This window comes from Neoarius graeffei, chromosome 4 (genome assembly GCF_027579695.1).
Source record: "Neoarius graeffei isolate fNeoGra1 chromosome 4, fNeoGra1.pri, whole genome shotgun sequence".
NCBI lineage: Eukaryota > Metazoa > Chordata > Actinopteri > Siluriformes > Ariidae > Neoarius > Neoarius graeffei.
The window spans coordinates 110,012,972-110,257,766 of NC_083572.1; the positions used below are offsets into that span (position 1 = coordinate 110,012,972).

At 43.2% G+C, this 244,795-nt stretch overlaps 1 protein-coding gene across 2 annotated transcripts; it reads right to left on the minus strand.

Annotated features, from left to right (window-relative positions):
- Positions 1 to 68,591: 68,591 nt before the first annotated feature.
- Positions 68,592 to 207,025, minus strand: atp10a (ATPase phospholipid transporting 10A). 2 transcript variants are annotated; one of them, XM_060920173.1, is made up of 21 exons: positions 206,345 to 207,025; positions 173,461 to 173,644; positions 169,776 to 169,861; positions 167,902 to 168,008; positions 167,112 to 167,243; positions 166,871 to 167,001; positions 161,838 to 162,090; positions 159,944 to 160,164; positions 148,905 to 149,099; positions 142,889 to 143,438; positions 130,967 to 131,070; positions 120,589 to 120,715; positions 112,325 to 112,509; positions 107,676 to 108,030; positions 100,956 to 101,032; positions 99,461 to 99,586; positions 95,487 to 95,687; positions 80,272 to 80,352; positions 80,067 to 80,171; positions 78,262 to 78,449; positions 68,592 to 69,570 (listed from the first exon to the last, which is right to left on the minus strand). In XM_060920173.1, exons 1-21 carry the CDS (start codon positions 206,767 to 206,769, stop codon positions 69,051 to 69,053), a joined length of 4,353 nt encoding a protein of 1,450 aa, XP_060776156.1. In that variant the 5' UTR covers positions 206,770 to 207,025; the 3' UTR covers positions 68,592 to 69,050. The 2 variants fall into 2 exon arrangements, with proteins under 2 accessions (XP_060776156.1, XP_060776155.1); XM_060920172.1 differs by having other exon boundaries at positions 173,440 to 173,644.
- Positions 207,026 to 244,795: the final 37,770 nt, after the last annotated feature.

The following is a 244,795-nucleotide window of genomic DNA, read 5'->3' on the forward strand; positions in this document are numbered from 1 at the left end:
GAAACCGGAGCACCCGGAGGAAACCCACGCGGACACGGGGAGAACATGCAAACTCCGCACAGAAAGGCCCTCGCCGGCCACGGGGCTCGAACCTGGACCCTCTTGCTGTGAGGCGACAGCGCTAACCACGACACCACCGTGCCGTCCAAATCGCACCAGTATTTGTAAAAAACAAAACATGCCCTGGTGATCACGAACAATGAAAACTCTGAAGGAAAAAAAAAGATTCACTATGACAACAAGTTCAAGGCGACTTGGTCGTCAGATGGTCCAGCATCAAAGCATCGAGGTGAGGTGAGAAGCCGCGTTTTGTAAAGTACATTGGTCCGATTAATTTTCTTCAAATATGCTACTCAGAATGTAGGAGAACTCACCATTTTAGACCGTTTTTTTCCCCCAAAAAAAATTTTCCCCAGGCGAAAGCATGCCCCGGGACCCTGCTAGAAGGGTGTGGCTACGTCACACAACCTGATCTACTGATTTTCATTCTCAGGGCGTTGGCAAGAACGCATTTCTTCCATTTTACCCAAGACTATTCAGGAGTTAAGACAGGAATTATGTTAAAAGATTTGATTAGATTTTTTTAAATTATTATTATTATTATCTTATTTTACATTTACATCACTCACTCTGGCCTACAGTCAACCTTTCAAACATGGCGGACTCACTGACGTGTCGTTACAGGTAGCAAAAGCAGACAATTCAGTGTCTGCTGTTTAGCCTCAATTCTAAATGCATTAAATAAAGTGTGCGATCTAATTCCTGATGTAGAACCCAGATGTGATTTCTGGTGGACAAATTTGCTAATTCAACAAAACGTTGAGGTGTAATTGATGCGTTTGTGTTTTCTGAGACGCTTGTAATAACATGACATGTCAGCAGGTGGCACAATCTTATTACGTATGAGGAACTGAAATTCAATTTCACCTCATGTTGATGTTGAAGGCAGGTGGTGTCGACTGCCTTCAACATCAACATGAGTTCCTCAGTTCCTCATACATAATAAGATTGTGCAACAATGAAGTCACAATGGTACGACAGTGCGTCCGCCATATTGGAGAGGTCCAATAAACTCCATGCAGGACCAACCTGATGAAAATCGTGTGTAACTTGCTGTTTTGTGATACATTTGCTCTGTTACAGACGCCATAAATGTCTGAATATCTTTCTGCAGGTGATGGAAATAAAAGAGGTGCACAGGTAATATACTGATGTGGCAGTGAGATGTGGTTTAATGGAGATCAGTTTTTAACGATCAAACTTATCATCATAAAGCAAAGTAAGTGTTTTTGTTGATAATAATAATAAAACACACTCACTGGCCGCTTTAATAGGAACTCGTTCTTGATTCTCAGATCCCTGTTCTTGGCTGCAGGAGTGGAACCCGATGTGTTCTTCTGTTTTTGTTGCATGCTGAGATGCTTTTCTGCTCACCACGGCTGTAAAGAGTGATTATATGAGTTACTATATCCTTCCAATCTGTCCATTTCCCGCTGACCTCTCTGATCAACAAGGCGTTTGTTTCCACCCACAGAACTGTCGCTCACTCACTCAGTGTTTTTTGTTTTTCGCACCATTCTGTGTAAACTCTAGAGACTGTTGTGTGTGAAAACCCCAGGAGATCAGCAGCTTCTGAAATACTCAAACCAGTCCATCTGGTTCAAACCAGCACCCATACCACAGTGAAAGAAAGTCACACTTCACTGTGAGATCACAATTTTTCCTGTTCTGATGTTTGAACATTGTGAACATTAACTGAAGCTCTTGATTTGTATCTACATGATTTTATGCATAACCTGGCGACTTGTCCAAGGTGTACCCCGCCTTTCGCCCGTAGTCAGCTGGGATAGGCTCCAGCTCGCCTGCGGCCCTGTAGAACAGGATAAAGCGGCTAGAGATGATGAGATAATGGATGGATGGATGATTTTATGCATCAAGCGATCGGCTGATTAGAGAACTGCAGAAAACAGTAGGTGGATGTATAGGTGTTCCTAATAAAGTGGCTGGAGAATGTACATCTACACCAGTTAAACCTTCTTCTCTTTTTCTTCTTCTTTCGGCTGTTCCTGTTAGGGGTCACCACAGCGGATAATGTCCCTCCATCTCCTCTTGTCCCCCATATCTCTTTTTGTCACACCAACACCACGTCCTCATGTCCTCCTTCACCACATCCATAAATCTCATTGTTGCTCTTCCTCTTTATCTTCTACCTGGCAACTCCATCTCCAGCATTCTTTTCCCAGTATACCCTGGATCTCTGCTCTGTACGTGTCCAAACCATCTCAATCTCACCTCTCTCGCTTTGTCTTCAAACCGTCCTGCATGTCCTGTCCTTCTAATACACTCGTTTTTCATCCTGTCCAACTTTGTCACGCCCAGTAAAAATCTCAACATCTTCAATTCTGCTACCTCCAGTTCAGCTTCCTGTCTTTTTGTCAGTGCCAGAAAATTACTATTAAAAAAATAACGAGGCTAAAATGAACTTTATAAAAAAAAAACCACTTGATTTTTTTTGTACACTGATAAAAAAAAATGCAACAATATATTTATAAGAAATTAAGCGACACTAAGTTAATGTTTACTGTAAAATTTAGATTTAATTTTATTCTTGTTGATCTTTAAAGTGCTGATGACACGTTTTTGACATCTTTGGCGATGTTTTATAACATAAAAAGTAATTCCCGATGATCCATATATTAATTCACGAAGGCGCCTATTTTACAAGTTATGATAAAAAAACGCGGCTGGGGCGTCGTGGCTCGGGTGGCTAAGGCGCCATACCATAAATCCGGGGACCCGGGTTCGATTCCGACCCGAGGTCATTTCCCGATTCCTCCCCGTCTCTCTCTCCCACTCATTTCCTGTCCTGTCTCTACACTGTCCTATCCAATAAAGGTGAAAAAAAAAGCTCAAAAAAAAAAATCTTTAAAAAAAAAAAACCCGGCTATTTGGGCAAATTTGACGGGGCTGCAGCACCCAGGAGACGAAGGAGGAGGAGGAGCTATATGACGTCAGCGAAAGAATCTTCCTCCTAACTTACCAGTTTGTTGTTGATGCAGCAGGTGTTCAGTTTGTCATTATTAGTATTTTTATTATACATTATATATCTCATCTCATCTCATTATCTCTAGCCGCTTTATCCTTCTACAGGGTCGCAGGCAAGCTGGAGCCTATCCCAGCTGACTACGGGCGAAAGGCGGGGTACACCCTGGACAAGTCGCCAGGTCATCACAGGGCTGACACATAGACACAGACAACCATTCACACTCACATTGCATTATATATATATATATATATATATATATATATATATATATATATATATATATATAATTATTATGCCTTCGCGTTGTGTTGCTGGCTTTTGCTCCAAAACCCACAAGGATGGGGTAAGTTTATTCAAGTTTCCCAGAGATTCCGAGCTGCATGCGAAGTGGGTGAAGCAAGTCAGGCGCACTCGTGACAAGTGGGAGCCCTCACCAACATCCGTCCTGTGCTCTGAACACTTCGATTTGGATTGTTTTGACACCCTTCCCAGCTTAAAAGAATCTCTTGGGTGTTCAGTTCAGCACAAACGTGTGCTGCTACCATCAGCAGTGCCTACGGTATTCCGGAGGGGGTCTACTAGTAGCTATGCCGGATCCAGCAGTCGCCTGGGACAAGGCGACTCCTCCAAAGACAGTCCTCCTGTCAGAACATGTGTTGAGAAACGACATAAGATAAAGGTACGTAGAGCTATAGAGTGCTCTGACATGATGCTAAAAATAGTAACACTGTGGTCTGCGCGGCCATCTTGGAAGTGACTCGCTCCAGAGCGCTCATAGAGTACACATCATAGAGTACACGTTCATGATAATCATAAATGTAATCATAAAGTCGGCGTGATATCAGTCATGTATTTGCTTGTGAAAGCTTGCGGCTTTCATGTAACTGCCGCCTAGCAACGAGAGGCAAAGGGTAAAGAGGGTAGGCTATCATAGATTCTATTCGGAAGAGATCAACACATGATTGCTTAAAAATGAGGTATTTTAACAATTTGCATCTGTTTTGTGATTATCGTGACACTTGTGTGTTCTATAGAACTGTATGTCTTATCAGCACATCGAGGATCTTCCACCGGAGGCTTTAGCAAGTACTCGTAGCAACACTACACTTTACCCTTTGCCATGCGTTGTTAGGGAACGGTAGCAAGTACCCCGATGACCGACTTCAAGAATATGTAGAAAAAATTTAGAAATTATACTTTCCAAAAGTCATTTGAGCTTAGTGTATTGCATTTCCATTTATATTGTAGGTTCTTGCTGATGTTTTTGCGGAGTATGACGCAGCTGCTGAATCAGAAGCTGCAGAGTTTGTATGTACTAGTTGTGAACATTCACATTATTATCAATCTCATTTATTTAAAATCAGATAAAATCATGCCATCATGATCACTGCTTAAAGTACCAGTATTGGGTTGTTCTTTTGTTCAGAACTGTGATGCCTGGGGGCGTCGTGGCTCAGGTGGTTAAGGCGCCATACCATGAATGCGGGCGACCCGGGTTCGATTCCGGCCGGAGGTCATTTCCCGATCCCTTCCCGTCTCTCTCTCCCGCTCATTTCCTGTCTCTACACTGTCCTATCCAATAAAGGTGCAAAAAGCCCAAAAAATATCTTTAAAAAAAAAAAAAAAAGAACTGTGATGCCAGCTGCCAAGTAGACCGGCGTTTTCATGCGCCATTTCCATTGAGTAGAACAGCCAGTGAACCGCAGCGTGTTCTTCCGCTGATGTCACAGCATGGCCGCGAGCCACGGACCCAGTTTTCTTGCGCTGTGCAATTAAAAGTTGGATATTCGCGTAACAACAGCTTCTTTTCACATAATTATAACAGAAATCTAACATGTTTGCCATGTTGTATAGTTTATTTAAGAAATTGCATAGAGTCATGTTCGTGTCATCAGCACTTTAAGTACATTTAACAGTTATTCCCTGAAATCGAGTTGTACATGAGCTGATAGGTGACGAGGCGCGTAGCACTAGGTTGTCTGTAATCCATGTACGACGAAATTGAGTGGAATAACTGTTTTATTCTCTCCACATTCACTGGATTTGGAGAAACAGAGCATTTTTATTTTTAGTAAATCGATCAATAAAAACTTTCTACAAAATGTCTGACAAAATCATTTCCGCTCAGAATGCAAACAAATCAACGAAATGACGAGCAATTTGTGAAACATGCGATAATAATAATAATAATTCTTGAAAAATAAAAAAGATACGTTCTTACCATCAAATACTTTTATTCCATATTTTGTTGCTTTTTTTGTATTTTTTGTGGATTTGTTTTCAAATAGAGTTTTTATTTCATCCTTGGTTGGTTCAGTAACACGCTTCGCCATTTTGTTTTTCTCTACTCACGGTATATGAGCGGATATCCTCATAGTAGAGTAGCCAATCAGAGCGCACAATTGCTCATTTCCAGTAAATGTGGATAGAATAATTTAAAATACACTTATGGTCACTTTTATTTTAAATTTCAGCAAATTTTACAGTAAATTTAGCCTAACTCTAAGTCTCACAGCTACTGAATAGAAATGTAATTCTACAGGAACTTCTTTTAGAGTACATTTTCATTCTACATGACATATTTAAACCTGAATTTCTTGATTATCGTGTATTTTATATAACAGTACACGACAGTAGTAGTGGTGGACTGACGGCATACAGTAATTGTGTGTATTATGTTACATTTACTAATTTATTAACATACTAATTTATTTTAGTAAAATGAGCAAACTTCAAATACACAAAGGAAAAAAACCTTCTTTCATCATTAGAAGACCACGCAAAAACAACCGCACAACTGCCTGAGGTTCCACCTGCTTTATTCTGGGTGGTGTTTTTATTCTGTATCATTCTTCAGCAGGAACTCCATGACTGTGTGTGTGTGTGTGTGTGTTTCATAAAGACTCAGCACTGAAGGAGTCAATAGATAGATCATGTTTATGACTGGAGGATTCATAGGAGAACCTAAAGATCCAGAAGGTTTGTTTTCTCCAATGTGATCATGGAGCCTGTGGCTGAGAGAAGCATTCCCACAGTGCCCCGGGGCTTTACTTCAGCAGTGCTGCCCCGGGGGATTTTTACAGCAGGGTAACAGCACAAGCAGGTCTGATGAGTGCTGACCTGCACCGCAAACCGCAAAGCAACAAAACAAGATCCACACATGTCGGAACGAGTCAGCGATAACATGACAGGTTTACAAGAATCACTTGTGCCAATAAATACATTGTGGAAGGAAACACAAGGTTGACACTTAAGGATAAACGAAACATCTTCATCTCCATCTTTGTGTACTCCATAAAATGGCTGAGATGGAGAAAATCTCACAAGTTTCTTCTGGTTTCATTTCGGTGAACATGCCATAAACTCCCAAACACCAAAATCATTAGCTTCCAGTGGTCTCCAAGCTGATGAATGAGTTCTACCAACGGCTGATTTCACTAATTCTGAAAAACAGACATTCACATATGAGTCAGAGCAGCAGCCCACTGCAGTGATCAGTGATTCCAAAACCTCACTGACTATAACACCATTAGGGGATTTAGAGTGGGATTAAAAAAGCCACCGTCAGATCTACTGTGTTGGAACCAATTCATCTTCATAGGACTGCGTTTGTAAACCTTCATATCTTTTCCATGATTTATTTTTCTCAGGTCCTTTAAAACTAGATCAACCAGGTGGGCGTCTGACCACATACAGTCCTTTCTAATAATTGATGCGATCTTTGCGGTCATTGTAAGGCACATCATAAACAGTAATTATATCCACCCCCAAAAGTTATACTCTCCCCTGAACAGTATACCCTCCTCCTAACATTATATCCTCCCTCTAATGTTATACTCTCCCCCAAATGGTATATCCTCCCCCACTGTTATATCCTCCCCCAAAAGGTATACCCTCCCCTGAACAGTATATCCTCCCCCTAGTGTTATATCCTCCCCCAAAAGTTATACCCTCCCCCGAACAGTATATCCTCCCCCTAGTGTTATATCCTCCCCCAAAAGGTATACCCTCCCCTGAACAGTATATCCTCCCCCTAGTGTTATATCCTCCCCCAAAAGTTATACCCTCCCCTGAACAGTATATCCTCCCCCTAGTGTTATATCCACCCCCAAAAGTTATACCCTCCCCCGAACAGTATATCCTCCCCCAGTGTTATATCCACCCCCAAAAGTTATACCCTCCTCCTAACATTATATCCTCCCTCTAATGTTATACTCTACCCCAAATGGTATATCCCCCCCACCATTATATCCTCCCCCAAAAGTTATACCCTCCTCCTAATATTATATCCTCCCCCAACATTATATCATCCCCCAATGTCATATCCTCCCTCTAACGTTATATTCTCCCCTGAATGTTATATCCTCCCTCTAACATTATATCCACCCCGATAGTTATACCCTCCTCCTAATGTTATATCATCCCCCTAAAATTATATCCTCCTCTGAACAATATATCCACCCCAATGTTATATCCTCCCCCAACATTATATTCTCCCTAATGTTATATCCTCCCCGTTATATCCTCCTCCAATGTTTTATCCTCGCCCTATTATTATATTCGCCCTCTAACATTATATTCATCCTCTGTCATATCCACCCCCATTATCTCCTCCCCTAATGTTATATCCTCCCTTGATGTTATATCCTCCCCCCAATTTTATATCCACCCCCTAACGTTCCACCCTCCCCATAATGTTATATCCACTTCCCCAATGTTATATCCACCCACTAACTTTATATCCACCCCCTAACATTCTACCCTCCCCCTAATGTTCTACCCTCCCCCAATATTATATCCACCCCCCAACGTTATATCCACCCACTAACATTCTACCCTCCCCCTAACATTATATCCACCCCCCAACGTTATATCCACCCACTAACTTTATATCCACCCCCTAGCATTCTACTCTCCCCCTAACGTTATATCCACCCCAATGTTATATCCACCCACTAACTTTATATCCACCCCTAATGTTCTACCCTCCCCACAATGTTATAACCGCCCTCTAACGTTATATCCGCCCTTAATGTTATACCCTCCCACGAAAGTTATATCCTTTCCCTAACTTTATATCCTCCCCCAAAAGTTATGTCCAGCCCCTAATGTTATGTCCAGCCTCTAATGATGTAGCCACACCAACCCCCCAAAATGTACTTTGAAGTAAAAGAATCACATTTTTAAAATTTTTGTATGTCTTTTGTTTCAAATGATAGACAAATTGTTTGTTCATCGTGTACTTACCTCAATGTGAGTCATAACTGCAGTCTAACACTCCATTCAGATTAGAAAGTGAACATGTAAAGGTGTTGACACAGTGGGGAGACACAGACACAGTGGATAGGTTTAAAAGCCCGAACTTGGGAAAACTTTAATCCACTCAAAACTTACTGCAAGTCAGTTTTTTATATCAAGTCTAGATGCCAACCCATGTCATCATAACGCGACACAGTAAAGAGCAAAACAACGACTCAACAGGTAATGCAGGACGTGACAGAAACAATCATTTCAATTGAATACCTAATAGCTGGCTGTGAATTATGAACAATGTGGTGCCCCTACACATGCCCCCCCAGAATTCACAAAGACAGACAAGTTCATCCGGTGAGGTGGGCGCAGTGCTTGGCCAAAACTACTCTGGCCTTCAGGCGCTGGGGCCGCAGGAACAGGAAGTTCAAAGTTTGTGGACTGTGGAAGCATGGTAGATGGTGGACGGCCCCGCCGCGGGGGCTGGGCAACCATCACCGGAGAATCCAAGTCCAAGTGAACGGGTTTAAGGCGGTCCACTGACACCCGGTCTCGCTTGCCCCCGACGTCGATGACAAAAAAGTTGTCCCCCATTTCCAGCACCCAGAATGGACCATCATAGAGCGGGCACAAGGGGCTGCGGTGAGCATCGTGATGGATGAAAACATATGCCACATCCTGCAGTCCTGGTAAGAGCTGTGAATGCGGCATGCCGTGCTGAGAGGTGGGCACTGGCGCAAAAACCTGGGAACCCTGGAGGTGCGCCTGCCGCTGCTGACCAGCAGACCATGGGCGGGTAACATCAGGCAAGAAATTGCCCAGCACCTGCAGAGGCTGCCCATAGACCAATTCGGCTGCAGAAGAAAGTAGATCCTCTTTGGGAGCAGCCCGCAGCCCCAACATTACCCAAGGCAAATGATCCACCCAGCTTTCGTCACGGAGGCTTGCCAGTAATGCGGCTTTCGATGAACGGTGAAACTGCTCACATAGTCCACTGGCTTATGGGTGGTAGGCTGTGGTGCAGTGTATCTGCACTCCGAGGCTATTGGTGACTGCAACCCATAACTCCGACGTGAACTGCGAGCCGCAATCTGATGTTATGTCAGAAGGGACACCAAAACAGGCTACCCATGTGCTCAGGAATGCCCGCGCGACATCAGCCATAGAGATGGACTGGAGTAGAATGGCCTCAGGCCAACGAGTGGTGCGGTCAACCACAGTGAGCAGGTGCGTAAAGCCCCGGGAGGTAGGCTAGGGTCCCACCAGGTCCACATGTATGTGATCGAAACATCTCTCCAGGGCATGAAAGGTTTCAAGAGGGGCTTTGAAGTGACGGTGCACCTTACCTCGCTGACATTCGAGGCAGGCAGTGGCCCAGTCACGAACATCCTTTTTGAGGCCATGCCAAACAAACTTTGCTGCCACCAGCTTCTGTGATGCTCTCCTGCCAGGGTGGGAAAGGCCATGCACTGCATCAAACACCTGCCTGCGCCAACTGCCAGGAACAATGGGTCGGGCCTGACCTGTGGATACATCACAAAGCAGGGTGACACCTGCATTGCCAAAAGGAGCATCCGCCAAATGCAGTCCACTGATGGCAGTCCTGTACACCTGAACGTCAGTGTCGTGGACCTGGTCCGCCGCCATGCGGACATAATCCACCCCGAGATGCACTGCCCCTGCAAACTGATGAGAGAGACAGTCCGCCACACGATTATCCTTCCCTGCCACATGACAGATATCCGTTGTGAACTCCGAAATAAAGGAAAGCTGACGCTGCTCCTGGGCAGACCACGGCTCTGAAACCTTGGCCATAGCAAAGGTTAAGGGCTTGTGGTCCACGAAAGCAGTGAATGCTCGGCCTTCCAACAGGAAACGAAAGTGTCGTACGGCCAGGAACAGTCCTAGCAGCTCTCAGTCAAACGTGCTGTACTTCCTCTCAGCTGGGCGCAACTGTCGGCTGAAAAAGGCCAGTGGCTGCCACTGGTAGACGATGGTAGAAAGTCACCATGCCTAGGAACTCCTGTAGGGCCCTGACCGTGACCGGCCGTGGGAACTGGCATATGGCCTCCACCTTCTCAGCCAGTGGAGCTGCGCCCTTGCTCGTGATATGGTGACCAAGGAAATCAATGGCAGACAAACCAAACTGGCACTTGGCTGTGTTGATGATCAGTCCGTGATCGTTCAAACGCTGAAATAGAACCCTGAGGTGCGCCAGGTGTTCAGCCTTGGAAGTACTAGCAACAAGAATGTCATCCAAGTACACAAAAACAAATGGCAGGTCACGCAGAACACTGTCCATGAGTCACTGAAAAGTTTGAGCAGCGTTTTTTAACCCAAATGGCATGCGGAGGAATTCGAATAAACCAAAAGGAGTGATGACAGCGGTCTTGGAAATGTCCTGTGGATGCAGAGGCACCTGGTGATAACCACGGATGAGGCCCACCTTTGAAAAAATGACCTTACCAGCTAACCGGGCAGAAAAGTCCTGAATATGAGGAACAGGATAGCGGTCAGGTGTAGTGGCCTCATTCAAGTGGCGGTAGTCACCACACGGACGCCATCCTCCACCAGGTTTCTGAACCATGTGTAATGGCGAAGCCCAAGAGCTGTTAGAACGCCGTATGATGCCAAGGCACTCCAGCGTCTCGAACTCTGCCTTGGCAATGGCGAGCTTCCCAGGATCCAAGCGCCTAGCGCGCGCATGAACTGGGGGACCAACGGTTGTGATGTGGTGCTCCACACCATGTCTGACCACGACAGATGAGAAAGTTGGTTGGGTGAGAGCGGGGAACTCCCCCAGGAGGCGTGAGAACTCATTCGCCGCAAAGGTGCTGGACAGATGGGATGAACTGGAACAGCTACGTATGCAGGGGAGTGAGGTAAAAGTCTCTGCGTTGATCAGTCGTCGGTTTCTAACGTCCACCAGAAAACCATGAGTGCAAAGGAAATCCGCGCCCAGTAGGGGCGTGGACACTCTTGCCACCACAAGATTCCAGGTAAACTGTCGTCCACCGAAAGACACCATGGCACTGCGCTCACCAAAAGTCTGGATGGAGCTACCGTTTGCGGCCTCCAATACGGGACCCCATTTACCCTGCTGAATGTCCAAGTCTGTAGCAGCAGGCAAGACGCTTACCTGCGCACCTGTGTCACAGAGGAAACGACGTCCGGAAACAGCATCGGTGACAAACAGCAAACCGCCTGTATGGCCGACGCTCATTGCTGTAAATGAGCACCGGACCCCCCGTTTCCTGATGCCTTGAAGCGGCAGGGTGAGCGGCACTTCATAGCCTTGGGCCCGAAATGAGTGTGGTAGAAACACAGGCCTTGTTTCCTTTGTTGCGCTGCAGCGATGAGAGCTCCCTCTGGTGGCATTGATTCTGCAGCACAATGGTGGACAGCGGCCTTGCAGTGCTGCATGACAGAAAAAAACTTATCTGCTTCCTTAGCCAGGTCACGCGGGTCACTGATGGAAGAACCAGCAAGCGCTGATCTCACCTCCCCTGGCAGCTGCTGAAGGAAGAGCTCCATGAAGATAAAACAAGGCTCATGTTTGCCGAGGAGAGACAGCATGTGGTCCATCAGTTCCGAAGGCTTTGCGTCACCCAAACCGCTTAATGAAAGTAAACGGCGGGCTCGTTCGGAATCGTTCAGTTCGAAAGTCCCCAGCAAAAGCGCTTTAAGGCTGCCATATTTATCCTCAGCCGGAGGATTCTGCAGCAAACTCGCAACTCTGACAGCGGTTGAGCTACCCAGGGCTGCGACAACATGGTAATATCTCATTGCATCGTCCGTTATCCGTCTGATCGCGAATTGAGCCTCCGCTTGAGCAAACCACACTGCCGCATGACCTTCCCAAAACTACGATAGCTTGAGCGCAACAGCGTTAGCCTCTATCGTAGTAAAAAAAAAAAAATCTCTTAGGATTACCGTCCAAAGAGTCGTTGGGGTCACCAGTGTAAAGGTGTTGACACAGTGGGGAGACACAGACACAGCGGATAGGTTTAAAAGCCCGAACTCGGGAAAACTTTAATCCACTCAAAACTTACTGCAAGTCAGTTTTTTATATCAAGTCTAGACGCCAACCCACGTCATCATAACGCGACACATTAAAGAGCAAAACAACGACTCAACAGGTAATGCAGGACGTGACAGAAACATTCATTTCAAGCCTAATAGCTGGCTGTGAATTATGAACAATGCGGTGCCCCTACAAACATTCATTTTCTACACACACGGACAGCACATGCAACGGGTAATATTTAATTTCACTAACACATTTTAAAAGTAATTCTGAAAAGCATATAAAGGGTCTTCTTTTATTTGGATGCCAGTGCCTCCTGGTAAATGATGCTGTCACACGCTTCTGCTATTATAGCCACTCCCCCTGAGTACGGCTCAGCGCTGTGACTTGCAGAGGTGGAAAAAGTACTGAAAAATTGTAATTAAGTAAAAGTATCTTTACTTTGCTTAAATTCTACTCAAGTAAAAGTAAAAGTACCCATCTAAAAATCTACTCGAGTAAAAGTAAAAAAGTACTCAATTTAAAATGAACTTTGAGTAAAAGTTACTTAGTTACTTTCAATTCATCTCATCTCATTATCTCTAGCAGCTTTATCCTGTTCTACAGGGTCGCAGGCAAGCTGGAGCCTATCCCAGCTGACTACGGGCGAAAGGCGGGGTACACCCTGGACAAGTCGCCAGGTCATCACAGGGCTGACACATAGACACAGACAACCATTCACACTCACATTCACACCTATGGTCAATTTAGAGTCACCAGTTAACCTAACCTGCATGTCTTTGGACTGTGGGGGAAACCGGAGCACCCGGAGGAAACCCACGCGGACACGGGGAGAACATGCAAACTCCGCACAGAAAGGCCCTCGCCGGCCACGGGGCTCGAACCCAGGACCTTCTGGCTGTGAGGCGACAGCGCTAACCACTACACCACCGTGCCGCCCTTACTTTCAATTATTTGATGTAAAAAAAGAAAGGACAAGTCATAAATCAAATTGTTTTTAATGAACTATTAGTCCATATAATAACCTTTCAGGCAGTATAATGTATAAAGCTTTGTTTGGATTACCCCATCAAACATTTTCAAGTACAAGTGGCATAACTTGTAAATTCTATCATCCATTTTTTTCTTTACTGACAAACGCCAGCTATTAAAGCCACTAAAGCAGACTTACTAAATGACACATATGAAACGTAAACCAACCAAACTCAAAGTGTCCTGGGCTCTCACGATTTAAAGACAGATAAGCGATTCCTTAGTAACACTGTGCTCTTCCTTATATAGAAAATATAATTGACAAATTAATTGCATAATGTTTACAACCTGTCGAGAGGTAATGTGCAAACTATTTTGAGACCACCCCATAAAACATTTTTAAGCAAAGTGCCAAATTCTGAATTGTATGGTCCAACTCAAACACCACAATAAAAAAAGAAAATAAAACCAAAATCAAACAAAGTATCCAAGACAGTGAAAATGTTGAGCAATTCCTTATTAATAAACTGTGCTCTCTTTTTCTTTCTATAGCAAACATAAATGATATCAATTGTCTTAATTGAAAAATGAACACACTGCTGATAAAAGAAATGAAATAAAGTGCCCTGCCCACTCTGCCCACTGAATACTAAAACATTAAACCGAAAAGCTCTTGTTGAGTTTCAGCAGAAGCTGATTCTCAAAGTTTGTTGCACTAATCCGTGCTCTCTTTGCGGTAAACAATAAACCAGCCGAGCTGAAAAGGCGCTCACAGGCAGCTGAGGCCGGAAGGCCCGTGTTGAGTTTTAGGGAAAGTTTTTTTTTTTAATTTTTGGAAAGGAGTTAAGAAGGTCCATGCTCTCTGAAACACAGGCAAGGTAGCCTTATTAAAAAAAATATCGTGTCCACATGGGCAACGGATCAGTAAAATATCAGGTACATATGGCAACGCAACGCTTGCTGAAAACGATGCAATACACATGCCACACCTCTAGGGGCACTGTAAGACGGTCCCATCGGAGACACCAGAACAATAGAAGTAGTAGACGCATGCGCATAAACCCCTTCTTCTACCCAGTGTGAAGCACTGTCAGGAACAAACACACAACAAGAAGAAGATGGCTGTGACTACGCGAGGAAATCGTGCCTTCTGTGTGTACAAATTAGTTTTATTAGTGTGCATAGTTTTATATAACTTAATTTTCTTATTGTGTGTGAACATTTTGAAAAGCATTTTTATATAATTTAGATAACTTTTTATATTGTGTGTGAACATTTTGAAAAGCAGTCTTATCCAATAAAAAAAAGAAATTCAAGAAATGGTTCAGTTACTTGTTTATTTAAAAGAAAAGCTGTATACAAAAGTGAATGCAATGCAGTGGTTCATACAAAACAGCGAGAGTGCTGCTTGTTCTAGTCATGTGGTTGTGACGTCATCGTAAACAAATCCGTTCTACTCATCCAGACGACTTCGCAACGGTGCCGTTGCCAGATTTTTCCACTCTGGAACCCGTTCTCAAAAAATATCATTTTGGGGCACCCAAAATGCCAGTGCCGTGTGGACGCCAGGCCGAAACGATAAACAATTTTATCAGATTCACCTGAATCTGTTGCCGTGTGGACAGGGCCTTACTCAACAGTGGAAGGTTTTAACCAAACAATAAATATAACGTTTGGGATACACAGGTAAATACACATATCTACTTACCACCACATGCTTCCGCAGATTCGATGTGGAAGTTTTGTAGACTGATAGCTCTGTACAGCAGGGCAGGCACATTTTGCATTGCATTATTATGTTATTGCCTCGTTTGCGTTTGAATGCAAAGTACTGGCTGAGATACGGCCAAGGATTTCCCTTGCTGTCCAGCGCATCTGTTCCACGGGAATTCTCTTCTTGGCAATCCTCAACCTCCTCCATGACCTCCTCTATCTCTTGCTCGGCTACCTCGGCACCAGCCATCATCCAACGATACATGTAGGCTAATATGGATATTCCACGCGCGCGCCTGCGCCAGTTTCCTTTCAGTTCAGGCCAATTGTTTTTTTTTTCCCTGCATTTAATTTTTTTACTCAGTAACGGGCGGTTTTCAAATGTAGCGAAGTAAAATACTTGGTTCGAAATGTACTTGAGTAAAAGTAAAATTACTCATTTCAAAAACTACTTAAAAAATTACAAATTACACAAAAAATCTACTTCCCGGGGGGACATGCCTGGAACACCTCCCCAGGGAGGCGTCCAGGAGGCATCCGAGAAAGATGCCCGAGCCACCTCAGCTGATTCCTCTCGATGTGGAGGAGCAGCGGCTCTACTCCGAGCTCCTCCTGAGTGACTGTGCTTCTCACCCTATCTCTAAGGGAGCGCCCAGCCACCCTGCGAAGGAAACTCATTTCGGCCGCTTGTATCCACGATCTTGTTCTTTCGGTCATTACCCAAAGCTCATGACCATAGGTGAGAGTCGGAACGTAGATCGACCGGTAAATTGAGAGCTTCGCCTTTTGGCTCAGCTCCTTCTTCACTACGACGGACCGGTAACGCGACCGCATCACTGCGGAGGCTGCACCGATCCGCCTGTCAATCTCACACTCCATCCTTACCTCACTCGTGAACAAGATCCCAAGATACTTAAACTCCTCCACTTGAGGCAGGACTTCTCCACCAACCTGGAGAGGGCAAGCCACCCTTTTCCGGTCAAGAACCATGGCCTCGGACTTGGAGGTGCTGATTCTCATCCCAACCACTTCACACTCGACTGCAAACCGCCCCAGTGCATGCTGAAGGTCCTGGTTTGAAGAAGCCAACAGGACAACATCATCCGCAAAAAGCAGAGATGAAATCCTGTGGTTCCCAAACAGGATTCCTTCCGGCCCCTGGCTGCGCCTAGAAATTCTGTCCATAAAAATTATGAACAGAACCGGTGACAAAGGGCAGCCCTGCCGGAGTCCAACATGCACTGGGAACAGGTCTGACTTACTGCCGGCAATGCAAACCAGACTCTTGCTCCGTTCGTACAGGGACCGGACAGCCCTTAGCAAAGAGCCCCGAACCCCATACTCCCGAAGCACCCCCCCACAGAATACCACGGGGGACACGGTCGAATGCCTTCTCCAGATCCACAAAGCACATGTGGACTGGTTGGGCAAACTCCCATGAATCCTCGAGCACCCTATGAAGGGTATAGAGCTGGTCCAGTGTTCCGCGACCAGGACGAAAACCGCATTGTTCCTCCTGGATCCAAGGTTCGACTATTGGTCGAATTCTCCTCTCCAATACCCTGGAGTAAACCTTCCCTGGGAGGCTGAGAAGTGTGATTCCCCTATAATTGGAGCACACTCTCCGGTCCCCTTTCTTAAAAAGAGGGACCACCACCCCAGTCTGCCACTCCAGAGGCACTGTCCCCGACCGCCATGCGATGTTGCAGAGGTGTGTCAACCAAGACAGCCCCACAACATCCAGAGACTTGAGATACTCAGGGCGGATCTCATCCACCCCCGGTGCCTTGCCACCAAGGAGCTTGCAAACCACCTTAGTGACTTCGGCTTGGGTAATGGACGAGTCCACCTCTGAGTCATCAGCCTCAGTCTCCTCAGTGGAAGACATGACGTGGGATTGAGGAGATCCTCAAAGTATTCCTTCTACCGCCCGACAATGTCCCCAGTCAAGGTCAACAGCTCCCCACCCGCACTGTAAACAGTGTTGGCAGAGTACTGCTTCCCCCTCCTGAAGCACCGGACGGTTTGCCAGAATTTCTTCGAGGCCGACCGATAGTCCTTCTCCATGGCCTCCCCGAACTCCTCCCAATTCCGAGTTTTTGCCTCCGCAACTGCCCGAGCTGCAGCACGCCTGGCCTGCCGATACCCGTCAGCTGCCTCAGGAGTCCCGGAGGTCAACATGGCCCGATAGGACTCCTTCTTCAGCTTGACGGCATCCCTTACTTCCGGTGTCCACCACCGGGTTCGGGGATTGCCGCCACGACAGGCACCGGAGACCTTGCGGCCACAGCTCCGAACAGCTGCGTCCACAATGGAGGTAGAGAACATGGTCCACGCAGACTCAATGTCCCCCGCCTCCCTCGGAAGCTGGGAAAAGCTCTCCCGGAGGTGGGAGTTAACCCTTTGGTGACTGACCCCTTGAAAATGGTTCCTCCAGGAACGATGACTTTTCAGTTGTCAAGACAACGGAAAAACTAAAATACAAGAGCATTTTGTTTTGTGCACAAGAGCATTGTGACGTATCTTTCTGTTTTTGTATTTTAGTTTTTCCGTTGTCTTGACAACTGAAAAGTCATCGTTCCTGGAGGAACCATTTTCAAGGGGTCAGTCACCAAAGGGTTTAAAGACCTCCCCAACAGAGTGCTCAGCCAGACATTCCCAGCAGACCCTCACCATACATTTGGGCCTGCCAGGTCTGTCCAGCTTCCTCCTCCGCCAGCGGATCCAACTCACCACCAGGTGGTGATCAGTTGACAGCTCAGCCCCTCTCTTCACCCGAGTGTCCAAGACATAGGGCCGGAGATCAGATGAAATGACTACAAAGTCGATCATCGACCTCCGACCTAAGGTGTCCTGGTGCCACGTGCACTTATGGACACCCCTATGCTCGAACATGGTGTTCGTTATGGACAAACCGTGACTAGCACAGAAGTCCAATAACAAAACACCACTCGGGTTCAGATTGGGGAGGCCGTTCCTCCCAACCACGCCCCTCTAGGTGTCACTGTCGTCGCCCACGTGAGCATTGAAGTCCCCCAGTAGCACAATGGAGTCCCCAGTCTGAGCACCCCTCAGTACCTCTCCCAGGGACTCCAAGAAGGCCAGATACTCTATACTGCTATTTGGCCCGTAGGCACAAACAACAGCAAGAGCCCTCTCCCCAATCCGAAGGCGCAGAGAGGCGACCCTCTCATTCACTGGGGTAAACTCCAACACATGGCGGCTGAGCTGGGGATCTATAAGCAAGCCCACACCAGCCCGCCGCCGCTCACCACGGGCGACTCCAGAGAAGTGGAAAGTCCAGCCCCTCTCGAGGAGCTGAGTTCCAGAGCCCAAGCTGTGCGTGGAGGTGAGCCCGACTATCTCTAACCAGTACCTCTCAACCTCCCGCACAAGCTCAGGCTCTTTCCCCCCCAGTGAAGTGACATTCCATGTCCCAACAGCCAGCCGCTCTGTCCGGGGATCAGGTCGTCGAGGCCCCTGCCTTCGACTGCCACCCAATCCACACTGCACCAATCCCCTACTGCTACCTCTGTGGGTGGTTAACCCACAGGAGGTCGGGCCCACGTCACCTCTTCGGGCTGAGCCCAGCCGGGCCCCATGGGCAAAGGCCCGGCCACCAAGCGCTCGCATACGAGCCCCAACCCCGGGCCTGGCTCCAGGGTGGGGCCCCGGCTGCGTCATACCGGGCGACGTCACGGTCCTTGATTTTTTCTCCATAGGGGTTTTTGGTGAACTATGTCTCTCAGCTGGCCTGGGAACGCCTCGGTGTTCTTCCTGAGGAGCTGGCCGAGGTGTCTGGGGAAAGGGAAGTTTGGGCTTCCATGCTTAGACTGCTGCCTCCGCGACCCGGTCCCGGATAAGTGGAAGAAGACGAGACGAGACGAGACGAGACAAAAAATCTACTTAATTACAGTAATATGAGTAAATGTAATTCGTTACTTTCCACCTCTGGTGACTGGACAGTGATTGCATTTCAGTGCAGCATGACTGCAATGCACCGATGAACAAATGCAGTGGAACAGGGAATTACATACACGTCTATCACAACGTCAGTGATTAATTTTTAAAATGCAACCCTCCACTGACTGTTTTTCACAATCATGCTACATCAGAGCTGTGCACTGAAGATTTTGCTTTTCAGTGGAATGTGTTATCACAAACAAAAAGCAATACTGGTTGGGTATTCCATTTCCTGTTCCCCTCACCCTCCCGTGTGATTGCTTTTATATCCAGTCTGTAATCCTCTTCATGGTAAAAAACAGTAAAATAGATGAAACAGTGAAATGATCTATTCACTAGTTTATGATACAAATATTCATATCATCTTTTGCTTTTGTACATTTTCCTTTTTTTAAATAAGAAACCATGGGGATGTGAAATTTTGCACTCTCTCAGAGCTCAGAGTTCTTCTCCCAACCGCTCTTTTATTCAGAAACACAATTAACTTTTTAATTTCAGCAACTTTCTTTAAAATCGCAGCAGAAGAAAATTCACGCAGCCGGTCAGTATGCAGCAAACCCTGACGCAGCAAGGAGATTTTACAAGAACAAGTTTTACAACTGCCTGGAGATACAAAGTAGAGATAAAATAATTCTTTGGACCTGCAGTGCTGCAGATGACAAAATGCCGTAAAAACGCTGCAATGAAGCGACGATTTATGGTGCTGCTGTGAGACGAAGTAAAGAACTGTCTGATTAAATCACAGTCAGTTCAGACATCAACATAAACACACAAATTGATCACACTGTGGCTGAAACAAACACGCAAATACACTATTGGACATGAGGAATAATAACAGATCATTTTAACTGAGTCATTTGATGAAAATAGTAACTGTAGGTTAGTTGACCAACCTGAACAGGTTTTAGATTTGTGTGTTCAAGGTTCCTCTGTATTTTCTTGTCCAAAATGCATTTCCTAATTTTCACAATTGCATGCTGTTACCACTGTCTTTTTTTCTCCTCTGATTTGTTTAATAAGTTTCAGCCACAGCAGGATCACTATCACATGACTATGACGGAGGCCTCATCCACACATGTACAGATATTTTTCAAAATGTCTCATCTCATCTTTGTCTGCTTATCCGGGGCTGGGTCACGGAGGCAGCAGTCTGAGCATAGAAGCCCAAACTTCCCTTTCCCCAGACACCTCGGCCAGCTCCTCGGGAAGAACACCGAGGTGTTCCCAGGCCAGCCGAGAGACATAGTCCCTCCAGCGTGTCCTGGGTCTTCCCTGGGGCCTCCTCCTGGGGGGACACGCCTGGAACACCTCCCCAGGGAGGCGTCCAGGAGGCATCCGAAAGAGATGCCCGAGCCACCTCAGCTGATTCTTCTCGATGTGGAGGAGCAGTGGCTCTACTCCGAGCTCCTCCCGAGTGACTGTGCTTCTCACCCTATCTCTAAGGGAGCGCCCAGCCACCCTGCGAAGGAAACTCATTTCAGCCGCTTGTATCTGCGATCACAAGATTCTTTCGGTCATTACCCAAAGCTCATGACCATAGGTGAGAGTCGGAACGTAGATCGAATGGTAAATCGAGAGCTTCGCCTTTTGGCTCAGCTCCTTCTTCACCACAACGGACCAGTAAAGCGACCGCATCACTGCGGAGGCTGCACTGATCCGCCTGTCAATCTCATGCTCTATCCTTCCCTCACTCGTGAACAAGATCCGAGATACTTAAACTCCTCCACTTGAGGCAGGACTTCTCCACCAACCTGGAGAGGGCAAGCCACCCTTTTCCAGTCGAGAACCATGGCCTCGGACTTGGAGGTGCTGATTCTCATCCCAGCCGCTTCACACTCGACTGCAAACCACCTCAGTGCATGCTGAAGGTCCTGGTTCGAAGAAGCCAACAGGACAACATCATCCGCAAAAAGCAGAGATGAAATCCTGTGGTTCCCAAACAGGATTCCTTCCAGCCCCTGGCTGCACCTAGAAATTCTGTCCATAAAAATTATGAACAGAACTGGTGACAAAGGGCAGCCCTGCTGGAGTCCAATATGCATTGGGAACAGGTCTGACTTACTGCCGACAATGCGAACCAGACTCCTGCTCCATTTGTATAGGGACCGGACAGCCCTTAGCCAGGCCCGTTTCAAGCTATTTGGGGGCCCTAGGCAAAGGGGGATCTGGGGCCCATAATTATCCCCCCCTCGACAAAAGGCCTTATGGCCGCCTACCCACTGAAGACTTAATAAATAAACATCACACATATTGTAATCATTCTTATGATTTTTACTTAATAAATGAACTCTTTACATTATTATAAATAATTATCAAACCCAATTAAACACAACAATAGACAAAATACACACACACACACACACACACACACACACACACATATATAAATCAAATATGAAAATAAGACAAAGTAATATAAAATGTGCAAATAACACAACACTAAATATTTACAGTATATATACAAGTAGAAATAACTTCAAATGGTGATTAAATGATTACAAACATGAATAAGAATCGTAATAAGAACCAGCACACACAAAAGTGCAAAAGGTATAGAAAAACATAAAAATTTAAGAATACACAACTAGAATCATGGGCAAAATGTCTAAAACTGCTGCTTGCGGGCTTTGGCTTCAGCAAAGGCAGCCACAATACCCTCCATGTCCAAAGACCTGCGGACATCACATTCAATTGACATCAGTGCCAGTCCGGAGAGCCTCTCTTGGCCCATGGTGGACCTCATATAGTTCTTAATAAGCTTCAGAGCTGAAAAGCTCCTCTCACTTGAGGCAACTGACACAGGAAGTGTAAGAAGTAAACGTAGTGCAATGCTTAAATTGCTGTACAAGTCACTGTTATAAACACTGTCTACAAGATAACTACCATTAACGTAAGCTAGCTACCAAATTTGCTTGTTGACCCGATTGGCATTAATGAGTGTGTACATTCTCACTTACCAGTGTCTTGTTTTTTTCTGTCTTCCTCTTCCCTTTTCTACTTTCTCTTCTGGCTCCCTGAGGGGTAATTTCGCTTCATATTTGATTTTGTTTTGTTTTTTTGCCACGGAGCTCTGCAACCACTTGACTGGACGGAGATGGGCATTGAGGGGTTGACAACAGACTGTCATTGCACTTTTCGGCCAAAGCATGTAGGGAGGCGCTGTTGTGCATTAGGGGGCCCCCCTTGGAACTAGGGTATTTCAACAAGTGTCATTAGGTGCTGCGCTGCCGCGCTCAAAAAGTTGTCATTGCTATTGAATACATAACCAGTCGTTCAGCAGCGGGGGCCCTTCAAGGGCTGGGGCCCTAGGCAATTGCCAAGTCTGCCTACCTTGTTGCAACGGGTCTGCCCTTAGCAAAGAGCACCGAACCCCATACTTCTGAAGCACCCCCCACAAAATACCACGAGGGACACGATCGAATGCCTTCTCCAGATCCACAAAGCACATGTGGACTGGTTGGGCAAACTCCCATGAATCCTCGAGCACCCTATGAAGGGTATAGAGCTGGTCCAGTGTTCCATGACCAGGATGAAAACCACATTGTTCCTCCTGGATCCGAGGTTCAACTATTGGCCTAATTCTCCTCTCCAGTACCCTGGAGTAAACCTTCCCGGGGAGGCTGAGAAGTGTGATTCCCCTATAATTTGAACACACTCTCCGGTCCCCTTTCTTAAAAAGAGGGACCACCACCCCAGTCTGCCACTCCAGAGGCACTGTCCCTGACTGCCACATGATGTTGCAGAAGCGTGTCAGCCAAGACAGCCCCACAACATCCAGAGACTTGAGATACTCAGGGCGGATCTCATCCACCCCCAGTGCCTTGCCACCGAGGAGCTTGCAAACCACCTCAGTGACTTCGGCTTGGGTAATGGACGAGTCCACCTCTGAGTCATCAGCCTCCACTTCCTCAGTGGAAGGCATGACGGTGGGATTGAAGAGATCCTTGAAATAGGAGAAATTTTTTTTAAAATACGTGTTTTTTTTTCAAAACGTATTTAAAAAAAAATTCCATCTACACCAGAGTTTTCAAAGATATCTTTGTCCACACAAAAACTGCAAAAACCATTTGAAACTCTCACATAATCACGCCGGTCTCGCACTATTACATCAAGAAGAACCTTTTGTCTTGAAGTGTATTCCTGCCATGCCAGAAAAAAGAAAAATAACCTCAGTGAGGCTGTAGCTCATACCGGATACTGTTGTTGTGTGTGAGTTTGAAATCTGATAAATCCTGTGGGAGGAGTAGCGATTTTTGTGAAATTGCATATGACCCCTGTGTAGCCGCATCCATGGCAGGTGGTGCCACCTGGTGAACAATTCTTGTTGGAGTATGTCTTCAGAGTCTTCTGGGTGAATTTCAGTGAAAACATCCCAGCAGTTTATGAACAGTAGTGTTGGGTGTGACGAGTCACCCAAAATTTTCAGACACCCATAAAATCGGAAATATGACAGGTGGCGCCACCGTCTGGACAACTTTTCTGCACACCCACCTGGAGAACAGTATATGTGAGTTTGATTGAAATCCGATCAATCCTGTAGGAAGAGTAGCGATTTTTGTAAATTGTGGATGGATGACGATAACAGATGATGGACGGATGACGGACGGATGACGTGATCGCATAAGCTCAGCCAGCCTGGTCTACAGCTGGATGAACTAAAAAACGGATCGGGATCATGTTTTGACGTGAAAAGTTTATTGTTATATTATAACAAGATGTGGTTTTTTTCATGTTTTAACAAGATGTTTTGACGTTATTGTGACGTATGGCCTAAACATTTCTTATAATAATAGTATCTTTTTTATCTTGTTATAACATGATAGGTTATTATTATAACAAAATATTTCATGTTATAAACACGATAATTTATACTGTTAGGCTATAAAGTGAAATAAAGTGTTTGAATGAGGAAACGGTGTTCGGAGATCGGATAAACTGAGGAATATGGCACAGTTGCATGATTTGATTAAGCTCTACTTCAAGCTTGGATTCTGGGCGAGATTCTGCTGTTATTGAGCACAGGGGGATTGATATCGTAAGAAGTACGTGTTCACTATGAAGCATTTTACACATCATGGGGATCCACATCCACCTGAGACCAACTTATCTCCTTATAACATGAAATGTTTCATGTTACAGCAATATAAATAGTAAAAGTTTGTGTCATATTAATGGGAAAATATCTTTAAATGTGAAAAACATTTTGTTGTCAGAATAAACTTTTCATGTGATGAACATGACACTGATCCAGTTTTTATTTTTGTGCTGTAGCAGCAATACGCTTCTGTGATTTTGATCTGCATAAAAACACCAACCAAAAGTTATAAAAGGAAAAATGAAAAACTAGATCAAGAGTCAGTAATTTGCGCTAGCTGTTATAAACCGGGACGTCTGGTCACCATACCCTATAGATCTGGAATGGTAAGAGATACAGAATGACGCTTAGTGAGGAAAAGTTGCGCCCTGCCGCCCTGAACAAAATGAAACAAACTGATTGAAAAAAATCATGAAAATTGACAGAGTTATAAGTGATTGAAAAAAATTCCGTTTTTCATGGATCATTCCGGATCAGTGATCCAGATCAGCACCAAAAGTCATAGCAGTGTAATTCAGCCCTGGGGTATTCTTCATGTGAAATTTGGTCAAGTCAAGTTTGTTTTTTATAGCACTTTTAACAATAGACATTGTTGCAAAGCAGCTTTACAGAATTTTAGTGACTTTAAACATGAGCTAATTTTATCCCTATTTATCCCAATGAGCAAGCCATTTGTTGATGACTGGTTGAAAACTGAGGGACAAGTAGCATCCTAAAATGTTAGTATAATAATAATAAGGTGGCACGGTGGTGTAGTGGTTAGCACTGTCGCCTCACAGCAAGAAGGTCCGGGTTCGAGCCCCGTGGCCGGCGAGGGCCTTTCTGTGTGGAGTTTGCATGTTCTCCCCGTGTCCACGTGGGTTTCCTCCGGGTGCTCTGGTTTTCCCCACAGTCCAAAGACATGCAGGTTAGGTTAACTGGTGACTCTAAATTGACCGTAGGTGTGAATGTGAGTGTGAATGGTTGTCTGTGTCTATGTGTCAGCCCTGTGATGACCTGGCGACTTGTCCAGGGTGTACCCCGCCTTTCGCCCGTAGTCAGCTGGGATAGGCTCCAGCTTGCCTGCGACCCTGTAGAAGGATAAAGCGGCTAGAGATAATGAGATGAGATAATAATAATAATAATAATAACACACAAAAAGTGTTCATCCAGGTCTTATCCGAAATTTCCATCCTCTGTGAAGTTTGTCACAGCAGAGTGGTGGATTCAGCAGCAGTACAACCATACAGCATTCCTCATATTCCTCAAAGACACAGCGGCTTCTTTATAATTTATTTCAAGGCATGTTCTTGGGTGTATGACTTCCAGGTGTGATGATGTAGAACACATCTGAAACAACTTATTTGAAATTTCCCACCAATTCCAGCTTGACAGGTGAATTACTGTGAATTACTGTTCATTACTATCATCAGTGTCTCACAGTAGCTCAGGAACATTGTGCTGTCGAGAGTTCTTCCATTCCCCAGAAAAGAATCCTCTCCAGTGACAATTTTATCCAGGTTTATGAGCACAGAGTCTGACAGGAAGTCAGGAAAATCTGAACTGCATAAGCTATAGATTTTCATCTCAGCTACAAAAAAAAGAACAGGACGGAAAAAAAAGAAGGGAAAAAATATGAGAAGAGAGACAGCAAGAGCAGCTGATGGTTTGAATAAAGATGTTCTATCTAAAGAAAGACTGGATCTAATTCAAGAACGGCAAACATCTTTCTGTCCATTACTGAAATTTCTTCCCATTCTGGTTTCTCCTTTGCAAATCAGAGGAGGAGAGGAAGGAGATGGAGAAAGAAGAGGAGGCGGAGGAGACATGAGGCTTAATCACAGCTCCACCTGTCTCACTCATCGCCAACACCAGACAGGAGCTTGGCCATGGATAGATCTGGCTGTGCGAAAGAGAGAGAGAGAGAGAGAGAGAGAGAGAGGACAATGTGGGATGTCAGAGAAAGAAAGAGAAAAAAAGAAAGAGAAAAAAAGATGTTCATAAGAATAAAATTTAATTTAAGTGATAGTGTGAGTGACAGTGTGAAAGACAGAAAAAGAACAAGAATGAGAGAGAGAGAGAGAGAGAGAGAATGATAGAGGATACATAAACTGAGAAGTTCTTCATTCTTCTCATTCTTTCATTCCTCTCTGAGGTAGAAGGAGGAATAAGAATTTATCATCACTGACCTTTCAGATAGCAAGAAGAAACTACAGTTATATTTATCACACATCTGTCTGCCCTCCTTTGAGTGACCTTTTTGGTTGCAAAATGATGAACACCACTCTCTCTCTCTCTCTCTCTCTCTCTCTCTCTCTCTCTCTGTAGTGATTAAAAAACAAAAATACCGAACCAAGCTAGAAAAAGATGTATTTATTTTAAAAATGGATGCAGCATTGCCATGGAGGAGAACTAAGGTGACAGGAAGTTGATGTAACCTGTAATAATGAGAACATTTTCAGTGTGAGGATCTGAACTCTGAGCAATAACGCTGAAATCCCTTTCTGCTTAAACCTCGAATATTAAAATTTACACCACATGCACAGACGGTGAATGTTTTAAAGCATCAGCAAAATAAAAAAAAAGTTTATATTTGAATAAAAAAAAGTGAAACATGAATACTGTTATTAGTGTCTTACCTCCATTAAAGCAGCGGTTCGTAATATGTTGAAGATGCACTGGGTAAAATGTGAGCTCTAGCAGAGCTAAAAATATTGTGTGGTGCCCCCTAGCACTCGGGCTTGGACACAGACTCAGGAGACAGAAGTGCAGTGGAAAAACAAGTGCTCTTTTTATTTACACAAGTGGCAGGGAGTGGGGGAAAAGGGATTGAGGGTGTGAGGCATCAATAGTTCATCCTGTTGTGGTGTGATAATGTCCCCTTGAGGCTGTGTAGGCTCCACTGCTCAGGGAAGGTGTTGGGGAGGAGAGCTGCTTTGGTCTGATGACAGCTGAGCATTGTCAGGACTGGGATCTTTCAGTAGACAGAGAGCAGCACAGACTCTTTACTTCCTAGACTGGTCTCAGAGGCATCGGTGTGCATCAGGGAAGGCCATGAGAAGTCTGGGTTTCAGAGCACTGGCTCACTGCTGAAGGCTGTTTTCAGCGTGGCAAAGCCTGCTCCACTTCTGCCGTCCATCTGACTTTGTCTGGTTCACCTTTCCTGTTTAAGTCTGAGAGGGGAGAGGCTATAGAGGAGTTCAGCACAAATCTTTGATAATACCCTGCCAAGCCCAAGAAACCATGTACCTGGTGTTTGGTGTTGGGGCGGGGGTAGTATTTTACAGCCTCAATCTTTTTTTTCCCTGGGGATTCAGGAGGCCCCAGCAGATATGATAGCCTGGGTACTGTACTTCGGTGAGTCCTAGGTGGTACTTCCAGGGGTTGGCTGTCAGCCCGTCTTACCAGGGTTCAAGCAGCACCTGATGGATCTGGTGCACATATTCGTGCCAGGTGTAGGAGTGGATGATGATGTCATTGAGGTAGGTGGTTGCATAGGGCCAGTGGGGCCATAGGAGGACATCCATTAAATGCTGGAAAGTCTCAGGTGCCCTGTGTAGGCCAAAGGGGAGAACCTGGTACTGCCAGTGGCCCATGGTGGTACTGAACACTGTTTTAGGTCTGGAGATGGGAGTGAGGGTCACTTTCCAATATCCTTTTGTGAAGTCCAGCATAGAGTTGAAGTGGGATCTCCCCAGGCATTTGATGAGATCATCCACTTGGGGTGTGGAATACCGTAGCTGTTGAACTCTGAGACTTGATTCAGCCTTCTGAAGTCATTGCATAGCCACAGGGATCCATCGGGCTTGGGGACTGTGACTATGGGGTTGGACCATGGGCTGGTGGACTCTTCAATGTGAGGTCATTGTGCACTGGAGCATGTGCATTGGAGCATGCGCTACTTTTGCCTCGATAGCCTGACAGTGGACCTCTGGGACCCAGTAGGGCCTTTGTCAAATCACCACTCCTGGTGGCATCTTGATTTCATGTTGAAGTACACCTGAGTTCCACTGAGAACATGTCATCAAAATGGTCCTCCAGTTTCTGAGCTCCTGCTTCTGAGCTCTTCTCTGAGGTAGACTTGCTCACCAGCTGGGCTGGGAGGGATGGAGAGGGCTGAGAGCACTGGCTGAGAGCACAGATTCAATCCATTTTTTAAAAAAATGGTGGTGTAGGAAATTGCAGGCCCTGCTGGGGGTGAGGAGGAGCACTCTATCCCCTGAGTGGAATTCCTAGGGCCATGCAGGGCATTTGTAAGCCTGTTGTTGCTCCTTCTGTGCTGCCTGCATGTGATCCTTCACAATTGGCCTCACCAATTACATTACATTACATTACAGGCATTTAGCAGATACTCTTATTCAGAGCGACATACAACATACACAGAGCAGCCTGCGGAGCAGTTGGGGGTTAGGTGCCTTGCTCAAGGGCACTTCAGACTTTCCTGCTGGTCCAGGGAATCAAACCGGTGACCTTTTAGTCCCAAAGCTGCTTCTCTAACCATTAGGCCATGGCTTCCTGTGACGGAGCAGCTCCGTCACTGACTGCGGCCAGCGCAACACACACACACACACACACACACACACACACACACACACACACGTACTATGCATCTCTCTTCCCCTCCCCGAACAATAGCGCGACCAAGGGTGCACACTTGGTAGCACAAATGTAGTACACTCAAACAGATGAAAACTTACCCAGTCTATAGAAACGCACCGCCATAACCTACCCATCCACTTCTGGCGGCAAAACCGGGCGGGAGAATAGGCGTCATTATATAGAGGGATGACGCGGGGGGAAGACGGGTCAGGTGATGCAAAAATAATGTTTTAATAATAACGTCAATCTGGCCAAGGTCAAGCCATTTCTCTCGTAGAGGGAAAGATGACCAAACGTGTATATTTTTGTGGGATGTTTGGGATGATTATTTACGGGAAAAACAGACACTACAATGAAGGGAAGCTGTTTATGTTTTTTTAGGCCTAGTGGGAGGGGCTACGGGGATAAAAAGGGGCTGCCTGGGCCCTACTAGGAGAGTGTGGTGAGTTACAGAGAAGGTAACAGGGAGTCTTGTGTTGAGTTGTTGAAGAGCTCATTGTATTTTTTTCTCCCCCCCATTTGTGTATATAGTGCGTTTTTGCTTAATTTTTGTTTTATTTTGTTTCTTTCCCGTTATTTGGATTTTGGGTTGTAAATACTGGCACTGCTTGCATCTGGTGAGGTGAGGACAATAAAGAAAAAAAACCCACAACCCTATTTTCCGACTGAGCTTGTTTTTTTTTTTGGGGGGGGGTTCAAAAGAACCCCGCAACATATGGTGTCAGAAGTGGGATGGCTAGTCGGAAAAAAAACCCTCCTTCCCAGGCGCACCGGCCTGCGTTCCCAGCAGAGAGAGCAGCCAGTGGAAATGGTGGCCGGTGGTGCCGGCCCAGAGTGGGAAATGGACAAAGAGGATAAGGAGGACACCTGGTGGGCCCCAGCTGTTTCTGCAGCCCCGGCGGCGACAGGCGAATCAGGAGGAGAGTTGGTGGTTATGATACAGGACTTTTTGGCAGCACAACAAAAGAGAGAGGAGGGCCTGCTGGCAGCGATCAGGGGCCTGAGGGCTTCTCTTCCATCAGCTCAACCTGCTGTCCTGCCATGCCAAAGGAATTTGCCAGGCGCCACTACCGCACCCAGCACAGCGACGGCCAGCAGTCCCAGAATGGAACTGCCCACACCAGCACCCCGACATGTGCAGAGGGACACACCACCAGAGGTGTCACCAGCAGCATCCATCCCGTTTCCAGAGGCGGACCAGCCAAGACCAGACTGGAGGCCCTATGGCGAGCCCAGAATTCCCCAATACCAACTTGGAGAGGACATTGAAAACTATCTACTACGCTTTGAGCGTATGGCAAAAACATGGCATTGGCCAGAGAGTGAGTGGGCATGCCGCCTTGTGCCACTGCTGATGGGGAAGGCGCTGGAGGCCTACACAGCGATGGATGAGGAGAGGGCCCACTGGTATCCAGACCTGAAGATGGCACTTCTGGCCAAATTTGACATCTCTCCAGAAACCTACTGGCAGCAGTTCAGGTCTATGACAGTGCCACCTGGCAAGAACCCGACTGAGACCTACCACTGCCTGAAGGGACTCTACCGGCACTGGATACGGCCAGAGCAGCACATCAAGGAGCAGATTGGGGAGATCATCATCCTGGAGCAGCTACTGCGGGTCCTGTCACTGGAAGTACGAACCTGGGTAAAGGAGCATGAGCCAGCAGAGGGGCTCACGGCTGCCAAGCTGGCAATGCAGTACCTCAACGCCCGGAGAGGGGGCCCAGCTTCACGCTCCACCAGTGCAACACCCCGACCAGCATTCCAGCCACCGCAGTCATGGCCCGGGAGGACAGAACATCGACCGGAGGTTCCAGGTACCACCACCAGCACCGCCCCAAACCAACAAGCCTATGGTAAGGAGTTTGTGTGTTTTTATTGCCAGCAGCCAGGCCACAAAGCATCCGTTTGTCCTATACGGAAGGCAAAGGTCACTGGTGCCTGCTATGCACCACGTCTGGGGGGGGGCCCAATGAAAATAACACCGGTCGAATGCAACACCATAAAATTGTCAGTATAAATGGGCAGCAGGTTACTGCTGTCTTGGACACTGGGAGTTTCACATCCCTGATTAAACGCTGCTTGGTGCTGGTCGGCTGTGTGGACTACAGCAGACAGACAGACATTGTGTGTGTGTATGGGGATAAGCATCCCTATCCCAAAGCAGACATAACAGTGACTATTGATGAACAATCTTACCTGTTGACTTTTGGTGTAGTTGAGAACTTGCCTGTTGATATAATTTTTGGACGTGATTTACCTCTGTTGATGAACTTATTGCATGAGAGGGAAGTGCCAGCAAAAACAGACAGTGGGGAGGAGGGAGGTGCAAATGTGTCATGTCCTGTGATCACCCGAGCCCAAGCTAAAGGTGTCCAATCACTCCCAGACTTGGACAGTAGTCTGTGCGAGGGTGGCACTAAGGGCCCAAGAAAATCCCATCGCCAACGCCGCTTTGAGAAGCAGCTGAGGCAAACTGAGCCGGAGGGGGAAAGTGCAGCTAAAGAAATGTGGGAAGTGCCTCAAAATATTTCTGAGCTGTAGAGGGAGGATAAAACTTTGGTAACATTGTTTGCTAAGGTGGGGAATGAGGCAAATGGAAGTCATGTGGGGAGGGAAATGTTCATTCTGGATAATGATGTGCTGTATGCTGCTGATAGTGAACATAGGCGCCTGGTTATCCCTGCTAGCTGTAGACAACTAATCATGCATCTAGCACACACACTCCCATGGGCTGGACACCTTGGCCATAACAAAACATACATACGCATCAGTTCACGTTTTTATTAGCCCTCCATGTACACAGACATCCAGAAATATTGCACCACATGTCCCACATGCCAGAAAACATGCCCTGGCCGCAAGTCTGACAGAGCATTCCTGCAATCACTTCCAGTCATCTCCACTCCATTTCGCAGGATTGCAATGGACATTGTTGGGCCCTTGGTGAAAAGTAGCAGAGGTCATCAGTACATCTTAGTTGTCTGTGACTATGCCACGCGTTTCCCTAAGGCCTTTCCCCTGCGGACCATCACTGCTCCCATGGTACTGCGGGCGTTGGTGCAATTATTTTCCAGAGTGGGAATACCAGATGAGATCCTCACGGACCAAGGGACGAACTTCACGTCACGGTTGATGCAGCTTTTCCAGAAGCAACTGGGCATCACAGCCATTAAAACCACGCCCTACCATCCACAGACCGATGGCCTGGTGGAAAGATTCAACCAGATGCTGAAGAGGATGCTGCAGAAATTCATGGATGATACTGGCAAAGACTGGGACAGATGGCTGCCCTTCCTGCTTTTTGCCTACCGGGAAGTTCTCCAGGCTTCAACCGGTTTTTCCCCATTCGAACTGTTGTATGGCTGGGAGGTACAGGGACCCTTGGACCTCCTATGAAAGAGCTGGGAAGGGTCCTCCACCACTTCAAGCGACAGAGGGGTGGTGCAGTTCATGCTGGAGATGAGGGACCGGCTGGAAAGATACCAGGAGGAGGCCAAGGTCAACCTGCAAGAGGCCCAGAAGAGCCAGAAGGCCTGGTATGACCAACACGCCCGACACCAGGAGTTCCAGCCTGGCCAAAAAGTCCTGTTGCTGCTCCCCTCCTCCAACAGCAAGCTCCTGGCAAAATGGCAAGGGCCATACCGCATCACCCGCAAGATGGGGCCGGTGACCTACGAAGTACATCACCCAGACAGGAAAAAAAACCAAACAAACATCATATCAACCTGCTGAAAGAGTGGAAAGAATGTGGTGTCCAGGCTCCAGAAAAGGCGCTGCTGGTGAGGGAGGTGAACCTGGAAGATGAGGACGAGGTGGAACCCGAAGAGCTAGCGGTGCCTGCAACGCCAGTGCTGGAGCACCTTGAACTGCAGCAAGCTGCACAGCTGATTGGGCTCTTCCAGGAGGTCCCTTCCCTCTTTGCGGCAAGGCCAGGCAAGACCACTCTGGTCGAACATGTGGTATGTCTTAAGGACAGCCAACCAGTCCATCAATGTCCCTACCGTGTCCCACAACAGCTGGTGGGGAAATTGAAGCAGGAGATAGAGGAGATGCTGAAGCTTGGGGTAATTGAGCTTTCCAACTCGGAGTGGTGCAGACTGGTAGTCATCGTTTTCAAGAAGGATGGCTCACTATGCATCTGTATTGACATCAGAAAACTCAATTCCATCTCTGAGTTCGATGCATACCCCATGCCCAGAATTGACGAGTTGCTGGAAAAGATTGGAGCAGCCAGATACATCACCACCCTGGATCTGTGTAAGGGATACTGGCAGGTGCCCCTGGAGAAGTCATCCCGGCCATACACAGCATTCCAAACACCAGCGGGACTTTTCCAGTTTACAGTGATGCCATTTGGCCTGCATGGAGCACCTGCCACCTTCCAGTGATTGATGGATCGAGTCCTCCAGGGTTGTGACCACTGCAGTGCAGCCTATTTGGATGATGTGGTGATCTTCAGCAACACCTGGGAGGAACATTGTGAACATCTCTCCCTGGTCCTGAGGAGAATCCAGGAGGGGGGATTGACCCTCAACCTCTTGAAGTGTGAGTGGGCCCGGCAGGAGACCCAATACCTAGGCTACCAACTGGGGCGAGGACAGGTGCAGCCGCAAGTGGATAAGGTTGAAGCTATCCAAAACTCGCTACAGCCCCGCACCAAGAAAGAGGTCCGGTCCTTCCTGGGATTGGCCGGTTGGTACAGACGGTTCGTGCCTCAGTTTGCCACCATCACCACCCCCCTCACAGCACTGACCAGCAAGGACCAGCGGAACCCCATAACCTGGTCCACGGACTGTGAAACCACCTTCCGAACCCCGAAGAGCTACGTGTGTTCCTCACCTGTTCTCCAGAGCCCTGATTTCAGTAAACAGTTTCTGGTTCAAGTGGATGCCTCTGCAGTGGGCCTTGGGGCAGTCCTGGCTCAAGGAGGCAGGGGAGAGGAACAACCAATTCTGTACCTAAGCCGCAAGCTGCAGCCATGTGAGACCAGGTATTCCACAGTGGAAAAAGAGGGCCTGGCCATAAAGTGGGCACTGGAAAGCCTGAGGTACTACCTGCTTGGACGAGAGTTTGACCTGGAGACCGACCACAGAGCTCTAACCTGGATTAACTCCATGAAAGACCACAACAGCCACCTAACTCGTTGGTACCTTTCACTCCAGCCGTACCGGTTCACCATCCGCCACAGAGCAGGCAAGGCCAATGTGGTGGCAGACTACCTTTCGAGGTTGCCACACATCGCCAACCTCTGGGAGGAGGGGGATAATGTGACGGAGCAGCTCTGTCACTGACTGTGGCCAGCGCAACACACACACACACACACACACACACACACACACACACACACACACGCACACACACGCACTACACATCTCTCTTCCCCTCCCCGAACAATAGCGCTACCAAGGGTGTACACTTGGTAGCACAAATGTAAAGACGCAAACAGATGAAAACTTACCCAGTCTATAGAAACGCACTGCCATAACCTACCCATCCGCTTCTGGCGGCAAAACCGGGCGGGAGAATAGGTGTCATTATATAGAGGGATGACGCGGGGGGAAGACAGGTCAGGTGATGCAAAAATAATATGTTTTAATAATAATGCCAATCTGGCCAAGGTCAAGCCATTTCTATCATAGAGGGAAAGATGACCAAACGTGTATATTTTTGTGGGATGTTTCGGATGATTATTTATGGGAAAAACAGACACTACAATGAAGGGAAGCTGATTATGTTTTTTTTTAGGCCTAGTGGGAGGGGCTACAGGGATAAAAAGGGGCTGTCTGGGCCCTACTTGGAGAGTGTGGTGAGTTACAGAGAAGGTAACAGGGAGTCTTGTGTTGAGTTGTTGAAGAGCTCATTGTTTTTTTTTCTCCCCCCATTTGTGTATATAGCACGTTTTCGCTTAATTTTTGTTTTATTTTGTTTCTTTCCCATTATTTGGATTTTGGGTTGTGTAGGTATCATGCCGCCATCTTGTGTCAGAACTACAATTCCCAGGCAACTTCTGTGTGACCTACGTCACGCGTAGGCGGGATCACCTACGTCAGTCTGCCATGCACGCATAAATCCAAGTGGAAGCTCCACCATCTTTGTCTCTCACGTCTGGCTTCTGATGAATCTGGACGTATAAAGAGGCGCTCTCCACCCAGAAAGACGTCTTCTTTCTTGCAAGATCCATCACTCAGCGCGATTTTCTTTCTTACCCTTGGCAAAAGTAAACTCTACAGTCGCGCGATCTTTAAACTCAACCTGAGTTACAACCGGTTTACTTGCATTAGAAGTGACGTCACGACTGCAGCCCAGGCAGTTAAAAGTTAAGAAGCGATTGAATCCTTTTTAACTCAAAGCGCTGTGCATCTTATTCTGATCAGAGATTTTTCCTCACGAACGCTGAGGTTCGGACCAAGAATCCTCTGCTTTCCACGGGAACCACCCAAGTGCTCCGCTGGACCCGAAAGTTTTCTCCGCCTCCATCACGAGCGGCTCACGTGCTCCCACGGCGAGGCCCGAAACTACACCGGCGAATAGTTCTTCATATCTTGCTAAAGGCAGGATTAAGTAAGATTTTGGCATTTGGGCATAATTAGGATAGTCTTAGGAATTTGCTTTTATTTGAAATAGTGTGAATTTAAACCCAGGTTTATCTGTTACACTGTTAGACACGCAGCGTGTTGATTTATTTTGGTTCTATGTTCTCTCAATTGTTTAATAGATAGGCTGCGCATGCTTCTCTCTTTTATTCTTACTAACATTATAATTTCATTATTATACATCTTGATCTCAAGATTTCAGTGGATTCAGTATGGTTATGAGCTAGTGGGTTAGCTACAGCTTCCCTTTTGTCTGCTTAGCAACACAAAGCTAATCAAGGCCTACCATGTGCTCAGCAGGCCATCAGGCCTGATAAACCACACCTCAGCTAGAAATCCACAAGCTAGCTTTTAGTTAGCTACGGCTAATACCCTTGTCTTTAGCAACACGTGCTCAGTAGGCCTCACCAGGCCTAACAAACACACTTTAGCTAGGCCATAGGGCCTTTAGCAAACTCACACTAGCAACACAAAGCTAAACACAGAGCTAATCCTTTGTTCTGTTTAGATAACATTCTTTTGTTTAGCTACCAACAAGCTAGGCCTCCACCACGTGTAGTTAGCTACACGAGGCTAAACACATGGTCAAGTCCTACACACACACACACACACACACACACACACACACACACACACACCTCACTGCTTGTATATATTGATTTATTATTTTATCTTTTTATCTTTGTATAATAAATTCATTTATTAAACAAACTGTGTTTATTTGTGTGAACAACAATATCTGAAGTCCCCAATCTTCTCAAAGAATTCAAAAAGGGTGCATATAAAAGTTATGTAATGTGGTAAGTGATTGTAATAATTTGGAAATATACCATAATTTAGCTGTTTGGTAATTTATTATTAAGCACCAGGATTAATGGTATGATTCACTAAATGATTCATTGAACGATTCACCAAATGATTCACTAAACGATTCACTAAATGATTCACTGAATGAGACTGATTCTATGGTATGATTCAATTCAAACGAGTCAAAGTAAACGATTCAATGGGATTGATTCATTTTAATTATTGACCTTCAAAATTTAATGAGACTGATTTAACGAGATTGATTGATCACTTAATTTCAATAATTAACTGATTGCACCCACAGGTTGTAAATACTGGCACTGCTTGCATCTGGTGAGGTGAGGACAATAAAGAAAAAAACCCCACAACCATATTTTCCGACTGAGCCTCTTTTTTTGGGGGGGGGTTTCGAAAGAACCCCGCAACAGTTCCTCAGTCACATATTCGATGATGGAGTGGAATGGTGCAGACTGGTTCTTCCATGACTTTTTGGCCATGCCCAGCAGGCCTTTATCTGAACAGGAGCTCAAAAGGTGTGAATCCTGTCGAAGCCCATGGGGTCTCCCGAATGGCGAAGAGCACGTAGGGTAAGAGTAGGTCCCAGTTGCGGCCTTCCTCATCTACCACCCATCATAGCAGCCTTTTCAGAGTCTGGTTAAACCTTTTGATGAGACCATCTGTCTGTGGGTGGTAGACTGAAGTTTTCAGGTGTTTCACCTGCAGCAGCTGACACAGGTCTAGCATGAGCTTGGACATAAATAGGGTACCTTGGTTGGTGAGGAGGTCCTTAGGGATGCCGACCTGGCTGAAGAGGGCCATGAGCTCATGGGCAATGTTCTTGGAGGTAGCTTTCCACAGGGTGATGGCCTCAGGATATCTGGTGGTGTAATCCACTATTACCAGGATGTATTCATGGCGACAGACAGACTTCAGGAGTGGCCATACCAGGACCATACCCACCCACTCAAAGGGGACCCTAATGATATGTAGGGGAATGAGAGGTGCCAGGGCTGGCTTATAGGGTGTAGTCCTCTAACACTGGAGGCACCTCTGACAGAAATTCTGCACCTTGGCCACAATGCCCAGCCAGTGGAACCAGTCCTGGTTGTTTCTTCTCCAGGGAGGGCTCACAAAAACCTGTTGAGGGTGATGCATTCCACTACCTCAGCTGGGGACAGCTCATCTTGCAACACACAAGATTGCATTTATCTGCCCCTGAGGTTCTTTGCTGGATTGACAAGCCCAGTGGTGGAATTCAGCAGTGGCCCAGGTGGAGGAGAGCCCACAATGAGCCAGGAGCTCATGTTTGAGGGTGGAATGGTCATCTGCTTCTTCCTCAGATAGTGCATAGTAGGCCTATTGCACCACCCTGGAAAGTAGAGGGGCCAGTGCACGAAACCAATGCCTAGGAATGCCTCAATGTTGTCCTTGGCTGTAAGCTTTATGAGCATACATTGGGTGTCTCAGGCTGGATCCATAAGGGGAACGACAGCCACTGGGGCGGCATACTTGAGGGACAAGAGCTCTTGGGTTGCCGTGTGGAAGCCCTGAGACTTATTCTAGGAGAGCTGGGATGGCTATAGGCTGATATTGAGGAGATGTACATGACTCAATCCAAGATGGGAGAAGGTCCATTTGGACTCAATCCAAGAAGGTCACTGAAAACTGCAGAAGGTTAGAGAAGGTTGCAGAAGGTCAATGGCCATTAATGGAGGGTAAAAAACAAATGGTCAATGAAAGTTGAAGAAGGTCATAGAAAATGTTACAAAACTTTGCAGGAGGTCAAATACCATTGTAGAAGGTCACAGATCACAGAGGATCGCTGAAGGTTGCAAGTCAAAGACTATTGCAGAAGATATAAAAGGTCACATAAAGCTCCAGAATATCCCAAGTCACAGAAGGTCATTGAATACTGCAGAATATTTCAGAAAATCAAAGATCATAGCAGAGGATAAGAAGTCACAGAAGTTTGCAGGTCAGTGAAAGTTGTGGAAATTCACAGAAGAGCAGTGAAGGTTGCAGAAGGTTTAATAACGTCACAGAAGTTTGCAGAATCTCAAAGACCATTGCAGAAGGTGCAAAAGGTCATAAAAGATGTGGTGGGTCAAAGACTGATGCAGAAGGTCACAGAAAGTTGCAGGAAGTTGAAGATGTTCAAGCAAGTTTGCAAAAGGTTACATGAAGCTGCAGAGGGCTGCAGAAGTTCAAAAAAGCTACAGAAGATTGCAGAAAGTCACAAAATGTTGAAAGTTGATGAAGGACATTGTGATATTCTTCAGGATAAGAGATTAAGGCTATAGGATGGAGCTCTTCTTTATCTTCTGTCCAAATCTGCTGTGCCTCTTAGTAGACGATGCTCTTGTTCATGTTTTAGGACTCAATGTGTAAATCTGATAAATGCCTGTGATTCCTCAGTGACAAAGTGAGCAGAACATTTCCCACATGCATGTGTCTTCCTTTTATCTGCATCTGAACACTGAGACGAGTGTGACCGTCTCCTCCGCTCCATTCCACCTCCACCTCCTGTTCCTTCAGTGACAGTTCATTGTTCAATGCTTTCTTTTCCATAAGCTTTAGAATCTGCTTAAATGGCATTGACGAACAAGCACTCATCAATCAGCAGCTCCCACGCCTTCCTCCTCCACCTCCTCCTCCTTCTCACATCATTGAAAGTGTGACATGATGCCATCAAATCCAGCCTTTTAGATCCTAATGGACATGCATTTTCACTGAAACTTCCTGCACGTTCAGAAATGATTAGAAGCTTCATCAATCAAAATCTGCTTTAGACTTGAGCAGCGTTAAAGGAAAACTCTGTTTGTACTTATTTTCAACCTCATCTGTATCTGTCACATCTGTAGTGTGTGATTACAATATGAAGATGAATTACGACACATTTCCCTGTGCTGAGAAAAAAAACAGTTGACGCCAAATTCACTTACAATAGAAGTCTAAGAACAGATGAATAATGCAAAAATTAAAAACCTTCGAATCATATTCTGAGGCAGCAAATTAAGTTAGGAGTTTTGTCATGATTATGTGAGAAATCTCTGAATTTATACTCAGCTTACGGAAGTATTTAAATCTATATTCCAGGCGGTTCTTTCGGATCATTAAAATGACCAGGGTAAAGCTAATTTTCAGATTGTATACCATGAGCTGGCCTAGTGGTTAGCGTGTCCGCCTCTCAATCAGGAGATCATGAGTTCTACTTGCAGTCAGGTCATACCAAAGATCATCATAAAAATGGTACCTACCTCCATCTGGCAAGGCATGCTGCAATACAGATGCGAGTGGGGAGTCAAACTCTCTCGGTTATCAGAGGACCTGCCACTCCACTGTAACTCTAGCTGTATAGTAGGCAAGAGGCCGAGGGCTATAGAAACAGAGATCAGCGCCGCCCAATGCGCCTTAAGGGTCTGGTTAGTACTGGGACGGGAAACTGCCTGGGAAGACCAGGTCCTGGCACAGGAAGGAATTATGACTTAGATACAACTAGCCATAACCATCCATCCATTTCCATGCATTATCCATAACTACTTAACCTGTGCAGGTTCACAGGCATTCCAGCTGACTATGGGTGAAAGGCGGGGTACACCCTGGACAAGTCGCCAGGTCATCGCAGGACTGACACACAGAGACAAACTACCATTCACACTCACATTCACACCTACGGTCAATTTAGAGCCACCAATTATCCTAACCTGCATGTCTTTGGACTGTAGGGGAAACTGGAGCACCCAGAGGAAACCCACACAGACATGGGGAGAACATGCAAACTCCACACAGAAAGGCCCCCAGCCACTGGACTCGAACCCAGACCTTCTTGCTGTGAGGCGACAGTGCTAACCACTACACCACCATGCCGCCCCTCTAGTCATAACTCTCTTGTTAATTTGCAATCATAGAAAATTTATCATAATTTTCTTCAAAACATCACCTTTTATTTCCATTATTTACAATTGTCCACAATTTAAAAAATTTTGCTTGCTAACTTACTTAATAAATTTTGTGCTCAATTTACTTTAACGTAACCCTAAGACTAAAGTGAGATCATAATCACCATGTGCTGTGATATTCATGAAACTTATTTGTTGTGCTCCAGTTAATAAATTACACATATTTTGTTTAACTTGTATCTCACTTAATGAGTCAGTAAGCATTTTAATTTTGTAATTTTATAATAATAATAATAATAATAATATATTTGCCATATTAAATCAGTCCTTGAAAAATGTTTCCCAATTTCGTTTAATTCAAGAACATGGCTTCAACACTCAACACTCAGCAGTACATAGAATAGCACTTGACCCAGCACATATTACAGGTGCTGGTCATATAATTAGAATATCATGAAAAAGTTGATTTATTTCAGTAATTCCATTCAAAAAGTGAAACTTGTATATTATATTCATTCATTACACACAGACTGATATATTTCAAATGTTTATTTCTTTTAATTTTGATGATTATAACTGACAACTAATGAAAATCCTAAATTCAGTATCTCAGAAAATTAGAATATTACTTAAGACCAATACAAAAAAAGGATTTTTAGAAATGTTAGCCAACTGAAAAGTATGAACATGAAAAGTATGAGCATGTACAGCACTCAATACTTAGTTGGGGCTCCTTTTGCCTGAATTACTGCAGCAATGCGGCGTGGCATGGAGTCGATCAGTCTGTGGCACTGCTCAGGTGTTATGAGAGCCCAGGTTGCTCTGATAGTGGCCTTCAGCTCTTCTGCATTGTTGGGTCTGGCATATCGCATCTTCCTCTTCACAATACCCCAGAGATTTTCTATGGGGTTAAGGTCAGGCGAGTTTGCTGGCCAATTAAGAACAGGGATACCATGGTCCTTAAACCAGGTACTGGTAGCTTTGGCACTGTGCAGGTGCCAAGTCCTGTTGGAAAATGAAATCTGCATCTCCCTAAAGTTGGTCAGCAGCAGGAAGCATGAAGTGCTCTAAAACTTCCTGGTAGACGGCTGCGTTGACCTTGGACCTCAGAAAACACAGTGGACCAACACCAGCAGATGACATGGCACCCCAAACCATCACTGACTGTGGAAACTTTACACTGGACCTCAAGCAACGTGGATTCTGTGCCTCTCCTATCTTCCTCCAGACTCTGGGACCTTGATTTCCAAAGGAAATGCAAAATTTACTTTCATCAGAGAACATAACTTTGGACCACTCAGCACCAGTCCAGTCATTTTTGTCTTTAGCCCAGGTGAGACGCTTCTGACGCTGTCTCTTGTTCAAGAGTGGCTTGACACAAGGAATGCGACAGCTGAAACCCATGTCTTGCATACGTCTGTGCGTGGTGGTTCTTGAAGCACTGACTCCAGCTGCAGTCCACTCTTTGTGAATCTCCCCCACATTTTTGAATGGGTTTTGTTTCACAATCCTCTCCAGGGTGCGGTTATCCCTATTGCTTGTACACTTTTTTCTACCACATCTTTTCCTTCCCTTCGCCTCTCTATTAATGTGCTCGGACACAGAGCTCTGTGAACAGCCAGCATCTTTAGCAAGGACCTTTTGTGTCTTGCCCTCCTTGTGCAAGGTGTCAATGGTCGTCTTTTGGACAACTGTCAAGTCAGCAGTCTTCCCCATGATCGTGTCGCCTACAGAACTCGACTGAGAGACCATTTAAAGGCCTTTGCAGGTGTTTTGAGTTAATTAGCTGATTAGAGTGTGGCACCAGGTGTCTTCAATATTGAACCTTTTCACAATATTCTAATTTTCTGAGATACTGAATTTGGGGTTTTCATTAGTTGTCAGTTATAATCATCAAAATTAAAAGAAATAAACACTTGAAATATATCAGTCTGTGTGTAATGAATGAATATAATATACGAGTTTCACTTTTTGAATGGAATTACTGAAATAAATCAACTTTTTCATGATATTCTAATTATATGACCAGCACCTGTATATTTAGCATTTTATTTTTTATTTTTTATGCCGTACTTCAACAGTTACTTGTGCGCACAAATTAATAAAGACACGAGACACTAAATCGAGGTCCTGGAATCATAACATGTAACGTGCTTACGGTTTGAAGGATAAGCTGACCGAGCGCTCATCTGCTACACTTAAAGAAAAACATTATAATAATTTCATCCATAAAAAATTCATTCTGAGATAAACAATGCCTCTGATTAATGAGTGTCTCCTCCGACGTCCTCTGCATGGAAAAAAGTTTCATGCAATTTTAATGGATGATTTTATTAATTAATTGTCATATTTCTGTTCCTGGTCAGAACATGAATTTCAGCATGACGTATTGTAGTTATATCACATTGTCAAACCATAGTGCTGGACTTCACACTGCTCCTCACTCAAGTCGAGATCATGCAAGGAACATGCAAGTACAAGACCAGAATCATGTGCAGGATTAACCGAGACACGCCTCTGTTTTAGACAAACTCTGCCCCTATGCATTCTGAAGAACTCTTTTATGCCTGAGGTCTGAACACTGATGTGTGTAATTTCAGTGTTAAGTGAACATCTCATCTCATTATCTCTAGCCGCTTTATCCTGTTCTACAGGGTCGCAGGCAAGCTGGAGCCTATCCCAGCTGACTACGGGCGAAAGGCGGGGTACACCCTGGACAAGTCGCCAGGTCATCACAGGGCTGACACATAGACACAGACAACCATTCACACTCACATTCACACCTACGCTCAATTTAGAGTCACCAGTTAACCTAACCTGCATGTCTTTGGACTGTGGGGGAAACCGGAGCACCCGGAGGAAACCCACGCGGACACGGGGAGAACATGCAAACTCTGCACAGAAAGGCCCTCTCCGGCCACGGGGCTCGAACCCGGACCTTCTTGCTGTGAGGTAACAGTGCTAACCACTACACCACCGTGCCGCCCAAATTTTAAACACTGAAGCAATAAAATAAAGAAGTTCCGGTTATTTTACACTTTCTTAAAGGTTTTGTGGTGTCCATATGCAACAAGAGTTTAAAAAAGTATAACTTCTTTACTCTTAAAAAGTAGTTCCAAGAAGCGACACGTGTACAGCTTCGTTTACATCACAGAATAAAAGTTTAATGACTTTATTTAGTTGACTTCTGGTGTTAAAAATGATTTGCAGTAGACAAGTTTTCTGTTCTTTTCTCAATGTGGTGAAATTCATGTTCATGTTTTATTCAGACACACTACAGGTAGAGTGGAGAGACATTAGGATGAAAAACGCTGGAGTTTTATATTTCCAATATGACCTGGTGTATTTTTAAACAGAGCCGAACACGGTGTGTGGACATCAGCAGATTTCAGGTGCATTCGCTTTACTTCATTACACACATTTCAGCCGACCTTTAAACATTTACAGCCTTGTTTCTGCACGCAGAGCTGCACCAGCCACACGGCCACGAGTCTGGCTCTGGGAGAGAGCTTTCCAAATAATGCATATGGGTTTTTTTCTCTCTCTCCCTTCTTTCCATTTCTGCTTGGAAAGTGTTATTATGCTTCAGGTGTAGGCTGTTCATCAGACATTAGAGTGATCTGTTCAGGAGCGGATGGGAGTCTCGATCAGCATATATTTGAAAATGACGCCAAGTTTATTCGTACCACACTTTTAAGAACAGGCATTTTCGCAAAGCAGCTTTAGAGAAAAATAAAAGACTTTTAACATATGAACTAATTTTATGCCTAATAAATTTTTTTTTTGGGCGGCACGGTGGTGTAGTGGTTAGCGCTGTCGCCTCACAGCAAGAAGGTCCTGGGTTCGAGCCCCGGGGCCGGCGAGGGCCTTTCTGTGTGGAGTTTGCATGTTCTCCCCGTGTCCGCGTGGGTTTCCTCCGGGTGCTCCGGTTTCCCCCACAGTCCAAAGACATGCAGGTTAGGTTAACTGGTGACTCTAAATTGAGCGTAGGTGTGAATGTGAGTGTGAATGGTTGTCTGTGTCTATGTGTCAGCCCTGTGATGACCTGGCGACTTGTCCAGGGTGTACCCCGCCTTTCGCCCGTAGTCAGCTGGGATAGGCTCCAGCTTGCCTGCGACCCTGTAGAAGGATAAAGCGGCTAGAGATAATGAGATGAGACGAGATCAATTTTTTGGAAAAATTCCATAAGTTGCTTCTTCTTCTGACTTCCCGAGCTGGATCATTAGCTCATCTGTCCATAAGGCCAGTTGTCATGGTGTGGCGTCCGTCATCCACAATTCAGTTAAATCGTATCTCCTCCATCAGTTCTCCATGGATTTCTGTTCAGATTATTTTCTTTGAAAGAACTCATCACTCTGCACAAAACGTGGTCATTGTTTTGTCAAAATATTTGTTAACGAGTTACTAATTAGGCCAAATTAACACATTTTTCAGCCTTTCACTAGAATTGTGTCTCCTCCCTCCTTCAGTTCTCAATGGATTTCAGTTCTGATTGTTTTGTTTGAAAGAACTCGACCTTCTGCACAACACTTGGTCATTGTGTTATGAATTTTTTTTTTTGCCAACAAATTAGTCATTAGATCACTTAACACATTTTCTTCTGACTAGAATTGTCTCTCCTCTCTCATTTATCATGGGAATTCAGTTCTGATCGATGTTTTCAGTCGATTTTCTCTCGGGGAACAAAATTTAGTCCTTTGTTGATTTAAACAATTTGTCGTGGAGGTTGGTCCTCTTTCACATTGTCGCATTTCAGTTCTGTTGGATGTTTTGGTCATCATGGTTGGTTTGATGGCAGGCCAGATGAGCTCCTACACCCTTGACATTCTGGTTGAAAGTGAGCAGCAAATTGTATCAAACCTGTGTTCGGTCAACATTGACGTGTGGTTGTGAAACATGGCAATGAAAAGCTGAGGATGTTCAGAGGCTTCATCGTAATGAAATGGTAATGGTATTTTGGATGTGTGACTCCTCCCGGAAGGAGATGAAAGCTTGTGTTGAACTGAGGAGTCTTGTCGGCATTGACTCTATTGAAAACGAGGTACAATGCTGTCGATTATGTTGGTTTGGCCACATAGAGAGATGTGTTGAAAGCAACTGGTTGAAACGTGTCTAGTGCCTGGAGGTGAATGGTTCCAAGGGTCGTGGTCACCCTTGGAAAACCTGGCGTCAAGTTGTTGATCAAGATGTACGATCCAAAGGATATCCAGTTTCCTTGCACAAGATCAAGTTGAATGGAGGAAAAGCACCAGATGATGGTTCAACCCATGTTTGCATGGACTAATAAAGGACTACAAAGATGATGATGATGATGAAATTTATTTACCCCAAGTGCGGTTTCGCAGTCTCCCTCTCAAGGGTGAGGCCTGGGGGAGGTGGGCCGCCCAACGCTGATTATTGGGCATTGACATTCTTTTTTTAAATAAAATTTTTTTCATGATGTAGAGAAGTATCGAATGGTCGACTCTATGTCAGCATCAGCCTTCAAAGCTTCAGGATGATTTTAACCACTAGGTGGCATTTTGAGCCGTTTTCAAACCATAAAATGCTGATTTTTATAAAAATGGTAATTTGGTAATTTGGCCAATATCACCATCAGCACTGATGTGTTTCATCACAGTACAGTCATATCATTTAGTTTACAGCTCAACAAACACATTTAGGTGTGTAGTACCTCTTTAAGCTTAGTGTTGGGGCAGAGTTTTTACAACATTTGCACGAAATTAAACAACATTTCACCACACGTCTCTATTAATTTCAATTTGTATCATTCAGATTTCTCATGAGCTACATTTATTATTTTATATTAAAGCGAATTTAGTGTAAAATAAACAAATCTGATTAATCAACAACAGTGTGAGTGAGTTAGTGTTACCATCCTGAAGGTGATTATTTTTCTCTGACAGCATGTCCCCAGGTGTTTTATTCCTCTTACACCACAGCAGTCTTCCAACAATTATGATTTTTATTCCTTGTAGAATGACACGTCATACTTTATTTAACATCATGTTCCCTCACCAGCCTCTTTGTTTGCTCTCTTGAAGTTCCATCCATCCATCCATCCATCCATCCATTATCTGTAGCCGCTTATCCTGTCCTACAGGGTCGCAGGCAAGCTGGATCCTATCCCAGCTGACTATGGGCGAGAAGCGGGGTACACACTGGACAAGTCAAACAACCATTCACATTCACACCTACGGTCAATTTAGAGTAACCTAACCTGCATGTCTTTAGACTGTGGGGGAAACCGGAGCACCCGGAGGAAACCCACGTGGACACGGGGAGAACATGCAAACTCCACACAGAAAGGCCCTCGTCGGCCACGGGGCTCGAACCCGGACCTTCTTGCTGTGAGGCGACCATGCTAACCACTACACCACCGTGCCCCCCCCTCTCTTGAAGTTAATAATAAGAATAATAATACACTGCTTATCATATTACAGCGTAAACTTTTTAAAGTTACAGCTTTATCTCTGATGCTGGAGACTCCTTCCAGAAATGTTAAATAAACATCTCCTTGCAGAAAAGTTCATCATATTTATGAATCAAATGTTTAAAATTTGTTTATGCGGAGCATCCACTGTACACGTCCCTGTGTTGAGCTGGGCGCATCAATATAAACCTACGCTACTGTCAGAGCTGCTGTTATACAGAATTAATCAACACCTTCAACACTGACCAATCAGAGTCCAGTATTCAATAGGAACATGCATGCAATGGTGTAAATCCTGTGTGTGCATGTTATTACACGCATGGACACTGGGAGTCTCTGCCATCTCACTCATGCGCTCACACTGAGCTTCTCTCACATTTCACACTTTACATGACGAAGCTTTAACAGCTCTCAGCCTGTAGATTAGATTTCAGATACATTTTTAGATCAATTAATTATTTAGAAAACGGTCAACAAACATACAGTAGATGAGCGTGAGTGCAAACCTTTAAAGCTAGACGACCTTTCGATTTCATAAAATTGGTGAAATTTAGTTCTGTCTGAAATGTGGTCATTGTGATACATGTTTATTTCTGTAATATCTCACAAAATATCAGGCCATTCTGTGGCTGGGAAGTTATTTAATTTGAGGGGATTAAAGCAAATAATGTGCATGAAATCACTCGCTTCGCACAGTCAAGCAGACAGAGGAAGTCCGTGTGCGCAGGTTTACCTTCTTCTTCTTCTTTTGGGTTTTACGGCAGCTGGCATCCACAGTGTTGCATTACTGCCATCGACAGGTTTCCCTTTGAGCGTGCACTGACAGTTCCATCATTCTGTCGCTAAACGAACAGCTGATCACACCGAGGTGCTCGCTGAGTGCCCATATTTATTAGTTTGGTCCTGCGTTTCCTTTCCTTCGTATAGAACATAACATCTTTTCTTCTCGCTTTCTTTCCGTTACTGTAGTCGGTCTTTCATGTTTCATTCACACACTCACGTCCTCCATTTTTCTCTCCTGTTTCAAATTTGTATCCCACAATGCCTTGCATGAATAGGAAAAGCCCACCACGTGATGTGATGCATGATGTAGTATATTGAATTGGGTCATCGTGAAGCAAGAAAAAATAGCAGACAATTTAGGGCCATGTGGCCCTCAAATCATTAATTGTTCTACTTAAAAAAACAAACAAAAAACAACTAATAAAATTGGAAGTCTGTGATTTGAATTCAGTAGCTTTCAGTCACTAAACAAAAATAATTGGGTGTCGGGGAAAATTCTTTTTATGACCTATACTTGAAAAATCTGAAAGGCAGTACAGCTTTAAAAAAATGAAATGAAATGTTTCAACATAAAAAAATATTATAAACAGTGATCAGTAAGCCATAATACAGTGGTGCTTGAAAGTTTGTGAACCCTTTAGAATTTTCTATATTTCTGCATAAATATGACCTAAAACATCATCAGATTTTCACACAAGTCCTAAAAGTAGATAAAGAGAACCCAGTTAAACAAATGAGACAAAAAGATTATACTTGGTCATTTATTTATTGAGGAAAATGATCCAATATTACATATCTGTGAGTGGCAAAAGTATGTGAACCTCAAGGATTAGCAGTTAATTTGAAGGTGAAATTAGAGTCACGTGTTTTCAATCAATGGGATGACAATCAGGTGTGAGTTTGCACCCTGTTTTATTTAAAGAACAGGAATCTATCAAAGTCTGATCTTCACAACACATGTTTGTGGAAGTGTATCATGGCACAAACAAAGGAGATTTCTGAGGACCTCAGAAAAAGCGTTGTTGATGCTCATCAGGCTGGAAAAGGTTACAAAACCATCTCTAAAGAGTTTGGACTCCACCAATCCACAGTCAGACAGATTGTGTACAAATGGAGGAAATTCAAGACCATTGTTACCCTCCCCAGGAGTGGTCAACCAACAAAGATCACTCCAAGAGCAAGGCGTGTAATAGTCGGCGAGGTCACAAAGGACCCCAGGGTAACTTCTAAGCAACTGAAGGCCTCTCTCACATTGGCTAATGTTAATGTTCATGAGTCCACCATCAGGAGAACACTGAACAACAATGGTGTGCATGGCAGGGTTGCAAGGAGAAAGCCACTGCTCTCCAAAAAGAACATTGCTGCTCGTCTGCAGTTTGCTAAAGATCACATGGACAAGCCAGAAGGCTATTGGAAAAATGTTTTGTGGACAGATGAGACCAAAATAGAACTTTTTGGTTTAAATGAGAAGCATTATGTTTGGAGAAAGGAAAACACTGCATTCCAGCATAAGAACCTTATCCCATCTGTGAAACATGGTGGTGGTAGTATCATGGTTTGGACCTGTTTTGCTGCATCTGGGCCAGGACGGCTTGCCATCATTGATGGAACAATGAATTCTGAATTATACCAGCGAATTCTAAAGGAAAATATCAGGACATCTGTCCATGAACTGAATCTCAAGTGAAGGTGGGTCATGCAGCAAGACAACGACCCGAAGCACACAAGTCATTCTACCAAAGAATGGTTAAAGAAGAATAAAGTTAATGTTTTGGAATGGCCAAGTCAAAGTCCTGACCTTAATCCAATCGAAATGTTGTGGAAGGACCTGAAGCGAGCAGTTCATGTGAGGAAACCCACCAACATCCCAGAGCTGAAGCTGTTCTGTACGGAGGAACGGGCTAAAATTCCTCCAAGCCGGTGTGCAGGACTGATCAACAGTTACCGCAAACGTTTAGTTGCAGTTATTGCTGCACAAGGGGGTCACACCAGATACTGAAAGCAAAGGCTCACATACTTTTGCCACTCACAGATATGTAATATTGAATCATTTTCCTCAAGAAATAAATGACCAAGTATAATATTTTTGTCTCATTTGTTTAACAGGGTTCTCTTTATCTACTTTTAGGACTTGTGTGAAAATCTGATGATGTTTTAGGTCATATTTATGCAGAAATATAGAAAATTCTAAAGGGTTCACAAACTTTCAAGCACCACTGTAAATGAAACAAAGTCAATATCTGGTGTGAGATGACCCTTTGCTTTACAAAAAAAAAGTAGTCTCAGGTCCAGTGAGTGCAGTTTTATGCGGAAATGATCTGTAGGTTTTACTGAGCATCTTCCAGAACCAGCCACAGTTCTTCTGGACACTTTGACTGTCACACTCACTTCTTCATTTTACACCAAAACCCAGCAGCCTTCATTATATTTTCTTTTTTAACCTGAAAAGTGCTCTCTTATGGAATATGCTGCTCAGATACAAACTTTTTTCCTGTAACATTTAATCTTGTGCTAGAAAACGAAGTTTGGAACTCTAAAATGTAGATACTGTAGAAGTCATAAAATAGAAATCTATAACAATGTTTGTATGGAAAAAAATAGGGAGCTAAGACTTTTGCACAGTACTGTATATCTGCTTAAAGTATGAAAGAAAACTACAAGACAAGATCACACTGAGTTTTACTGCTCACAATTAATTAAGAAATATGGGAAAATATACTCATATCTCGTTATCTGTAGCCGCTTTATCCTGTTCTACAGGGTCGCAGGCGAGCTGGAGCCTATCCCAGCTGACTACGGGCGAAAGGCGGGGTTCACCCTGGACAAGTCGCCAGGTCATCACAGGGCTGACACATAGACAACCATTCACACTCACATTCACACCTACGCTCAATTTAGAGTCACCAGTTAACCTAACCTGCATGTCTTTGGACTGTGGGGGAAACCGGAGCACCCGGAGGAAACCCACGCAGACACGGGGAGAACATGCAAACTCCGCACAGAAAGGCCCTCGCCGGCCACGGGGCTCGAACCCAGACCTTCTTGCTGTGAGGCGACAGCGCTAACCACTACACCACCGTGCCGCCTGGGAAAATAATAAGTAAAGCTAAAATGTTACTGAACATGTTCACAAGCACAATAACTCCTCTGGCTAAACCAACCAGTTCATATGCTAATACATAACCAATAAGAACTGGTGATGAGTATTAGGTCACTTTATATTTCCTAATTAAACATTTTTTGGTCTTTAGCAGAAGCCCTAAGCAACTGATATCCTCATGTTAGTTCAGAAGTTTAGGGACTTGCACCTATTAGTTCGGTTTCTGAGTCCAAATTGGAGTGAAATTGATACTTTCGGTTTAGTTTGTTCTTTTCATTGCAAAAAAAAAGTGTTGGCTGAGGTACGTGTAGTGCTGAAAACATATCCATAAAACTCTTCAATTCATCAGAATGTTCAGAAATAAAGCTGAAAAAATTTAAACAAATCTTTGCTAAACGTGCCTAGAAATCATGAAATTCACTGAGCGTGGAGAACACATCCCATTTCCTCAGCATTTCCGTAGCTCTCTCACATCTCCACAAAAATGTCATCTGCCACCCAAAGCACAGGTTGGATGGATGGTGTAACACCTGGTAGTGAGGTGGGATTGAGATCGGCTCACGTTCCAACCATAAATGAACTGCTCCAGAGTTTGTTTAGAGCTGGACTGAGACCACCTCCTGTAAAGGGTCTCAGTGCTCGTTTTGGTCCTCTGAGTACCGAGAGCTTCAATCCTTCCCTTTCTTCTTCTCACCTCATATGCAGTGGACATCTGTATGGAGCTATCTGCTTTGGTTTTTCTTTAATTAAGTCATCTTATCCTACATGTCCTTTTCTTCCACTCTAACCCAACACTTTCCTTTCCTTCGTGCAGTTTTTCTCTCAGAAAGGTTGCCAGCATTATATTTAGATTATTCCTTCACACCTTTGTGAGTTCAGTCAGGAACAGCGGTGAACACACAGTTTGCTTGCTGGTGTGTGAATGAAAGGCACAGGAATAAACACCAAACGCTACCAAATGACTCAGCACCAACAAAAAAGTGATTGCGTCAGACCTCAAGGGTGAACACGAGAATATTTTCTCCCCAAAGTGCATCAATAAACCAACAGAGCCGGAGACGGCAGGAGCTGCGAGTCACACACTTTACATCGCTGTCTACAGCTGCTTCCATCTACATCACTGACATCACAGTTCAGGGGCAGAGCCCAGGAGAAAACCCTCAGGACCTGATGAATGAAACTTTCACACAACATTACACTCATCTCCTTCTGACTGTCTTCATTCAGGCTCCAGAAAACCCCCAGGGTCCAACCTGCGGAGGGAGAAAATAAAGTTCACCAGGTTTTTAAATTTCTTTTTTAATACTCTCATAAGATTAACATTCAGAGTTTGGAAACAGTTTTTTTTTTTATAAAGTCAAAAAAGTAAGAAAAGCCTAAAAATGAAATACAGGAACAAGAAGGAAGAAAGAAAGAAGATCGAAAACATCACTAACACTGAAAGTTAGAAAAAGAAACAGAAGATGTTAAAAGTGAAAGAAAGAAACAAAGAAATAAGTAAAGAATGAAAAAGAAACAAGGAAAAAGAAACCACTAAAAAGAAAGAGAAAGAAAAGTAATCTGAAAGAAAGAAAGAAAGAAAGAAAGAAAGAAAGAAAGTGGTGTTAAAAGTGAAATAACTAAATAAAGTAAAGAAAAAATAAAAAAGAAAAACATTGAATGAATTAAAGAAAGAAATGTGAATGTAAAGAAAGAAAGAAAGAAAGAAAGAAAGAAAGAAAGAAAGAAAGAAAGAAAGATAGATAAAGAGGCAAGAGAAAGAAATGATGAACAAAAGCAACAAAGAAAGAAAAAAGAAAGAATAAGATAGAGCAAAGAGAGACAACAAAGAAAAATAAAGAAAGAAACAAAGAAAACAAAACACCACACACTGAAAGAAAGAAAAAGAAACAAAAGAACAAGGTGATGGTAAAAGTGAAAGAAAGAAACAAACAAATGAAGAAATAAAGGATGAAACAATTAAAGAAAAAAGAAACATCATTAACATTGAAATAAATAAATAAATAAATAAATAAATAGATAAAAAGAATCAAAAGGAATAAAAGTGAACTCAAAGAAAGAAAGAAAGAGTTACTTTGTGGCTGAAATGCACACATTACTGCACACTTTATTTTATGGAGAATAAAAATTCGTCTGTTGCTTCATCATTCATAGGTGTGACATGTTTGTGGAGAGAGAGAAAGCTGAGGAGAGAGAGGGAGAGGGAGAGAGAGAGATGGGGAGACAGACAGAGCTGCGGGAGAGAGAGAGAGAGAGAGAGCGAGGGGGTAGAGAGAGATGGGAGAGAGAGTGAGAGAGTGGGCGAGAGAGAGAGCGAGATGGGGAGAGAGAGAGAAAGAGCGAGGGGGTGAGAGAGAGATGGAGAGAGAGAGCGGGTGAGAGAGATGGGGAGAGAGAGAGAGAGAGTGGGTGAGAAAGATGGAGAGAGCGAGTGGGTGAGAGAGATGGGAGAGAGAGAGCGAGTGGGTGAGAGAGATGGGGAGAGAGAGAGAGAGAGCGAGTGGGTGAGAGAGATGGAGAGAGAGAGCGAGTGGGTGAGAGAGATGGAGAGAGAGAGCGAGTGGGTGAGAGAGATGGAGAGAGAGAGCGAGTGGGTGAGAGAGATGGGGAGAGAGAGAGCGAGTGGGTGAGAGAGATGGGGAGAGAGAGAGCGAGGGGTGAGAGAGATGGGGAGAGAGAGAGCGAGTGGGTGAGAGAGATGGAGAGAGAGAGCGAGTGGGTGAGAGAGATGGGGAGAGAGAGCGAGGGGTGAGAGAGATGGGGAGAGAGAGAGCGAGTGGGTGAGAGAGATGGAGAGAGAGAGCGAGTGGGTGAGAGAGATGGGGAGAGAGAGAGAGAGAGTGGATGAGAGAGATGGGGAGAGAGAGAGCGAGTGGGTGAGAGAGATGGGGAGAGAGAGAGAGAGAGTGGATGAGAGAGATGGGGAGAGAGAGAGCGAGTGGGTGAGAGAGATGGGGAGAGAGAGAGCGAGGGGTGAGAGAGATGGGGAGAGAGAGAGCGAGTGGGTGAGAGAGATGGAGAGAGAGAGCGAGTGGGTGAGAGAGATGGGGAGAGAGAGAGAGAGAGTGGATGAGAGAGATGGGGAGAGAGAGAGCGAGTGGGTGAGAGAGATGGGGAGAGAGAGAGTGAGTGGGTGAGAGAGATGGGGAGAGAGAGAGCGAGGGGTGAGAGAGATGGGGAGAGAGAGAGCGAGTGGGTGAGAGAGATGGAGAGAGAGAGCGAGTGGGTGAGAGAGATGGGGAGAGGGAGAGAGAGAGTGGATGAGAGAGATGGGGAGAGAGAGAGCGAGTGGGTGAGAGAGATGGGGAGAGAGAGAGCGAGGGGTGAGAGAGATGGGGAGAGAGAGAGCGAGTGGGTGAGAGAGATGGAGAGAGAGAGCGAGTGGGTGAGAGAGATGGGGAGAGAGAGAGCGAGTGGGTGAGAGAGATGGGGAGAGAGAGAGAGAGAGCGAGTGGGTGAGAGAGATGGAGAGAGAGAGCGAGTGGGTGAGAGAGATGGGGAGAGAGAGTGGGTGAGAGAGATGGGGAGAGAGAGAGCGAGGGGTGAGAGAGATGGGGAGAGAGAGTGGATGAGAGAGATGGGGAGAGAGAGAGCGAGTGGGTGAGACAGATGGGGAGAGAGAGAGCGAGGGGTGAGAGAGATGGGGAGAGAGAGAGCGAGTGGGTGAGAGAGATGGAGAGAGAGAGCGAGTGGGTGAGAGAGATGGGGAGAGAGAGAGCGAGTGGGTGAGAGAGATGGAGAGAGAGAGCGAGTGGGTGAGAGAGATGGGGAGAGAGAGAGAGCGAGTGGGTGAGAGAGATGGGGAGAGAGAGAGAGTGAGTGGGTGAGAGAGATGGGGAGAGAGGGGAAAACAGCTGGAGAGATTATTACAAATAAAACTCAATTAGAATAATTTAATTAAATTAACGATGTAGAAAACGTGTCAATTAAACGCAAGTTAAAATCTATAAACGAAGAGAAATTCAGCTGAATGAGTTCAGCTCTGAGACCTCGACAAAGAGCTGAAGAAATGGAGAGAGAGTCACTAGCACTGTGTGTGTGTGTGTGTGTGTGTGTGTGTGTGTGTGTAAGCCTCTCCCTTTACAAGGCCACTTGGGAAATTGAAAATATCTTGATTCCGGCTCATAAACGTGATGAATAAAGTGGAAGGTCACATTCTGCCCTCACGTGTGACAGAATAGAAGCCCGTGTTCCCTCCTGAGCCGCGACTGCGCTTTACACAGGAACATCACCTGCACTCTGAGGAATAGGACAGCAGGACAGATGTTTACAGATGAAATATAAAGTTATAGGATGTATTTAGGGCGGCACGGTGGTGTAGTGGTTAGCGCTGTCGCCTCACAGCAAGAAGGTCCGGGTTCGAGCCCCGTGGCCGGCGAGGGCCTTTCTGTGCGGAGTTTGCATGTTCTCCCCGTGTCCGCGTGGGTTTCCTCCAGGTGCTCCGGTTTCCCCCACAGTCCAAAGACATGCAGGTTAGGTTAACTGGTGACTCTAAATTGAGCGTAGGTGTGAATGTGAGTGTGAATGGTTGTCTGTGTCTATGTGTCAGCCCTGTGATGACCTGGCGACTTGTCCAGGGTGTACCCCGCCTTTCGCCCGTAGTCAGCTGGGATAGGCTCCAGCTTGCCTGCGACCCTGTAGAAGGATAAAGCGGCTAGAGATCATGAGAGAGATGAATGAGGATCTCATCTCATCTCATTATCTGTAGCCGCTTTATCCTGTTCTACAGGGTCGCAGGCAAGCTGGAGCCTATCCCAGCTGACTACGGGCGAAAGGCGGGGTACACCCTGGACAAGTCGCCAGGTCATCACAGGGCTGACACATAGACACAGACAACCATTCACACTCACATTCACACCTACGCTCAATTTAGAGTCACCAGTTAACCTAACCTGCATGTCTTTGGACTGTGGGGGAAACTGGAGCACCCGGAGGAAACCCACGCGGACACGGGGAGAACATGCAAACTCCACACAGAAAGGCCCTCGCCGGCCACGGGTCTCGAACCCGGACCTTCTTGCTGTGAGGCGACAGCGCTAACCACTACACCACCATGCCGCCCTGAATGAGGATGTATTTATTAAATTTACCCTGAAGCCCCACCCCCACTCCGTTACTGTTGCCATGCAGGCACCAAATTTCAATCACTGGCTGTGTTAATAAATTCATACGACAGGGTGGCGTGATGAAGCCAAGTTGTCTTATATTCCTCTTACACCACAACAATTTACCAATGATTACAATTATACATAAAAAATGACATTTTAAATCCATTTATACAGTGGTGTTTGAAGTTTGTGAACCCTTTAGAATTTTCTATATTTCTGCATAAATATGACCTAAAACATCATCAGATTTTCACACAAGTCCTAAAAGTAGATAAAGAGAACCCAGTTAAACAAATGAGACAAAAATATTATACTTGGTCATTTATTTATTTATTTGTTTGTTTTAGGTCATATTTATGCAGAAATATAGAAAATTCTAAAGGGTTCACAAACTTTCAAGCACCACTGTAGTTACATTTAATGTTTAAATGTTGTGGAACTTTCAGTTCAGTTACAGCAGCTGAAAATTCCTTTCACTGGAACGTCACCAAGACGGCTGCTGAGCGAACGAGAAGAACTTCTAATTCATGCATCTTTGACTTTATATTAAACACTAATTAGGTCTTGTTAGTTTTTTTTCTTTTTTATCAGACATCTAATTTTTTAGGTTTGTTTACCTGACATGTTTCGACGTACGACTGTCGTCTTCCTCAGAGTGTCACCGGATGTTATTGGTGACGCATCTTTTATCAGCTGATGTTTCTGAAGGCGTGGCCTTCCTGTCTGGATTGACAGGTCGGTCACGCCTTCTACTGTCAGTTCGTCCCCTGCAAGATGGCACTCCAGGTATGGGAGAGCATGTATGCTCCCTCATCTCGGTTGATGGTCCTTGGGCTTCGCTTACGGATCTCTATGGCCTCCCTGATCCAGCGCTGATGTTTATTATCTTCTGTGCGGATATAAGACATAATGAACGTAATCGAAAGACTAATTAGGTCCCTCGGAGAGTGTAGACCTCCATCGAGGACATGAGTTGCGTCTTATATGATACACAAATCTGCAACCACAACCTCTTTATATGTCTGAATAGATTTCCAAACCTATTAGAATGATCTTCCTACGTGCATATCATGTGTATCCCAGAAGATTACTGGAACCTGTGAATATGGATTGTGACATGGAGTCATCATGTTTCTACACTGGTTATGTTTTCTCACTGCTGATTGTCAGATGTACAGCATTGTTGAGCTCAGAGTTCCATCAACGCCAAATCCTGTATCTCACAGCAAAAGTGAAAATAAATTTGTGGATCTGACCGTGACTTGGGACTGCTCCAAAATCCAATGGGTTCTTTCTTGGGCCATGCGACACCTTTCCATCAAGTTTCATGGAAATCAGATACGCAATTCAGACAAAAACAAACTGCACCAAAAACACAACCTGCTTGGTGGAGATAAAGATTTGGTTCTACTAAAGCTTGGAGTTTGCCAACCTGTGCTATTTTGCTCATGGATGAATGGATGGAAGGAAGGACAGAAGATAAGAAGATATAGAAGATATAGAAGGAATGAAGGAATGAAGGAAGGAAGGAAGGAAGGAAGGAAGGAAGGAAGGAAGGAAGGAAGAGTAAAAGCTTAAATTCAAAAGAAAGAAAGAAAAGTGAGCTTGAAATGAAATACTATACAGACAAAGAGAGATAGAAATAATGACAGAAAGAAAAAAGAAACAATGTGAGATTAGAGCAGAAACACCACAACTATAATCCTGACTATAATATCGCTTGGTCCTGCCACTCAGGGAAATAAATGCATGCAACTTAGGAATAGTCATGGAAGTTTTTTCCAAGTAGTAGCACATTATTTCAAGTCATACTGTACAGCTTGGACTTCAAAACAACCCATGTACACACTCTGGTGATTCATAAAATACGGATAGGTCACGGATTAAGGAATTATAATAAAAAAGGATACAAAATACAGAGTGGTTATGGCTTTTAATATGGCTGATGCATCACGAATAAAAAATTAACAAGGTGAAAATAATTGTTTGCACTGCTGAAGCTCATAATTAAAATATCTTACCTGCATTATATGTTTATTAATTTACTATTGATATTTCATGGAAAATCATCACATATCTGTGATTAAAAGATCCGTACTTTGTAATGTGTTTTTTATTTTCCATGAATCCGTATTCCGTGACTTCATGATGCAATAAGGATATCCAAAGATGCCTGGAGAAAAATAGCACATGCTCAGACAATGTCACATGTAAACAATGACCTGATTGGTCAGATGTTTATCGGATCAGGTCCAGGCCTGGAAAAATCACTCCAGAAGCAATCTCACCCAGGCCTAGGCTATAGGGATCGTTATCGGTCTGGTGTGAGCACCGACCACATAAACTATAGGGGACTGATTTATTTATTTATAGTTATCAGCATTGTGGGATGGGGCCTTAATACTGTACTTTGTTTGAAGCACTTTTAGATTTTATGACATCACTCAGTCATTTGGAATCAGAGTCTATCAGCATGGCACACCAACATCTTGACTTGGCAATATTCCCAATCTTCAGATCTCTTTTTTCCAAAAACATTCCAGATCTATCAAACTGTGAGCTCATTTCCTGTGCACAGCCCGATTCAGGTCGGAGCCCTGCAAGGCCAGTCTAAAACATTGCTTTTCCATGGACCATACTCCGTATCCCAGATGTGTGAAGAAAACGAGAGATTGGTATCACATGTAGAGAGTAATCAGTACTTATCAGATGTTCCTGCAGCTCCTTTAAGGTAGCTGTAGGTCTCTTGGCAGCCTCCTTGGTATATTTTTGTCTTGTTTGTTTGTAGATTTTGGAGGGACACCCTGTTCTTGGTGGTGTCACTGTGGTGCCCCATTTTCTCCACTTGATGATGGCCTTCACTGTGTTCCATGGTACAGCTGTATGGTGATGACTTTTGAACATGAGATTGAATGTGATCGGTTCATTCTGAACACAACCACAACCCAGTTGTAAAAAGGTGCACATACTTATACAACCAGGTTATTGTAACTTATTTTTATGTTTCTGATTGTTTTTCACTTGACATTCTGACATAATTTATTTTGGTTTCAATTTTTCAGCACCAAATCCCAACCATTTTAAGAGGACACCTGACCATCACACCTGTACGTGTCTAGATTTATTCTCCTTCGCCGTTCTAATAACCCCCACTCTTCTGGGAAGGTTTTCCACTAGATTTTAGAGCATGGCTACTAATTCTTTGATCTCAGCATGAACGAATATTGTTTTTCTGCTACGTTTCAGAAGGAAATTATAGCCCATGATGCAATGTGAGTCAAGCAGAAGAGTGATGGGGATGAACAGCCACAGAGGACCTGAACGCTCAAGAGAGAGCGATCGAGTTCAGGAGAAAGTGCACCGGGCCAGCCGGTAGCACAGGCTGATCATTATCCCCACGTCAAGATGAAGGATATTTTGGAAAATCGAAGCTGCGGCAGTCAGTAATTTGCCGATAGCAGGAGCTGTAGGACGAGTAACGCCCACATCAGCACGGCTGCTCCAATCCTCCCCCCTACTGAGCCTTAAAGGAGATTCATTAATAACACCCTGCCGTTCTGCCTCCGTGAAAAAAAAACCCTGCAGAGGTAAAGACCAACCGCAGCAATTCAGACCAAAACCCATTCGTCTTCCACCGTCAGCTTTGAGGAAGCCGCCAGCACTTCATATTGAGGTCTCTTTCACAGAATGACTTCCAACCTTTCAGCATGAAGAGAAATGGAAGCATTGAAGGTAAAGGAATGAGGGAGAACAGGAGGGACCATTTGAACTGCTGCTCCACTTCCACTTCAAGATCCTAAACATATATCAAGAACAATATGAATATAATACACCACCGAAATCCTTTAAACACATAAAATCTATAAATCTTATTTACTTGTGGATTTACACAACCAGCCCTCAAGTCACAAGAAATTGAGATGCGTCTCTTCATAGATACAGTCTGATTTCCTGGTCACAGTCCCCCGTGAAGCTGAGCGAGTGCTGATGGAAACTTCTTCTTCATCTTTTTCTACGTCCCATAGCTGGCGAGGGCCGTAGGGGCACCACTGATGACATTTTAACAGCCCACCATTGGTGTGTCGAGGGCATTTTAAACTTGGTGGAGCCCGTCCTTCTCCAAGCATGATCAGTGGACAATTTAGAGTAGCCAGTTAGCCTTACTGCATGTCTTTGGACTGTGGGGGAAACCGGAGCACCCGGAGGAAACCCACGCGGACACGGGGAGAACATGCAAACTCCACACAGAAAGGCCCCCATTGGCTGCTGGGCTCGAACCCAGAACCTTCTTGCTGTGAGGCGACCATGCAAACCACGACACCACCGTGCCACCCAACTAGGAAACTAGATTTTGGAATCAAACCTTAAGTCACTGAGCTACAAGTTTCTGAGCTTGAAGTTCTGGGTCAAGAGACACAAGTCTGAGTCACATCTCAAGTTCTTGAGTTCCAAGTCAGAGTCAAGTGCAATACAGTGAGCTACAAGTCCAACTCAGGCCTCAAAAACTACAATTCTGAGTCACAAGTCTCTGAATGACAAAGTTCAAGTCAAGCCTCAGGTCTCAATACTTCAATCCAGAATAAAATATAAAATATTTCAAATTTAAATCCGAGTCAGGTCTCAAATTTCAAAGTCAAATTTAAACTCTCTGAGCTACAAGTTTGAGTGAAGTCTCAAGTCTGTGAGCTACAAGTCAGGATCGAAACTCAAAGTGCCATGTTACAAATCCAATTTAAAGGGATCCTCCAGCAGATTTATTCTCAAACTTATTTTAAGTAGAAGTTGTTGCAGATTTCAAAAATCAAACTTTCATTTTCGGAGACTAAGTAGTGTTCGAGAAAAATGAATTTTCTTTAAAATCCCAGATGGGCTTCCTGCGGTGGTGTCATGTAGCGGTCACTTGGAGCAACTCAGCTGTTTATATTCTCTGTTTACGTCGTAGTTTTGCTCGTTTTACAAGTATTTTAACGAATTTATCAGTTTTTAAATAAGTATGCCTCATTGTGTAGCATATAAATACCACGATGATGTTAAAAAGAAAGCACGAGCTGGAACTAGACTGCATTTCCACAGAGAAACTGCAAAGTGTGATTGATCAGCTGGAACAGAGCGTCACTGAGAGAAACTGGATCAGACACGAAACGTCACACTGCAAAATCTTTTTTACATCATCTACAGAAAGTGTGTGTGTCTGCGTGCTCTAAAATCTCAGTTTAAAATGTCTCAACTTGCAGCACGACATGACACTTCGCACTCTAAACTCTTTTTTTTACATGATCTACAGCTCGTGCAGCCTCCTCTGGCATTCATATTGAGATAAAGTTTAATAAACGACGCAAATGTGTCAAAGAAAAAGTGCAGGAGGCGCTGGGACAAGGGTTAGACAACAAGCAGTCTGAGGAAGAGTGTGAACATAATCTCATCTCATCTCATTATCTCTCGCTGCTTTATCCTGTTCTACAGGGTCGCAGGCAAGCTGGAGCCTATCCCAGCTGACTACGGGCGAAAGGCGGGGTACACCCTGGACAAGTCGCCAGGTCATCACAGGGCTGACACATAGACACAGACAACCATTCACACTCACATTCACACCTACGCTCAATTTAGAGTCACCAGTTAACCTAACCTGCATGTCTTTGGACTGTGGGGGAAACCGGAGCACCCGGAGGAAACCCATGCGGACACGGGGAGAACATGCAAACTCCGCACAGAAAGGCCCTCGCCGGCCACGGGGCTCGAACCCAGGACCTTCTTGCTGTGAGGCGACAGCGCTAACCACTACACCACCGTGCCGCCCTCATTTAAGAATACTTAAGGATAAATAAAATAAATCCGACATGTGCTTTAAGTTTTTAATTATATTTTGGGCCTACAATAGTTTCATGTCCTTTCCTGTGCTCTGTATCATTCACTCTCTCTCTCTCTTTTATATATACGGGTCATTCTAGAATTCGGGGTACATTCTGTGTCTCTGAGATAAACCTTCTGTTATTTTCCACAAAATCTTTATTGAATCAGTTTTGATTTGAACAATAATGAAAATTATGACAAACTTTCACCAACAGCGATGCTCGATGTACATTTCAGATCCAATTTATCCATAAAACATTAAAGTGCCATTCCACCATTGGATGTATTCTTTGGCATAAAATACAATATATTTTATGACAACATGACTAGACAGAGAAATCTTTTAGCTTCAAAATGATATATCAAACATAATTTTTTGACAACGACAAGTATATTAATTTTGCGACCAAAGTCACCTACCCTTTTAATTTCCGCGCGGTAGTGAAACGTGATGTCATCGGCAGGTTCCTCTTCTTGTGTACCACGTGTCGGTCTATTTTTAGACCAGGAAACCCCCAAAGTGAGAGAGTCATTTCTCCTCGTATATGGGGGCCAAAAAAATTGCAAAAAATTTTGAGTTAATCTTTCAGTTAGCTAGATTTATTGGTATTAGCTAGATTTATTGGTATTAGCTAGATTTATTGGTATTATTTTTATCGCGTTCTATCCGCCATTGCTGATAATATGTGCCACGTCACACGGTACACAAGAAGGGGAACCTGCCGATGACATCACGCGCGGAAATTAAAAGGGTAGGTGACTTTGGTCGCAAAATTAATATACTTGCCGTTGTCAAAAAATTATGTTTGATATATCATTTTGAAGCTAAAAGATTTCTCTATCTAGTGATACCATTTATATATGTTGTCAAAATATATTGTATTTTATGCCAAAGAATACATCCAATGGTGGAATGGCACTTTAACTAAATGACTCCCACCCCTCCCCCACATTATTGTCTGTCTTCGACTCCTGATTCATCCATTCAACTCCAACAAACAGGAAGTGATTCAGTCTAACAGTCTGTTTTTTGGAGCTTATTCTATTAACTGTCATAAAATCAATTACATAGCGTAGAAAGTCTATTTTCTGTATTATGTGAAATTTTAGTAATACATTTTTTTTATCCATCCCAATGTTCTTGTCAACTCTGTTACTTCTGTTATAAAACTGTATACATAGTTTTCACATGATGTCACAGAGTCGGGGATTCCCTAGTGGCGGCCATCTTGTGGGTCAAGCTTACCGTACGGGTCACTGAGCACACATTGTAACGCGTGAGTACAAAGTCTTCAAAAGAACCCAAGCAGGCTATTTAAAGCTAGCAATGGTGCACACCTGTTGTATTCATGGCTGTTGTAATCGGTCAAATGATGGCGTCAAGCGGAGCTTTTATAGAATTCCCACTGTACGGGAGCACGAAGGCGAGCAAACAAAGAAACTCAGCATACAAAGGAGAAATCTATGGCTTGCGAGAATCAACCGCAAGGATTATCAGCCTTCCAAACACAGCAAAGTCTGCTCCGATCATTTTATAAGTGGTAAGTTGTTTAAATAAACAATCAATTGTGCTTAAGTTTGTTTTTGGAAACCAAAACATCATGTGAACAATCTCTGGAGAATGCCTAACTGGAACCGCTGAGTGTACGTTTACATTGTAATGTACACTTAATATCGCTCGTTTGTCACGTCACGTTTCTATTTGAAACTTCACTCACGCAAGGGTCATTTTGAAAAACATTTTAGGTCTATTCTGTATGATTTGATTTGTGTTTAATCAACTTATTACGGTTGCATAACATTCAACAGTCTATTTAATGCTAGAATATATAAAGTTGTATATATCAGACAGCCTTTAAAGTTTGATGAAGTCAGTTTCAGGCTTTGGAGCAGGCTTTGGCAGTTTCAGGCTTTGGCAGCCCTGCATAGTCACTTGAAAATGCATCTTTGTCCACTTCGTAGGGGTCAATTCCCCCAATCAAGGCCAGTTTGGCTGCATACCGTTGTCGTGAGATGTCGTCTAATGTATCTATATACTTCTGTTTGCTTGATTTTGCCGACATTGATCTTTATTTTAGAAAACTGACTATATAACTTCATAAATTCGTCTGAGATAATGTAGCCGGTAATGGCGATGGTCTGTTTTGTTTGACCCACAAGATGGCAGCTGGAGGGCGTTCCCCGGAATGCCGTGACGTCAGTGAAAACTATGTATAAAATCCACAAAGGCTTTTAATAATACGCATGACACCTGCACCGAGTGACGTCACGTCCTCTGGCGGGAAACTTCAGAAAGGCAGTGAGGGAGAACGTGTTCCATTTCTTCTCTCGTTAATTTGAATAAAACGTTGAGGATTTTACACCAACAGTCGATTAATTATTCATCAACTCTGTTATTGTGATATTGGAGTGAATCTCTCACTCATTAAAAAAAACAACAATAATACAATTAAAATCCATAAAATTCTGTTTTTATCCATGCCATATGGTCACTGGTTTGTGGTCAGGATGTGGAGTTAAGACACAAAATGGTGGAAAATGTCAACTTTGTTATAATCAATTCTGTTAATGGATTGCCCAGTTTAACAATAACAGAGTCAACACTTGAAATGTACCTGTAATTATAGAATGGGCCACTCACACAGTACTGTGCAAAAGTCTTAGCCCCCCTATTTTTTTTTATACAAACTTCGTTATAAATTTCTATTTCATGACTTCTACACTCATTATAGAGTCAGTCCAAAAACATTTTAGCGTTCCAAACATTTGGTTTTTTTCCAGCACAAAATGTTACAGAAAAAAATTTTTGTACCTGAGCAGCATATTCCACAAGAGAACACTTTACAGATTAAAAAAATAACCATAATGAAGGCTGCTGGGTTTTGGTGCAAAATGAAGAAGTGAGTGTGACAGTCAAAGTGTCCAGAAGAACTGTGGTTGGTTCTGTAAGATGCTCAGGAAAACCTACAGATCATTTCCACATAAAACTGCACTCACTGGACCTGAGACGGATTTTTATTTATTTTTTAAAGCAAAGGGTCAACTCGTCTCACACCAAATATGGACTTTGTTTCATTTATTCAGGCTCACTGATTACCGTTTATAGTATTTTTTTTTAATGTTGAAACATTTCATTTCTTTATTTTTAAGCCATTTTTGGTCGACAGCATTTCTTTACATCATGTGCCTCAGACTTTTGCACAGGATGGTATATAAATCATTTCAGTAACGTAACAAAATCAAAAGAGCCAAAGAATGAACAAATGGAAATGTTGGACTGTAAGGAGAATCAGAAATGCTGGGGATAATACACTACAACAAATATTGTTTAAAAAAAAAAAAACACCCAACAATTTACAAAAATTAGCTTTTGATTTGATGATTGAGTAAAAGCCCTGTGATGACCTGGCGACTTGTCCAGGGTGTACCCCGCCTTTCGCCCGTAGTCAGCTGGGATAGGCTCCAGCTTGCCTGCGACCCTGTAGAACAGGATAAAGCGGCTACAGATGATGAGATGAGATTTTTGTGTATGAAAGACAATGGAAATATGGTACAAGGAGATTGTGTTTTCATACTGAACAAAAACGAGACGAAACAGGAAAAATCTGTTTTAAAAAGCAATTTAAAACAAATTTCTTTATTAAACCATGGATAAACTAACTGTAGAGCGTTCTTATAAACTGTATATAACACATCTGCAGAAGGCATTGTTCTCTAAAAATAGTGTCGTCTCCAGTGTAAAGGCATTTGGCAAAAAAACGTAAAATATGAAGCCACACCCGAGTGTATTTTTGCAATAACACGGGTCTCTTCAGGACACACACACACACACAAAAAAATCTGGTCCATTTCCCAAAGCTTTGGATATTCCTTTCTGTATAGTGTGTTAAACTGAGAAAGAATTAAAAAAAAAAGGAAAGAAAAAGATGACGCCCACTGAGGGCGCCAACACACAGAGGCACTGATTGACAAGGGTAACAACTTAAGATATTTATCATATCTTAATATGACATAAAAAAAAATAATACACAAAAAAACCCCAGTGCAAATCCATGCTGACATTGTGGTTGTTTCCCAAAAACACCAACATTTGGGGGGGAAATCAGCACTAAAGAAAACTTTGCACTTTATTTTACAGTACTGCTGTAAATACTCCATGTTTAATAACTGTGTCATAATTACACGAAATTTCTTGTACGCGGTTTATCGGATGTTAAAAAGCTACATGATGCTAAGACGAGGCACTTATTGACACGGGTAACAATAACACCAACATGACTTCTGAGTCATGTAACCATGACTCAGAAGAACGCAGTATTTACGCATAAACATGTCTCTTGTTACGCAAGAACATAACTAACACATAACGCTCACTAAAGTTACTCCAAAGTTGTGCGATCTTAGTATAGATTTACACTTGTTTTTGAAAGTTACAACGCACTACATTTCCAACTTGCGCAAAGATTCCTTGTAATTACGTTTACGACGTATTCACTCAATACAGCACCATTTCCTTTCCGACATAACTCGCAAATTTCCAGACATTCCTTGTAATTACGCTTTCTTTTTTTTTTTATTAAATACTGTACTAGGATGCTACGATACTGTAAAATAAAGCGCTAGCAATATAATAGCTATAAAACCTGTGGATAAACTTTAAAAAAAAAAAAGACATTTATGAAACTCTATAGCTCTGAGATCTGATAACCAGCTAAATGTCTGAAAAACAAACAAACAAACAAACAAACAAAAACACCCCACTTTGATGTGATGTAGGGGAACAAACATCAAAAATAATCAGAAATCTTACAAAATAGTCCCATTTGCGTTGAATCCTGTATTCATAATGTGTTATAATGTATAAATGAGATGTTATAAGACAAAATACTTCATTAGGAAATAACTTCATAATCTGAGGTTATAATGCTTTATAATATCTGTTCATGATGTAATGCATTACAACACAAGCTCTGCTATCGTTTGTAGATGACATGCTATGAAGCCTGATGTAAGCCTGTTGTAGTCAGCCATAACACTTTAAAACACCTTCACCTGCTTAATGCCAGGTGACGCAACACTTAATAATGCTTTATAACAAGCTCTAGTGTCATCTCAAGTTATAATAATAAAGTTGTAAAGTTTACGTGATGTGAAGTTATCATTCTTGACATAAGCCCGTTATAACCCGTCCTTCATAAGATGTGCTCCTTGGTAACGCATTAAAACAATCTCTGGTATTGTTTCAAGGTATTAAAGGGTAGACATGCGTCATACCGTGCTCTCGGAAACATAAAATATCTGTTCATGTTATAATGCTTTATAACTCGAGCTCTGGTACTGTTTCTAAGCAACACAGTCCACTATATAGCCTACATTACATGTTACAAAGCCTGACATAAGGTTGTTATGGTTACCGAGATGTACTTAATACTTCAGTAAATGACTTCATAATGTCAAGTGACGTATCATATTATAATATAATCAATTCATGTTGTAATGCATTATAACTCAAGCTTTGGTATTTTTTTTAGATATAATAAAGCATTATAAAGCACATGTGATGTTATAATACCTGGAATAAAACTTTTAAGTTATAGAAACATCCATAACACTTTAGGAAAAGAATGTCCGAGTAATGTCAGAGTTCTTAATGTGTTCTAATGCGTTACAACACAAGGTCTGGGAGAGTTTCTCAATATAATAATGCATTAATAAAGCACAAATAATATGTTCTGAATCCTGACATAAGCCTGTTATAGTTATCTGTACATGTATAATACTTTGTAAGGTGACATAACATTATATAAAATCTGATATAATGCATCATAAGCTCTGGTCGAGTTTCTAGACTCAATAACTCGTTATAAAGCACAAATATGTTATAACACCTGGTATAAGTCTAACACAGTCATTACATTCATAATACGTTATGAAGTTTTAGGAAATGAGTTCATTAGGAACATGATACAATCTGTTCATACTATAATGCATTATAACGCAAGCTGTGGTTGAGATTCTAGACACAATAATGCATTATAAAGCACAGATGTGTTATAACACCTGGAATAAGTCAAATACAGTAGTTACATCCATAGTACTTTATGAAGCTTTATGAAATGAGCTCATAATGTCAGGTTATAGAACATTATATAATCTGTTCAGGCTATAATGCATTATAACGTAAGCTCTGGTATAGTCTCCAGGTATAATAATAATAATAATAATACGTTATGTATCCTAACATTATAGCCATATTCTCATGCTTTATAAAGTGTCATGGACGTAACTTTAACTGCTAAATTATAAGTAGAAATAGAATGTTTTGCCACGCATCATACAGTATACATAATGCCTTATAACACATGCCGAGAGAGCTGGAACTTTATTAGTGATTAAGGTGTTATATATGGTATATAACACGTTATCAAGTATTATCCATGTAACTTAATTTATTATGCATTATATAGCATACGTAATCATGCTTTATAGCAGATCCCCCCCCCCCCCGTACAATGAGGCATTATGAAAGCTTTATGATGCACTGAACAGCACGTCACCAGAACTATATATATCTTCCTCACATCAGGCACTATGAGGCATAATGGATGCTCTATGACATGTTTATGATGCATTATGAACACAGGACTCAGAGGAGGCATCACATGAACAATTTACCACCTAATTTTACATCGTGTTTATTTCTGGAAAAACGCATAATGGTTTATTCAATAAATCCATCATGATAAAACAGTAAACATCGAGTGACCTGGAATGTGTTTACGAACGTGTTTAGTGCTTTATGCAGCCAAGTATGAGAACAGCGCAACACTGACAAACAAGAACGAACAACCCTCACAGGACATGGCTTAGAGGAGTTCAATAGCATATTATGCATAAAAACATCTCTCTGGTTGGGTCATTGGTCGTTTATCAACGGGTTACAAATAAACAGGATGAAATAACAGCATCGGCTTCATCCAGTCCTGAAACAGTGTCGGGGGAGGGTAAAAAAAAAAAAAAAAAAAAAAAACAGGGGATGTTTTTGATACTAAAAAAGCAGCATGAATATTCATGAGATGCATCTTTGGTATGAATACGATCCCCCCCCCCAAAAAAAAATAAGTCGATTTGAGTTTGAAGATTTTCTGTCAATCTGGCAACCATGCGAGTCGTGACGTATTTCATATCCGAGCTACGGAATGATCTGTAAATTTCAGGATGTAGTGCACTAAGGGAAAAGGGATTGCATAAATTATTTATTACTCTGTGTGTGTGTGTGTGTGTGTGTGTGTGTGTGTGTATATATATATATATATATATATATATATATATATATATATATATATATATATATGAATGTATGTGTGTGTGTTGTGAGATTCCCAACTGAGTGAATAATTCCAGAAAAACTTGATGTGAAAGTGTTAACATTGTGCTGGTGAAAGACAGACAGACAGACAGACAGACAGAGAGAGAGAGAGAGAGAGAGAGAGGGAGAGAGGGAGAGAGAGGGAGTGAGTGTAAAAGTTCAGGTCCAAATAAATAACAGCTAAGATAAAGGAAATGAACATCTCTGGAGAAAACGAGCTGGGAATAGTTTTTTTTCCTGGTAAAATCAAACCGTTAGCTCATCCAGTTTGCTGCATATTTCATTTCTTACTCTCTCAAAAAAAATATTCATCTTTATTCTGAAAAACTGTACACCTCTAAAATATATATATATAACGTATACAATAGTACCCATCTATATATCTTCATAAAAATTATGAAAAATAGAATTAAAAAAAAAAAGTTTCAAAAACGTGCAAATTTGGAGCGGAATCCTCAGCGTCATGAACCCGAGGGCGTTTCAGAGTGTTCTCGGAGACGCCCGGGTGTTTGGTCCTGCGAGATGTCAGAACTCTTTTTATACGTGGCGCCCGGAGGACCGCCGCTAGAGGGCGATACGAGCTGCACGCAGTCGGTGTGAGGCAGCAGCGGTGTGGAGGTGAGGGGGGGATTAGGGGGAGGGGCATCTTTGGTGTACGGTAGTGTGCTGCTCTGTGGAGAGTTCTCAGAGTTCTGCACCATGTGGTTCTCTGTGTTTCTGGAACTCTGAGATGTATCCTTCATCTCCATGCTCTTGGTGACACCGGGATTGGCGGCTCGGGGCTTGTGCTTGGCGTGGGCGGGGTGGGGGTGTGTGAGGGCAGAGCTGCACGGTTTGAGGAATGGTCTGCAGAAAGGGAAGAGCTTGGCCTGGCTCTGGTGCAGCAGGCGTCTGCGCAGCTCCGGGGGCAATCTGTCCAGCTGACGGCCCACCTGCACCGGGCTGGGGAACAGGGAACCCTGACACGCCCGGTAGAAATATCTGGAACACAAACAAGTCCACAAGAACGTGGTGTCAAACCAAAGCTGGGAAATGTGACGTTTTCAACCTGAAGTCTATAATTTTTAGTTGTAGTTTGTTTTAATTTTTCATGACTATTTTTTAAAAAATTGAAAATGTGGTGATTGTGATATCTGTTTATTTCTGTAATATCTCACAAAATATCAGGCCATTCTGTGGCTGGGAAGTTATTTAATTTGAGGGGATTAAAGCAAATAATGTGCATGAAATCGGTGGCTTCGCGCAGTCAAGCAGACAGAGGAAGTCCGTGTGCGCATGCGCAGGTTTACCACCTTCTTCTTCTTTTGGGTTTTACGGCAGCTGGCATCCACAGTGCTGCATTACTGCCATCTACAGGTTTCCCTTTGAGCGTGCACTGACAGTTCCATCATTCTGTCGCTAAACGAACAGCTGATCACACCGAGGTGCTCGCTGAGCGCCCATATTTATTAGTTTGGTCCTGCGTTTCCTTTCCTTCGTATAGAACATAACGTCTTTTCTTCTCGCTTTCTTTCCGTTACTGTAGTCGCTCTTTCACGTTTCATTCACACACTCACGTCCTCCATTTTTCTCTCCTGTCTCAAATTTGTATCCCACAATGCCTTGTGTGAACGGGGAAAGCCCACCACGTGATGCATGATGTAGTATCTTGAATTGCGTCATGGTGAAGCAGGAAAAAATAGCGGAGAATTTAGGGCCACATGGAGATAAATTCATTAATTGTTCTGTTAATAAAATTGGAAGTCTGTGATTCAAATCCAGTAGCTTTCATCCACTAAACAAAAATAATTGGGTGTCTGGAAAATTCTTTTTATGACCTACACTTGAAAAATTTGAAAGACCGTTTACCTTTAAAAAAAAAAGGTAAACAAGAATTAATTTAAAAAAATCTTGGATTAATTCAAAACAAATTAAGGAAATATAGTAAATGAAAGGATGAATAATAACTCATAATAAACAAAAGAACAAGTTAATTAAAATAAAGTGAATCTCAGTCAGAACAAACAAACGAATAAATAAATAGGAAATGGGAATATAGCTCAATGAAACTTTATTTATTTATTGCTCTACACCACTAGTGGAGATAGTGCCGCTACTACAACCCCGATTCCAAAAAAGTTGGGACAAAAGTACAAATTGTAAATAAAAATGGAATGCAATAATTTACAAATCTCAAAAACTGATATTGTATTCACAATAGAACATAGACAACATATCAAATGTCGAAAGTGAGACATTTTGAAATTTCATGCCAAATACTGGCTCATTTGAAATTTCATGACAGCAACACATCTCAAAAAAGTTGGGACAGGGGCAATAAGAGGCTGGAAAAGTTAAAGGTACAAAAAAGGAACAGCTGGAGGACCAAACTGCAACTCATTAGGTCAATTGGCAATAGGTCATTAACATGACTGGGTATAAAAAGAGCATCTTGGAGTGGCAGCGGCTCTCAGAAGTAAAGATGGGAAGAGGATCACCAATCCCCCTAATTCTGCGCCGACAAATAGTGGAGCAATATCAGAAAGGAGTTCGACAGTGTAAAATTGCAAAGAGTTTGAACATATCATCATCTACAGTGCATAATATCATCAAAAGATTCAGAGAATCTGGAAGAATCTCTGTGCGTAAGGGTCAAGGCCGGAAAACCATACTGGGTGCCCGTGATCTTCGGGCCCTTAGACGGCACTGCATCACATACAGGCATGCTTCTGTATTGGAAATCACAAAATGGGCTCAGGAATATTTCCAGAGAACATTATCTGTGAACACAATTCACCGTGCCATCCGTCGTTGCCAGCTAAAACTCTATAGTTCAAAGAAGAAGCCGCATCTAAACATGATCCAGAAGCGCAGACGTCTTCTCTGGGCCAAGGCTCATTTAAAATGGACTGTGGCAAAGTGGAAAACTGTTCTGTGGTCAGACGAATCAAAATTTGAAGTTCTTTATGGAAATCAGGGACGCCGTGTCATTCGGACTAAAGAGGAGAAGGACGACCCAAGTTGTTATCAGTGCTCAGTTCAGAAGCCTGCATCTCTGATGGTATGGGGTTGCATTAGTGCGTGTGGCATGGGCAGCTTACACATCTGCAAAGACACCATCAATGCTGAAAGGTATATCCAGGTTCTAGAGCAACATATGCTCCCATCCAGACGACGCCTCTTTCAGGGAAGACCTTGCATTTTCCAACATGACAATGCCAAACCACATACTGCATCAATTACAGCATCATGGCTGCGTAGAAGAAGGGTCCGGGTACTGAACTGGCCAGCCTGCAGTCCAGATCTTTCACCCATAGAAAACATTTGGCGCATCATAAAACGGAAGATACGACAAAAAAGACCTAAGACAGTTGAGCAACTAGAATCCTACATGAGACAAGAATGGGTTAACATTCCTCTCCCTAAACTTGAGCAACTTGTCTCCTCAGTCCCCAGACTGTTAGGGTTTTGCTGGGATTCGAACCTGGTTCGTTGGTGTGATAATCCAGCAAACCCCCACTAGGCCACCAGGGGGATGACTCAAATGCAGAGGCGTGAGGCGGAAGTAGAAAAAGAATCAAAAGGTTTATTTAAACTATATACACTATATACAGGGCAAAACAAAAGACAAAAAAAAAACCAAAGAGTATAATCCAAAAGAAAAGCAAAGTGCAAAATTCAAAAGCTAAGAAGATCAAAAAACACAGTACAAAGGAAACTGGAGATAAACATAACAGCACAAAGACTCCGTGACAAGAGGACTGAACTCAGGGGTATAAATAGACAAACTAATTAAGGACACAGGTGAAGATAATTAGGCAATTAACACAAACACAAAACACAGGAACAGTGGCGGCCTCTAGAGGCCAAAATGAACACGACATGAAAAGGAAATAACAGCGGCCTCTAGAGGCCAAAACAGTCCTAGTCCTAACAGGACCCCCCCCTCTAGGAGCGTCTCCTGACGTTCCCAGGGCGATCCGGATGGGCCGAATGGAAGTCCCGACATAGTTCTTTATCAAGGACATCCCGAGCAGGAACCCAGCAGCGCTCCTCAGGACCATAGCCCTCCCAGTCCACCAGATATTGCAACCCGCTGCGGACCCGGCGGGAGTCAAGCAGGCGATTCACAGTGAACACAGTCTGCCCCTGGAAGATGCGGGGGGGTGGGGGGTTCCTAGGGGCAGGGGCATACGTAGACGTCAGTACGGGCCGTAACAGGGAAACATGGAAAGTGGGGTTGATCCTCAGAGTCCGGGGCAACTGGAGCCGGTAGGAGACAGGGTTCACCCTGCGCACCACCTTGAAGGGGCCAATGTAGCGAGGAGCAAGCTTGCGGTTCTCCACCCGCAGTGGAAGGTCCTTAGTGGACAGCCAAACACGCTGCCCAGGGCGGAAAGCGTGTGCAGGTCTTCTATGGCGGTTGGCCTGAGTCTGGTTGGTTCTGGAGGTCTGTATGAGGGTCTTCCTGACCTTGCTCCAGGTCTTGCGACACCGTCTCACATATTGGTTGACCGAGGGCACCCCCGCGTCCTCCTCCTGGTCCGGGAACAGAGGTGGCTGGAACCCGAATTGGCACTGGAATGGCGACAGCTTGGTGGCCGATGACTGCAGGGTGTTGTGGGCGTACTCCGCCCATGGCAGCCAGGTGCTCCACGATGTCGGGTTATCCATAGCCAGGCCTCGCAGGGTGGTTTCCAGGTCCTGGTTGAGCCTCTCCGTCTGACCATTGGACTGTGGGTGAAACCCAGAGGAGAGGCTGGCAGTGGCTCCGATGACCTTGCAGAACCCGTGCCACACTCGGGAGGAGAACTGGGGCCCTCGGTCTGAGACGATGTCCTGTGGAAGACCAAAGACTCGGAAGACATGATTAAACAAAAGTTTCGCAGTTTCAAGAGCAGAGGGGAGTTTGCACAGTGGTATGAAGCGGCAGGCCTTGGAGAATCTGTCAACTAAGACCAAAATGACCGTGTTACCTTGTGACTCAGGGAGACCCGTGATAAAGTCGACTGCCACGTGGGACCAGGGACGCCGGGGAATGGTCAGAGGATGCAGGAGACCCTGGGGACGCTGTCGTGGGTTCTTGGTTCTGGTGCAAACCTCACAGGACAGGACAAATGACCTTACTTCCTTCTCCATGTTAGGCCACCAGAAGCGTCTTTTCAGGAAGTCCAGGGTCCTCCGAGCTCCCGGGTGGGCGGTGAGAGGGGAAGAGTGACCCCACTGGAGAACCTTGGCCCGGGCTTGATGTGGGACGTACAAGAGGCCTGGTGGCCCCGTCCCAGGACCGGGGTCCTGGCGTTGGGCTCGTCGGACAGCCTCCTCAATACCCCAGCGGACAGGGGCCACAATCCGGGACACAGGGATAATAGGCCCGACTTCATTTTCCCTGTTAGTGGCAGAGAACAGTCTGGACAGTGCGTCAGGTTTGGTGTTCTTGGAGCCGGGGCGGTATGAGAGGGTGAAGTCAAACCGACTGAAAAACAGGGCCCACCTAGCCTGTCGAGGGTTCAGTCTCTTGGCTTGCTGGAGGTACTCCAGGTTCTTGTGGTCAGTCCAAACCAGGAATGGATGTTGTGCTCCCTCCAGCCAGTGCCTCCACTCCTCAAGGGCCAGTTTGACCGCTAGCAGTTCTCGATCCCCCACATCGTACCGGGACTCAGCAGGACTCAGGCGGTGGGAGAAGTAAGCGCAGGGGTGCAGCTTTCCTTCCGAACGTTGAGAGAGCACCGCGCCGACACCACTGTCCGAGGCGTCCACCTCCACAATGAATGGTTGGGAGGTGTCCGGGAGAACCAGAATGGGTGCCGTGCAGAAGCGGTCCTTGAGGTCTTTGAACGCCTTTTCTGCCTGAAGAGACCAGCCATAAGATCCACCTGTCCCTTTGGTGAGGTCTGACATGGGTGCTGCCACAGAACTGAAGTTCCTGATGAACTTGCGGTAGAAGTTAGCGAATCCTAAGAACCGCTGAACCTCCTTAACGGACTTGGGAGTAGGCCAATCCCGGACGGCCAGGGTCTTGACAGGGTCCATTTGGAGTTGGCCTGTCCGTACAATAAATCCCAGAAAGGAGACCTCGGGAACATGAAATTCGCATTTCTGGGCCTTGGCGAACAGATTGTTCTGTAGCAGCCTCTGGAGAACCTGGCGGACATGGTGGCGGTGCTCCTGCACGGTCTTGGAAAAGATAAGGATGTCGTCGAGGTAGACAAAAACGTATAGGTTAATCATGTCCCTTAAGACGTCGTTGATTAGGGCCTGAAAAACAGCTGGTGCGTTGGTGAGTCCGAAGGGCATCACCTGGTATTCGTAGTGCCCAGACGGGGTGTTAAAGGCAGTCTTCCACTCGTCTCCCTGTCGGATACGGATGAGGTGGTATGCGTTCCGTAGGTCCAACTTGGTGAAGACGGTGGCGCCTTGGAGCAGGTCGAAAGCTGTGGACATCAGCGGAAGGGGATATCGGTTGCGCACAGTGATCTTATTCAGGCCCCTGTAATCAATACATGGTCGGAGCCCCCCATCCTTCTTGCCGACAAAGAAGAAGCCGGCTCCAGCAGGTGAAGTGGAGGGTCGAATAAACCCAGAGACCAGGGCATCTTTGAGGTATTCCTCCATGGCCTTGCGTTCTGGCTGAGAGAGTGAAAACAGTCTGCCACGAGGAGGGGTAGTCCCAGGGAGCAAGTCGATGGCACAGTCGTAGGCCCGGTGCGGAGGAAGAACGGCGGCCCTGCTCTTGCTGAATACCTCCTTGAGATCCCAGTACTCTGTGGGAACTTGAGATAACTCGGTGAGATCAGGGGGCTCGGCAGGAGACACAGGAGAGCTAGAGAGCAGACAAGAGGCATGGCATGCAGGGCCCCATTCCACAACCTGGCTTGTTACCCAGTCTATGCGAGGGTTGTGGCGAGTAAGCCAAGGAAGGCCTAGAATAACTGGGAACTCAGGTGAAGGAATCAGGTGCAGGGATATTTCTTCCTTGTGACCTTGAGACTGGAGGAAAACTGGAGAAGTAACTTGGGTGACTCTTCCATCACCTAACGCTTGGCCATCGAGGGCAGACACAGACAGTGGGACTTCAAGAGGTGCAGTCGGAATATTGATGCTTTGGGCGAAGTGAATATCCATAAAGTTCCCAGCCGCCCCTGAGTCTATCAAAGCTTGACAAGAGTGGACAGACTCACCCCAGGAGATGGAGACCGGGATGTAGATTCCTTGGCCAGGGAGTCCGGGAGAGAGGGTAGGCCCCGTCACAACCCTCCCTCGGCTGGACGGGGCGGTCCTTTTCCCAAGAGTTCGGGACATGATGCTCGGAAGTGACCAGGCTTGCCACAGTAGATGCAGCACTTGTCCCTCCTTCTGCGCTCCCTCTCAGATGCGGAGAGGCGAGTACGACCCACTTGCATGGGTTCTGGACAGTCACTGAAGGAGGTAGACGGTCTCCAGGTAGAGGTAGGGAGGCTGGGGGGGCTCAAGGCTTGGTGGCGTTCTCTCATCCTGTTGTCCAGACGAATAGCATGTGAGATGAGGGTTTCGAGGTCACTTGGGCATCCAATAGAGGCCAGACCGTCCTTGATGGGGTCAGACAGACCATGGTGGAAGGCTGACACCAGGGCAGTCTCGTTCCATCCACTTACTGCTGCGAGTGTTCGGAACGAGATGGCGTAATCTGCGACGCTTCCTCCTTGCCGGATGGACATGAGCTTTCGGGCTGCGTCGGTACTGATGTCTGCCTGATCGAAGACCCGAAGCATCTCTTCAGAAAACAGCTGGAAATCAAAGCACTCAGGTCCCTGTCTTTGCCAGATAGCAGTAGCCCAGGCTCGCGCCTTACCAGCTAATAAGGTGATCACAAAGGCAATCTTGCGGCGATCCGTAGTGTAGGTGGTAGGCTGAAGCTCAAAGGTGAGTTGACACTGGGTAAGGAACTCTCGGCACTCACTGTGCTTGCCGTCATACCTCTGTGGTGCAGGAAGGCTGGGTTCGCGAGGTGAAGAAGGCAGCATTGCAGGAGGCACTGGAGCAGGAGTGGGAGCTGGATCAGGAGCAGGAACTGGATCAGGAGCAGGAGATGCAGGCAGAGATGTCAGCTGTGCCAGGGTTTTCCCTATTTGCTGAAGCAGTTCCTCGTGGCGAGCGAGGGCCTCACGTTGGCTGGTGAGCGTACGTCCATGAGCGTCCATGGTCGCTCCGAAGCGTGTCAAAGCTGCCATAATTCCCTGAAGGTTGGCCGGGTAGACAGTTGAAGCAGCCTCTGCTGAGTCGGTCATGACGGAGTCTTTCTGTTAGGGTTTTGCTGGGATTCGAACCTGGTTCGTTGGTGTGATAATCCAGCAAACCCCCACTAGGCCACCAGGGGGATGACTCAAATGCAGAGGCGTGAGGCGGAAGTAGAAAAAGAATCAAAAGGTTTATTTAAACTATATACACTATATACAGGGCAAAACAAAAGACAAAAAAAAAACCAAAGAGTATAATCCAAAAGAAAAGCAAAGTGCAAAATTCAAAAGCTAAGAAGATCAAAAAACACAGTACAAAGGAAACTGGAGATAAACATAACAGCACAAAGACTCCGTGACAAGAGGACTGAACTCAGGGGTATAAATAGACAAACTAATTAAGGACACAGGTGAAGATAATTAGGCAATTAACACAAACACAAAACACAGGAACAGTGGCGGCCTCTAGAGGCCAAAATGAACACGACATGAAAAGGAAATAACAGCGGCCTCTAGAGGCCAAAACAGTCCTAGTCCTAACACAGACGTTTACAGACTGTTGTAAAGAGAAAAGGGGATGTCTCACAGTGGGAAACATGGCCTTGTCCCAACTTTTTTGAGATGTGTTGTTGTCATGAAATTTAAAATCACCTAATTTTTCTCTTTAAATGATACATTTTCTCAGTTTAAACATTTGATATGTCATCTATGTTCTATTCTGAATAAAATCTGGAATTTTGAAACTTCCACATCATTGCATTCCGTTTTTACTTACAATTTGTACTTTGTCCCAACTTTTTTGGAATCGGGGTTGTAATTCTTCTTGTTTATTGCTGTCTTTTATGAGCAATTGTCCTGATTTCATTCTATTTTTATTCCATTATATTTTATTCAATTCTTTTTTTTATTTAGTCTCTATCTATATTTTACTCTGTACTTGAGCTGCTGTAATATCAGAATTTCCCTCATGGGGATCAATAAAGGAATATCTTAGCTTAATAATAACAACAACAGCATGAGCCCGACCAATAAATCGCTGTGCTGATATGAGCTAACAGCTGATAAACTGGTGTTAGTATTTAGAACAGCTGATAAATGACAAATAAAAAAGAAAGCTGAGCCCTATTCTTCTTATTATTACTACTACTACTACAGCACAGTATAGTGCACCATTTGATGTTTTCAAACATATCTTGAAATCTCAATCAATTTACCATTTGGACCATTTAGCTCCACCCACTTTGATTTGTTGCCAATTTGCATAATATGCATAAACCCAGTTTTAGGAATTTGTCAACTTCCTCCCTTAATATTCTCCACAAAGTTGTTGAGATTCAGGAATATATTAGCCACCAACTGCCAATTTTTCCAATCAATTTTGAAGGGGTGGAGCCTAATTCATTCATCCAGCTGAAACTCGCTGATTGGTCCCTTGGTGCTGAGAGGTGGGGTTAAGGGTCAGGGTGGTGAGATGTACCTGGGCAGAAGAGCAGTGATGGGCGTGACGACACACAGCAGGTAGAAGAGCGGATCTCCCAGAAGTCTCTGTATGGTCCCGTAGGGGTTGGACGGGGAGTAACAGGTGGGGCAGGAGGTGTTGTAGCACAGGGCCACGGTGAAGAACAGAACCACGCTGAAGGCGATGGACGCCCAGTTCATCCACGTCTGAGAGAGGAAAAGGGGTTATTACTTTTAAATACCTTTCTGATGAAGTGCGTGTAAATCACACACACACACACACACACACACACACACACACACACACACACACACACACACGACTGTCTCACATTAGAGTAAACCATGAGCTGTATAAGGAAATACTGAGCTTCACTTAGTGTAAAACAACTAGAAAAGAACAAAAAGAAGAAGAGAGGGAGAAAAAGGAAACAGGAACAACAGCAAGAAAGAAAGGACAAAGAGAGAGAGAAAGGGAGAACAAGAGAAACAGTAAAGAAGAAGGAAAGAAAGGAAACAAAAAGAGCAAGAAAAGAGAAAAAGTGCACAAAAGGAGGTTAAAGAAATATAGAGCAGAGAAGCATAAAGAGAGAGAAGAAAAAAGAAAGGGTGAAGAGAAGGGAAGGCAGATATAACAAAGGGAAATGAAAAGAAGGAAAATAAGAAAAAAGTAATAAAATAAACAGATAGGAAGGGAGAAAAAGAAAGAGGTAAAGAGAGAAAAAGTAAACAGGAAAAAAAAGAGAAAAGAAAAGCAGGAGAGAGAGGGGGAGAGAGGGGGGGAGAGTAAGTAAACAGGAAAGAAAAAGAGAAAAGAAAAGCAGGAGAGAGAGGGGGAGAGTAAGTAAACAGGAAAGAAAAAGAGAAAAGAAAAGCAGGAGAGAGAGAGGGGGAGAGTAAGTAAACAGGAAAGAAAAAGAGAAAAGAAAAGCAGGAGAGAGAGAGAGGGGGAGAGTAAGTAAACAGGAAAGAAAAAGAGAAAAGAAAAGCAGGAGGGGGGGAGAGAGAGAGGGGGGAGAGAGGGAGGGAGAGGGGAGAGGGGGGAGAGAGGGAGAGAGAGGGGAGAGGGGGGAGAGAGGGGGGGAGAGAGGGAGAGAGAGGGGAGAGGGGGGAGAGAGGGGGGGAGAGAGGGAGAGAGAGGGGAGAGGGGGGAGAGAGGGGGGGAGAGAGGGAGAGAGAGGGGAGAGGGGGGAGAGAGGGGGGGAGAGAGGGAGAGAGAGGGGAGAGAGAGGGAGGGAGAGGGGAGAGAGGGAGAGAGAGGGGAGAGAGAGGGAGGGAGAGGGGAGAGGGGGGAGAGAGGGAGAGAGAGGGGAGAGGGGGGGAGAGAGGGAGAGAGAGGGGAGAGGGGGGAGAGAGGGGGGGAGAGAGGGAGAGAGAGGGGAGAGAGGGGGGAGAGAGGGAGGGAGAGAGGGGGGAGAGAGAGGGGGGAGAGAGGGAGGGGAGAGGGGGGAGAGAGAGGGGGGGAGAGAGGGAGGGGGGGGAGGGAGGGAGGTTGTAAATCGCTCCACTTGCATGCGGGACAAACACCTTTTAGTTTTAGCACCCTGTATGTGTCAGATGAACCTGTATTACTGTGCATGCGTGTGTGTATAAATATAAAAGAGGGAGAGAAAAAATAGTGTTAAATGTGGTAAAGGAGTTAAAACATTAGCAGAGTGAAAAGGAAGTGACAGGTTTTTAACTTTCTCACGAGGTTGACAGGAGAAGTGTGTGATTAGAGCAGGTAAGTGTGTGCGCTGTCGGGTTCTGTTTCCGAAGAGAACCAGCAGAACCCTGTTCTTTAGTGCTGTAGACAGTCGCGTGCTCGGCCGTGTGTTTCCTCACCCAGGTTTTAGTTTCGATGCCGAGCTGCAGCAGGATGGTGAAGAGGGCGAGTGTGGTGATGGGCGTGCCCCAGGTGAACAGATCCACATCTGAGTCAGCGTAAGCCTGGGACAGAGCCGAGGAAAAATACACAACAAGATTTACTGTTTGTTTAATTAAACAGAATCCACTAATGTCTTAATAAAAACCGAAACTTCAGACTCACAAAGTAGGGGATGAAAAAACAGATGAGACTTTGGTAGAAGGCGTCGATCATATTCATCCAGAACATGTACGGCTTGTATTCCTAAATAAGAAGAAAAAAAAGTTCAAACATCAAAGAGGAAACAAATCAAGAAATACATTTAGAAAAAAAATGAAAATGTTGCAACATGAAAGAAAAAAGAAGTGAAAAGAAAGTAAAAAGGAATAAATCACAAAATAAACATAAATTAAACAAAAGAAAAAGTGAAAAATGAATTAAAATCAAGCAATAAACAAAGAATTAACCAAGAAAGAAAAACTAAAAAGAAAGAAAGAAGAAAATCCTGATTGATAAAATACAGTGCAGACTGCACGTTTATGGAGAAACACAGCTGGGAAACAAACAGCCAAAGAATCTGAACACTGAAGATTAAAGCCGAATCTCATGATGATACCAGAAGGCAGCGCTGTAACGAAGCAGCATGTCGTGGGGTTACGGGCGTGCTGTGGGGTTACGGGCGTGCTGTGGGGTTACGGGCGTGCTGTGGGGTTACGGGCGTGCTGTGGGGTTGTGTTACAGGGTTGTTGTGTTGTGGTATATCGGTATGTTGTTGTGGTTCTCGCCCATCAGTCAGTACGAGCACACAGGGAACAGTTCTGTATCTGCAGTTCCAGGTTCATTTCTCAGTGTTGGATGATCGCAGCATTCACTCACTGTGTGATTATTGGATTTTAACTCGTCCCCAGAGTCTGAGCTCAGGATCGTTTATTCGTTTGTTTACTGAAATCTACAGCAGGACAAAAGATCTCAGACATGCAGGTTGAAAAATCAGAACTCAGAGAGGAGAATGTGAGGGGGATGGAAGCGGGGAGGAACCGGTTCTTCCACATTAGAGAGAAGAAATCTCATACTCGGCAGTCTGCGAATACTGATTACAGATAAAAACATGCAAACGTGGCACCCACCTCCCAAACGCGGCACCCCGCACCAACCTCCCAAATGCGGCACCCCGCACCGACCCCCCAAACGCGGCACCCCGCACCAACCTCCCAAATGCGGCACCCCGCACCGACCCCCCAAACGCGGCACCCCGCACCAACCTCCCAAACATGGCACCCACCCCCCAAACACGGCACCCACCTCCCAAACGCGGCACCCCACCTCCCAAACGCGGCACCCCGTGCCGACCCCCCAAACGCGGCACCGACCTCCCAAACGCGGCACCCCGCCCCCCCCAAACGCGGCACCCCGCACCGACCTCCCAAACGTGGCACCGACCTCCCAAACGTGACATCCACCCCCCAAACGTGGCACCCACCTCCCAAACGTGGCACCCACCCCAAAACGTGACACCGACCTCCCAAACGTGACACCGACCTCCCCAAACACAACACCCACCCCCCAAACGCAGCACCCCGCACCGACCTCCCAAATGCGGCACCCCCCCAAACGTGGCACCCCACCCCCCCAAACGCGGCACCCCGCACCGACTTCCCGAATGCGGCACCCACCCCCCAAACGCGGCACCCCGCACTAACCTCCCAAACACGGCACCCACCCCCCAAACACGGCACCCCGCACCCACCCCCCAAACACGGCACCCCACACCGACCTCCCAAACTCGGCACCCACCTCCCAAACACGGCACCCCACACTGACCTCCCAAACATGGCACCCACCTCCCAAACGCGGCACCCCACACCGACCTCCCAAACTTGGCACCCTACACCGACCTCCCAAACGCGGCACCCCCCCAAACGTGGCACCCCACCCCCCCAAACGCGGCACCCCGCACCGACTTCCCGAATGCGGCACCCACCCCCCAAACGCGGCACCCCGCACTGACCTCCCAAACACGGCACCCACCCCCCAAACACGGCACCCCGCACCGACCTCCCAAACACGGCACCCACCCCCCAAACACGGCACCCCACACCGACCTCCCAAACTCGGCACCCACCTCCCAAACACGGCACCCCACACTGACCTCCCAAACACGGCACCCACCTCCCAAACGCGGCACCCCACACCGACCTCCCAAACTCGGCACCCTACACCGACCTCCCAAACGCGGCACCCCACACCGACCTCCCAAATGCGGCACCCCCCCAAACGTGGCACCCCACCCCCCCAAACGCGGCACCCCGCACCGACTTCCCGAATGCGGCACCCACCCCCCAAACGCGGCACCCCGCACTGACCTCCCAAACACGGCACCCCACCCCGACCTCCCAAACTCGGCACCCACCTCCCAAACGCGGCACCCCACCCCGACCTCCCAAACTCGGCACCCACCTCCCAAACGCGGCACCCCACCCCGACCTCCCAAACTCGGCACCCACCTCCCAAACGCGGCACCCCACACCGACCTCCCAAACGAGGCACCCACCTCCCAAACGAGGCACCCCGCACCGACCTCCCAAGCATGGCACTGTGCTTTATCCATTTATTTATTTTTGTTTTTTTTAAACTAGCTGTTCTTCACAATAACCAGGGTTCTGTTCTTCATCCAACACTTTCTAACAAAAATACAACGAACAGCAGATTTACTGTGTTACTTCTGCACTGGATTAGAATCTGGGGATTGATTTCTCTCTCAGATACACTGAAAAAGACAAACACTGAGACTGGAAACCACGAGAAAAATAATTACGGGACGTTTTGAAAAAAAAGTGAGCTTGAACCTGAAAGAGAAGAAAGAAACAGAAAATAAATAAATTTAGAAACAAAAAAAAGTAATAGAAGGAAAGACCACAAGTAAGTATTGACCTTGGTACTCTTTTGCATACTAGAAATACCCTTAACACCTACACTATATGGGCAAAAGTATGTGCACCCCAACCATCATACCCACATGTGATTATTTCCTCAAACTGTTCCCATGAAGCCTGAAGTACACAGCTGTGTATGAGGTCTGTGTACACTGTAGTGTTATAATTTCACCTCACTGGAACTGAGACTCAAACCTGTTCCAGCATGTCAGGATTATCGTGATACAAAACACTGGTGAGACGAATTTGCTGTTCGTGTATCATGATATTTCTGTTTAATATTCATGATGAGCTGCACTTCTTACGCACTCAGCAGCCGCAGGAGCACAGGTAGTCGAGGCAGAAGTAGGAAATCTGCGAATCGGAACTGAAGTGGCTCAGAGCAGCTTACTTAATAGCTCCAGAAGTCCCAACAGATCCGTAATTGGTTATTGTAAAACTTCTGTATATACGTACACTCTGGTTTCTATGATGCCTGGCCTGACCACGCCCTGAAACACGAGTTTACATCAGTGCCTGTGTGCTGTGCTTGATGCGAGTCGCACTCGCGGCTAAACCGATTCAGAAGCACGTCGAGATGTAACCAGAAACTAATTTCAGAGGGATGAGGAAATAAAATGATAATAAAATTGAGTGTTTTCCTGCTGTGTACGGTTAAATAGGAAAGCGTGGTGCTTGGAGGTCAGACAGCATGACGAGCGCTGATGCGAGGACTCTCATTTCTTATTCAATCATTCATGATGGTGAGAAAGATTAAAATAATGATAAAACGGGAAAATAAGTTCTCATCTCATCTCATTATCTCTAGCCGCTTTATCCTTCTACAGGGTCGCAGGCAAGCTGGAGCCTATCCCAGCTGACTACGGGCGAAAGGCGGGGTACACCCTGGACATATCTGTGAAGATACTCAGTCGTCCAGGTACATAGTAATCTGTGGTTGGTAGAAGAGAGCAACTGGACTTGCTTGAAAAGTCTTGAAGACGTTTCGCCTCTCGTCCGAAAGGCATCATCAGTTCTGTCTGTCTAATAGGGAGTATCAAGTATTTATCCTCTCATGGATCATAATAGAATCCAAATCAGAATGCTGATGGCTGCATTGAAGGTGGCTGATAGATGTCATAGACACCCACCTCTGTTCAGTGATGGTCGTTCCAGGCTGACAAAATTGAACGATCCTCTCTGGCTAAGATGTCTGCCAGTTTTCTGGAAGTCCTCTCATACTCCCGCACTAGTCGAAGGGAACTCATCCCAAAGTGTGTAGAAACATATCTGTGAAGATACTCAGTCGTCCAGGTACATAGTAATCTGTGGTTGGTAGAAGAGAGCAACTGGACTTGCTTGAAAAGTCTTGAAGACGTTTCGCCTCTCGTCCGAAAGGCATCATCAGTTCTGTCTGTCTAATAGGGAGTATCAAGTATTTATCCTCTCATGGATCATAATAGAATCCAAATCAGAATGCTGATGGCTGCATTGAAGGTGGCTGATAGATGTCATAGACACCCACCTCTGTTCAGTGATGGTCGTTCCAGGCTGACAAAATTGAACGATCCTGGACACCCTGGACAAGTCGCCAGGTCATCACAGGGCTGACACATAGACACAGACAACCATTCACACTCACATTCACACCTACGCTCAATTTAGAGTCACCAGTTAACCTAACCTGCATGTCTTTGGACTGTGGGGGAAACCGGAGCACCCGGAGGAAACCCACGCGGACAACATGCAAACTCCACACAGAAAGGCCCTCGCCGGCCCCGGGGCTCGAACCCAGGACCTTCTTGCTGTGAGGCGACAGCGCTAACCACTACACCACCGTGCCGCCCGGAAAATAAGTTACACCTGATATTATAAACCCTGATGTACTTTTCTTACAGGACAGTGGATTGATATCGGAGCAGTTTGATTTGTCATCATTAGAAAATAAAAGTGTAATATTTTATTTGTGATTATATCGTCTCGTAAAGACTGTATCAGGATGCGTCTCGTATCGTAGCTTTAGTGTATTGTCTCATGCCTAATAAATACAGAGAAAAGAAAAAACAAACTAGATAGAGACAGTGACTAGAGTCATAGTAATTTGCGCTAGCTGTTACAAACCAGGACGTCTGGTCACGCCTGTCTGGGATGAGTGGAGACAAATGTACAGTGGTGCTTGAAAGTTTGTGAACCCTTTAGAATTTTCTATATTTCTGCATAAATATGACCTAAAACATCATCAGATTTTCACACAAGTCCTAAAAGTAGATAAAGAGAACCCAGTTAAACAAATGAGACAAAAATATTATACTTGGTCATTTATTTATTGAGGAAAATGATCCAATATTACATATCTGTGAGTGGCAAAAGTATGTGAACCTTTGCTTTCAGTATCTGGTGTGACCCCCTTGTGCAGCAATAACTGCAACTAAACGTTTGCGGTAACTGTTGATCAGTCCTGCACACCGGCTTGGAGGAATTTTAGCCCGTTCCTCCGTACAGAACAGCTTCAACTCTGGGATGTTGGTGGGTTTCCTCACATGAACTGCTCGCTTCAGGTCCTTCCACAACATTTCCATTGGATTAAGGTCAGGACTTTGACTTGGCCATTCCAAAACATTAACTTTATTCTTCTTTAACCATTCTTTGGTAGAACGACTTGTGTGCTTAGGGCCGTTGTCTTGCTGCATGACCCACCTTCTCTTGAGATTCAGTTCATGGACAGATGTCCTGATATTTTCCTTTAAAATTCGCTGGTATAATTCAGAATTCATTGTTCCATCAATGATGGCAAGCTGTCCTGGCCCAGACGCAGCAAAACAGGCCCAAACCATAATACTACCACCACCATATTTCACAGATGGGATAAGGTTCTTATGCTGGAATGCAGTGTTTTCCTTTCTCCAAACAGAATGCTTCTCATTTAAACCAAAAAGTTCTATTTTGGTCTCATCCATCCACAAAACATTTTTCCAATAGCCTTCTGGCTTGTCCATGTGATCTTTAGCAAACTGCAGATGAGCAGCAATGTTCTTTTTGGAGAGCAGTGGCTTTCTCCTTGCAACCCTGCCATGTACACCATTGTTGTTCAGTGTTCTCCTGATGGTGGGCTCATGAACATTAACATTAGCCAATGTGAGAGAGGCCTTCAGTTGCTTAGAAGTTACCATGGGGTCCTTTGTGACCGCGTCGACTATTACATGCCTTGCTCTTGGCGTGATCTTTGTTGGTCGACCACTTCTAGGGAGGGTAACAATGGTCTTGAATGTCCTCTATTTGTACACAGTCTGTCTGACTGTGGATTGGTGGAGTCCAAACTCTTTAGAGATGGTTTTGTAACCTTTTCCAGCCTGATGAGCATCAACAACGCTTTTTCTGAGGTCCTCAGAAATCTCCTTTGTTCGTGCCATGATACACTTCCACAAACGTGTTGTGAAGATCAGACTTTGATAGATCCCTGTTCTTTAAATAAAACAGGGTGCCCACTCACACCTGATTGTCATCCCATTGATTGAAAACACCTGACTCTAATTTCACCTTCAAATTAACTGCTAATCCTAGAGGTTCACATACTTTTGCCACTCACAGATATGTAATATTGGATCATTTTCCTCAATAAATAAATGACCAAGTATAATATTTTTGTCTCATTTGTTTAACTGGGTTCTCTTTATCTACTTTTAGGACTCGTGTGAAAATCTGATGTTGTTTTAGGTCCTATTTATGCAGAAATATAGAAAATTCTAAAGGGTTCACAAACTTTCAAGCACCACTGTATGTGCCAAAGATATTTATTAAGAAAAGTGCAATCAGGCAAGCAGTCCAAATCAGCAGGGCATAAATCAGAAATGATAAACAAGCAGTAGGTCAGGCAGGGCACAAACAGGGAAAAAAAACCAACTGTGTTCTGCCCCCCCACTCTGTCTGTCCATCTGAGTTCCGTGTCAATCCTGAGATCGAGATGCTGAACCTCTTCTGCTCATCAGACCTGCCTGATCCATCCCGATGCCCTACATCTGGCTGGAGTCTCATCACGTCGTTCCTGTGGAGGACGGCCCCATATGGAAAGTCGAAAGTTGCACTTGGGAGACGCTCTGGACTCTTACAGTAATGCTTTTATGTCTGAGGACTACAGTTGATTTGCTAACTTTAGGACTGCGGTTGTCGAACAGTTTTACACCCAAGATGCCATCAATGAACAGTTTATAACTTCAACAAAACAGACTTCATCTTCAAACTATAATGAATTTCCTGGTTTCACAGTTGTACTTTGTGACTCCACAGGACACAGTTATAGAAGATAGTTATTTATAATCATGCGATCTGTTATCACCCAGATGAGGATGGGTTCCCCTCGAGGTTTCTTCCTCATGCCGTCCGAGGGAGTTTTTCCTCACCACCGTTGCCACAGGCTTGCTCATTGGGGATAAATTAAGGATACAATTACCTCATGTTTAAAGTCTTTACATTTCTGTAAAGCTGCTTTGTGACAGTAACTATTGTTAAAAGTACTACACAAATAAACTTGACTTGAATATCGTAGGAACAGACAAATTCGGAATCAAAGGACGAGGAACAGGAAGTAGGAATTCGGAAACCAGGAAATTTAAAAAAAAAAAAAAAAAAAACACCACACAGCTCGCTAATGTGTCGAAACAACTCAATACTTCGCAACCCGAGTTAGTCTTTGGCGTCCTTATACATGCGCGCTGATTGCGCCTTAATCCAGTGCTGGTGTGAGTCATTAGCAGCGTGCATGTGAATCAGTTCGCAGCGCGTGCAGGTGTGACAGAACCCTGTAGATCCAGAATGGTAAGAGACAGAGAAGGACGCTTAGTGAGGAAAAGTTGTGCCCTGCTGCCTTGAACAAAATTTAAATAAACAAGCGTGCTCTGAGAGCACAATACCCCCCGCTGGAAACTCTGCCATAACTTTGGTAAAACACGATTGAATTGAACGAAATTGCAATATGTGTATTACCGACATATAACAAAGAATCCTGTCAAGTTTCGTGAAATTCCTCCAAAAATTGTGAGAGGATTAGATTAGATAGAACTTTATTGATCCCTTTGGGAGGGTTCCCTCAGGGAAATTAAAATTCCAGCAGCATCATTACAGATAAACAGAGAATAGAAAATAGAGAAAACTTCTAGATAAATTAAATTAAGTATTTACATATACAAATATAAAAAAGAATAAGATATGGGGAGAAAAAAGTCCAGCAGGAGAGATATTGCACTTTATATTGCACATTGTCCGATATTGCTTATTGTCAGGCTAGGCTACTGCTCCTTCCTGTCCTCTGTCCTCCTGTTACCCCTCCTCCCCCCCAGAGAGGAGTAGTACAGTCTGATGGCGTGAGGGACAAAGGAGTTTTTAAGTCTGTTCGTCCTGCACTTGGGAAGGAGCATTCTGTCCCTGAACAGGCTCCTCTGGTTGCTGATGACGGTATGCAGAGGGTGACTGGCATCGTCCATGATGTTCAATAGTTTGTCCATAGACTTCTTCTCTGCCACCGTCACCAGAGAGTCCAGGTTCATGCCGACCACAGAGCCGGCCCGCCTGATCAGTTTGTCCAGCCTGGATGCGTCCTTCTTGGATGTGCTGCCCCCCCAGCACACCATGGTGTAAAACAAGACACTGGCGACCACAGACTGATAGAACATCCACAGGAGCTTCCTACAGATGTTAAAGGACCGCAGCCTCCTCAGGAAGTATAGCCTGCTCTGTCCCTTCCTGTACAAGTGGTTGGAGATGATTTCAGAAGCTTCCCGGGACGGATGGACAGGCATCACCACGACATAATCCCCCTTTAGGCCTTTCGGCCAGCGGGGGATAAAAACTGATTGACAGAGTTACAAGTGATTGGGAGAAAAAAAAGCCTGTTTTTCATGGATCTTTCCGGTTCAGTGATCCAGATCAGCACCAAAAGTCATAGCAACACAATTCAGCCTAGAGGTATACTAAATGTGAAATGTGGTGATGATTGGTTGAAAACTGGGGGAGAAATAGCATCCGAAAAAACATTAGGATAATAATAATCATAATAATAAAGAAGAATCATCCTGCGTGAGAGTAACAATTTATGTCAGTGCAGCTAGCGCAAATTAAAGTAAAAGACAAAGTAACAAGAATTCTAGAATCATGTGGAAATGCTTGAATCCAGCTGACTCACATCCTTTATGACCGTCATTTATTTATTTGTTCAAATGGATAGCAGCCACTTTTCCACAGCTGAGCTCCAGCATGTGCTGCAGCGCTCCGTGGTGTCGTACACTCCCTCAGGACTCGAGGATGCGTTCCTCTCCATCCTCCAGCTCGTGTGGAGACGGCATGCTGCCCAGCTGCTGCTGCTTTAACCCCCAGGCCTCAATTCATTACAGTAAATATGTTCCCGGCACAGACCGTAACCCACTTCCGAAAACAGCTCCTCCTGTTTCCACATGCTGAAACTCATCTGACAAAAACCCAAACTGAAATTCATCTGCAGGAACAGAACTACAGCCTGCTGAGGACGGACGGCGTGCCAGTTAGCGAACGCCACAGCGCCACTCTGCAGCCTTAAATATTTTATCAAGGCTAATATAATCAGATTGGATTATATATTAGTTTATATTAGAATTAATACACAGATTAATTACAAATTACATTTCCAGCTTCAGTGCTTTTTTAAACTGCACTGTTAATACGTGCAAGTAAATAACTTTATTAAATACGCTGATTAAATTACACTATTTAATAAGGAACGTGGGCTCCAGCTTGCCCGCGACCCTGTAGAACAGGATAAAGCAGCTAGAGATAATGAGATGAGAGGAGTTCTTTAACAAAATGCACTCATGTGGATGAGCTGAAAATCGCTGATTCTGAAACCGAGGCTGCAGCGTGGTGTGGAAACTCCTTGTAGCTTAATGATGGATGAAGAATGCAATGTCTACAGCAGCTTTTTCCATCATGTTAGCACCTGAAAAAAAAAAAAAAAGCTTTGGGCCTGAATCTAAACTCGCTGAGCGGGACTGGAGAGTGATGCGCAACCTGCGGCTCTGAAAACACTTTCACATGGCACTGCTCATGATGCCACTGCACACTGATTTTATTTACATTTAACTGAACTTTAAAAAACAACAAACAGCAGGAGTGGGATTAAAATCACACACACAGCTTGTATAAAAGTTATATTATAGTGTTAACAGCCCATTAAAGCAAAAGGAATTCAGACTTTTCCCAGCGTAGTCTTGTGCAGAGTCCGAGATATCAGTTATTAACAATTTTCAGAAGGCATATAACGATATACCATGTGACGATGAATCGTAATACCAGGCTTTCGTCTAAACGGGGGAACAGGGGCGCTGCGCCCTCTTACTCTCAGCGTGCGCCCCCTTACCGACTCCGTGAAAACATCCCAGCAACACCACGTGACAATGTGTCTGATCATCAAATACGTTATAATTGCTCCAAAAATATTCCAATCATAGTAGATACACCGCCAGACGGTGCAAAAACAATCCGAATTGGCGTTTTCCAGACTGAGGCGCCATGTTGTTTAGTTGTTTACTTGTCGCGGCTGCTCTCGCGAGATTTGACATGGGTTACATACAAGGTCAGCTGACTTGTAGAGCGAGATTTCTCGAGACTGAATGACCTTTCACCCACCGGCGCGGGAGCTTTTGACAGAAGTAGTTCGCGAGTTGTTTTTGTTGACACTTGGACATTTAAAGATGTCATCCCGCGGCACGAAGCGGAAGAAAGCCAAAGACTGTCCGGGGCAGAAGAAGATTAGGCCAAAAAAAAAAAAAAAAAAGTGTGTTTCCGGTAACATGAAATACTAAAATAAGGTCGGTAGGTAGGAAAGTTTTTTTTTTCTTAATTTTTTTTATTTTGTTCGAAAAAATTAACACAAGTAAACATCTTACAAAATAGTATTTTGGCACAGAATCCTTTATACCACACTTCATAATAAAATAAGTGTTTTAAATCTTTAAACGAATAAAAAAAATATCGCGAGAGTTCGAGTTATTATCTACGGAAGCGATATTTCATGATATTTTCATGTAATAACGTGAAAATAACGTCCTAGGCTAGGCTACTTCCATTAAAAGCAGACAGCCTAGCCTACTGTAGAACTTTGGTCGAGCAAAAACATGGCTGAATCCTGAATGACTCCTATTTGTATAAATAGGGGACTACATAGGCGGCAAAATGTAGTGTTTTTCCCTGCCATGGAAGTGCACTTGTATACTGAAAAGGAAGCAATTTGCATTACAGCCTTGAATGAAGATTCAAAATGGCGGCTCGGCTCAGTTTATGCAGGAGGGCTGATAGAAGTGGCGAAACATTTTACTTTTTATCGTTTCTTTCACAACTTGAATGCGTTGAAACAAAAACCAATGCCGCTTACACTAAAATATCGAGGGAAATTTGTAATAAAAACTTTATGGTCGGCAATTTCGACGCGGAAATTCTCGATCGGTCGGGTTACCGGAAACACACTATTTTTTTTTATTTGGCCTTACTTCTTTCTTTTTCAATGTTGACAGACAATCTGTTACAATTTCCCTCTCAGATAGCCTCAGAATGTCCAATTGGAGCATTTTTCAAAGGCTTTGCACGGCGGGGGGACAACCGGCCCCCCCCCCATGGTGAGCGCCCTCATACTAAATTTTTCTAGAAAAAACCCTGGTAATACAAATTCTAGAAATATTTGAATTGAGGAATTAAAAAGTGAATCGTGATTATCGTCAGGCTGTGTAATCTCTTAGTTTTTCCTCGCTGTAACTGCGTTGTTTAGACAGAGGGCGTTCTATATAACATACAATAGCAGGAATACATGTGACTTCACTGTAGGAGGAAGTAACACAGCTCTAATGCTGCAAAAACACACAAAAACAGATCTAAAATGTGAAAGAGCTGCTGTGTGATTGTGTACAAAAAGATTTAAGGAGTTTTTACAGACTGCTGAAAGATAAAGACTAGAACACCAAGGGCGTAGGAGCTCATCTGGCCTGCCATCAAAACAACCACGACAACCAAAACATCAAACAGAACTGAAATGTGAGAATGTGAGAGAGGACCAACCCCTACGACCAACTGTTTACAACAGGAACATCAACAAAGGACTACATTTTGTTCCCCAAGGGAAGATTGACCCAAAACATCATTCAGAACTGAATTTGCATGATAAATGAGAGAGGAGATACAATTCTAGTCAGAAGAAAATGTGTTAAATTGACTTAATTACTAATTTGTTTGCAAAAAATTGCCAATACAATGACCGAGTGTTGTGCAGAAGGCCGAGTTCTTTCAAATAAAACAATCAGAACTTTCTTCTCTGTGCTCTCACGGAAGGCGGTTGCATTTCTCTCCTCTCCTTTTTTTCCTGCTTGTGCTCTTTGTTTCGTCTCGTCTGCCTATACTTTTTTTTTTTGAGAGACTCTCTCCGCGGGGCGGCACGGTGGTGTAGTGGTTAGCGCTGTCGCCTCACAGCAAGAAGGTCTGGGTTCGAGCCCCGTGGTCGGCGAGGGCCTTTCTGTGTGGAGTTTGCATGTTCTCCCCGTGTCCATGTGGGTTTCCTCCGGGTGCTCCGGTTTCCTCCACAGTCCAAAGACATGCAGGTTAGGTTAACTGGTGACTCTAAATTGAGCGTAGGTGTGAATGTGAGTGTGAATGGTTGTCTGTGTCTATGTGTCAGCCCTGTGATGACCTGGCGACTTGTCCAGGGTGTACCCCGCCTTTCACCCGTAGTCAGCTGGGATAGGCTCCAGCTTGCCTGTGACCCTGTAGAACAGGATAAAGCGCCTAGAGATAATGAGATGAGACTCTCTCCGCATTGAATTTCTAAACTAAAAAAAGCATGGATTTGATAAACTGGTCTCCTAACGAAATTGACACAGTTTCTGGGTTCGGGTGAACCCACCTGTCCTGCCGGAACGTCTGTGGAGGACATTGAAGATATCTACCTATTCGGAACCATGATTACCAGACTTTTGCTGATTGGATTAGGCATCGCCCTAGTATATCGAGGAAATCAGACAACGGTGACAGCTGTTCAAAGCCCCACAAAGCTGCCCGATATGATTGAAGCGGTGGTTACCATGATTACCAGACTTTTGCTGATTGGATTAGGCATTGCCCTAGTATATCGAGGAAATCAGACAACGGTGACAGCTGTTCAAAGCCCCACAAAGCTGCCCGATATGATTGAAGCGGTGGACAAAGCTGTCGGCACTCAGACTGTGGCAGAACTTGAACCACAACATGGTTGTCATCTTGGAGACGCTTTCGGCTTTGCAAGGAATAAGTATTTCGGAGACCAGATGGAATTGAACAGAAATGGACAGATATGGACGAAATGGACAGATATGGACGAGTGGTGTGGACGTGTAAAGACTGTGTCTGTTCGAAAGACCAAACAATCTCTATCTTATCGACATTCGGCTCCCTGAACAGCACTGGCCTCGATCAAGGCCGTTGCTGGGGCAACATTTCCCCCAGAAGGTCACTGCTGGGAGACACTCTCGCATTCCTTCTCCAATTTTCCGCGGTCGCCGTTTTTCACCCCCAGTGTGACAAGCGGGTGCGTGACCAGCACTGCTTGCATGGCTGCAGGAGCGGACGGCTGCTTGCTTGCGCTGGGTTACCTCTACCTCCTCCCCTCCTACCCCCTTACCCCCCACCCCTGATTGCCCCCTCCTTCCCCCCTTCCCCCCCTCAAGTCCCATGTTTTAAAGTGTACTTGTGTTATTGTGTGCTTGTGCGGAGGTTTTTAAATGTTCCCACACTGTACTCCTGATAGGAGCATAGTGGGGGGGGTGTTCTTTTTCCCTCATCTTTCCTCATGTTACTACTGTGTTTCTTTTTCTTTTATCCCTGTCTTCCTGTCCTGTTCCCCCTCTGTAAGGACAGGTTGATGGTCAATTTCACTGGTAACAGTGATAATAAAGGGTTCATTCATTCATTCAAATCCATTGAGAACGGAAGGAGGAGACACGATTTAACTGAAAATAAACAAAGCTGTAAACAAATTGTTTACTACAGGTAAATCAACAAAAAAAGACAAGTTTTGTTCCTCGAGGGAAGATCGACCCAAAACATCGATCAGAACTGAAAATCACATGACAAAATCAGAGAGGAGATACAATTCTAGTGAGAGGCCTGGAAAATTCATTAATTTGGCCTAATTAGTAATTCGTTAGCAAGAAATTTGACAAAACAACCACCAAGTTTTGTGTGGAGAGAGGAGTTCTTTCAAACAAAACAATCAGGATGGAAATCTGTGGAGAACTGACGGAGGAGATACGATTTAACTGAATTGTGGACGACGGATGCCACGCCCTGGCAACAGCTCATCGACCTTAAGAGACGCAAGTGGAGGGAATACAAATGCTCATAAAAAAGTTTATTAAGAAAAGCAATATTTGTTATTAATGTTTTTCATTTTTTAATAAAAATAATATTTTAATTAATAGTCTATTTTATTTTTTTCGCGGTCTGGTTTCCATCAAATCCTGTGCTCTGATTGGCTGGCGAGCGGGTCCGTATCCTACGAAACGGACCCCAGTTACAGACCTCTGGTGACTCGCTTGTTCACAACAACAAACATAGTAGCATTTTTTGTCAACATTTATCTTTTTTTTAATAAAATATATATTTATAAGACTATCAAAAATCTTATAAATTTTTGCCAGCATTTCTCAGGAGAATAGCATTAATTTTACAGCATGGATAGCGATAACGACAGTGTTCACAGCGAGAGCGAGTTTTACTACCCTGAGGAAGAAGAAATAAAAGAAAACATTTCAGGAGAAAGCTAAAAACCTCTAACTTGCTAACGCCGAGCAAAAACATGGCTGAATCCTGAATGACTCCTATTTGTATAAATAGGGGACTACATAGGCGGCAAAATGTAGTGTTTTTCCTGCCATGGAAGTGCACTTGTATACCGAGGAGGAAGCCATTTGCATTACAGCCGTGAATGAGGATTCAAAATGGCGGCTTGGCTCGGTTTTCCCTTTCAGGCGCTCTCGTTTTCTGTTAGAATTTGGTAAAGAAAAAAATAAACGTATTAATTACCAGCTAAAGGTCGGTCCGTATGGTGAAATACCGTGACCTCGGCCTTGAATACTGACCTCAGCCCAGAGGGCCCCGCTCAGTACTTTCAACACACACACACACACACATTATAGGAATATTTAAGTTGATAAAGAATAGGAAAATAAATGTTGCGTTTTTCATAATAACGTTTGCTTCATTTAATTTTTTTCAAAAATATCGGAAAATCGAATCATGAACCCAATATCATGAATTGAACTGAATCGTGAATTAGATGAATCGTTACATGCCTAATTTTCAGACTAACACTTCGTGGCTTTCTTTAGTCTCCGTCTCCAGGCTTTTATCCACCAGCAGACTCCTCGACATCCTCACACCAGCCACCAGTGACCGAGTCACTCCACCGGTCTGTGGTCCTGTAACGCAAGCAGTAAAGCGTACCTCTGAGTTCTGTCCGCTCATATAGAGCTGAGGTAGTTCCTGCAGGGTCTCCGCAGACACGTCTTTGTCCAGCGTGCCGGTGATGAGCTGCGGGAACGCTGAGAACATCAGGTTGAAGAAGATCAGATACCACTGATCGATCATGGCCGAGCCGGAGAAGCCGCAGTAGAACTGATACCAGAAGATGAGAGCCACAAACATCTGAACAGAGGACAAAAAAAAAAAAAAAAGGAGGATGAAACAGTGACTCGTTCAGCCGATGATCAACAAAACAAAATGTTTTCATTCCACGGAGACACCAGAGTGGACAGAGGGCACCACAAACAGCTGAGATGCAGGATGATAAACCATGTACATAATCACTTCCATCAGCCACACACCACTGAACGGTTAGCTACATTAAAGTGGCAGTGGGTAACTTTAAAAAAACAAAACGTAACAGTAATCTGAGCTGTGAACTCTGACCTTGTTTGGTTGCTATTAGCTTTACTGTATCCCCTAAACACCAAATAATTAAGATGGTCACTGACTGCAAAGTCATCTGAAATTTTCAAAATTTATTGCGTGTGGCATTTTCCTGTTTTGCAAGAACAAGATCATGTGGACGAATGAGATGTGATCATTTTGATGATCATTCTGAAGGTCACTTCTCTGTTTTGGGACCATTTTCCTCCCTTTTGAGGTAAACAGTACGGCCCGACGGAAACCGGAAACAGCCAAACGCGAGGGAGGAGCTTTAACTAATTAGCATAACTATGAAACTGCGTCATACCAAGACAGCGATGCCACCAAGAAAACATCACGACTCTGCATCGACATCGCCTTGGAGAGTTTTGAGTCGCAGGGATTTGTGTAATTTGTGGCTGACCATCGTGAACAGATCCGTGAAACAAAACATATACGAATAGTTATATCTTTTCTCTGTTTCTGCTTTGTGTTCTCATTTCTTTCTCTGTAAGATCAAAACATTAGGTGTAGAACTCCATCATCGACTCGCTACCATGGAGTCGAGCCCATGGGTTCTAAGGCTAAGATAGCTAAGCGCTAGCTAGAATGATTTAGTGATCTGTCCAGAAAATTATGTCATCTCTCTACCCTTGCTCTATCTTACAGTTGCTCTCACTAGGCAGGATTTTCCTTTGCTTTTCCGCTGGAGGGAGAGCCGAGTCCACCATGTTCACCCACGCTGACTTGTTTTGGTTAAAAGTAACTCAAACAGACACGCCCCGTGATGGTCACATGATTTGATATTGCTGCTCACTTGCTTAAGCGATCTCCGGAATCATTAAACATGGGGCGCTTTTTATCTTGGCAAAACATTTATACACAGGATACACGGAGTGTGTGCAGCAGCGCAACATCTGGAAACTCCAACAGCAATAGAAATAGAACATTTTACCCAGAATTCAACTTTGCACTCAGCACCTTTAAAGCCTGATTTAAAATCAGATCAAAATAACTGGAGAAAGTGGAAGGGAGATCGTAGCTAGTTAGCCAACACGAGGCCCCGCCTGTCCATTAGGGGATTACCTAAAGCCCTTTAATGCCCCCCCAGTGCTCCATGTTATATATTTTTATCTTTTAATACAACCCCGATTCCAAAAAAGTTGGGACAAAGTACAAATTGTAAATAAAAACGGAATGCAATGATGTGGAAGTTTCAAAATTCCATATTTTATTCAGAATAGAACATAGATGACATATCAAATGTTTAAACTGAGAAAATGTATCATTTAAAGAGAAGAATTAGGTGATTTTAAATTTCATGACAACAACACATCTCAAAAAAGTTGGGACAAGGCCATGTTTCCCACTGTGAGACATCCCCTTTTCTCTTTACAACAGTCTGTAAACGTCTGGGGACTGAGGAGACAAGTTGCTCAAGTTTAGGGATAGGAATGTTAACCCATTCTTGTCTCATGTAGGATTCTAGTTGCTCAACTGTCTTAGGTCTTTTTTGTCGTATCTTCCGTTTTATGATGCGCCAAATGTTTTCTATGGGTGAAAGATCTGGACTGCAGGCTGGCCAGTTCAGTACCCGGACCCTTCTTCTACGCAGCCATGATGCTGTAATTGATGCAGTATGTGGTTTGGCATTGTCATGTTGGAAAACGCAAGGTCTTCCCTGAAAGAGACGTCGTCTGGATGGGAGCATATGTTGCTCTAGAACCTGGATATACCTTTCAGCATTGATGGTGTCTTTCCAGATGTGTAAGCTGCCCATGCCACACGCACTAATGCAACCCCATACCATCAGAGATGCAGGCTTCTGAACTGAGCGCTGATAACAACTTGGGTCGTCCTTCTCCTCTTTAGTCCGAATGACACGGCGTCCCTGATTTCCATAAAGAACTTCAAATTTTGATTCGTCTGACCACAGAACAGTTTTCCACTTTGCCACAGTCCATTTTAAATGAGCCTTGGCCCAGAGAAGACGTCTGCGCTTCTGGATCATGTTTAGATACGGCTTCTTCTTTGAACTATAGAGTTTTAGCTGGCAACGGCGGATGGCACGGTGAATTGTGTTCACGGATAATGTTCTCTGGAAATATTCCTGAGCCCATTTTGTGATTTCCAATACAGAAGCATGCCTGTATGTGATGCAGTGCCGTCTAAGGGCCCGAAGATCACGGGCACCCAGTATGGTTTTCTGGCCTTGACCCTTACGCACAGAGATTCTTCCAGATTCTCTGAATCTTTTGATGATATTATGCACTGTAGATGATGATATGTTCAAACTCTTTGCAATTTTACACTGTCAAACTCCTTTCTGATATTGCTCCACTATTTGTCGGTGCAGAATTAGGGGGATTGGTGATCCTCTTCCCATCTTTACTTCTGAGAGCCGCTGCCACTCCAAGATGCTCTTTTTATACCCAGTCATGTTAATGACCTATTGCCAATTGACCTAATGAGTTGCAATTTGGTCCTCCAGCTGTTCCTTTTTTGTACCTTTAACTTTTCCAGCCTCTTATTGCCCCTGTCCCAACTTTTTTGAGATGTGTTGCTGTCATGAAATTTCAAATGAGCCAATATTTGGCATGAAATTTCAAAATGTCTCACTTTCGACATTTGATATGTTGTCTATGTTTTATTGTGAATACAATATCAGTTTTTGAGATTTGTAAATTATTGCATTCCATTTTTATTTACAATTTTTACTTTGTCCCAACTTTTTTGGAATCGGGGTTGTATTTTATTCCTCATATTTTCCAGGATTCAGAAATTATCATTAAAACTTACTTTCTAGATATCGTGATTTCTGATGCCCATAACGTACACAAGCTAGCTTGCTAAAGACTGACGTTTCGATTGACGGATCGAACATCCTCATCAACTCACGTTGCCATTTTTGGTCAACGAATTTCTGCAAAACAGTAATCATCGAAAACGGAGAAAAAGAAAGAGAAGACGACGATGCGAAGAAGACATACTTGCCCAAAAGACATTGAGGTTGATGTTATGATGTGATTAGAAAGCTAACTCCTGATTGCTAGCTCATGTTCCAAAGACGAGGACTTTCCAGCAGCAGCTACTATTATCAAGTCCGATTGTTTAAAATGTAGCTAGCTACTTCGCATGTTAGCCAAGTTGATGTTAGTGAAGTTGATGATCTTTTGCTAGCTGGCTAGGTGAGCTGGTAGTGCTGCTGTGTGTCATCGTAAGCTACGTAGTCCAAGAATTAGCTTTCGTACATTATCATATCTAGCTAGTACACATTAGCTACGTAGCCTGGCTGGTCCTTTTTCAGCAGGAGGGAGACGACATTTGTAAAAAGATACTTTGGCTACGTCATGTTATTAAATGAGAGCTAAACATGCAAGTTTATCTGCTTAGTTACTATGACAACAGAAGTCTTAAGCAGGTTTTACCGGTTTATTAATTTCTACCCATTTACTAAGGTTCATTTTTTCACGAATATTCATTTTGGTTGAAGCATGAATCCGGATTTTAAACGAACTGCGGGTCCTTACAGCGTTTTTGTAGAAGAAGTAGAGGATCATGTTGGCCAGACGAGAGTAACACCAGTGCCCATGAACCAGGAGGAGCTTCTGCAGGTACTGAAAGCGAGGAAGAGCAAAATCGCTGGCCATCACCGCCTGCACACACAACGAGAGAACATCAATCAGTGTGACACACTAACACACACCACAAGCACCACGAAGCGTGAAGAATCCTCACTGCTGTGCATGTTCTACAGTTCATTCATTTACACCATCATCTTCAGCACTAAACTCTACAAATAAACGAGGAGGGGGAAATAAATCTCAGTGGAACCGCGTGAGGATAGAGTGAAGCGTCCAAACACACCGGGGCTCCACAGGATCAAATGGAGATCAGGTTTTAATGGGGGAAAGACTGTTAATCATGGACACTGTGCTCAGTGGGGAGGAAATGGAGCAGCTCCACACCAGCAGGGCCAAATCATTCATCAGCACTGAGTCCAGTTTAACTGGCTGATGGAGTGTGGGGCAGATGTGCTCACAGTGCAGTAACTCACCACCCCACCCCACCCCCGCGTGCAGGGTTCACTGGTGCCGTTATTCATTTGAATAAATGTTTGTGCCTGTGTTCGGGACACGCCCTCTGGGACAGAGACGGAGCTGGTGGGAAGAGGGACAGGGAGGAGATCGGGTACCGTCAGTGACCCACAGAACCCAGAGTGATGTGGAAAGTGTAAAGTGTGATGTATAAAGGTGAAAGGGTTAAGTGTCAATGAGAATGTAATGCACAAAGTGTAAAGGGAATTTTAATTATTTGACAGGAACAACGGACAGTTAGTAACTGCCTCAGAACTGGCTAGAAAACTAAATTTCATCTGCACTACATCAGTCCTTAGAGGGGAAAGGACACAGTGTTAAAGGACACAGTGTAAAAAGGACAGCATTGAAGCGTCAAGGACAAACCACGAAGGACAAAGCGTGAAGGACGCAGCGCTAAAATGACGCAGCATCGATGTACAAAGCATAAAGGACGCAGCGCTAAAGGACAGTGTTAAAAGTCAAAGCACAAAGGACGCAGCGCTAAAGGACAAAACGCTAAAGCATGCAGTTAAAAGACAAAGCGTAAAGGACACAGCGTTAAAAGACAGTCTAACGTGAAAGTGTGAATAGTGTAACTTTACCCTTTAATGCATAAAAGTGTGAAAGCATAAAGTTCACACTGTAAGCTATAAAGTCTAAAGGATAAAGAGAACAGAAATGTTAAGAGAACTCTGTAAAATGTGGCACAGCTGTAGATGTTTAAACAGAGATCATGCTGATGGAAAACACAAACTGTACAGCATCAGAAAGGTTCAATTCCCAAAGGCTCTTCTGTTTCATTCAGCAGGAAGAGAACATGGTGATTCAGCAGAGAGAGAGAGAGAGAGAGAGAGAGAGAGAGAGAGAGAGAGAGAGAGAGAGAGAGAGCGCAAGCTGATTCAGCGGTCCTGCTTTACTGAACATCTCCTCTCAGCTCTGTCCTTACCTGCATACCCTCCTGCCCCGAGATACCCACACCAACATCTGCCACCTGGATCATACTGACGTCATTCGCCCCATCACCTAGGATCGGAGAGAGAGAGAGAGAGACAGACAGACAGACAGAGAGGAGGCGAGAGAGAAAGAGAGAGTGTGTGGAAGGACAGAGCGAGACAGAGGAAAGAAGTATAAATTAGAACTAAAAGAAATGAAAACACGTGTTTCCACTACAGGAACCTTTTCAGGAATCGGAGGAAATGAGGTTAATTCTACTTCCTGTCCTAGAGCTGGTGCTTTCACACAAACTAGTGAGGGCGGAGCCTGCTGGACTGAAGGGCACCGATTGGTCAAAGCGAAGCTTTACAGTTGCTCATCCTCTTACTCAAAAACAAAAAACAGAAATTTCCAAAAGTGCTAACCCCCCCCAAAAAAAAAAAAATCCCGTCTCTAAACAATAATCTTTGCTTAAAATGTTCATTTTTATCTCAATGTGTGTTTTATTTTTGTACCTATACTGTTTTTGTGTTTTGTTTTTTTAGGGTGTATTCAGACCAGGATAGTTCGATAGTTCACTTGCTTTGGTCCGAACCAAATGTTTTTTTTTATTTTTTCATTTTGGTGCGGTTCGCTTTCACACTGTACATTTTAGTAAGCGGACCAAAATCTGTCAACAAAGCCACGCGCCCCGAGGTCGTTCAGCTATTGGTCAGAGACGACACGCGCACAAAGCGTTAAGTTCAAAAGTAGTCACGGAGGATAGCGCTGATGAGCGCACATCATGTTGTGACAGTTCTGGCTCTTCACGCAAGTCGCTAGTACCACCACTTTTTGAAAGAATGTCCCTGATTTTAATGTAGGTCTGACGGAGTTTCTTCACTTTTAGCCGACATTGTTCTGGGGAGCGCGTGAACCCCTTCTCCTTCATTTTCTCTCCAAAAGCTCAGATATGTGGATATCTGCCCATATATCCACAAGGGTACGCATTTCTTCCTCGGCCCACGTTTGCCCACTACTCATTTTTTGTACTCTGTAGTCTACCATCTGGCAAGGCACGCTGCAATACAGATGTGCATGGGGAGTTGAACTCTCGTGGTTACCAGAGGACTAGCCCCCCACTGTAACCCTAGCTATGTAATAGGCGAGAGGCCGAGGGCTACGGAAACGGAGATCGGCGCCGCCCGATGTGCCACCATCAGAGTTGGGCCTGGTTAGTACTTGTGTGGGAGACTGCCTAGGAATACCAGGTACTGGGCATGGGAAGGACTTTGACTTGACTTGTAGTCTAGCCTACCACTGGTCTGAATGACTGAACGACTGTTGTAAGGTTCCCTTGACAACCGAAACAGTGTTTGCACTTTGCGGTGGAGTGTCAAGACTCTGTTTCCCATAATGCTCGACAAACGACGGAAGCTCCTGAGGTACAAAAAAGCAAAACTGTGGGATTAGGTCCGGTCTGCTTTCACACCTCCAAAAGATCCGCACCAGGGTTCCTTTGGTCCGGACCGAGTCCGACCTTGCAGCTCGGTCTCGGTCCGCTTGTTTGGTCCGGACCAGAGTTCGGTGGTTTGTATTCAGACCAACCCAAAAGGTCCGGACCAAGGGAAATTTGGTTCGTTTGGTCCGGACCAAACAACGTAGGTGTGAATACGCCCTTAAACAAAACCTTTCAGTAGTTGTGTTATCAGACATCCCAACCTGCAGAAACTCATTTCAGGGAGGTGTCGTGACGCATGACTTTTTACCCCATCAGCAGGAGGTGGTGTCACGACACGTCCCTGAAATGAGTTTGGATGTCTGTAAACCAATCAGGATGCTCTTTGTCTAGCATGCGCTACATGAACAGTCTCTCTCGCTCTCCTTCGCGCACTCCATCATATGCGCGATGCAGACATTAATGTTTCGCGTGCACGCTCTTGCTCGCTTGCTCTAGATTCCGGGAGATATTCTCCAATTTGCGGGCATCAGGGAGCCGCTATCAATATGTGGGAGATTCCTGGAACTTCAGGGAGACTCGGGATGTCTGTGTTATAACAGATTCGGAGGAGTGGCCTCGGTTTAGTTTGTGATGTCACAAAACTTGACCTGAACCAATGATGTCTAACATGCAAATGAACAGAGGATGACGACTTCAGCCACAGAAACAGAACCCGAGAGCTAAACGAGCGAGCTACGGAACGAACACGAGTGATGAACAAATCTGTTGTCATGGTAACAGTGCAATGTATTTTTACAGTTAAATTAATTGTGAACAATCGAGGATATAAACCGATCCATCGACCTGCGGCTAATGTGAGCTAGTTTACTAGCGGTTAGCGAAGTGACTGGCTGTATGCCACAGCAAGAGGACACTTAATTTGCATACTAATGCATATTCATATGTGCTGGTGGTTTTAATGAGGTCTAAAAGTGTAGAATAAAACTGTTTATTTGTTATTTCTTGTACTTCAAATGTGATCGTGTGTTTTTAACGTTGAGTCAGATTTCACTTTCATCCCCCTCAGGTTCATGTTGCTGTGATTCAGTTGGAAAAAAACAGGAAGTAAAACACAAAGGTGTGAAGGTCAAACAGGGACAAAAACAATCGCTGTTTACGAGACACCACCAAACCTATTCATCTGGCAATTTTTTTGAAGTAGTGGCCAAATTATTGTTAAGGGAGAAGCTTTATAAGTAAAGAAATAAAACAATCCGTATCACGCTGATGAAGGAAAATAATCCATGAGGGTGTGGTGCAATGAAACAGTCACTGTTACCACAGCGAGGTTGATTATTTTCCTATAACAGCACTTCTACGAGGGTTTTATTCCTTTTCCATTGCAGCAGTTTGAAGATGTTGGTCTGTTACAGTGCTGACACTGGAGACTCCTTCTATAAGCATTAAATAAACACGCCCTTAAAGGAAACTTCACAGCATCAGTGACGGTTTAACGCTTTTATCTGGAGCGTCTGCTGTACAAGTCCCAGTGTATGAACTTTTTACGGCTCACACACACACACACACACACACACACACACACACACACACACACACACACACACACACACACCACTGAGAGACGTTTGGACCTTTGCTAATCTTTTTAAATTAGCATTTCAACATTACAGCACAAACGCGCCCGTGTCATTAACTCAAACATGACATTAAAAACCTTATTAACGAGACAGACACGGGAGAACATTTCAATCCTGCCGTGACCTCTGAACATCAGCTCTCCTCTGGATCGCTCGCTCAAACCATCTGGATAATTAGCAATGCTGCGTGAAATTGTGAAATAAAGCACCTCAGCAGTGAGTCGAGTGAACACACGGCACGACCCATCCCGAGCACGCTGGAAATGTCTACTGCTCAGAAACACACACACACACACACACACACACACACACACACACACGCCTCGAAATTTAACGTGCAAGAAAGTGTGGAATAATAAAAGAAACCGGGCCACGACAGTGATTAATATTAATATGCTGGGGGTTTTAGTGAATCGGAGAATACAGAACATCAACTGGAAAATAAACGGGTGTTTTGCATTTTAGTAATAAATAAGTAATAAATAAAGCAGATTTTTTGTCTCTTTTTCAAGTCTTAAATTTTTTTTTCTTTTAGAGTATTTGTTTTCACTTGTACTGTATCTGTAGAAAGTTCATGCTTTTGGGTGATCTTGGGATGGGTGGATAGGTAGATGGATGTAGGGTTGGTGTGTGGATGAATGGTGGATGGGTGTATGGATGGATTGAAAGATGGCTGGATAGATGGAGTAATAGATGAAAGGATGGATGGATGGGAGATGGTTGGATAAATGGGTAGATGGATGGACAAGGATGGCTGGATGGGTAAATGGATAAGTGGGTTGATGGTAGGGCTGCTCGATATTGGAAAAAATCAATATCACGATTTTTTCAGTAAATATCGATATCGCGATTTTTAAAACGATATTTATACACCTTTTTTTTAAAGCCCTGATCATCAACACCTGAGGCACCGGGCCACATTTTTATAGTACAGGCCTCATAGGCTACCTGTCAACCCTTCCCGTTGTACCCTGAAACGCCTTTTACTTAAACTATTTACTGTGCAAGCGCGTACTTTGCATAGGTCCTATAGCCTGCACAAGGCTCACGTTCTCCTCACTCAACATTTCCGATCACAGAGGATGGAGCCAGCGCTGGTATTACCAGTGATTACTGCGTAACGTCCGCACTGGCTCGTAGCCAGCCAAGGATAAAATCTCTCTCTCTCACACACACACACACACACACACACACACACACACACACACACACACTACAACGTAAGCTTGTGTGTTGTTAAGACACCAACATTAAACACGCACACACACGGACTGGCCATCGGGAGTAGCGGGAGTTTTCCCGATGGTTCAGTGTGGGCCGGCGGAGAAAAAAAAAAAAAGTTGCGCGCTGGCCTTTAATATGATAAGCAATGTTAACAGTTTCTTTAAGAAACTGTTAACATTGCTTATCATATTAAAGGCCAGCGCGCAACTGTAATAAACAATGTTAACAGTTTCTTAAAGAAACTGTTAACATTGCTTATCATATTAAAGGCCAGAGCGCAACTGTTTTTGTTTTTTTTTTTCTACGCCGGCCCACACTGAACCACCGGGAAAACTCCCGCTACTCCTGATGGCCAGTCCGTGTGTGAACACGCACAATATAGAGACAAGTCCTTAAGAATTAACATACATGAAAATAGCTCAGCGGCATGTAAACATTCCCTGAAAGTGTAGGTGGCACTGCGGCTAGATGCTACGTGAAATGGCACAAGGCAAACACCATGCGTCGCTCAGTCAACAGACAAAATCCACGAACCCAGTAGTCCTCCTACTACTGTGGGTTAGTGTTCTGTGGCCTAAAACACCCTACGCACAGTCATTCCAAAACATCCCCACTAGTTGCAGGTTATGTCTCAAATACAGATATGCGTTGTGGATTAAGCGATCTATTTTCAAGCATCAGGCTTCTCTTCCTTCATCTTCCAAATGTGGACTCCGCTATCTTTTTGGCATGTCAGCATTGAAATACCATTTGCAGAGATATTTCACTCGCCATTAAGAAAAGTAAAAGCAACACATGATTAGGGCTACATGATTAGCAGGGGGACACCGTTTTAAGCGCACGGAATTTTAAAAACAATGTAATTACATCTGAGTCCGTCTACATCGCGCAATAAACCCGTCCTTAGCAGAACCTACTTCAAAGCATGATGCGAGCTGCAGATGCACAAGTCAAAATCAAATGAACCCAAGTAAACATGCCGCGGCGGGCAACATTAATAACCAAATTGCCTTACCTTAAAACGCTGCCTTGACCACAGGACGACTCGCAATTATTCCACTTAAATCCACACGGTTTAACACATCTAACACAGCTAGCAAGCTGGATATGTGCTAATATTGTTGTGCTTGTTTTCTTCCGTAGATGCCATTTTTACATTACCCAGTCCCACATCCAAAAATATGACGTAAATATATGTTAATTGTATTATTATAACTATTAGCAAGCAAATCAAACAACATATTAAGAAATCAATATATCAAATCACCCGACACGTATGAAAACAGAAGAACTGATTTTTTACTGTTGCGGAGATATCGCGGGAGTAGAATGGATGACGTATGCAAGGCTACGGTGTGCCTTAGGGGACAGAAGGGTTCGTTTTACCTTACTGTCACGTCAATGTTATTGTTGTTTTATTGCCATTGTAGAAATATTGTGCACGTCCCTTTCGACAAATGACAAAAAATCGTTTCATATCGATATTATGAATTTTGATATCGTTTGACACCAATATCGATATCGTGATAAAAATACGATATATTGCACAGCTCTAGTTGATGGATGGATGGACCAAAGGTGGATGGATGGATAGGGAGATGGTTGGAGGGATGGGTAGATGGATGACTGAATGGATGGATAGGTAGATGGATGTAGGGTTGGTGAGTGGATGGATGGAGGGATGTGCGAATGGATGGTGTATGGGTGTATGGATGGATTGACAGGAAGGTAGTTGGATGGATGGATGGATGGATGGATGGATGGATGGATGGATGGATGGATGGATGGATGGAAGGAAAGCTGGATAGATGGATGGATGGTTGGCTGGCTGGATGAGTAGATAGATGGATAAATGGATAGGTGGGTTGGAAGATGGATGGACAAAGATGAATGGATGGAGTAATGGATGAATGGAAAGATGGATAGGTAGATGGTTGGAGGGATGGGTAGATGGATGGAGTGAAGGATGGTGGGATGGAAAATGGATAGGTGAGTTGGTGGATGGATGGACAAAGATGGATGGGTGGAGGGATGAAATATGGATAGACAGAAAGAAGGCTGGATGGTTGGCTGATGAATGTGTAGGTGGGTCAGTGGATGGATGGATTGACAGATGGATGAACTTTATTGATGTCCAAGGAGAAATTTGTGGAACGCATTTTATTAAAGTGAATGAGAACATGTTCATCTGATATAAAAAAATCGAAAACCTTAAAAATCATTAAGATTTTTAAAAGTAATGAATCTCAGTTAAATTAAAAATAAGTAAATTTATGAGTTTTTATATTTAGTACATGTACACCGGTAGAGTGGAGATGATGTAGCAGCTCATATCTAGAAGATTCGTCAACATTCTGATAAATATGGTAAATGTGCGGCACAGAAAGATGGAATGTGGTGGAATGAAATGGTGTGTGGTGTAAAAGCTCACCTATGGCCAGGGTCATGACCTTGAGCTTGTTGCGCACCAGTTTGACCACCATGCTCTTCTGCAGAGGTGTGGAGCGACAGCACAGCACCGACCTGCAGCTCCGAGCCACGGCCAGGAACTTATCCTCCAGACTCTTATCCAGAGCGTAGGCCAGAGTGCGGCCATCAATCACCAAACCCAGCCGGTGCACCACAATCGGGCCAGAGGGGGTGGAGCCAGAGCCTGAGGACAGGAAGTGCACGCTGGTGTAGTCCTGCTGGACAAGCCGTGTGGTGTGGGGGTCTGCCGAGGAACTGCACAGGAACTTGGCCTGGATGTAGTGCAGGCTTTCATCAAGTAGAACAGCACAGGCTTCCTGAGGACACACACACACACACACACACACACACACACACACACACACACACACACACACACACATCTGAGAATCTGTACTGAATCCAAACATTTAATAAATATAGTAAATGAACAGAGGAACATCTGGACAAGAGATACTGCAGCTGTGTAGAAAATCCGAGTTTGTTCGTGAAAGCAGGAAAGTGTCCTGATCATTTCAAACATCTTTACAGTTCCAGAAGCAGTGCATGATGATGCTTTTTCTCCTCGTCAGTTCAAAGATCTCCTGCTGAGGGTTTACATGTTCTCTGTACCGAGAGGAAGGAAGGGTGGACCATCAAACCCACCCAGTGTGTTCCATCAACTCAAGGAAATTTCCACATTCAACACGACGGGTTTTAAACAAAAAGCAGAAAAACAACGAGAGTTGAGCTTCAGTCAAAGACCTGGATGGAAGATACGCGTGACAAACTTCAATGTAACTAGAAGCAGATAAAAAGTGTAACGTGCTGCTCTTAATACAAAACATAACCGCCGTGGTAGAAGAGGAATAAAACACACGGGGACGTGCTGTTATAGGAAAACAAATCAACTTCAGGCTGGTAACAACGGTAACACTGCTTCAGCACACCACCGTCACTCAGTATTATACTGGAACACACACACACACACACACACACACACACACTTCTAGCTTTGTGGGGACTCCTTAACATCGTACTGTACATTCCTGAGCCCTTTACACCAATCTTAACCATCACAATTAAATCCCTAACCCCACCCCTTATGCCAAACCCACCCCTTACGCCAACCCTAAACTAAACCTCATTCTAACCTGAATCCTAAAACTAAGTCTTAATCCTTAAACAGCTCTTTGAAGAAGTGAGGACCAGCCAAAAAGTCCTCACTTTCCAAAAATATCGTCACTCTGGTAAAAAAAAAAAGAAAAGAAAAACGTATTCCGGTCCTCAATATGTAGCAAGTACACACACACACACACACACTTTCAGACAGTAGGTGGCACTACTCATTCACTTCCTGCTTCTTATTTTTATTCTTGGGTTTCAATCACGTGACTTTTCTTAGCGATTTCACTTCCGGTAAACAACTGGTGGTCTCGCAAACCAAAACGGCTGCTGTAGTGCAAACAACTAGCGAGAAGTTATCAGAGTACGCTCGTAATCTAGAAGCCACTGCTGGCTTTAGATATATTCAGAAGATTGTTATGTGCAATGGAATCGACCCCGACAGTCTGGGAAAGAAGGATTTGTCATACGATCTGGAAAACTCCCCTTCAGTCGAGTTCCCCGACATCTCCAACTATCTGGTGTTGCAGACGTCCTTCTACACGGCAAAACAGATGAAAGCGTGGAAGAGTATGGAGGCTTACGACTTTTTTGTATGTGGCTGGGTAAAGGACCTCGGGATCACGTCACTGTTGAATGAATCCTGTATTGCTTTTGCTGGTGTAAGCATGTTTAAGCTTTTCGTTCACGTCTTTATAACGAAACGCTGCAAGTTGAAGTGTAAACAGTTGGCGTGATTCTCACTTGTGTTGGCTCTTATCTCTCAGCTAAATCATTCACAAAGATCATCAGAAACCCCTTTAAAGACCTGGATCTTAGGCCCTGTCCACACTGCAATGGATTCAGGTGAATCCGATAAAATTTATCGTTTCGGCCTGGCGTCCACACAGCACCGGCGTTTTGGGTGCCCCAAAACGATATTTTTTGAGAACGGTTTCCAGAGTGGAAAAATCTGGCAACGGCGCCGTTGCGAAGTCTTCTGGATGAGTAGAACGGATTTGTTTACGATGACATCACAACCACATGACTAGAACAAGTCATCACGCCGGGTAGAAGAAGGGGTTTATGCGCATGCGTCCTACTTCTTCTATAGTTCTGGTGTCTCCGATGGGACCGTCTTACAGCGCACGTAGAGGTGTGGCATGTGTATTGCATCGTTTTCAGCAAGCGTTGCGTTGCCATATGTACCTGATATTTTACTGATCCGTTGCCCATGTGGACGCGATATTTTTTTTACCCGCTAAAAAAAAAAAAATCTCGTTGCCGTTGTTGTGTGGATGTAGCCTTAGTTAAACAAGACGGAGAAGTGATCGCGGCGCATTGTAACTGTACGGCTGGGGAAGAATTTTGTTGCGGCCTTCATGCATATGGACTTTGTGAGGAGGAAACAAAGAAACAGCTGGGGACTTTAGCGCTTTGTGACTAAAAAAAAAATACCGTAAAATAACGACACATAGCAAGAAAAGTACTTGAAAAAAACACTAAGGACAGAGCTGAGAGGGAAATACAAACCTTTCAGAAAGTGATCACTGCAAACTCGAGCACGCTTCGACTCGACTCCCTTCGATTTCACTGAGAGGTTCAAAAGCCACCTTTCTCCACGTCTTTTTGTGAAATTCTGTGTTTGTTCACCCTTTTTTATTAGCTCACGGGGAACCCTGAAGAAACTTATCAGTTTCATGGCTTGATCGATTCGATTCGAACAACGAACGCGTAAGGCATTTTTCATGCGAGCAATGAACCTTCTCCGTACAAACACTTTGTCAGTTGAGCTTTGGTAGACCACCAGCTAAAGTTTTGAATAACTAATGAGGCGGATGTGACGTCATGTGAAACCCAAGAATGCAATCAAACACAAAATAGAAGAAGAAACCTTTATTTGTCACATGCACACTTCAAGCACAGTGAAATTCATCCTCTGCATTTAACCCATCTGAAGCAGTGAACACACAGCCACACTACAGCGCCCGGGGAGCAGTCAGGGGTTCGGTACCTCGCTCAAGGGCACCTCAGCCCAAGGCCGCCCCACGTCAACCTAACTGCACGTCTTTGGACTGTGGGGGAAACCGGAGCACCCGGAGGAAACCCACACAGACACGGGGAGAACATGCAAACTCTGCACAGAAAGGCCCCCGTCAGCCACTGGGCAGTTTTCTATCCACTTTGAAAATCATGGGGGGAAAAATATGGAAGCAATTTTGTGCCAAAATGTTCATACAATACTTTTGAAATATCAAACGAAAACGACAAATCAAAATACAAAAAAAAGAACAAAAAGTCATTTTTTTTTTTAGACTGGCAAACAAATTATCCGTGTAATCGTGCAAAATATCAGTCTATTACTCTTCAGAAACCTTTTATTTTTGTTCCACGTCTTTCTCAGTTTTGTTTGACGTAATTTATTTTGGTTGCGATTCCAGCTTTCTCGTTTGCGCTCCCTGACTTTTTGCTTGCAGTTTTGGCACAAACTTGACGTGTGGGTGGGCTGTCCAGGAATGCATTCCCATTGGCTAACTTGTGTTTGACTGACAGCTACGCTCAGCCATTCCCTACTCGGATTCTGGCGGACTGTTTGACGAGTGACCGATCCATTGACGGTAAACAAGGATCGAGTGGACTTCAGTGGCAACTATAATATTGAATTTACACTTTGTTGAATTAATTCAGTATCATAGTCGCCACTGAAGTCCACTCTATCCTTGTTTACCGTCAATGGATCGGTCACTCGTCAAACAGTCCGCCAGAATCCGAGTAGGGAATGGCTGAGCGTAGCTGTCAGTCAAACACAAGTTAGCCAATGGGAATGCATTCCTGGACAGCCCACCCGCACGTCAAGTTTGTGCCAAAACTGCAAGCAAAAAGTCAGGGAGCGTAAACGAGAAAGCTGGAATCGCAACCAAAATAAATTACGCCAAACAAAACTGAGAAAGACGCGGAACAAAAATAAAAGGTTTCTGAAGAGTAATAGACTGATATTTTGCACGATTACACGAATAATTTGTTTGCCAGTCTAAAAAAATTGACTTTTTGTTCTTTTTTTGTATTTTGATTTGTCGTTTTCGTTTGATATTTCAAAAGTATTGTATGAACATTTTGGCACAAAATTGATTCCATAGAAAAAAAGCCAAACAACAAAAAGGTTTTATGTTTTGCTAAGATGCACCATTTTTTTAAAATAAAGTTTTATGTTTAACTAAGGTATACAAGTTTCAAAAAAGCAGCGTGACGCTACAAGTCCCACATTTCCACATCATATACATATTTTAATGTTGCAAAGTGTTTTACTGTGTTGAATAAATTAATGCATTTTGAATAAATTAAATCAGTTGCTTTGTTTGTATCCAGTCTGCCCAACGGGAATGTTACGTTTCTGTTAATAAAACAGTGCTGTTGAGTCAAATAAAATTAAATCACACGTATATAATTGACCTTCAACAGTGTAAACCTGTTTTGTGACGATTTTCTTGACAAATAAATTGAAAATAAAGCGGTGGTAGTGTGCCGTACCTGCGAGTCGGCGTTGAGTGTGATTATTTCCTCCTCGGGGTCGAGCAGTCTGCAGGCGTAGGCGATGTTGATGGCAGTTTCCTGTTTGTCCCCCGTCAGCACCCAGATCTGCAGCCCCGCTGTCCTCAGAGTGGCGATGGTCTCGGGTACGCCGTCCTGCAGTCGGTCCTCGATCCCTGTCGCTCCTGACCGTGACGGAAATCAGTTTTTAATTACATTTAGTCCACCTTAAAATAAACCAGACTCAAAAATATTTGCAGACTGTAGGATTTCTTACGCTAGATTTGATACTTAAAAAAAAAAAAAAAAAACAAGCAAAAAACAACCCAAAATGTGTGGAAAAAAGTGCGTGTGCAACAGAATTGAGATTTGGTACGTTTTTATTTATCAATATTAGCCACGCTAACGACAGCCATCACATAACTGCAGTCAGACAACTTAATAAGCCACGATGGCTAGTTAACAATTAACATTTTGCTAAGTAACATTATGCTAACTCGGTGCCAGGCTTTTTTGGATTTTTTCAAGGATAAAATTGTCAGTATTTACCAACACTTTCATTCTGAAATTCATTCTTCTGTCCCGCTAGTAGCTCTTTCTCATAAAGCTGACTGCTGTCTCTCTGCTTTCTCTCCTGTTGATTCTTCTAAAGTATCGGAAATTATGACTAAGTCCTCCTCCTCCTCATGTCTGTTGGACCCTGCACCCACTGCACTTCTTAAATCTTGTGTATCTGCTATCTCCCCTTATACTGCTCATTTGATTAATCAGTGTTTTGCTTTAGGCACTGTTCCCATCTCCCTCAAAATTGCTTCAGTTACACCAATACTAAAGAAACCTGGTCTAGATTCTCTTTCACTCAGTACGTTTACATGCACATAGAGCAGGGATTCTCAAACTGTGGTACGTGTACCACTAGTGGTACGCGGGCTTCATTCTAGTGGTACGCCAAAGAATCACTTAATTAAATATAAATTTAAAAAAAAGTGAAATACTATCCATAATATCCGAATGGATGAAAATATCTTATCAACCGATGACAAGAAAATGAAAGGAGATACAAATTAAGTTAATAATTTTAAAAAGTTTGCAAGTGCTTCTGGGTAGCCATACGTAGCGTACGTACGCATTCCCGCCGGTTCCGCTGACAGACGATTATCCGCCATTGGTAGACTAGGCTGTGATGGGAAAAGGTGGAGGTGGCTTTGCTAATTATGATGAGTGCGACAAAATTACTGTCGTGGCTTAAATCCGCGAATGGGAGCGTGGATCAGGAGAGAGGGAGAACTGAAGAGGACGTGTGTGAGCCGAGCGCGGATGCTAACGACAGTGGCAAAACCAGCCCCAGAACTGCTAGCAAACGGCAGAAACCAGTAAGGAGGAAATCTGACGAAAAATACATAAAACTGGGATTCATTTGGAGCGGGACAGAGGAGCTGCCCAGGCCGCAGTGTGTTGCATGCGGGGAAGTTCTGAGCAATGAGTCCATGAAACCATCGCATCTCAAACGGCATCTTACAACCAAACACACAGCACTAAAGGACAAACCAATGGATTTTTTTTTTACGAAAACATGATGAACTGAAGCAGTCCAAGTCCACCATTCTGTCCTATGGTACACCTGTAGCCAAAGCACAGGAAGCTTCATATCGTGCCAGCCTCCTGATCGCCAGAGCCGGTAAGCCGCACACAATCGGGGAACTGCTGTGTTTGCCATTAGCCAAAGAGATGACACGCATCATGTGTGGAGAGAAAGCTGCCAGAGAGTTAAACTTGGTGCCGCTTTCAAATGACACTGTGTCAAGGAGAATAAACGACATGGCTGATGATGTTAAAAAGACGCTGATTGAGCGCATTAAGAACAGTAGATATTTTGCCATACAGCTTGATGAGAATACAGATGTTGCAGATTTGGCCAGTTTATTGGTTTATGTGAGATATGAATATGATGGTGTGGCGCTCGTATGTTCTGTAAATCACTGGAGGCCAGAACTACATCAGAGCAAATATTCCAGTTACTGAACAAGTTCATCCAGGAGCATGGCAGTACTGTTCAAAGTACTGTGTGTAATGTTACAGTGGCCAACAATATAAAATATACTTGTTAAATAAAACCTCCGCCTTGTTTTTAATGAATACTTAGACCTACTACGCTACTGTATTTTAATGTTGGTCATTATGGTGGTACTTGGAGAGCCAAGTATTTTCTGAGGTGGTACTTGGTGAAAAAAGTTTGAGAACCACTGACATAGAGAGAATCGAATTTCTGCCATTGCTCGACTGAAATCGAAGTTCAAAATGCCATGTATACACCTTAATTCGGCTGAAATTGAACCAAACTTGATTTCTCGGAATCGAGCTACACGACCTAGATTATGCGATTTCTGCCGAGCTACTTAGTGCATGTATACCCTATTGAGCTACGTATTCGAGCTACTTACTTCAGCACTGCCCCTTCTGGAAGTGACGAGTGACGAGACCACAAGGGAAACACAACAGCCTCGGTCGGCATGACAACAAATCATGACAACGGCATGAATCTTTTCTTTTTGTGGCATTGTTTGCACTGTTAAAATTTAGCTCACTTACTGTATCACCAAATACATCTGTACAGCTGTTGCATAGCTGTGAATTGTGTACATAAACAAGTCATTGTATTTGTGTGTGTGTGTGTATATACACACACAAATATATGTCCAACATCTGAAGAATGTCAATAAAAACAAAACAATTGAACTTTGTGTGTTTATTAAGACATAAGTTAAATCGTAAGCAAAAAAAAAAAAATTTTTTTTTGTAAGCAAAAAATGGACTTTAGAAAAATATTATTGTGCAAAATAAGTTGTCTTACAAAACAGTGGTCTGCGCAGGACAGTTTGTAGCCATACAGTCTGTTAGAGCAAGCCTAACAGCTTGAACACGGAACTGCCAGTGTTGCCAGATTGGGGGGTTTTAAGTGCATTTTAGCGGATTTGAAAATGTTTTGGACTGGAATACGTCAGCAGTATCTGGCAACACTATAGCTCTTCTTCATGACGACAACCGGAAGTGTACCAACACGATGGGGCGTGTAGCGCCACGTGTGGCTCGGGTGCACAATGCACCTTGCACAATAGCCCGATTTCACTTGTGCATGTAGGATTGGATTTCTCTGGCACCCGTGCTGGGACCCTTTGCTCGATTACTGACAGTAGCTTGATTTGGACGTGCATGTAAACGTACTGACTGTCCAATTACAGACCCATTTCAAATCTCCCTTTCTTAGCTAAAGTAATGGAGCGAGTTGTAGCCTCTCAACTTCATACTTTCCTTGCTCAAAATGATCTCTATGAACCCTTTCAGTCAGGCTTTCGCAATATGCATAGCACTGAATCTGCTCTCTTAAGAGTTGTTAATGACCTCCTGCTCTCAACTGATGCTGGTCATCTCAATGTCCTTGTCCTCTTGGACCTCACAGCTGCCTTTGACATCGTACATCATGAGAGACTCATTTCCAGACTATCTTCTTTTGGTATTACTGGCTTAGCTTTATCCTGGTTTCAGTCATATCTAGCAAACAGGCAACAGTTTATTTCTATTGGTGTTCATAAATCATCCACTGCTACTGTTGCTCAAGGTGTGCCTCAGGGTTCTGTCCTTGGTCCCCTTCTTTTTATATTATATGTTTCTCCTATAGGCCAGACTATTCGTAACTATGGCCTTAACTTTCATTGTTATGCTGATGATATTCAAATCTACATCACTATCACCCCTTCCATAGCCTCTGTTCAGCTGCTAAGGACTTGCATCACTGACCTTAAGCAATGGCTGCATAAGAACTGCCTTAAACTTAATGTTGGCAAAACGGAGGTTCTATTAGTAGGTACCAAAAGACAGGTTCAGAACTTCTCCAGTTTTACTGTTGATGTTGTGTTTATTCATCCTTCCCAAGTTATAAAAAACCTTGGAGTTCTCTTTGACTCCACCCTTACATTTGAACCCCATCTTAAACTAATTACTAAGAATGCTTTCTTTCACCTCCACAATATTGCACGTCTCCGCCCTTTTCTCTTGGAAACTGATGCCAATATGTTGGTCAATGCATTTATTTTTTCTCGTCTTGATTATTGCAATTCTCTCTTTTATGGTTTCCCTGCCACATTGCTCAATCACCTGCAGTACATCCAAAACTCAGCAGTAAGAGTCCTCACACTCACCAAGTGCACTGCTCACATCACTCCTGTTTTACAGCAACTGCACTGGTTGCCAGTTATCTCTCAGATCAAATACAAAATCCTGCTTTTAACCTACAAAGCTCTTCATGGTTTCGCTCCTTCCTATCTCTGTGAGCTAATTCATTTGTACTGTCCCTCCCGCTCCCTCAGATCTTCTGTCTGTGGACTTCTGACTGTTCCATGTTTTAAACTGACATCTATGGGTGGCAGATCATTCAGTGTTGATGCTCCTAAACTTTGGAACTCGTGACCACAATCACTTCGTGACTGCTCCACTCTCCCTTCAAAGCCAACTTGAAAACTTTTCTCTTTACCTCACACTATTCTTCCTAGTTTTTTTTTTTTGGTGGAAATTCTTTTGTAAAGCGTCCTTGGGTTTGTGAAAGGCGCTATATAAATTGAACTTATTATTATTATTATTAACGGGGCGGCACGGTGGTGTAGTGGTTAGCGCTGTCGCCTCACAGCAAGAAGGTCCTGGGTTCGAGCCCCGGGGCCGGCAAGAGCCTTTCTGTGTGGAGTTTGCATGTTCTCCCTGTGTCCGCGTGGGTTTCCTCCGGGTGCTCCGGTTTCCCCCACAGTCCAAAGACATGCAGGTTAGGTTAACTGGTGACTCTAAATTGACTGTAGGTGTGAATGTGAGTGTGAATGGTTGTCTGTGTCTATGTGTCAGCCCTGTGATGACCTGGCGACTTGTCCAGGGTGTACCCCGCCTTTCGCCCGTAGTCAGCTGGGATAGGCTCCAGCTCGCCTGCGACCCTGTAGAAGGATAAAGCGGCTAGAGATAATGAGATGAGATTATTATTAACTGTTGTGTTTGTAGCCGTGATCGCTAGCAACTATTAAAACAAGAAAACTAGCACTTGGCTAAGTACTGCACTCTGAAAGCCACAAGACAAGACTCTCTCTAGCTAATTCTCTTTTGATAAACTAGTACAACATGTAAACTGGATATAACTCATACAACCCCGATTCCAAAAAAGTTGGGACAAAGTACAAATTGTAAATAAAAAGGGAATGCAATAATTTACAAATCTCAAAAACTGATATTGTATTCACAATAGAACATAGACAACATATCAAATGTCGAAAGTGAGACATTTTGAAATTTCATGCCAAGTATTGGCTCATTTGAAATTTCATGACAGCAACACATCTCAAAAAAGTTGGGACAGGGGCAATAAGAGGCTGGAAAAGTTAAAGGTACAAAAAAGGAACAGCTGGAGGACCAAATTGCAACTCATTAGGTCAACTGGCAATAGGTCATTAACATGACTGGGTATAAAAAGAGCATCTTGGAGTGGCAGCGTCTCTCAGAAGTAAAGATGGGAAGAGGATCACCAATCCCCCTAATTCTGCGCCGACAAATAGTGGAGCAATATCAGAAACGAGTTCGACAGTGTAAAATTGCAAATTTGAACATATCATCATCTACAGTGCATAATATCATCAAAAGATTCAGAGAATCTGGAAGAATCTCTGTGCGTAAGGGTCAAGGCCGGAAAACCATACTGGGTGCCCGTGATCTTCGGGCCCTTAGACGGCACTGCATCACATACAGGCATGCTTCTGTATTGGAAATCACAAAATGGGCTCAGGAATATTTCCAGAGAACATTATCTGTGAACACAATTCACCGTGCCATCCGCCGTTGCCAGCTAAAACTCTATAGTTCAAAGAAGAAGCCGTATCTAAACACGATCCAGAAGTGCAGACGTCTTCTCTGGGCCAAGGCTCATTTAAAATGGACTGTGGCAAAGTGGAAAACTGTTCTGTGGTCAGACGAATCAAAATTTGAAGTTCTTTATGGAAATCAGGGACGCCGTGTCATTCGGACTAAAGAGGAGAAGGACGACCCAAGTTGTTATCAGCGCTCAGTTCAGAAGCCTGCATCTCTGATGGTATGGGGTTGCATTAGTGCGTGTGGCATGGGCAGCTTACACATCTGGAAAGACACCATCAATGCTGAAAGGTATATCCAGGTTCTAGAGCAACATATGCTCCCATCCAGACGACGTCTCTTTCAGGGAAGACCTTGCATTTTCCAACATGACAATGCCAAACCACATACTGCATCAATTACAGCATCATGGCTGCGTAGAAGAAGGGTCCGGGTACTGAACTGGCCAGCCTGCAGTCCAGTTCTTTCACCCATAGAAAACATTTGGCGCATCATAAAACGGAAGATACGACAAAAAAGACCTAAGACAGTTGAGCAACTAGAATCCTACATTAGACAAGAATGGGTTAACATTCCTATCCCTAAACTTGAGCAACTTGTCTCCTCAGTCCCCAGACGTTTACAGACTGTTGTAAAGAGAAAAGGGGATGTCTCACAGTGGTAAACATGGCCTTGTCCCAACTTTTTTGAGATGTGTTGCTGTCATGAAATTTAAAATCACCTAATTTTTCTCTTTAAATGATACATTTTCTCAGTTTAAACATTTGATATGTCATCTATGTTCTATTCTGAATAAAATATGGAATTTTGAAACTTCCACATCATTGCATTCCGTTTTTATTTACAATTTGTACTTTGTCCCAACTTTTTTGGAATCAGGGTGGTATATCCAAGATCACTTGCAAGCTAGCTAGCATTAGGCTAACCTATAACCAAGGTTAACAGCAAGCCAGCTAATATTAGGCCAATTATTTGATTAGGTGAAGCAATAGCAAAGATAATGAGCTAACATTAGACTAACTGTTGTATTGTTTAAGCTCAAGCTAGTAGCTCAAATCAATAGTAAGAAATTTAACATCAAGCTAACTATTATACTGCAAAAATCGTCCATTTTATTTAGTTTATTCTATTGTTGAGGTCAAGTTGTGCTGGATGGTGCTGTTTTGACACTTGAATTACCCTCGGGATTATTAAAGAATTTAAAGCATGTTGCTACCACGCTAGACTTTATTATACTAACTACAATACTGTTTAAAGTAGCCCAGATCACTAGCAAGCTAGCTAAGTAAAATGAGCGATTATACTATGTAAACCAGTAACCAAAATTGCTAGCATGTTAGCTAACTATTAACCATATAAACCAGCTGCTATGCTTGATAGCATGCTAGCTAACGCTATTCTAACTGTTGTTCTGTATGAACCAGTAGTCAAGGTCACTAGCAAGCTAACGACAGATATATTTAGCTATACATTACTCTGTAAAGTTGTAAACAAAATCGCTAGCAAGCAAGCTAACATCAGATTAGCCATTATAGCCTACTGTGTAAAAAAAGTAGTCCAGGGTGATACAAAGCTAGCTAAAAATAGTCCAAGTATTATATTGTGTAAAATATCAGCTATGATCGTTAGTCATGACGCTAACATCAGGTTAACCATAGTACTATGTAAAAAATAGCCAGGGTGACTAACATTAAGCTAGCTAACATTAAGTTAGCTATTATACTGTGTAACCCAGTTGTAAGGATGGCAAGCAAACTAGCTAGCTAGCATTAGGCTAACTATTATAGCGTGCATTGTAAATCAGTAAAACATTCTTTGCATGTTAGTAAAATACTGAGGTTTTGTTTTGGGTTCTCACAGTGACGGTTTGAGCAGCTCTTTCATCAAGTTTGGTTAAAATCACGATGCATCTCTGTTAGCATGTGGCTAACATTAGCCTCATGTTGTCTAGTGTGTGAGACAGCTTTATTTATTTATTTTTTAAAGATTTTTTTGGGGGGGCTTTTTCCACCTTTATTGGATAGGACAGTGTTAGAGACAGGAAATGAGTGGGAGAGAGAGAGACGGGGAGGGATCGGGAAATGACCTCGGGTCGGAATCAAACCCGGGTCCCCGGATTTATGGTATGGCGCCTTATCCACCTGAGCCACGACACCCCGAGACAGCTTTATTTTTCAGATTAAATCCCATAAAGCAAAAATATAATAAAAAACAAAGAGCACCCGATGAAAGATTAAATCTGCGCCCTTAGTAAATCCTTTCATTTAAGAAAACATCCAAAGGGCTCGTGTACACCACGGCTTCAGAGAGCGTATCAAAAAATAATGTATTTATTCATTACAAAAGAGCAGAGCGTGATCGTTTCTGACCTAACAGATGAAGATCGGTCTCCAGTCGTAGTGCGGATTCGAACAGCAGCTCCTCTCGGCCCTGGATGGCCGTCTCAGCCTCGAGGTGGCGCCGCAGCCAGCAGGCATACTCTTCTTTACTGAGGACCTGAAACACAAATCCAATGTCGCGTTATCAACAATGTGGATTTACACCGAAATAAATCAGGAACAGGAACGCATCAATGAAATCATCACAGATTAATCCGGTTTTATTTCAGCCCCATCTTATGATTATTACTCGTCACATTGTACGAGATCCCAATAATCTGAGATCTCGCCCGTGCTCTAGACCCAACTGTGTGGTAACGTGGGACCTGCAGCTCAATAAAATCACCTTTGTACATTGTGCTCATGTTTATCCATCGGCAAACGTTCAGATAAATGGGCTGGACTCGCACAAGTGAGAACCTGAGGTTTGTTCATCGCAATCATCATCACCACCACTACTACTACCGTATTCATCGAGGCTGGCATCATCCTACTGGGGAGTTTTAGTTTGGTCAGCCGCCTGTTCCCACCCACACGACGTGACCGCTACAACTTTTTAAACGTCGTCACGACACAGTGCTCTCTGCCCTCTTCTGCATACATCATACTTGACAACTACCGATTCACGCGGTAGTCTACTGGTTTTAATTCTAAACACTCCTGCATAACAATCCGCGAACACTGTTGGATTCGTTCTTCTGACCTCGCTTCAGCTGTTTTTGGCACAAGTGAAGCCGAGAGCCAGCGGAACACCGTAATAATGATAGTGAATCTAAATTGTATCGCGCCATTCCATTGGTTCTCATTATGATTCTAGCCAATCAGCAGTGAGGTCATGTGTTACAACAAATTGCGATAATATCTGTAAAAAACCAAACACGCTCTGGTGATCACAAATGATGAAAACTCCGAAGGAAAAAAAAAAAAAAAACCACACACCTTCCCAAACATCAAATCCAAGGACTTTTCAAGGCCCAATTCCATCAAATTCAAGGATCCGACACGGCATAGTTTGAGATACGAATTGAGGTTAATTACCGTTACAACATTAAGAATTTTTATGAGAACTAGCAGGTTTTACAAAAGCTCACCACAGGCTTGTAGTACTCGAGTCTGACTCGTGCCCTAATTTTAAGGACTTGTGACTTGGACTCGTGCATTAACTGCATTCAGACTCGTAAATTGGAGACGAGGACTGATTTTTTTCTCTTTTTTTTGTAACATGCCATAACAATTTGGCACAATATATTTATATCTACATTAATTTTTATGCTAATTTTGTGTAAGAGAAGCACATTCACCTGTTCATAAGTCATGTTCAGGAACAAACTAACATTAATGGCACTAAAATGCCTGGAGAGACGCCCCTAGGCTTGTCCGCTTTGCTTATACAGACTTCTCGTGCAGCGGGAAAAAAAATGCACTGCTATGTGTTCCATATGTAGAAGAACTATCAAGGAGACGACTGGGATGACCTTGAATTTCAATCGTCATTTGGTAAGACTCCACCCAGAGAAGGAAGTGACACGCTATGTTCATTGCCCTGCTGATAGTGGGTGGGGCTTGCTGAGCGATGAACAAGCTTTTTATCTGTAGCCTATTAGCTAAAACAGGGCAGTCGAGCAGTAACGTTAGATCAACACAGTAGCAGAGACGCTTTCACATAAAGGCAGCAACAGCCACCGTCACATGGTGCAGGTGGAGTTTTGTTCTCGGACTTGGCTCAACTTGAAATTTTCTTTAAATGACTCAGATGTGAACACTGGGGACTTGAGACTGGACTCGGACTTGAGGTTTAGTGACTCGACTACAACACTGGCTCACCGTCAAGCAGTTAAACAGAGGGAGGTTTGAATGTGTCAAGACTTCTCAATTATACTGCTACAGTGATGGTAGACGACGTGGTCTCTTGCCTTCTCGAACACAATGTGGAAGTTGAGTGATAAAGAAAGAGATGAGTTGAAGAGCTCAGTATCTGCTTGTTTATTTCATTAGCACCAGCTTCACAACACATTTTTCATGAACATGACCGTGGCCAAGTGAAGAGACAAATAAACGCCACCTGCCTTAAGAAAGTGCAATGGTCACCATCAGGTGTGCATGAGTGAGTGATGTCAAATGATGGAGGTTAAACAGCAGCAAGAAAGCTAACGTTAAGCGAAGTCTGTGGATGCAACTCCATATCGTAGAGCTTCACAAAGGTTTGCTAAAGTTAATCCCGAGCCCATGTGGTGAAAATCAGCGAATGATGAACGACGGGACTTGACACAGTGCCATCTGAGGGGCTTCAAGTTCTATTTTTGCACAAAATCTACAAATTCAAGGACTTTCAATGACCTCTCGGCTTATGTATATTTTTATTAAAAACTTTCAAGGCCTTGATGTTTTTTTCCCACAAATTCAAACTTTCAAGGGTTTCAAGAATCCGTGGGAACCATGAAAACAAAACAAAAACCAAAGAGTGCTCTGAGAGCACAATATTCCCTGCTGGCAACTCTGCCATAACTTCGGTAAAATGCGACTGAACTGAACGAAATTGCAGTATGCGTATTACCGACATATAATAAAGAATCCTGCCAAGTTTCGTGAAATTCCTCCGAAAATTGTGAGAGGAGTTGATTTCAGAAGCTTCCCAGGATGGACATCACCACAACATAATCCCCCTTCGGGCTTTTCGGCCAATGGGGGATAAAAACTGATTGAAAAAAATTATGAAAATTGACAGAGGTATAAGTGATTGAAAAAAAATCCTGTTTTTCTTGGATCATTCTGGTTCAGTGACCCAGATCAGCACCAAAAGTCATAGCAATGTACAACCCTGATTCCAAAAAAGTTGGGACAAAGTACAAATTGTAAATAAAAACGGAATGCAATGATGTGGAAGTTTCAAAATTCCATATTTTATTCAGAATAGAACATAGATGACATATCAAATGTTTAAACTGAGGAAATGTATCATTTAAACAGAAAAATTAGGTGATTTTAAATTTCATGACAACAACACATCTCAAAAAAGTTGGGACAAGGCCATGTTTCCCACTGTGAGACATCCCCTTTTCTCTTTACAACAGTCTGTAAACGTCTGGGGACTGAGGAGACAAGTTGCTCAAGTTTAGGGATAGGAATGTTAACCCATTCTTGTCTAATGTAGGATTCTAGTTGCTCAACTGTCTTAGGTCTTTTTTGTCATATCTTCCGTTTTATGATGCGCCAAATGTTTTCTATGGGTGAAAGATCTGGACTGCAGGCTGGCCAGTTCAGTACCCGGACCCTTCTTCTACGCAGCCATGATGCTGTAATTGATGCAGTATGTGATTTGGCATTGTCATGTTGGAAACTGCAAGGTCTTCCCTGAAAGAGACGTCGTCTGGATGGGAGCATATGTTGCTCTAGAACCTGGATATACCTTTCAGCATTGATGGTGTCTTTCCAGATGTGTAAGCTGCCCATGCCACACGCACTAATGCAACCCCATACCATCAGAGATGCAGGCTTCTGAACTGAGCGCTGATAACAACTTGGGTCGTCCTTCTCCTCTTTAGTCCGAATGACACGACGTCCCTGATTTCCATAAAGAACTTCAAATTCTGATTTGTCTGACCACAGAACAGTTTTCCACTTTGCCACAGTCCATTTTAAATGAGCCTTGGCCCAGAGAAGACGTCTGCGCTTCTGGATCGTGTTTAGATACGGCTTCTTCTTTGAACTATAGAGTTTTAGCTGGCAACGGCGGATGGCACGGTGAATTGTGTTCACAGATAATGTTCTCTGGAAATATTCCTGAGCCCATTTTGCGATTTCCAATATAGAAGCATACCTGTAGGTGATGCAGTGCCGTCTAAGGGCCCGAAGATCACGGGCACCCAGTATGGTTTTCCAGCCTTGACCCTTACGCACAGAGATTCTTCCAGATTCTCTGAATCTTTTGATGATATTATGCACCGTAGATGATGATATGTTCAAACTCTTTGCAATTTTACACTGTCGAACTCCTTTCTGATATTGCTCCACTATTTGTTGGCGCAGAATTAGGGGGATTGGTGATCCTCTTCCCATCTTTACTTCTGAGAGCCGCTGCCACTCCAAGATGCTCTTTTTATACCCAGTCATGTTAATGACCTACAGTGGTGCTTGAAAGTTTGTGAACCCTTTAGAATTTTCTATATTTCTGCATAAATATGACCTAAAACATCATCAGATTTTCACACAAGTCCTAAAAGTAGATAAAGAGAACCCAGTTAAACAAATGAGACAAAAATATTATACTTGGTCATTTATTTATTGAGGAAAATGATCCAATATTACATATCTGTGAGTGGCAAAAGTATGTGAACCTTTGCTTTCAGTATCTGGTGTGCAGCAATAACTTCAACTAAACGTTTGCGGTAACTGTTGATCAGTCCTGCACACCGGCTTGGAGGAATTTTAGCCCGTTCCTCCGTACAGAACAGCTTCAACTCTGGGATGTTGGTGGGTTTCCTCACATGAACTGCTCGCTTCAGGTCCTTCCACAACATTTCCATTGGATTAAGGTCAGGACTTTGACTTGGCCATTCCAAAACATTAACTTTATTCTTCTTTAACCATTCTTTGGTAGAACGACTTGTGTGCTTAGGGTCGTTGTCTTGCTGCATGACCCACCTTCTCTTGAGATTCAGTTCATGGACAGATGTCCTGACATTTTCCTTTAGAATTTGCTGGTATAATTCAGAATTCATTGCTCCATCAATGATGGCAAGCCGTCCTGGCCCAGATGCAGCAAAACAGGCCCAAACCATGATACTACCACCACCATGTTTCACAGATAGGATAAGGTTCTTATGCTGGAATGCAGTGTTTTCCTTTCTCCAAACAGAACGCTTCTCATTTAAACCAAAAAGTTCTATTTTGGTCTCATCTGTCCACAAGACATTTTTCCAATAGCCTTCTGGCTTGTCCACGTGATCTTTAGCAAACTGCAGACAAGTAGCAATGTTCTTTTTGGAGAGCAGTGGCTTTCTCCTTGCAACCCTGCCATGTACACCATTGTTGTTCAGTGTTCTCCTGATGGTGGACTCATGAACATTAGCCAATGTAAAAAAGGCCTTCGGTTGCTTAGAAGATCCTTTGTGACCTCACCGACTATTACACGCCTTGCTCTTGGAGTGATCTTTGTTGGTCGACCACTCCTGGGGAGGGTAACAATGGTCTTGAATTTCCTCCATTTGTACACAATCTGTCTGACTGTGGATTGGTGGAGTCCAAACTCTTTAGAGATGGTTTTGTAACCTTTTCCAGCCTGATGAGCATCAACAACGCTTTTTCTGAGGTCCTCAGAAATCTCCTTTGTTCATGCCATGATACACTTCCACAAACGTGTTGTGAAGCTCAGACTTTGATAGATCCCTGTTCTTTAAATAAACAGGGTGCCCACTCACACCTGATCGTCATCCCATTGATTGAAAACACCCGACTCTAATTTCACCTTCAAATGAACTGCTAATCCTAGAGGTTCACATACTTTTGCCACTCACAGATATGGAATATTGGATAATTTTTCTCAATAAATAAATGACCAAGTCTAATATTTTTGTCTCATTTGTTTAACTGGGTTCTCTTTATCTACTTTTAGGACTTGTGTGAAAATCTGATGTTTTAGGTCATATTTATGCAGAAATATAGAAAATTCTAAAGGGTTCACAAACTTTCAAGCACCACTGTATTGCCAATTGACCTAATGAGTTGCAATTTGGTCCTCCAGCTGTTCCTTTTTTGTACCTTTAACTTTTCCAGCCTCTTATTGCCCCGTCCCAACTTTTTTGAGATGTGTTGCTGTCATGAAATTTCAAATGAGCCAATATTTGGCATGAAATTTCAAAATGTCTCACTTTCGACATTTGATATGTTGTTTATGTTCTATTGTGAATACAATATCAGTTTTTGAGATTTGTAAATTATTGCATTCCATTTTTATTTACAATTTGTACTTTGTCCCAACTTTTTTGGAATCGGGGTTGTAATTAAGCCCAGAGGGATTCTTCATGTGAAATTTGGTAATGATTGGTTGAAAACTGAGGGAGAAATCATCATTAAGTCGTCCTCAGACGAGCTTGACAGCGGAGTCTCCAGTCATCTTGATCCTCCATACATCCGGCCAGTTCCTCAGAACTCTCCACTCCTGCGTCTCTCCTCAGCACGTTCACGTATGTTGGGGTGGGACATCCTCATGCCCGCCGCCCATGTGTTGGCTCCCATAGCACCAGTCTACTGGCTGGGAGCTCTCGATGTCTATGGCAGTGGCCAGCGAGCTTCATCCTCCTTGATGCCACTTTCTAGCTGAGCTTTGGTAGCCCTCCATACAGCTGCTTGTTGGTGATATGCTAGTTTTGGTTGATGTTTAGCACTGCACGCAGCATTCTGGTGTAGCACCCATCCAGGGACTTCTGCATGGAGGGCTTCAGAGTCCAGCTCTCACAGCCGTACAGGACAGACAGACTCAGTCACCTGGAAGAAGCTCAGCTTGATGTGTTGGGGGAGTTTGGAGTTCCACACACTTCATGCCATTCAGGGCCCTCCACGCCAGTGCCTCTCACCTTAAGGTCCTGTTCAGAGGAATTAACCCAGGAGCCCAGGTACTTGAAGTCACCAACTTCTGCCAGTGCACTGCCCCCTGCTGTCTCGAGAGGTGGGTGGTCCAGGGGGATGTTGTAGGTGATAACCTCCGTCTTTTTGGCATTCAGCCTGAGGCCCACCGTGGCACACTCTGCCTCCACTCTACTCAGGAGCTCCTGTGCCTGCTCCATGCAGTCAGACAGACAGATGTCGTCCACGTAATCCAGGTCTGTCAGGACAACAGCAGGGTTTCTTCTAGACTTCTTAGGTGTAATTGTGAAGCCCAGCTCCTGCTCCCACCCACTGATGGCTTTCCTTAGCATGTAGTCCAGAACTATGATGAAGAGGAAGGGGGCAAGGGTGTCTCCCTGCAGCACCCCTGCCAGGATGTCGAACTCCTTGCTTTCACCATCTGGGGTGACTACTTTGGCTCTTGTGCCCGTGTACATGGCCTCTATGGCCCGGAGCAGATTGGGGACGGGACTCTGTAGGCCTTAAGGATTTTCATTATCATGCCTCTGTGTATTGAGTTAAATGCTTTTTTGAAAATCAATGAAGCACAGGACCACTGTGAGGTTGTTCTTTTTCACCTCCTCAAGGATTCTCCTTAGGGCCAGGATCTGAGATATGGTGGACCTTCCCTTTCTAAACCCGTTCTGGTTGTCCCTCAGGTGGGGGTCAATGGCCTCCCAGATCCAGTTTAGTATCATGCGGTTGTACATTTTCACTATGACACAGTTCAGGCTAATGCCACAATAGTTGTCTGGCTTAGACAGATCTCCAGACTTGGGCACCGGGATGATGTTGGAGAGGTACCATATATCGAGCTTGATGTTCTCCATCAGAGCCTGGTTGCAGATCTCCAATACGATGTCGAGATTGTCGAGATCACAGTTCTTGAGGACCTCTGGGGAGATGCTGTCTGGCCTAGCGCTTTTCCCCTGCTTCAGAGTGGACTTCACTGTGGCAAACTCCGTAGTTGTGAAGGGGCCATCGTCAACTTCAAGATTTGCAAGGACTGCAGGCATCTCTTCCTCATCTCCCGCCATTGTCAGGGGTGTGCTGAGGAGATCCTGGAAGTGGGTAAACCAGCAGGTCACTCTCTCCGCTGGACTGCAGTCTGCGGGTTGTCCCTCCCTTGACCTCTTGTGCCCGCTTGTCTCATTGATGACCTTCCATGACTCCTTGTATTACTGCTTGCCATGCACAGCCTCCACTTTCCATATTTTCTCCATCAGTTCCTCCCCTTTGATCCTGTTGTAGGTGCTGAACAGTTGTTTGGCCTCGTTCAACACCTCCCGGCTCTCTGTGGTCCCCTCTCTTTCGAAGTTCCTATGTGCCTCCTCCACCCTTGCTCGCGCCCTCGTGACCTCTGGGTGCTTGGATCTGGGGAAAGCTCCGTTTCTCTCCTTCGTCAGCACCCACCTCCTTGTCGCCTCCTCGATTGCAGCGAGAAACTTCCCGTAAGTTGTATGAGGCTCATCCTCCTTGGCCAGCAGGTGTAAGCGGTCGCTTACACACAGCTCACCTCCGCTGTGTAACTAGCCTGGAGGTCGGGGCTTCTTGCGAAGGCCTCCCAATCAGGCTGGGCCCTTGGAGTGTGTTTGGGAACCCTCAGACTCACCCTCATAGAGCCCACACGGTGATCAGAGCCCACAGAGTCAAACATGCTGTACACCTCTGCATTCAGGGCGGATGTCCTCCACTTCCTCCTTACCAGTATGTAGTCCAGCTGACATAGCAAACAAGTAGCTCGGTCCTGGAACGTCCATCTCTTGCCCATTTTCTTACGGAACATGGTGTTGGTGACCAGAAGCTAGTGTTCTGTGGGCATGGTGGTTAGGTGTTTTCCGTTGCGGTTGGTATTGTTGTGGTATGTAAAGGGTGCATCTTCTGGTCCGAGTCTCGCGTTGAAGTCCCCCAGGATTGTCAGGAAGTTGTGAGCCGGCACATGGTGGATAGCTGTTCTCAGGTAGTAATAGAACGTCTCCACTTCCTAGATTGGTGCTACGTTGGTGGGAAAGTACACACTCATGACAGCTGTTACTGGGTTCCCTTTGAAATCGATGACAAGGATCCTGTTGGTGTGCTGGTGTACCGAACAGAGAGCCTTTCGTGCTCGAGGGCTCACCATTATCCCCACGCCGCCTGTCGCAGCCTGGGTGTCATTGCGCCATGCAGATGAGGTGATGAACAAGCACCCCCCACTCTGTGGTAGACAATTGGCTGGTTGTCATGCACTTTCCTGTGTTCTTGGACCCCCAGGATCTGCATTCCTCTTTCCTCAGCACAGTGCATCAGTTCGTCCAGCCTTGCCTCCTCCCTCACTGTATTTGTGTTGAAGGTTCCCATAATAAATGGTCTCCTACAGCGCAAGAGTGCATTGGACAGTTGGCTGTGGTCAGACTGAACCCTTCCTCTCGGATGGAGAGGGTTTGGGGTCCAGTCGTCATAGTGCCCTCCCAGGGGAGGACCAGCACCACTGTCCGCTGCATGGCTCCTGCGGACTCCCACCGCTGGAAGTATAGGATTTTTGTTGACTGGTGTCTCCATTTTCAAGCTTTACAATGCTAGTTAAGGACTATGGGGAGCACCTTCTCACAGCCCTACTCTGGCTGATTTGGGCTTAAAGCCCTCATCCGCCCTTGCTCCGCCATCTTCAGATGGTATACGGTACGGAGCCAGGCACGAGCAGCATCTGTGGTTTTTGTTCAGAGTGACCTTCTCCTAGATAGGTTGCCTACCATGGCTGGGCCCCATCTACCTGCTATTTACCCATAGCATAGAAATAGCGCCCTAAAAAACATAATAAAAAAATAATAATAATAATAAAAGAAGAATCTTGAGTGACAGATTCCTCCACAAATTGTGAGAGGAGTTGATTTCAGAAGGGGAGTACCCTTCCCGGGACGGACAGACATCGCCACGACATAATCCCCCTTCAGGCCTTTCGGCCAACGGGGGATAAAAAAAGATTCGCAATGACACAAAGTTGAAAATGACTTGGTTTTCCGATCATCCAGATGAGGTGGGAAGCAGCATTTTGTGATTTTGTGTATGTCGGTCCGATTTCTTGATCAATTTTATTCAAATATGGCTCTCAGAATGCAGGACAAAGAATGCACCATTTTACACCTTTTTAAAAAAATAATAATTTTCCAGTGGGGGATTCATGCCCCCAGACCCCACTAGAAGGGTGTGGCTGCATCACACAATCTGATCTCCTGCTTTTCATTCTCTGGGGGCTGGTGATTATAATATAATACACGAGCACACATGCCCATGAGTGGCTAGTGTCGCTGTGATTGACAGGGCAGATCGAGTATGCCCCTCCCACTCAGACAGCACAGGAAGTTTTACTTCTTGGGCTGTACGTGTGTGTGGGATCACTGCAATTCGTTCTGGATGACAAATACACTGAACGCTTTTAACGAAAGTCAACAGACAGTGTAGGTTTAACTATTTATCATCAAATTCATAGCGTGATTAAAAATAAATAACTCCTTTTAGAAACTAGATGGTAAGCAAAAGGTGTGAAAAAGCATCTTGTGGATAAAATACTGAAAAACAGTAGCAGCAGGAGGTCTGTGTGAGCGTGAACATGATTTATCACGTCGCTCGAAGCTCAAACAGTTAAAGGAAGTGAGAGAGAGAGAGAGAGAGAGAGAGAGAGAGAGAGGAGAGCGAGAATGAAAGTCACAGTCAAATGAGTTTCGGTGGGACCATCTGTACAGGACAGGAGACACTCACTGAGACACTTCAACACGACTCTGCTTACCTTTTTAGCGATGCACAGAGTTCGGAGGCCATTGGCGGCGTACAGGTTCAAGTAGTTCTGCGTTTTGTAGAGAATTTTTCGCTGCCGTTTACCTTTGGAGTTGTCTGGAATGGAGAAGTAATGAGTTTAAGCAAAAACAGTTTTTACACAAGGAATAAAATATTAACGATATTTACACGATGACGAGCTTTTCACAAAAAAACAAAATAAAACAAAAAAACCCCAGAATATTTACAGAGACAGAACGCGGAGCTACCTAAGGTGATGCACAGTGGGTGTGGTCACTATGCAAATGAGGAGTGAATCAAATGTGGTGATGCAATACAGTTGGAACAATTTCCGAACAGTGCCCTCTGGTGTATGGATGAGTTTCAGTCTGGCTACAAGTGTGTAAACCGCTTCATGTGTAAACAACTGAATAAATAAAAAAGTTTGTGATTTTTTTTTTGGTTCCACATATTTGTTTTAAAAGTGTTTTGAAAACCCAAACAGAACAGCGTCTGCGTCTTTACTGGCTATCTGTGGGTTCGTCAAAAAAGACAGCGGAAGTCACAAAGTGTTTAAATTCATTGTAGCATTAAACAAAGTCCACTAATATTTATACTATACATACATTTTTATTTTTTACTCAAAATGGGTAGTTATTACTAACAATGAAACCATGAGTATAAACTACAGACAGAGACTCAGGGCCTGTCCACACGGCAACGGATTCAGGTGAATCCGATACAATTGTTTATCGTTTCGGCCTGGCGTCCACACGGCACCGGCGTTTTGGGTGCCCCAAAACGCAATCTTTTGAGAACGGGTTCCAGAGTGGAAAGATCTGGCAACGTTGCCATTGCGAAGTCGTCTGGATGAGTAGAACGGATTTGTTTACGATGACGTCACAACCACATGACTGTGAGTGCTTCACGCCAGGTAGAAGTGTAACGAACTCGATGCGAGTTGTCAACAAATCCTATAACTTGGTTCATGAAACGCGCTTACAAAATATTTTCACTGTGAATATTTATTGTACAATGGTGCAAAGTGAGTGAGAGAGAGAGAGAGAGAGAGAGAATAGCCCTTAGGGCAGAGTCAATCCCGCCAGCAAAAATAGGGAAAAAAAGGAGCGATCTTCAGATGTTGGTTTAAGTCCTACAATACATTCCTCAAAAAGGGCGTAGAAGAACAAATTAATCCATCAACGTGTAGCATTCAATTTATTCCGGCCCATTAAAGACGCCGCCTTCCGCGTAGAACCATACGTCATCCTCACTGCCATATTGGATGGGTCAAAGCGGAGAATAAAGATGCCTCATTCATGTGCTGCGTTTAACTGTACCAACAGGTTTGCCGTCCAAACGAGATCACATGGGATTACCTTTCACAGGTGAGACTGGAAAAATACTTTTCATTGTATTTGGTCATTATAATGTAATTTTACGAACAGATTTTTCTGACTTTGTGGCTAATATGAAGTCTCGCGCATAATAGTTTATGTGCATGTGTCCTTACTTCTTCTATTGTTCTGGTGTCTCAGAAGGGACCGTCTTACAGCGCCCCTAGAGGTGTGGCATGTGTATTGCATCGTTTTCAGCAAGCGTTGCGTTGCCATATGGACCTGATATTTTACTGATCGTTGCCCATGTGGACGCGATATTTTTTTAAATAACATCTCGTTGCCGTTGTCGTGTGGATGTAGCCTCACTCACACACACGCTCACTACTTACGCACTCGCTGGAGAACGACCCTTTATTCATATGCACACTGTGTAGTGAGCATCTGTAGTGAACATAGTCACTGAGGATTTGGTTTAATTGTGTGTTAGAAAGAAAACATCAGATTTGTTGTTAGTGTTTGTGCATCGCACTAACTTGTGAATGTGTCGATATAATAAAGAGAAAATCACATGTTGGCTTGAAGATATGAAGTTTATCTTCGTGTTGAAAAACTTGCATTTTTTCAGATGAAATACATCACGGATCTGAGTGACATAATTAAATATTGTCTGGCTTTTTTTCGTGGTCTATCAGATATATTCCATTCAGCTCGCATGATACTGAACGAGTCAAAGGCGAGTAGCTGAATGGAATATATCTGATAGACCACGAAAAAAAGCCAGACAATTTTTATTATCATCATCATCCTCCATACACATTCCTTTCGGGTGTTCAACGCGTCTTTCTCTTTCAAAATTCTCTCAAAATCTTCTGTATTTAGCAAAGCAAACCTGGCGGCCATGTTTGTTTACAAATTGTCCCAGTCGCTCGCTCGCTAGCACAGGAAGTTTTACATCTCTGACGTTTGACATCATGTTGCCTCGACAACCATGCAGTATCGTAAACCATATTCAACGCTCGTTCTCCATTGGGTAGCGTGATGTAACGCACGTAGAATAAGCGATATGCTAACAATATTGCATGCTATCAAACCAAATGAATGAAACCCGCTAGAAAGGAATAGAACACATGTTTTTATTCCATCGAAAACGTGTCCTGTATGTATAATCATTCCTGATATTTCATTCCGATGACGTCACTCCCAGTGTTTCCCTGCTGACTAGATGCACATTGTCAAAATGGTGAACCGGTTCAAAATTAAAATTATTTTGATTAACTTGTGTATTTTTTTGTCAATTTCTCCATATAATATAAAGAACATTTGCGAAGATGTGAAGTTTATCTTCTCGTGTTGAAAATATTTTCACTTGTTCACGTCACTCACTTGTGATGTATACATTCTCCACTCGAAGATAAACTTCATATCGTCACACCACTGTGTAACATCCTCTCTCTCTATCCACATTCACTGGATATGAGCAATCGGGTGCTCTGATTGGCTACTCTACTATGAGGATATCAGCTCATATGGACCCTTTTCACGTGACGTCACGACAAACGTGGCCGCCATTTTGGACGTATACTACCAGTAGTTTACCACAGCCAGCATTGAGGAACGGCAGCAAAGAAAGTGTTTATTTTCAGCAAGACTTCCATCATGCCACTATATTGTTGTGCACCTGGATGTAGTAACCATCAACAAACAAGGCAAGGGTTATCATTTTATCGGATCCTGGTAGATGCTGACCGACGGAGAAGATGGATAGCGGCATACCAGCGCTTGTGCAGTGACCACTTTGTTGGCGGTAAGACGAATAAAATTAGCCAGAAAAGGCATTACATTGCTGTTAACATTCTGTGGTGGCGAGTGTGTAACCAAATAGGCTAAAATAACCCATTGTAACCTCTTTGTTCTTCTGTAGTAGCTATTAGCTAACGACATTAGCTAGCGTTGTGTTCCTTTGCTGTTGGTAGACTGTAGGACAGATCAGAGGCAGTGTCCTACAAACAGCGCTTAATTTGAGGGGAGCAAGCCAGAGCGCGCTCCGGAACCTCGGGCGTTGGCTCCGGCAGCTATTTACACTGGATCTGGTGATCCGACACCTCTTTTGACTATGTAACAAAAAAAAAAACCCAAATAATTAAATAAAAAAATGCAAGTTTATTTAGTGTTAATGTCTGATTTTGATATCTGTCTTGTTGGTGATTTCAATCATGAAACGACATCCACAAAATATCTGCAGATGAACTTAATTTGCAGTGTTATTACAAAACATGCCCAGAAGCGCAGCGCCGCGCCCCCATCTCCTCTCCTCTTTTTCTCTGCACCGGAGCCGCTCATCCTCTGCGCTCCGGGACCTCCCACTTTACAAATTAAGCACTGCCTACAAATAAGTGGTCAAAACAAGAGGAACATGTATTTGTCTCTTAAATCCAGGCCGTTCCCTGTAATCTGTAACAACGGTTGGAGAAAGTAATGGCAAATAGTGAGTGCACAAACCATAGAAGGTAAACTGTACACAGCGCCAGGGCAGTGTGATGGTATGTCTACTTTTAGATTGTGTTAGCTTATCAATGAACACACTCGTCACTCGACGAGTTTCACGTCTTTACGACGGATACTTAAACGTGTGTTAGGTATTATTGTTGCAGTCTAAGCAGTCATTGTAGCAGCTAGATGAGCGAGAACCGAAAGGGTCTGTGCCATAAACCGTTATTTCTGTACGGTGTTGCTAATGTGTCGTTACTGTTGTTATTTCTCCCTCTGCTCGCCCTGTAAATGCCCTGCGTCGCTGGATAGCGAAGGTGTTTTCTGCATCTCGCTCGTTTTTCTTGTATGTTCTCCGTTTGTCGCCTTCCTCGCATTCAAACCAATTCGAGCCGAAGTCCGCTACATGTCCAAAATGGTGGTTGCGTTTACGAAGGTCATGTGACTGAAAAGGGTCTATACCGTGAATAGAGAAAAACAAAATGGAGTGTGTTGCCGAACCAACCATGGACGAAATAAAAATTGACTCGAAACCCCCCCCCCAATAAAAAAAAAACAAAAAAAACCCCAACAGAATATGGAATAAAAGTATTTGATGGTAAAAACGTATCTTTAATTTTCCAAGAATTATTATCGCATTTTTCACAAATTGCTCCTGTCATTTCGCCAGTTTGTTTACATTCTAAACAGAAATGATTTTGTTGGACATTTTGTATAAAAGTTTTTATTTATTGAATTTGCAAAAAATAAAAATGCTCTGGTTGTCAAAATCCAGTGAATGTGGATAGAATAAAACAGTTATTCCACTCAACCTCGCCATACATGGATTATAGACGACGAGGTGCATGGATGACTTGATTTCGTGGAATAACTTATATTTTATATTTATAGTCTGCATATATGTGAAGCTTAATAGGGATTTTTTTTCCCAATTTCAGCATGAATAGATAAATATGTTTCAAGATAAATTTGAGAGAAAAAAGAAAAAAAAAAACCATAAAATGGTTAAAAACATGCTACGTTACTACGGCTTTATCACACTATGTAGAATGTCCACTTCTGTATGGACAATTTATGCACAAGAACAAACAGATGGATAGACAGACGGATAAAAGACTCAATCCTTTGGGTAAACTAATAAATACAAGTCTGAGATTTTTCTTGATCATGGATTATACAAAGTCCCGCCCCCTGACCAATCAGATACTTTTGTCCTCATTCCAGTCACTGATTGATCATCTTTTTTAACTTTACTGGATAAATGTTCTTTGGGGAGCGTGACCGTGCGCGTCCCAGTGTTCACATATGTCCGAGGTGTGCGTTTGGTGGAACCAGTGATGATTTAAAAGCCTCACATGCGAGCTGCATAAACTGATTTAACTCCTGCATCCTGACAGGAAAGCCACACCAGCTCGGAGTGAGAGTTTTGCTCAAAAAAAGCAGCCAAGAGTGGGCAAAAGCGCCAAAACCTGGCCTCGCCGTCCCCCCTGTGATTCATCAGCAGGCTGTGCGACGTCGGCTTGCCAACACACTTGTTTTTCTGCTCGGCTCCCTGCCACCTGCTTCCTACAGCGACACAACAGAAGGAGACGACTTCATCCTGGCCACTGTCTACAACCACTTTTTTTTTTTTTTAAGGTCTGGAATAAAACTGGGAATAGACGCGTCATGCAAAAGCCAAAATTATTATTCATTTAACAGCAGCTGAGGATAAGCCAACAAAGTTAAATTAATTAATTTATTTATTTAAAACAAAACAAAAAAACCCCCACCTTTTTAAACAACGCTGAAGTGCAACGCTGGGGTGTTTCGTGTTTCTTTTAAAGCATAGCATTTTAAAATTACGTAGAATGCTAAAGCGCTGTAAAATGGCCAATTATCTCTACACCTGTACCCACATTAGAAACAGCATGGCTTATGAATATGCATCAATATGCAAATTACTAAACACGCTGTGAAATTCAGTGCACTTTCAGTCGCGGTGTCTCAATTTACACTGTCGTTTTGTCACTGATTTACAGAACAGCAGTGAATCTGTGAGGATATATACATATACATCTATCTATATTTCAACATTACCATGGCAACCACAATGATGTTCACCAACAGCAGTTAAGTTAGCTATCTAGCTAAAACAGAACTCGCTTCCGTGGCTAAAAGTAATTTCCAAGCACTGTGTCATCATCCTTGAATAATTTGCAAAATCAGACGTGATTGGTTCAACTTGGTCACTGGGCCTTTAATGACGTTACCATGATAACTACAACTTTAATCATCATGAGCATCAAATTAAAAATTAGATAGTTAGCTAGAATAGAACAACTCCTGTGGCTAACTTTAGTTTCACAAGGCTAATCATTTGCATATCACAGGACTGGATCAAAGCTGTTGAGCGTTTCATTTTGCGGCATCATAAATGAAGTTCATGCACAGCCCCGCCCCCTGATTGGTTCCAAATGCTCATTTAAATATCACACTGTAGAGTTGACGGCACTTTTTATTCAGCTCAGTTTATAACTATTTTTATGAAGTTAATCTGCAGCTATAATCCACTGCTCTGTTATTCATCAACACAAAGCACAGGTCGCTCAAGGAAAAAAAAAAAAGCCATGTTTGTTTTTCCAGTCCAACATGGACGCCAGGTCTGTACAGTGTTGCATAATTAATTCTCACACTTCAAAGCAGGCGTATGGTTCTGGGTTGCCATCTCCCTTCACATGGCTCACCACTGGCCTGGTTTGCATTTCCTCCAGCATCCTGTGAATGGAGTCATTGTCAAGTCTGGAGTGCCTCAACCCTGATTGAAGCTCCACCCAAGAGAGGTCACATGACTGACCTCCCAGCCACATCAGATTTCGAGCTCTAGACTTTCCTTTCAGACAGAATTTACTGGTGGAACTTTTACATATTCAAGATTTAGTTGGGTTTGAACTCGTTTTTCACCCAAACTGAATTGAGGCCATCTGCTCTGATGTGGGTGGAGCAGAAAGACAGGGGGCGTGGCATTCTACTCCAGAGTATTTTAACCAAGAATCATAAAAATAGAAAGAACATAGCAAATAATCACGATGTTTATATCTTAGTGATTGTCAGATTTTATTTAAAAAAAAATGTTGACAAATCTGATTTTACCAAACCGATCGCTTAAATCACCACCGTCCCCATCAACCGATGACTTAATCACCACTCCCCCCCCATCAACCGATCACTAAATCACCACCGTCCCCATCAACCGATCACTTAATCACCACTCCCCCCCATCAACCGATCACTAAATCACCACCGTCCCCATCAACCGATCACTTAATCACCACTCCCCCCATCAACCGATCACTAAATCACCACCGTCCCCATCAACCGATCACTTAATCACCACTCCCCCCATCAACCGATCACTTAATCACCACTCCCCCCCATCAACCGATCGCTAAATCACCACCGTCCCCATCAACCGATCACTTAATCACCACTCCCCCCATCAACCGATCACTAAATCACCACCGTCCCCATCAACCAATCACTTAATCACCACTCCCCCCCATCAACCGATCACTAAATCACCACCGTCCCCATCAACCGATCACTTAATCACCACTCCCCCCCATCAACCGATCACTAAATCACCACCGTCCCCATCAACCAATCACTTAATCACCACTCCCCCCCATCAACCGATCACTTAATCACCACTCCCCACCATCAACCGATCACTAAATCACCACCGTCCCCATCAACCGATCACTTAATCACCACTCCCCCCCATCAACCGATCACTAAATCACCACCGTCCCCATCAACCGATCACTGAATCACCACTCCCCCCCATCAACCGATCACTTAATCACCACTCCCCCCCATCAACCGATCACTTAATCACCACTCCCCCCCATCAACCGATCACTAAATCACCACCGTCCCCATCAACCGATCACTTAATCACCACTCCCCCCCATCAACCGATCACTAAATCACCACCGTCCCCATCAACCGATCACTTAATCACCACTCCCCCCATCAACCGATCACTTAATCACCACTCCCCCCCCATCAACCGATCGCTAAATCACCACCGTCCCCATCAACCGATCACTTAATCACCACTCCCCCCATCAACCGATCACTAAATCACCACCGTCCCCATCAACCAATCACTTAATCACCACTCCCCCCCATCAACCGATCACTAAATCACCACCGTCCCCATCAACCGATCACTTAATCACCACTCCCCCCCATCAACCGATCACTAAATCACCACCGTCCCCATCAACCAATCACTTAATCACCACTCCCCCCCATCAACCGATCACTTAATCACCACTCCCCACCATCAACCGATCACTAAATCACCACCGTCCCCATCAACCGATCACTTAATCACCACTCCCCCCCATCAACCGATCACTAAATCACCACCGTCCCCATCAACCGATCACTGAATCACCACTCCCCCCCATCAACCGATCACTTAATCACCACTCCCCCCCATCAACCGATCACTTAATCACCACTCCCCCCCATCAACCGATCACTAAATCACCACCGTCCCCATCAACCGATCACTTAATCACCACTCCCCCCATCAACCGATCACTAAATCACCACCGTCCCCATCAACCGATCACTGAATCACCACTCCCCCCCATCAACCGATCACTGAATCACCACTCCCCCCATCAACCGATCACTTAATCACCACTCCCCCCCATCAACCGATCACTTAATCACCACTCCCCCCCATCAACCGATCACTAAATCACCACTCCCCCCCATCAACCGATCACTTAATCACCACTCCCCCCCCATCAACCGATCGCTAAATCACCACCGTCCCCATCAACCGATCACTTAATCACCACTTCCCCCCTACCATCAACCGATCGCTAAATCACCACCGTCCCCATCAACCGATCACTTAATCACCACTCCCCCCCCCATCAACCGATCGCTAAATCACCACCGTCCCCATCAACCGATCACTTAATCACCACTCCCCCCCTACCATCAACCGATCGCTAAATCACCACCGTCCCCATCAACCGATCACTTAATCACCACTTCCCCCCCATCAACCGATCGCTAAATCACCACCGTCCCCATCAACCGATCACTTAATCACCACTCCCCCCCTACCATCAACCGATCGCTAAATCACCACCGTCCCCATCAACCGATCACTTAATCACCACTCCCCCCATCAACCGATCGCTAAATCACCACCGTCCCCATCAACCGATCACTTAATCACCACTCCCCCCCACCATCAACCGATCGCTAAATCACCACTGTCCCCATCAACCGATCACTTAATCACCACTTCCCACCATCAACCGATCGCTAAATCACCACCGTCCCCATCAACCGATCACTTAATCACCACTTCCCCCCTACCATCAACCGATCGCTAAATCACCACCGTCCCCATCAACCGATCACTTAATCACCACTCCCCCCCCATCAACCGATCGCTAAATCACCACCGTCCCCATCAACCGATCACTTAATCACCACTCCCCCCCTACCATCAACCGATCGCTAAATCACCACCGTCCCCATCAACCGATCACTTAATCACCACTTCCCCCTACCATCAACCGATCGCTAAATCACCACCGTCCCCATCAACCGATCACTTAATCACCACTCCCCCCCATCAACCGATCGCTAAATCACCACCGTCCCCATCAACCGATCACTTAATCACCACTCCCCCCCACCATCAACCGATTGCTAAATCACCACCGTCCCCATCAACCGATCACTTAATCACCACTCCCCCCCAACCATCAACTGATCGCTAAATCACCACCGTCTCCATCAACCGATCACTTAATCACCACTCCCCCCCCACCCCCCCATCAACCGATCGCTAAATCACCACCATCCCCATTAACCGATCACTATTAACATCAACTAATAAAATCACTGCTACTCACGTCGGCTAATCACCACCGTCCCCATTAATTGATCACTAAATCACCATAATTTACATAAACTAGTCACAAATCACTGATACTCCCATCGACTAATCAGTGATCATCACTGTTCCCATCAACCAATCACCACTGTTCCATTACATTCCATTACAGGCATCTTATCCAGAGTGAAGTACAACATACCCAGAGCAGCCTGGGGAGCAGTTGGGGGTTAGGTGCCTTGCTCAAGGGAGCTTTAGCCATTCCTGCTGGTCCAGGGAATCAAACCAACAACCTTTTGGTCCCAACACTGTTTCTCTAACCATTAGGCCATGGCGTTCCCATCAAACAATCACCACTATTCCCATCAACTAATAACTAATCACCATTGCTCACATTAACTAATCACAATTGTTCCCGTTTACAAAATCAACTAATCACGTGTCACCACTTTTCCCACCATCTAAACACTAGTTATGCCGCTTTTCCACTACCAACGCGGCTGAGTTGGGCTGAGCCGTGCCGTGCTGAGTTGGGCTGAGTCGAGCTGAGTGGGGCTGTTGGAGTTGCATTTCGACTACAACCGCGCTGAACCGTGCTGGCTGGAAGTGGGTGGACACATTGGGTGGAGTTAGCGAAAGTGGGTGGACGTCACGTGATGTCGTTAGGCGGCGCAAACAGTGACATCAGTGACCTTTTAAGCGGTAGTCTCACGACCCGGATAGTAAACAATAAACATGGAGGACATGGAGTCGTTAGTGTTGCTGGTCTTGGTGCTGTGGCTTGTTGTCACCGACAACGCCAACAGATACTGGCAAGAGCGTGTAGATGAGGCGAGGCGCATAAGGCTTCAGAAATTCTCGTAATTCGTAATTCTTCTTGTTCCAGGTTTACGGTGTTTACAGATCCCAGCGTGCTCGCGGGGCGTGTGTGGGCATGTGAGAACACTCCTCACCAATCAGTGCACAGGGGAGTGTCTCCTCACGCCCCTAGCCCCACTCGGCTCGGTTTGGCTCGCTTCAGCCCCACTCCAAAACCGTGCGAGTTTTGGGTGCTAAGCAGGGCTGAAGCGAGCTGAGTCGTGCTGCTCTGAGGTAGTCGAAACGCGAGCCGTGTCGGGCTGAAGTGAGCTGAAAAAGGGTAGTGGAAAAGGGCCATTAGTTTAAACACTTGTGATTAATCACTAATCGCCACTACTCCCATCAACCGCTAATCACTGCTACTGCTAACCAAATCACTCATAACAACTGTTCACATTAACTATTTACCATTGTTCCCATCAACCACTCATCACAACTGTTCCCACCAACCAATCGCTGATCACCATTGTCCACATTAATTAATCACTACTGTTCCCATCTATCACTAAAATCACAATTGTTTACATCAAACAAATCACTAATCACCATTGTTTCCAGCAAAAATCTTCCTATTTATGCAAAACAATCTGATATGCAAAAATTGATGAGAATTCACTGAATATGTTAATTACCCTGTCACCTGGCAACGCCTTGCGACTTTTTGAGCCAACATTAGCAATTTCTTCCCTCGTGACTCATGAATTTCCAACGCTGCATTGAACAGGGCTAGTCTGGAGAAGGTTTTTACAGGACAGTTCCCCTTTCTCACAGGTGTAGCGTGAACACACAATGCAAATGTCTCATTCATCTCATTATCTGTAGCCGCTTTATCCTGTTCTACAGGGTCGCAGGCAAGCTGGAGCCTATCCCAGCTGACTACGGGCGAAAGGCGGGGTACACCCTGGACAAGTCGCCAGGTCATCACAGGGCTGACACATAGACACAGACAACCATTCACACTCACATTCACACCTACGCTCAATTTAGAGTCACCAGTTAACCTAACCTGCATGTCTTTGGACTGTGGGGGAAACCGGAGCACCCGGAGGAAACCCACGTGGACACGGGGAGAACATGCAAACTCCGCACAGAAAGGCCCTCGCCGGCCACGGGGCTCGAACCCGGACCTTCTTGCTGTGAGGCGACAGCGCTAACCACTACACCACCATGACGCCCACAATGCAAATGTGATAAATATTATTAAAATATCATAGTGGCAAATTATGAAAACAATAATACAGTATTACTGAATCTACTGTAACCAGGTCACTGTTAACACTGACTAAAACCTTCGATATTCGACGTCCTGAAAGCGGTTTTTGCAGGCTCGTACCTGTTGCAGGTGGTCTGATGAGGTCCATGATGACTGAGTCGGCTCCTTTGGTGTACACAGTGATCTGCTCGGTGAGTGGATGTCGCACCACCACAGACATGCGTTTACGTGTTGAGTCGAATCCCAGCGTATGCAGGAGCTCGAAGCTCAGCTTTCCTACATGTGGCAGCTCCACAGTCACCTGATCCGCCAGTCGGCCCACCAGAGCGCAGTTGTAGGCGCGGGCGGCGTACACCAGAGCCGCTTCGTCCGGAGACTCGGCTTCGTAACGCAGCTCGCCCTCGTCCTGAGCGGAAGCCTTGGCCGGGTCGTGTCCGAGTGGGACGGCGCTGAAGGCCTGCTGCAGACGCTCCTCATCCAGTTTGGCGAGCGTGCTCTCGGCGGACGGAGAGGACAGCATGCTGGAGGTGGCGCGCTGAGACGACGAGCGGTTGGTGGCCAGGCTGGACGAGCTGCTGTTGTTGGAGCCTGATGTCAAGCGACTCGGCGTGAAGCGTTTAATAAAGTCCTCGATGGTCTTCACTGGGGATTTCAGTTCAAAACGCCGCACCTGGGGGGAGATGATGAAATTTGCCAATATTTTGTAGAACTTAGAACCTACACTTAAAATATCACCAAAGTTAAACAATTTATTTCCCTGGCTTTTCAGTTTTATAATTCATTACAAAATCAACTTCTGTACAAAGCAAACTCTGATATTTATGACGGCGTATTGCGGCCATCGGAGGTTAAAAAAAAAAAGTTTTTGAGAAAAAAAAAATTTATTAAAAATTCGACTTCCAAGATTAAAGTTGTAAATTTACATGAAAAAAAAGGATATTACCTGAGATTATAAAATCCAACAATTTGTGAGGAAAAAAAAAAAAAACAACCCAAAAACAGAAATTCTGAGATTTAAAAAAATATATATATCACAAATTTCAAAGAAAAATATTGGGTTTTTGTGCATTATGGTGCTGAAGGAGGGACTAATATTGAGAGAAAAAAAAATTATTTCTGAGATTAAAAAGTCACAAATGTGCGAGAACACTATCTGGAAAAATGGTACTTTTTAAAATTTTTCACAATATAAAATAAGAATATAAAAGAATAAAGCACCAAGAGATTTTTAAACTACATTTTCCAGAATGCACTGCAGCCAGGAAGGCGGGGAGGACGTGATTGCTGTCTCAGAGAATATCCAAGTTTTATTTTTCATAACTTTGTGACTTTTTAAATCACAGAATTTGAGGGTTTTTTCCTTGCAGATGTATGACTTTATAATTCCAGAGAATATCTGAGGTATTTTTATAATAAATAATCTCAGACTTTAATCTCAGAAACCGAGGTTTTCTTTTCTTGGAATATTACCCCGTCCCTCAGCGATGCTTTTTTTTTAAAACTACAATGGCCCAAATATGCAGTCATAGATAGTGTTATAAATAAATAAATAAACCTTTTAATTAATTAATCTTTTATCACTGATGAAACAATGTTATTAGGGCCCGAGCACCGTTCGGTGCGAGACCCTATTGTTTTTCAAAGGATTATTATTATTATTATTCTGCCGTGTTTGGCCTTATTTGAGGCATTTCCCATGCACGAAAACTCATGAAATTTGATACACACATCAGTCATTGTCCTCGCTACTCAGCCACAGACTTTTGGCCCCGGGCGTGGCCCAGGGACTTCATAGTGCCCCTTTTTCCATTTCCCATTGAAATGAATGGGTAGAACTTGGGAATGATGATGTCATAAGGCCATTTGGAGTGAAATTACACATGGTCATTTCTAACGTACTCCTCCTAGACGGTTCATCAAATTCATGTCAAACTTGGCAAACATGATGCCAAGATATTGCTGAAGTTGAATTGCTAAGGGATTTTTGATATGTTGTAATATGTTGAAATAATATAACATATAATATGCCAAGATATTGAGGTATTTCACCCACGTGACCAAGTCACGTGACGCAGCCATTTTGGACGGCACGCTTAAGTCCTTCAGTGCAAGGCGGTATGAGATGGTGGAGACCTTTGCACATTTTAACAAGAAAGTAAGCTGTGATTCGTGTTAAATTGGATCTGTCTTTTATCACAAACACTGTACCCAGCCTTGGTATGGAGCCCTGTTTGTTTATTTCTGTGTCCCGTTTCTTTCTAGCCTCTGTTATTGCGTTTTATGTCTGATGTCTGCTACATGCAACCCTAGACAAATTAACACTGCCTTGTTTCACTGCTCAGATGGGTTAACAAACACTGACCCATTTACTTTTTGCTATATATTTTATCAAAATTGCGTTAACTGATAAACTAACCTGAAATGAAATGATCACTGCAAAGTCTGCAGTACTCTGTTGGCTCCCAATCCTGTCTCTTCACAGCTGCAATCCATTTGGCCCTCTTGTCTGGGTCAGTAGGAAACCGGTAGTGATGTGTCGGTCGCGAACGATCCGGTTCAAAGAGCCGGCTCTTTGAAGTGAACGATGGGAGCCGGCTCTTCGGTGGGAGCCGAGTTGGGGAGCCGAATTAGTTTTTTGTCCTTAGGTGCCTCAGAGAGAGAGAGACTTTCACAAAAAAAGTTGCTGTCCGATTGCGTCTTTGTGTTGTCTATTACCATTCAAAGGAAAAAGTAGCATGGTGTACGCCTACTTTTTTTGGTTGGGGGGGTTGATGTCATTCACAGCTGCGAAAATACGAAAATTGGTGTAATGCTTAAAGCTGTGGAGCGCAGGGGAGAGGAGTCTGTGAGGCACCTGAGGAGGGGAAAATCAGCTGTGTATTTTATATTGGTAATATAACACAGTTTTGCATTATGTTTGTGAGAAAATAATTTATTAATTGGTAAGTAAGTTTTATTTCTATAGCTAGAACATTGTTACACTGCTATACTTTACAAAGCTTTACAATGGCTACAAAAACTCAAAAATAAAATGGAAAACATTCTATTGATAAAATATAAATAATAATGTAATTAATTAACTAGTTAATTGCAGCAATTAAATCAAAAATAAAATCTCAGGAGCCGTTTGGGAGCCGAAAGAGCCGGCTCCTTATAGTAAGAAGAGCCAAAAGAGCCGGCTCTCGAAAAAGAGTCGAAATTCCCATCACTAGAAACCGGTAAAAGGAGCGTCCTGCACGCTGTCCCTGTCTGTTGTGGCAGCCCACAGCACAACAAGCAAACACCATGGTTATTTATAGAGTGCTTACTGACAAATTAATCTATTCTAGGTGTCTGTAACACGTTTTTTTTCAAGCTGGTTCTCCGTCTCTGTCTGCAGCGTTAGTATGTAGCTTGACGTTCAAAATGGCGGACACCGGGGCGTCACGTGACCCTGTGACGTCAGGTGAAATACCTCAATTGCTGAATGTTGAACTTTGATATCTTGTAATATGATTCTGATTCATTGGTTCGTTTGCATGTGTGAACGCGGACCACACAGTCTGTATGCTACAGTGTAACAATTTTACTGCCTGGTGCGGACCAAATAATCAAACACACACGATAATAGTGACCTATCATTGTGCATTTTGTTGCAGACAAAATGCACAATGATTTTTGATATACTGTAATATGTTGAAATATAACATATAATATGCCAAGATATTGCTGAATGTTGAACTCGATATCTTGTAATACGACTCTGATTCTGATACTCTTTAGCCATGATGGGCCTGTGTGATGAACATTTGATGAATATGTGACTGTTTTGTTGGGTGGCGGGATGTCCTGGGTTGCGGAACCACACGTGCGAGGGCCCGTCAAGGCCGCTAGCGGCTTTAATTGTTATTGTGTTTGTTTTCCTGGCAATGTTTTTAATTATAATTAAAAAAAATATATTAGCAATTATTCATACATTTTGCATTAACCTTCATCCTACCAAGTGGGGTCCATCTGGACTCCACACCTATATGTTTGTTTGCCATTTTAAAAATATGTGACATACTGCCTCACCGTTTTATGAATTTGTCGGAATTTATGTCTTAATTAAAACACTAAAGCACCGGAAGATCAGCTTTTTGCATTGTGAAGGTATAATTAATTTGTTACTGGGGTCCAACCGGACCCCAGAGTAAAGTTTATCTGTCTTTCGTTTTATAATTGAATAGCACACTGAAAGTTAACTTCTTTTATTTCTTTTATGTTCCATAATGAAACTACCAAGGCATTCCTTCTTGGGGTCCGTGTGGACCCCACTGCTGCAATAAGCACAGGCTGCAAAACAAAAGCCCTAAATTATTTTACAATTACTTTTTTGTTTTAAATTCTGTAAGAAAAGACCTAAGTTGTAATCCAGAATGTTTTACAGCTGCATGAGCTGCAAAAATCATGTATATAATGCCAATTTTTTTTGTGGCACTATAATTTGCTACATGTATGCTAGTTATTGCAATATTATTGCAATGTTATTGCATTTATAATACATCATTGATATTCAGCCATAGTGGATTTTGTTCTTCAATAAAGTTATGTCTGTTTGCTGCATTGAATTGGTTCTTACTGCATTGATTTCAAGGTATTCCCTCCTGGGGTCCATACGGACCCCGCCTGGTAGTTTGTGTATGTAAAATTGGCTGGTAGGATGAAGGTTAAGTGTGTTCTTTATGCCTTGGGCCCTTTAGTGTATTGCTGTTATTAATACAAGATGTTCTGAACAAAACTTATCTGGTGATTTTGTCTTTATAAGCTTTAATTTTAAAGAAAAGTATTGGGGTCCAAACGGACCCCACATGGTAAGATTAAGGTGTAAAATAGCATGGTAGGATGAGGGTTAAAAGCAATTAAAGTAATTTTTTTAAGCAACCTTTAATTTCCTTCATTTTTAAATTTTAATTTTCAGTACTAATTTAACATCAAAAAAATCATAAAATATTTCAGAAGTGTCTTGTGCCAAAATATTACTACTACTACTACTACTACTACTACTAATGTGCTTTTAATCCACGTAGTTTGGAGTCAATCATAGTAAAAATTAAAGGATTAAAATGTAATAGAATGCACAAGATAAAATAAAAGCTCAATAAAAATATAAAGTACACAAATATAGAAGAAAAATAATTTAAAAAATTAAATGAAGCTATAAATACCAACGCAGAGGAAGTATTTTCAATGAAATGCCAAACTACATGCTGCTGATTGATGATTATCTTCCCCAGCTAAGTGTTAAATACTGGTAAATAAAAGCTGGACAGTCACGTTTCCTCTTAACCCTTTCAACAAGCCATAAAAAAACAAACAAAAAAACCCCAACCAAACAAAAAAACAACTATAATTTGTGGCTGAGGGACACACCCATGTGGATTTTGGCACTGGTCAGTGCCAGTTAAGGGAAGGGCTGCTGTTTCAGTTATAAAATCTATCTGTGCTGAACACACTCCCTAGGCTAACATCACTCCCAAAGCGAATTCCACAGAATCATCTCTAAATAAACTCCGAAGACGGGATGCGGATCGGAACGGAATGTTTGGATGTGAAAGGTGAGACGGATTGGACACCTGGGTCCTAAAGAGCACGGCTCAAGCTGCCACTCCTGCAGGAGAAACGTCCAGAAGAACTTCAGGAGTCCGGTCTGAGCAGGAGTGTGTGGTGCATCAAAGAGAGGGATGTGCAAGATAAGACATGCCCATAAGTATTGGCACCCACTCGGACCACAAAAACAGCATGCGTAATCACTTCCACTTCCTAAATATCTCAACGGTCAGGAACGGATGAGCTTTATCTTTCAGCATTTTAGTTTTTGGCCATTTGTGGCTACAATTTCAGCATCACCCCCACCAAAACAATATCGCGAACTGATACTGAATGCACACTAATACATTTCACATCAACAATAAACTCCAAATATTCTCTGTTTGCATCAGAGCAAGAAACTCGAGTCAAGACAAGAGCAGCAAGTGAAACAGGAAACGGGAAAAACGGGGCAGGGTTTCCTGAGAGGGTTGGGTCATATCAGAGAGATGAAAACACCTAGATCTACTGTTCACACCGGTCTGCGTCTAAGCTCAAAGGCAGGATCAGAGCGAATACACAGACTCACCTTCTGGCGTGGTTGATTGGGTGATGACACGACCACTGTGTTACAGATGGTCAGAGCGATGAAGAAGTCAAAGACGTCACACAGGTCAGGAGGGATCTGGCTCAGGAGCTGACTGTGGAAACGCATGAACTCCATCTGACTGCCGCACTCGTTCACCTTATCCATCAGCTGAGGATCCGGAGTGATGTCTTTCTCCTACAACACAACGCCATCCATTACATCAGAACATTCCAGAACCAACGACTTGGGGAACTGTGATTTCACAACATGACTCGCTTGCTTGTGTATGCTAACTCGCTAAATCAGTTAGAATTGGCATCTCTGGCCAATTCAAGTGTTGACTCTGTTAGTCGGCGGCACGGTGGTGTAGTGGTTAGCGCTGTCGCCTCACAGCAAGAAGGTCCTGGGTTCGAGCCCCGTGGCCGGCGAGGGCCTTTCTGTGTGGAGTTTGCATGTTCTCCCCGTGTCCGCGTGGGTTTCCTCCGGGTGCTCCGGTTTCCCCCACAGTCCAAAGACATGCAGGTTAGGTTAACTGGTGACTCTAAATTGACCGTAGGTGTGAGTGTGAATGGTTGTCTGTGTCTATGTGTCGGCCCTGTGATGACCTGGCGACTTGTCCAGGGTGTACCCCGCCTTTCGCCCGTAGTCAGCTGGGATAGGCTCCAGCTCGCCTGCGACCCTGTAGAAGGATAAAGCGGCTTGAGATAATGAGATGAGATGAGACTCTGTTAGTCATCGTCAACTCCGTTATCGTCAAAACTGGGCAATCCATTAACTGAACTGACGATAACAGAGTTGACATTTTTCCACCATTTTGTGTCTTAACTCCACATGCTAACCTCAAACTAGCTACCACATGGCATGTATAAAAAGAGAATTTTATGGATTTCAATCATATTATTGTTTTTTAAAAAAATAAGTGAGAGATCTCATCTCATCTCATTATCTGTAGCCGCTTTATCCTTCTACAGGGTCGCAGGCAAGCTGGAGCCTATCCCAGCTGACTACGGGCGAAAGGCGGGGTACACCCTGGACAAGTCGCCAGGTCATCACAGGGCTGACACATAGACACAGACAACCATTCACACTCACATTCACACCTACGCTCAATTTAGAGTCACCAGTTAACCTAACCTGCATGTCTTTGGACTGTGGGGGAAACCGGAGCACCCGGAGGAAACCCACGCGGACACGGGGAGAACATGCAAACTCCGCACAGAAAGGCCCTCGCCGGCCACGGGGCTCGAACCCGGACCTTCTTGCTGTGAGGCGACAGCGCTAACCACTACACCACCGTGCCGCCTAAGTGAGAGATGCACTCCAATATCACAATAACAGAATTGACGAATAATTAATCTACTGTTGGTGCATCCTCAACATTTTGTTCAAATTAATGAGAGAAGAAACATAACACACTTCACTGCCTTTCTGACGTTTCCTGCCAGAGGAAGTGACATCATTCGCTGCAGGTGTCATGCGTATTATTAAAAGCCTTTGTGGATTTTATGTGGTTTTATAACAGAGTTGACAAGAACATTGGGACGGAAAAAAAAATTATTACTGAAATTTCACAGAATACAGAAAATAGACTTGAGGCAATTGATTTTATAACAGTTAATAGAATAAGCTCCAAAAAACAGTTAGACTGAATCACTTCCTGTTTATTGGAGTTGAATGGATGAATCAGGAGTCGAAGACGGACAATAATGTGGGGGAGGGGTGGGAGTCATTTAATTAATGTTTTATGGATAAATTGGGTCTAAACTGTACATCAAGCATCGCTATTGGTGAAAGTTTGTCATAATTTGCGTTATTGTTCAAAACTGATTCAATAAAGATTTCTTTTGTGGGAAATAACAAAAGGTTTATCTCAGAGACGTGGAATGTAGCCCGAATTCTAGAACGATCAATGTACAGTATTTTCCAGTTACTTAGCAACCGTGTGCTAGAACATTTACCCACATGAACAGTGAGTGAGCTACAAAGTTCATATTTTATTTTAAAAACGTTGTGCATACACTGTTAAGGAGAGGATTCCATGTCAACGCTGTTATTCATTCCCGCTCTGCTGATATTCACTGTTCCAGGAAGTTGGAATTTTTAAAAAATATAAATAAATAAATAAATAAATAAATAAATGTTTCTTAGTATGATGAACACCAGGATGCTTTGGTTAGCGATTGATGCTACACAGAATAATGGTGCAAGTCTAGTACTTCTATCTTTTTTTTTAAAACTATTTTAACAACGTTTCTGAGGAAAATGTTGACGTTCTCAATGTGTTTGGTCAGTCTGTTTTTGTTTGCGTACAGCTAGCTAATTCGTTAGTCTCAGTCATTTTCCCAGCAGCGTTCACTCCCCCCCCCCACAGTATTCACAATGTACCCGTGCCAATTGTGAACAGGTTCAACACTGGATTTGTCCTAGCTAGCTAAAGTTCCATATTTCCCAGTCACCTTGCAACAGGAATTAACATTTTCCTCAGAAATGTTGGTAAATTAAGAGAAAAATGCTCATAACCATTAAAACTAATTACAATTAGTACTGATTAAAGTGTAACCAGGAGTTAATCTTGTTACAACACTGGAAAATACAACTGTAACTGTTCCCTTGTGAATGTCGATAATTTAGCTAGCTAGCGGTCTACGTAAAGACAGAACGACTGCTGAAAATCAGTCAGAACGTCAACGTTTTCCTGAGAAATGTTGCCAAATTAACAATTAAATACTCAGAAATACTAAATATACACAGTGTTTACACTTAGCATTGAATCACATCTTCGGTAGCATTATTATTCTAATAAATATATATATTTTTTATATAAACTCCCTGAAACAACAAAATCAGCTAGACTACTAGGGTGTCTGAATCCGTATCTAGACATTTAAACATTTCGTAGTTTTTATAACTGCAGTCAAAGTGAATGATTTAATGCAGCTAGCTAGTTAGCCAACACGATCTGAGATGATGCACATACAGCGGTGCTTGAAAATTTGTGAACCCTTTAGAATTTTTGATACTTCATTCATTTCCAATTTTCAATCAATGAGGTGACAATCAGGTGAGTGTTTGCCCCGTTTTACTTAAAGAACAGAGATCTATCAGAGTCTGATCTTCACAAGTGTATCATGGCATGAACAAAGGCGATTCCTGAGGACCTCAGAAAGAGTCGTTGATGCTCATCAGGCTGGAAAAGGTCACAAAATCCACCTCTAAAGAGTTTGGACTCCACCAATCCACAGTCAGAGAGATGGAGGAAATTCAAGATCACTGTTGCCCTCTGGAGGAATGGACCAACAAAGATCAAGTTCTGCCAAATGCCATGTAACGTAATGCAAGAGTCCACGAGGTCACAAAGGAACCCGGGGTAAATTCTAACCAACTAAAAGTCTCTCTCACATTGGGAAACAATGTTCATGAGTCCACCATCAGGACAACACTGAACTACAACGGTGTGCATGGCAGGGTTACAAAGAGAAAGCTCCTGCTCTCCAAAAAGAAAATTTCTGCCTGACATCGTGCTCTCAGACAGGAATGCAGGCGGGCTGAGCGTAGGTGGAAAAAGGACAAACTCCAGACTTCTTATGAAATTCTCAGAACTTTCTTGAAGCATTACCAAGTAGCTTGAGAGCAGCAAAATCCAAGCATTTATCTGCTTTTATTGCTAATGCTGCCTTGAGACCTAGAGTCCTTTTTAGCACTTTTTAGTGGCTTACCTGAGAGTACTCCTGAGACCTGAGAGAGCCATTTTTCAATTACTTTATCAATAAAATTCGAGTCATTCAATCAAGCATTATCCAACCAGGTGCTGATCTCTCTGAGCCGATACCAGATTCTGTTAGGCCAGTACACAGCCATCTCACCCTTTTTCAACCCGTTTCCTATTATCAGCTCACCGAGATAGTCCTGCACATGAAACCGTCCAATTATCTGCTGGAAGTTTTGCCCTCACGCTTGTTTAAGGGTTGTTCAAGGTTAATAATGCAGTTGTTTTGGCCATTAACAACAACAATAACTGCTTAGATTCGGGTATAATACAGACAACTTTAAACATACAATCGTCCAGCCACTACTGAAGAAGCCGACTCTTGATCCTAAAGTTCATTCTAACTACAGGCTCATATCCAAGTTCCCTTTCATATACTTGCCAACTCTACCGATTCACGCGGTAGGCTACCGCTTCTGACAGGTGAATCCTGTCAGCTATAACCAATCGCAGCTACAACTTTTTAAACTCCATCACAGCACAGTGCTCGCTGCCCTCTTCTGCATACATCATACTTGCCAACTCTACGGATTCACACGGTAGTCTACCGCTTCTGACAAGTGAATCCCACCAACCGCTTTTAGTTCTAAAAACTACCACATGACAAAATCAGTGGACACTGTTGGATTCGCTCTTCTGACCTCACTTCAGCTGTTTTCAGCACAGGGGATACAAGTATACAGCGTCAAATAGTCATATTAAGTGAAGCTGAGAGCCAATGGAATGGCGCGATAATGATAATGATGTTGAATCTAAATTGTATCACTCTGCTATCGTGCCATTCCACTGACTCATTATGGTTCTAGCTAATCGGAAATGAGGTCACATACTACAACAAATCGCACTAAAGTACGTTGGTCCAATTTCTCGATCAATTTTCTTCAACTATGGTACTCACAGTGCAAGAGAACGCACTGTTTTATACCCTTTGTTTTCCAAATATTTCCAGGAGGGCAGCCCCCTGACCCCCTAGAAGGGTGCAACGGCACTGCGCAACCTGATCTACCGCTTTTCATTCCCTGGGGGTTGGCAAGTATGCCTTCATTCCCAAAATTATGGAACAAGTGCTTTCTGTGGAGTTACTTTCACATCTGGAGGATAACGACTCATGTGATGTCTTCTAATCAGGTTTTAAAAAACTTCATAGTATGGAATCTGCTTTGTTGAAAACGACCAATGACAATTTATTAACTTTGGATTCAGGGTCTTCTGCCATTTTAGTTCTACTGGATCTTAGTGCCGCGTTTGACCCAGTGGTCCATGGTGTTCTGTTAAAACGGCTTGAGTATGACGTCGGCATTGCGTTGAAATGGCTCGAGTCATACCGTAAAGGTAGATCCATGTCTGTTAACACAGACAGTAATCTCTCTCAGCCAGCACCTCTCTCACAAGGCGTTCCACAAGACTCTATCTTGGCCCCTCTGTTATTCGCCTTATATTTGCTCCCCCTGGTGCCCATTTTTCAAAAACATGGTGCCGATTACCATTGTTACACTGATGATACCTCAGTTGTATCTCAAAGCGAGACATAACATCACTTCATTGCTTTAAAAAAAAAAAAAGATGGAGTGCCTTGGTGATATGAAATGAAAAACAAAACAGAAGGTTTTTTTTTTTTAGCTCAACCTCATGTACTGCTACTGCAAGCTGGTAGATCGACCAGGCGATACGTCTGTGAAGGTTCTCAGTCATCCAGGTCATTGTAAATCATAGGTGCTAAAGAAGGCAACTGGACTTTCTTGAAATTCTTGAAGATGTTTCACCTCTCGGCGGCACGGTGGTGTAGTGGTTAGCGCTGTCGCCTCACAGCAAGAAGGTCCGGGTTCGAGCCCCGTGGCCGGCGAGGGCCTTTCTGTGCGGAGTTTGCATGTTCTCCCCGTGTCTGCGTGGGTTTCCTCCGGGTGCTCCGGTTTCCCCCACAGTCCAAAGACATGCAGGTTAGGTTAACTGGTGACTCTAAATTGAGCGTAGGTGTGAATGTGAGTGTGAATGGTTGTCTGTGTCTATGTGTCAGCCCTGTGATGACCTGGCGACTTGTCCAGGGTGTACCCCGCCTTTCGCCCGTAGTCAGCTGGGATAGGTTCCAGCTTGCCTGCGACCCTGTATAACAGGATATAGCGGCTAGAGATAATGAGACGAGATGAGATGCTTCACCTCTCATCCAAAAGGCTTCTTCAGTTTTGTCTGACTAGTGGGGAGTTCCAGGTATTTATCCTCTAGTGGACCAAAAGCAACCCTAAGGAGAGTTGCTGAGGTCACATAGGTCGTTGACCCTCTCAGTCATCCTGTAGGTGTTAGGGTTACTGAGTACACATCCACACCAAGACTCAGCTGACTTCAGTGACTCACATGATGGCAGAGAGAGAGCCAACGACCCACAGATCACTCTATCAACCCTCTAGGCTGCTAATACCGGTCACACCTGGCCCCCAGTGACCCTAACACCTATCGGATGACAGAGGGTCACATTGACCTCAATGACTCTCCTTAGGGTTGCTTTTGGTCCACTAGAGATTAAATACCTGGAACTCCCCACTAGTCAGACAGAACTGAAGAACCCTTTTGGATGAGAGGTGAAATGTCTTCAAGAATTTCAAGAAAGTCCAGCTGCCTTCTTGAGCACCTACAATTATTGACTGGGAGATCACGAGTTCTACTCGTGGTCAGGTCATACCAAAGATAATCATAAAAATGGTACCTACTTCCATCTGGCAAGGCATGCTGCAATACAGACATGAGTAGGGAGTCAAACTCTCACGGTTACCAGAGGACCCCCCCCCCTCACTGTAACCCTAGCCGCATAGTAGGCAAGAGGCCAAGGGCTATGGAGGTGGAGATCAGTGCAACCCAATGCGCCTTAAGGGCCTGGTTAGTACTGGGATGGGAGACTGCCTGGGAAGACCAGGTCCTGGCACGGGAAGGACTGACTTTTTGACGTGCTGCTGAAATCAGTACTTGGTTCGGCTCCTTATCAGCAGTGATCCACAATGATGTCAGGAACCTGGGTATCATTTTCGAGTCGTTGCCAAGTTACCGCGGTACTAAAGTCCAGTTTCTACCAACTGAGGCAAATTTCAAAGGTAAAATCTTCTCTCACACTCGGAAATAGTCATTCATGCTTTTATTACATCTTGGTTCGACTACTGTAATTCCTTATACAGTATATGGGTTTGGCCCAATCTGCTCCGTCTCGCCTTCAGCTGGTTCAAAAGGCAGCTGTTAAATTTTTAACAGGCACTAGAAAAAAAGGATAATTTCTCAGTATCTCACCTGTACTCCCATCTCTCCACTGGTTACCCATGAGTTTCCATATTGAGTTTAAAATTTTGTTTTTAAAGCCTGCCATGTTCTCGCTCCAAAATATATCTACGACCTCCCTCATACCGACTCGGCACCGAGATCTCCGAGGACATCCAGACAACTCCTCCTCATAGTCCCAAGACCTCAGGGCTTTTTCAGCTGTTGCACCGAAGCTTTGGAGTGATCTGCCTCTCCAGATCAGGTCCTCGTCCTCTATCGAGATTTTTAAAACACATCTTAAGATCCACTTTTTCTCCTCTGTCTTTTATTGTGTGTAATTGTCTCGGGGTGGTGGAAAGAGAAGCTTTAATATTCTCTTTTTGCACATTTTGTATGGCACTTTGGCTCAACACCTGTTTTAAACGTGCTTTATAAATAAATCTGACTTGAATAGTTTGATAAAAATATCATATGGACAAGCCAGAAGGCTGTTGGAAATTTTTGTGGATGGATAAAAATCAAAATAGAACTTTTTTTGTTTAAATGAGAAGCATTATGTTTGGAGAAACAAAACACTGCATTCTAGAACAAGACGACATGGTCATCACTATCCCCGCCACGAGCATTTTACGAGGACCTCTTAACACTTACGCCCTTATAAGCCTATTACTTTAATATTGACTTATGATGTCGTAAGTGCTATGACACCTTCATAAAATGCTACCCAGCTTTTTTCAGTAGTATGAGCGCGCAAAGTTTCATTGGTGTAGCTTATGTAGTTTCTGAGAAAACTTGTCCAGATTGAGTCCACTTGTACAAAGTCCAATAATGAAAATCAAGGGCCATAATGGTGATGATACACGGGGCAACTTTTTGGGCAATGTTGCCGAGCAAAGTTGCTGGCAACGGGCAACTAGGTGAGACACAGGGCAACTTTTCAGGGCAACAACAGTTAGCAATGGCAGTTTACAGTTAGCTAAAAAAAAAAATCGATGTCTTAATTTTTGCTGTGACCATTTAATCAAGCTGTCTGTTGTTTTTTAGAGCTTTGGTGAGGTAAATTCCTCCATATAGAATATTAAAATAACAACTTACCGGCGTAAAAACAGATGAGGAGTCTCTTCACTCCACTGACGCTGCAGCCGCCATATTTGTTTGAAATTTCTGATCCGAACCTCACCGGAGGTCACATGACTCGATACTCGCGTTCTGATTGGCTTATCTCAAAAAGTTGCCAGAGATTATCAAAACCATTCAGAAAGAAGCAATGTTGCCCAATCTCAATAGAAAAGAGTCAAAACGCAATTGCCCAGCAACATTGCTCGGCAACATTGCCCAAAAAGTTGCCCCGTGTATCATCACCATAAGTCTCAAAATAATTTCTTGCAAATGATTTTCAAAGGCAACTTAAATCATGACCAGTAGTATGAGAACGCAAAGTTTCATTGATGTGGCTTATGTAGTTTCTGAGAAAACTTGTCCAAATTGAAGCAGACGGACGGAAGGACGGACAAGCGGACTCCGTTCCTGTATCCCCCTGCGCACTTTGTGGTGGGAGATAATAACCTTATCATAACCATGTGTGAAGCATGGTGGTGGTAGTATCATGGTTTGGAACTGTTTTGCTGCATCTCAGGCAGGACGGCTGACTGTCATTGATGGAATGATGAATTCTGAATTATTCCGGTGAATTCTAAAGGAAAATGTCAGGACATCTGTCCATGAACTGACTCTCGAGAGAAAGTGGGTCATGCAGCAAGACAACGACCCGAAACACACACGAGTCATTCTACCAAACATAGTTAAGGAAGAATACAGTAGACCCCTGCCTATTCACGGTTCAGTATTCGCGAATTCACATATTCGCGGGATTTTATATAGAACATATCTCCTATACATTCGCGGAAATCTCAGCGATTCGCGGTCATTTGCGGCGAACATATCAAACGTTTACGCACTGCTACATTCTCGGAGCCGAATGCTCGCTCACTATTGGCTGAAGTTTGAATGGCGGGCTGCTGCTCATTGGCTGATACAAATGAGCGCATTGTACAGTACAGTCTCGCGGTTCCCGTAGTTCAGACTTGTTCACGTGTTGTGCGTTCTTGGTATTTTTGAATAATTTTTACGCCCTACAATGGCTCCTAAACGCTCTGCATCTTCTAAGGTTCCTGCCAAGGAACCTAAGCGCCAGAAGAAGGTAATGACGCTGCAGGAGAAGGTAGGACTTCTCGATATGCTAAAGGAAGGGAAGAGTTTTGCGGCAGTATAGCCTAGGGTATAGGGAGTGTTTTAGGCTACGTTCACACTGCAGGCTGAAGTGACTCAAATCCGATCTTTTCGCCCATATGTGACCTGTATCCGATCTTTTATTGACAATATGAACGACACAGATCCGATTTTTTCAAATCCGACCCAGGCCGTTTGGATATGTGATCCTAATTCCGATTCCTATCCGCTCTTTTCATATGCGACTTCAGTCTGAACCGCCAGGTCGCATTCATCCGACTTACACGTCATCAGCAAGCCACAAACGTCACTATTCTGCACTGAAGTAGGCGGCGGGTCTCTCAAAAAAAGTTACAACAACATGGCGCATAATCACGGGCGCAGATAGAGGGTGGGACTCGTCCCACCCAGATTTAAATTCACCTTGCTCGGTCCCCCCTACTTATAGGGAGGAAAAAATGTCTATGCTGTCTTTCTTTGCATAAGGCAAACCTCACGGAAAAATCAAAAGACTAATTACCATTCGGTTTATTGAGGTGCACAGCAGTGTATACATAGTTGCAACAATTCACATAAAACAAAACAAAGACTGATATTTGGTTGGTTGAGCTGCGCAGACTGCACAGGTTGCGAGCTCGAGCTTGGTTGCTATGGTAACCCACAACAAGTTTGACAGGCATATCGGGGTTGGGGTTGGTTTGCTGGCAGCTTTGTCCCCCCCAGTTTTTTGTCCCCCCCAGTTCAAAAAACGTATCTGCGCCCCTGCGCATGACATCAATGCGAGGGACGCTTCGGGCTGTGAAGGTTCTGAATCTTCTCAATGGAAGGATGCAGAGGTTAGGGAGCTCATTTCCATTTGGGGGGATGCAGCTATTCAAGATAGATTGGATGGGTCATACCGCAACCGGGCGGTTTTACTTCCGTAAACACTGGCCATGCTCACTGCGTGTGACGTCGTCGTATCCTGCAATGCGCATGCGGAACACTTTTAGTTCGCTTTTCGTTCATACTGAGGATCACATACAAGTCGCATATATTTGTTAATGTGAACGACCTCAAAAAAATCGAATTTCACAAAAAAATCGGAATTGAGCATTAAGCCTTGCAGTGTGAACGTAGCGTTAGACATCAAAATAAGCATTTGTGAGCAGCTGTGAGAGCCATGTTCGGTCCCTAACCCCCGCGAATACTGAGAGCTTACTGTAAATAAAAAGTTAATGTTTTGGAATGGCCAAGTCAAAATCCTGACCTTAATCCGAGAGAAACACTGTGTGAGCAGTTCGTGTAAGGAAGCACATCAACATCCCAGAGCTGAAGCCGATGTTGAAGCCGATGTTCAGGATCTGATCAACAGTTACCGCAAACGTTTAGTTCAGTTACTGCTGCACAATGAGGTCACACCAGGTACTGAACGCAAAATCAAATCAAGCTCCTCAATAAATAAATGACCAAGTATAATATTTTTTTGCTTAAATGGGTTCTCTTTATCTACTTTTAGGACTTGTGAGAAAATCTGATGTCTTCGGTCATATTTATGGCAAAATGTAAACAATTTTAAAGGGTTCACAAACTTTCAAGCACCTCTATAAATACTGTATGACTTGCAGTAACATCCTTCTTCCTGTTTGAAAGACGTCCATAGAGACATCGCTGTTCTCATCGTTCTCATGAGAACTGGGATGCATCATCTTGATTTCCTGACTGACAGATTCACCGCCTGTGTGTTTAGGTGATCAATGATCTTGAAGTGAGTCGCATTTCGATTGAAAGTTTATACATTTTACACATTTGTGTGTGTGTGTACCATCGGACTGCTGAAGGCGGTGTGTTTGGACAGGATGCTGGCCCGCTTGGCCTCGGCTCGGCTCCCGGTGCGTCGGTGTGATTTGGTGCTCTGCGAGCGCAGGACGACTCGGCCGCTGTGCTGACTACACACACTCTCTCTCCTCGGTAAAGTTCCTCCGTGAGACACACACTCCTCCTCCTCAGAGTCCATGTCCTGGTACATCATCGCCAGCCTCCGCGCTGCAGTGTCAAATAAACAGCATGAGCTCCGTGACCCTCGGAAAAAACTCCAGGTTTATTATTTATCTCTTCATGTTAACAGAAAGTGTGTGGAGTTACACACGATGCTGACAGTTTCCCCAGAAGCACAGTACAGAGGGACGAGCGACAGGCGACTTTCATTCTCTACGTACATGTGAGACACTGTGCCGCGATTTCAACAATGAGCTACACAACCGGTCTGACGTTTCTTCTCTTCCTCACACACAATGTCCTCCCTGTGATCGTCCTCATCCTGTCATTATTATTTGCATACAGAGACATTATATGAAAAAAAATTAAAGCTTCAAAGGAAGCAGCAGAGATCGGTGATGTCTCTGATGAGTTTACGTACACTACCGTTCAAAAGTTTGGGGTCACTTTGAAATGTCCTTATTTTTGAAAGAAAAGCACTGTTCTTTTCAATGAAGATCACTTTAAACTAATCAGAAATCCACTCTATACATTGCTAATGTGGTAAATGACTATTCTAGCTGCAAATGTGTGGTTTTTGGTGCAATATCTCCATAGGTGTATAGAGGCCCATTTCCAGCAACTCTCACTCCAGTGTTCTAATGGTACAATGTGTTTGCTCATTGCCTCAGAAGGCTAATGGATGATTAGAAAACCCTTGTACAATCATGTTAGCACAGCTGAAAACAGTTGAGCTCTTTAGAGAAGCTATAAAACTGACCTTCCTTTGAGCAGATTGAGTTTCTGGAGCATCACATTTGTGGGGTCGATTAAATGCTCAAAATGGCCAGAAAAATGTCTCGACTATATTTTCTATTCATTTTACAACTTATGGTGGGAAATAAAAGTGTGACTTTTCATGGAAAACACAAAATTGTCTGGGTGACCCCAAACTTTTGAACGGTAGTGTAGCTAGCATAATTAGCTCGCTTTTCTCATCTAATCTAGCCTTCCAAATATGAAGCCGAGCGCAGAACACGTAAATCAAACTGATTTTCACGCTGATTAGCGCGCCGCTGTTTAATTCTTCAGACGCGATGTACTGTAGTATACAGCTACAATAAAATCATACTGGACAGGCCATGCCCACAAGAGACGAACTACAAGCAACATGAGACACTTCCTGCTTGCTTGGGGGTAAAAGAAAAAAAAACAACAACAAAAAACCCCAAACCTGACCTCTTTCTTGAACACAACAAAATAATTTCCGACAAAGTTTTTTTCATTAAAGCGCTTTTTTTTTTTTTTCTTAGCGCCCTGACATCTCCATGTTGTCACCTGTATAAAATGATGCATTTCCTTTTAAGGGAAAAAGGGGTGGAGCTGAGTAACTGTCCTGTCTAGGGGCAGGGCTAATTTCTGGGCCAGAAAAATATAAACTAAAGTCTGACACAAGAAACAGAGAAATCTACTTTTTGGAATATTTGACGGCATTTTGAAATGAAATTATATCGTCGTTACGCCTCTTAAGGCATCTTTAAACATTACAAAGAGACGATTTAAAAGATTCGTTTAATCATTCTCTCCAAATAACAAATGAGATTTGTTTTAATTGTACTCCCTGGCCTGTGGGATCACTATTGCGAAGCTGTAAACAGGACATGAAGGTGACGTGATTAGGTTAAATATCGTTTTATACTCCTCACTGATGGAGTCATTAAGACGAATGAGGGCAGGCTCACCGTTAGCGTCGTGCGAGTACTCGACTCCAGCTACGGTGCAGCGCCGGAACACCATCTTGTTCTCAGTGAGCGTGCCTGTCTTGTCAGAAAAGATGTACTGCATCTGGCCGAGGTCCTCGGTGATGTTCAGAGCTCGGCACTGCAGGTGAGAGTCCGTCTCCTCGTCGTACAGATCCATGTCCTGGTGGATGAAGTAAACCTGACAGATCTTCACAATCTCGATGGAGACGAACAGCGAGATGGGGATCAGCACCTGAGCACGAGGAGGAGGAAAACATCACGTATTAAACATGAGAACGCTGAACAAGACGAGCACTTAAACAGCAGGGAGTCAAAGGGTTAAAAATAAATACAAGACGTTTGAGCTTTCTGCAACATTTATACTTTTCATTTTAAAGAATTTTGAGGTTTAATATTTAAAGGCTTTTTTTATTTTGGATAAATTAAATCAGTATTTACTAGTGCTGTCAAAAATGTCGCGTTATTAACGCGTTAACTTGACTCAATTTTAACGGCGATAATTTTTTTATTGCGAGATTAACGCTCTGTGACATGATGTAGGTTTTTCATAAGCTTTTGAAACTGCCAGGAACTTGGAACAGAGACTTTGCTTAGAAAAACGATAGCAGCTAGACTGTAATGCCACGCCCCGCACAGCCAGAGTCCTCTGCCCTCCTTCCCCCCCCCCCCCAAAGAACCAGCGCGGGCAGGGCGCGCTAGTAGAGATGGGATTTATGGCTCTTTGATGGGATCCGCATCTTTGTGATCCGTTCTTTGAAAAGAGCCGTTCTCATTTGGCTCTTTTTAAATATTTATTCAGTTTAAAGAAGACAGCGTCTAAAGAAGCCAGATCCCTCTGAACTGTAAACTCAATGCTATCCCAGAAATCCTTCCTGTAATATGCAAATTTGGCCACCTCTGATTGGACAGCGCGACGCATCAACAGGCAGAAAGTGTAAAAGTACAAAATGTGTTAAGTGAGCTGAAACAGTAAAGATCAGATTCAATGCAATATTTATCAACGAACAACTTAAAGTTAATATAATAGTGTACTTTATATTATAATCAAGCATGTCAAGCCTACCGTCACTGTGTAACCTGTCTCTCTGATTAGAGTTGTAGACTAACTCAAGCAGTAGATCACTTCACTCATGGTTCTTTTGCTAGCCCCGGTGCTCGGCTTAGGTTTCACTTTGCAGTGGCTGTGTCAAGACGTGTTATGCTTTGCAATAAAAAAAACATTGGTACAAAAAAAGCCCATTCACATTTTTATGCTGATAAGAGAATTACAATGGTTATTCATGTGACAAAAATGTGCGATTAAATTGCGATTAATCGCGAGTTAACTATGACAGTCGCGACATTAATCGCGATTAAATATTTTAATCGCTTGACAGCACTAGTATTTACAAATGTTTGTGGATTATGCATTTTTTTTTTATTTCATCCCAAAAAAAAAAACCCCTACCCAGAAGAATCATGAAATTCAGTTAAAATAGATTAAAATGTAAATATGTGTTTCATTAATAACAGCGATAATGTTTTAGTGCGACAGACAGAGTGAACATTAAAATCAATAAAACACCAAAAATATTATTTATATAAAACCACAACTGTGCAAAATAATTTACTGATTATTTTCTTATTATTTTGTAAATAAAAAAAAAATTTAAATTTTGTATTATTATCCATTTTATCTTATTTTATTATTATTTAGTATTTATTTAATTATATGAGGAAAGCCATGGCCAAAAGGTTAGAGAAACAGATTTGGGACCAAAAGGTTGCTGGTTCAATTCCCTGCACCAGCAGGACTGGCTGAAGTGCTCTTTAGCAAGGCACCGAACCCCCACCTGCTCTGGCGAGTGTGGTACCTTGTGTCTGATTAGCCAAAGAGAAACTGATGATGTGATTTTCAGTTCAGGCAGGAGGAACCCGGGCAAAACAAATTATTTCTTCATCATTTTAATTATCTATTCCAGTGACACTTTGACACATCGTTGCTCAGTCAGCACTAAACTTCTTCCAGCACTTCCCCAAGAGTAAAACCCCAGGAACGTTGAATCATTCGGCTCAGTTGCACTAAATATTACAGACCTGAGTGCTTTTACTGGGAAATGCGCCACTGGTATTTTTCATCCGAGCTCCATCTGGGACATGGAGAACCAAAACCGGGACATAAATCTTTATACATGTCATTCGTGAGGAAATCAAGGAGTTGTTTTGATAAATTTGGGAACTTTTTGTTTGTGAATGTGTCGATATAATAAAAAGAAAATCACACACTGGCTTGAAAATACGAAGTTTATCTTCTCGTGTTGAAAAACTCACATTTTTCATACGAAATCCATCGCGGATCTGAGGGACATATTTAAATAATACTGTCTGGCTTTTTTTCATAGTATATGAGATATATTCCATTCAGCTCGCATGATACTGAACGAGTCAAAGACGAATAGCTGAATGGAATATATCTGATAGACCACAAAAAAAGCCAGACATCATCATCATCATCTCATCTCATTATCTGTAGCCGCTTTATCCTGTTCTACAGGGTCGCAGGCAAGCTGGAGCCTATCCCAGCTGACTACGGGCGAAAGGCGGGGTACACCCTGGACAAGTCGCCAGGTCATCACAGGGCTGACACATAGACACAGACAACCATTCACACTCACATTCACACCTACACTCAATTTAGAGTCACCAGTTAACCTAACCTGCATGTCTTTGGACTGTGGGGGAAACCGGAGCACCCGGAGGAAACCCACGCAGACACAGGGAGAACATGCAAACTCCGCACAGAAAGGCCCTCGCCGGCCACAGGGCTCGAACCCGGACCTTCTTGCTGTGAGGCGACAGTGCTAACCACTACACCACCATCATCATTATTATCATTATACTACTACACTACGGGTGTTCAACGCATCTTTCTCTTTCAAAATTCTCTCAAAATCTTCCGTATGTAACGAAGCAAACCTGGCGGCCATGTTTGTTTACAAATTGTCACAGTCGCTCACGCGGAAGTTTTACATCTCCAATGTGTGACGTCATGTTGCCTTGACAACCATGCAATATCATAAACCATATTCAACGCTCATTCTCCACTGGGTAGAGTGACGTAACACATGTAGAATAAGCGATATGCTCACAAAATTGCATGCTATCGAACCAAATGAATGAAACCCGCTAGAAGGGAATAGAACACGTTTTTATTTCATGGAAAAAAAACAAAAGTGTCCTGGATGTATAATTCCCGATATTTCACTCTGATGACGTCACTCTGAGTGTTTTCCCGCTGACTAGATGTGTGTTGGTTCAACATTAAAATTCTTTCTATTAACTTGTGTATTTTTTGTGGATCCGTTCAAAAGTTTGGGGTCACTTTGAAATGTCCTTATTTTTGAAAGAAAAGCACTGTTCTTTTCAATGAAGATCACTTTAAACTAATCAGAAATCCACTCTATACATTGCTAATGTGGTAAATGACTATTCTAGCTGCAAATGTCTGGTTTTTGGTGCAATATCTCCATAGGTGTATAGAGGCCCATTTCCAGCAACTCTCACTCCAGTGTTCTAATGGTACAATGTGTTTGCTCATTGCCTCAGAAGGCTAATGGATGATTAGAAAACCCTTGTACAATCATGTTAGCACAGCTGAAAACAGTTGAGCTCTTTAGAGAAGCTATAAAACTGACCTTCCTTTGAGCAGATTGAGTTTCTGGAGCATCACATTTGTGGGGTCGATTAAATGCTCAAAATGGCCAGAAAAATGTCTTGACTATATTTTCTATTCATTTTACAACTTATGGTGGGAAATAAAAGTGTGACTTTTCATGGAAAACACAAAATTGTCTGGGTGACCCCAAACTTTTGAACGGTAGTGTATAATTTGGGTGGCACGGTGGTGTAGTGGTTAGCACTGTTGCCTCACAGCAAGAAGGTCCTGGGTTCGAATCCAGCAGCCGGTGAGGGCCTTTCTGTGTGGAGTTTGCATGTTCTCCCCGTGTCTGCGTGGGTTTCAAAGACGTGCAGGTTAGGTTAATATGGGACGGCCTTGGGCTGAGGTGCCCTTGAGTGAGGCACCGAACTCCCGACTGCTCCCCGGGCGCTGTTAGCATGGCTGCCCACTGCTCTGGGTGTGTGTGTGCGCTCATTGATCACGTGTGTGTGTGTGTTCACTGCTTCAGATGGGTTAAATGCAGAGAGGAAATTTCACAAGTGTGTGATAAAAGTTGTGGTTTCTTTCTTTTATATAAAGAACATTACACAGGAGCGTGAAGATATCAAGATTATCTTCTCATGTTGAAAAATATTTTGACTCGTTCACTTCGCTCACTCGTGATATATACATTCATCACTCGAAGATAAACTTCATATCTTCGCACCACAGTGTAATATCATATATTACACACACACACACACACACACACACACACTACATGGAGTTCAACATAAGTGTGTTACGGACCCTACAAGAGGCTGCTGGAAATTAAAAAACACATTACTTTATACATATATTTTTGAGACATAATAAATATGTTGAAATAAACGCATGTTTTAGCCAAAAAGTTTAAAAAAAAATCCCAAAACAGTATTTCCTATTTATTTTAAATGTGAATATGTAAATTTTAGAAAGTTTCAATTTAGCTTAAAACAGTGACATCTTAAACATTATAAAATAAATAAATAAAAAATTAAAATAAAATCGTTGAACATCCATTCAACCAAACAAATATGTATAAAAATACATTTACGCTACTATTACAGCAAGCGACGTGCTCAAACTGTGAGGTCTTTCCTCACTGCACACAGTGTATCAGGCTCTCAGAGATTATAAAAATCATAAATTTACAGGACTACGATACGATAAGCCGTTAAAAACACAGCAAGGTCAGATCCGAGCTCGGACATCCGTGTCCGACGTTTCTGGCTCATCTTACGTTAAATATTATGCTACGCATTACTGTGGCACAGAGAGAGAACAGAGAGAGCTGCTATCAGCTCCTCCGCTCGGCTGCAGCGTCGCGACTCACCTGGAACACGATGATCATGGTGAGGAAAAGATAAACGGCCGAGACGATGGGAGACAAATCTGTTCCCTCGGGGCTCAGGACGTCAAAGACCGGCCTCTTATCTCCATACTGAAACATCCACAAGCCGTGACCTACACACACACACACACACACACACACACACACACCACTGTGCAATTCAGAATCACCACAGACCCGTGTGCACACCACGGTTGTATCGGAATGAAGAAATTCTCGGTACCTATGGCGGAGAACAGACACATGACCAGCAGGATGATGACACACCAGAACACGTCGATGTTCATCCGTCGCTCCAGTTTGCTGCGTTTGTAACGTGGCCCGTTGTTGTTCAACATCGCTTTGGTTTCGTGACCTGAAAAACAACGGAACCCACAAACAAGCTCAAAGCGTCATTTACAGACCTTAAAGCAGCTCGTCATGTTTCCAAGAAAAGAAGCGTAAACTCACATGAACCTGGAGATGTGAGAAACCGTAAACGCTTCACCCCTGACTGATAGAAAGCGCAGACACGGGAGACTCACTTCTCCCAACAGAAAGCTTCACCAGAACTACGGAGTTTTTAAATCTGTTTATAAAGTGGACAGTCTGCCATACAAGACGCTGTGAATGAGCTGTTACTATGGAAATGACGAGTTAGAACGAACTTTAGAGCAAAACTGTTGACCAATCAGGATGCAGAATTCACCAGCAGCGCGGCGTAAACAGAAATCATTTAGTAACAGCAGTGAAAGTTCGACAATAACTTGGTGGATGATAAAGGAAACGATTCACGTCATAATTATTGAAAATAATTCAAACACGTACATCCGAGTGGGTGGAGCTCTGACTGAGAGGTGGTTTTATTAGAGTGGGTGGAGCTCTGATCTGATTGGGTGAAAGGCAGTATGGTCAGAATGGGTGGAGCTATGATCTCTGGATGAAAAGTGATTTTGTAAGTGTGGGCAGAGCTTTGAGTGGGTGAGAGGCAGTTTGGTTGGAGTGGGCGGAGCTCTGACTGGGCAGTTTGTTACCTGCGTAGATGACGATGCCCACAGCTTCCTCTGTATTGCGAACAGTGCAGCCTCTGAGCAGCAGGTTGTCTTTGTAGAGACCATCTCTCCTTCCGTTACGATGGGTTCTACCTCACACACACACACACACACACACACACACACACACACACACACACACATCTGTTATTTTAGAAAAACACAATATAGATTAATAACAGTGCCTCAGGTTATGGAGTGATCAGAGAAGGCTTCACCCCAGCATCAGCATGAAGACGAGCAGGAGAAATGGCTAGTCTAGCAGGACTAGTGTGTGTGTCCACGCCGAACTAACGTAATAAATCATCTCACACACACGCCTGGGCCTTTCACGCGCATCACTAGCGGCTCGAGGTTCTCTGGGGTAACTGGGTAACGGAGTGGTGGCTGCACGCCAGCAACATCTGTTCTCCATCACACTGAGATATAAATGTCATAATCATTCTCCACCCTGTCAGCTGACTCACTGCCCTGCTACCATCAGTGAAAGGTCTCCAGCTACTGCTCTACTGCGCGCACACACACACACGATCCTACTGCTCCACGCCCTCGGAAATAAAAAGGTACCAAACAGTACTCTTCCTTGCTGGAAAAAGTTACAGAACTTCCATTGTTTACACTTTGAAAAATAACTGAACTCTAAAAGTTAATGGTAACCCGTACACCTTCTCAGGCTAAAGGTACATACTGAAGGTCCAAAACAGGTACTCTTTATGGTACCAGACCAGCGAGAAGATAAAGTCCTGTCTGGTACCTTAATTTTGGAGAATGCAGTACTCATCCTCGAGCGCATCTTGGCTCAGTAACTAAACCACGATCCTTTATTTATTTCCAACTACACACTGCAACCAATTTGGTTCATGTTGTAGCTCAAAGTGGGCGGAGCTGCAACGAACACAAAGCGCCGATTGGTCACCGAATCATATGGATCTTCAATAGCATGAGAAATTTTCAACAGTATTCTCTTTCCTGACCTTTTTTCTGCGTGATTTAGGAGGAATCCATTTTCACACTCACTTTTTCTCGTTCCTGGTTTTTAGAGTAGGAGGAGCTCTGAATGCGTGAGATGTGGTTTGGTCAGTGTGGGTGGAGCTCTGATCTTTGATTGGGTGAGATGTGGGCTGGTCAGAGTGGGCGGAGCGCTGATCTCTGGCTGGCTGAGACGCCCTTTGACTCGAGTAGGCAGAGTTCTAACTGGCTGAGAAGTGTTTTGGTCAGAGTGGGCGGAGCTCTAATCTTTGCATGAAATGTGGTTTGTTCAGAGTGGGCGGAGTCCATTTACACATACACACTAAATGTTTCCCTTCCCTAACTTTTTTCTAAATCCAGGAGTAGACTAAATTTAATCTATTTGTGCAGTCACTCAAAGTAAAGTGTCCAGCCCAGTCCCGTGGTTTGGTTGCCTTGGAAACCGAACTGACATGTGGTCATAACATATTAACGTATAGTGAGCTAGTTAAGTGAATTGATACAAAGTGACTGAGGAAAATGAAGGTGTTTATGATTATGATCTACTTCTAATAAAGTTTGTAATATAGATTATTGGTGTTTAGCAAGTCGCTGAGCAAAGATTCGTCCATGAGCTCACGGAAAACATATCCGAGTCGAGCCACGTCTTTATTTTTGTTTCCACATTCCTGAATGTTCCAGAAAAGCGCCAAGTTTTTACATTCACAGCCCCTGCTTATGAGCACGATATTCCTGTTACACCTCTGACTGAGGACGGTGTTAAACTCCAGTGCTGCAGGTCTCACACACACACACACACACACACACACACCTGAATAATCAGCTACTGGTTCACTTACAGGGTTACAGCACATTAACACATGAAGCGTAAACTGGTCTTTACTTACATGTAGCCACGGAAACGGTTCAGGTCGTTGTTTGGCTTCTCACACTCAATAATGCTGTTGTACTTCATGGGGTCGAACTCTGTGTCCTGTAAAAGGTTGGATTTAAACACTCAGTGTTGCTCGAAATCACATGATGGGATGGAAAATGGAACAAATCACATCGGGTCTTTACTGTGTGAGTCTCTTATGTAGTATTCGACTCAATTATAGCTTACTATTTATAGAACAGACGCAGGCAAGCAATTCGCTTCGCGTTTCCATGTTGGACAAAAAGGAGCTGTGTTTCGATGATTATTGACATGTGACTGACTTTATGGGTGGGTGGGTGGGTGGGTGGGGGCAGAAACTCCAGACTCATTACTTAATTGGGAGAACAGGAACATGACTAGGATCTAAAATTACTGCGAGACAAAACAACCCCAAAACAAAACAAAACCCCACTTTTCTACATTATTAATAATGTAGAATCAAAAACACATTGACAAAAGTCTTCATAATGACAGTTAGCAGAATAGAACTCGCTAAAAGTTCATCAATAAGTTGAAATAAAAAATGGCTTCATCTCCACTCGTTAATTATGTCATTCTGCCGTCACGAACAACAACATCATTGACATTATAGAGTTATCCAGCCGGTTAACTAGCTCTCAGGGTTTTTATGAATGAGTCGGGTTCCAATTAATTATTTAATCATTTGCATATCAGATATAACTGGTCAGAACTAGCTATGACATCACAAACTGGGCTCATCCATAGCTCCGCCCCATATCAGTTTTCTACAAACACTTTGCTAATTTAAAAAGACAAAACAAGCGGCGGGAAACCACAGGCTATTTCAAGAAAGGCAAATAAATAAATAAAAGCCACTCACCCATACACTGGGCAGATTGTGTTTCATACGTTATATAATTTATAATACAGAGGGCCAAATGACTCCTCAATTCTGATTGGTCAATCAAGGAGGGCTTTTTTCCTTAACACGGGGCCGTATTTCTGAAATGCTATTGGCTAGTTCGTTGCTTGGTTACCGTTACAAAAATTAACAGTCAACAGTCAAGCAAGCCAAAGAACTACAAGAGACTTGGAGTCTTCGACTCCGATTCCGAGTAGGAAAATAACTCTCTTCTGTGTGATTAATTCATTTTGAAGTCTGAATGTTTTCAGTTGAAAGCTTACGAGTTCAATCGTTTTGATCGTTTTCCAGCCAGTTAAATTTATAACGATGAATGGTATTTGTAATTCCTTTTAGATCAGGCACAGAGTTTTCTTGCATTTAGCAATCAGCGTTTGTAAAGAAGTTCCAATAAAATTTTGTAAACCACTTTCAAAATCCTCGTGTCATGTCGCCGTGTCATGATGAAAGACGCTTTAGAAACTGATTCAAACGTGCAAGATAGTCTCGCGCCCTGATTGGTTCAGAAAACGTGAATGACAAATGTTGTGAACTTGAATGGATTCCGAAGTATGAACTTGGCCCTGTATATAATAAACAAGTAATCGTATGGTTCCTCGTAAAATTAAGGAGCAGTTTCACTCGTGATTTCAAAGTTTTGAAATTTTCAAAACTTTGAAAATCACTCATGAAATTAATCCTTAATTTTACTCGGCCCCATATGATTACCTATACAAATATAAGCAAATATACAATTATAAAATGTATACAGCATTATAATTAAATTATGATTTAATTATATTTTTTTCTTAATTTTTTCTTAAATTTTTAAATAGTATTTACTTATGTATTTTTTTTTTTTTTAGTTTAGTCTTAAAATTATGATTGATTTTTTAAAATTGCCTTTTTTAAAAGCTTATTGCTGATATAACCCTGCTTTCAAAAAAGTTGGGACACCGTGTAAACTGGAAATAAACAGAATGTGAAGATTTGCAAGTCATAGAAACCCTATATTTAACTGAAAATAGTACAAATACAAGAAATGTTGAAACTGAGAAATTTTGTTTGCTTTTTGAAAAATATATGCCCATTTTGAATTTAATGTCAGAAACACATTTCAGAAAAGTTGGGACAGGGGCGTGTTTACCACTGCGTTCATCCCCTCTACTTTTAACAACACTGTAAATGTTTGGGAACTGAGGAGACCAATTGCTGTAGTTTTGAAAGAGAAATGCTGTCCCATTCCTGCCCGATATACAATTTCAGTTGCTCAACAGTTCGGGGTCTCCTTTGTTGTATTTTGTGCTTCATAATGCGCCAAATGTTTTAAATGGGAGACGGGTTTGGACTGCAACAGGCCAGTTTAGCACCTGGACTCTTTTACTATGGAGTCATGCAGTTGTAATATGTGCAGAAAGCGGTTTGTTATCTTGCTGAAAGAAGGAAGGCCTTCCCTGAAAAAGATTTGGTCTGGATGGCAGCATATTGCTCTGAAACATGTTTATATCATTCAGCATTAATGATGCCTTCCCAGATGTACAAGCTCTCCATGTCATGTGCACTAATGCCCCCTCATACCATCACAGATGCTGCTTTTGAGCTGTGCACTGATAACAAGCTGGATGGTCCCTCTCCTCTTTAGCCTGGAGGACGTGGTGTCCATGATTTCTAAAAATAATTTCTACTTTTGTTTCGTCAGACCTCGGGACAGTTTCCCACTTCGCCTCAGTCCATCGTAAAAGAGCTCGGGCCCAGAGAAGGGGGCGGGGTTTCTGGATATTGTTTATATCTGGTTTTAACTTGCATTTGTGGATGCAGTAATGAAGTGTTTTCACAGACGATGGTTTTCTGAAGTGTTCCTGAGCCCATACAGTGATTTCCACTACAGGACACGTGTCTGCTTTTAATGCAGTGTCTCCTGAGGGCCTGAAGATCACAGGCATCCAATGTCAGTTTGCAGCCTTGTCTCTTGCATTCAGAGATTTCTCCAGATTCTCTGAATCTTTTAATGATATTATGGATCATAGATGATGTGATCCACAAATACTTTGCAGTTTTACATTGAGAATGTTTTGTTATTCTTCAATCGTTGCACTGTTTGTCCATGCAGTCTTTCACAGAGCGGTGAACCCCGCCCCATCTTTACTTCTGAGAGACTCCGCCTCTCTGGGATGCTCTTTTTATGCCCAATCATCTTACTGACCTGTTGCCAATTAACCAAATGAGTTTTTTTTTTTTTTAAACACAACACAATTTTTACAATCTTTTGTTGCCCTGTCCCAAGTTTTTTGGAAACATGTTGCTGGCATGATTTTTCAAAAAAAAAAAAAAACTACTCAGTTTCAACATTTGATATGTTGTCTTTGTCCTATTTTCAATGAAATATTGGGTTTCCATGATTTGCAAATCATCGTTTTGTGCTTTTATTCCTGTTTTACACAGCATCCCACCATTTTAGAAACAGGGTTGTATCTTGATGTCTATTTAAATTTAGCAGCTGGGTTTAAAATGACCAGTGTGTGTGTGTGTGTGTGTGTGTGTGTGTGTAAAACTGAAAAGTCACAGATAAGTGGCAGGTGTTTTGTTCTATAGCTGAGTAAATACGCTGCAGCTGAATCCACTCGGTGAACAAACTGACAGTAAAACACTCCGTTGCCACCGCTGTGAGCCTGAAGCTTTCTGTTTCTCCTGCAAACCATCACACGGAATGTTCCTGTGGAAAAATGTTTCACGGTGATGCTACTTAATAAAAACACACAGTCTGTGCACTCACTAGGTCGATGAAGCTGCGCACCACTTGTCTCTGCTTCAGGTTGGTCTCTCCGTCCAGCGTCGCCGTCTCGATGTGACACAGCCGGTCCGGATCGCTGGAGCTCAGCAGCAGCACGTCAGCAGGAACGATCTCATTACAGCGCAACCGGATGAAATCTCCCACACGGACCTCCTTCCAATACTGTTCCACATAACGGCGCTCGGTTCTGGAGAGCAGGGATACACACCCAGTTTACACGTCGGGTCACGGCACCACCGTACGAGCCAAGAGTGGGAGGATACTGAAACTATATCCATCATTCCTAATGCTGATTAATTCCACAAAAACTTCACTCGTGTGAGTGTGTCTTTAAACACAGACACAGACTCAGAAAATTAGCATTAATAGTCCCCACTCAACAAACAAAAGATATTTGTGATGTTATTGATAACTAACATACTAACAGACATGTTAAAGCAGATAAAACAAAAGCAGCATAAAACATTCAAATAAAATCCCTTTGAATTTTAAAAACTTAGGTAATATATTGTGAAAGTATTCCCCCCCACACACACACACACACACTTTCCATGGAACTGTTTTGAAGCTTGTCATAAGGCCAAACAATATTTATTTAAAACCAGCTCTGTAACATCACATCATCTTTTGAGTCCACAACATTAAAGATTCATTAAAATCTTAAAACAAATTTGACTAACAGAGTCACTGAATTTCATCTTGGTTCACTTCCTCTGGCAGAGTGAGAGTCGAGTCAGAGCGCCACCTCGCCCTTGCAGAAAAAAACCCCCAAAAATAACTTTACAGGAGCTGAGCAAACACGGACGCCGAGACCAGGCCTCTCTAAAGGCAGAGGGTGAGGAACAAACCCCCTCTCTGTTACTGTTTCCCGCCCTTCCCTGCTCGAGCACATGGAGTTCCTGGAAAAGCACGAGCCCAGGATTAAACCCAAGTTGAGAGAAAGCAGAGAGATGTGAAGTGAAGTCGAGTGAAGAAGAGAGAAGAGTTGAACAGTGAGGCGGAGAGAAGTGTGAAACAGAAAGAAGGAAAGGGCGAGGCAGAATGATAAAAGTGAAGAGTAAAACAGAGTGAGGTAGGGTTAGTGAAGTGGAGTGATCGAGTGAGGTAGAGAGAAGCATAAAGCTGAGCAACGGAGAGTGAAGAGCAGACGGAAAGTGAAGCAGAGTGAGGCAGAGTAAAGTATAGTGTAGAAAAGCAGAATAAAATATAGTAAAGTATGGTGAGGCACAGTAAAGTGTAGCGAGGCAAAGTACAGTGAAGCAGAGTGAGGCAGAGTGCGGTATATTGAGGCAGAGTGAGTGCAGTACAGTGAAGCAGAGTGAGGCGAAGTGTGGTACAGTGAAGCAGAGTGAGGCAGCGTGCGGTACAGTGAAGCAGAGTGAGGTACAGTGAAGCAGAGTGAGGCAGCGTGCAGTATATAGAAGCAGAGTGAGGTATATTGAAGCAGAGTACAGTACAGTGAAGCAGAGTGTGGCAGAGTGCCATATAGCATTGCAGAATGAGGCAGAGTGCAGTACAGTGAAGCAGAGTGAGGCAGCGTGCAGTATATAGAAGCAGAGTGAGGCAGCGTGCGGTACAGTGAAGCAGAGTGAGGCAGCGTGCAGTACAGTGAAGCAGAGTGAGGCAGCGTGCAGTATATAGAAGCAGAGTGAGGCAGAGTGAGGTATATTGAAGCAGAGTGCAGCACAGTGAAGCAGAGTGTGGCAGAGTGCCATATAGCATTGCAGAATGAGGCAGAGTGCAGTACAGTGAAGCAGAATGAGGCAGAGTGCAGTACAGTGAAGGAGAGTGCAGTATATGGAGGCAGAGTGCAGTACAGCGAAGCAGAGTATGAGAGTGAGGCAGAGTGCGGAGCAATAATGCAGAGCACAATATATTGAAGCAGAGGGAGGTACAGTGAAGCAGAGTGAGGTATACTGAGGCAGAGTGTGGTATATTGAGGCAGAGTGAGACATACGGCGGTACACTAAAGCAGAGTGAGGCAGAGTGCGATACAGTAAAGCAGAGTGTGGCAGAGTGAGGTATATTGAAGCAGAGTGAGGCAGAGTGCGGTATATTAAAGGAGAGTGCAGTACAGTGAAGCAGAGTGAGTCAGAGTGCGGTACAGTGAGGCAGAGTGCAGTACAGTGGGTCAGAGTGCAGTACAGTGAGGCAGAGTGCGGTACAGTGAATCAGAGTGAGGCAGAGTGCGATACAGTGAAGCAGAGTGAGGCAGAGTGCGGTACAGTGAGGCAGAGTGCAGTATATTGAGGCAGAGTGCGGTACACTAAAGCAGAGTGAGGCAGAGTGCGATACAGTGAAGCAGAGTGAGGCAGAGTGCGGTACAGTGGGTCAGAGTGCGGTACAGTGAGGCAGAGTGCGGTACACCGAGGCAGAGTGAGGCAGGGTGTGGTACAGTGAGGCAGAGTGCGGTACACTAAAGCAGAGTGAGGCAGAATGCGATACAGTGAAGCAGAGTGAGGCAGAGTGCGGTACAGTGGGTCAGAGTGCAGTACAGTGAGGCAGAGTGCGGTACAGTGAGGCAGAGTGCGATACAGTGAAGCAGAGTGCGATACAGTGAGGCAGAGTGCGATACAGTGAGGCAGAGTGAGGCAGAGTGCGATACAGTGAGGCAGAGTGCGATACAGTGAGGCAGAGTGCGATACAGTGAGGCAGAGTGCGATACAGTGAGGCAGAGTGCGATACAGTGAGGCAGAGAGTGCAGGACAATAAGGCAGAGTGCGGTACAGTGAAGCAGAGTAAGGCAGAGTGAGGCAGATATATAAACACTTTGCCTTTGTGCTAAAACTGCTCAGTTCCTCCGTTAGTGTTTATCAGTAATGAACTGGACCACAGTTTACTTTGCCGTAGTGCACGCTACACGATTCCACTCTCCATTTCCCCGTCACTCAGCAACAAAAGTGCTGTGTGTTACTATGGCGACCACTAGTGCAGTGCGAATGGTTCAGCAATGCGATGTTTCAGTCTGTTGAAGAGACCCTGATCTTTTGTTTAATATGTTTACTGTTCGGAGTGATGAAGTGTGAGCTCCTCTACAGCTAGCAGCAGGAACAGCACTGAGAAACAGCCAATGAGGGTCTGAGAGGAAACCCAACTCCTCTCCTGTCACGCGCAGCAGATCCCTGAACCTGGTTTATCATCAGCGTGGAACAGCAAGGACCAAGTGTAATCACAACAATGAAACGCCACCTCCGCTTTGCAGTTCTTTTTGCAGAACAGACAACCCGAGTCTCCTGACTAACCCCGGTGTATCTTTCCTTTTCTCTTATTTCTACCCCGTTCTATTTTTCCTGTAAAAAGGTCATGTAGTGCGTACTCAGCTTTATAAGGTACTTAACAAGGATGGAGTTCTGCATCAGGAGTAACCTCGATCGAGCTGATAATCATGTTATCACTTTGCAGAAAGATTTACAACGCCACACTGCTCCATGATAATACGACACAAACCTGGCAGCATTTTCAAATCCCTGCTTACAACAAAGCGACACATCAGCCTGCATTTTACACAAACTACACAATTAAACTTTAGCAAGACCAAGACAGTTCATCAACAACTCACAGCGACACTCATTTACTCACCCCAAAGTCCAACATCAGCATAATCACAGTGACTGAGCACGCTATAAAACTCCGAGTCAAGATTTGTGGCTTCATTTACATATTCATTTGCATACTGCAGCCTCCTCTGGCATTCATATTGAGATAAAGTTTAATAAACGACGCAAATGTGTCAAAGAAAAAGTGCAGGAGGTGCTGGGACAAGGGTTAGACAACAAGCAGTCTGAGGAAGAGTGTGAACATAATCTCATCTCATCTCATTATCTGTAGCCGCTTTATCCTTCTACAGGGTCGCAGGCGAGCTGGAGCCTATCCCAGCTGACTACGGGCGAAAGGCGGGGTTCACCCTGGACAAGTCGCCAGGTCATCACAGGGCTGACACATAGACACAGACAACCATTCACACTCACATTCACACCTACGCTCAATTTAGAGTCACCAGTTAACCTAACCTGCATGTCTTTGGACTGTGGGGGAAACCGGAGCACCCGGAGGAAACCCACGCGGACACGGGGAGAACATGCAAACTCCACACAGAAAGGCCCTCGCCGGCCACGGGGCTCGAACCCGGACCTTCTTGCTGTGAGGCGACAGCGCTAACCACTACACCACCGTGCCGCCCTGTGAACATAATATTAAATTAAAAAAACCCCCAATGTTTACATTAACATTACTGAGTTGACAACAACAACAGCTCTCGAACACAACTCGAACGCAAATGCACAAAAAAAATAAAGAATTCAAAATAAAGAAAAACATTTACCATCATCTGAGAAACTCAACAACTAGGGGAGAAACCCCCCCCCCCCCCCCCCAAAAAAAAACCCCAAGCCTGTCATGGCCTCTTCGCCGACCATTACGATGTGCAGTGGAAAAAACGTGTGAAAGAATGAAAAAGTGCAAAAGAAGACATGAATTTACAAAAGAAAAAGATCAAGTGAAAGAGTGAAAGTGTAGAAAAAAAGAGCAAAAGACTGTCACTGGAAATGAAAGAAAAATAAAAAACAAGCAAAAATGCATAAGATGACAACGAAAAAGAAAAGAAACAAGAAAAGAAAACAAAAAGAAAAATGTAAGTGCAACTGATACAGTGTGAAATAGAAAGTGCAAAAGAAAAATTTAAAAATCAGTACAAAAAGATCAAACTAAAGAAAGTGTGAATAAAAGACAGACTTGGAAAAATAAATCAAGCCAGAGTGAAAGTGTGAAAAAAAAGAAAAAAAAAAGACTAAAGTCACAGTAATTTGCGCTAGCTCTTACAAACTGGGACGTCTGGTCACTGAACCCTATAGATCACGAACAGTAAGAGACAGAGAACGATGCTTAGTGAGGAAAAAAATCCCATTTTTCATGGCTCATTCCGGTTCAGCGATCCAGATCAGCACCAAAAGTCATAGCAATGTAATTCAGCCCAGAGGTATACTTCATGTGAAATTTGGTGATGATTGATTGAAAACCTAGGGAGAAATAGTGTCCTAAAAATGTTAGGAATAATAACAAATAATAATAAGAAGAAGAATCCTGAGTGAAAGTAACAATTTGTGTCAGCGCTGGTAGCACAAATTAACTAGCAAAAAAGTTCAAAAGACATGATGGATGGATGGATGGATGGATGGATGGAAGAAAGAAGAGGAATATTGACCAATTTGAAACATTTTTCAGAGACATTAGAGTGCAGCAGCGTAAACACTGATTTATACTAATGATGTTAAGCTATGCTACGCTGCGTTAGCATGCTAAGTCACGGATTTAATTCAGTTGTAGAGACTTTATTTTTATTCGTAGTTTTAGAGTAAACAATGAAAGAACAAAGCAAAAATTGTGAGCATGGGAAAGTTAAACATCGCACAACTTTCTCACACACACACACACACACACACAGTGGAAAGGTGAGGAATAAACGCGGGGAACGTCTCGAACACACGAACATCAGGGAACTGATTCCACCTGAACATCTCGCAGTCAGATCCGTGCTGTGATCATCAGGGGAAATCTGTTCCCCTGAGAACGGTTACGAGCCGCTCCAACAGCGCAGAACGACATCAGAGAGAGAGAGAGAGAGAGAGAGAGAGAGAGAGAGAACGTGTGGTGTGCGTTTCCCCTTTCTTACTCAACAGCACAGGAAGTAAAACCCAGAACTGAGTGAGAATGTGAGGATAAAACATGATACACACACACACACACACACACACACACACTGCTCAGTGGCATTAGCACACGGTCATCTTACACTGAAAACTGAGTAAACGTTAAAAACTTTAATTACAGTAAAACACAGTAAACATTCCCACATTATAAAGAAGTATAAACACAGTGACCGTGTAAATGCAGGAAATAACATTTTTTAGATTTAAAAATAAATAAAATTATTACTGGTCATCTCATTCATCTCATTATCTGTAGCCGCTTTATCCTTCTACAGGGTCGCAGGCGAGCTGGAGCCTATCCCAGCTGACTACGGGCGAAAGGCGGGGTACACCCTGGACAGGTCGCCAGGTCATCACAGGGCTGACACATAGACACAGACAACCATTCACACTCACATTCACACCTACGCTCAATTTAGAGTCACCAGTTAACCTAACCTGCATGTCTTTGGACTGTGGGGGAAACCCACGCGGACACGGGGAGAACATGCAAACTCCGCACAGAAAGGCCCTCGCCGGCCACGGGGCTCGAACCCAGGACCTTCTTGCTGTGAGGCGATAGCGCTAACCACTACACCACCGTGCCGCCCTATTACTGGTCATATTTTTGATAAATTAAACTTTGGTACTTTTTCACATTATTCTAAAGGATTTTATTTTTTATATTTTGTCTCCGCCCACGTGGCGTGTACTGTGTGTTCTCCCAGCTGTACACACTAACATAAAGGTAAATAACCAGATTAATAAATAATTCATTATATTTCCATGTGATTGTCTCAACATTTACACACACTGACAGTGGTTTTCTCAAATCGTGTGTCTTGATGTGAATATTTCAGTTTGAGGAAAGGCGGCTTCAGTTTTACACAGTCCTGATATTTTTATCAGTCCATCGTCTCAATACCATCACTCCACCACCCGTCCATCATCTCAACACCATCCCAAAACCACCTGTCTGCCATCGCTCCACCCCCATCCACCATCTCTCCATCATCTCCATACATGTCAACCTATACGGAATGTCTGTATTTTATACGGATTTGATTCAATAAACGTAGTATACGGGCGTATAAATAAAGTTATACGGATTCTTTAAAAAAACTTCAATATTTATTTAGAGCTATAATCAATTCCCATGATGATAAAAGAGCGCATAACATTTACAAACGTACTGTACACCACAGACAGCCAGTAAAGAGTCTTATGAAATCGCGCGTTATCTTGTGGTAGCGAGACTTCGTTCCACTTTTGATCATGCGCACATCGCATTGCGAGAACCGTGAAGTCATAGACATATAAACATAGACGCCGCCTTCTGCGTAGAATCATACGTCATCCTCGCCGCCATATTGGATGTGGCAAAGTGGAGATTCTTCACCCGTCTCTGGTATAGCGTCTAGACAGTAGCCGAGAATAAAGATGCCTCATTCATGTGCTGCGTTTAACTGTACCAACAGGTTTACCGTCCAAACGAGATCACATGGGATTACCTTTCACAGGTGAGACTGGAAAAATACTTTTCATTGTATTTGGTCATTATAACGTAATTTTACGAACAGATTTTTCTGACTTTGTGGCTAATATGAAGTCTCGCGCATAATAGCCGCTCGGTGAAACCTGTCTCCAAACAACGAAGTATTTCCTTCGTAACTACGCTGATAACACTTTGTGTTTTTGTCAAACATTGGAGCTTTGTATTCATTCTGAAGGTTTATTGTTATTAATATTGAATAAAAAGTAACTTGGATATATCGTTGTTAATTATCATTCAAATTTTAGGTAAATTATTTTAATTTGCATCTTATACGGATTTTATAAGGGAAATACGGATTTTGGAGGTTGGTTATACAGGTTTGATCGACCAAAGGTTGACATGTATGCATCTCAACACCATCTCAGCAACATCGCTCCACCACCCATCCACCATTGGAACACCACCCCACCATCCATCCACCACCATAAACACCAGCTCAGGGAACAGAAACACGCTACATGATCAGACCTGAAGGTAGAACAGCCAAGCACTCACACCTGAAGGCATTAAAGCACAAACGTTTCCACTGGTGATTCAGCTTCAGCTACTACTGACGTTAGCAAGCTAACCAGCTAATGCTAAGATACTTGCTAAAAGACAAAGTAGTTAAATGATGGTTAAAATTTATATCTTTCAGCACAACCTCGTGTTACTGGATGAGCTTCTGTAATTAGCAGAAGAAAAAAGAAAGAAAAGCACATGTGAAAGTAGAAAATAAGAAGAGCAGGAAACCATGACCGTAAAAAGAAAGGACAAACCAAAAAAAAAAGAAAAAAAGAAGCAAAATTCATATTAAAACTTGTGAAAAATAAACTGTGGATTTTACTTTACTGGGTTTAATTTAATATTGTTTAGCAAGAGCTCACAAAACCAGAAAAAAAGTAGTTATATTTACTTGAACTGACTGCATATTAATGTGGGGGCGTGGCTTTTGAGTTCAATTTGCATAGGAGTTTACAGAACTTTAAACTGGTTTCATTTTAATTTCAGTGTTTTCTGTTGGTTTTAAGGCTTAAAGCGATTGTTTTATGAACGGTTACAAAAGATCAAATGTTTCCTGTGTGTGTGTGTGTGTGTGTGTGTGTGTGTGTGTGTGAGAGACTGTTGTGACATGGCTTGAGGTTTGCCTTGAGCAGTGTGCTGGTTATTTCTGGATGGTGGTGATGCAGTGATTCATCCTCAGAAACAGAGCAGCTCTGGGAACATCTGCACTGCTGTTTTACAGAAACTAAACGACACAACATCAATACCGTAATCAATCAGGTGATGATGCACTTTTCAGAGACGTCGCGGGTACCACAGTAGAGTTCTATTGAAGACTGCAGTGTTTTTGTGCAACATTTAGAAAAGCAGTTACTCGGATAACGCAGAGCTCCTCAGAAACCTAATCTAATCTGATCAATGGAATGGAATCAATTTAATCCATTGTACTTTAATCTAATCAGTCTAATCTAATGTAATCCAATGCAATCTAATCTAAAATAATGTAATATAATCAAATCAGTCTAATCCTCAGTACGAGTCTGATGTGATGTTTAACTTCTTTCCTTCTCCCCCCCTCCTTTTTTTGGAAAAAGGAAAACCCACCAACAACCAAGCACGTGTACACACCAGGGCTTTACATTAACTTTTTTGCTCACCGGCCGCTGTGGCTAGTGGTTTTCCCGAGTCACTAGCCATTCAGCCTTTTCACTAGCCACAATTTTATTGCCAGGAAATCACAGTTTTTTCTTCAGCATGATATGTTAAAGTTCAGAAGATCTAGATTTAATTATGAACGGCAGCGTATAATGTGTCTCTGCAGTAGCACTCAGGTATTCAGTGCTGTTAAGGTCGCTCCCTATATGAAAACATGCAACCAGTTCAGAGAAAAATATAAAACGGAGTATTCCGTTTATTGAACTCAAATTCAAATATGAAATATCGTATAATATGAAAAATAACATTCAGTACAGGCGGCACGGTGGTGTAGTGGTTAGCGCTGTCGCCTCACAGCAAGAAGGTCTGGGTTCAAGCCCCGTGGCCAGCGAGGGCCTTTCTGTGCGGAGTTTGCATGTTCTCCCCGTGTCCGCGTGGGTTTCCTCCGGGTGCTCCGGTTTCCCCCACAGTCCAAAGACATGCAGGTTAGGTTAACTGGTGACTCTAAATTGAGCGTAGGTGTGAATGTGAGTGTGAATGGTTGTCTGTGTCTATGTGTCAGCCCTGTGATGACCTGGCGACTTGTCCAGGGTGTACCCCGCCTTTCGCCCGTAGTCAGCTGGGATAGGCTCCAGCTTGCCTGCGACCCTGTAGAACAGGATAAAGCGGCTACAGATAATGAGAGAGATGAGAACATTCAGCACAACTGAACTGATTCTAATATTAAAAGTCCAATTCAAAACATTTATCACTGAAAAACATTTGATGTTTTGATATGCAAGTATTGTGTATTATCAAGTATTACTATGTATATTATGTATTAGCTATTAATAGTGTGTGTGTGTGTACGAACATGTGTACAGAGAGGCATTAAATGTCCTCATTACATTCATCATCAGATGAGTCTGAATTAGGGCTGCATACCTAAACATAACATTAGGTACCGGTCCAGAGGTTTAGGTACAGGTCCGGACCTGTACCTGAACAATTTGACAAATTCTTCTGAACTTCTTCAATAATGACAAACATTAATAAACTGTTGAGAACTTGTCAGTATCTTCATTCAAAGAAAACCGAACATAACTAGGTTTCCTACCTCACTTCTCAGTCACCCTATAGTTAACTTGGGACAAAAAGGCGTAAGTTGTCTCACAGCGAGAAGTGACTACACTAGAGTACTACAGACTCCGCGCAGTCCGCGGCCTTTAACTTACACGGCAAAATTACACAACGCAACAAAGGCTGGCAATGCCAGCAAAGGAAAAATGGCTGACCTGCTTTTGAGTCTTTTTGACCAATCAGAACGCTGGATCAGCCAAGCTCTCGCAATGTCTCGTGAGACTGTAGCGAGAGGATCTCAAATCAAAGATGGCTCTGATTTCAAGTTTCAGTGCAGCATTTTATGTCTTTTCCAGTGCTAAATTTTCGTCTTTGTGGTAGGATTTACACATCTTCAGTCACAAAATAAGCATATACTTGGTGTAAATTTATATTGGTACAGTACCGGTACTTCATGATCCGGTATTTTGGACCTGTACCGAATCGATTTTCACGGTACAGTACCGGTACGCAGCCCTAGTCTGAATGGTCCATGAAAAATGGTTTTCATGACCTGAGGCTTCCAGCATGCTGTAAGTTGATAGCTGGGGCGGATCAACTTCTTTCCAAATCACATGAACGTTTCTAAACAGCAGCTCCATCCTCTCCAGCTCAGCCGACTTCATGACAGCCAGGGACTGAAAGCAATGCTGTCCTGTAGTGAACCAGCCATCTTTGTCTGTTTCGATGTTATAGTACCGATGTGTGCATTTGACTTTTCGTGGTCCTTTATAGTTTCGAGTTTAAAATTACTGGTGCCTGTCTTTGCCAGACTTTCTACAGTCTTCGCAGTACAGGGTATTTTCAGTTTTGCTATGAACTAGCCAATCTCACCCGAACTTCCATTTGTCATTGAGCTGTCTTATCTTCCTATTAGTGTCTTGTTCATCTCCATGGCCGCAGCCAGCTCTGAGGCCCCTGTGGTCCGGACCTCGGTCATTTTTAAGAGCTGAAAATACATTTGTACGCTAAATGTTCAACTGGATAAAAAAATAAAAGAATAACATTAAAACGTTTCTGTAAAAAGTGCATTGTTAATGATGTTAAACGCTGATTCTGTCTTCTGTGTGTGTTTGGTGCGCACGGCTCTGAGACCAAGAACACAAAAGCGAATGAGCGCGTGACTCGGTGGAGGAACACAGTGCAGCAGACATGGGGTTTCCATGGTAACCATCAGCGCACTTTCATCAAGCTGTTCAATTGACATTTTTGAAGTAGCGCAGTTGTAGCCTGCCTTGTTTGTGATTTTAAAAATAAATCATTCGATAAGCCAAAGCAATAGAATGGAAAGTTTCAACTTGTGTTTGCCTTGGATAACTTTGCCTAAAACATGGTGGTGTATACTGATTTTCTTTTTCCCCAGAAATTTTTTTTTTGTGTGTGTGTAGGTGTAACGGATGCCAGATTATTAATGTATCTTAGTTCCATAGGCTACATGGTTAGGGTATCTTTTGTCCTCATTGCTTGGGCCAGATCAAAACATTAAACAAGCTTAAATTATTCTTACTCTTGCCACATACATGATTTTATTTTTTCAAAACTGATGATATTCAGTTCAAACACCATTAAAAGTAATTTCAGGAATAGATCTCGTGTGGCGTGTAATTCACCCCTCTCATTTAAATATGTCGAACATTTTTCGGCGGACACTTTGCGCATCACGGACCTCGGGGATTTTAAAATGCTGCTCCAGCCCTGATCATCTCTGCCCCTTTTTCCCTGAGCAGCAGGGTTTGAAACTCCAGCTATACGCCGCCACATAGCACGTTTGTCAGTCGTCAGCAACTTTGTTGCTTCGTTCATTAACCGCAGGTTACCGTATCACTGATTTTATCTGAGCCGTTAACGAACGTTCTAAACAATTCTAACACGTTGTCAGAATGTTTATGCAGGTGCTCATGGGAGTTGTAGGCGCGTAACATTACATTGCAATGTGTTTATTATATCAGATGCCTTCAGAGAAAACTACAATTAAGATACAGTGGGGCAAAAAAGTATTTAGTCAGCCACCAATTGTGCAAGTTCTCCCACTTAAAAAGATGAGAGAGGCCTGTAATTTTCATCATAGGTATACCTCAACTATAAGAGACAGAATGGGGGGAAAGAATCCAGGAAATCACATTGTAGGATTTTTAATGAATTAATTGGTAAATTCCTCGGTAAAATAAGTATTTGGTCACCTACAAACAAGCAAGATTTCTGGCTCTCACAGACCTGTAACAACTTCTTTAAGAGGCTCCTCTGTCCTCCACTCGTTACCTGTATTAATGGCACCTGTTTGAACTCGTTATCAGTATAAAAGACACCTGTCCACAACCTCAAACAGTCACACTCCAAACTCCACTATGGCCAAGACCAAAGAGCTGTCAAAGGACACCAGAAACAAAATTGTAGACCTGCACCAGGCTGGGAAGACTGAATCTGCAATAGGTAAGCAGCTTGGTGTGAAGAAATCAACTGTGGGAGCAATTATTAGAAAATGGAAGACATACAAGACCACTGATAATCTCCCTCGATCTGGGGCTCCACGCAAGATCTCACCCCGTGGGGTCAAAATGATCACAAGAACGGTGAGCAAAAATCCCAGAACCACACGGGGGGACCTAGTGAATGACCTGCAGAGAGCTGGGACCAAAGTAACAAAGGCTACCATCAGTAACACACTACGCCGCCAGGGACTCAAATCCTGCAGTGCCAGACGTGTCCCCCTGCTTAAGCCAGTACATGTCCAGGCCCGTCTGAAGTTTGCTAGAGAGCATTTGGATGATCCAGAAGAGGATTGGGAGAATGTCATATGGTCAGATGAAACCAAAATAGAACTTTTTGGTAAAAACTCAACTTGTTGTGTTTGGAGGAGAAAGAATGCTGAGTTGCATCCAAAGAACACCATACCTACTGTGAAGCATGGGGGTGGAAACATCATGCTTTGGGGCTGTTTTTCTGCAAAGGGACCAGGACGACTGATCCGTGTAAAGGAAAGAATGAATGGGGCCATGTATCGTGAGATTTTGAGTGAAAACCTCCTTCCATCAGCAAGGGCATTGAAGATGAAACGTGGCTGGGTCTTTCAGCATGACAATGATCCCAAACACACCGCCCGGGCAACGAAGGAGTGGCTTCGTAAGAAGCATTTCAAGGTCCTGGAGTGGCCTAGCCAGTCTCCAGATCTCAACCCCATAGAAAATCTTTGGAGGGAGTTGAAAGTCCATGTTGCCCAGCGACAGCCCCAAAACATCACTGCTCTAGAGGAGATCTGCATGGAGGAATGGGCCAAAATACCAGCAACAGTGTGTGAAAACCTTGTGAAGACTTACAGAAAACGTTTGACCTCTGTCATTGCCAACAAAGGGTATATAACACAGTATTGAGATGAACTTTTGTTATTGACCAAATACTTATTTTCCACCATAATTTGCAAATAAATTCTTTAAAAATCAGACAATGTGATTTTCTGGATTTTTTTTTCTCATTCTGTCTCTCACAGTTGAAGTGTACCTATGATGAAAATTACAGGCCTCTCTCATCTTTTTAAGTGGGAGAATTTGCACAATTGGTGACTGACTAAATACTTTTTTGCCCCACTGCATATTGTCATACCACAGAATAAACCACCTGCCAAAGTGGCTAGTGGGACTAAAGATATTACCCACCAAAGCCGAATTTTACCCGCATTTGGCGGGTGGGCGGGTGCTAATGTAAAGCCCTGGTGCACGCGTGCGTGCACACACACACACTTCTGTCTTTGTTGGGACTCATTACAATAATACATTCCCTAGTCCCTTACCATAAACTTAACCATCACAACTGAATCCCTAACCCCACCCCTTACTCTAACCCCACCCCTAATCCAAATCTCATTCTAACCTGAATTCTACAACTGAGTCTCAACCCTCAAACAGCTCTTTGAAAAAGTGAGGGCCGGTGTTCTGATAAACTGTCCTACACGTCAATGCGTCCTACAAAGCCCCACTGCGCACGCGCAGAGCACAAAACGTCATTTCTTGGCATTTGAACAGATTTTTGTCCTACATCAGCTGTGCTATAAACGGTGCAGATTAACGGCGTGCATTCAATCTTTACTACTTAATCTAACATAATGCTGATTTCTAACCATTGCGCGAGTCTTGCAATCCATCTGAAATATCTCCCCTTCACGATCTTCCACCAAAGCGCTTCAACTTTTTTTTTTTTTTTAGATTTTTTTGGGGGGCTTTTTTCACCTTTATTGGATAGGACAGTGTAGAGACAGGACAGGAAATGAGTGGGAGAGAGAGATGGGGAGGGATCGGGAAATGACCTCGGGTCGGAATCGAACCCGGGTCCCCGGATTTATGGTATGGCGCCTTAGCCACGACGCCCCCAAGCGCTTCAACTTCTGACCTATCTGATCAGCTGTTGTAGTTGCTCTACACCCTACTCGTCCTTCAAAGCCCCACTGCGCACAACACAACAAGTTTTGTAAGATTTGGTGCAAATCCGTAAACCTGTTCAAAACAAATGGTTGGCCATCTTGAAGTTCTCATCTCATTATCTCAAGCCGCTTTATCCTGTTCTACAGGGTCGCAGGCGAGCTGGAGCCTATCCCAGCTGACTACGGGCGAAAGGTGGGGTACACCCTGGACAAGTCGCCAGGTCATCACAGGGCTGACACATAGACACAGACAACCATTCACACTCACATTCACACCTACGCTCAATTTAGAGTCACCAGTTAACCTAACCTGCATGTCTTTGGACTGTGGGGGAAACCGGAGCACCCGGAGGAAACCCACGCGGACACGGGGAGAACATGCAAACTCCACACAGAAAGGCCCTCGCCGGCCCCGGGGCTCGAACCCAGGACCTTCTTGCTGTGAGGCGACAGCGCTAACCACTACACCACCGTGCCGCCCGTCATCTTGAAGTTTTCCAATAAAATGAAATCATTCAAAATTAGTTGTGGAAGTTTGTTTTCTGTGTGACAAGGAGAACGGCTGGATGAATAGGAGAAAGGTAAAACTCAGTTATTTAACTCGAGTGGAGGTAGAGAAAATGAGTTTAATTCCAGAAATGGTGGACTGACACTTTAAGTGGAATGTTACGCTTCTCTGGGTTGGACGTGTTAAGCTTTAAAAAAGTTATTGACTGAATGAAAACTGTATTGATGCTCCAATATGTTGTTATGCCGTTTTATGTCTTGCAATAAAAATAACATACACAATGTAATGTAATTAAATGTTAAGTGAGACATTAATTGTTCAAGTTGCTGATACTTACAAACTATAAGTAAGGTGTAGATTCTGCAAGTAAACCTTACAATCAGGAATTAGGTTCCATTAACACCAGCAAACACAACTTTGCTCCAAGTAACCTTTACTAGCTGGGATGAAGTAAACATTACTAGTTGGTTTTAAGCAACCTCAACATTCAAGTTCCAAGTAAGGATAACAAATATTTTCAGTGGAGATTACTTTTAAACATAAAGTAAAGATGACTTGAAAGAGAACAAGTTATATTACTTCATTTATTTGAGGCAACGAGTTTCCACCTTTTTTTCAAGTAAGCTTAACTTATTCTTTTTTACAGTGAGTGTAGGATATTCTGGTGGGGACATTTGAATTGTCAAAACTTCCTACACTCATATGTTAATGTAAAGGCATATTCTGATGGTCACTGAGTTGTCAGAAAGTCCTGCATTCATATATTAAAGTAAAAGAATATTCTGACGAGGTCGTTTGAACTGTCAGAACGTCCTACACTCCTATTTTAATGTAGAAGCATATGTCAGAACACTAGCCTAGTAAACTAGACCCAACCGCCTAGCGGCTAAAAATATTTTTGCCTAGCGAGTGGGTCTAGCCTCGCACCATACAAACAAAAACACCTCGGGCATCAAATCGTGCCCGCCAATCACAACGCAAGGTTTTTGTTTGGATTCTTTGGGCGGGCTTTTGCAGGAGTGACGACAAAGCTGGCGACGCTGGAGAAAGCACAGCAGGAAAGATGGCTACGGCTAGTGAACAGCGCTAGTTTGACTCCGCTTTGGAATCAGTTTTAGAAGAATTACCGTATTTTCTGGACTATAAGCCGCTACTTTTTTCCTAGGTTTTGAACCATGCGGCGTATACAAAGGTGCGGCTATTCTGTGGATTTTTCTTCCACCGCTAGGGGCGCTCTAACCGGAAGTAGAATCAAAAATAAGATAGACGAAAAATCAATGCAAAGAAGAATTAGCAGATCTTTAGCAGATAGAACACGCACGACAAATTACTAACTGGTAATTATTTTCAAATCCAGCGAAGATGATTAAAGTGACTTGTGGTTTCAAACACAGGAGAAATGAAGGTAAATAAATACCAGTTATTTTCTCTTGGTTCTGTTCCGTTTTAATCAGCAAAGTTGCTGCCGTGTTAAAAGGCACTGTTCGGAAAGAATCTGTTCAGGTACATACATGTACATTTACAGTACAAAATCGTTCTGTACATGCAGTAAATATCTAATTTTTCGACATAGATATCTGCGGCTTATAGCCCGGTGCGGCTTGTATATCTTTTTTTAATTTTTTTTTTTAAAATAGAGCAGATGCGGCTTATATACAGGTGCGCTCTATAGTCCAGAAAATACGGTAGACTTGGAGTTTTCGTTGAAACATGAGCAGGAAGAGGCTCTCCGCTCATTCCTTTTCAAGAAGGACGTTTTCGCTGTTTTGCCGACCGGCTATGGCAAAAGTCTGATCTACCAGCTGGCTCCGCTCGTAGCCAAAAGGATGGGGCTAGTTTGTGCATCACGAAGAATTAATAAACAGCTTTGAAACATTACTTTTTGATTGTTTCTTATTTTCCCGTTATTTTAAATTTAAGGGAAATTATTTCACCAAACACCACTAAATAAAAACTCTCAAAAACAGTTTAAGCAAACCCTTGAAAAATACTTGGAAAAAAAAAAAAAGAGTGTGTATGTGTTACAGACTCCAAACTTGTGGTCATTATCTCCAAACTTCTTAATATCTAGAACCTGTTTATTAATTAATACGCATTTTGAAAAATTATTTATTTCAAGGCCTCCCCCACTGCTTTCTGTCGCTCTGACTACGTCACAGTTGCGCTGATTGGTCAGAGCGTTGGCCTATACGCACAGAGACAGTTTGAAAAACGGCGGTTTGTTCCTCCTACCTGCTTCGGAAATGTCTACGGATCGAGGCCAGACTAAATATTCACATTTAGTCTGGCTTGCCAGGCTATCAGAACACCCTACATTCATATATTGTAAAAACATATTCCGATGGTCATTTGAATAGTCAGAACGTCCTACTTACTGTAGAAGCATATTCTGACGGGGTCATATGAGTTGTCAGAATGTCCTGCGGCGTCATTTGAATTGTAAGAACGTCCTACACTCATTTAATGTAGAAGCTTCTGAAGGGGTCTTTTGAATTGTCAGAACATCCTACATTCATTTATTACTGTAGAAGCATATTCTGATGGGGTCATACGAGCTGTGAGAACGTCCTGCGGCGTCATTTGAATTGTAATAACGTCCTACACTCATTTTAATAGAGCAAATGGTACTTGTGAATAGTGACAAAAAAACCCCAAAACTATTAATTCTACATATTCTGACAGGGTCAATTGAAGAGTCAGAGCGTCCTAGATTCATATGAATGTAAAAGCATATTCTGACGGAGTCGTTTGAATTGTCAGGACGTCCTACATTCATATGAATTCTGACAGGGTTGGTGGACGTTGTATCAGTGTAGAAGCTGTTCTTTGCAGAGGGAAAAACCACGAACTATGACTAAAAGTTAAAGTTGAATCACACTGTAGGATTTCCTGCAATGTAGGCCTGCTCGACAGACATGTCTGACATCCCCTCCTACCGTAGGACGCTTCGCGGATGTAGGACCGTTTATCAGAACACCGGCCAAAATGTCCTCACTTTCCAAAAATGTCCGAACTGTTGGTAGAAAACATATCATGGTCCTCAATATGTAACAAGCACACACACACACAAAAAAAAAATACCATAAAAAAAAAACAAAAAACATAGCAGTAATTCTATCTTTTAAAACAGAACACGAAGCAGCTATGGCCTAAAGGTTCGAGAAGCAGCCTTGGCCCCAAACGGTCGCTGGTTCGATTCCCTGGAAATCGGCAGGAAATCCATAGTTGAAGTGCACTTGAGAAAGGCACCCAAGCCCCCACTGATCCTCAGGGGCTTGGTGTGTGTGTGTGTGTGTGTGTGTGTGTGTGTGTGTGTGTGTGTGTGTGTGTGTGTGTGTGTGTGATATGCATGCTCACATTGTATGTCGCTCTGGCTAAGAGCATCTGTTAAATGCCTGTAATGTACTGTAACGTTAAATACACTCACAGGAAATTTATCTTAAGCAAGAGCTTTGGATTTAAAAAAAAAAAAAAAATCAGCTCAACCTACATCCTGTAACCACTTCCTGTTCCTCCCACACACACCACACTCCTTTCCGTACCTGAGTCACACACTATATATATATATATATATATATATATATATATATATATATATAAATAAAATACTTATTTCCAGCTTGCTTTATTCATCTCACAACGACCTTCCTGAACAAGAGCTAATGGTTTGTAGTGACGAGAGGCAGAGCAAAATGGGCGGGGCAAGAAACGTGAAAATATGCAGAGTTTAAGCAAATGATACCCGATGAGACGTGATGAAGAAAGCAGTGTGTGTGTGAGAGAGGGAAAGTATAACACTGAGTGACAGTGTGATGTGATGAGTTACTATGGTTACCGTTATCACCTTCTGACCAACCTGAATCCACAATTCAGCAGAGCGCTCATGCTGCCATTTTTTAAGAGAATATCCCATTTGTGGTTTAACTGACTATTGTTTACTTTTACCAGCAGTGAAACCATGGCAACCAGCAACGTGAAGACAGGGGACTAAAAATTCACTACTAGTATGAATGCAAGCTTATTGTTTCTTATAATCGACTGCGTTCTGAACTTCTTGATGAGAAAGACATCACTAAAAGTAATTTAAATCATTATCTTTCTCTCTCATCACAGCAGTGGATCATTAAACCTCGGAATAGCTACGCTAACATTTTAAACCATCTGCCAAAATATCCAGCTCCTTCTACATCATAAAACGGAGGTTAGTTGCTTTTTACAGCTCCGTCTGGTGAGAATGAGGAGCCATGACGGTACTTCAGCAAACTCGGACTCCACCTTCCGAGGTGATTTTACACAGCAGATGCACTCATGACCTTTGCCCTGTGCACTCGGGGAGCTTTAAACGCTGGACCTGATTCCAAACATTTTAAAACCGCTGCACGTGTTCCACCTTCGAGCCTGGAGCTCCACTGCAAGCCATGTGAAGGCCATTCAGCCTGGAGAACATTCACAGTTGTGGTTCACCTTCTGTAGCCGGACAGTCGAACATGGAGGCTTTTGCTCCTGCAGAGCTACAGAGATGCTTTTCACGAGGAAACACACGCCCGCCCAGTCGGCCAGGTACGAGCAAGAGAAGAAAACAGACCTGTGGAGATGCTGTAATCATGCCTGATAACAGCCTGACCTTCACTCACACAGTCACAGAGGGAGAAAACGAAGAGTCTGTTCCTGCAAATAACTTGAAGAGCTTTTATCCACCAAGGACAAACGAAGATAAATAAAATCAAGGTCGTAATGTGAAAGTTACACAGTGGCACGCTGTAATACACATCGTGTTTCTGTGTCATCCATCACACCACGAGGATCGTCCTGAACATGACATACTCCAGGGGTCAACAAATGCACAGTCTGGAAAATATTTCAGTGGACCTAAAAACAAACCCCCACCCCATTCCAAAACACACGATTTTCAGTATCCCAGACAAATCTGTGTACATATTCATTTTGGTTTCCCATCACATAATACAACCTGTGAAGAAATCAAAGTTGTGCCAATACTTTATATTTCTCTGTCAAACACTGACACGAAAAAACAAAACAAAAAAAACCCCACAGGAGTGGCGTGTGAACTGAAACACTACCAAGCACCAAGTGCTGATACTTTTAATTAACCATGAAAATGTTACCAGATGATTATGTTCACCAAAACACAACTAAGCCAAGCGTGCCAATACTTTGTCTTTCATTTACAATAAAGGAGGAGGAAGAAGCGTTCACTCAGTTGTAACTAATGCCTCTATACACAGCCAAGGGTGCAAATACTTCCCTCTCCAGCATTAAAAAAACATCGAGGGACAAACTTTAATGCAAAGGCAAGAAATTCAAGGGTGCCAATATATTTACTCCTTGGTTGGAAGATAACAAAAAAAAAAAATCAAAATTTAAATCGCAAACGTGTTCTTACACAGAGAGCACCCAGGGTGCCAATACTTTTTTAAAAAAAAAAAAAAGTTCAGGGAATTTTGATAGTGAGTGCTGTGCAGAGACCTGCAGCCAGGGGTGCCAATACTTAATTTTTACTGGTGAACTATGAATGAGAACGCAATAACTCGACGGCAGGGTGTGAAGCGAAAACGCTACCAAGGGTGCCAATAGTTTTAATCTATCGTGAAAATACCTCTACAGAGAAAATGACTCCACTTTACACCGCGTTCCAAATTATTATGCAAATGATATTTTTCTCTGATTTTCCTAAACTGTCGATGCAAATGACAGTCAGTATAATTTTCAAGTCATCAACCATTAGAGTATAAATCGAATTTTACTGAACAAACCTCCCAGTGATAACAGTATTTATATAAAAAAATAAAAATAAAAAACCCCACACAACTCAAAATGCACGGTTCCAAATTATCATGCACAACAGAGTTTCAAAACATTTTATAGGCTGTAAAGAACTGAAAATGTAGCCTGGCAAGCCAGAATAAACGTGAATATTTAGTCTGGCCTCGATCCGTAGACATTTCCGAAGGGTGTGGGAGGAACAACCCGCCGTCTTTCAAACTGTCTCTGTGCGTATAGGCCAACGCTCTGACCAATCAGCGCAACAGTGGCTGTGACGTAGTCAGAGCGACAGAAAGCAGTGGGGGAGGCCTTGAAATAAATAATTTTTCAAAATGCGTATTAATTAATAAACAGGTTCTAGATATTAAGAAGTTTGGAGATAATGACCACAAGTTTGGAGTCTGTACCACATACTTAACATACACTCTTATTTTTTTCAAGTGTTTTTCAAGGGTTTGCTTAAACTGTTTTTGAGAGTTTTTATTTAGTGGTGTTTGGTGAAATAATTTCCCTTAAATTTAAAATAACGGGAAAATAAGAAACAATCAAAAAGTAATGTTTCAAAGCTGTTTATTAATTCTTCGTACTGCACAAACTAGCCCCATCCTTTTGGCTATGAGCGGAGCCAGCTGGTAGATCAGACTTTTGCCATAGCCGGTCGGCAAAACAGCGAAAACGTCCTTCTTGAAAAGGAATGAGCGGAGAGCCTCTTCCTGCTCATGTTTCAACGAAAACTCCAAGTCTAATTCTTCTAAAACTGATTCCAAAGCGGAGTCAAACGCGCGCTGTTCACTAGCCGTAGCCATCTTTCCTGCTGTGCTTTCTCCAGCGTCGCGCAGCCTTGTTGTCACTCCTGCAAAAGCCCGCCCAAAGAATCCAAACAAAAACCTTGCGTTGTGATTGGCAGGCACGATTTGATGCCCGGGGTGTTTTTGTTTATATGGTGCGAGGCTAGACCCACTCGCTAGGCAAAAATATTTTTGGCCGCTAGGCGGGTGGGTCTAGTTTACTAGGCTACTGAAAATGGTCATTTGTTGAATTTGCAGCATTCGGAGGTCATATTTACTGAAATCAGAAGCTATTTCAATCAAAAACATCTTAACAGGCCAAGTTACACGTTAACATCGGACCCCTTTGAGATCACCTTCACTATTCTTGCATCCATTGAACTTGTGAGTTTGGAGAGTTTCTGCTTGAATTTCTTTGCAGGATGTCAGAATCGCCACCCAGAGCTGCTGTTTTGATGTGAACTGCCTCCCACCCTCATAGATCTTTTGTTTGAGGACACTCCAAAGGTTCTCAATAGGGTTGAGGTCAGGGGAGGATGGGGGGGGCCACACCATGAGTTTCTCTCCTTTTATGCCCATAGCAGCCAATGACACAGAGGGATTCTTTGCAGCATGAGATGGTGCATCGTCATGCATGAAGATGATTTTGCTACAGAAGGCACGGTTCTTCTTTTTATACCATGGGAGAAAGTGGTCAGTCAGAAACCCTATATACTTTGCCAAGGTCATTTTCACACCTTCAGGGACCCTAAAGGGGCCTACCAGCTCTCTCCCAATGATTCTGGCCCAAAACATGACTCCGCCACCTCTTTGCTGATGTCGCAGCCTTGTTGGGACATGGTGGCCATCCACTACGCCATCCATCTGGACCATCCAGGGTTGCACGGCACTCATCAGTAAACAAGACTGTTGAAAATTAGCCTTCATGTATTTCTGAGCCCACTGCAACCGTTTCTGCTTGTGAGCATCGGTTGGGGTTTATGCACAACTGCAAGCCTCTGGAGGATCCTACACCTTGAGGTTCACAGGACTCCAGAGGCACCAGCAGCTTCAAATACCTGTTCGCTGCTTTGTAATGGCATTTTAGCAGCTGCTCTCTTAATCCGAAGAATTTGTCTGGCAGAAACCTTCCTCGTTATGCCTTTATCTGCACAAATCTGAATCAGCCACAAATCTCTTCACAGCACGATGATCACGCTCAAGATTTCGTGAAACATCTAATGTTTTCATACCTTGTCCAATCTGTGGTTGGTTGAAGAGAGCAACTGGACTTGCTTGAAGATTCTTAAAAACGTTTCACCTCTCATCCTACAGGCTTCCTCAGTTCTGTCTGACTAATAGGGAGTATCCAGTATTTATCCTCTCATGGATCATCATAGAATCCGAATCAGAATTCTGATGACTGCATTGTAGGTGGCTGATAAAAGACGTCATAGACACCCACCTCTGTTCAGTGATGGTCGTTCCAGGTTGACAAAAGTGAACGATCCTCTCTGGCTAAGATGTCTGCCAGTTTTCTGGAAGTCCTCTCATACTCCCGCACCAGTCGAAGGGATCTCATCCCAAAGTGCGTAGAAACATATCTGTGAAGATACTCAGTCATCCAGGTACACAGTAATCTGTGGTTGGTTGAAGAGAGCAACTGGACTTGCTTGAAGATTCTTGAAAACGTTTCGCCTCTCATCCTAAACAGAGGTGGGGGTCTAGGCCATCTTTTATCAGCCACCTACAATGCAGCCATCAGCATTCTGATTCGGATTCTATGATGATCCATGAGAGGATAAATACTGGATACTCCCTATTAGTCAGACAGAACTGAGGAAGCCTTTAGGATGAGAGGCGAAACGTTTTCAAGAATCTTCAAGCAAGTCCAGTTGCTCTCTTCAACCAACCACAGATTACTATGTACCTGGATGACTGAGATTCTTCACAGATACACCTTGTCCAAGGCATTGCACTATTTGACGCTTTTCGGCAGCAGAGAGATCCTTTTTCTTTCCCATATTGCTCGAAACCTGTGACCTGCTTAATAACGTGGAACGTCCTTCTTAAGTAGTTTTCCTTTAATTGGGTTCGCCTGGTAGCCTGGCAAGCCAGACTAAATGTGAATATTTAGCCTGGTCTCGGTCGTAGACATTTCCGAAGGGTGTAGGAGGAACAACCCGCTGTCTTTCAAACTGTCTCTGTGCGTATAGGCCAACGCTCTGACCAATCAGCGCAACAGTGACTGTGACGTAGTCAGAGTGACAGAAAGCAGTGGGGGAGGCCTTGAAATAAATAATTTTTCAAAATGCGTATTAATTAATAAACAGGTTCTAGATATTAAGAAGTTTGGAGATAATGACCACAAGTTTGGAGTCTGTACCACATACTTAACATACACTTTTTTTTTCCAAGTGTTTTTCAAGGGTTTGCTTAAACTGTTTGAGAGTTTTTATTTTTATTTAGTGGTGTTTGGTGAAATAATTTCCCTTAAATTTAAAATAACGGGAAAATAAGAAACAATCAAAAAGTAATGTTTCAAAGCTGTTTATTAATTCTTCGTACTGCACAAACTAGCCCCATCCTTTTGGCTACGAGCGGAGCCAGCTGGTAGATCAGACTTTTGCCATAGCCGGTCGGCAAAACAGCGAAAACGTCCTTCTTGAAAAGGAATGAGCGGAGAGCCTCTTCCTGCTCATGTTTCAACCAAAACTCCAAGTCTAATTCTTCTAAAACTGATTCCAAAGCGGAGTCAAACGCGCGCTGGTCACTAGCCGTAGCCATCTTTCCTGCTGTGCTGTCTCCAGCGTCGCGCAGCCTTGTCGTCACTCCTGCAAAAGCCCGCCCAAAGAATCCAAACAAAAACCTTGCGTTGTGATTGGCGGGCACGATTTGATGCCCGGGGTGTGTTGTTGATATGGTGCGAGGCTAGACCCACTCATAGGCAAAAATATTTTTGGCCGCTAGGCGGGTGGGTCTAGTTTACTAGGCTACTCGCCTGGCAAACTAATTATCACAGGTGTCTGAGATTGATTTCAGTGATCCAAAGAGGCGTGAGACACAATACCATCCATGAATTTAATTGAAAAACAAAAAATTTAAATCTTTGACACTCAAATCCAATTTGCATAATAATTTTGGAACGCAGTGTAGAGCAAAAGTATTGGTGCCCTGACCTTTTTTTTTTTTTAAATTTGCATGTTCATCCAAACACAGCCAAGGGTGCCAGTATTTTATATCTCATGTTTAAAAAAAAATGTACAAAAGAGGACATGTGTAAAATTTTCCAGGCGTATTTGGGAAAGTGAGGTCTGTCGTGTCCGCGTCGCGCCTTCCATAACCGAGTCACGGATCGACTGAGTCACCGCAAGAGATAAATAATCAGCTGCAGAAACTCAGCCGCAACTGAAACCTGCTGACTTCTGAAGAGATTCTCAAGAAATCCATCACTCTCTCTCTCTCTCTCTCACACCTTTCAAAACATTACTACAGTGTTGTGCGTAAGTATTCACCCCTTGATCTTGCTATGTTTTAACCTGGAACTCAGACACAAAACCTGCCATAGTACTGATATGGAAGGGAAACAAACAGTTTATAAAGCCACATATTTACAAAAAACAAGACAAAAAAAAAAAAAAGGTTGTGCTTGCATAAATACTCTGTTGCTGTGAAAGCCCTAAATTAGCTGCTTTGGTTATAATTCCCATACTCACTCGTGATCTCAATGTCAGTGTAAATAAACCTGTTCCTGAGCCCAGAGTTTGTTAGAGAACAAACCCAAACACACAGCACCATGAAGAGCCAAGAGCGATCGAAACACGTCTGGAAAATTATTAAATCAGGGTCAGGTTATTAGAAACATTCAGTAGGGTCGCCCAAACTATCAGCAATAAAAATAGTGCTGTATTAAGGACTATTCAAAAAAAAAAATCTATAATTTTATTGATTAAAAATTTAACAGTGATTTTTTTTGGGGGGGGCGGGTGGAGGAATCTATTAAAAAAGTACAGTTTTAACAATTTTAAAGCAAGAAAAAAAAAAGTTTGCGCCGTCACTGTACCATAAAATAATTAAACTTCGAGTCAGTTTGTAATTCAATTTCTTCCCCCAAATTATAATCTCTGTGCTATCTCGGGTATAATTTATTTATCACAATATCAATATTACGTCACTGGGACAGAGTCATCTGAGATAATGCACAGAGAAAATTAATCAGAGAAGCAACCAAGAGCCCATGGATCTCTCTGAGCGTGATGCTCCCACCACCACGCTTCACAGTCAGAATAGTGTTCTCTTGGGGGCGTCGTGGTTAAGGCGCCATACCATGAATGCGGGCGACCCGGGTTCGATTCCGGCCCGAGGTCATTTCCCGATCCCTTCCCGTCTCTCTCTCTCCCGCTCATTTCCTGTCTCTACACTGTCCTATCCAATAAAGGTGCAAAAAGCCCAAAAAAATATCTTTAAAAAAGAATAGTGTTCTCAAAGTGACGTGTGTGGGTTTTTTGTTTTTTTTTAAATCTGATAACATTAGAACGAGCGCATTAATATAAAATCATGCACAACTGTCAGAGTTACCGCTATAGAAAATTAATCAACACCTTCTGATCAATCAGAGTCCAGAATGCAACAGCAATGTGGAGAAGTATGATGGTCGAGAAGTTATTTATTTATTACCTGTTTAAGGATTTCAACTGAACAAATACAAACATATGAAACTGATTTTATGTGAATGTAACAGCAGGCTGATGTTTCTGTGTGTGTGTGTGTGTGTGTGTGTGTGTGTGTAAAAACCAGAGCCTCAGAGGCGTAAACACTGAGAGAAGCACATGATTTCTGCCCGGAAATGTTCCGAAGCATGACATGTTCAGCTGTTTCTAATAAAATCCCATAATTGCATCACAGCAGATGATATGACTGATTGATTACTGAGAGATACCGAGTGCATGGCAAAATCAATGTGTGATTAACTTGGGTTTCACTCACAAAAAAGCTTAAAAGAAGCTTGTTATGTTTATTCGCTGCAATAATTGTATAAATGACTGTACGGTAAGGATAAAGAACCGCACGCTCAAGCTGACAAGTGGCAAGCTGCTTCAGTCGTCAAGTCAGTTTATTTATGTATCGCTTTTAACAACAGACATACTGCAGTGACTTGATTGTGGGCGTGGCCAATCTTTTTTTTGTCACAATGGTAGCGATATGTATATTACGGCTAACCAGGTGTACACTAGGGCTGTAACGATACACCCAACTCACGATTCGATTCGTATCGCGATTTTTGACCCACGATTCGATACACCCACGATTTTTTTTAAATGTATTTTTAAAGTAGTAAATTTGACTTATTAACATTTACTTACTTACATTAACTATTTAATAACAAATAATTCAGACCACTGCAGAGAATGAGTAATATGTATGCAAAAATGAACAAATGTATATCCAAAGATTGTTTTATTTCTCAAAATAATACTGTTGAGCCGGAAGCTCTGGTTTTCTCGGTTCTGAAAAAGTCATTTTTCCAAATCGTGTAAATCCGTTAAGATTTTTTTTTGGGGGGGTGGCTCTCTCACTGTCTCACTCTCATAGGGCCAATGATTTTCTGTGATCACGGAAAACAGATGGAAATTACGGAATTTTTATGGTGAAACATTGCTCGCGTGTTAAAATGTAACTGCCGCAGAAGGCTTCCGCCCAAGCAGACATGCCTTCAGTGTTGCCAGATATTGCTAACGTTTTCCACCCCAAAATATGTTCAAAACCAGCCAAAAAGCACCTAAACCCGCCCAATCTGGCAACACTGCATGCCTTTCCGGTCAAGTGATTGTGACTGGCTTGTGGCAGACCTAGCCAGCCAATGAGCTGCTTGTTTACAGATTCGCTCCCCGCGTCGCAACCAGAATGGCGACCGCTTAAAAGAAATGAATGCTCTGCCAGTGGCGAGTGTGGACGTTGCGTGACTCGCAGAAGATTGTCGCAGGTCGGCGAAAAAACGACTTACTAATAGATATAAAAAATAAAAGTAATTTAAGTAAGTTTAAAATGTAATTTAAATAAAAAGTAAAGTATTCATAAATTGAAGTTTGGAAGCACCTCTGTTTTTGGGCTGAGGAGAAGTTTGAAAGGGTGTACCGCGATTCTGCCTTCTTGTATCGCGATACGGATCGTGGCTCTGCGTATCGCGATTTCAATACACATATTGTTACAGCCCTAGTGTACACAAATTAAATAACACGCTAATTAGTGTAAAGGCTGGCTGATATGGCGAGATGTTTGGTAGCGTGATGGAAAAATGGATATTTTCTGATTTCGCAAAATATACTTTGCTGATTTTCATTACTAAGGTTGGAGCTTTACTTCTGGCACCTCGATCACTTGCTTGGAGGGAGAAAAACCTTTAAAAAAATATTTAAAAATAAATTCCAAACGCCACATAATAATACACAGAAAAATCCACTTGCACCCCGTCCAATCACTCATCTCCCTCAGCCATCCTGCCGCCGCCCCCCCCCAAAAAAAAAAAACGAGTCTTACCACCCCAGACTTATCACTACTATCCAATGTATGCAGAGTTAATACACCGTAGTGCCATCCTGGATCCAGATACCTTGTCCTAGGAAGATCAATAGATATAATATTGCAATATCTCAGAAAAGTGTGATATAATTTATCACAATATTCATCATCATCTCCTCTCCCAGCCCTAAGATGTACTTAACGTCAAACTCTGACATGCAAAAGTATGAGATGAGATCTTTGAGAGTGTATAGCCAACATAATTTTAAAAAAATGTCTATAAAAAGAAATTAACATTTTAAAAGACTTTTAAAAATTCAATAAATATTTTATGCCAAGTTTTAATGCGAAAATCACCTACGTTTAAGTTCCAATTGGTTTGTAATTATAAATAAAACCTAATAAAAGAAAGCAGGTAGCTTAGAAGCTCTGCGAAATATAATTTATTATGAAATCTAGAAAATAATCCCATCTGAACCAGGGTTTAATGCTGTATGCAATTAGGATACATGTTGCCACCCCTGGGTGTGCCCCTGCCACCCCACCAAAAGTTCACCCTGCCCTATGATGGATGTTTGAAGATTCTGAGTCATGTAACATGCAAAAGGACATTGATTTTTCTTTTCTTTTTTTTTTGAATGCACAACTGACATAAATATTGCCACCCCTTGGACTGACTGATAACCCAGCCCTGTGATGTAGCTCTAAAGGTCAATAAATTCAGTGGCATGCATCTGATACATTTATCAAACATCTAGAATACATGTTGCTACCCCTCCCTTAGAGTGCTCCTGCCACCCCGTTACCACCCTACAGAAAGTTATACTGGCCTTCCCTGTGATGTTCAGTATGTTTGAAGGTTCAGGGTCAGCGACATAAAATAAGAGCCTGATATTTTTTAAGTGTGTGTACCCTACATACCCGAACCCCAAATGGTGGCTTGTGGGTCAGGTCCAGCCGACAAGAGCCAACTGTCTGGCTCACGCTGACCCATTTGCACAAACACATCCGTCAGGAAACGTTAAAGGAAATATCTTGCAAATAAACAAATTGCGCTAAAAGTTGGTCTTTATGTCTGTCCTTTATTTAAAAAAAAAAGCTGCATGTTGAATTTGTTCTTAACGATATAATCAGTAAAGTCATGAAAATAGTCGGGACTATTTTGTCAGGGAGGCCGCCGTAACTCCATCGTGCGTGATGTCATTTTCCGCGAGCACAGCAGAGGTGTACAAGTGCATGCTGTACTCGACTATAGTGTAATATTATGGTGCAGCGTATTATGGTCTCCGTCAATTTGTTTGCATTTCTCAACAAAAATTACAGCAATGCAGGATTAGAAAAGGAATCAGAATGAAAGTAGTGGCTAGTTTATTTAAAAAAAAAATTATTTTATATACAAGACCTGCTTATCTTCCATCCGTTTGATGCGTGACACGGTGTGCTGTCGGTGTTTTGTGGTGAAACAAAGTCGGGATCGCGTCTGGCTTCAGTTGTCGTTTCTGCCTCGTGTCTCGCTGCTTCCCAGTGAGTTTTTCATCCAAGTCCTCCACAAATCCACAATCTTCTGTAAAATGCTCACTGCACAGTTTGCTGCTTTTTCCAGGAGTAAAGTTTTCTCGCTTTACTTGACGAAGCCACTCGGACAAACGTCTCGGATCCAGGACGGAATGAGGAAGACGTGCGGAATCCTACGTCATGCAGCGCCGCCTTCGTTTTTATCTCCTAATACATCCATCCAATATATCTGGCTAATCCAGTACGGCCACGCCCGGGGAAATGGCCCAACGGACTGATGTTACAACTTTAATATGGATTTTAAGCTAAAGCCCGCTTAATTTTTTTCATCAAGAACATTTTGTATTAATGTATAATGACATTTCATAACCCCGTCATTTCAAAGTTCCCTGGTTAATCACTTTAAAGAAAAGGGTAAGCTGCGCTGGTCTACTTTATTTTGATCTCATCCCACACAATACAACTGATCTCTGACCTGCACTGTAAAGCGTGCATGGATATCAGAAGATGTGCACACTCTCTACGGTCCTTGACTAGCTAGCTAAAGTCGCTCGTCATCTTCGCCTGTTATTCCCAGGAAGTAAGAGATCATCATTAACGGTCCTGAACCAAGAACAACACAGCCTGCATGCAAAAGTCACAAAAGCGCAAAGCTGACCAGCAAAAGTGGCCATTTTGAACTAATCAGTTTTGTTTCATTTTATCGGACCGAGCCAGAGATATACATTGTGCATCAGGTATGTCAGTGTATTTTCATGCAGTGATGAACTGAAAATCTCCCTCTGTCTGTCTGTCTGTCTGTGTAAATATGTCCTCCAGTCTGACTCTGTGCTCACAGCCTCACTTGACTCTTCTCGAGATGCTGCTGTCGACATGGAAAGCTGTTTGGACACGTTGCAGATGTTTGCACCATTTAACAATCATCACGAATGTAATTGTTGATATTCAGATGGACAGTATATACATCAGGACATTGCAGTTATCTTTTCCTCAGGATATTCAGTCCTTTCCTGCAGTGTACCATTTACTGTAGTGCTACTGTTAGTCATTGTTTTTGTTGTTATTAGAAGTGCAGAAAAAGTTTCTGGTTTGAGTCAGATATAAAAAAGGTCTATGCATGTCGATGTTTATTTTTCAGTGTTCATTGATGTGTGAGAGTGTTTAACTCTGGACATTTTAGCTCTTAGCTTGGCATGCTTGACAATTTTCTTTCTGGGGAAAACTAAACTAATTGGGGAATTCTGGCCTACATAATGAAATATTGCCACCCCTTAGAGTGCGCCTGCCACCCTTTAGAAAGTTATTTCACCCTGCCCTATAATATACTTTTGAAAGTCCACAGACAAACGAGGACTGTGATATCAAATACAATGAGGATACATGTCACCACCCCATCAGGGTGCTCCTGCCACCCCATATAAATTTGTATCTTGCAGCCCTGTGACAGACCTCTGAAGGTTTCAAGATATGCAAAAGACATGCAAAATAAAAGTCTGACATTTTTTTGAGTTTGTATACCGTACGTAATGAAACACCGCCACCCCAATGCCACCCCATATGATGTGCATGATGTACATGAGAAAGTTAAAGTCCGGGGACATGCAAAAGGAGAATTTGATATCATTTGCTTGAGAGTGTATAAACAATTAGGATACATGTTGCCACCCCTTAGAATACTCCTGCCACCCCAATACTACCCAGTAGAAAGTTACGTCTCAATGACAGTGCTGTAGTTTCTAAATCCAGAGAAACTGATTTTTGAGAAAATTTGAGTGTGTATAGCATCCATAATTAGATGTAGCCACCCCTTAAGACTGCTCCTGCCACCCCAATGCACCCTGTAGAAAGTTATATCATCCAGCCCTACAATGTAGCTCTGAAGGGTCTAGAACCATTTACCGGCATGCAAAAGAAAGTTATGCTTTTTTTAATGGATGTATGACGTACATAATTAGATGTTGCCACTCCTTAAGACTGCTCCTGCCACCCCAATGCCACCCTGTAGAAAGTTATATTGTACAGTCCTATGATGTAGCTCTGAAGGTTCAAGGTTCAGTGACATGCAAAACCAAGTTATGCGTTTTAATGGATGTATGACAGAAATAATTAGATGCTGCCACCCCTTAAGACTGCTCCTGCCACTTCAATGCTACCCTGTAGAAAGTTATACCATACAGCCCTAAGATGTAGCTCTGAAGATTCTAGGTTCAGCGGCATGCAAAACCAAGTTATGCTTTTTAATGGATATATGACATAAATAATCAGATGTTGCCACCCCTTAAGACTCCTTCTGCCACCCCAATACCACCCTGTAGAAAGTTATATTGTCCAGCCCTATAATGTAGCTCTGAAGGGTCTAGAACCATTTACCGGCATGCAAAAGAAAGTTATGCGTTTTAATGGATGTATGAAAGAAATAATTAGATGCTGCCACCCCTTAAGACTGCTCCTGCCACCCCAATGCCACCCTGTAGAAAGTTATATCATACAGCCCTAAGATGTAGCTCTGAAGATTCTAGGTTCAGCGGCATGCAAAACCAAGTTATGCTTTTTAATGGATATATGACATAAATAATCAGATGTTGCCACCCCTTAAGACTCCTTCTGCCACCCCAATACCACCCTGTAGAAAGTTATATTGTCCAGCCCTATAATGTAGCTCTGAAGGGTCTAGAACCATTGACCGGCATGCAAAAGAAAGTTATGCTTTTTTAATGGATGTATGACGTACATAATTAGATGTTGCCACCCCTTAAGACTGCTCCTGCCACCCCGATGCCACCCTGTAGAAAGTTATATCGTACAGCCCTATGATGTAGCTCTGAAGGTTCAAGGTTCAGCGACATGCAAAACCAAGTTATGCTTTTTAATGGATATATGACATAAATAATCAGATGTTGCCACCCCTTAAGACTCCTTCTGCCACCCCAATACCACCCTGTAGAAAGTTATATTGTCCAGCCCTATGATGTAGCTCTGAAGGTTCTAGGTTCATCTCATCTCATCTCATCATCTGTAGCCGTTTTATCCTGTTCTACAGGGTCACAGGCAAGCTGGAGCCTATCCCAGCTGACTACGGGCGAAAGGCGGGGTACACCCTGGACAAGTCGCCAGGTCATCACAGGGCTGACACACAGACACAGACAACCATTCACACTCACATTCACACCTACGCTCAATTTAGAGTCACCAGTTAACCTAACCTGCATGTCTTTGGACTGTGGGGGAAACCGGAGCACCCGGAGGAAACCCACGCGGACACGGGGAGAACATGCAAACTCTGCACAGAAAGGCCCTCGCCGGCCCCGGGGCTCGAACCCGGACCTTCTTGCTGTGAGGTGACAGTGCTAACCACTACACCACCTGTTGCCACCCGGTATGGCTAATTCCGCGCCCTGAAGACTTTACCTGCAGTAAACCAGGCAGTCCATGTGGTTGATCTCCTGGTCGGACCGGTGTCGGCGGTAGTCCTCCCACAGGTCCTTGATGGCGGTGACGGATAAGATGAAGAGCACGGGCGCGAGCGCGAGCACGGGCTGGAACGCGTTCACCACCGGCACGAAGTTGAGCAGCGCGATGAACACGAAGTAGACGTTGGCGAAGCGGTGGAACTGCTCGAAGAGGTTCTTGGGGATGAAGGAGAGCACGGTGTACTTGGTGGTCTTGATCTTGTTGTTGGCGTACAGCCGGTTGGGGTTCGGGTTCTCCGTGGCTTTGCTGTGCTGCTCGTATAAAAGGTTCGCGTGCACCGTCCTGGTTTTGCTTTCTTTTTTACTTTTCCGCTTTTTGCGCTTTTTCACCCCCGCTCCGGGCTCTTCATTCTCGCGCGCCATGGCTTTCCCAAACTTTTTCTCTTTCTCTCTGTCTTTTTGTCTCCTTCTTCCTAAGTAATCATGCTTTTCCTTCTCCCAGCGTTGACATTCCTCCCTGACCCCTTCTTCTTCATCTTCCCATTTTCCGCTCTCCCATGGTTTCTTTTTCTCTCCCGACTTAAAGTTTCATTGTTGCATCTTTTTTCCCCTTTTCTTTTTTCTCTCGCGCAGTTGAAGATGCTTTAAAGCCGAGCTCGTGCCGTGTGTTCCTGCGCGTTAGGCCCGGCCCTGCTGATCTCCAGCACATCTGGATACACGCCTCCAGCCGCGCGCGCCCATCCACATGCGTTCACGCGCGGCGGGTTTTGACGCAGCTTCTGCAACAGGCGGTAACTCTGACGTCACAGTCCCCAAACAGGCCCCGCCCCCATTCGTGGAGTTTCTCGAAGTGGAAGTGCCACGCGTTCTGACCTTCTCCTGATCACATCCTGATCACTGGCTGCCTTCAGCTCTCAGCTCAGACCAGCAGCAGAGTCGCGGTTCATTCGCTTCCTGTTCCTTTATTTATGCTCACACAACTAACTGCTCCTGATCCAACAACTTATTTCAACATCTTTAAACTTCGACTTTCAGCTGAAGTTCCTGTTTACTTTCATTTTTTGAGTGATTTTTTTTTTTTAATTCAGTAAAAAAGCTGACTTACTGCCTTAAATCTGATTTATAATAAATACTACTGGTATAGATTTTTAATAAATATTATTGATCCTCATCATAAACTTCTCATCAAATTTTAGCGTAAACTTTTACATTTAAATTTTTATTTTCTTTTTAATAATAAAAAAAATTCAGCTCATTTCCTGTCATAAAATGTCTTATAATACCGTAAATGTTAATTATTATGTCTGTTAATACATGTGATTTTATCACATCTCATTATCTGTAGCCGCTTTATCCTTCTACAGGGTCGCAGGCAAGCTGGAGCCTATCCCAGCTGACTATGGGCGAAAGGCGGGGTACACCCTGGACAAGTCGCCAGGTCATCACAGGGCTGACACATAGACACAGACAACCATTCACACTCACACTCAATTTAGAGTCACCAGTTAACCTAACCTGCATGTCTTTGGGGGAAACCGGAGCACCCGGAGGAAACCCACGCGGACAACATGCAAACTCCACACAGAAAGGCCCTCGCCGGCCCCGGGGCTCGAACCCAGGACCTTCTTGCTGTGAGGCGACAGCGCTAACCACTACACCACCGTGCCGCCTCTGTGATTTTATCAGTATTTTAATAAATATTATTTATTCTTGTCCAAATGTTAAGTCTTAAAAGTTACAAGTGGGCAGCACGGTGGTGTAGTGGTTAGCGCTGTCGCCTCACAGCAAGAAGGTTCTGGGTTCGAGCCCCGTGGCCGGCGAGGGCTTTTCTGTGTGGTTTGCATGTTGTCCGTGTGGGTTTCCTCCAGGTGCTCTGGTTTCCCCCACAGTCCAAAGACATGCAGGTTAGGTTAACTGGTGACTCTAAATTGAGCGTAGGTGTGAATGTGAGTGTGAATGGTTGTCTGTGTCTATGTGTCAGCCCTGTGATGATCTGGTGACTTGTCCAGGGTGTACCCAGCCTCTCACCCGTAGTCAGCTGGTATAGGCTCCAGCTTGCCTGCAACCCTGCACAGGATAAGTGGTTACAGATAATGGATGGATGGATTATTATTTATAAATGTTTACAACTCTGTTTCCAAAAAACTTGGAACGCTGTGCACAACTACGGTAGCTAACTTAAAATAAAAACACATGATGATTTACAAATCATGGAAACTTTATATTTAATTTCAAATAGTACAAAGGCAACATATCAAATGCTGAAACTGAGAAATTTTGTTTTTTTAAAAATAGTGTCAGCAACATGTTTCCAAAAAAGTTAGGCAACGGACAACAAAAGACTGGAAAAGTTGCATTGTAAAAAAAACAAACAAAAACAAACTAATTAGGTTAATTGGCAACAGGTCAGTAAGATGATTGGGTATAAAAAAGAGCATCCCAGAGAGGCGGAGTCTCTCAGAAGTAAAGATGGGGTGGGGTTCACCGCTCTGTGAAAGACTGCATGGACAAACAGTGCAACGATTGAAGAATAACAAAACATTCTCAATGTAAAACTGCAAAGGATTTGTGGATCACATCATCTATGGTCCATAATATCATTAAAAGATTCAGAGAATCTGGAGAAATCTCTGTATGCGAGAGACAAGGCTGAAAACTGACATTGGATGCCTGTGATCTTCAGGCCCTCAGGAGACACTGCATTAAAAGCAGACACGTGCCTGTAGTGGAAATCACTGTATGGGCTCAGGAACACTTCAGAAAACCATCGTCTGTGAAAACACTTCATTACTGCATCCACAAATGCAAGTTAAAACCAGATATAAACAATATCCAGAAACCCCGCCCCCTTCTCTGGGCCTGAGCTCTTTTACGATAGACTGAGGCGAAGTGGAAAACTGTCCCGAGGTCTGACGAAACAAAAGTAGAAATTCTTTTTAGAAATCATGGACACCACGTCCTCCAGGCTAAAGAGGAGAGGGGCCATCCGGCTTGTTATCAGTGCACAGCTCAAAAGCAGCATCTGTGATGGTCTGAGGGTGCATTAGTGCACATGACATGGGGAGCTTGTACATCTGGGAAGGCATCATTAATGCTGAATGATATAAACACGTTTCAGAGCAATATGCTGCCATCCAGACCAAATCTTTTTCAGGGAAGGCCTTCCTTCTTTCACACAGCAAATTCCTCAGTGTTGAATTAACACTTTCAGAGTTAATTTGTGTCCAACTGGACCTATATAAACACAGTAGAGTGTTAAATCAACACTCTGGGTGTTAATTCAACACTGGGGATTTTGCTGTGCAGCAAGACAAAGCCAAACCGCTTTCTGCACATATTAAAACTGCATGGCTCTGTAGTAAAAGAGTCCAGGTGCTAAACTGGCCTGTCAGCAATCCAGACAAAGGAGACCCCGAACTGTTGAGCAACTGAAATTGTATATCAGGCAAGAATGGGGCAACATTTCTCTTTCAAAACTATAGCAAGTGGTCTCCTCAGTTCCCAAATGTTTACAGAGTGTTTTTAAAGTAGAGGTGATACAACACAGTGGTAAACATACCCCTGTCCCAACTTTTCTGAAACATGTTGCTGACATTAAATTCAAAATTAACATATATTTTTCAAAAAGCAATAAAATTTCTTAGTTTCAACATTTATGTTGTCTTTGTACTATTTTCAATGGGTTTCCATGATTTTCAAATCTTCACATTTTGTTTTTATTTACAATTTACACAGCGTCCCAACTTTTTTGGAATTGGGTTTGTATTATTTCATCTTTAATAAATCATCCCTGGTTTAGTGTAAAGGTTTAACTTAAAGATTATTTCCTTTCTGAGTTCCTGTAAATTTGTGAAAGAAAATCTAAAAATTAAAATAAAAATAGTAAAAAAAACCTGTGACTTAGTGCCATAAAATCTGTGATAATGAATATTTCTGATTCTTGTCCATGTTTTAAAGATTAAAGTTTGAGCTTAAAGTGGCTGATTTTGTTTTGTTTTGTTTTATTTTATATTGAAATTCCACTTGATAATTAAAGTCATGCTGAATTAAAAAAATCATCATTGTTGATATCAGTGAAAAGTTAAAAATCATAATTTAATTTATTGAATTAAACAGGAATTAATCACCTGAGCATGTGTTCAATTTTACTTCTGGACTTAAACTCTGTTTTTGAATAAATGATGCAGTCTTTTATTTAGTTACTGTCTTTTAATGAATGAATGAATGAATTTATTTTATTTCGAACATGTATAAAAAAAGTATGTAACTATTTGTACATACAAAAGAAAGAAAACGAGAAAGTGACCAAAAAAAGAATAAATAAAATAACACAAAGAGCTAAGACATTACAATACACTGCACATTGTTCAAAAAAGGAGTGGGAAGAAGTACAATACTTTTTTAATTTCCCACCCCTTTTTAACTACCCTGAAATCCAAACTACATTAATACACCTATAAAAATATATACCATATATACACTTCATGAATATCTATATAAATATATAATTACAAAAATAAATATATACTACATACCATATATATACACTTCATAAATATCTATATAAATATTTAATTACAAAATTAAATATATACTACATTCCATATATACACTTTAAAAAAAGTAATGCAATACAATAAATCACAATGAAACATTTGCTTATTTATTCATAGCCTGAAGTGTGTTTCCGTGTTTACTTTATTTCTCTGTATGTGAAGTGAAGATCAATATAAATAAATAAATAAATAAATAAATATTTTTTTTTAAAAATACACTCTCACACACATTTTTAATTTTAATATCAGTGACATGAGACTAAAACAAAGGAAAATTCACTTTAAAGTCTTCACTGTTTGTTTTTTATTCACTTCTATTGTTTTGTTGCCTTCTGCCTTTTCATTTTTAATGACCTCTTTTGTGTGTGTGTGTGTGTGTGTGTGTGTGTGTGTGTGTGTGTGTGTGTGTGTGTGTGTGTGTTCATTAAAAGTTTTTCAATGAACACACTTTTTATCTTTAGTGTCAGTACAGGATCAGAAATAAAGATAATTTAATGAAAATAAAAACAAATAAACATAAACGCCGACTCACAGTAATTGTTGTGCTACATGATGAATATTTTAGCAGAAATATTTTGATCATTTCCTCATTATCAGAAGTTTTACTGTCACTTCCTGTCCTCTTTTTATTTATTTATTTATTCTGGAACAAATCCTAATTAAAATGTTTGTGTTAAATTTCACTTGAGCTTCTTTACATGTGAGGTTTGATGGACAGTATTTGGTCACATGACCAGAGCTGTGTACTTTACAAGCACCACCCACATCTGAGCGTTTTAAAAGGAAGTCAATAAATCAGTATCACTTCATTGTGCTATTATTAAGATTTGAATAAGATTGTCTGTATAGCTTTTATCACACGAGTGCAAATGACATTTCATTAACAGCGAGCCAGTATTTGATGTCAGGTCTAAAACATATATCCTTCTTATTGCAAGTCCTTGAGATGTGATTTATCATTTTAGGAAGTGCTGTATGTTAAAAAAGAGGTGCTGTGACACCCTTAGATAGTGAGCTATCTAAATGCAGAACACATATTCATGTAACATTTGAGATAAATAAATACAGACAGTATGTTTGTACAAACACACTGATGTCACAGTACATCCTCACACTTCTTCATTACATACAGTGTCTTGCAAAAGTATTCATCCCCCTTGGTGTTTGTCCTGTTTTGTCGCATTACAAGCTGGAATTAAAATGGATTTTTGGAGGGTTAGCACCATTTGATTTACACAACATGCCTACCACTTTAAAGATGAAAATTGTTGTTTTATTGTGATACAAACAATAATTAAGATGAACCCCCCAGAAATCCAGAGTGCGCATAAGTATTCACCCCCTTTCATATGAAACCCCTAAATAAGAGCTGGTCCAAACAATTCACTTCATAAGTCACATAATTAGTTGATTAAGCTCCACCTGTGTGCAATCAAAGTGTCACATGATCTGTCACATGGTGTCTGTATAAATCACCCTGTTCTGGAAGGACCCTGACTCTGCAACACGACTAAGCAAGCAACATGAAAACCAAGGAGCCTCCAAACAGGTCAGAGACAAAGTTGTGGAGAAGTATAGATCAGGGTTGGGTTATAAAAAATATCCCAAACTTTGAATATACCATGGCGCGCCATTAAATCCAATATCGCAAAATGAAAAGAATATGGCACCACTACGAACCTGAGAAGAGAAGGCCCCGCCCACCAAAACTCACAGACCGGGCAAGGAGGGCATTAATCAGAGATGCAACAAAGACACCAAAGATAACACTGAAGGAGCTGCAAAGATCCACAGCGGAGATGGGAGTATCTGTCCATAGGACCACTTTAAGCCGTACAATCCACAGAGTGGGTGGGGCTTTATGGAAGAGTGTCCAGAAAAAGCCATTGCTTAAGAAAACATGTTTGGAGTTTGCCCAACAGCATGTGGCAGTCTCCCCAAACACATGGAAGAAGATTCTCTGGTCAGATGAGACTGAAATTTAACTTTTTGGCCATCATGAGAAATGCCTTAGTGGTGCAAACCCAACACCCTGAGAAGACCATTCCTACAGTGAAGCATGGTGGTGGCAGCATCATGCTGTGGGGATGTTTTTCATCTGCAGGGACAGGAAAGCTGGTCAGGACTGAAGGAAAGCTGGATGGCACTATATACAGGGCAATTCTGGAGGAAAACCTGTCTGAGTCAGCCAGAGGTTTGAGACTGGGATGAAGGTTCACGTTCCACCAGGACAATGACCCTAAACATACTGCTAAAGCTACACTGGAGTGGTTTTAAGGGAAACATTTAAATGTATTGGAATGGCCTAATCAAAGCCCAGACCTCAATCCAATTGAGAATCTGTGGCATAACTTGAAGATTGCTGTACACCAACGCAACCCATCTAACTTGAAGTAGTTGGAGCAGTTTTGCCTTGAGGAATGGGCAAAAATCCCAGTGGCTAGATGTGCTCAGCTAATAGAGACACACCCAAAGAGACTTACAGCTGGAATTGCAACAAAAGGTGGCTCTACAAAGTATTGACTTTGGGGTGTGAATACCTATGCACACTCCAGATTTCTGTTTTTTCATCTTAATTATTGTTTTTATCACAATAAAATAACAATTTTCACCTTTAAAGCGGTAGACATGTTGTGTAAATCAAATGGTACTAACCCTCCAAAAATCCATTTTAATTCCAGCTTGTAATGCGACAAAACAGGACAAACACCAAGGGGGATGAATACTTTTGCAAGACACTGTAGACGCAGAACATGTATACACATAAACAACATAACAGTCATGATAAATACAAACAATATTTACCATAATGAGTTTCGGTAATATTTGAAGCCACTTTTGCTAACCTGCTTCTCTTTCTCCCACTATCACATCACAACACGTAGCACAGCGAGTTTGTGAACAAATGCAGCAGACGCATGTACATTTGGGTCCATAAGTATTTAAACAGTGACACAATTTCTGTAATGGAGGATGAATTCTGAAGTGTATAGAGATATACTTTCTGATCAGATTCAGTCAAATGCTCAAAACGGATAGGACGGCACTTCAGATGCATAATACAGATGTATAATGACCCAAAACATACCACGAAAGCAACCCAAGAGCTTCTTCTTAAATGGCTGAGTCAGTCAACACAACTGATTGAACATTCCTCAGTATTCACTTAGCAAAGACAAAACTGAAGTTGGAAAGACCCCCAAACAAGCTCCAACAGGAAGTGGGTGCAGGAAAGGCCTGGAAAAGCATCTCAAAGGGGGAAACTCAGCATTTGTTGAAGTCAAGGATTTGGATCCAAGTATTCAAAAATGATCCTTATATTTCTAATTATGTTAGTTTGTCCAGTTAATTTTGAGCCTGTGAAAATTAGATTAGATAGAACTTTATTGATCCCTTTGGGAGGGTTTCTCATCTCATTATCTGTAGCCACTTTATCCTTCTACAGGGTTGCAGGCAAGCTGGAGCCTATCCCAGCTGACTACGGGCGAAAGGCGGGGTACACCCTGGACAAGTCGCCAGGTCATCACAGGGCTGACACATAGACACAGACAACCATTCACACTCACATTCACACCTACGCTCAATTTAGAGTCACCAGTTAACCTAACCTGCATGTCTTTGGACTGTGGGGGAAACCGGAGCACCCGGAGGAAACCCACGCGGACACAGGGAGAACATGCAAACTCCGCACAGAAAGGCCCTCGCCGGCCCCGGGGCTCGAACCCAGACCTTCTTGCTGTGAGGCGACAGCGCTAACCACTACACCACCGTGCCGCCTGGGAGGGTTTCCTCAGGGAAATTAAGATTCCAGCAGCATCATTACAGGATAAACAGAGAATAGAAAATAGAGAAAACTTCTAGATAAATTAAATTAAATTAAGTATTTACATATACAAATATAAAAAGAATAAGATATGGGGAAGAGAGGAAGGGGGAAGGGAAAAAAGGGGCCAGCAGGAGAGATATTGCACTTTATATTGCGCTTTATATTGCACATTGTCCAGTATTGCTTTTTGTCAGGCTAAGCTACTGCTCCTTCCCATCCTCTGCCCTCCTGTTACCCCTCCTCCCCCCCCAGAGAGGAGTTGTACAGTCTGATGGCGTGAGGGACAAAGGAGTTTTTGAGTCTGTTCGTCCTGCACTTGGGAAGGAGAATTCTGTCCCTGAACAGACTCCTCTGGTTGCTGATGACGGTGTGCAGAGGGTGACTGGCATCATCCATGATGTTCAATAGTTTGTCCATAGTCCTCTTCTCTGCCACCGTCACCAGAGAGTCCAGCTTCATGCCGACCACAGAGCCGGCCCGCCTGATCAGTTTGTCCAGCCTGGATGTGTCCTTCTTGGATGTGCTGCCCCCCCAGCACACCACGGTGTAAAACAGGACACTGGTGACCACAGACTGATAGAACATCCACAGGAGCTTCCTGCAGATGTTAAAGGACCACAGCCTCCTAAGGAAGTATAGCCTGCTCTGTCCCTTCCTGTATAAGTGATTGGTGTTGCAAGTCCAGTCCAGATTGCTGTCCAGCCACAGCCCGAGGTACTTGTAGGAATCCACAGCCTCCACCTTGACTCCCTCGATCAGAACTGGTCGTGACCTTGGTCTGGATCTCCCAAAGTCAATGACCAGCTCCTTGGTCTTTGAGGTGTTGAGCTGCAGATGGTTCCTGTTGCACCACACAGCAAAGTCCCTCACCAGGCTCCTATACTCCTCCTCTCTGTCATCACTGATACACCCAACGATGGCTGTGTCATCGGCGAACTTCTGAATGTGACACAGCTCCGAGTTGTGGAGGGATGATGTAAAAATCCTATAATTCCTAAATTCAAAAAATGCAAGGTTTTTGTTAAAATACTTGAATTAGAGCTGAAAAAAGAGTCTACACTTCAATCACATCATGATGACTTCATTTCAAATCCATCATGGTGGTGTTGAGAGGCAACAATACCAAAATTGCATCATTGTCCAAATAATTATGGAGCTGACTGGATGTCACAGGAAGTCTCTGGTATCGCTTACTGCTTGTTAGCCAAGGGTAGCGAAACTGAAATTCAATTAGCCAGACTCTTCTGATATACCCTCACCTCATTTTAATAGGAACTTGTTGTTGATGGTAAGATCCCTGTTCTTGGCTGCAGGAGTGGAACTCAAGGTGTTCTTCTGTTTTCTGTTGCATGCTGAGATGCTTTTCTGCTCACCACAGGTGTAAAGAGTGATTATATGAGTCACTATATCGTTCCTGGCAAAAAAAAACCCTCAAACCAATCTGTCCATTTCCCTCTGACCCTCCCTTATCAACAAGGCGTTTGTTTCCACCCACAGAACTGTCACTCACTCACTCACTTGATGTTTTTTGTTTTCAGCACCATTCTGTGTAAACTCTAGAGACTGTTGTGTGTGAAACCCCAGGAGATCAGCAGTTTCTGAAGTACTCAAACCAGTCCACCTGGCTCAAACCAACACCCATTAAACAGAACAGCAGTGTTGAGTTCTGGATTCTGAGTTGAAGCCATTGATCAAATTTCTAGTTCATATTAATTAATGTTATCATGTATAATATCGTTTCTACAGCAACAGCTCATTCTCTGTGACTTGTACAGCAGATGATCTATGTAAACTTTTTTTTTTTAACCCTTTGATGCAAAACATGGGTCAAAAGTGACCCGGCTGAGTTTTTATCTTCTATATCTTTGCAATAAATCAATTCTATCATTCAGTATTCAAGGTATTCCTCAGTTAACTTGTTTTTGATCATCATACATCCTTATTTTATTTTTTCCTTTCTTACTTTTTGAATAAAAACCCTTTTTGTATCACTACCCTTCTAATGCACAACATGGGTCAAAAACGACCTGCGTTCATTTTCCAGGTTATTTCGTGTATGGCTGAGTGTTTCTATGATATACTTTTGAAATAAATTCATTTTGTCATTTACTTTTCCAAATATGCAGTAAATATCTTGTTTTTGTTTTGCACAAATCATCATTTTTATTTTTTCCTTTCTTAAGTTATGAACAAGCACAGCTTTTGTAATTCTACATCAAGTTTACACACATGGGTCAGAACCGACCCGCATGCATTTACTCCAGCGTTTGGTGGGAACTGTGAATTGTGCTTGTGTCAGACATTTCACAGCTCAGCACAGCGCCCTTTGCCCATCTAATACATGGAAGTAATGTTTTTCAATTGTTCTAACATTACCTTAGAAAAAAATTGATTATGTTTAGGTTACCTTAAGAGTGAGTAGATTACTTGTCAGAAAGGTACAAGTAATTACTATTAGCTACCTAGCTGTCGACATATTCTACTTTAGTTAGCTAATTTTATTGTAGTTGGCTTAGCTAACTACATAGTTAATAAATAAATAACTGGCCCCATTCACTGCTAAAGTAATTACTTGAAACAAATTATTATTATAGTATTAAGACATTTAATTTTAAATCACACTTGGATGACCCATGTGTAGTAATATAAAAAGTATTTTTGTTCATAAAGTAGGAAAGAAAAAATTAAATTAATGATTTGTGGTAATTAAAGACAAGATATTTAAAGAATACTTGGAATATTCAATCATAAAATAAATTGATCTCAAAAGATAGAGCAAAGAAAAACTCAGTCAGCATGAAATAACCTGGAAAATGAATGCGGGTCATTTTTGACACATGTTGTGCATTAAAAGGGGTGTGCATATGTTTTGCATCAAAGGGTTAAATATGAAGATTTTTGTTGATATGTCTGGAAGGAGTCTCCAGTGTCAGCAGTGTGTAACAGTCAGAGGTGAAGCTGGAACCATTAGGATCAGCAGCACCATTAGGACTAATGACCATGTACCTGTTCCTGATTAGAGCTCAGTCACAGCGCATACAGATAAGGATGCTTTGCTGTTTCCCTGTAACATGACAATTGTTTCATGGATTCACGTTAAAATATGATGTACTGTAATCATCAGTGGTGTAAGAGGAATAAAACACTTGACGACTTGCTGTTATAGAAAATTAACCAACTTCAGTGTTGTGACAGTGAGAGTTACAGAGACAGCTACTGACTGTACACGCCCTTGTTATTTATTCCTCATTTAGTATGAGAATGAAACAGATCTAAATGCCAGAGTTGTAAAGCGGTGAGTGTGTCACTGCGTCTCCTCAAATCCGTGACCACACAGCGCAGTGATGAGAGGAACGTGAAGTGTTCAGAGATTAAACACATCTCAGCACCAAGCTGTTCCACATCACCACCACTCAGAGCTGGCCTTGATGTCCACCGACTACACTAACAGGGTAGGAAGATTAAATAAAATAGATAGATATTTAGTCAGTGCCTAAAATCAGAGCTCCTGATGAGTGAGTTTATGAGCAAAATATTTGCAAGGGCACAAAATCACCCTGAATAGAATAATGATATTACAGCACAGTGAATTGTGTCATGTCGTGTTATTCTCCTCAATAAATCACTGCATTGTCTTGTGACAGTGAGACCAATAATGAGAGACGCATCGCAGTTACGATACATATTTATTCCTTTCTTTGACGCCGCATGCCATGCGCCAGAAACACCAGCACATTTATTATGGTGTGACTCTGCTGGGTGCCTGGGGGACAGCAGTGAACCAGCGCTTTCACTTTACACCACTACTGTAGAGTTACCATCCAATATCACACTCCATACATCACACAGCTGTCTGGTTTCATCTCTCACGTCTACACAGCACCATTAGGACTAATCCCCATGCACCTGTTCCTGATAAGAGCTCAATCACAGCATATACATATAAGGACTCTGAGTAACACACAGATTTTGTGAACACCTTGTGTTTTGTGTCACTTTTCTGATTTTGACCCTGTTTGTGTTTTTGGACTGTGAGCATTGTATCCCTCTGATATCTTGTCTCTAATATCCTCATTCCACCACTGCCTGGTTTTCCACTCTGCCTTCGTCTCCATTTGCGAGCATGTTTTCAGTAAAACTCTTCCTGTGATTACATCCATCTATCGCCCTTATACAACACAAACTGTCAACTGTCCAACAAGCGAGTGGACTAATAAAACTGTTTTAACTCGTTCTATATGAAACTGTTGTGAATATTTTCTGTAAAATGTCTTCGTAAATAATCCCACATTATTTTTTTAAAAAGCAGATTAAAAATAAGCGCTGGATAAAACCCCATCTAGCTTATGGAAATAAAATGCAAATTTTGTTGACTGGTGGTTGTGTTTATGAGATACGTTCCCTTGCAGTTACGATCGACTTCCCTGTAGTGGTGCACGGATGTTGTTCGTATGTACGGTCATCGTCCGGTCGCAAAAGCCATCAGAAATCAGGTTGATGTTTTACCATATTCTCTTAAGTAAAGAAAAGTGTGAGTGAGGAGCTCTGTTATAAAATAAATAAAGTATACATTTGACTGTCCAGTAGCACTGTGTGTCTGTCCTCTCTTATTCACTCTGATCGCAGTGGTGTTAATCAACGCAGCGTGTTCAACGGTTGTCTTCAAACAATGCTTGTCCTTGTACTACTGGTTTTATATGCATAACGTGTACGAGTATTTTATGAATCGTGATTCTCCAATGGTCTGTGTATATATTCTGAGTAATCTAATTTCATAATTGTTTCTCTTTTTCTCTTTTGTTACATTCGTGTCAATGTGTTTCACCTGTCATGTCACTATCTGGGTCATGTGACTGCTGTTATTGTTGGTAAAGACCACACTCTGTTTGCTTAATTTGCCTTTTAAAGTCCTGATGAAGGCAGCATGGTGGTGTAGTGGTTAGCGCTGTCGCCTCACAGCAAGAAGGTCCGAGTTCGAGCCCCATGGCCGGCGAGGGCCTTTCTGTGTGGAGTTTGCATGTTCTCCCCGTGTCCGCGTGGGTTTCCTCCGGGTGCTCCGGTTTCCCCCACAGTCCAAAGACATGCAGGTTAGGTTAACTGGTGACTCTAAATTGACTGTAGGTGTGAGTGTGAATGGTTGTCTGTGTCTATGTGTCAGCCCTGTGATGACCTGGTAACTTGTCCAGGGTGTACCCCACCTTTTGCCCGTAGTCAGCTGGGATAGGCTCCAGCTTGCCTGCGACAGGAACAGGATAAAGTGGCTACAGATAATGAGATGAGAATAATGAGTCCTGATGAAGACCAACAGTAGTTGAAATATGTTGGTTTTGCAATGATACAGCCACTATTATGAAGTCAAAAGTCAAGTCAAAGTCTTCCCAGGCAGTCTCCTCTCCCACTACTAATCAACTCTTTAAGGCGTATGGGTGTGGCACCGATCTCTGCTTCTGTAGGCCTCGGCCTCTCACCTATACAGCAAGGGTTACAGTGGGGGGTGGGTCCTCTGGTAACCATGAGAGTTTGGCTTCCCCACTCACATCTGTATTATAGCGTGCCTTGCAAGATGGTAGTAGGTACCATTTTTATGATAGTCATTGGTACGACCCAACCGCGAGTAGAATTCACGATCTCCCAGTTGAGAGGCGGACACACTAACCACTAGGCCAACTCGTGGTCACGATTATGAAGGCTTTCTCAGATTTCTTGCTTTGTCTGTTCACTTTTTCAGATATTTGGAGTTCCTGGATTGTCTTCTGGCCTTAACACCTTAACACCTTATTACCTTATTGCCTTATTACCTCCGCCAAGGAGGTTATGTTTTCGGTAGCGTTGGTTTGTTTGTTTGTTGGTTTGTCTGTTAGCAACATTACGGAAAAAGTTATGAATGGATTGCTCTGAAATTTTTTCCAGAGATGTGACTGGGCACAAGTAACAATCCATTAAATTTTGGCGGTGATCCGGATCACCTTCTGGATCCCGGATTTTTTTAAAGGATTCTTGGCGGAGGTCTGCACTCTCCGAGTGCTTTTCTAGTTTTTCCCTGTTTTCCAGAAGTACCCAGCATACTGTATGTCTGATATTTTGACATACATTTGATTATACACAACGACTAGTCATCTGTTTTTCTATTATTATGTGTACTTCATGTATATTTAAGTTCATTAACCTACTGCTCTATATTCTATTTTTTTTTTAAAGATCTTTTTTTGGGCTTTTTGCACCTTTATTGGATAGGACAGTGTAGAGACAGGAAATGAGTGGGAGAGAGAGACGGGGAGGGATATGACCTCGGGCCAGAATTGAACCTGGGTCCCTGGATTTATGGTATGGCACCTTATCCACCTGAGCCACAACGCCCCCACTGCTCTATATTCTAATAAATCTCTCTTGTACAAGATGAGAGTGGTCCTGATTGAAATATTTTTATCTCCTGAATTCACTTTCATCTGTTTCTCTTTAACCCTCTCCTGCACAGCATTTAACTATCATCTGTACACAGTTTGCTTTTTTTCACACATACATATGTACGGTATTTTATGTAGAGAGATAAGCTCTATTGGATTCTCCATATATTTTCATTCGATTGTCTATACTGTGTTTATATTAGAGTCCATCTATCTGTCCGTCTTGAAGGTTGAAGGCTGAAGGTCTCATATACAAAGAATATTCAAGAACAACCTGCTGTTCCATTGCACCAGCACACAGATAAGCAAGAACCTTTAACTGTTCAAAGAGCACATGAAGAATCCTTTAAAGAACACCTCAGTACTGTCTGATAGAGTAATGATGGTGGTGGTGAGGATGGTGAAAGTGATGATGATGATAAAGATGATAATGGTGGTGATGGTGTTGGGGATGATGATAGTATTGGTGTGGTGATGGTGTTGGGGATGATGATAGTAGTGGTGGTGGTGATGGTGTTGGGGATGATGATAGTAGTGGTGGTGGTGATGGTGGTGGGGATGTTGATGGTGGTGATGGTGTTGGGGATGATGATAGTATTGGTGTGGTGATGGTGGGGATGATGATAGTAGTGGTGGTGGTGGGTATGATGATGGTGGTGATGGTGTTGGGGATGTTGATGGTGGTGATGGTGTTGGGGATGATGATGATCATGGTGGTAGATAGATAGACCTTTATTGTCATTGTAATGCACAAGTACAGCACAACAAAATTGGTTGGCTGTCCTTTGCTGGTTCAAATAGTATAAAAGATAAATAGATAAATACAAGACATATATTAAAAATATACACACATATTCAAAAGATATTCAAAAGATATTGCCCATCCTCATTGTATTGTGCATAAACTGGCTAATGACACTGTTGTACAGTATTCTCATTATTACAGGTTGTTGATGCTGTTTGAGTGTCCATGTTCAGTGCTGTTATAGTTTTGGTATAAAAGCTGCTTTTCTCTCTGTTTGTTCTTGTTTTTATTGCCCTGGAACACCTTCCAGAAGGCAACAATTTGAATAGGTGATGTCTGGGATGTGATGGGTCCTTGAGGATGCTGCAAGCTTTTCTGAGACAGCATTTTATGTAAATATCCTCTAGGGAGGGTAGAGAGCAGCCGATACTTTTTTGAACCGAGCACCGAAAAGGAGAGCTGTAAGCCACTGTGTCTGTGTGCGCCGCCATCTTGCCGGTAGTGAGGATGGTGATAGTGGTGATGCTGATGATGATGATGACAATGATGATGGTGGTTGTGGTGATGATGGTGGTGTTTATGATGATGCTAGTGGTGGTGGGGATGATAATGATGATGAAGATGATAATGGTGGCAGTGACAATAGTGGGGATGATGGTGTGATGATGATACTGGTGGCAGTGATATTGGTGGGGATGATGATAACAATAATAAAATCATCATCATCATCATTATCCCCACCACCACCATCATCATCATCACCATCATCCCCATCACCGTCACCACCAGCAGTATCATCATTGTCATCATCATCATAACCACCACCACCACCATCATCATCCCCATCACCACCACCAATATCATCATCATCATCATCATCATTATGATGGTGATAATTATTCTGGTGGTGGTGATGCTGCTGCTGATACTGGTGGTGGTAATAGTGATGGGGATGATGATGGTGGGGATGATGATGATATTGGTGGTGGTGATGGGGATGATGGTGGTGGTTATGATGATGATGACAATGATGATACTGCTGGTGGTGACGGTGATGGGGATGATGTGGTGATGATGATGGTGGTGGTGGGGATAATGATGATGATGATTTTATTATTGTTATCATCATCCCCACCAACATCACTGCCACCAGTATCATCATCACACTATCATCCCCATCACCACCACCAATATCATCATCATCATCATCATCATCATTATGATGGTGATCATTATTCTGGTGGTGGTGATGCTGCTGCAGCTGATACTGGTGGTGGTAATAGTGATGGGGATGATGATGGTGGGGATGATGATGGTGATGATGATGATGATAGCTGTGGTTGTGATGGTGGGGATGATGATGGTGATGATGATGATGATAGCTGTGGTGGTAATGGTGGGAATGATGATGGCGATGATGATGATGATGATAGCTGTGGTGGTAATGGTGGGAATGATGATGGCGATGATGATGATGATGATGATAGCTGTGGTTGTGATGGTGGGAATGATGATGGCGATGATGATGATGATGATGATGATAGCTGTGGTTGTGATGGTGGGAATGATGATGGCGATGATGATGATGATGATGATAGCTGTGGTTGTGATGGTGGGAATGATGATGGCGATGATGATGATGATGATGATGATAGCTGTGGTTGTGATGGTGGGAATGATGATGGCGATGATGATAATGATAGCTGTGGTTGTGATGGTGGGAATGATGATGGTGATGATGATGATGATGATGATGATAGCTGTGGTGGTAATGGTGGGAATGATGATGGTGATGATAGCTGTGGTTGTGATGGTGGGGATGATGATGATGATGGTGGTGATGATGATGATGATGATTATATTAATGATTTTATTATTGTTATGATCATAAATATGTTGTTAAATTCAAATTCAACTAAAACTAAAAATAAATATTTTGAACAAAAGATCACATTTTCTACCACATTCTTACCAAAAATAGTCAAATCTAGACTGTTTGTGGTTCTTCAGTTGTCTCTGTATTGGAACCTTTTTTGTTTTCTGGAGAATTTGGAACCAAAGTATAAACAACCAAACAAACAAACAACCAAACAAACACTGAGGCTTATGATAAAACAGAACATATTTTGCTCAGTGTACTCTCGAAGCTTTTGGGGATCCTGAACTGTCCAGTTTGGAGTTGTGGTGTTTATATCCTCTTTGTAAACATTTGGCGACAGTGTTGTGTTGTGCTCAGCAGGTTGCTAGGAGAAGAATGCAGATGAACACCAACGCGGTATTTATTAACATGAATAATGAACCTGAACTCATGATCCTGTGTTTTGGGCGGATGATTAAAAAAGCTTCTCACGGCGTTGAACCAGACTGAAATAAATAAGATTGAACCATTTTGTTGCGAGGACGAAGACCACGCAGAAGAATTCCATTCATCTCTGACACAGACTCAGGGAAACAGAGAGTGCTTATGATAATGACAGAGCGTTCTAGAACAATGGGGTTTGATGACGTCACGTGATGACGTTCTCGATTGTGTATTTTGAAGCTGGGATCTTTGATGATGCTTCGTGTTTCAGTTTCTGCTTGAGTCTGGCACTTTCTGTTCTAAAAGCAAGGCCTCGTCTCTTGGGATTCCACTCAGGCGTGATTAATGTGTCTCTCTGCTCACACAGTTTTTTTTATCCCCTGTATGGGTATGCAGTAAACTTTTTGAACTTACTTCTGGGTAAAAATAACACAACAGGGAATTTAAACATGACTGCCAATGGAGCTGATTTTATTTTATTTTTTAATAAAACTTGGAAAACTTCGAGGGTTTATGTATAGTGCACTAAGGCAGGAATACAACATCACGTGTCATTTTGTTATTGTAAATTAATCAGCAATGGGGTGGTGTGATGAAGTGTAGGTTACTGTATGTTACTAGACTGAAGTTAGATAAGATTATTTTACCATAAAGTGTTTTATTCTATCTGTTTATAGCTACATTTAATGTTTATGAAAATGAAAACCCTTCCTTCACCGGCCTCACCTTTTTCTCTGTCTTGAAGTTTATAAGACATAAAATAAAACACGGCTCGTCATGTTACCAAGAAACCAAAAGAGGTGTAAACTCCTCTGTCCTGAAGATGTCAGAAAACTTAAGATTACAGTTTTACCTCTGACTGTTACAAAGCTCTGACACTGGAGACTCCTTCCAGAAATGTTATATACACGTTTGCTTACAGAAAACACCTGCCACAGAGGTCCCTGTGAATCAGCTGTTAATATAAACTGATGATTTGCTTGCAGCTGCACTACTGTCAAAGCTGCTATTCTAGAACATTAATCAACACCTTCTGACCAATCATAATCCAGACAGTAATTGCATTTTACTGTGGAAAGACCTATAAAATCTAGTGGTTTGTAGGTTTAATATCGATTCTTCAGATGTCCCTCTGTCGGACTGAATGACTGAATAAATAAGTAAGCATGGAAGGAAGGAAGGAAGGAAGGAAGGAAGGAAAGTATGAAGAATGAACACACCCAGGTGTCTGATAAAAAGCCTCCCCCCCAAAAAAAAGAGAGCTCTATAAGCTTTTGAGTTTTATGACCTTGAAACATGATGTCCGTCCTCAAGGACAATGGAGACTTTCATAAATAATAAATGTTATTATCAGTAAAGAAACAACTAGATAGAGACTGTGACTAAAGTCAGAGTAATTTGTGCTAGCTGTTACAAACCGGGACGTCTGGTCACCGTACCAGATAGATCCAGAACGGTAAGAGATAGAGAGTGACACTTAGTGAGGAAGAGTTGTGCCCTGCTGCCCTGAACAAAATAATAAAAAAAACTGATTGAAAAAATCATGAAAATTGACAGAGTTATGAGTGATTGAAAAAAATCCTGTTTTTCATGGATCATTCTGGCTCAGTGATCCAGATCAGCACCAAAAGTCATAGCACCATAATTCAGCCCAGAGGGATTTTTCATGTGAAATTTGGTGATGATTGGTTGAGAACTGAGGGAGTAATAGTGTCCTAAAAGCATAATAATAATAATAATAATAATAATAATAAAGATCCTTAGTGAGAGTAACAATTGCCACCAGCGCTGCTAGCGCAAATTAATTATGAGCTAGTTTTATCAGAAAGGTCCAAGCTATATGCAGTATGGAGTGGGAGTGGTCACCTGAGCCCAGGTGCAAACAGCTGATTGGTCAGCACCTCCCACAGGATTGCCAGGTCTCATCCTAACTACATCTCAAAATCCACACAAAACACCTAAAAAGACCTAGCCTAAAAACTTTAGCGATTGGAAATGCAAGACACTTGAATGGGAAAGCAGGTCACCATAGTGCACACATTTCTGTTATACAGACATTATCCACTCCATAATCCCCTTTCCTTCTCCAAATCTTTATAATACAGTTTATTCTATCCACATTCACTGGATATGAGCAATCGTGCACTCTGATTGGCTACTCTACTACTAGGATATCAGCTCATATACCGTGAGTAGAGAAAAACAAAATGGTGGAGCGTGTTGCTGAACCAACCGAGGATGAAATAAAAACTCTACTCGAAAACAAACCCCCCCCCCAAAATACAAAACGCAACAAAATATGGAATGAAAGTATTTGATGGTAAGAACGTATCTTTTTTTATTTTTCAAGAATTATTATTATGATTTCATGCACATTATTTGCTTTAATCCCCTCAAATTAAATAACTTCCCAGCCACAGAATGGCCTGATATTTTGTGAGATATTACAGAAATAAACATATATCACAATGACCACATTTCAGACGGAACTAAATTTCACTGATTTTATGAAATCGAAAGGCCGTCTAGCTTTAACGTATAACTTCAAGTTATTTTCACTTTTCATTTTGTAAATATTATCCAGTGAGTGGAAGCCAGCATTTATAAATACAAAAATACAAAACACAAGAGTACCTTGATATTTTTTCCGTTCACCAAACCAAAATATACTTTAAATACATTTCCCCACAACTTTATTAACGCAGCATCTGTGCAGTGTAGCTAGTTCCGTAGCTCGCTATAGAGGGTCGAATTTAAAGGATTAAGATAAATAACATTCATCATTTAATTTCTGATTCATGGCTAAATGATAATGATGTAAACCCTGAAGATTAATTAAGCTTTGATAAACATGATGATACTAAAAAAAAAAAAAAGATACTAAAATAAAACAATCACCCACTAGGGGTTGCTGTTTATTTTTCCTCCCTGTAAAATCAAAACACGACAGTTTCTATATCAATCTATCATGGGTGTAACAGTTTCTCCAGCTCGATCTGTGTCAGGTCTCGGGTCTCGCTCTCTCTCTGACCATCTCCTCCATCCATCACACTGAAATTGAATCGTTCCCTGATGCCAAGACGCCACGAGTCCAATCAGCCGTTATATTTAACTCCGGCCCACCAGCTGGACGCCGCTCCTGCAAATCACGGGCTGTATGGCTGCCTGATTGATGCTAGCTGAGGGCTAAACGACCCACTGCTCTCCAATCTGCTGATGCTGGAGCTTTGAGCAGGAGGTGATTCTGCCTCTCAGTTAGAGACTTTCCCAAAGGTTTAACATCTGATTCAGCATTAAAAAGAGTTCTGCTGGTTACGACAAAAAAAGAAGAAGAAGGACAAGAAGAACAAAAAGAAGACCAACAAAGTGTAGCTGGGTTACTAATAAAATATAATAAAAAAATTCAGCAAAAAGTAGTGACCATTCATTATGTCATTAAAAGCTTTTGCTAATTTCCTTTGGTTTGGTTTGGAAATTATTCTGAATTTATTGCCACACTTTTCATATACACTCACTGTACTCTTTATGAGGAAAACCTGTAGATCATTCATGACCTTAGTTCATCAGCTAATCATGTGGCAGCAGCACAATGAACACAATCATGCAGATACAGGACAAGAGCTTCAGGTAATGCTCACGTCAAACATCAGAAAAACTCTGATCTCTGTGACTTTAACCGTGGCATGATCTGCTGGTTTGAGTATTTCAGAAACTGCTGATCTCCTGAGGTTTCACACACAACAGTCTCTAGAGTTTACACAGAATGGTGCAGAAAACAAAAAACATCAAGTGAGTGAGTGAGTGACAGTTCTGTGGGTCGAAACAAAAGCCTTGTTGATAAGAGAGGGTCAGAGGGAAATGGACAGATTCAAGGTGGTTTGAGCTTTTTCCCCCAGGAAGGATATAGTAACTCATATAATCACTCTTTACAACCGTGGTGAAGACTGGAAAAAGACCGTCTGTCCGGTGTGGGTGAGTCTGTGCTCACGATTGCCTAAGATCCCTGTTCTTGGCTGCAGAAGAAGATATCTGTACGGCGATGGAGGCTGAAAGCCTATACGCCAGTCCTTATAGTCTTTGCAGTTACAGTTAGTCAAACACATCCGCTGGGGCCTTAAAATTGAAGAGCAGTCGATGGTCCTTCCAGAAGTTATCCAGTCTGGACTTGAATGAGTTCAGAGTTGGAGCGGTGACCACTTCTTCTGGTAGTCCATTCCACTCGTTCACCACTCTTTGTGTAAAGAAGTGAAGCCTCTGTCTTGAGCAGCTGCGCATCTTTACGATCTTGAAAGGGTGCCCTCGCGTCATACTTTTCTTCTCCACAGGAAACATCTTCTCACAGTTGACCTCATACAGTTGATGTGTATACTTATATACATGAATCATATCCCCTCTCAGTCTGCGGTGGACTAATGTTGGCAGGTGTAGGCACCTTAGTCTTTCTTCATTCTTAGTCTTAGTCTTTCACTTCTGCAGAAGTGAAACCCAGTGTGTTTTTCTGTTGCATGCTGAGATGCTTTTCTGCTCACCACGGTTGTAAAGAGTAATTATATGAGTGACTATATCGTTCCTAATAAACAAACAAACAAACAAACAAACAGGCAATACAATTCTGTGAATGTTTGTAACATTATCTTCTGCTCCTCTGACCCTCTTCTGCTCCTCGGACCTGCCTGATCCATCCTGGTGCCCTGTGTCTGGTTGGAGTCTCATCGCATCGCTCCTGTGGAGGACGACCCCATATGGACAGTCAAAAGTCACACCTGGAAGACGCTCTGGACTCTTACAGTAATGCTTTTATGGCTGAGGACTTGCTAACTTTAGGACTGCAGTCATCATGAACAGTTTTGCACTCAAGTTTCCATCAATGAAGAGTTTATAACATCAACGAAACTGTCTTCATGTTAAAACTGTTAATGTTATAGTCATGTTGTCTGTTGTTGCCCAAATGAGGATGGGTTCCCTTTTGAGTCTGGTTCCTCTCAAGGTTTCTTCCTCATGTTGTCTGAGGGAGTTTTTCCTTGCCACCATTGCCACAGGCTTGCTCATTGGGGATAGATTAGGGATAAAATTAGCTCATGTTTTAAGTCGCTCAAATTGTGTAAAGCTGCTTTGCGACAATGTTTATTGTTAAAAGCGCTATACAAATAAACTTGACTTGACTTGACATTATTGAGGATAATAATTTTAAGCACTAAAATTTGTTCAAGTCCCAACAATGTTTTTCAAGCGAGACGGCCTTTCAATTTAATAAAATCGATAAAATTTAGTTCTCTCTGAAACTTGGTCATTGTGATATATGTTTATTTCTGTAATATCTCACAAAATATCAGGCCATTCTGTGACTGGGAACAGATCTAATCTGAGGGGATTCCCGAGCAAATAATGTGTGTGAGATCACCCGGTTTGTGCAGTCAAGCAGACAGATGAAGTTCATGTGCGCATATGTAAGTTTACCTTTGATTATCTCATCGTTTCCGCTGACTGACGATATTTATTAGTTTGGTCCTGCGTTTCCTTTCCTATGTACAGTGGGGCAAAAAATATTTAGTCAGCCACCAATTGTGCAAGTTCTCCTACTTAAAAAGATGAGAGAGGCCTGTAATTTTCATCATAGGTACACTTCAACTATGAGAGACAGAATGGGGGGAAAGAATCCAGGAAATCACATTGTAGGATTTTTAATGAATTAATTGGTAAATTCCTCAGTAAAATAAGTATTTGGTCACCTACAAACAAGCAAGATTTCTGGCTCTCACAGACCTGTAACTTCTTCTTTAAGAGGCTCCTCTGTCCTCCACTCGTTACCTGTGGCACCTGTTTGAACTCGTTATCAGTATAAAAGACACCTATCCACAACCTCAAACAGTCACACTCCAAACTCCACTATGGCCAAGACCAAAGAGCTGTCAAAGGACACCAGAAACAAAATTGTAGACCTGCACCAGGCTGGGAAGACTGAATCTGCAATAGGTAAGCAGCTTGGTGTGAAGAAATCAACTGTGGGAGCAATTATTAGAAAATGGAAGACATACAAGACCACTGATAATCTCCCTCGATCTGGGGCTCTACGCAAGAGCTCACCCCGTGAGGTCAAAATGATCACAAGAACGGTGAGCAAAAATCCCAGAACCACACGGGGGGACCTAGTGAATGACCTGCAGAGAGCTGGGACCAAAGTAACAAAGGCTACCATCAGTAACACACTACGCTGCCAGGGACTCAAATCCTGCAGTGCCAGACGTGTCCCCCTGCTTAAGCCAGTACATGTCCAGGCCCGTCTGAAGTTTGCTAGAGAGCATTTGGATGATCCAGAAGAGGATTGGGAGAATGTCATATGGTCAGATGAAACCAAAATAGAACTTTTTGGTAAAAACTCAACTTGTCGTGTTTGGAGGAGAAAGAATGCTGAGTTGCATCCAAAGAACACCATACCTACTGTGAAGCATGGGGGTGGAAACATCATACTTTGGGGCTGTTTTTCTGCAAAGGGACCAGGACGACTGATCCGTGTAAAGGAAAGAATGAACGGGGCCATGCATCGTGAGATTTTGAGTGAAAACCTCCTTCCATCAGCAAGGGCATTGAAGATTAAATGTGGCTGGGTCTTTCAGCATGACCATGATCCCAAACACACCGCCCGGGCAACGAAGGCTTCGTAAGAAGCATTTCAAGGTCCTGGAGTGGCCTAGCCAGTCTCCAGATCTCAACCCCATAGAAAATCTTTGGAGGGAGTTGAAAGTCCATGTTGCCCAGCAACAGCCCCAAAACATCACTGCTCTAGAGGAGATCTGCATGGAGGAATGGGCCAAAATACCAGCAACAGTGTGTGAAAAGCTTGTGAAGACTTACAGAAAACGTTTGACCTCTGTCATTGCCAACAAAGGGTATATAACAAAGTATTGAGATGAACTTTTGTTATTGACCAAATACTTATTTTCCACCATAATTTGCAAATAAATTCTTTAAAAATCAGACAATGTGATTTTCTGGATTTTTTTTCTCATTCTGTCTCTCATAGTTGAAGTGTACCTATGATGAAAATTACAGGCCTATCTCATCTTTTTAATTGGGAGAACTTGCACAATTGGTGACTGACTAAATACTTTTTTGCCCCACTGTATATAACATAACGTCTTTTCTTCTCACGTTCTGTTACTGTAGTTGGTCTTTCATGTTTCATTCGCACACTCACGTCCTCCATTTTTCTCTCCTGTTTCAAATTTCTATCCCACAATGCCTTGCGTGAATGGGGAAAGCCCACCACGTGATGCATGATGTAGTATCTTGTATTGGGTCATGGTGAAGCAGGAAAAAATAGCGGAGAATTTAGGGCCATGTGGAGATAAATTCATTAATTGTTCTATTTAAAAAAAAAAGAATAAAATTGGAAGTCTGTGATTCAAATTTAGTAGCTTTCAGTCCACTAAACAAAATTAATTGGGTGTCGGGAAAATTCTTTTTATGACCTATACTTAAAAAATCTGAAAGTCAGTCTACCTTTAAATTTATTTTCACACAAATTCATCAAGCCATGTGAATGGTTAGAAACACACACACACAAAAAATGTCTAAAATTGTCATTTAACTTTCAAATTCTGTGTTTAAATGTGGACACGTTTTAACTTTCCTGAGCATGACTTAGATTCTTCTGCCTCTTTAATCGGGTAACACACACAAACACACAGCATGTTGTAATATTTCCTTGAGTTGATGACATTGAGATTATTTCGGGACACACGAGTGCAGCAAAAATGTACTAAAACACTTGTCCTCTGGCATGTCTCTTCCACATGAGGTGTTGCCATAGTAATCAGTCTAATATGCAAAGCTGTGATTCCTCGTTTTTCTCAGTCCAATTCAATTATCCCCTTGCGTAATTAGCATTGGTAATGAAGCTTGTTTTACCAATTCATCAGGAGTCAGTGTTATCAGAAGATTCCTCTGTAATCAGAGCCTCATGCTGTCTGTTTTGTGGTTTGAGTTCAGAGCCAACATACCTTACCTCATCAAATAGTATCACGAAGATCGAGGAGCAATCAAAACAAGTCTGAGACAATCAAATTAAAGTCCTTCCCATGCCACATTCGGTAGCGCCGATCTCCGTTTCTGTAGCCCTCAGCCTCCCACTGATTACATAGCTGGGGTCCTCTGGTAACCACAAGAGTTTGACTTACTTCTCACATCTGTATTGTGGCGTCTCACCAGATGGCAGTAGGTACCATTTTTATGATGGTCTTTGGTATAACCCGACTGTGAGTAGAATTCACAAGCTCCTGGTTGAGAGGCAGACACACTAACCACTAGGCCAACCTGCGGTATTTAGGCCAACTCGTGGTATGGGACAAACTCGAGTCTGGGATAAAGTTCTGGAAAAATATCCCAAACTATGAACACCATTAAATCTATTATTTTTAAAAATGGAAAGAATATGGCACACAACTGCATCTATGCCTCAATGCCACCAAAAGACAGTGAGCAAGCGAAGAGGGGATTAGTCAGAGAAACAGCCACCATGCTACCACCACTGTGTTTCACAGTAGGGATAAGAAGCTTTTTTGCAGTGCTTTGTTCCATCCAAGGCTGAAAAGTAAAATTTTGGTCTCAGTAGACCACAGAACCAAGTCTCCAACACAAGTTGTAGGATTTCGTCACTGAAACAGATTGTAGCTTTCAAGATCCTGAAACTTGTAGCCAGAAAAGTGACAAAAGATCAGACATGCGGAGAATCTAGGAGATCATTTATGCTCCCTTTACGTATGAAAATAAACACACCTGCTTCAAATGATGCAACTATCACTGCCCACGTATCGTTTATGTTAGCATGGATGTTAAGCAGTGCATCCACTAGAGGGCAGCTCAGAGTCAAACAAACATGCCAATGGTGGAGGCGGTCGTAATAATGCACCTGTTAGGAAAGAGGCAAAAGCAAAGGAAGGGTTGTAAATGTTGTACACATCATATAGAGGTTTAAAATTTCTTACTGAATCGCATAAGCTCTCCTCAAAAAGTTCTACCATTTTTAAAACTTCTTCTTCATGTCCTGCTTGAATTATATTAATTAATTACATTTAGCAGACGCTGTTCTCCAGAGGGATGTACAATGTACCCAGAGCAGCAGGTGCTTTGCTCAAGGGCACTTCAGCCATTCCTGCTAGTCAAGGGACTCAAACCAGCAACCTTTTGGTCCCAAAGCTGCTTTTCTAACCATTAGGCCATGGCTTCCTTCATGACTTGAGTTACTGGCTACACTGCCCCCATGATTTCCAATGGTGCTGGTCCGTTTCTTCCAGTTCGAAACTGTAAGCTTTCAGAAAACATGCACAAATAAGGATGAAATGAACGTGGAGTATGAACAGAAAGCTCCATCCGTATCCATATACATTGTTAACGTTGAGCATAAATGAACCCTAAGGCAAAGATAAATATCCAATAAATCATGTATTTTCTCTCTGCAGAGGAAAACTGTAGGTCTGGCAGCCCTGAACATTATTATAAACTATTTAAGCAAAGCAGGGATGTGTTATTGACGATTACAGCATCACCTCAGTATACCGAGTATTAAATTCAGGTCCTCAGTTCATCAGATTTAATCACCATCCTCCACGTCTCGATGAAACAGAAAGGCCGCTGATGATAAACAGCCACTCGATACCTTGTGTATCAGCAGATTGTGTTTCTGTGGAGTGATGAGTATGAGCCTCAGCATTTACAACTCATTCGCATTCATTAATAAGAGACCAGAAAATGCTAGAATGCGCTATCTGGGCTGATCTCAGGGGGATGAAGTGTGAGGTGTTAGAAATGAGATCAGTGTTCACTCGGAATAATTCAGGCTTGGAATAAGACAAAGGAAGATGTTTGAAGAGAAGGATAAATAAAAGAGACGGATTAAAGGAAACATCCAGCGTTTTTCATCCTGTATGTGTAGTGAGAGTCAAGACAAGAATTTCATCACTGAGACTAAACATTATACCAGATTCACTTATAATGGAAATCTAAAGGGTGGAGGTTGTTTTTTTTTCTTTTGTCGAAATTGTTCATCAGTTCTTCAGTTAAACATTTATATACTGTAGGTAAAGCTGCAAATGTGTCGAATCACTCCTGGAACTACTTTTTCAGAGGGAAGAATCAGTAGTTGTTCAGTAGTAGAATCAGTAGACTCTGATGGTGCATGAATACCGCTAACCCTTCAGGAAAGTGGGACTACTTTTATTCTGTGTTGCTTCAGTTAGTGTTGTAGTCAAGACCACCTAAACCGAGACCAAGTCAAAACCGAGACCAAGACAAGCCCAAAACTTTGAGGGGTTGAGATCAAGTCAAAACCAAAACCAAAGTGTATTGAGACCAAGACAAGCCCAAGACTTTGAGGGGTTGAGACCAAGTCAAGACCAAGACCAAAGTGTATCGAGACAGAGACAAGACCAAGACTTTGAGGGGTTGAGACCAAGTCAAGACCAAGACCAAAGTGTATCAAGACAGAGACAAGACCAAGACTTTGAGGGGTTGAGACCAAGTCAAGACCAAGACCAAAGTGTATCAAGACAGAGACAAGACCAAGACTTTGAGGGGTTGAGACCAAGTCAAGACCAAGACCAAAGTGTATCAAGACAGAGACAAGACCAAGACTTTGAGGGGTTGAGACCAAGTCAAGACCAAGACCAAAGTGTATCAAGACAGAGACAAGACCAAGCCTTTGAGAGGTGGGAAGCCATGGCCTAATGGTTAGAGAAGCAGCTTTGGGACTAAAAGGTTGCCAGTTTGAGTCCCTGGACCAGCAGGAATGACTGAAGTGTCCTTGAGCAAGGCACCTAACCCCAGGCTGCTCTGAATATGTTGTTTGTTGCTCTGGATAAGAGTGTCTGCTAAATGCCCTTAATGTAATGGGTTGAGACCAAGGCAGGATGAGACTGAGTCAAGACCACAACCAAACCAGACCAGACCGGGGTGGGGTGGGGAGAGAATTAGCAATGAGTCATTTTATTGGTCACACTTGATGTAGGAAATTTTACATCCAATCACAGTAATGATGTGAACAAATAAATCAGACAATACACAGGCAATTTAATGAAAATGTCACAGTTGTTGTCTTGACCGGTCTTGAAATAAAATCCTGAGTCCTGTATGCCCGAGACCGAGACAAGACCGAGTAAAAATGCAGTCGATTCTGAGATGAGACCGAGATCTTCAAGAAGTGGTCTTGAGACCGGTCTCGAGTTCTACAACACGAGCGCCAGTGTTGGAAAGTGAAAGCTAAACATCTATAAAAAATGTTTGGGAAGATTTTCTCTCAGGTCTATCTCATCTTTCCTTCTGAATTTACATTTTATAATCACAAAATTTAAACATTTATTGATGGGAGTTCAACATCTGCCCCTTAAGGCCTCTGCATGCTCTTGCGACAAGACTTTCGCAGATAGCTTTTCGCAGACAGTTGTAATTTATTGTTGAGCGGGGAGTAATAGGCATGCGCGATGTTATTCACCGGCACAACGCAAGGGGGCGCGAAGTTGCTAGGAGTAGTTGGTGGGTGTGGTTAGTGGAGTGTTTATCCTCCGGTTACTTATAATGACTAGAACTTTTTTTTTTTATAATGACTAGAACTGGAGTCATATAGATGTACGTACTTCCTCAATCAACCGCTCTTCATGCTGCTCCATCTTCGCTTGTGTTTTTAAAAATGCCGATCGTGAAAACAAACCAAACCGGGAAAGTAGGGAAGCGGAAGTGCGTGTACAGCGGATGTAGAGTGGACCAATCAGAGCCCTCTTGTCTGCGACGCTGTCTGCGAGGCTTCTGCGGTGGTCACAATTTTTGGGAGGTGCGCGCAGAGCGTCTGCGAAGGTGGGGGGGCTACGCAGACGCTATCTGCGACACCGTCTGCGAGGACTGGGTTGTCAGCATAAATTGGCCTTTAGACTTCTATTAAAAGCGTGTTTGGGGTAAACAAGTCTTCTGTTCATTTCTCAGGCTCCAAATTCATGTCCATATTGTAATTATACACTTTCAGAACAATAAAACACTTTGGGATGTGTAGTTATCGGAAAAATAATCACCTTCAGGGCAGTATCGGTATTTCTGCTTAATCACATCACTGCGTCACTGATTATTTTACTGTAACTGCGCCACACACAGTGGTTATCCAGTTATTCAGCTGAGACACAGTACTGTGGCCACAGATTGGCTCCTTGTGCACAGAGCTTTGTTCTTTCTTTTTTCGTCTTTCTCTCTGCTGAGTGAGGTTCTCCAGAGCTCAGATTTGTGCTGCAGTATTTGTCGGTTTTTATGAGTCACCAGTAGAGGGAGCTGGAGTCCATCCAGAGTGATGGTTGTAAATCCACTGCAGGAAGTCTCAGAGAGAGACCGTATCTCCTGATGTTCATCTCTCTGCAGTCATCCACTCATCCTAAAGTATCAGAAAACATCAGAAAGCACTGGATCATCACATTCTAGGGGTAGAACACAGTATTGTGATGTGTATCTGAGTCCAGATTTCAACCCAAAAGAATAAACAAAGAAAGAAAGACAAAGACCTCTGCCCTGATAACACTACCCCCCCACACACATAGCAGGAGGTGTGTGAATTCAGGCTCTGACAGTTCCTCAACCTCAGCTACGTAACCCCAATTCATAATCGTGCTCAACTAGAGATGCATTCAGGAATGTTCTTATCATCCCATTCACACAGTTATTAGTTTTGTTTGAACCTGCCTGTGATTTTTTTTTGCTGAAGAATTTAGATGGTTCTGTTTCCTAAACAAATTTGTAGCCAATTTTGTAGTCAATCACCAAGACTCTGACCAGGAAGCTACTAAGGATGAAAAACATTACAAAGCATTGCATATTCATAGTTATTTTGATGTTCATGCTAATGTTTGTGTTAATGTTATTGTTAATGTTCGTTAATTTTCACAATAGTGTTCATGTTAAGGACTGTGAGTTGGCCTAATGGTTAGTGTGTCTACCTCTCGATCGGGAGATCTCGAATTCTACTCGTGGTTGTATCATACCAAAAACCATCATAAAAATGGTACCTACTGCCATCTGGCAGAGCACATTACAATACAGATGCGAGTGGGGAGTCAAACTCTTGCAGTTACCAGAGGAACAGCCCTCCACTGTAACCTTAGCTCTATAGGCCCTATGCTATGGGGACCTAGCAAATGGCCAGCGCACACAGGAAGGCCAGTACAAACTCTACAAGGATGTACTGAAGTCCAACCTTAAGGCTTGCAACATACTGATTGATACGTGGGAAGAGTTGGCTCTGAACCACTCTGAGTGGTGATCAACTTGCTACGCTTTGAACACTGTCGCATCAACAAGATCCAGGAGTGTCGAGTAGCCCGTCATGTGAATGCCAACGTTCAGGAACCAGTTACGACCGACTTTATCTGCCCGGATTGCCAGCATTGTTGCCGCTCAAGGACTGGCCTTTGCAGTCACCAAAGGACTCATAAACGCCAGCTGTGATGAGTCAGTTGAGAGAAAGATCTGCCGAAACCGACGGCTCAGTCCACCAGCTAGCTGTATAGGTGAGAGGCCGAGGGCTATAGAAACAGAGATCGGCGCCGCCCAATATGCCTTTAGGGTCTGGTTAGTACTGGGTCAGAAAACTGCCTTAGAAGACCAGGTCCTGGCGTGGGAAGGACTTTGACTTTTGATCATGTTAAAGCAATATGGTGGTGCAGTGGTTATCATTGTCGCCTCACAGCAAGAAGGTTCCAGGTTTGAACCTTGCGTCTGACTGGAGGGTGGAGTTTGCATGTTCTCATGCCTGTGTGGGTTCTCCGGTTTCCTCACAGTCCAAAGACATGTGGATTTGGTCAACTTAAATCCCCTATAGGTGTGAGTGTGAGTGGGATGGTTGTTCGTTTCTGTGTAGACTTGTGATAGATTGGCGACCTGCCACCACAGGGTGAACCCCACCTCTCTCCCAGAGTCAACTGGGATTGGCTCCATCTTCCTTCATGACTATGGATGGATGTACATGTTGTTCTTGTTCACATTCATGCTCATGGTAATGTTCCTGTTATTGTTTGGTCTTTGTTCAGTGAGCTCCATATCTCACTGCTCAATCGCAATCCCATGAAGATAAAAATCTCATGCTGGTGTAACTTTTTTCTTGAGTCCCACAGGATCCGAGTCCCCTCTAGCCTCAATCAAATGCTCTGGGAACCTTTCTGTAAGCTTTCTAAAAAGAAAATGCATATTCATATGTTTATCTGAATTCATATCTTTTCAGAACACCTTATCTGTGTATTTTGAATAACGTACTCAAAAGTATTCTGTCACACCACCTTCCTTCATGTTTTCCTGATGGTCCCACGCTGGAGCAGGTGTTATTAAGCAGCACAGTGGAGCTGTTTCATTGTAAATCACAGTACAGAGATCTTTTTACTGGGGATGAAGGATTGTGGGATGTTCACCGTCCATCCTACAGCTCTGGACAGATCAGGAATGAGCTCCAAAATGTGAAATGTGAAACGTGTCCCGGTTGCCTGGAGACGACAGTGAGACGGAGTTAGTGCTGCTGAGAGAGACAGAGAGAGAGAGAGAGAGAGAGATGTTCCCTCGCTGTATCCAGTAGTTCTAATGCAGGCTGAGGGTGCTTCAACATAACCTTTCAGCTAATTCAATAAATAAATAAATAAATAATCTAATGGCCTGTGAGAGGCACGGCTCTTTTTCTTTCCTCCACCGTCCATTTTCTGTTTATACCTGAACACTTTAATATGATAAATGACGACAAATCAAAAGCTTTAGAACAGAAACTAAATGATGTTCCAGCAGCAAGACCTGTGGTGTTTACTGGTTTCAAGACTTTCCAGAAAACAAGCCTTGAAGGAGAAATTTCCTTAGCGACTCACTTTACTGAATTTATTCAACTTTGGTTCTGGAAATGTTTGCGACTCACATGAACCATAACGTCAAGGGCGTAGGAGCTCCTCATCCGTCCTGCCGTCAAAACAACCATGATGACCAAAAGATTAAACAGAACTGAAATGTGAGAATGTGAGAGGGGACCAACCTCCACGACAAACTGTTTGCAACAGGAACATCAACAAAGGACTAAATTTTATTCCCTGAGAGAAGATCGACACAAGACATCAATCAGAACTGAATTCGCATGATAAATGAGAGAGGAGACACAATTCTAGTCAGAAGAAAATGTGTTAAGTTGACCTAATGACTAATTTGTTCACAAAAAATTGACAATACAATGAGCAAGTGCTGTGCAGAAGGTCAAGTTCTTTCAAATAAAACAGAACTGAAATCCATTGAGAACTGAGGGAGGAGATACAATTTAACTGAAAATAAACAAAGCTTTAAACAAATTGTTTACAACAAGAAAATCAAAAAACAAATGACCAACTTTTGTTCCTCAAGGGAAGATTGACACAAAACATCAATCAGAACTGGAATCAGATGAGAAATCAGAGAGGAGCCTGGAAAATTCATTAATTTGGCCTAATTAGTAACTCGTTAGCAAAAAATTTGACAAAACAACGACCAACTTTTGTGCAGAGTGATGAGTTCTTTCAAACAAAACAATCGGAACAGAAATCCATGGAAACTGACGGAGGAGATACGATTTAACTGAATTGTGGACGACGGATGGATGACAGACGCTGCGCCATGACAGATGAGCTAATAAGTCATAAACTGAGAAGTGTTTCAATCAATCAGTCAATCAATCAAATTTTATTTATATAGCCCTTTACAATAACCAAAAGGTACCCAAAGTGCTTTACATCAAAGCCATAAAACAGAACACCAAAACACATAAAAACACAGGTTTTGACTGCGGAAGGTGCCACCATGCTGCAGATTACAAAAAGCCTTTCAGAAGTACATGAAATAAAACAGACGAAACGAAGCACCCCTCAAAAACAAGACTCCCCTAGTCAGGATTGTATGCCAATCTAAAAAAGTAGGTCTTCAACTTTGATTTAAAAAGGCCGGGATCAATAGTGGTGCGAATGTCGGGGGGCAGATTGTTCCACAGTCTGGGAGCAGCGACAGCAAAAGAACTATCACCCCACTGTTTATATCTCGACCTTGGAACTTCTAACAGAAGCTGACCCGAAGAACGCAGGGCCCTACCATGATCACGAATAGTTAAAATAGTGTTTGTATAGATTTGATTTAGAATAGTGTTTGTATAGATTTGCTAAAACACAGCTAGCTAAATTACACTTGTTCTCTGTAAGAGTTGTAATTCTCCAACAATTCTTTCTCCATCTTAGGAAAAGTAGCTTCCAAATGTGTTTACTGCTTTATTTGGTGTGAGTCAATGTTTAAACACCTCCTTCCTGAAGATGTTGGAAAATTTAAAGTTACAGCTTGAACTCTGACTGTTACAAAGCACTGACACTGGAGACTCCTTCCATAGCAATGGATCCGTATCATCTCATCTCATTATCTCTAGCCGCTTTATCCTTCTACAGGGTCGCAGGCAAGCTGGAGCCTATCCCAGCTGACTACGGGCGAAAGGCGGGGTACACCCTGGACAAGTCGCCAGGTCATCACAGGGCTGACACATAGACACAGACAACCATTCACACTCACACCTACGCTCAATTTAGAGTCACCAGTTAACCTAACCTGCATGTCTTTGGACTGTGGGGGAAACCGGAGCACCCGGAGGAAACCCACGCGGACACGGGGAGAACATGCAAACTCCACACAGAAAGGCCCTCGCCGGCCCCGGGGCTCGAACCCAGGACCTTCTTGCTGTGAGTCGACAGCGCTAACCACTACACCACCGTGCCACCCGGATCCGTATCAATGATATTTATATTTAAAATTAATTTATAAAGTGAAGTTCGCCATACATGTCCCTGGGAATGAGCCATTACAAACAACAACAATGTATCAGAACGATCACATTAATATCAACTTTAAATTCTCAGAAATTAACCTCTGATCCTTGAACTCTGACTCACACTTGCATCAAAATCAATCTTTGTAAAATATTCAACCAGTGAGTGTGGAAATGATTAACACAGCGTGGCTTTAAATCTGTTAATTCCAAGCAATCCGCTTGGCTCAATTTGTAGGAAAAGTTTGAAAATAAAAATGGACGTAATGAGGTTGTAATGTAAGCTATCGAATTACAAAAACTTGCTCAAGTGAACAATTAAGTTATGCAATACGAGAAATCATAACATAGACAGAAAAAATTGGAAAGATAAAAAGTGAGCTGTGTGCTATCTATAAAAATATCAGGCTAGCAAAAAAATGTTTGCTAACTAGCTGCTCGGGTAACATTATCTAGCCTCACCTCCTGTTTAAACTTCTTGCACTTGGACTGATTCACTAAAATACCTGTTTTATTAAAAAGAAAAATGTCTTTATTTTATTTAAATAAAAACACCTTTGGACCAATCAGAGTCCAGAAATGCCGTGATGTAATCCAATATAAATTGCGAGCTGAATTAGTAGTTTGTTCCCGGGGGGTGTCATGGCTCAGATGGCTAAGGCACCATACCATAAATCTGGGGACCTGGGTTCGATTCTGACCTGAGGTCATTTCCCGATCCCTCCCCGTCTCTCTCTCCTGCTCATTTCCTGTCTCTCTACACTGTCCTATCTATAAAAAAAAAAAATTAGTAGTTTGTTCCTACATTCAGAAGGATGATAATGTATAAAGAAGGATAGAGTTTTTGATTGAACCTCAGTCGTAAACATTCTTTAAGCTATTAATAGACTTTGGTTTCTTGGTCTGGAATTGAGTTTTCACACCATAAAATCTCACTGAACACTGGTCATAAATCATCCACTGTAGAGGGTTGGAAGATTAACAAGTACAAGCACAGATGAACAAATGAAGAGGAGGTTAATATGGCATAAAGAAGTAAAGTAGGTGTGTAAAAGTAGTCCTGGGTTCTTCATTGGAACTGTAGTGAAGTGTGTATGCTATGTGGGAGTTCACTTGTTCCATGCCAATCTGTAAAAGAAGAGGGAGAGAGAGCGAGAGAGAGAGCAACAAGGAACAGAAAAAAAGTGGGCGAGAGAGAGCAGATGACTGTCTGTGAGTGGGAGTCTGAAGTTCCGTATTAGCACAGATTTCTAGCCATAATGCTAACACGCTTAGCAACAATGTGACACTGCCGGGATCAGTGCACTGGCTAAAGTCTCGCTCAGGCTAATTAACTCACGGAGGTCGAATCTGCAGCTCCATGTGGAGAGGCGTAATTAATCAGAATGCTGACGAGAAGCCAGGGCTGGGCAACAAACTGTGGCCTTCAAACAAACTCCTCTACAGAAAAACGTTCAGACCTGGGTCATCTCTGCTGTTTGGGACTCGCTTCAGTGGTGAAGAATTGTTCAGAGCTGCAGGGAAAAAAAAAAACCCTCAGCACTCACCCCCTCCCACTGGAATATTGATTATACTACTAGTACTACTATAGTACTTTTGCCATTGTTTTTAATTAAATCTGTTTTTAATTGTGTGGCATCTCTAATTTCATCCTGTATCATTATCAATCAACATTTCCTCTCTCTCTATATATAGGACATGGCGGCCCTCAAGTGGGACATCACCAATCTAAGGTACTATCTGTCTGATTAGCATTTCACATTAATCACAGATCACACAACACTCCAATGGATATATAAAGCAAAAGACACCAATGCATGCTTTCCCCGCTGGTTTTTGTCCCTCTAAGACTTCTCTTTCCAGGTCTAACACAGAGCTGGGACCCAGCACAGGAATGTTTATGGGCTTTCAAGGCGCTATTGCCTCTGGGCATGGAGGGTAGGCTTAGAGCTGGGGGCAGGGACTGACTGTAGTGGCAACTTTAAAAGTTACCACCATTCTTATGCATCGCTCCTCACTCTGATGCTCCAGTGGTGCAGAAAGGACAGTACCACTTTAGCACCCACATTAACCCTAATACATTAACTCAAATACACCATGTCTAAATCATTAACTCAAATATATAAATCCAGTGGCGGCTGCTGGTTTTTAAAACAGGGGAAGCCCATTTTACGCATTCATCGTAAAACCTGTAGGCCGGATATCAAAGCATAGAAAGGTGTGCCCCATTAGCATAGTGAACTAGACAACCCCACCTAGTGGCAGAAAGTATTTTTGCTTGTACATTTCATGTTATAGTCTGGCTTGCCAGGCTAGTGCCTCATATCCTTAATCAAAAATATCAAACATCCAAAAATCACTGGCTATTCAACGAAGAGCCTTGAACATCATACCCTGATATGCAACACAGAGTCTTTAACACAACACCCAGCTGTGCAATACATCCTTGAACATCTTCTGCAACACAGTCTGGAAATTCATAACCAGGTAGGCTATGCAACACACAGAACCTTGAATATTATACCCAGGTATAACCTATAACACAGAGCCCACCATTCTCTTAACATTACTGAACAACATACACACTTCAGATTCATGAACATTATATGATGCACACTATTTATACACAAATTCTGCCCTCCGCTCCTTTTCCAGAAAATGGTCTGTGACCCTGTCATACTAGCTGGTTGTGCTTTCCAGAGACTTTACCAATTTCTGTTAGCAGCTAGCACTGCAGATCCCAATAAGGCTCAAGCTAGCCTACAACCAGATTGAACTACAAATGAAATAAACGAGTGAATTCGCGAATGATCAAACTGATAGAATGGATGAAAGTTAACGGAACACAACGAGTAATATTTACATTTATTTACAGAGTAATGTACAGAGACATCAATGAGAAGAAACGTTTATATGAAAAGAAAGTCGGACAGCACTTTGGCACACGACTACACTTTCTCGACATCCGCTGGGGACTGACTGATCATACTTCCGTGTTCCTCGCCGAAGCCGAAGTACAGAGCCCGCCCTCCTCATGTCTTTCAAACACTACCTCCAATAATCCTTCATCAGCCCGGCTTCTTGTCCCTCCCACTGTCTCGTTTAGTCCCAGAGAAGCCCGGCTTCCCTGGAAGTGACGATTTTGTCGATTTTAACCAATAACAACTAGCCAAAATTGGCTGTTCAGAGCCCTCTCATAGACTGCAATGGATACCCAGCTGCCAGCCATAGAGCCCATTGAAATAAGAAAGGTTACAGCCAGTGTTGCCAGATTGGGCGGTTTTAAGTGCATTTTGGCGGGGTTTGAACATATTTTGGCTGGAAAACGTCAGCAGTATCTGGCAACGCTGGTTACAGCCTGGCAGCAAAGGTGATTCTCGTAGCGAACTGCAAGTTCGTCAGACATCACTCAAATAAGTTACAGGATAGTTATGAATGTAAATACAATCTTGGGCATATATTATGTTATGCAAGTTATTGTTTTAATGAGAATTCAACGTCGTAGATGCCACAGTTTAGGGAGAGAATTTTAGGGGAAGCTCGGCTTCCCTTGTTGTCTGAGAAATCGCCCCTGTATAAATCAAATACACCACCTCTGATACATTAACTTAAATATATAACTCAAATACACCATTTCTAGTACATTAACTCAAATATATAGCTCAAATACACCACCTCTAATACATTTACTCAAATATATAACTCAAATACACCACCTCGAATACATTAACTCAAATATACAACTCCAATACACCACCTCAAATACATTAACTCAAATATACAACTCCAAT

Coding starts and splice junctions, on each gene's coding strand:
- atp10a (XM_060920172.1), bottom strand. CDS start 206,769: ATGGCGCGCGAGAATGAAGAGCCCGGAGCGGGGGTGAAAAAGCGCAAA. Junction 169,862..173,439: donor TGCGCAGCTTCATCGACCTA/GTGAGTGCACAG, acceptor AACCTTTTACAG/GACACAGAGTTCGACCCCAT. Junction 80,172..80,271: donor GTTTTTTCATCCCCTACTTT/GTGAGTCTGAAG, acceptor GCTCTGTCCCAG/GCTTACGCTGACTCAGATGT.